The 288358-nt window shown below is 38.3% G+C and overlaps 5 protein-coding genes across 10 annotated transcripts in view; 2 read left to right on the plus strand and 3 right to left on the minus strand.

Moving 5' to 3' along the window:
* Positions 1–2538: 2538 nt before the first annotated feature.
* On the minus strand, positions 2539–14300 carry RAB21 (RAB21, member RAS oncogene family). Its single transcript, XM_063309107.1, has 7 exons — positions 13824–14300; positions 9141–9200; positions 8910–9017; positions 8308–8371; positions 7453–7507; positions 5632–5720; positions 2539–4317 (listed from the first exon to the last, which is right to left on the minus strand). Exons 1-7 carry the CDS (start codon positions 14001–14003, stop codon positions 4178–4180), a joined length of 696 nt encoding a protein of 231 aa, XP_063165177.1. The 5' UTR covers positions 14004–14300; the 3' UTR covers positions 2539–4177.
* Positions 14301–29232: 14932 nt separating this feature from the next.
* Positions 29233–63595, minus strand: TMEM19 (transmembrane protein 19). Of its 4 annotated transcripts, XM_063309121.1 has the most exons (8): positions 63311–63595; positions 57660–57746; positions 42798–42951; positions 40740–40853; positions 37171–37308; positions 36313–36564; positions 34095–34304; positions 29233–31153 (listed from the first exon to the last, which is right to left on the minus strand). In XM_063309121.1, exons 3-8 carry the CDS (start codon positions 42928–42930, stop codon positions 30990–30992), a joined length of 1011 nt encoding a protein of 336 aa, XP_063165191.1. In that variant the 5' UTR covers positions 42931–42951; positions 57660–57746; positions 63311–63595; the 3' UTR covers positions 29233–30989. The 4 variants fall into 4 exon arrangements, with proteins under 4 accessions (XP_063165191.1, XP_063165192.1, XP_063165193.1 ...); XM_063309122.1 differs by lacking the exons at positions 57660–57746; positions 63311–63595 and adding an exon at positions 45250–45325; XM_063309123.1 differs by lacking the exons at positions 57660–57746; positions 63311–63595 and adding an exon at positions 44837–44989.
* Positions 63596–63600: 5 nt separating this feature from the next.
* Positions 63601–110740, plus strand: ZFC3H1 (zinc finger C3H1-type containing). 3 transcript variants are annotated; one of them, XM_063309117.1, is made up of 35 exons: positions 63601–64328; positions 68200–68610; positions 70331–70380; positions 70644–70842; positions 70979–71205; positions 80487–80610; positions 81913–82010; positions 83034–83237; positions 84244–84408; positions 84711–84848; positions 85613–85731; positions 85973–86119; positions 87816–87990; positions 88124–88255; positions 89246–89794; positions 90025–90134; positions 91550–91681; positions 92537–92658; positions 93064–93165; positions 93281–93400; positions 93985–94168; positions 94770–94956; positions 95729–95920; positions 96756–96993; positions 98898–99000; positions 100545–100743; positions 101281–101375; positions 102311–102421; positions 103671–103775; positions 104106–104271; positions 105548–105648; positions 107769–107870; positions 108466–108505; positions 109585–109647; positions 109773–110740. In XM_063309117.1, exons 1-35 carry the CDS (start codon positions 63773–63775, stop codon positions 109908–109910), a joined length of 5904 nt encoding a protein of 1967 aa, XP_063165187.1. In that variant the 5' UTR covers positions 63601–63772; the 3' UTR covers positions 109911–110740. The 3 variants fall into 3 exon arrangements, with proteins under 3 accessions (XP_063165187.1, XP_063165189.1, XP_063165188.1); XM_063309119.1 differs by having other exon boundaries at positions 109776–110740; XM_063309118.1 differs by having other exon boundaries at positions 70334–70380.
* A 10078-nt stretch (positions 110741–120818) lies between these two features.
* Positions 120819–188707, minus strand: LGR5 (leucine rich repeat containing G protein-coupled receptor 5). Its single transcript, XM_063309124.1, has 18 exons — positions 188093–188707; positions 166881–166952; positions 161311–161382; positions 159348–159419; positions 149935–150150; positions 147374–147445; positions 146486–146554; positions 141424–141495; positions 140328–140399; positions 140161–140229; positions 139537–139608; positions 132173–132238; positions 131647–131718; positions 129385–129456; positions 126685–126810; positions 125313–125458; positions 124820–124903; positions 120819–123563 (listed from the first exon to the last, which is right to left on the minus strand). The coding sequence occupies exons 1-18, from the start codon at positions 188296–188298 to the stop codon at positions 122473–122475; spliced, it is 2721 nt and encodes a 906-aa protein (XP_063165194.1). The 5' UTR covers positions 188299–188707; the 3' UTR covers positions 120819–122472.
* Positions 188708–282540: 93833 nt separating this feature from the next.
* TSPAN8 (tetraspanin 8) overlaps positions 282541–288358 on the plus strand; it is a 6827-nt gene continuing 1009 nt past the window's right edge. The window contains exons 1-3 of the mRNA XM_063309341.1: positions 282541–282744; positions 285071–285133; positions 286374–286502. Coding sequence (XP_063165411.1) covers positions 282685–282744; positions 285071–285133; positions 286374–286502 — 252 coding nt within the window. The 5' untranslated portion in view covers positions 282541–282684. The remainder of the gene's footprint in view (positions 282745–285070; positions 285134–286373; positions 286503–288358) is intronic.

The raw sequence follows: 288358 nt of genomic DNA on the forward strand, positions 1-288358 counted from the left end.
ATATATACATACATACATACATACATACATACATATATATAAGATCAGTAAGAGTATCACAGTGGCTGGATTTGGTTTAGCATGATCTTCAATCCCAGCCAAACAGTGGCTGGATTTGGTTTAGCATGATCTTCAATCCCAGCCAAAATATTTTACTCCTGTTTCTCAGCCAAAGTATTTTACTCCCATGATCCCCAAACTTTTCAGATCTGTAGGTACTTTTAAAAATTTGACATTCCATGGTTATTACAAAAATAGTCCCTGGGGTGTGGCATGCCTATTAATTATGGATTTATTTTCTATTTCTTGTTCTAGCTCCCAGAATGCTCTCTGCCACTGCATTGGGGGGTTGGGGTTAGGAGGGCAAACAGGCCCACTTGTTGCTACTACTCGCTATTCTTATTTTCAGTAAATTCCTGCACAGTATCTACACATTCCAAGAACATTTTGGAAATAAAAATTATACTTTGTTGGTACAGTATACTGAATAAATATAGTAGCTTAATGAACAAATCACGACTAAATTCACACTCAATCATGACCAAAATTACACTGAATCTTCTTTCAGTTTAAAAGTTGTTTGCCATTCCCAATGATGGGTAACTGAAGCACCTAAAACTGTAGTGGACCACTACCTTAAAAGTAAACTCTTTATTAGGACTGTTAAATAGAACAAAGCAAACAGTTTTGGCCAGATACTGGGGGTAACAGTGGCAGCTTTTCTGTTACTCATGAACCACCTGTTAAAGGACAGTGATGGTATGCCAAACAACCTATCCTGGTCTCCTAACTGACCAACTGGTTCCATAGTGTACATGAAGAATTATAGTTCCTTATGTTCTCTGCTTCCTGGAAATATTGAGTACATAAATTGCACTCACTTCAAAAATCTTCCAAAATATAGCATCAACTATTCAAATTACAAAAACATTGGAAAGGTTAACATCCCAGTAAAATTTGTTTACTAATATACAAAATTCTCCCATTAGTCTTCCAACATACATAAATATCAGAAACATAAATGACCATAGATTTAAAGGTAAAAAAGAGGACAATAGCCTCAAAAGTCTATATTTCAAATACACGACTAGATAAAACATTCAGTTGTGCCATCAGTGCCAAGCAGTTTTGTTTTTTTTCAAATATGATTCTCCATCTTCAAGTGTAAGTTTCTGAGAAGCTAGCTAGCAGCTTGCTTCTACTGGTAAGCAGCTATCTGCCTCCTTACATTTTTTTCCCTAGCATTTTTCCTGCATGTGTAGGGTCTGCTTTTTTCACATCAACCAAATGTTGATCTGTTGGTTGTGACAGGAATTGACTGCCTGGCTTGTCACCAAAGCCTGAGGTCGTGGGCTGAGAGGAGTGACTGGCCCAAAGTCACCCAGCCAGTTTCATGCCTCAGGTGGGACTAGAACTCTGTCTCCTGGTTTCTAGCCTGAAGCCTTAACCACTAGACCAAACTGGCTCTCTGCCTCCTTACAAATACTAATTGGCAAAATGCCCATTTTTAGCTTTTGACTCCATGGAAAGCTTCTTTACATTACAGCTGTTTAAATCCTATTGTTAGTAAGCATTTAAAACTACGTAAGAGCATATCTAGCACCATTTACAGAATAACATGAACAAGGAGAGCAGTTCATATAGTTTGAGGTGGGGGAATATATGCTGAAGTTCTAAAAGGAAGTGATGAATAGCTCAGGTAGTAGGAGAGTGAGTTATCAGTATTCAAATGCAATTGTGCTTATTTATGTGGAAATAAATCCTCTTGGCTTAAATGGGATGTGCTCCCAGATATGTATGTATGGGGCTACCACCTCAGTTTTGAGGGCAACTATTTAAGAAAAAAATCAGACAAGCAGAACTGTGTGTGTCAAAAATGTGACAAAATCAAGTCAGTCAGATACACCAACTGTATTTTGTGATGTGTCCATACTGAGAGATCTGAAGTTGAAGTCTTCAATACTGAACAGCTGAAGGGAAGAGTTGTCTAATCTTACCCATCTCCAGAAACAGTATTCTTAAGACTGCTCCAGCCATGTGTAACTGCTCTCTAGTGATACACTGCACACTAGCTATTATTTGAACCCAAAATACTTTGCAAGAGGAAAAAAAATGGGTTAGTACATATATGGAAACAGGAGGAATCTAAGTTGGGCAACCTAGAAATACGACCAGGATATTTCCGCTTACATGAGTTGTGTTGTCTAGGATCAGGGTACCAACTTTAATCTGGAACACCCTTCAAACCTCAGCAACGTACTGCTAAGTAAAGGATTCTGTTAGAGGATGCTCTTTGCATCACCTAACACCCCATATATATCTTACAATAATGCACCAAAGTTCATTCCAAGAGCGTATTTGACCAGAGGAAAAAGGGGGGGGGGGGCAGAGACACCAAAGACTGTTTTTAGAGTCATTAATATGAATGAAAGTAGTCAAAACTATTAGTCCTAAAATCAGTGTTAGTTTTGCCTTTGAACAGATACTCATAATTGTCCTATGTCAAACACAGTTCAGAAAAATAGCTGTAAGAAGATATTAAATATGAATATTTAATGAATATAGAGTAGCTTACAGCAGCACATGGTAGAAGTCACAGTAACCAAGCTACTTGAACATATGTATTTTAACAAATCATTTAATTTACAGTTTCAGTAGGGGTTAAGGTACAGAGTACAACGTATATATTACCTAGATTATGGCCATGTGTGATAGCTAATTTCTTCTTGTTGACTTCAGTTGATTTTCATACATCAACTTTAAGAGGATTATAAATGCATGCAGTGTTTTCTAAAACATCACTCTTAAAGGTTCTGTGTCAGTATCTGGAAAGTGACATTTATGGGATGTGTATCCAATTCCCAGTGTTCAATGTTTGAGCTTGCATATTCATTATATTCATCATAGTACTGTAAATTCAAGCCATCTAAAGTGAAGTTAGAATCACACAAACCAATTTTTAAAAGCAAAATAATTTATGTTCCATGCCAAAATACTCCCATTTACCAAATAACCATGTGGCATTTTCTTCAGGAAGTCAACAAATATCCTACTTTTGAAGTAATGTTGTTTTGAAACAAAAAGACTTTGAAGTATATTTTCTGTTTTTCCATTCATTCAGAAAATACTTTCGACATATTTGTTAACTGGAAGCTCTCAAAAAGTGGATTTAAAACAAAGCTTATCAAAATTTAATAATTCCTATCCATTTTTAATGGATTTTTAAGTGTTGCAGCTAAGTTATTTTAATTTCTGTTTTTAACACAATACATAAGGAAGCAAGGATATAAGGACAACAGAAGTTTTATGAGCAGGTCTTGCTTAGAGATGATCAAATAGAAGAGGCCAAGTTCACAGGTATAATTTCTGTGTATCATAAGCAGTATTTTAGCCATTTCAAACTTGTATTAGTAAAAATAAATGTAACAGTTCACAACATTCCAACTAGATATTTTGGACTGAGAGTGTTATAGATCAATAGTTGCTAGAAAAAAATTCAGAAACATATGTAAACTTCAGAGCAAGGAAAAATTATCATCATAATCTAGCAAAGAGAGTCAGCAGTAAGTAACAGAACATGTATCTTTCCACCAACTGTTTTTTACCTCACAATCATTGACAAGACTTGTGTACATATTTCTGCACCTGCACTTATAAAAGCAGATAAAATATTTAATGTGTAATTTACAATTTATTTTACCAGCATGGAGTACAGGATGAATATATCAAAGTAGTCAAGCAGTTATATATCAATGGTACCCCTGCAAAAATAGTATCCAGATATCTGCTAATTAAAAAGAAATTGATTGCAATTGTGAAGAGATATAGCTTATCTACCACAAAATACAAAGGGCTGCAAAAAATGTCTAATTCCAATAAGGTGTATAAGTTATTAAATAATGATCTCATTTAAAATATAAATGAAGCCATAAGTCTTTCTCACATGCAATATTATTCATTATTAAAGAAATATGTAAAAAGGCCATTGGTTTGCTTTGTTAATCGGTGTAGAAAATGCCAATTCTCTGGTCACATACTCCACTAGTTTAGCACTTAATGGTACTGAATTGTTACAAATGATTTTAAATACTGTTAATTCCAATTCTCCGCTGATAAAGAATGAGACTTTGAATATGGCAGTCTTCACTAAAGGGGCAAGAAGCACAGTCTTGTACAATTATCCAGAGGAGCAGCAACCTCCACTACTCTGAGCTGCTGGCTCATCATCAATTATTTGTACTCCCCGCCTTGCAGCTCCTGATTGACTAGAACCATTGCCTCGTGCTCTCTCATCAACTTGTGCAGTTTCTATCATTCCTAAAACACAAAAATATTGTATACATTAGAGAGTTTATAAACATTGAGTAGAAAAGCAAATGATATTGTACACAAACGTAGCGCATGTAAGTTCTGTAAAGGATTCTTTAAACACATATTACTTATAAGTTAATCATCATTTATAAACATAAGCTAATTTTAAATACCCAGTATTATCTGAAACCCACATGTACTACTGAACAGCTAAAACTAGTGGGAAATATTCCTCAGCGAATCAAGTATGATAGCAAAGATAATTATTCAACATCAATCTGAGTATCTCACTGTTAACCTGATATAAAGAGAGCTTATCACTTTTTAGACAGTAACCATTCTATTTCAATTATTACCATCCTAGATGATTCTACAGCAGCCCACTAGCTGACAGGTACCAACATTTTTCTGTATCCAAAAGATTCCTGAACTCTAATGTGGCTGATAACTGGGCATACAAATTTTAGTAACAGGCTATAGACTCAGGGCATCTTCCTATGTGGCTACTGCAAAATAAGAGTGAACAGCTGCAATGCTGGGACCTATGGCTGTGACTTGAATCCAATCAAAAGTGCTGGATGGGCTCCCCCAACAGGAGGAGAAGGCAGATCAGAAGGAAACCCGATCAGAAGGAAACCCTTTTCCTTCTGATCCAATTCCAGGCCATAAACTGAGGGGATTTTGTACTCTGATCTAAATAACAGCATTGCCAGCATCTCTTCCCTGTCCATTCTTTTGAAATGCTTGTTGGAACAGAGGTTATCTGTCAGTCACAACACTGTTAAGATGTTAACTATATACATACATTTGCCTAGTTATTTAACTAGTTTTAACTTCTGTAGAACTATATTTTGAAGACCCATGTTACTTACATACACTTTTTTTTCTCTCTCTCAGGTTTATACATCAAGTACTCAGCCTAAACTTTCAGCAGAAATAAGCAAGAACTGGGTCTCCTTCTTCTCATATGGCATTAAGAGACTATGGCTTAAAGAGTATCACACTTGCCAAGCACCAATTTAGCAGGATAGGCTTACATTATTTGTTCATCTTTTGGCAGACCTCTGATTCCTGCCTCTCCATATATATTATCTGTAACACATGTTCTGGGATGGAACTATCAGCCAACAGTCAAAGTGCGCGATGTGGGAAGCATGGCTTCATGCTACAAATTACCATTTTTTAAAATTACATAATACAGATTGTGTTACATAGCTTAAATCTAGTGCAAATGAAACTGGATTTAAAAGAGTAGCTCATCATTCAGGAGGCATTTGATTTCATAATAGAAACATTAACTCAAATATTAGACAAACCTACGTTTACACAAATCAAGAAAGAGTTCTTCTATTCCTTTGTTCTGTTTGGCAGATGTATGATAGTGTTTCGCTCCCACTGATTCTGCATACCTGCAAGAAAAAAATGTCTTCTGACTGAAAATTGCAATTGTATGCATTTTCTATGTTGTAAGCAAATTATACATGCTGTGTAAATTTTAATACATCTAATGCACAGACAAAAATACCTCACTCCCCTTTCCCCCTTGTAATATTGTTGCTGAATTATACCTACATCTGGTCATTGACTGTAATAAAAGATTTGGATCTGAATACAGACTATGTAAATTTTAATACATCTAATGCACAGACAAAATGGATGTAAAATAATTGTAGGTGCTATGATTGAAGTTAATGAACATGGGGGCTATTTATTACATTTATTACCCCCTTTCCATTATTTGTTCAAGGTTACCAAAGCACAAAGAAAAATATATAAATTACAAAATACACAACAAGGCAGGTAAGAACATGTCAATAAAAAACAAAAAATGCAATCAACTGACTACCCAAAATGATTTGATCTGACAATTTTAAATCATTTAGAAGTGGTTTTGCCTATGGATATGAGATGAGAGAACAGGATAGATGAACTTCTTGTGGCAAAGAGCTCTAGAGACTAAGAGCAACTATACTTGTTTAAGATTTAGAAGCAAAGAATCATTATATCACAGGGTTCAATGTACAGCGCATCAAGAACTAAACAGGCAACACATCTCAACAGATCTAATTATCTGACTGCAATAAATTGATAGGCTCTTAATAATAATTTATTTCAGCCAGCCCTTGATAACTTTAACAACCTGTTCCAAGGTTGTTCATAGCTAGGAAAAATAATATAAACAACAACAGAATCGAGGCAGAAAATACAGATTTTAAGTTACGCTATTTGCATAAAATGTTTTAATATGTGATAATTTAAATATGTATACAGGTAGTCCTCATTTAGCAACCACAACTGGGACTGGCAACTTGGTTAAGCAAGGTGGTCGCTAAGCGAAAAATCACGTGACTGTCACTGTGCTTACAATTTTACGTCAGCTTTGCTTTACTTTACAGAGTCAGAAGGATACTACCCCAAACAGGCAGGTGAGCCCAAATGGCAGGGAAGGTTTCCAGAACTTGACTGATGAGGAAGCCAGGTAAAAGGGCAATTCTTATAGACCTTTTTCCCCATTCCCCCATCCTTTGGAATGCTCACCCCAGCACTGGGATAATTAGCAAGAAGAGAATTGAAGTTTGTATTTACATTATTTGGAGAGGAAGGGACAAGAGAGTAAGCAGGCACACAATGGGGAATACGCATCGAAAGGAATGTGCTAGCACTGGCTGTTTGCCTAGCAAGCCACTTAGGAGGTAAACGAAAGCATTTTGTGTGAAACTTTTAGGGCCAGTTTCAGGCAGCAGCTGCAAGCTAGCCCACCACTCTAATCAACTAATTAAGGTCACAGAGCTGAGCTTGGTTAGCACTTTTTAGGGACAGGCTGTGCTGCAGAAAAAAGCAGCTCAGGAGGAGATCACTTGTTTAGACAATCTCTCCAATCTATGAGGGGAGAAGAAGAAAAAAATCAGGTCAGGCACAGGACAATGTGTACTGACTGACTGTAATGGCAAATACATGACAGAGAGAGATGCTGCAAAGGTCGTAAATATGGGCATTGGTCGCAAAGTTACTTTTTCATCACCGTTGTAACTGCAAATGGTCACTATCCAAGGCAGTTGCTAAACGAGGACTACCTGTATATGCTATATGTAAGTGATGGCATCTTCAAAGTAGTATTGAAATTAAGAGTCATAAACTTACGATTCTGCTTCTTGAATAGACACGTGTCTTTCCTTCTCCAAATCTATCTTGTTACCTGTCAGGAATTCAGATTTCTTTAATATCCAAAATAAATCAGAAAGACACAATCTGCTCAACATCAACAATATGTTTCTAACCAGTTTTCGTTGTTTCCAGACATGAGTGGCATTTACTCTTCTACCTCTATATCCATTCAGGTATCCAGAATTAATTGCCAAACTCAACTTCACATTGCCAAGACTATGAGTTAGGCAGCAGGAATAGAGAGCAACATGCTGGGGTATTTTTGTAATTCTTCACAATGAAAACATTAAATAGCATCATAGCATCATGCTCCATCCTGCAATCCTTAGCCAATCTCTAAAAAATGTGTTCACTTGTGCAACTGCATAGGAAACTGTGGTTACTTCAAACAAGTAAGTTGTAGCTAAACTTAATTTAAAAGACACTAAAGCACTTCACAAAATGGCAAGTAATATATATAATTCTAATTGAGGAAACCTTTCAATCTTGTTTCTAAAGCAGTTTTATACTAATTTGTTCACAGAGAAATATCTAGTCTAGAACTCCATGGACTATGAACTCTAATTAGGGTTAAAACACATTCAGAAATGTCTCTTCTCAAGAAAACTTTCTCATATTCTTGCTACTACCACTCTGCTTTCTACTTTTCCTGCTGTTTACTTTTAAAATTCTCAGGTATTATTTCTCTTACTGAATACAACCAGTACTAAAGTTAAGAAGGCTTTTAAAAAGCACTTACAAGTTTTGAGCAACCCACTTAAATGCAAATTTCCACTTAAACTAAACAAGATTTCTTAGTCATTTAATAAGATGTAAAAGCCCAAGCCTTACCAACTATGCATAGGCAAATTTCATTTCCCAACATTTTTCTTAATTCCTTTACCCAGTTTTTTACCTATGAAAGTGAAAAGAAAATTTATTTCAGTATTACAATAAACTCTTAAGTTTTTTTTAAAAGATACTTTATATTTTTTGAATATTTAACATCAGAAATCCCAGTCTCTCTTACCTGTCTTCATACAAACTGCAATCCTGTAACTGCTTTCTTAGAAGTAAGTCTTATTGAATTAATGGAGCTTGCTTCTGATTGTATACTAAAATGGTTTCAGATCAATTATATTCACATAGGCCTACCTCTATTTGTAAAATGCGACTTCCTTTGCACCTTTTCTCCACTGCAACCTTCAGCATGCATTTAGAATCATGCAGTGAAATCCAGGGACTCTATTGCACTGGTTAAGGCTATTCCACCAGGGCACAGGCCCAACTGGATACCACTTTTTATTCAACCCAAGTCTACAGTATAATTAATTAAGTCTACCCACCAGGTTATTGCTAAAACAGAAGAGTAAAATATTTAATTTGAAAAAACAACAACAAAACTCTGTAGTTGATGTGGATGCTTATTTCTTGCATGGAAATGGTATAGTTACCTTCTGAAAAGAATCTTCATCTGTTATATCATAAACTAAAATAGCTCCATTAGAGTCTCTGTAGTAAATAGGACCTAGTGCATGAAACCTCTCTTGTCCTGCTGTATCCTGCATGATACAAAAATATTGATCTTATTTAATCTATTCAAATAATAATTTTGCTACTTGATCTTTTGCTAAGTAAAGTTTGATATTTAAATACAATAGCATAGCTACATGATTAGCACTTACCCATATTGCAAGGTTTACTCTTTTTCCTCCAATGTTTAGCTTCTTTGTTAGAAAAGATGCCTACAAGTGGAAAAACATCCATAAAATTAATGCCCAAGTTTCACTGATTCATACTAAGTATATATTTCAGTGACTTTTGTAAATATCAAAACAAGAACCTGAGGTCGTTTTGTTTAACTGTTATAAAGATATGACCGGTATATGGATGTGGTAGAAGAAAGTATGGCTAGCAAGGATAAAAAATATGGAACTGTGAATGGTGTTAAACTAGATTTACCTATATTTTCTCTTATTTCATAAGATTTCATCAATTTTTTTAATTTGTTATGACTTTTTACTCCTTTTCTTCACTTTGTACAATGTTGTTTACACTAAAGGCAACAGAGGGGTATGTTGGAATGAAGGTCTGGAGTGAAAAATACAGGGTTTAGGAAAAGTGAAATTTCTTCCATTTATACAATAAAAATGTATAGAAAATTATGAAATAGTTTAAAATTTAAAAATTGTTTTGTTTTAAAATGACTAGATTCTGTTTCACCTGCACTTTAATCCTACAAAACAACTTCTAATAATTTGGCAATTAAATTTTCTGTCTTTAACAAAATTATTGGTTAGCTCAGAGAGACACTTTGAGAAATTTCAAGCACAGGTAGTCCTCAACTTACAACCATTTGTTTAACAACCATTCAAAGTTCCGACAATGCTGAAACGACTTATGACAGGTCCTCTCAGTTAGGACCATTGCAGCATCCCTGTGATCACAAGATCAAAACTCGGGCGCTTGGCAACTGGCATGTATTTATGATGGCTGCAGAGTCCTAGGGTCACGCAATCACCATTTGCGACTCCCCAGCCAAGCAAAATCAATGGGAAACCACACAATTTGCTTAATGACTGCTACAAAAAATGTTGTAAAATTGGATGCAGTCACGTGATGCCTCACTTAACAACCGTACTGCTTAACAATGAATTTTCAAGTCCCTATTGTGGTTGTAAGTCAAGGACTACCTGCACTCTGAAAGTGTTATTGTTGTTCATTATGCACGTAATGATGTTGCAGACTCTTTATTTTGTACTGTTTCACCTACTTTTGAATAATGGAGAAGAAAAATAGCCTAGCAACTAAGACCTTTCTTTTAGTGAAGAGTAGGATTGTGCTGCATGTTGGACTCAAACTCCAAAAGATGCCTTGAAGTATGCAGGAACGCAAACAAAACACTATCTGAAGCACCTTAAATCATCTGCACCGTTTTCTGTGATTGCACAACTGCCCTCATAGTTCCCACACAATTTCACAAAAAGATACAGCTGCTTTAAGGTGTTGCAGAGAAATGCTGTTTGTATTCCAAATAACATTTTGGAAATCAAATCTAAGGTTCTACAAAACCCTAATGGACAGGTGCTTCATTATATTTTTATTCCCACTGTAAACTCCAACATACTATGTTTGGTTCTTCTTTCATTGTTATATTATGTTTTAACGTGTCCTGTATACCACCTTGAATCATGTGATGATTAGGTAGCCTTACAATTAATAAATAAATAACATCTATGAAACAGCCTGCTCCTTCACACTAAAAATGGATTTGTAGTTATTTGCACAGAACTAAATACATTTTTACATTCAGCAAAATGTATAGTTAACAGAGTAATGTATACAAAATACATGTTTGAACAGTAATAAAGCAAGCTTTGAACGAACTGATTATTTTTCAAAACTGGAAAATAGCTTTGTTTCATTACTTTAACATTCTGAACCTGACTTTGTAACATCTAAGACTATAATCAACTGGCTGACTGATTGAATCCAAATTAATCAGACAATGGCCTACCAATCTGATTTGGGACAATGTGCTATGATACTAAAGATCACATTAGATCAAAAAGAGGCATGAATGGAGGTATTTCCTCAGCAAGGAGAATCCCTTCCCTTCCAACGCTGATGTCAAATCAACAATAGAATGAATGGCGCATAACACTGTAGATTGATGACTGCTCCTTGAAAAACAACATTTAATTATGAGATCTACCAATCTCTTGTTCTCTCTTGTTGCTTTAACACCAGAAGACAAATGCTTACAACACAGCATGGTTCTGAGGCATTTAAGTGAACACTTTTTCTCGCTTTGCAGTTTATAAGAAAGCAACTCAAACAAATCTGCTGTAATCTGCTCCCTTTTGGGGGGAGATGGGCGGTTATAGAAATGTGAATAAAATTAATAAATAAAATATGTTCTAGATGGTGCTTCAAAGAATGTAAAGTTACATGTTAAACAAAGTGAACTTTGTTTTGATCACCAGTATATTGGATCTTATCAAGAGTGGTTCATTTACTTACCTTCAATCTTATGTTAAATGTATTATAACCAATTTTGTGGCAGGTTAATGAATAACTGTATAAAACAGTCTGTTTAGATATAAATACAGAGCTGTAGAATACTGCATTTCAGGTTATACTTCAGCAAGCTTTTAAAAACAAAAACAAAACAAAACTCGCTGCTTTAAGACATAACTTGTCTTGTAGGGCTATTGCGATAAAACTGGTGGGGAGTGGAAACAAAGAATTATATAAGTCTCCTGGAGCTTCTTTGAGAAAGGGCAGGATGTAAAGGAGTTGAATAATAACGAATTTAATCTTTAGAGGAAGTTACAATTCTTCAGGAAGTAATTGTGAACTGACACTTCTCAATTTTGAAAAAAGTCCTTATCTATCATATCCAGTGTAGATTGCCTTCCAGTACCTAATTCTTAGCTGCAGGCTGCTAGATTGCAATGCTTCCCACTATAGTGGTCACTGGCAGGATAGAACAATCTTAACACCCAATGGTCTGCTACAAGTGCACAAAGTTTCTATTTACTCCACTGATAGTAAGACAAGGGAAATCCCAAGAATCTACCTAACAAGTCCATGGATTTGTGTGAGCCTTGTCAAAAAAAATTATTGATATCCTATATATTGGTAAGAAGAAACAAAATAAACCTGCCGTTTATCAACAAACTGTCTAATGGGAATAGTTTTTTTTTTCCTGTAGGACAGAAATAATTGCTTGGCCTGCACAGATGGAATATATTCTCTCTTGCATATTTGTTTCTACAAAGCAAAAGGATCAACATTATTTTAATTCAGATTTTGGTATGGAATAGACTACTACTTTGAAGAACTTTTCAAAGTAGTAGTCTTTATTCCATACCAAAATCTGTCTAAATGTCTGTTGTTTACAGTGGCAATAAGGATAATATTAGACTGAGTTTATAGATTAAAACAGTGTTGATCCATAATTGCTGAAAGTGGAAATTAAACTTAATCAAGTTTACTTATGGAAATGTATGGAAATTTAGCTTCCTTTAAATAAGTGGTTTTATTTGTATCCTTGGAGAGGTATTACAAATATATCCTTCTGTAATCTGAATAATTCTAGAGTCTATTTCAGCTCTGCATGTGACTAAACACTGGATCTGACAACATACTCCACCACTATTCTCTAAACAGTGTGTGGCAAAACAAATAATCTGGAGCAACAAGGGTTTCAGATTACCCATCCACCCAAGACTATTTTACTATGTATAAATCAACATGTTTATTGACCAATTTGTAAACAGGTAAGTAGGGAGTGAATGCACAAACTGACTTTTTAAAAAAACTACGTCTTGTTAAGGTCAGGCAAGTATAATACAGAGTATGAGAATTGTTTTCATCCAGAACATCTGATGATCATGTGAAATCCTTGAAAGGAAAAAAAAAAACCTATAATAAACTTAACCAACCTGTTTTGACATCTCTGCAACTACCATAACATTACTGTTACTTTATTAATTCCAGATTATCTTATACTGAATATAGTATTGTATTTCTGCACAGCAAGAAGGCCACACAGCTACTCCAATTTACTTAAATTTTTAACAATAATTTCTATCTTCTTAATTCCAGAATTACAGTTTCAGAAACATCAGTTCACAAAACTCTATGGGACAATTATCTTAATGATAGCTGTCCCTTAAAAGTTTGGGCTTCTAGAGTAGTAAAACATTTCACAGGAACATTACTTATGAAACATAATAAATACTAGCTGTGAAAAACTACAGTTGAGCGGGCTTTGGTAGTTCATGCATACATTAAAACACTGGATGTGTTCAAATTCCAGAGAAATAGCAAAGTCAGTTTGCTACAGCATTTCTAAAATAGAACTGACAGCACCTAAAATACTATTAATTTTTTCATCTGTTCAATTACCTCTTTTGTGTTCCCATATTGCCTAACAATAATTTTTGTTTGCCTCCAATAAAGCTGGGTATGACAAACATTCATGGCTACTTTTCTAAAGAGTGCCAACAAACTCTTATTTTAGTACAAACTAGCATAAACTATCATTGACAACATACCCTCTATAAAATCAAAATCCCTGAGGTGTGGGAAATACTTTCCCTGGTTTTCAATAATAGATCACTATTATCTAGCACTAGGTTCATCCATTTGGAAACGGCGTGATCCGGGCTGGAAACTTTGAAGCGCTCCAATCTCTCACTGTTCAGATTAGGTGAAAAAACAGCTCTGGGACCCACGTCGTCCCCTCTTCAAAAGGGCCGAGTGCGACAGAAGGTGAAACAAAGCCCATCTTAAAAAGAAAGCTGAACTTCACCCCCGACGAAGCCGGGGAGCGGCCTCCTGCTGCCTCCCGGACCTACCTGCAGGGTGGTGATATGCTTGTCATTGAACTTGTTCTCACAGTAACGGAGAACCAGAGAAGTCTTCCCCACGCAGCCTTCCCCGAGCAGGACCACCTTGAAGGAGAAACTTCGCCCGCCAGCAGCAGCGGCAGCGGCGCCGCCGCCTCCTGCACCAGAAATAACCGCTGCCGTCGCCATCCGCAGCGAAGTGGCCGCCGCTCCCGCGGCCTCACATCAGCAAACCGCCGAACCCCGCTCCGCTCTGATATGGGGCGCTGAGCACAGAGTCCAGGATAACCGTAAAAGGGGAGCGGGAGAGGAGGGAGAGGACGCCGCACGAAGGAGGACTGCGAGGGGAAGCAAACCAGAGAGGGGGAGATGAAGGAAAAAAAAGAACACTGAGCCACTCTCCACCCGCCCCGGGCCGTTTCGCTCAGCCTCCTTCTAATGGCGTCTTCTTCTTCCTCCTACGTCATTCGACGGGTGGTCACGCGACACGCCGTTGGCGGCTGGCGTTTCGGCCTTCCGAAGCGCCGCCCGAAAAAGCAAGACCGAAAGAAGGAGCAGGACTCCCTAAACGAGACCGGGCGGAGATGACGAAGGTAACGCGAGATCACTTAAGCGGACGTGATAGGTCCGTGCGGGCTGGGTCTGTTTTACCTTCTTCTACGGTTTGGGCACTGGTAGTAGTTGCTGACTTTGCTATCCGTGGTAGAGGAGGAGATTGGTAGTTCGGCTTGCGTGCAGCATCACCACTTGTTGCTCAACGCTTCGTGCTCAGTGGTCCTAAGGAAAAACAAGGAGAGCAATGCTTTTCCGCAACCTTGATCTTTTTGTATGCATACTTGGAAAGAAAGTATACAGTACTTTGTTTCTATGAGTATTTCTTCCAGCCTTGGTAAGCCTGCACAGAATTTGCAAGTTAAGAATGAAGCAAATTTCTCATCCAGAAGTTACGGAGAAAAACACTTTTTAGGCTGTCGTCTATCAAAATTAAAAGCTTTTATTTTTATTTTATTCTATCCTGCCATTATTTTTATAAATAACTCAAGGAGCCGAACATACCTAATACTCCTCCCTCCTCCTATTTTCTCCACAACAACAACCTTGTGAGGTGAGTTGGGCTGAGAGACAGTGACTGGCCCAAGGTCATCCAACTGGCTTTCATGCCTAACGTGGGACTAGAACTCTGTCTCCTGGTTTCTAGGCCAAACTGGCGCTCTGATTTCTGATTCTCAACCTGATGCTGTTATCCTGTGAAGTCCAGCTGCATCTGTTGCATGTAAAACCTAAACTGGCACATACATGCATGTATGGTGTCCACTTAGGATGATATACAAACTAAGTTCTTGTGGCTTATTCAGCAAACTAGTTTAACATAGGCTGTCATCTTTGTCTCTGCATAAGTGCATTTAGAAACTGAGCAGTGTAATTACTCAAAATTTGATCTTTTTTCAACTTTATTTTAAACATTTTGACATCACTTTTTCTGTGAAGTCTTCCAGGCAGCTTGAAATATTTAAAAGTTTATGTTAACTGTAGATCATCAAGCTTTCTTCACACTTCCTAATAGGGATGACAGGCAAAGCTCCCTAAATCTGTTATGCCCCTCCAGATTCCTGAAAGGTTCTTCTGTTAAAGGAATAAAAGCATAAGTTTTCATTTTGATTAGAATGTTTTAATTCAAGGATGGTTGCAAGATTTGTATACAGTGAATACTGTCAGCCTAGATGCTTACCTTTCTAGTACATTTCTTGCTATTATTTAGATTAATTTGCACACATTACTAAAGTATGTATATTCATCTATTTGCATCTGGTTCCTTTTAAATGGAAGTCATTCATGATCCAGCTAGGATGACAGAGGCTCTATTTTTAGGAATGACCTTTAAATAATGTAATTAGATACAACATGAAGGTAATCTAACTCTTAAAAAACCAATTTGATTTATATAATTGCCTTTACCTTCAATTTTGCCTATGTAACTTTGGAAAACATTTTATAAATATTCCTGATGCTGCACATGGAGAAATAAGCTGAATGTGATAGACACAGTGGTACATTCTACTCCGTGATTTTACACCTACTGAGCAACCATTTGTTTTAATTGTGGTTGGTTGAATAAACCATAATGGATTTTCACATGATGCAGTGCTAAATATGGCTTTAAAATCACAATACTTAAGTTCAAATTGCATGTGTCTTTAATACTTTTTTTCCCAAATGGGAAACACAGCTCTTACGAAGGCATTGGAAAACTAGGAAATAAGAGAACTCCCAAGAGCAAACAAAAGAGCAGTTATCAAAAGTTAGTTGGCTACAACATAGTTGTAGTTGTACAACGTAGTTCTGGGAACAGTTTGATACTGTTCAACCCAAGGAAGTGGACAGGATCCTCCGGACTGTAAATGTCACCACCTGCCAATTAGATCCATGTCCCTCCTGGCTGGTGAAAGTGGCTGGGTCCAGGTGATGGTGAATGCATCCTTGAAAGAGGTGTTCCCAGCCGTCTTTCAGAAGCGCTGGTGCGCCCCCTCAAGAAACCATTGCTGGACCCTATTATACTGGACAATTTTTGCCCAGTCTCCCACCTCCCCTTTTGGGGTAGGTGGTTGAGAAAGTGGTTGTCATGGTTCCTGTTCCAATGTTCCTGGCAAACATCGTAACGGGTTCCCATGCCATGGGGCTGACATGAGTTGCTGTATGGGAGGGGGCTGCTCCTGTTCCTTGTACCAGGCTGCAATGTGAGGAGTGAAGGATGAGGAATGCATGTTTGGGTTATCTCGCCTTGTCAAGGACGTTTCTCGCAGACCAGCAGGAACCGTTAGGGGCACCTGTGGGCATCGAATTATGCTGACTTTGGGGGGAGGGACAGGGAATTGCTTGGAGTTTTATTGGGAGACATCCCGTGCTTTCACTATTCTCAGCTTTGCTTGTGATCCTGCATACTATTCATTATTAAATCAGATATCCATGAAAGCCTTGTGTGAGTCCAATAGTGATTTTGAATAGGCAATCATTACAGTGGTGGCGTTGTAGCTCCAGAGGATTCTGGAGGAAACGGATTATCTAGACCCCTTTCAGTCAGGTTTCAGGCCTGGTTATGGGACAGAAACTGCATTGGTCACACTTATGGATGACCTCTGGCAGGAACAGGATGGAGGCAGTGCATTTATCCTTGCTCTTCTTGACCTCTCAGCAGTTTTCAATACCATTGACCATGGTATCCTTCTGGACGGACTTAGGGAGTTGGGGGTGGGCGGCATGGTTCTATGCTGGTTCACATCCTTCCTTCAGGGCTGGTCCCAATCGGTGGTAATAGGGAGCGAGAGATCCAGTCCGCAGCCCCTACTCTTGGGTGCTGCAGGGCTCAGTACTCTCTCCGCTCCTTTTTAACATCTATATGAAACCATTGGGCAAGATCATCCATCACTACAGGGTGAGGCATCATCAATATGCTGATGATACTCAATTATACATCTCCATCCCAGTTGAAGTGATGCCGTGACCATCCTTTCCGAGTGCCTGGGGGCTGTGGGGGCCTGGATGGGGGACAACAGATTGCAGTTGAACCCTGGTAAGATGGAGTGGCTGTGGATTAATGGCTCTTTGGTATCTGGAAAATTGTCATCTTTAGTTCTGGATGGGATCGCACTACCCCAGACAGACCTGATGCGTAGCTTGGGGGTCCTCTTGGACTTATGACTCCTGCTCGAAGAGCAGGTGGCAGTCGTGGCTAGGAAGGCCTTTGCGCAACTTCATGTTGTGCGCCAGTTATGCCCTTTCCTAGATCGAGAAGCCCTTCAAATGGTCACTCATGCCCTGGTCATCTCCCATACAGACGTACCTGGAAGCTACAGCTGGTTCAAAATGCAGCCATGCGGGTGATCTTAGGTGCTTCAGGATCAGCACGTATTATTCCTTTGCTCCGCAAGCTGCATTGGTTGCCAGTGTGCTTCCAGGTCCAATTCAAGGTGTTGGTTATCACCGTTAAAGCCCTACATGGCATAGGTCCAGGTTACCTAAGGGACCTTCTCATCCCCATTACATCAACCCATTCCACCCGGTCATGCAGAGAGGGCATGCCACGGACCCCGTCTGCAAGAGAATTCCATCTGGCAGGGTCCAGGAGGCGGGCCTTCTTTGCAACAGCTCCTGCCCTTTGGAACATCCTTCCCCTGGAAGTGAGGTTGGCTTCCTCCGTTCTGGACTTCAGAAAACAAAGACCTGATTTTGTCACCATGCCTGGGGTGGGAGGGAGAATAGTAACTTCTGAGGATGGCTAGCTCCCTAGAGTGGCCCTGTTTTACTTGTGGGTTTATAGAGAACTTTTAGCCATCGGGTTCCCACCATATTTATATTTTATTATGCATTATATTTATTCTATAGTTTTATATGGCATTTTTAATTGTGTTTTATTGTAAACCGCTCAGAGTCCCTCCTCGGGGGGAGATGGGCGGTGATAAATTTGATTATAAATAAAAAAATAAATAGTTTGTTTTAAATTGTTCTCATATTTCAAACTAAGGCTTGATTAAAGATTACTTTAGGGAATTTAGGATAGTTAATGGCCTAGTTCCCTCCAGTGTGCTTGATCTCCCTGGGGGTCTTTGAAAGAAAAGAGGGAAGTGTTTTCAAGATGAAAAGTTCTAATTTCAGACAAATTGATAGTCATTTTCTTTTTATAGAAAGAATACTTGTGGCAAGAATCCATGACTTTGGATAATATCCGTCCATATTAATCTTCAGATCATGGTAAATCAAGGCTTCAGCAGAGGACAGCAGCTACCCAGCCTTGGATGATCTTGAAAATCAGGTCAGACTGGTTTTGTACTTGGATGAAAGACTAACAGCAATTCCCAAGGCTGTAGGCTAAATGATGAAAGTCAAAAAAGCTCCATTGATGGTAATGGTAAACCACTGATATATCAATAGCTAGATAATAGCATGGATGTGGAAATGGACATGTAGTCACCAGGACAGGAGCTTGACCTGAGAGAAATTTACCTTTGACATGGTAAATCAATTTCTGTGAAAAATATCTGCTTCCCTAAAAGGAGATTTAGAACTGGGAAACTTAGGCAAAAAATGCCTCCCACATTGTAGCAGAAATACAGTATGTTAGAATTTCTTATTCTCACATCTAGCTGTGAAATCAAGATAATTTTTTTTCCAAGAATGGTTTATAATGTCTGTGGGGTTTGTCTTTTGGTCTAAGCACAATTAACAAAGTTAAAATAAAAAATGGTTCTGGAGGCTTCAAGTGGGGGATTGCAGACTGAGCAGCTGTGCCCTCAGGCTAAGTGGGTGGAGGTGACAACGCGGCAATTTTTTTAGGGTTCAGGCAGATTTTCCTGAAGCCCAGAAATGTTCTCTGGATCAAGGAAAACACCTGGAATCATTCCACCTGTCCTCTGGACGGCTGCTTGTAGCCAAAAGATCGCAAACAGCATTTTGCGTTCGACTGGTAAGAGATTTTAGCTGGGAGGTGGGGCCACTGTCATTTTCCAAGTGCATAGTAGCCTTAAAGGGACACTAAGACCGGCCACCCCATTTCTAAATCACCAATTTATATATATTTTTTAAGTATGCGTATCCTAAAAGAGGCTTTCTACAGCAAGAGGAAGCTGGTTCTCTTGGTGCTTATCGTTATGTTTTAGGATTACTTTTTAAAAATTCTTTTAAGTTTCAGACTTTGTTTTCCTTCCAAATATAAAGGAGGACTGAGAGTAAACAATTGTCTTCCTGTTATTATTTTTGTATTAAATTTGAAGATATTAGCATTTTCCTACACATTGAATCGGCTGATTCAAAGCTTCAGCTTTCTGTTTCTACTTTCCCTCGGGAACTGTCTGCTTATTTCACTTTTGCTTGTGTAAATACATTTCAGAATTTTTCCATCTCTTTGACTTTTGCTGGTTAAGCTCCTAGGGGGTGTTATAGTCTACTGTGTGAAACATGGAAGATTTTAGACAGATTTTTTCTGACTTCCACCAAGATTTTAAACAGATTCTTTCTGACTCCTATCAAGCTTTTATGCAAGACATTCAGGACATCGTGGAAAATAGGAGGTCTAAAATGTGCCATCAGGTTGGGGATATGTTGGAAGAAATCAAGGAATTCAACAATGATAGAAATGTTTCTTCTAAGAGTAAGATTAGGATTTCTATTGAGATGCTGGATGAAGATTGGATAGTGGAGTTGAAGAAATTTAAAGGAGAGAGCGAGCTGCAAGCTATAAGTGAAAATGACTTCGTGGTGGAATGCCATGAAAAAGAAGGGGTCATCATGTATGGGAGGTTTTTTGAGGAGAAGCTGGAAGTTTTGAGGGGGGCAGTTGGGCTGTTTGATTTTTTCAAGAGAAAAGGTCTGCACATTGTGGAGATATGTAAATGCTCTGGTTTATTTTGAAGTAGGATAAGGGTTAAAGAATATTTTATTTATTTATATTTCAAATTTCTATCACCGCACATCTCTCCTGAAAAGGGGACTCTGGGCGGTTTACCTGGATTGCTTATAGGGTTTGACTGACATTAACTATCAAGTATAATGGCGGACAATTTATGTGCTTTTTAATTTGATTTTTATTATAGTAGACAGAAATGTATAGAACAGTAGTAGGAAGGAAATAATTAAATATGTGTTATCCTTTGAGGGGGGAAGTTGTTTAGGAGGTCTATATGAATTTTTTTTCTATTTTAATATAAGGGGAGGAGTAACTGTACTTAGTGATTTTTATTATGTGCTAAAGTGGAATGATTTATAGAAATAATGTGGTTTTGGTTTATTAAAGAGTAAGAGATAGATTATGGAAACTTTTGTATATCTGTCCTGATTACCAGGAAACACACTGAGGCGAGGACTTGGTCTCTAATATTTATTAGTAGTACTTAACAAGAATCCTAACAAACTGAGGAAGCGTGGGAAAACCCAGCCATATAAACCCCAAAGGTTAAGGCGGTCCCGATCTGTGTCTCTTTGAATGGCTGAACAGTTCCTCAGTGCTACGCATGCGCTTGACAGTCTGGGTGAGAGCCCCCTGCTCGCCATCCTTACTCATGACAATATCCTTGCTGTTAAAAGTCGGAAGCCACATCTTTTTGTAATTCTGAAAAAAAAAAATTCTCTTGTGTTTTCATGCCTTTTTAGTTTTTTTCTTTTTTGTAGTTTTTTTTTTTGGTAGCTTTTATCTTTGTCTTGAAACTTAATAAAATTTTATTTAAAAATGGTTCTTACTTCTAGGTAAGCAAATATGTTTGGGTTATAATTTTTTATTTATCTATTTATTTATTTAATTTGTCTCCTCCCATTGGGGAACTCTGGGCGGTTTACAATAAAATAATCGATTAAAACAACAAACATACAGTTCAATATGATATATAAATATTTAATTAATTAATTAATATTTTTGACTAAAATATTCATCCATCACAACATATGCTTTCATGCTGATGTCCTAAGTTCGGGACTGAGAGGATGTACACTGCAAAACTGGTGGAGTTTCAAAGACTAGTGTGTCTTTTGTTTGCTGCAGTGAGATTTCACATTTGTTATTCCATGTTTGCCAATTGGAGCATAAAGGAACCAGTAGGTGGTACTCTTCCCATTGGTGTATCATTATTGACAAAACATCTTTTCATGTTTAGTTTTATTTAATTTAATTTCTATCCCACCTTTACAGTTCATGCACTGTTAATGAAAGTATTCGGATTGAGGCAATGCACCTAGAAAATCAACAATCGTGATCTCTGATTATTGTGATGGATTTTTAATGCTCTTACAGTATATCAACACTCAGGAGAGCTGGAATGAGCAGGCATTTCTTCTTAAGCAAACATAGAACTTAAAATGTACATGAGAAAGCCTTATGAAAACATTGTGCCAGTATTTGCCTATGCGGTAATCCAGTTTTACTCATGATTGAAAAGTACATCAGGTAGCTTTCTAAAACTTCAGGACAGTATTAGGTCTAGCTGTTTTTATGTATGTTACTGTTTCAGACAGGACAGAAAAAACATCTTAGCCAAAATAATGACATAGATATGAAAAAGTCAGCACCAGCAGTTGAGGCAATGATGTAATGCATTGTATATAGAATTATTCCGATATTTTAATGCTCTGTGCCGGTATCATTTATAATTTCTTTGTTCAAATATATTATAAAAATTGTCTCCCTTGTTTATTGCTTGCCCTAATAAATATTTATTTTTAGACCAAAGCTGGGAGAATCTATGACCCTAGTTGTTGCTGAATTATAACTCCCAACATCTCATACCCTTGGTAATATTTGATTTAGATTAGTGGGAGCTGTAGTTCAACTCCATCTGGAGGTTGAAGGTTTCTCATAATATGGTTTAAACTGTGAAAATGGGCTGCAGAAGAACAAGAACTTATTATATAAATTAGCATTTTATCACCGTAAATGAAAGTGGCAAAGCCAGAAAAGGTTATTTATAAATAATATTAAGCTGCTCAGAATTGTACAAAGCAATATAGAAGCATTTGAAATAAATATTTTACACTTGTAAAATAAATAAAAGTTCTATTTAAGGAGGTATAATCCAAAGATATGCATTATGAATGTCTGTTCTTTTGGCAGGCTTTTGAACTCCATTAGCAAAAGACTTCTCTGATAGCTAAATTAGTGTAAAAATTTTGTGGAAAAGAAAATTAATGCATTAATATATTTATAGTGGATAGTATCTTAATAGTGAACAAGTGATTCCTTAATCACAAAGAAAATTATTCTCATAAGTCCTGATTACAGCTAAGAAAAAGATTTCAGTTTATTTTCAATTTTAACAGCTGGCTTTTTAAAAAAATAAAAATACAGTATTCACCTTTCCCAAATTAGATTAAGATGACCAACACCACTCATTTATTTTGTTTTACCACATTGGCTCCCTTTTTATTTCTTCCTTTGTATATATGAGCCTTTCTTGGTACAACTCATGTGCATTTCTAGCCTCCATATTTTGTTTCTACAGTTAAGTTGCACAGAAGTTTCAGACAAAGATTTTAACCTCCCATCTATAGATTTTAGCTGAAATATTTTCATTGTTTTGCAGCCAGCAAGGAATCTACGTCCTATTCATTGCAACAGCTGCTTTATGACTTCTTTATTTTGATATCAGAGTTCTCTCCTTAACAGACTCTCACACAGTTATCCAGCCATGAACCACTTGCTCTCAAAGGTTTACAGCCCAGGCCTGTGTTTTCCTTTCTGCTGGCTCTTTCTTGGCTTCAACTGCTTCAGGCTCTTTCGGGTTCTTCTCCCTGGCTGTGGATCATCTAGTGCCTCGCTCTCCCAGCTGTTGCCTCCTTTTGTTCCACATCTGATTGCCTCTCGCTCCAGCAGCACCTCCTGCCAAACCTAGAAGAACACGCCCGAATCTGGTCTACCTGCTGTGGTTTCTTTTATGGTTCTTTCTTTTGAAACCTACATGCCAGCTTGAAGATGATTCTAAGGAGTTTAAACCTTTCTTTTCTTTTCTCTGCAACTGCCTATGTGCCTAAGCTGGGCCAGCTGACAGACCACTGCAGAGAATAAACGTTGATCTTGACAGGCACATGTATTATTTTTATGTTTCAGGGCAATTAATCTGTCCACAGAAAACACTTGAGAAGTTTAGATCCTAAATACTGCAAATTGGATTCATCACAAGATTTTGACACACATTTTGGGAAATATGAGATACACATTTTCAAGAGTTCTCAAACTTACTTGTGCCATGATCCCCTAAAATAATAAGTGTGGCGTGCAATAAATAAAACTATCAGACCATGTTCTAACAGGACTCCTACCAGCTTGTCTTGGCAGAGCAAGAGTACAGTCTGGCAGCGATCCAACTATATGTGTATCAATTGGCTCCTTGGGTCAGGGCTGTCCTTTGTCAGCCTTTGTACTCACAGCAACAGCTCTGCCAACAGCTGAAACCTGCTCTTGAGCACAGGCAAGGGCAATCCAGCCAGGATTGAGGCTTTCTTGTATAGTCTCATGTTCCACCTCTTCCAAGGGCAGTTCCTTGTCACTTGTTGCTTAAAATAAAGCTTGTTAAACTTAGAAATCCATGGAACTTTTTTTTTAATGAGGAACATCTATTACTGTTTAGGAAAAAAAAGTAGGGAATATTATTGAAATTATTTATTTTATACTACTATTTTTGCTTAAATTTATTACATTAATTATAAAAAAGGGATGTATAAGCTTGCAAATTATAGTATATTTCATCAATGTTAAAGAAAGTCTTGGAGTTAGTGTTACAGTTTATTTCAATATTTGGTCTTTGTTGTGATGAATAGGATTCCACAGTGTTTTGGATTCAGTCTCCAAGTATATTTCACCTGGAAATACTGAAATATTTTCACTGATTTAAAGCATGGTTTCTGGTCTTCAGTACTCCCAAGACCTTTATAAAAATCATTAACTTTTTAATTTTGAGAGAGAAGTAAAGGCCTAATAAGTATTTCTCAGACAGGTTCATACCACCAGCATTTCCACTCCTCCATATTTAAATAAAAGAATGATTAATTTATTTTCTGAAGTAATAGTCAGCCATGGCCCTGAAAAGGTACTTTGTGGAATACACATTTTGTCACACAAAGGTGAGATTAAGTTCTACACTTTGGATGCTTCTGGAGTGAAAGGATTGGCCGGCTATATGCTGTTGCCCAGGGGATGCTCAAATGTGTTAACACATTATTTAACACCCTCTTTATGACCTACAACCAGCTCCTCAGAGACTAAAATCCAGGAAAAGTTTCCTTAGGTCAACAGAAGATTTCAATGAATTTAAAAGTAGAGTGGACCTATGGAAAGCTACAAAGAACCAACACTGGATGGAACCAGCAGAGGAGCTGGCACATGGGTTTGGCAAAAGTTGGGAAGTATGGAAATCGCTGAACAGACTGTGCACAGGCATAACAAGATCCAGATACTCTGAACAAATGGAACTGTCTTGTAACCTCTGCCCTTTGTGACTGTGGAGACATGCAGACAACAATGCATATGTACACTTGTCCTCTGTGCCCTGATCAATACTCATTTGAGGATCCCATGACAGCACGACAGAACGCAATTAATGTTGGCAGTTTCTGGGCAAGTTCTGTTTAACTTTTATATATTTTAACTTTTATATTTTACATTTTAAATTCTATGTTTTATAGTATGCCTTGTTCTAACTGTGATGTTTCTGACACGAATAAATAAATTTGTTTATTCAGTGATGATAGGGACGCGGTGGCGCTGCGGGTTAAACCGCTGAGCTGCTGATTGGAAGGTCGGCGGTTCGAAACCGCGTGGCGGGGTGAGCTCCCGTTGCTTATCCCAGCTCCTGCTCACCTAGCAGTTCGAAAACATGCAAATGTGAGTAGATCAATAGGTACCGCTTCGGCGGGAAGGTAACGGCGTTCCGAGTCGTCATGCTGGCCACATGACCCGGAAGTGTCTATGACAACGCCGGCTCCAAGGCTTAGAAACGGAGATGAGCACCGCCCCCTAGAGTCGGACATGACTGGACTTTACGTCAAGGGAACCAGTGATGATATATGGTCGAATACTAGCCATGGTCAAGATCTCAATTTTGACATATCAGAATAGCAGCACTGGCTCCTTTTTAAGACGTATTATGTTTACTTCTGGCACACCAGGGGAAATTTACACTGACATAACATCAATGGATCTAACAGAATGAGTTTGACCACACAACTGATTTCACCAACACTCAAATGTATTTGTTAGACTAAAAAAGGCAATGCATTCAAACATGCTTTGGGAATAAAGGTGGGATAGAAAATAAATAAAAAATAAATGGGAAGAGTGTTGATTAATAGCCATAAGAATAGATTTAAAAAAAAAAAAACAGATTAAAAACATACTGTAAGATACAGCACTTCCGGTGGGAACATGGCTGACTGAACAGCTGTGCCCGCGAGCTCTGCGGGCAGATCTGATGCAGCTTTTTTTATGGGCTCAGGCAGGCTTTTCCTGAAGTCCCAGAGCATTTTCATGGACAGAAAACACTCGGAATCATCCCATTTGTACTCCAGAACAGTGCCTTGCAACCAGAGGATTGCGAACAGCGTTAGCATAATCCAGTTAGAGACGCCAGGAGGCTGGGATGTCACCATTTCCAAACCACGCTGTAGCCTTAAAGGGACACAAAGTTGAACCACCCCATTTCTAAATCACCCAATTTATATTTTTTAAGTTTATGTACCCCAAAAGAGACTTTCTACAGCAAGGAGAAGCAATCTCTCTTGGCGCTTACTGTTATTTTTTTGATGGAATGATATTAAAGGCAAAACTGAAATACTTTGGCCACACAATGAGAAGACAGGACACCCTGGAGAAGATGCTGATGCTAGGGAGAGTGGAGGGCAAAAGGAAGAGGGGCCGACCAAGGGCAAGGTGGATGGATGATATTCTAGAGGTGACGCACTCGTCCCTGGGGGAGCTGGGGGTGTTGACGACCGACAGGAAGCGTGGGCTGGTCCATGAAGTCACGAAGAGTCGGAAGCGACTAAACAAATAAACAATTTGTATGTATGTATGTATGTATGTATGTATGTATGTTTGATTTCTGTTATAGTAGACAGAAATGTATAGAATAGTGGTAGGAAGGAAATAAGTAAATGTTGTCTTTGGGGAAAGAAGTTGATTAGGAGGTTTATATATTTCTTTTTCTTTTAATATAAGGGGAGGGAACAATTGTATTTAGTGATTTTCATAATGTGCTAATGGAATGATTTATAAAAATAATGTGATTTTGGTTTGATATAGTGTTTGGGTTTGATTATGGAAATTGCTGTATATTCCTGCTGTTAAAAGTCAGAAATTAACTCTTTATGTAATCTTTAAAATTGTTTTCTTGTGTTTCACACTTTTTAGGGGGGTTTTTTGTAGTTTTTTGCTTTTTTGTAGTTTTTATCTTTGCTTTAAACTTAATCAAATTCTTATAAAAAAATTATACAGGATCAGACTAAAACACTATATTTTCCCAGATTCCATTTCAAACAGTGGCCAATGACAATATAGATTGCAGTTTTGAATATGACCTACATTAAGGTATTACCACCATTCTTCATTAGAATATCAGGGAGATGCTAAGCTAGGACCCTTCTTTCCAGGACTATATGGACAGATGGATTCCTCTTCCCCACTTAATATTACTACAGCTGCAATCCTGCAAATGTAGCTTGATAATCCTACAAACCTATAGACCAGGTTTACGTAGCGCAAGCCACATTACAGTTTAGTACAGGACCAGAAAATCTTCTGGGGGTCAGGAGCCATGTTTTCTACCTTTTTGGAGGGATGAGGCTACAATAGACAGGGTGATGATAAAAAGGCTTTGGGCCATGATTTTCTACATTGTCCTTCTTTTGCTAGGACAGTTTAAAGGATTTTTTTAAAGCTTTATTAAGGCTATTTTAGGGCTTCACTACTGATTCTGTATTTCTCTGCCAGTTTTTATCACATTCTGGGGCTGTAGAAAAGGAGCAGCTTGCAGCCCTGTGTCTCATGGCATAAGACGTGAAGCCAGTTCATAAATGAGGCAAGTGGGCATCTCTGCAGATGGAAAGGCAAAAGCTGTTTGTGCTATCATATTTGAAATTACTAGTCCACTCAAGTGAAAGGTGAAGTAAAATTAACCAACCTGGTTCTTCAGGAGCTCTGGATCTGTCAATTTAACTGGAAAAGGAAGTAAAAGTTATTGACAGTATGTTAGTTACTATCTTGTTATTAGTTAACAAGAATCCAAGTGCAGGTAATTACAACAAATGCACTGTTCCAAAAGTACCCCTTTTGGGGCTCAGCATGTTATATAAACCAGCCAGTAGTGTAAGCCATGATTTATGGCAAAGTTAAGTAACTTCTCATGGGTCAAAGGAGGGTTCCATATCAACTTCTGGTAAAAATAATGGCAGTGGAAGAGCATGGCTGAAATTTGTTCCCTGTTCTAGAGATTTCACATGTGGAAAGGGAGGCCAACAGCCACCATTCATACTCATAGCCCCCTGAAAACTAAAAGACTGGTATGTCTTGGATTTTCTGTAAGTTTTAAGGATAGAAATGAATGCTGGAGGCAGCTGGGAGAAAACAGCTACCACATGTAATATTTGCGCCAATTATCCCCCAAATGGCTAAAATAATGACAGTACAAATTTGCATAGTACAATCCCACATTCAGTCTACAGGTTACTCACTCCTGATTCAACAAGTTATTTTCAAAATAATTAAACAATGGTTTGGTATGCTTAGCCAGAAACTTTGCTGAAAATTAGATACACTACTTGAAAATCACTTTTGATTTTGCCACCAGATATTTATAATACTGATAGAAACCAGCAAATTCTGTTTGGCCAGGAAATGTGAGCAGAAAGTATATATTCTGCAGACAGTAGTTGCTTATCCTTCTTAAAATTTCAGAAACTATTTTTTCAATATGATGACCTCATATTTCTTATGTAAGTTTTAACTTGGGGCAGTTATGAGCCATCTGAAATCCATGCCCCAATTCCATATTCTGAAGTATATAAAATGCATTTTTGAAACACACAAATCACCCTTTATTACTTTATTCTATAACAGATTACTCTACCTCTCCTCTACCTCTCTTTGTTTTACCATCTCTACTGAAGCCTTATTATTTAGGATTATGTTGAAGTAGACTTACAAAACCAGACTCCATATAAGACAAAAAGTCCTACCCCAGTCTATATAGTTATCTAAGTCAGAAAGCATACTGAAAATCTTTCACCATTCTTTAGAATTTAAACCTAGAGAGTTAACATATAAGAGCTGTTTCATCAATTGGATTAATCCATGATGTGGCTTCTTTTTGGATTTAACAACTGAAGCTCCCATTCTGTTGCCTCCCCGTTGCGTCCTTTCTGTGTTCTGTTATTTAGACTGTCAACCTGCAGGCTACTACAACTACCTTGTATTATAAATTCTACTTAAGTGTCTGGTGCCCTTTTCAGTTAATGAGTACAGTTTTCATCCATTGAGGAACATTTAGGTTTTGGAATTTTTCCATGTGGAAAAGATTCAAAGTGCACATTATAAAGCAGTTTAAAGTACAATTAATCTATCAAGAAGTCGTTGCAATTTTTAATTATGAGGAAAAATATATTTCAATGTTGATCCAGTTGAGGAGTTCTTCATTATTTGACTGTTAACTGATGCAAAGTGATATAGAAAATAATAGTTGACTTTTAAATTGCTTGTTAAATAGTCCATCTTTCACATGATAATTTGCTTTTCTGTAATGATTTTTGAATAGCAAAAAAGAGCTGCCACATTTTAGAATTGGTGCTAAGGCATAAACTTAATTTTATAAATAAACAGAAATATCAAAATTGTATTATTCTCAATGTAATACATCAATGTTGTTTCTGTAATGACTAAACAAAACATATTGGATGCCATTTTAAAGTCATTTTTATTTGAACATATTTATAAAGGCCTCATTTGAGACACATTTTCTGTACGTATTTTTTTTTAAAAAATACCTACTGCTCTACTTATCACAACATATAAATACATTGAAGAACAGAAAATATTCTAATCTTCATTCTTCTCCCCACCTCATACACTCCCATTAAATATTGTATCTTCCATTCTTTTCATTTATAATTTGTTCTTACTGTTTCACTGATAGGTATATTATTTTAACCAGCTCTTTCTCAATCCAATCAATTTCTTGGATTGCATTAATATTCTATTATCTACTTTGCCACTACCAAGAAATACCAAATTTTCAGGTGCTTAGAGTGCAACATTAGTGTCAACACTAATCAGTGTTATATTCACTTTATTGTGCCATGTATACCAGTGTCTACACCACAGGAAACTGTACATTAATTTTGCAGAAAAGCCAAGTGTCTTGTATGAAATATGTGCATGTTGTGTTCTGTTGATCAATTTCTATAGATGGTTCTGCTTAATGCACATTCATTGTTAATGAGAATTCTTATCTACAGTTGTAATTATCACTTGTCCATTTTTACAAGCAAACTACTTTAAAAGTTGTCTGTAGGCAAATATCCTTTGAAGCATCCATCAACTTTCTACCTTTTTTCCTTTAAGATTAATGTAAAATTAAAAATGCTAGTATCTGATTTATATAAAATAACAAAAATAAGACTATAGAAAATGGATCTAGTTGCAAACCTGACACATTTTTCACTGCATTAATAACAGAACTTGCCAATATACCTTAAAAAATTATACAAGAACAAGAGAAATGTCATTTATCAATAAGAGTTGCTTTCAGTTATATTGAATTATACTTTTGGCCCAATATCTATGAAGAGATGAACCCTCCATCTGTTGAGATATCATTTTCTAGATTATTTAGATTACAGGGCCAAACAAAAATTGTTTTTCTTGAAAACTAAGGGATAGGTAAGTTATTGCAAACTTTGATTTAAAAAACAACATCCATCTCACAGACCGAACAAATTTTGAATGAATGTAGAGTATTTGTTCCATATGCCAGAATAAAACCATAGCTAATAACCAGAGACACTGGCCAAAGCATACGTTCTTGTATTTTAAACATAATATTTTAAACCCAATAAATTAATTTTTAAACTTTAGGCACCAACACTTTAGTATTAGATTTCATACCATACATATTTTTAAAAAAAATATTTTAACAGCAAAAAGCAAAGTTGTGATAGTATTGAATCTTGTACGTAATGTGGTCAGTTCCCCAGCAACAGCAGAATAGGTCCCACAAGAAATAGAAGATTTTAGAATAATATAGAAAGTTCAGCATTTTGCTTGGTCACAAGACCAAGATCCATTGCTTGTTCAGCTAGTTCTAGTGTCATTCTATCACAGGTTATTTTAGTTTTCCCATTTCCTACTTCCCTAATAGCCTATGGGGAATGAACTGCAATCAAGTATTATATCAAGTAGTAACTCAAGTGCTAACTATATTGTGTTACATAAGAACCAATGTTAAATCAGGACTCCTTCTTCCTGTCTGTCTCATCTATAATACCTAAAACAGCTGCAGGAAACAAAGCTTTAATAACCTAATGACTCCTCATGCTTTCAGAACAGTTGCAGGAAAACATATTCCAGTCCAGAGTTAGAAAGACTCTTGGTGGAGAGCCTTTAAGGTCACAGCTTGTTTGAAGAAAAATAAAATGCAAATTGATACCTTTTCTTCATCCTCTTGGCCAAAATCCCCATGCTATTCCAGGCAATAACAAAGCAATGACTACAGAGGAGAAGAGATTCACTGCATTGTTATCCAGGATTGGTTTACCAGAAATGTGTGTTGCATTTTCTGTCTGATGGTTGACAACCATTCCAGTACGTTTATCAAAACCTGAAGAAACAGTAAATGCAGCACGTTAACCAAATGGGGAAAACAGTTTTCAGTAACACAATATGGCATCAACTATATGTTCCAATGGCCACAAATTAAAACTGTTGTAAAGCTCTTAATTTTGCTTTTATTGAACAATATTTAAACGCTCAAAATGCTCATTTAAAATGCTATTCTACATAAAGTGGTGTTCATTACTTTTTATCAGCAATCAATCATCATACAGGATTTAAGGCTAGAATATTTATTTATTTATGGGCAACAACCACAATGTCCTTAAAGCTAAGATTAAAACTCTACAGTAGCATCAAACTACAACAGCAACTGAACTCTTCAGCCACTCTTCTAGTTCACAGTTCATCTGTGACTTGTCTGCTAAAAGATTAAGGTCTTCTAAATACTCATGGCATTTATCAAAACTAAGACCTGCACCTGACTGAATAGAAGGGGCAGTGGTGAAAGATATAGGCAACTGATTTAACTTTCCCAAGGGACAGATACATTCTTGGAGAAGGATGCCATTAAATCACGCTTCTATTAATTATGAAGCCAGGACAAAGAACCTAGCTAATATGAAAACACTTATTTCTGGGCAAAGGATGTGGGTGAACAACTGAGGTCTCCAAATATGCTGGAACTGGACAATTTTGGAATATAGATCTTTTGGAAGACTTTGGTCTACAATTAGTTGCTTCAGGGCTCTTTCAAAGCAAAGGAGGCCATGTTATGCTATTTGCAAACCAGGACACACAGATTTCTCCATCATCATCTATACATCTAAAAAGGAAAATATTAGATCTTCTGGAACATGCCTGATGTATGATCAAGACTATCATAAAAAACACAATTGCTGAGGTTGCGCAGAAAGATCAAGAATGTTGGCTATAAGCATGCCCAGCAAAAGAAATTAACATTTAATACAGCTTCTTCCTAAAACATTTACCCATTTCTTTTTATTTATTTTCTATCCTGCCTTTATTATTTTTATAAATAACTCAAGGCGGCGAACATACCTTATACTCCTTCCTCCTCCTATTTCCCCCACAACAACAACCCTGTGAGGTGAGTTGGGCTGAGAGAGAGTGACTAGCCCAAGGTCACCCAGCCGGCTTTCATGCCTATGGCGGGACTAGAACTCTCAGTCTCCTGGCTTCTAGCCCGCTGCCTTAACCACTAGACCAAACTGGCTTTCTCTTTCTTTACCTAGTCCTCTGCTTCCCCCCACACCACCCCGACTTCGCCTGGCCTCTTGGGATAATTCCAGACATTTATCAAAGCTGTTGCACAGATGATCCACCTAATTTCTTTTCTCAACTCAGGCACAACAGCTGCTTTCTCCATTTTCCCAAAGTTCTGCCTCTAGTTTAAAAACTTTTCCTCTATGAGAGGGAGGAACAGAAGATTTCTCCTGACTGTAAGTGCTAAAGCCCATGTCTGAGAGAAGGTTAAGTATTCAGACTCAAATGCTGTCTGAAATTTAAACTGGCAGAAAGGCTGAATTATTGTGAATGCAAGTTATTCACAACATAGTGCATATAAAAGGATAGCCAGTATTGGGATCCACCTGTTGACACTTTACTTCAATACTTCTGCTGAAATTATGACACCAATAGATTTATTATTTTTTAAAGATTATTGATCTCAGAAGGAAACACGGGCATACCGAGCAATATCTTTAGGAAAAAGGCCCAATGAAGGTGTGGTGCTAGCTTTATGACTAAATAAAAATTTAAATTCCAGGGGTGTAACATCACATCATGCAGTGGGACCATTTGGAAAGACAGGCAAGATGAAGAGCCAAAACGCAAATGGATTCTTTTCTTATATGGGCAAGATTCTTCTCCTTTTACTTCTGAGCCTCTGTCTTTTTCTTCTCTAATGGGCTTTTTACATTATTTTCCTCTCAAAAACAATGCCTTGGAAGTAATTCCAAAAGTACCAAAGTTAGTGGCTTCATAGTTGCTTTACCCTCTAATCAGAATTACTCCAGCTTTAATGTACTCTTAATCAAAAGAGGGGTCGAAAGTGTATTTGGGCCTTATGTTCTTATGTAATGGTCTGGCCAAACCTGGATGTTTACAATTAAATTTTTGTTGTAGCAGGCTGTCCATTAAAGATAGAATGCTGAAGCTGAGATACTTAGTCTGAATCAACAAGAATCAACAAAACGACTACCTCCTTGGCCATTCTCAAGTTGTTTCCCAGGTAAGAGTTTACCTCTATTGACAAATTGGGAGATTTACTGCTAGTGGAAGATGGCCACTATCAGAGCAGCAGATGATTGAAAAGATTATTATCTGAGGATAGGGTTGTGGACACCATAAAAATGTCAACAGTGTAGGCTGTAATCCTATATATACTTTTTTTCAGAAGCAGCTCTGTAACACTCAAGTTTGATCTCAATGCCATTCTGTTTCAGACAGGGAAAATGTTCTTTTTTAGATTAAACCTCATCTAAACATGAAGGGAACAATCTGTCCTTGTGTAGGTTTATATTTCTGTTGGCTAGGCCAAGGGATTTATAAACCTCAATTTCCTATTATCTGAATGTTGTAGGTAGCTGGGCTGTGCAGAGCTTTGGATCTGACTGAAGAAAGATGCACTGGAGTGCATGAAAGTGCTCATGGAGAACCCATCTGCAAGTCTTAAAGCACCATGTATGGAATTCCAAGAAAAGTCATTGATTCTTTAAAGCCCCAGTTAAGTTGCTTACCTCTAGCATAATGCTTTTTATGCCTTGTTATGAATTTTTCAGCATTATTCTTACTGATGTTAATTGGAATGTATACTGCCAATGAAATAGCAATATCAACTAATATTTTTAATTTATTTAATATAAAACATTAAAAATACTTAAGGTTATCTTATGGTTATCAATCTTACCTACTCTAAATTGTAAGATTACATCACTTTTCTACTAAAGATTTATTTAAAAACTTACCACTGTACTGCATTGTTGCTCCTAAGTAGGAATCAATGATAGATCCTAGTAAACCAGCAGAACCACCAAACACAATAATTGGCCATTGTGGAGCAGATATATCCAAATCATTCACAAAAATCAACTGGGAAATGAAGTAAGCCATGCCAACTAATGTGCCTCCAAGCAGACTTGAAATTAAACCCACTAAAGTAACACCTCCATTAGTACCTAAAATAAATAAAACATTCTAAAATTGGCATTCTAAATGTTTTAAAACTTGCATTAAATAGAGCAAAAGAGAAATCTACACCTGACATACTGCACGTTTGGACAATACCACCTTATTTTAAATACAACAACATTGACAATATCCATCTTTGTTCTTTTTGCAGCACAGCAAATTAATAAGGAAGGAAGAGAATCCACAGTGACCCTTACTCTGTTTTTAGCTGACCTCAGCAAATACCCTGTACTACCACTGATGCAGCATTCTAACTGAATCCTCTTAATTAAAAGACTTGGAGTAAACCTCAATTTTTCTTTTCCCAGAAATGTCACTGTTAACTTAATGCTGACACCAATCATAGCCTAGCGATCAACTTCAAACAGCATTAAAATCAGCATTAGCATCAGTGATTATCATATTGCATTAAACTGAAAATTGTTTTAAATAATAATGCCCTGGTTAATACATAACACAAATTCATAACCAAACAAACCAGATTATGCTTTTAGCCAGGTCACAACATTATTGTTATACTTTAAACAAGGGGGAAATTTATATTATATTACAACAATATATTATTAATTTATATGCTTTCACTCAAACCCAAATTTGCCAGGGTGACTTCCAATATCACAGTAACAGATTAATACATAATGCATAATAAAATAAAAGCAGCAGTAGTCAAAGTTTCTTTGCAGCATGTTGCAAGAATAAAAAATCTTTGCCTGGCACTGTAAAGACAATAAAGTTGGTGCCAGGCGTATTTCAGTTGGAAAGCATGTGAGAAAGCTACACCTAAAAAAGCCTTCCCCCTGATAGGCACTCAGTTCAGGACAGGAGGGTACTTCAAGAGGGGCCTCTAAATATGATATATAGTAATAGTAGCATTTATTTGACCATCTACAATCTTAAAGTATATTTAAATAAGGACTTATAATTATATTGTGTTATAACACTATTCTGACTCTGAATCTAGGTTAAATAATTAGGAAACATTAAGGTAAAGTTGAGAGCATAAGGCAGCATGGTTCTATTCATGCAAAACTGTCCATTTTCTGACTGAATGTACTGTATTACATTATCCTGTGCTATCTGTTCCAAAAATAAGTTCCATCAAGCTCAATTGGGGTTATTCTCTGGTCAGCCATAATCACATTTTGTTAGAGGAGAGAAGTAGTTAGGTGATTAATACAGAATGTATACAGATGGCAATATAATCTCAGTATTCAGTCAAAACCCTGGCCTTAACTGTTGCCACAACAAATGACCTACAAACCTCTCCAAAAACAGAATTATTCAGATACTGGACAAACTTAAGGGAAAAAAAAAGTAAGCTGAAGTTGATGAACATAAGTTTCATATACTGTGCTTTTCATTATACAGCAAGTCTTGATTTTACAAATCTTGGTACACTTCAGATGCAATGGACAAATCTAAATTTCTGGAAGTAATGATCTTTGACCCATGCAACAGTCTGTTATTTGGTAAATCAGTCTGGACAATGGTCATATATTTTCTATATGTTATATACATTTTAGGCGTGCAAAAAAATTCATTTTCTAAGGGACACCTGGCTCTTCTCCCAATTAAAGTATTAATCAAGAACTTATTATAATTGCAAACATGTCACTCTATTTTGGCCAGTTATATTACTGCATCAATGATTCAAATACATGATAACTTGGAAACAGAAGGCGCAAGTCCAACCAATACAAGTCTTTCAGCCAAATTCAAGCTACATAAGCTGCACCTAGTAGTTGGGTTTATACATCATGCTAAATCATGAGGGTTTATTTGATTCTGGCTTACTGCACTGTGTAAATCCACTCACTGTGATTTATAAACTATGGTTTATAGTTCAGCATGCATGAATCTAGCCAATTATGGTTTATTCAATAAATTATGGTTAATAAAACAATGTTTAACATTAATTATGAACCAGGACCACAGAATGTTGAGACTGTCTACTACCATTCATTCAGCCAAGATAAGTTAGAAATTCTAGCTTACCTACTGGAACTTTTTTCCAGGTTGTTATTAGCCAGGGTTCATGACCCATGACAGTGCCAATCTCTGAAGCCCAGGTGTCACCAGCACAGCAGGCCAAAGCACCCAGTAATGATAGACACATCCAGGATGCTGTATATTGTTTAGAGAAGTCCACTGGAATTTCACCTGGTCCATTTTCAATCATGTATAACAGAGCCAATTCTGCAGGTACACCACCATTGCAAAATACTTGCACCCAATTTCTTTGTCCACCTGTATATAAACAGAGAAGCTATAAGCTGTTAAGAGAAAACAAATATTTAGTAGCCTGGAGAGTATGCAATAAGAGAAAATTTGAATAATACAATGTTTATCTCAAATCATTATGGTTTTCAAGAACTAGAAGCAAAAATTAATACAAAATTATTATGTTGTTCACTTACATAATTCAGGTGATTCACTAGAAAGATGATGATGTCAAGAAATATTTATTTGGGATTGAGTCTAAAGATCCAATCCAGTAGAACTTGGTGATTAGATATAAACTTTTCTACCCATTCCACTTGAAAGCTTCAAGAGACTACAAAAACTGGTCTCAAAGAGTGCTTGTTTATAGAAACATTTCCATCACTTTTCACAAATGTGTCCTTATTCCTCAAATATCCATTTATTTCTATCAACAGAATCCTGTTCCCCAAAGAAATATTTCCAGGAGCCTTGTGGATTAATAAGGAAAGGACAAAAGTGGAGTGGGAAAGGTCAGCTTCTTCCTACTCCTGATCCAATCTAAAGATTACGCCATTCCTTGTGTACCTTTTCCTTCCTTAAAATCATAGTACAATTTTTAGTTATTATTTTTTAAAAAAACTAAAGCCTTACCTTCTTTGTATTCTGAATCTATTTGTTTCTTTACTTCTCCTTTCCACTTGGTGAGTTTGGAAGAAGTAATGAAAAACATGAGCATAGAGGTAAAAAAGCTGTAATTTGCAACAGTGAGGATAAATCCAACAATTAAACCTGAAGGAAGAGGGAAGGTGGGGAAAAGAATTGCAATTTACTTTTTACAATAATTTTCTTCCAGCAATTTAATTATTTGACTTTTTGAAAGTATTCAACATCAACCTACACTGAAATGACAGTGCAGTAATTTTATTGTTTTTTGCAGATGATTGATTGATTAAATTTATATCGCTGCCCATCTCACAGGGAGTGACTCTGTGTGGTGTACAACAATTAAAGAAAACAAATATATAAAAACTATCATTATAAAAATATAAAAAATCATTATTAAAATTAAAATATTATAAAAATTAAAAATATACAAACCACAAGGCAAGGAGAGAGTAAATATATGTACAAGAGTGGAGCCATCGTAAAATGTCTCCGGTTCCCTGGGACTCCCAGGCCTGGTGACATAACCAGGTCTTGAGGGACTTCCAGAACCTTAAGAGGGATGGAGCTAACCTGACTTTGGGGGGGGGGGGGAGAATGTTCCATAAGGTGGGTGCCATGGCAGAAAAGGCCTGCCTCCTGGGACCCACCAAATGTAAGTCCCTAGCAGATGGTATCCCCAAGTTAAAGCAATCATGCAGGAGGAAAATACTTACTACATAGCCAATAACAATATGAAAAAGAATCACCTACACAACTAATAAGAAATAAGGTAAAACTAAGTCTCACAATTCTTACATACAAGTATAATGAAATGGCTGCAGTATGGAATATTCCTGTTCTGTTTTCCAGCCAGCTGTATCTTCTTTTATAATATTCCATTCTATTCCTATTCTTCTATGGTACTGCTCAATTCTCTTTTAGCTGATTTATATGGGATTCCTGTCTTCAGATTTTTTTTCCTTAAAAGTTGTGTTATATTTTAAATCTGATTCCCCCCTAACCCACCATACTTCAATATCTAAGTTTGCTATTAATATATACATGGCAGCAGTCATGCCAATACCTCTTCTCTCTTTCCCATTTTTTTTTCTTTAGAACAGGTAAACAAAATAAAACAAAGGATTATGAGCAAGGGCTACCTTCTATTTCAGCTCCGCAGAATGCTCTGAAAAGTGTTGGGCAATAAGACCTCCAAATTCAGTATTTGTAGAATACTTTTACACAATATGGGAGTAAACTAAGTCAGCTTCCCCAAGCATCTGCAGTCCATATGTAATGGACTAAATTCCATCATTCCAATGAATATGCCCATTAATTATTCTACCTTAGCTTGACTGGAGCTTGACACTACACTTTTAGTTCTGTTCATATCTTTCTTCAGACCTGTTGCTTCCATTTCTCCCTTTATACCTTAGAACATCCTGGTAACATGACTGGAAAAATATCATCCTTTCATCATCCATGTACTTGTATCAATACCGTATCAATCTTTCTTACATGCTGCATTTGATGTTGAAGAATCTGGTGTGTTTCCTACACTCCTTTTTTCATCATATTCCAAATTTTGTTATAAATGCTAGATTCATATTAAATTGCCATAAATACTAGAAATGAATTAAATAATTCATACTCCCAACTCCTCCCATGCATCTTAAAAATATAGGCCATCCTGAAGAGGCATCAAGGAATAGTTAAGATGAGTCTCTGTTAAACCAGTTAGATGAAACTTGCTACATCTAAAGAATCATAATTGGATTATGAGATCCATAAAGAAAGAGGTGCACAACAATTGATCAGGCACAGAGACAGCAGATTTTCAAGGGAAAAAAGCCCCCAAATTACATATTCTGCTATTCAATATAGACCATGCATCCTCCTCACCCAAATTATGTGAGGTAGGATGCCCCAGATACTTTTGAAACTTCTTTCCTCTCCTCCTTTAAGTCCCAGCTCTTTAGTGTAATATTTCTAGTATAGGAAAGGTTATAGACTATACTAATAAACTATTCATATGACCACACTAATAAACTATTTTGAATGTGCTGAAGCATACAAAGGAAAATACTTGCATAGCCGCCATAGTAACCTACTGCCAATAAATTTTATTGACCTATGTATCCTATTCAGTCAAGTTGCCTTATACTCCAGAAAACTGAAAACAGCCTTAAAAATCTTAGGATCTAGGCCTGACCAGCCACAAATAAGACACTAGGGTGATTTTAGAAGAAATTTCGTGACAGTAGTATATGTATATGTGAACAGAGGAGAGTAATTAATTTGAACATTAATGTCTCCTCAAGTAATGAGTAACTCATAATAAAATAAATTCTATGGAGCCTAACATAACCCTGTATTTAGATTAGATATCATATAGGGTATAAAAGATCATGTGCATACACTTGGGGAGAGGCCAGCTCCTGACATCTATTTGTTTGCCATCCAGGATGCAGAAGGGAATTTGCCAAATGATACATCAAACAATAAATACATCATTTATGGATGCTCATCCCTGCAATGTGATAGGAACAGGCTATCACTACAATGGCTCTGCCATCTCACTTGGTGCGGGAGGAGGGGTAATCAATCCTGGGGGTGGTTAGCACCTTGAAGAGGCCCCCGTGAATTACATGAATTTAATTAAGAATTTTTTAACATCCCCATCTTGGATTTTTTATTTATATTTATATTGTTATTTAAGAATACTCTTTTTATTGTATTTTAACCTGTATTTATTTATTTATTAATCAAATTTATCACTGCCCATCTCCCAAAAGGGACTCTGGGCAGTTTACAATAAAACATAAATAAAAATATAGTGTAAAACACTGTAATACATAATAAAATAAATGTAATAAAAATATGGCTGGAAGTTCTTTATGATTTGCAGGCAGAGCAGGGTCCTTCTAAGAAACTAACCATCCCCAGGAATGGCTACTCTCTCTCCCACCCCAGGCATAATTACAGAACAGGGTCTTTAGCTGTTGCCTAAAGTCCAGGAGGGAGGGAGCCAATCTCACTTCCGGGGGAAGGATATTCCAAAGGTCAGGGGCTATTGCAGAGAAGGCCCGCCTCCTGGACCCCGCAGATGGAATTCTCTTGCAGATGGGGTCCGTAGCATGCCCTCTCTGCACGACCAGGTGGGACGGGTTGATGTGATGCGGAGGAGACAGTCCCTTAGGTAACCTGGACCCATGCCATGTAGGGCTTTAACGGTGATAACCAACTCCTTGAATTGGACCCGGAAGCATACTGGCAACCAATGCAGTATTCATTTTAGTTTTATTGTAAACTGCCCAGAGTCACTCTTTGAGTGAGACGAGCAGTGATGAAACTAGATAGATAGACAGACAGACAGACAGACAGACCGACCAACCGACCGACCAGAATGTGATTTCAACTGAAAGCCTGCACATCCAGGTAAAATTTTTAAAAAGCATAATGACAATAAACAAAAACAAACACATATTCATATGTAATGCTCAGGTGAAAGATGAAGGAAAATGCTTACATCTCAAAAATCTATAGACAACCAAAGTTAAGGGATAAGGCCATACCTCCTATTGCTCCACCATGGTCAAGACTCTTTTTCTTAAATCCTCGTGAAGCAATTATTAGTGGAATCAAGATTGAAAAAAGCCAGCGCCATGGAGAAATTGGCCGCAAACTACCTAAAAAGTATGTTGAAAACAGTACACGGAATGTCAAGAGCAATATTCCATTGTACAAACCATAATGTTCTTAAAACATTTAAAGAGCAAAAGCAGGTTTTATTCCTTTTAAATAACAGACACTTGAAATTATTATCACTTTATATACAAGTATATTAAAATATTCTGCTAGAGTGGGGGTAGTAGTTAATTTCTCTTTTCAAAAAACTCCTTTCTAATGTCAAAGAGCCAACTGAAGAAATATCTGTAGGGCACAAAGTGGAAGTATCTTTACTCTTGTTGCATCTGGAAATGGAAACCCTTTCAATTCACCCACATATTTTATCTACATCACTTAACACAGCCAAAATGGTCGTATGTATTTATTTACTTATTAATTATATTTATACTGACAACTTCATATAGATTCCTGGCAGTTTGCAATCAAACAAAATACATAAAATCGTAACAGCCTCCCCCCAAAACCAACACACACACACAAGCAACTCTACATTTTCAGCAATCAAATGTGCTACGAAAAACCTCTGTCTTCACTGGCCTGTGGAAAACTAAGGGACAGCGCCATCCAGATCTCTCAAGATCAGCATTAAGCATAGGGACAAAGCATGAAAAAAACACCATGTTCTAGCCCCTTCGCTCTGATTTCATTTGAGGGACTGAGTTCTCAACATGCCCCTCTGGTCCCAATGAACTGATCAAGTTGGTTTTGCCTGAACCAGGTGGCCCTACCTAGGCACTGAGCCATAAAGGCTCTGCGTGTTAAAATCAGCACTTTGAATTGTACATGGAAGCCTGCTGGCAACCCACACAGCACCATAAAAACATTTAACACTGACTTTCTGCACCAACTGTAGCTTCCAGGTAGTCTTCAAAAACAACCCCATGAAAAGTACACTGCAACTGTTGATCCAAAATTAGATTTGATTATGAGCATATAAAAAGTGGAAACTACAACACAATATTACAATATACAGGGCTCCTGTTCAGCATTTCACACAGCATTTCCTTTTTTTCCAGGACGTTCCATTCTGTTCTCCTTCTGCACTATCTTTCCACTATTTTTCCTTGTAGCCAGCATGTTTACTTTTCAAAGGGTTATTTTTATGGTCTCCTTAACATATTTTCCCCTCTGTCTTAGGCTATAATTCACTTAATTATTTTGAAATTACGGAGTGCTTTGTAAGCCTTATGAAAGACAACAGTAAGTAAATACATACGAGACCAAGCATTGCACTCTTGATTTCAAAGGTATCAGTTGTAGCACTGTTATCCTCTCTCTTTGAAGAAGCTTAGGGAACCATAATCTCTCTCATGTAATTTATACAACAAGCCAGTTTAGACGACTGGCTAATATAGGTTACCATTGTCTGTAGCAGTGTTTCTCAACCTCAGCAACTTTAAACTGGCTGGGGAATTCTGGGAGTTGAAGTCTACATATCTTAAAGTTGCTGAGGCTGAGAAACTCTGGTTTATAGTAAGGTATTTTTTGAGGTCTCAGACCATCTGAAATTACATTGCCAAAATTTCTTAGCAAAACAGTTATTTTAATTGATTATAATAAACTGTTGACATAATGTATTCTGAAGCATTTGACAAGTGTACTCATATTTAGAATACATGATTCTCTCAAATAAATTACTGTATTTATATTTCTAGTTAAGATATTACTACCAATCAAACCACTGCTATGCACATATTTCAGATATTAAAGTTCTTAAAATATATAGTTTTAAATATTATTAGTGATGGAATGTATTTTGATAAACCTTCAGCCATCACTGAAAATATTTCAAGTATAGAAATACAGTATATGGCAACAGTGTGGCATTTTAAAAAAAGCATGCTTACATATCAAAATTAGCAATTAAAAGTAATTAAAATTCTTGTATCTGAATGCAATAAACTGAAACATTTCATAAATATCTAATTATTTTTAGAAGTTACCATAGTATGTGCTTGCGGTCATGGACACAATCCAGAAAGCTAAAGAAATACTTATAAGTATACTCAAAATGATAATGTTTGTTATCATTTTGAAGTAATCTTTATTGAAATCATCCCAGGAATAAAACAGCATGGAAAATCCAAAACTGATCACCTGTGTGTAGAAAGAAGAAAACGTTTTAACTAATTGTTTAAAGAAATAAATAGAACAATCTATCAAAAATCATGGAAACCCAGAAGAAACAATGAAGTATATTTTCATGTTGAGAAACACATTTCCACTGTGAGAGTTTTCTTACCTTTGTGAAAATAAAGAAAACAGCTGTGTGCATATCTGCCCAGTTAAAATATAATACAGTGCCTTAGTCTTTAACAGGGCAGCCATTCAGATACTTATATTTCTTTGTTACTGTGTGTACAAGTCATTTGGCATGGGTGCTTACTTGTAATATAAATGCTGGTAATTTATCTTAGGAAGTACATTTTGAATGCAGGCCAGCATAGCAGAAAAAGGATACGTAGATGAATAACGTGGAATCCTTCCTCACCTTACACTACTACTACTGCATGTATTTCTCTGAGTCACACTCACTGCCACTAGTATAGGGTTGCCAGACATCCAGCAAAAGGAGGACATGTCCTCCTTTTTGTACTAATGTCCTCTGTCAGTCAGGCATAGCTTTAAAATCAAATATGATCTTGTTTTTTGAGTATCTTGAGTTTTTTTTTAAAAAAAAATTGAACTCTTTTCACAACAGTGGTCATTCAAACTTTCCTGTACTGTGACTTTGTAAGTTGTCTTCTTTCTTTCCTTTGTCTATCAAGAGATTTATGTTATTTCCTGATTCCAACAGTCAGCTTCAATCCAGCCCCTTCAAATCTATGATCACTGTAGCTTGTAGATCACATGACCTGTCATACCTTTTTATGGTGAAATTCAAAAAGTACATTGTCATCAATTCTGTATTATCGCTAACATAAAATAAAGATTTGTTGGGAAAATATTACAATTGAAAACCAGTCTTTCTGATGCTGGAAAAAGTTATTTCATATACATGTAAGCCTAAGTACATTTTTTGCAGGTTTTTTCTATAATTTTTCCACAGGAAACTTAACCTGTGTGTCCTCCTTTCCCCCCATTTGTCATTTCCAATTGTCTGTGTCCTTTGCCTGTTCAGGTATCTCATAATCCTACACAAAAGCCACAATGGGAGATAAGGCCTGGAGTGATAGGCTATAAAGGGTTGTCTCTGTCACCCACACAATGTATTTTTTCAAAAAATGGAACTTGAGCAAACGAAAAGATACCTCACTAGTCAAAAGTTAGCCATCTTCCTTCTATACAACTGTCCTTTCTGCTTCTAACCTACATGTTTTAATAATCCACTGCCAATTCAATGCATGACTCAAAGTATAATCCTAATCAAAATAATGAATGCTTAGAATTCAATGGCTGCTCCCAATATATTTTAATATTGGAAATATTCATATTTCATATTCATATTCACGGAAGAACTTCCAGCATATACAGGATAGGGTACGTTTTGGAAATGCAGCACCGAAATCAAAACAGTCTAGGAAAAGCCCCCACCAATGTGAACTACGATGAAACAGTTCAATTGCCACCATCTTCTTCGAGGAATTCTGGGAAGCGGCGAAGTGTTAAATTGCCACAGATTTCTAGTTATTCCTTAGAATCCCGGTTTCCTGGCATCTTTTATTACGAGTAAACGCACATATATAAACACACACGCGCAGGTGTGTTTAAAGGTGCAACCGCTCACGCTACCATCCACTTCTGGTTTCTTATTTAATTTCAACCATTTATATACACTAAATGCTCTATCGGGCTCGCCGCCCAAGAAGCTTAGTACAGTAAAGACCAAACGGAGCTCCTGCGAGAAAGGCAGCCCCGTCTCCGACGGGTGCTGGGGAAGCATGAACGGCTCGCTTGGCAGGCGCCGAGCGCCTGCGGAGGTTGCCTCTCAGCTTCCTGACACACCTCAGGGCCAGTGGGGCCTCCTCTGGCTTCGGCCGACTTTCTTGGGGAGGCAGATACTGTTCCATCCTCTGCCCAGCGGGCCGGGGACCACCAAACCAGCAAGACGGCAAGGAAACCCCATCGCAGCCGACCCCCGCTGGAACCCTAAGCAGCCCTAACCCGAGACTATAGAGTCATTCTCGAAAGACTCATACGAAGTTTTACTCCTCCGACTTAATCTGGAGTAGCGAACGTTCCCTCCTTCCGGGTGATAATAAGCGATCAGCCGTACAAAGCCATTTCTTTGGACGGCGGCCTGCCCACTCACCCTCTGCTGCAAAACGTAGGAGGCCTTAACTTCTGTGAAAATTGTGAAACTTCTAAGTTTTAATCATTGGCTTGTAAGTCTACTCAAAATTAGTCGGAAGTAAACTACTTTTGATGAAGACCAGCTATAATTTAATGACTTACTTCTGAATAACATGGATAGGGCTGCGTTGTTAAAAATACGTAGCATTGCCACCAAAAGCATGCAACGGAGCTCTAGGTTTAGACAAGAGGTCACTTAAAGTAACATCAGATTTTGCAAGGTCGAGAATCCTTGACTGATGCCTTTCTTACGACCACTCAGTTATTGCATTTGGGAGGGGGGTTCCCCATGGACCACCACAATCAAATTTGCTTATTAATCTGTAATGTTACCGATAGTTCAACAATGTATCACAGCCACCGCTTCCAATTTGTCATACTGGAATAAAGGACACTAGCAAAAGGAAGCAGTGAACCCGGCGTAGACCATTTATTATCACTCTACTTTATTCCTATCTCTAGCTCACTATTTCTAACGCGCATGCGTCTTAATTGGTGGGTTAAAGTTGAGCTTCTAACTTTTTTTTTCATAATGAAAAACTAAGATCTCTGCGGACGCTTTTCAAAGAATTTCTGGGTTGCTTTAGAGCTTCGTTTTCCATTGCCTCCTTACTAAAACCATCCTTTCCTTTTTAAGCGCTCCCTTTCTCCTACATAAATGGCTGGCTCTTCCTACCGCTGCTATGCACAACTGAGGCTCAGTCGCCCCACCCGCGCTCATCAGTACTTAAAAAGTTTTCTGTCCTTCCCCAACCAAATCAAACCCCTTAAGTAGAAAAGAAATTAGTTTTATGAGTTTCACTTTTAGTTGCATAAGCAGTACTGAATTTAATGAAAATTAGATGCTTTTCTTTGTTAAAGCACAATAACAAAACCTCAGGTGATAATCCTACATTCACCTGGGAATGACTTAAAATAAATGACTTTCTGAGCATATGTATAGATTTCACTTGGTATTAACAAGAATTGGAGCTATAATTTTACTGCACATTTTCTTCCCATTCTGTTGAGATTGGGTAAGGACAAAATTGTTCCCAATTACCCATTTCTCATCTAGAAATTGGGATGGATTCCAATAACCACATGGCTGATGCAGGATATACATAGATATTGGCACCTGCTGTTTGAATACTTGAACAAAATAGGCACACATGTGGTAAATTCATGTAATTATAATAATTACCACTAAAACAACTTTGTGAGCAAGTCTCATGTAGTCTTTCTAAATGTAGTCTTGATGCTAGTCTTGGGCATCTTAGCACCTGTTCGCTGGGAATCTGAGAGGCATATTCTTCCCAAGGGTAGGCAAGGTCAGATATGAGGCAGCTGAGCCTGCAGGAGGAATGGAGGCATGGCAAAGTCTCAGAAGGAATCCTCTCTAGTTTCTTGGACTGTAAAGGTGAGGGGGGGAGATACGTACTTTCAGACTTGCGAGATTCTGTTTATGTGAACTTACAATAATGTTTGAGCTAGTACTTCTGGATGTGCTTCTTGTCTGGATTACCTAGCAAGGCTGACACCAATCCACAAGGGGAGAGAGACAATGTAGCAGAGAACTTTGACCACTTCCTGAAGATCAAAGCGGTCCCAAATAACCTGGTGAAATATAGCCTTTGTATAACGGAACATAGAGATGACGTTGGGAAAAGATTCTGAAGGCTTTAAAGATTGATGTCAAAGTTTCGCTCTGCTCCAACTTATACCAAGTAGAATCAAGGCAGGGCTAGTTTGTGTTTCTTATGCTTTCCACTTTCCCAGGGCTAAGTTGTCATTTCAGTTCTCTTAATGGTTCACTCACTCCCTTCCCAAAGATATCTCCAGCATCCAGCTCTCAGTGAATATAAACAATTTTATTTTCAAGATGTTCACACATTCATCATAGTGGCCCAGCCAATGATTGTCTGGCCATCATTCCTTAAAACAGGGGTCCATGAACTCTTCAGCTCATTGACCCCTCCATGAAGTTTCAGATAGTTCATCAACCCCCAAACATTTATTATATGAAAATAATTTAATAAATACTAATTTAACTAATAGTACTATGAATAATAGTAACAATAGATAATCCCATTGACCCTTGGGGGTCAGTATTGATCACTGTGGGGAACCCTGCCTTAAAATGATTTGGGTAATTCTAAACAGTGTGCTGGGATGCAATATGGACCTTCTATTTATGTGTCCTGTTTATTTTAGGCAGTTTACTTTTTAATTGTTTTAAGTTGAATTTGTAAGACTTCTTATAGAATTTACCTTCCCAGAGTGGTCAAGAAATATTGCTATCCTAAGTCTAAATATATTTCTAGAAGTCATTTTTAAAAGTGCATGATACATAAACTCAGAAAAAAAGAGGAAATCTTAAAAGTCTGAATTAATGCAAGTCAGACTGATGTGTCTATGTTAGTTTGAAAATATTTGAGAAAGTATTTACCTATGTTGTTTTACCATACGTTTCATTAATCCTTTTCATTGTTCAAAATTAGGTACATTTATAACAACTAAAGTAGGAATTTAAGACTGTAGTTCTGGGCAATTTATTCAAGGAACTGAAATCCATGGGGGTTAAATCCTCATCAATAATACTGGAAGTATTTGTGGGTCAGTGCTAACAGTAAGAATCAAATATTATGGATCAGTCCAGAAGGCTTTAAGCGGAACCTTAATTTAAAACCCAAAGAGTAAAGAAAAACTTGAGGAATATGATTGATGCATCACCTTTCTCTTTCTTCACTATTTATTCTGACAGGGGCATGAGCTTCTCTGTTAGATAAAGGGGAAAGATTACTTTAGGAAAAAAAATGTATATTGGCTGTTCCTGTCTTCTGTCTTAATCAAGATTATATTGGCCTCAGCTATATTTAAAAAAAAACTTATAAATATTGATATTTCACTTAATGCAATCCTTATTTTTATTACATAAAAACTTCCATATGGATACCACTAAGGGTTTTTCCTCACGATGAAGTCAAAGACTCTACCAGTCTTTTTGCTGGCAGAAAACTACATTGGCATAAACTGTATGCTTTCATTGCTGATACCTATTTTGTCACAGTACCAAGGCAGGCAAGTTAGGATTTGTGGATTTCTCTGTTTTCTCCCACAGTGTGTCATCCTGCTAGGGGAAAGCAGCCACTAATCACTTTTTATAATGTGGGAAGTTGCAGGATGGGGTGAGCTTAGAAGGATGGTTAGAACACAGGTTTAACTACTTGTCAGATGGTTCAAGTAATATGCAGCAAGCTTAAAAGGGTGTGGGGTAAAGCAGTTAGGAACTCTCCCAGTGCTCTTTGTAATCCCTCCTTTGCACCTGTAACCTGTTGGTCAGGCTATTTCTGAACAGCAATTGCAAGGCTTTACACTTGGGCTCAGCAGCAAATTGCAGGTCTCCTGACAATTACCGTTTCATTATGTTCTTGGCTATATGGGACAGAAGATAAAACCAGCACTTTTTCAGGAAAACATTAAACCCATGCTTAAAAACTAGTCTAGCATTCTTTCAGAAGAACCCTACACCTGTGTTTATACAGAGCAATATAGGTCTTGACTCAGTTACAGTGGCAATGAATGCACCTTTGGGAAACTTGAAAGAACAAGTTAGGGATAGATCATTATGGAGAAAATCTATATGTGGTCACTAGGAGTCAAAAATAATTTGGTGGCACATAATCAGTAAGTCTTGACAAGAACTAAGGAAAGGACCACTCAGCATTACTCAGGCTTGGTTTTTTGTGGTCTTTCCTGCAGGGCAAGCCAAAATGGGGTCTCATCTCCCAACCATGTCATCAACTATATGGGCAATGAAGCCTGGTAGATTGTCTCTATAGCAAAATTAAGCTGGGATAAGGGGGAAAACATTATTTCAAAACCAGAGCAGCTAGGGATGACTTTAAGATGCCTCAGATATGGGCTGGGGTTGAGACAAAGGTAATATAATGAAGACATGGCACAAAAAAGAGGTTGCCCAAATTTGAAAAGAAGAGATTTATAACTAATTGAAGAACACAGCTCTACAGGTTAACTCAGAATCTGTGTGTTTGCACCATCAAGGAGAGAATATGTTTTCACTGGGTAACTATGGGTAAAATATCTGTAGGGTGCCAACACAGCAAGCTATCTGTTTTGACTGGTTTCCCAACCACCAATTCTGGCGGGAGGGGGGGAGTGGCTCGAAGGTGGCACCACTGCAGACAGGAAGACAGATTTCCCTCTACCCTCTTCATATACTTTTTGCTGAATGGACAACTATAGGACTGCATTATACATTGTTACTGATAGAAAGACATTGTGTTTTGTTTTTAAATGTTCAAGAAGGTTTTTGCAAATACCTAGTGCTTAAGAATTTGGCTGCTCTTTCCATCAACTACAGTTGATGGTGTAGCTAAATAAATAATTATTTAGACATCATTAATGTTCCACTCATCACTCAGATTAATACTCCAGGTCCATTGGTAAACCATACTAATTGTATTTGAAGACATCTCAATTATGCAAATGGAAAACACTCTGGAAGTGTTTACATAGCACATTTCACCACAAACTACCAATAGCATTTTAGCCTAGCCTGTTCTGTGAACTCAGCCAGTGTCATGTTCACTGTTTCAATGTGCACTGTACATCGTAACCTTTCACATGCCATGGTGCTGACGTGCGTTTATGGTGGGAGGGAGCTGCTGTGAAACATTGTGCCAAGCTCTGTATCTGTGTTTGTTTCAATGGAATGTGTTTGGGTTATGTGCTCGGCTCAAGGACTTTTCCCGCAGACCATCAGGAGCCATTAGGAGCACCTGGTATTGTGAGCCTGGGAAGATTCTATGGGGGGAGGGATCTCGTTTGTACCGAGGGTTTTTTAGTTTGCATTTGGCGTGCTTTTTCCATTCTCAGCTTTCTTTGTGATCCTGCAAACTATTCTTTAATAAATCAGATATCTTTATGAACCTGTTCATGAGTCTGATGGTGTTTTAGGACAGGCAATCATTACATAAAGCTGAGAATCACCGAAGTTGTACCGTTAGCTCCTGCCAACACTAGTTTCTTGTGAGGGAAAACAGTTAACAATGGCCAAAGCCAAAGCCACAACCGGGAGACTCGAGGAGCCAACTAGCTTGATGCCCGAGTCAACAGTCAGGAGCGAAGAACGGAGCCTCACCCCAGAACCTTCAGCTTCCCGGCAGCCTTCGAGTTCCAGCCCGGAGGGAGAGGGATCTGAAGAGGGGAGAGCACCAAAGCAACCAGCACCCAGCGAATCGCTCGCAGAGTTAATCACCTGGGATGAAATGGGAGAACCCCAGCCAGGGACGTCTCAGGCATCCTGGAAGGAGGTATCTCAAACCCCTGAAAGGCTAAGAGTGGTATAGGCCAAATTAGAATCGATGGAGTACATGCTAAAAGCCCTGTCTCTGTCATGGGGGGGGGGGGCAGTCGAGAAATGAAGGAGATTCCAGCTCCACGCAATCATCCTCCATCCCCTCACCCGGACTACCAACGGAGCGGGGCCGGAGACGAAGTCGGGATGACTCTCCACCCCGCACAGCCCGTCCATCAGTGTCCCCACCCTGAGACAGGAGAACTACTGTAACCTGGGGCCCAACCACTCAAACAGCCGCTAATTCAGCTCCAACAAGAGCGGGGATGAAAGACTTTTCTGTCAAGTTTGACGGGGATCCAACTAAGTTGTCTTTCTTCTTCACTAATGCAAAAAATTATATGAAACAGTTTGGACCCTGTTTCCCTTCTGAAGAGGCTAAAATAGCTGCCATTGCCACCAAGCTTAAGGGACGAGCGGCTGATTGGTATGTTCAATTAAGCGAGGCTAGCTCCCCTGAGCTTGAGGATTTCGAGGAATTTATGTGGGCATTAAAGCTGCATTTTGAAGATCCGCTAGCCAAAGCAAGAGCTAAAAGGGCACTGAAGGATCTTAGCCAAGGCCAACTGTCTGTAGCTGATTATGCCCTGGAGTTTAAGGCTTTAGCTGGGAAAATTACCGATTGGTCCCAGTCTACCTTAATAGAACGGTTTAAAGAGGGACTCAATAGGGACGTCCTGTGTTGGGCGTTGTGCAGAGACGACCCAGAGACATTGTATGAATGGATCTGTCTGGCCGGCAAGGCTGAGCATGCCCAGCATAACTACATGCAAACCAAGCGACCGGAAAGGCAACCAGCCACCATGAGGGGACCCCGAAGTGCCGCAACTGCTGCTCGGACAGGCTACAGAGCCTGGGAAGAGGAGAGAGATCGGCACTATGCGAAGGGTCAGTGTCTCCGATGTGGAAAGGAAGGACACCGAGCAGCTGATTGCCCAAAAGTCAAGGCTGGAGACCGGGTGGGCAAGCTGCCGACCAAATCGCCACCCTCATCGTGGCAGATGATGGCAGCCAAGGGGGCAGCCGATGCTGAAGAAGTACCCTACTTCTCGGGAAAGGTTGAAGATGACTCTAAGGAACTGGCGGGAAATGCCAGCCACCTGCCTTGAAAAGTGCCTGCAGGCAGGTGGAGGAGGATGGGCGCGAAAATGCCATGGTGAGTGCTGACTGTCCAACTCTAGCAGTAAAAGTGAAATTGGGCTCCCGCACAAAGACTACAGAGGTCTGGGCTTTAGTTGACTCTGGGTGTTCCAGGTGTCTGATTCACTGTGATCTGGTTGCTGCTCTGGACCTGCCTAGCTTTCCCCTCCAGCAGCCTTTGATCTTTACACAGTTGGATGGTTCAACGGCGGGGAGGGGGCGGCAACCCATTTCACTGGAACTGTTGCGATGCAAATAGGCAGCCACCATGAATCTTTAAAATTTGTAGTGGCCCCTGTTGGCAATCCCTTGGTAATTCTAGGGATTCCCTGGTTGACCTATCGAAACCCATATATAAACTGACTTTTAAGGATGGGTTTTACCAAGCCCCTACAGCAGACAGAGCTTCACATGTGGGGGTTGGAAGGGCTGCAATTGCCACTCCGCGCCCTAGCTTGACACATTTAGAAGGCTTGCCAGATCGATACCAAGGCTTTGCAGACATCTTTGAGGAAATGGAAGCGGATCAGCTACCCCCCCATCAAAAAAGTGACTGTGCAATAGAGTTGGTTCCCAATGCTCAATTGCCCAAGCCGAAAATTTATCCAATGACTCAGAAAGAGCTTGAGGCATTGCGGGACTTTATTGACAAAAACCTGTCAAGGGGGTTTATTGAACCTGCAAATTCCCCAGTTGGGGCCCCTGTGCTTTTCTGTGAAAAGAAGGATGGCACACTTAGACTTTGTATGGACTATCGGGGGTTACATTCCGTCTCGGTCTGCAACAAATATTCTCTGCCTCTAATGAAAGACATGTTAGCCCATTTGTCCAAGGGCACGATTTTTTCCAAGCTCGACCTTCGTGAAGCCTATTTTCGCATCCTCATACGAGATGGAGTTGAATGGAAAACTGCTTTTAATTGCCCATTGGGTTCATTTCAGTACAAAGTCCTCCCTTTTGGGTTAGCAGGGGCACCCGGGGTCTTCATGCAATTGATTAATGAAGTGTTACATGATCATTTGTTTAAAGGGGTCCTGGTTTATTTAGACGATGTTCTCATTTACACTGAAACCGAGGAGGAACACGAACGCCTCCTCAAACAGGTGTTAAGTAAGCTTAGAGATGCCAAACTCTATGCCAAGCTTTCCAAATGTGAATTTCACAAAACCCAACTTGACTATCTAGGCTATAGGGTATCTGACAAAGGCTTTGAGATGGACCCTGAAAAAATTCAGGCGATTTTAAGTTGGGAATGCCCCTGCACCTGGAGGCAATTACAAAGTTTTTTTGGGTTCAGTAATTACTATCGACAGTTTATCCAGGGATTTGCTGAGATTGCTTTGCCCCTTACTGACTTACTATGTACCAAGGGTTTGGGAGAGACACGCAAGGTGAAAAATCCCAGGGCAGTGCTGAATTGGACACCTGAATGCCAGGCAGCATTCGAAAAGTTAAAAACCCTTTTCACTGCTGAGCCTATTTTACAGCACCCCGATCCTGACCGCCCCTTTGTGGTCCAGGTTGATGCTTCTGACTTCTCAATTGGGGCTATATTGTTACAGAAAGATTCTGAAAATCACTTAAAGCCCTGCGCTTATCTGTCCAGAAAATTTTCTGAAACGGAACGCCGGTGGCATGTTTGGGAAAAAGAGGCTTTTGCTGTAAAAGCCGCTTTGGAAGCCTGGCATCACCTCCTGGAAGGCGCTAAATGCCCTTTCGAAGTTTGGACCGATCACAGGAATTTGGAAGCCCTCCGGACCCCCCGGCGTCTTAGTTCTAAACAAATTCGCTGGGCTCAATTTTTCAATCGCTTTGACTTCCAGTTAAAATTTATTCCAGGAAAGAAAAACTTTCTGGCCGATGCTTTGTCACGTTTGCCTCAGGACTCTGACCATGTGGCTGATATAGTTGGGACTGTTCTCACTGAACCACAACTGGGATTGGTTGCTGTCACCCGGAGCCAGACCCGTGGGCAGGCAACCCCGCCCCCGCCTGGGAAGTGAAAAATGCAAGTTCCTTGTCAGTTACAAAAGGACTTTCTCCGGGCACTGAAATCTGACACTTGGTTGCTAGTTAATAGAGACAATGTTTCCTTTGAAAACGGTCTGGCTTGGGTGGAACACCACCTTTATGTGCCTGAAGCTTTGAGGGCTGATATCTTGCAGCGTTCCCATGATGACAAACTTGCTGGACACTTTGGTTTTGTCAAAACCTTGCATTTGGTTCGCTGTCAATTTTGGTGGCCAACTTTAAGGCGTGATGTGAAAGACTATGTTGCTTCCTGTCCTGTTTGTGCCATGTCAAAGCGGAAAGGGGGTAAGTCACAGGAGCTCCTGCAGCCAGTAGCCAGCCCATCCCGTCCCTGGGAGGAGATTTCTATGGACTTTAATGTGGACCTGCATCCCAGTCAGAAAAAAAACTGTCATTTGGGTTGTAAAGGATTTTTTCTCCAAACAAGCCCAAGTCCATCCCGTCGGCCCCACAATTGGCCCGCCTCTTTCTCATCCACATCTACATCTCCACGGTAGCCCCTCCTGTTTGGTCAGCGACCGCAGGACAAGTTCACTTCCCAGTTTTGGAGATCATTTTTAAAATTGATTGGCACCAAACAGGCATTGTCCACATCGTCGCATCCTGAGACTGACGGATCTACGGAGGTTTTGAACTCTACCCTTGAACAATTCCTAAGGGCATACATAAATTACCATCAAGACAACTGGGTTGACTTGTTGCCCTTTGCTGAGGTGACTTACAACAATACTGTCCATCAAAGCAGTGGGCATACCCCTTTTCGTGTGGTTTCTGGTCATGACTTTGTTCCCATCCCTGGGCTGCCACAAACACCTCCCCAGTCCTGTTCTGCCTCTGACTGGGCTGCTCAGCTGGCTGATTCCTGGCTAGTAATTCAGCAGGCTTTGGGTGATGCCCAGTCTGCTTACAAATTCCAGGCTGATAAACGCCGTTCTATGCAACATGATTTCAATATTGGGGATCAGGTTTATCTCTCTACCAAGTTTATAAAGTCCCCACAACCATCGAAAAAATTTGCTCCCAAATTCATTGGTCCTTTCCCTATTGTTGGCATTGTCAATCCGGTTACTGTTAAGTTGGATTTGCCTCACAATTTGAAACGTTTGCACCCTGTTTTCCATTGCAGCCTGCTCAAGCCTGTCCACCAATCTTCCCAATGGCATCCCCAACCTCCTCCTCCTGCTCTGATCATGATTGACGGGCAACAACACTTTGAAGTCAAGGAGGTCATTGATTCTCGCAAGCTTCGGGGCTCCCTCCAGTACCTGATTTGCTGGAAACACTTTCCTCATCCTGAATGGGTGCCTGCTCGCCACGTTAATGCTCCTGATTTAGTTAACCGTTTCCACTTAGCTTACCCTTTGAAGCCTGCCGCTTAGACTTTTCTTTCATTACAGCCAGTGTGATTAGTTTACGTTTCAGTGCAGTGAATAATTACTCTATATACAAACATCTCCTGATTAGATTTGTCTCTGTTATAGCTATACGAAACATATTTTAGTTTTTGCAGCATACCATTAAAGTTCCATGGGGTCTGTGTTTCCTGTTGTCTTGGATGTAACTACAGGTAGTCCTTGGGTTATGGTGGCAATTGGGACTGGAATTTCAGTCACTAAGTGATGTGGTTGTAAAGCATGATGTCACGTGACCACATCACTTAGTGATAGCAATCCCAGCAGTCCCTGTTGCTATCATTAAGTGAGGACTTCACATGACTGCGACATGGGAAGAGGCACTGAAACCACATTCTAGGCATGCAGGCCGGTAGGCTCCACCCAGGGTAATTTTGGAGCTGGGCAGCCTTCTAAATCTAAATAACAACAATAATAGTGATAATGATAAAAACTGTGAACTTTTGCAATGTCTAATAATGTGCCAATAGTGGCATTTTTTTTCCAGATATGAAGATCTACACAGAAGACAGGAGCCTGAATGGTTAAGATTTGCCTGTAAATAAATATGCTTTAGACACACAATACGGCAAGAAATAGGATTAATGTACAGGATTTACATTATGATGAAAATTCCATGTGATACATTTTTATATTTATATAAAATCATAAACTGAAGAAGTAGAACAATACATTACCAATGTGGTTGTAGTGACTTAATTCTAAGCAAAGACAAAGTCTACATTGTGTGAATTCAATGTTTATCGTTCACACAATGTTCTACTATACTTTTTTATTTTGCACTACTGACATGCTGGATTGGATTCCTTAAAACTATTCTTATTCTTATTATTCTTATTATTCTTATTATATTTTTCTCCTGCCTTTTTGAAAATATATTTTTGTCAACTCTAGGCAGAGAAAATACCTAATATTCCTGTCTCCTACTTATTGGGATGCCCTCAGGTCAATCCCAGGTTTGACTAGAAAAAGCCCAATTCTTGAATATCAAAGAATAGTCATATCCTTTTTTAAAAAAAAATTGTTAAATTTCTGATAGCAGATAATCCCCGTTGTTTGGCAATTATCCCATTACTATTGACTTAACAGTTGCTGTATGTATTTTTTTTCCTTCTTATGGTCCTGATTCCTCTTTCTGATCACATGTTGGGTTAACCTTAAGCTTACATATATCAGCATTATCACAGGACTTCAAAACTGTTCCTGACCTTTTTGTCTTCTATGTGCCAAAAGGCTAATCTTCTCAGTTTATTTCAAAGCAGGCAGTCTATTTCTACATCATTCTGATTGTCTGAAATTTTTATTATGATCCTCCTCTGGCCAGACACAGTAACACATATAGTACTGTTACAGGCTTTGTTGATACTTGTCAAGAAGAAAATTAAATTTGTTAAATATGCTGGTCCAAGAATTATACTTTTTAAAAGTTAGCATATCCTAACATTCCCCTAAACCAGATTATTTTTAAATATCCTACATTAAAACCAGGAAAGCAAGATAAAGGTAATATATTATAAAGATAAATACAGTAAATGATTTCCAAATACTACATCAAGACTATGCAAAATATTGGCCCATCCTGGGGGTGGGGAGAGAAAATTTAACATTCCATTTCCAACAACAAAATGTTTTGAGATGACACAACAAGTCAAACAGGTTTAAAACAGCATGAACTTGTCCAAAATTGACACATACCCTAAAAGATGGAATAATTAACAGGTTGGTCAGGAAAAATGCAAAGTTGATAAAGAATTAAAGACCTATTCCTAACCAAAATATCTAAATGCCTGATACAAAGCCTACCTTCTAAATAGTCTCAGCAATAATCAAGCTGCTGTTGATCAGCAAGCAGCAGATGCAATGGAAACTAGAAAAGAACCTAGGGAGTTGTTCCTGCCAGTTGTTTTCCCTCAGAAGCTAGTGGATTGTATTCTCTTGCATCACTACTACTGACAGTATAGTAACAGTTTTGGGCAGTATCTTAGACCATCTTCCTACAATTGCATATATTCAAGTTGCAAGCTACTGTTTCTGAATCTATTACTAGCTTCAGCAGAATCACATCTGACCTTCAGTCATATTTTCTTTTATTATTTCTTTTCCATTCTCTCTCCCATTTTTTTTCATAATCATGTTTGTTAATTGGTAAACATTTTTGACTACTCATGTATAAAAATGAGAAATATATAAAATGTAAGAAAGTAACATATGACATATTGTGTGAAATAGTTGCTAATAATTAAAGCTAAAATCCTCTACCCAATTACTTGAGAGTGAGCACCACTGAATTCAATAGAGCTTCTGAATAGATACATATAGGATCCCAATATCTGAGTTAGAATTCTTATTAGGATAAAATTCTCTTAAATGCAATGAGACTGTTGTGCAAACACCTATACATTCATGACTGTCAGCTATACAGGTCAGCATATTAATTGCACTAGTTATGTTAAGAAACCATGGCTCATTTGTGCTAGAAGATTTTGTAGAATTTTCTCACAGTGGTACAGTTAAAAAGAAAAATCTAAGGCAACAGATTGAAAGAGAAGAAATAAATTTATATTTCTTACCTGTTCTTGAGAATCTTGCGCAGCTTTAAAATCCAAGAAGTATGAAATGCAAGTGAAATATGTATCTCAAAGTCACCACTGGAAATCCTGAGAAAATGTTAAAAATGTCATACTAAATTGTTAATAGTAATTATTTATAATAGAATAGAAAAATTGATCTGTGTTTCCCTTTTACCCACTGAAAATTAGTTTCATTCACATTCTTTCACTTATGTGGAAGTGGAATTTAGGCTTTCTCTCACGACTCATTTCCTTAAGAGACAAAACAGCACTGGAAAAGAAGGTAGGGTGTGCCCTTAACCTGTAGGCTTCACATCAAAGTAGCGTCTATAATTTATTCCATCATTATCCTCTTGTGAAATTGGAGATCCACCCAGCATCTCTTATTGGCACTGAAACAGAATTTTGAACTATCAAATGACACCATTTCTGTACATTTTCTAGAGGATCCACCATATGAGACATATGAGGAGGCATGCCGCTGGTTTACCTGGATGAGGTCGCCGACCTCGCATGTCTTACCAAAACCTGGTTGGGCCCGGAGGAGGGGGTCCCATCTCAGAAATGTGCCCACCCAGGTTTCAGGTTCTGTACCTGTTGAGAACCCAGGGGAGAGGAGATGGGGTGGCTGTTGACAACAATTTGTGAGTTGTTACAGGCTTTCGGGGGCTCAGCTCCACGAGATAACTGGATGTGAGGTGCTGAAGTTGGGCTTAAGGGAACATCCGGGATTGCTGCTAGTGTACTGTTCTTCCTGCTGCCCAGTGGCATCCCTGCCTCACTGCTGGATTCCATTGCCAAGTTGGCAATAGAGTTCCAAAGGGTATTGGTGCTTGGGAATTTCATTTTGCCATCCAGTTACTTTGAGTTACTTGAGAACCCAAAAGTTTGTGGACCTGACCCAAGTTATCAATGGCCTGCATGTTGGATCTGGTTTTTGTCATGGCACACACATGATCTGGCAGTGGAGGACACTAACATCAATCGGTTGCCATGGACAGATGATTTTCTGATTGCCTTTCAACTCACTGGTGTCACCCCTCCCTGCAATACTCTGTGCTGTTAGCTTGGCCACCTGTTTACTGGATCCAGGCCCATCCTCAGTTGTTAAAGCGGCCAAGAGGTGACTCGGGGTTGGGTCCATGCTGTGGTGTCAGCTTGACAGAGGGGGTGATACCTCCTGCCTTGAAAGAGATGGTGGTGCCCCCTATCCTCAAGAGGCCATCCTTGGACCCAACTGCTTTCAATAACTTTCATCCAGTCTCTGACCTTTCCTTTTTGGGGAAAGTTGTTCAGAAGGTGACTGGTCTGCAGTTGATGAGAACCTTGGAGAAAAAGGATTATCTAAGACCTGTTTCAGTTGCGTTTCAGGCCAGGATTTAGTACTGAGATAGCTTTGGTTGCACTTGTAGATGACCTGTGGCGGAGGTGGGTTAGAGGGAGTGTATCCATCCTTGTGCTCCTTGATCTTTCAGTAGCTTTCAATACCATTGACCACAGTATCCTTCTGAGACAACACTGGGGATTGGGGGCACATTCTTCAGTTGTTCTCTTCCTTTCTCCAGGGCTGGTTCCAGTTGGTATTGGTTTGGGGGAACAGATCGCTCCCCTGGCCCCTCCTTTGTGGAATGCCACAGGGTTCTATTCTCTACCCTCCATTTCAACATCTACATGAAACTACTAGGGGAGGTCATCCATTAGTTTGGGGTTCGGTATTATCAGTTCAGTGATGATACCCAATTATATCTCTCAACCCTAGGTTGGCCAAGTGAGGTTGTCAAAATTCTGTCCCAGTGCCTGGAAGTTGTATGGATTTGGATGGGGAGGAACTGTCTCCAACTCAGTCCTATCAAGGCTCAGTGGCTGTGGGTGTTTGGACCATCCAGATCTGAGGATATTCCATCTCTGACCTTGGATGGGGTTGCACTTCCCCATTCAAGAGTGGTGCACAGTCTGGAGGTCTTGAGCAGGTAGCAGCTGTGGCCAGGAAGGCCTTTGCACAGATTCATCTGGTGCATCAATTGCACCCTTTTGTAGATCAGGAGACATCACTCATTACCTGGTGTGATGGTATGTGAGAATGAACCTTGGGAGATTGGGCCCAGAGATGCTGCCTAGGGAATGGTCAGATAAGAGACAGCATAGTCTGCAGCTCAATATTGGGCAGGGCAAGAGGCTCAGAAGAGACCCTCCCTAATTTCTCAGGAGTAAAGGAGATGGCAGGAGAATTTTACTTTCAGACTTGCAAGATTCTGTTAATGTAGCCTTACAATAAAGTAGAATTAACTCATCTGGTCATGTTTCCTGTCTGTCCTATCTGGTAAGGCTGATACCTGGTCACCTCATCACTTGACTACTGCAGCATGCTTCTATGTGGACTGCCCCTGAAGACCACCTGGAAATTTCAATTAGTCCAGAATGCAGCAATGCACACAGTGATGTGCATGCTTTAGGATGACCATGTAGAACGTCTGCTTCACAAGTTGCACTGGCTGCAAGTTTGGTTGTGAGTGCTATTCAAAGTGCTGGCTGTTACTTATAAAGCCCTTCATAGCATAGGGCCTGGTTACTTGAGAGACCACTTATCTCCCATTAAACAGTACCCTCTATCAGAACCCTGGAAGCACGCCTTCTCTGTCACAGCACCTGCCCTCTGGAATGAAGTCTCATTCCAATATTGTGGAGAAAAATATTTTTTATGAATTATTGCTATTCATCCTAAATCTTTCATAGCAAGGAGGGAGAACCCGTGTGCCTCCAGTTATGGATGAATTAGAGTACATGACATTCTTCGCCATAATACATGCTGGCTGGAGCTGTAGAGAATCATAGTTCAATTAAAGCTGGAGAGCCCACGTGATCTGCACCTGTTTTATTAGTTATTACTCCAATCCTATTCCATCCGAATTTCAGGTGATTCATATAAAATTGCACAAAATGTATTGGAATTGTGAATCATGATTGTATTGGTGTTAAAGGGGTTAATCCTTAGCCTGCTTGTAACTCAGGAGAAAGGGAAGTCTACCACTAGTATCCCAGTTCAATATGGGACTTCAGTATGTCTCTCCAGTCTCTCATTTTAAAGGTATTTTTATTGTTCGAATAGTGAAATACAATGGGAAAAAAAAGTCTGCTTTAGATAATGACAGAATAAATAAAAAGAAAAACTACTAAACATACATAAAAAAAACATTGTGGGAAAACTCACATTATGTTTGATGTCTGTCAAGAAACTTTTGTGACTTTCTGAGCCCATCCAGATTAAGTGAAGCCAGACATTTGATATTCCTTGTTTAAGGTTTTGAGTGATAAAATGGGTTCAATAAGCATCCCTTAAAATTCCTAATCCCCTTCCTAAAGTAGGTCCTGGCCCTGCTCACTTATGGAGCAATGCCATGCCTTGTCATGCCTTCAAGCGGATGGAAATTGTATATCCCAATTTTATAGGAAGTTATCCTTAAACATCCCTCTACGCCCCTTGTCACTGATAGTGGTTATGGTATATTTCATGGTCTGGAGAAATGACAGTGTGAGGAGGAAAGCATCTGATAGCTACTGGAAGAGTGATCTATATGTGAAAAAGCAATCTCATGGAAATTGTGGCTATATAGATATTCACAAGCCATGGCTTGCTTAACCATGGTTAGTTAATTAAGCTATAGTTGCCTGGGTTTACACATATACAAAGTAATAATCATTGTTTACTTAATACAATATGGGAACTCAGCTTATGTTAGGGCCTGTCCTTAAGTCCCCTTAACAGCAGTATAAATAGATACAGGGAATCATTTTGATATGACATTGCCTTCATCTTATCCCTAGCTCCCAATTGAAGCTCTTTAGCATTATATTTAGTTCTTTCAGTTTTAAAATACTGTAGCATTTTCCCTTTTCCCCTGAAACAATTTTTGCTATGGACACAATTTAGCACACACTAATGTTGCAGTTAATGATACATGAAGGGTTAAGAGCTGCTTAGTTTCTATTGGACATGTTAGGCTGATGTGGGCTAATTATCTAAACTAGTAAACCCTCCTCTCCAGCATTGGCCATTTTGTCTTGAGCTGCAAAGAGACAAAGTTGATTTCCAATACCAAACTGTTGTCAGGAGTTATGCAAGCTCCTTATATACACTAGTTTAGCATTCTTTTGAAAGAGTACAAAGTCTGTTTTTTAAACATAGGTTTAGCAGTATTTTGGAAGTGTGTTAGAACTCTTTCAAGATTAGTGATCTTTTGAGAAGGCTGATTTAAACTGAGAAAAAGAGCCAGGTTTGCTAGTTTTATGTTGCTGGTTCTGCTACCAGAGAGTACATTATAGGTTTGCTGCTGCTTTGCTAACAAGGGTTTATTGTGGCTGTACTTTTTATAGTTTTATTACTTTAGATGTGGGTGCACAATTTTGCCTACTCCACAGGCTTCCAGGTGCTGCTATTCCCTGGCAATGCTAATCAAGAACAGAATTTGCTTATTATAATTTGCTCCTTCTGTTTCACCTTATATCCTAACCCCAAATCTGGGCTAGTATTTTTGTCATCGGTTTATCACACTTTCAGAAGAGCTCTAGACTCATGTTCAAAAATAATCATAGGAGGCCACAGGCACACAGGAGAGGTTGTGCCAAGCAGAAGCACAAGGGCAGCTCCCTCCATCACCCCACACCTCTCTGCACCTACAACCTGTTAGTTGGGCAGCTTGACAGGTAGCTAAACCCAAGATCTACCCTTGACTATACTCGCCCCTCCCTTTTCCACATGTTAAAGAAAGTGATTGTTTTTCCCACCAATAGATGATGTTGAGTAGGAGGGGAAACAAGGCCAGAAGAATTATCCTTCACTTTCCTTAACTTGTCCCAGATTAACACAGGAAAGATAGTACCATTTACTAGCCTTGTTAACTGAGGCTATGATAGCAATTAAAAGTATTCCAGAATACTTTTCTACTGGATAATGGACTGAAGGAAAGCACTTTAATGAGTCCATCTGGTTGTGCTCCAGGTTTTCTACGGTGACTAACCAGCTACATATGAGAAGGCCACAAGCAGCATAGTAGCATGAAAGTTCTGCTGTTTCTAGCAATTGCCATTTACAGGCATATCACTGTGGAACCTGGTGAAGCAATAAAACTCTATACTGTATAATATTAGATTCATGATTTAGACTCACAGGGTTGGAAGGGACCTCGATGGTCTTCTAGTCCAACTCCCTGGATTTGAGCTGGAATCCTCAAATCATAGTGCTGCAATTTTTCCTTGAAAACCTCCAGAGATGGATCATGCCCAAACTCTAAGAAGCAGCCTGTTTAACAGCTCTCTCTCTCTCAGAAAATTCCTTATTTCAAGTTTGGATCTCCCTCGGTAAAACTTCTGCTGCACCTGTTGGTTCTCGTCCTACCTTCAGGAGCGCTTAGAATAAAACTACACCCTCTTCCCAGTGACAGCCCTTTAAGTATTTGAAGAATGCTATCATTCCTCCCCCTGGCTTTCTCTCCGGAATAAGCACACCCAATTTCTTTAACTGTTCTCATGGGATTCTGTCTTCATATTCTCCTGAATAAGGCTAATCCTCATTTAAAGCTTCTAAGATGGTAGCTATCATCTCCACATCTTACAGCAGAGTTCCATAAGTTAATTATGAACTATACAAAACGCACCGGTAAAGCTGAGTTCTGTCTTGTTCTGCATCTACGCCTAAATTAAGCTTTATGCGGGCTTTATTGAATCTTCAGCCACTCCTTTCCTCATATTTTTATAGCACGAACTACAATTGCCGTTAAAGAACCGTTATTATTTCTCAGTTCTTCGTTGAAGTACGACTGACCTCCTCAATTTCCTGACGCGGGGGACTACAATTCCCAACGTGCATTTCGCCATCCCCTTTGTGATGTTCCACTCCCCCGCTATCCTTTGAGGAAGGGGAAGGGTAGAGAAAACTAGATCTCGCGAGAGTCTTGCGAGCAAAGGGGAAGGGTGGTGTTGCGCGTACAAGTTTGGGGTCTCACTGGGCCGTCGCACCACTTCTGAAAGACACCGAAAGTGAGTGGTACGTTTGTGGGCGGGCCAGCCCGAGGCGTTTTCTTCTACGTCTGCGGCCCAGTTAGCGCTGAATAACGCCTATGGCGGCTCCTGCGGCTGAGGAGAAGGCGGCGACCCCGAGCGACCTCTCTCCGAAAGAAGAAGGGGAGCTAGAGGACGGAGAAATCAGCGACGACGACAATAACGATGCGCCCCCTGAACCGAGCGGCAGAGACCGATGTGGCGCCCGGGGCCCTTACGCCCGACGTAGGCCGCCTCCCGACCTGCGGAACAGCCTCCTGTCCTCCTCTCGCCGCTTCCCTCACTTGCGCCACCAGCCTCCCCCGGAACTCGGGCACGTCCATGGGCACGGCGGAGGTGGCGGGTACCGGCTCAAGGAGCCTTTCCGTCCCCAGCCGCCCCTTTCCTCGTCGTGCTCGCGGATGCCACCTGGCCCGCACCCTGACGCCGGCCCAAGGCTTTCCTTCTGGGAACGCAGCCACAACGCGTTGGACCGGTTTCGTTTTCGAGGCAGGGCCTACCGGGGCGGGGGCCGCTGGGGCAGGAGCCGAGGTGGCAATTCCCCTGGAAAGCCCTCGGGAGGAGGTGGCGGATACAGTGGTAGCCAAGGCTGGAGGGAGCCTTCGCCTCGGAAATGTATCCTTGTCAGAACGGTTGGCTGCTGTTGCTGTTTTATTTCGAGGGAAGGAAGTGTGCGTGACGCGACTTAAATTTGCTGTCTTGGTTCGTTCAAGTCTGATTATAACATGTCGGTTAGCTTGGGCAAAGCGATAATTCTGGAGAAGTCCTTTTGCTCTCTGCTTGCTCAAGGTTGGGTGGAGACTACAGTGACGACATCATAAAGAGTCGAGAGCTCTTTCTAGTCAGAGTGTAATGGAAGATCTAAATGCAGAGTTGTTGAGGTTTGCCTAATAATGGGAGTTGTGCTCCCAACAGATCTAGAGGTTACCCGGTTGGGAAAGGCTAAGAGAGAAAGTGCAAACATATGAATATTTCAGGGACGTTTTTGCAGAAGGGGGACATGTTTTCCTAGAAGTTAAATTGCTTGGAAAGCTTCTGAAGGATTGACCATTCAAAGAAGGGATTGGAAAGAGATACACTGCTTTCAATTGGCTATGTTTGATTAGTGAGCTTTGAAGCACTTAGAGATTAATTTCATATTTAAACAAGTTATTAACTTGTATTCAGTTTTGGAAGAGTTCAGTGGTGGTCTTCATTGCATTAGTGCTAGGGAGCCTTTTCAGATACTGTACATGTTAACCATTTTTTAAAAATGTCCATTGGAGGTGTTTTACTTCTATGTGATTAGGATTGTATTTAATTTATTATTTGTAAGCTTCCAAGTGTTTTGGGGGAATAATTCAGGGAGGTTTAGTATGCAATTTTGTATACAGTATTGATATCAGTATAATATTAATACGACTTCTAAACAGAGAAGCAAAGGATTATACTGTAAATTACATAGCTAAGCCTATGTTACTAAGAATATATTGTGAAGCATGTGATCTGCATTGACCCTAGTAGAGTCAGCATATTAATACATACAGAATTCTGACACATAGATATTTTGCTGCTTTTGACTGGAGACTGTTTGTATCTACCTTTACATATGAAGGTGTATTTAAAGAGTTTGAACTGGTGTTGAATACCATTGCCAAGTATTTCTACAGCCACTAATATATAATATATAATATAACAGCCACAGTATATTTCACTTAAGCAAGCAACATTTTTGTTTGGATTGGTTTTAATTATGCAGTTTTATTCTTATATCTATAGAACAGGGTGTAGTTTTGGTCTGCCTTCCAGTTTTATTTCTGCATTTCAAATATATAAAACTGCATGAAGATGTACTGACAACAAAGGCCCGCATAGTTAAAGCAATGGTGTTCCCTGTAGTAACATATGGCTGCAAGAGCTAGACCATAAGGAAGGCTGAGAGAAGGAAGATAGATGCTTTTGAACTGTGGTGTTGGAGGAAAATTCTGAGAGTGCCTTGGACTGCAAGAAGATCAAACCAGTCCATCCTCCAGGAAATAAAGACAGACTGCTCACTTGAGGGAATGATATTAAAGGCAAAACTGAAGTACTTTGGCCACATAATGAGAAGACAGGACAGCCTGGAGAAGATGTTGATGCTAGGGAGAGTGGAAGGCAAAAGGAAGAGGGGCCGACCAAGGGCAAGATGGATGGATGATATTCTAGAGGTGATGGACTCATCCCTGGGGGAGCTGGGGGTGTTGACGACTGACAGGAAGCTCTGGCGTGGGCTGGTCCATGAAGTCACGAAGAGTCGGAAGTGACTAAACAAATAAACAACAAACATGAAGATGTAACCAGAACTGTAAGAATCTGACACCTCTATTCCCAGTAATAGTCTGACTCATGCACAAATGAATTATGCAGATTTCAGATTTATTGAAAATGTGTACAGATCAAGAGAGAAAGCTGCTATTGAAGATTCCCACCGAAACTACCTAATTAAAAGCGAGCAGTCACCCCACTCCCCCCCTCTACCTATTCATCCCACCGATTCCAACAGCCATGCATGCCAAGTCCAGATATCTTTGGTTGGTATGACCTTGACTTTGTCCAATTAGTCCAAATAACTTTCACACTCCTTGATGCTTCCCCTCCCCTCTGGTTCTTGACACACATTGACTCATCATGGCAGATGAACATGGTCAAACGATTCATCAATCCTTTGATCGTGGATTCTGACAAGAACTTTTAAGTAGCTGTTTTTCAGTGAATGTTGTCTTGCAGTTTATCTTTATATTCTTATTTTGAATGAAAGAACTTAAAGACTCTCAAGCACCAGATGAGACTTCCTCATCTATTGCTGTATAGCTTTTTCGTTTTCATAGTTCTGAGGGTGCACCAATAAATTCACTTTTCAAGCTTATTTTAAAAGTTTAAAACTGCTTCAAGCAGATTTACATGCCCATCTTGGCTTAAGACAATTATTTTGATATTATGAATAGAATGGTCAGCTTAAATTCAGATACATTGTTGATATCTGCATTTGAAACTTTACCCAGCCGCAAGGCCATTGGGTTGATAATTTGTAAAATGGGACAATTATATGCATTACACTTGAAGATTAAATGATATGGTAGAGTTAAGTGACATGGGAGATTTTGGTCACATGAGTAAAGATACAGTGCTTCTTCCATAGATCCCATCAAATGGATTTCATGTTATAATAATGCAATTTTAGATTGTCTCAGTATAAAAGTTAGTACTGGTAACTTTTTCCACATGATCTGGATTTTTTCCTTGTGAGGCTACTGGTTAAACACCAATAAGCTGCTATCTCCCCCCACCTCAATAGTTTTGACTTCAAATATTTTATTTGAAAGAGCCACAGGATGTTTAAGGTGCTTTAAACAAACTGCAGCTATAAATGCAAATACAGTACAGGTTTCAGTAAATGTAATAGCTGTTTGATAATAATGATAAGTATAGAAGTTCTTCAATCTTTATCTTATACTTTATATGAAAGTACTAATTGTGTATTCTAAGGGTTATAGCAAGAAAATGTGTGAAGTGCTCTTTCAACTATTCAAAGCACTTCACACACATTTTCTTGCTATAACCCTTAGAATACACAATTAGTACTTTCATATAAAGTATAAGATAAAGATTGAAGAACTTCTATACTTAGCTCTTTGATAATAATGATAGATAAGTCAAAAGGACTCTTGTAAGTTTCAAGCTTCCAATTTTCACCAGTTCAATTCCTCCTGTATAAAATCTTCTGGGTTATATTTCTTCAGTTCTTCTAAAATATATTTTATAATGTCTTGTAATTGGAATTATATATAAGGAAAACCACTGAAAAGTATAAATAACAGATTTGAAAGCGTATAGTCAATATCTACCAATATCGGAAGCCTGAATTCGACTTAACAAAATTCCCAATAATTAGAGTGCAAATAACAAGCATGGTAAAATAAAGAATGGAAAATAAGGTGAAAGTTTGCAGACCTAGAAAATTTACACAGTAGACTGAGCTGTTTTTGTGCGCGAGATAAATATGGATTACTGTGTTGCAGAATTATTGTTGTAGCTCATATCTTGGCACTACGTCTTATAGTACTTTTTAGATCTGATTACTCGAGCAAATTCCTACATTCAAGCAGACTTCAAAAAAATATCTCCTGGGATGTGTAGTGAGGCTAGACATACCTCAGATGTCTAGCCTCACTACAGAGAAATGATCAAGTATGATTGTGGCAGTATCTTCAGGGAATCTCTCCAAAGTACCAAAGAGGAAGCAGGTGTAATGCCAAGCTACTCAAAATTTTATTTAGAGTGAATACAGAAGTACAGTACATGTTTTCTTTGTATGCGAAATTCTGAAAATATTTTAGAATATATAACGGTGTCAAGATGCAGTAAAATCTCTCAATACAGAACATTGCATTTCAATATCTGCACATTATCTTAACTGTACTGGTATAAATAAATGTATGCTAGATAAATTCCTTAATAAATGAACCAGCCAAAACATTTGGGAAATCTCCATCTCGCAAGCAGAACTATTCTAAAACTGATAACTCAGTTGAAGAAAGTTTTGAGGATTTATTGTTGAAATACAAGCAGATTCAACTAGAACTTGAATGTATTAATAAAGATGAGAAACTGGCTCTAAATAATAAAGAAGACAGTGCTCAACAAAGCAATTATGAAGTGGCCTGTCCACAGGACCAAATAACCATTGAAAATGTCAGTATTACAAAAGATGCTGTAAATGAAGTGTCTCCTGAGGAGAATAAAGTATTAAGTTTTCAGGCATTTGAACTGAAACCTCTTAGGCAAAAACTGCCCACGCTAGCTGAGAGGAGCAAGTTGAAAAAAGCGAAGGATGGAATAAAACAACATTCACAGAGGTCTGACCTGGATACCAGTGAAGGTAACTATTTTTTTTAAAGTTCTGATTGCATAAAACCATTTTTAAATGCTGAAGTTTGATTCCTTCAGTTTTTAAAAATTGTTTCTGCTTATAACTAAGTAAAAAAAAGTGTAACTTCTATTCTTACCAGAAATTGTGTTTAGAAACAGCTTTTTGATTTATTAAAAAAAATTGTATTTTCTTCTTGGGGGAATTGAGGCAACTACCAATTAAAACCCAATAGTTGGAAGTAAAATATATTAAATCTGTGTCATACAACTCACAAATTAAAAGCTCCTTTGATGTGGTCTGCATTCACACAATAAACTAAGCTTGGGTTATTTTAACTTTGGTTTACTGAATTAAGCCAGATGGCTGGGTTTGCCTAGCATCTCAAGCCATAAAATCATTAACAAAGGTTAAAATTAACCAAGTTTAGTGTGTTATATAAATACCATGAGGCTCTCTCTTCGTCTTTCCTGAACATCATTTACCAGGAGCTTGTAGAAGAAATAGCATTGATAGTATATATTGAAAGAACGCAGCAGTTTTTCCTGAATGTTCTATTGTGTTGGCAGTCATCCATTTTTCTGTTGTTTTACCATTGGAAAGCCTATGTGACCCAGATGAGGCTTTGTTTATTAGGCATAGTTCTCTTTGTCATCTAGGCACATACAGTATATCTTGAATATAGTTACATTTTTAACCATGGTTAATAGAATGAGGTACAATTGGCTGCACTGAAAGTATAGCTAAGCTCTAAATTAAAATTTACAAACCACAGTAGCTGAGTCCCCACTTTGTATTAAATTGAAAGAAAGTATAACAGATGGCTGTAATTGAAAGCATCTATAGTCTTGCTTTGGTGTTGATCTCCAACTAATCATTCTGATAAGGAGTTTGAAACCTTCCTCCTGAACTCTTCTTTTACTATTCTGCTGATATTTTTCAAATTTGAAGTTGGCTCCCAGAAAGTACTGCAATAATTAATTAGTTAGGAGATCCAGGTGTCCTGACTTAACAACCCTAATTGGGACCGGAATTTCCATTGCTAAGCCATGTGGTTGTTAGGTGAAACATCACTTGTCTGCACTGCTTAGTGACCATAGTCCCGGTTGCAATCATTAGGCCAGGACCATGCTGCTGTTAGGCCTGGGCCTCACACTCCTCCTGCCCTGCTGCGCTTGTCTCTGCTTCAACTCCCCTCACCCACCTATCTCCCCCCATCTCTGCCCTTTTGGCCGCCCTGCATTCTGCCTCCCCCACTGCCCTGCATTGCCACCCTAACTCTTGGAAGTCTAGTCCAACCCCTTCCCAGTACAGGAATCCTGATGCCATTCTGGACAAATGGCTGTCCAGTCTTTTGAAGACCTTCAGCGATAGAAAATCTACAACTTCAGGAGGTAGGCAGTTCAATTGCTTAATAGCTCTCACAGTCAGGAAATTTCTCAGTTCAAGTTTGGATCTCTCATTGTAAAGCTTCCACCCATTGATTCTTGTCTTACCCTCAGGTGTTAGGGAGAATAAATCTTCTCCCCCATGATATATCGGAAGACTGCTGTCATGTCTCCCCTTAGCCTTCTCTTATTTAAGCTAAACATACCAAGTTCCTTTTTTTTCTTTGTAGGACTTAGCTTCCAATCCTCTTATCATCTTTGTTGTTCTTCTCTGCATGTCTTAAGTTGTCTGAATGATATTGTCATTATAGTTAGAAAAATAGTGCTGTTCTCTCTTTTTCAAGCAGATGAAAAAGAACAAAAGCTTGACACTTCTGATGCTGCAGTAGAGAAGGTAAAAACGTGATACTTCACCACTAAAATAAAGAGCTTTAGCAAAATATAGATTTGCAATGTGTCTTAATTTGAAACTAAGTGCAGCTGAGTTTAATGGGGGTAATTCCTAATAAATGCATATAAGGTTCCAAGTTTGAAAAAAAAATCTCTGGTACTCTAACCTGTCTTAATGAGTTTGTCTATTCAGTGAAAATGTTTTGTATAAATCTAGAATTGGATAGAGGATTGAAGTGCTTATTTATCCTTTTATCCCTATAATAGAAATTGTTGGATGAAGAACAGGAAGTGTCAGAGTTGCAGCTAAGACTACTAGCTCTTCAGTCTGCCAGTAAAAAGTGGCAACAGAAAGAGCAGCAAGTAATGAAAGAAAGCAAAGAAAAACTAACAAAGGCAAAAACCGTACAGCAAAGAGGCAAAATCAGTACAAAATCTCATTCTGCCAAAAAGCCAAGTACAGCAGGTAAATAATTAACCTAGTAAGTGGTGGTTTTCAGTGTGGGTAACGTTTACTATTTCACAAGCTACACTCTTGGTAGATTTTCTATGTTTTTTGGGAGAAATTAAAATACAATTAAATAATGATCGTTCTTTTAAAGCTAAGCAAGCATTAAGAAAACAGCAGACAAAGGTATGGAAAAAATTACAGCAGCAAAAGGAACAGGAAAGGCGTCAGAAGGAGGAAGAGCAATGGAAACAGGATGAAGAGGAAGAAAGAAGAAAAAGGGAAGAGGAAATTAGAAAAATCCGTGATCTCTCAAATCAAGAAGAACAGTATAACAGGTTCATGAAGCTGGTTGGTGGAAAGATGAGAACAAGAAGCAAGGTATGTACTAACTTAAGTGCTACTGTTTCTAAAGAATACAGCACAGAAAATGTTGTTGGTGATAGCACATAAAGTACTACTAGTTGTGTATTGCCTTTTTAAAATCCATACATTTGGAATCTTTTTTAGGTTGTGTATCATTAATTGGCTCAGGCCTCCATCCCATTGATTTTAAAATACCTTTTTAATAGATCTACCCAAGAAATATGTCACCTGATGGCTGCCAAAATAATAAAAGGAAGTTAGAAATAGGGAATATCATATAGTAACCATGCTAGACAAATTTATTATTAAAACCTTTTGAGGTATAGGAGATAAAATTAATTTCTTAGATTTGTAACAGTGCCCAATTCAAAATGATTCTGGGAGACATACAGTATTAAAAACAATGAAGAAAAAACCCAGCAATTAACGAAAGGTGAATGTGACACAGAAGACTTAGCATATACCCATAACAACAAGAGCACACTTAAGGACCCAAGCCATCCAAACGGCCTACGAGAATTCAGTAGACTTTAGTGCTTTGTGGATTTTTTACTGTAGGTGGGACTAGAAGGAGAACAGTTCCCCCTCTTCTCCTTTAGGCAAGAATACATTCCAAAATTCGTTGCAGAAGCTTAGGGACATTTTGAAGCGATATTTTGGGGAAGAAACTACAGCAAATTGCCGGGGGGGGGTAATTTTTGTCAAGTGGGCTTTTGTTTGCAAGTTGCTGAGTTCCTCCCTGGGCATGTACACAGTAAGAAACTGTAGATAATCTAGAATCCCCATTCCTATATTGTGTAATTCTAAGTCTGCTTCTATTCATACTGTTTATGTATGTACAGTCTTGTTTTGTGAGATGGGCAGCCATATAAATCTGGATGGATGGATGGATACATAGATAGATATTAATGATGATAAGGAATTCAGTTTAATGATTAAGGATGTGCCTCAAGTGAAAGACACAATTGGTTTTAAGCCAAGTTTAGGTCACAGATCGCTAACTTTACCATTCTAGAGTTTATACTTCTCACAGTGGTGTTTTCCAGTATGTAGGTAGCAGGCTTTACTTGAATGAATGACTATAATCTACACCAAGAGTGTTAAACACAACTTAACAAATATTTCATGACATTCAGACCAAGGACTGTAACAATTAAAGCCTTTTTATATATTAATTTTATTTTTTTATTAAGCAAATTTATATGGCAGCCCAATTCACACACAATGACTCCAGACAGCTTACAGAATTAAAAACCATAAAAACACAATACATACCCCACAGCGGCAGTAAACACATTCAAACCAACCACTTGATCGGCTCCAAAGTGACCTGGAGTCCCCAAGCCCTCTAACAAAACCACATCTTCAGGGCCTTCCAGAAAATAAGGAGGGGGCCAATCTTATCTCTGTGGGAATGATATTCCAGAGGGAGGGAGCCACCATGGAGAAGGCCCTTTTCCTCGGCCCCACTAGATATACTTCCCTAACTGAAGGGACCCGCAACATATCCTGCCTCCCTGCTCTGGTGGGCCAGGTGGATGTGTCTGGGAAAGGTGGTCCTGCAAATAAATATTGATGAAATGTTTTCAATGAGACAAAAATGAGGAAGATGAAGGAATATCTCCATATACCATTAAATGCATTTTTACTATGAACAAAGCTGCTTTGTCACCATATCATTTTAGGCATTTAGTTGGCAGTGTTTTTCATTAACCAGAACACAAATATTTGGTTTTATATCCTGAGATGAAACCAGCCTCATGTTGCTTGCAAACATAATCAGTCAACATTGACCTCAGTACATATTTGTTAACCTTCATAGATGGAAAAGCTGTTCATATGAATAAAACCATAAAATTGTGGAGTGGGAAGGGACCATCAGGGTCATGTCAAACAACTATCTGCAATGTGCAGGAAAACCAATTAAATCATCCTTGAGGGGTGGTTTTCCAATTTCTTCTTAAAAACTTCCAGAGATGAAGAACCTGTAACATCTTTGGGTTGACTTCCATTGTTGCACAGATCTTACTGTCAGTTTTTCCTTCTACTGAAATAGACTATGTAGCAGCAACCTACACCTATCATTATTGGACCTAATTTCTGTGGCAGTGGAAAAGTTTATGACCATCTTTGCATATATACCTGAGTGTTGGTGTCATGTCTCCCCTCAGTCATCTTTTCTCTAGACCAAACATGCAAGGTTCTTTCAACCTGCCTTCATGGGGGGGGTGGGCATGCACATGCACACCTTCAAGTCAGTGTTAATTCCTGGTGACTGCCTGGACAAGTCCCTGCAGTTTTCTTGGTAAGATTTCAGAAGTGGTTTTTCCATTGTCTCCTTCCTAGGGCTGAGAGAGAGTGACTGGCCCAAGGTCACCCAGCTGGCTTTGTGCCTAAGGCGGATCTAGAACTCTCAGTCTCCTGGTTTCTAGCCTGGTACCTTAACCACTACACCAAACTGGCTCTCTCGTCTTCATAGGACATGTCCTCAAATCCCTGTATCATCTTTGTCTTGTCTGAATCTGTTTTAAACTGTAGCCTTCTGGAAATGTGCCCAGATTCGTACACCGTGGTTCAGGTGTGGTCTCATCAGTAGATGGGAGTGAGGACTTAATGCATCTTTGTTATGGTGCTGCTTCTAATGTAGCCAGTATTGCAGTAACCCTTCTAGCAGCTGTGTCACACTACTATTCCATATTGAGCTTGTTTTCAGTGACAAAAGTCTTTCTCTGAAGTTGTGCTTCCAAGCCATTAATCCCTCATCATGTATGCATGCCTTGTGTTTTTTCCTCCCCGTACCTTATATTTCTTCCTGCTGAAGGGCATCTTGTTCCCCCCAGTCTGGTCTTCCAGCCTGTCCAAATTGGATTGCAATCTCTTGTCATCCCAGGTTTTGGCCAAACTCCCCAAATACATGTCGTCTGCACATTTGATAAGCAACCTATCAATCCCATTATCCAGGTCTTTGAATAATATGGGTCCCAAGACAGTTCTCTGAGAGACCCCAATAGTTACTGCTCTCCAATTTAATATAGTTGTTAATGCTGACTCTCTTAGTGCACTTAGCCAGTTTTGAATCCACCTTGCTCTAGAGCCATCTGACCTTACTTGAACAGCTTGTCAATGAGAATGTCATGCAGAAACCTGTCAGAAACTTTCCTGGAATTGAGGTGGATTATTTCCAAAGCATTCTCCTTGTTCACTAAAGTAGTTACTTTATCAAAGGAGGAGACAATACTTGTTTCACATGATCTATTTTGACAGAACCCTGCTGATACTTAACAATTGTGGCATTGTCTTCAAGGTGCTTACAAAAGGCCTTCTGTATTATTTTCACTAACATTTTTTCCTGGTATTAGTGGGACCATAATCCTGTTGAAGAGAAAGGCAATGTGTATTTCTGTAGAGGCATTTGTCAGGACAGACGGACCATCCACCACCTCTGCCCGGCACATGAAGCAAAAGGATGCTCATTATACCTGCCCACAGCAGTAGATGTAGTTTAGCTTGGATAAGCAGCGGCTGGCAGAGAACAGGCAAGTGGTTGAGGTACTAGGCAGAAAGCTGCCTATTTCTAGGACATGAATTAAAGGCTCTGTGATTCAATTAAGGGACAGAACAGAGGAGTTGTACCAGGCACATTGTTTAGTAAGAGCGTCTACCGTTTTGCCTGCTGGGCTGTGTCTGGAGCAACACAGAGGTTCAGATGGAAATAGAGGGGCTGTAAAGGGAAGCAAGTACTGCCCTGCTGGCAAGCGTTTCCCATAAGAGGTCATTGGACCTTGCCACAACAGGGAAGCTTGGGTTTCTGTATCTTCCCACAGGGATAAGGTACATACCTGGTTGCTCTCTACATCTCTGCACATGGGAACCAAAGCAGACCAGGCAGCTCTTTCAGGCTATTTCCATTTAAATAAACTCTTAAGTATTGTTGTGGACCACAGAAATTAAATGGGGGGATTGTGTGTGAGGCTAGAGTTTGAAATGGTTAATTGATATAGGTATGAAGTGATAGTTAATGGAATTTTTGTAGTAGAACCTGCTAAATTATAATTGAACCCTACTCTTTTGGGAAGATACTATAGTATCTTCAGGACTTTCTATACTGTTCAATTTAGATAATTTCTTATGTATATTATTGCATGGGAGCAGCAGCTGATATATAAGAAAACAGTGAGTCTTTTGTTGTTTATTCGTTTAGTCGCTTCCGACTCTTTGTGACTTCATGGACCAGCCCACGCCAGAGCTTCCTGTCGGTCGTCAACACCCCCAGCTCCCCCAGGGACAAGTCCGTCACCTCTAGAATATCATCCATCCATCTTGCCTTTGGTCGGCCCCTCTTCCTTTTGCCTTCCACTCTCCCTAGCATCAGCATCTTCTCCAGGGTGTCCTGTCTTCTCATTATGTGGCCAAAGTATTTCAGTTTTGCCTTGAATATCATTCCCTCAAGTGAGCAGTCTGGCTTTATTTCCTGGAGGATGGACTGGTTTGATCTTCTTGCAGTCCAAGGCACTCTCAGAATTTTCCTCCAACACCACAGTTCAAAAGCATCGATCTTCCTTCTCTCAGCCTTCCTTATGGTCCAGCTCTCGCAGCCATATGTTACTACGGGGAACACCATTGCTTTAACTATGCGGGCCTTTGTTGTCAGTGTGATGTCTCTGCTCTTAACTATTTTATCGAGATTTGTCATTGCTCTTCTCCCAAGGATTAAGCGTCTTCTGATTTCCTGACTGCAGTCAGCATCTGCAGTAATCTTTGCACCTAGGAATACAAAGTCTTTCACTGCTTCTACATTTTCTCCCTCTATTTGCCAGTTATCAATCAAGCTGGTTGCCATAATCTTGGTTTTTTTGAGGTTTAGCTGCAAGCCAGCTTTTGCACTTTCTTCTTTCACCTTCATCATAAGGCTCCTCAGTTCCTCTTCACTTTCAGCCATCAAAGTGGTATCATCTGCATATCTGAGATTGTTAATGTTTCTTCCAGAGATTTTAACTCCAGCCTTGGATTCCTCAAGCCCAGCTTGTTGCATGATGTGTTCTGCGTACAAGTTGAATAGGTAGGGTGAGAGTATACAGCCCTGCTGTACTCCTTTCCCAATCTTAAACCAGTCCGTTGTTCCATGGTCTGTTCTTACTGTTGCTACTTGGTCGTTATACAGATTCTTCAGGAGGCAGACAAGATGACTTGGTATCCCCATACCACTAAGAACTTGCCACAATTTGTTATGGTCCACACAGTCAAAGGCTTTAGAATAGTCAATAAAACAGAAATAGATGTTTTTCTGGAACTCCCTGGCTTTTTCCATTATCCAGCGGATATTGGCAATTTGGTCTCTAGTTCCTCTGCCTTTTCTAAAGCCAGCTTGTACATCTGGCAATTCTCGCTCCATGAACTGCTGAAGTCTACCTTGAAGGTCTTGAGCATTACCTTACTGGCATGTGAAATGAGTGCCACTGTTTGATAGTTTGAACATTCTTTAGTGTTTCCCTTTTTTGGTATGGGGATATAAGTTGATTTTTTCCAATCTGATGGCCATTCTTGTGTTTTCCAAATTTGCTGGCATACAGCATGCATTACCTTGACAGCATCATCTTGTAAGATTTTGAACAGTTCAGCTGGGATGCCATCATCTCCTGCTGCCTTCTTATTAGCAATGCTTCTTAAGGCCCACTCAACCTCACTCTTCAGGATGTCTGGCTCTAGCTCACTGACCACACCGTCAAAGCTATCCCCGATATTGTTATCCTTCCTATACAGGTTTTCTGTATATTCTTGCCACCTTTTCTTGATCTCTTCTTCTTCTGTTAGGTCCTTGCCATCTTTGTTTTTGATCATACCCATTTTTGCCTGGAATTTACCTCCGATGTTTCTAATTTTCTGGAAGAGGTCTCTTGTCCTTCCTATTCTATTGTCTTCTTCCACTTCCGCGCATTGCTTGTTTAAAAATAATTCCTTATCTCTTCTGGCTAACCTCTGGAATTTTGCATTTAATTGGGCATATCTCCCCCTATCACTGTTGCCTTTTGCTTTCCTTCTTTCTTGGGCTACTTCTAGTGTCTCAGCAGACAGCCATTTTGCCTTCTTGGTTTTCTCTTTCTTTGGGATGTATTTTGTTGCCGCCTCCTGAACAATGCTGCCAACTTCTGTCCAGAGTTCTTCCGGGACCCTATCTACTAAGTCCAGTCCCTTAAATCGATTCTTCACCTCCACTGCATATTCCTGAGGAATATTAGTGAGCTCATATCTAGCTGATCTGTGGGTCTTCCCTAATCTCTTTAGTCTGATCCTAAATTGTGCAAGAAGAAGTTCGTGATCTGAACTACAGTCAGCTCCAGGTCTTGTTTTTACCAACTGTACAGATGTCCGCCACCTTTGGCTGCAAAGGATGTAGTCAATCTGATTTCGGTGTTGTCCATCTGGTGAAGTGCATATATAAAGCCGTCTCTTAGGTTGTTGGAAGAGAGTGTTTGTTATGCAGAGTGAATTGTCTTGGCAAAATTCTATCAGCCTATGTCCTGCTTCGTTTTGTTCTCCCAGGCCATACTTACCTGTAATTCCAGGTGTCATTTGACTGCCCACCTTAGCATTCCAGTCTCCTGTGATGAAAATAACATCTCTTTTAGGTGTGTTGTCCAGTAGGTGCTGCAGATCCTCATAGAACTGCTCTACTTCAGCTTCTTCAGCATTTGTGGTTGGGGCGTATATTTGGATCACTGTGATGTTAGATGGCTTGCCCTGAATTCAAATTGAGATCATTCTATCGTTTTTTGGATTGTATCCAAGCACTGCTTTAGCCACTTTACTATTAATTATGAAGGCTACTCCATTTCTTCTGTGGTCCTCTTGTCCACAGTAGTAGATCTGGTGGTCATTTGATGTGAAGTGGCCCATTCCAGTCCATTTCAGTTCACTGACGCCCAGAATGTCTATCTTTAATCTTGACATCTCACCAATAACCACATCCAATTTGCCCTGGCTCATAGATCTTACATTCCAGGTTCCAATGGTGTGTTGATCCTTAGAACATCGGATTCGCCGTTCACCACCAGCACCGTCGGCCGCTAGCCGTCCTTTCGGCTTTGAGCTAGCTGCGTCATCACGTCTGGGGCTAGTTGAACTCATCCTCTGTTCCTCCCCAGTGGCATTTTGACCATCTTCCAACCTGGGGGTCTCATTTTCCGATGGTATACTGACATGTCTCTGGTTGTACTGATCCATTTAGTTTTCATGGCAAGAATACTGGGGTGGGTTGCCATTACCTTCCCCAGGGATCGCATTTAGTCTGACCTCTCTGTCATGACCTTCCCGTCTTGGGTGGCCCTTCACGGTTTAGCTCATGGCATCATTGAGGTGCTCAAGCTCCAGCACCACGACAAGGTAACGATCCTTTGCTGAAGCAGTGAGTCTTACTCATTAAAAAAAACCGGTCTAGTTTTAACAGTGGATTTTTCAACAGATAGTCTTGAAGTATAATCCCTGTGCTCATAGGAAGTTCAGTATAAAGTATTATGCAGGTGACATTTGACATCCGATAGATAAAACAGAATTTTGTGCTAGGAAAGTTACAGACAAGAAATGTGCAATGACTCCCAACACTTTTCCATCTCTTGCTCTTTAATAACAAGCATTTTTTCTGCCTCTTGATTTATTTGTGCTGAGTAACTGGTATTTATGTTAATACTAAAACCGAAATGTTACAGTTTAAATGGGGGCCTTGGATTTCTCAATGAGTATTAAGTGAGCATGCATTTCTGTTTCTTATAAAAGTTAAATTGTTATAAAGACTGCATATATACAAACAGGAAGTTCTTGAGTTACGACCATTTGTTCAGGGACCATTCAAAGTTGTGATGGTGCTGGACGAAGGGACTTATGACCAGTCCTCAAAGTTCTGGCCATTGCAGTGCCCCCGCGGTCACCTGAAAAACATTTGGGTACTTGGCAACCAGCTTACACTTATGGCCAGTTGCAACATCCCACATCACCATTTGCGACCTTCCCTGCCAGCTTCCCACAAGCAAAGTCAATGGGGAAATCAGGGAAGGTCATACGTCGCTCAGGTAAGTCTCAACCCCCCTAGTCTTTCTTCACTCACATGTACAGCCCTCTCCTTCTCCTCTTCGCTCAGTTGCATGTGCCATACCGCACCCTCCTTCCCTCTTCACTTGCACACATGCACCCACCAGTGCCCTCCTTTCTGGGCCTCCCTATGCTTTCACAAACCTCACGGCCTCTCCCTGCCTTCCTATCCTTGCATGCACCCTGTGCCCTCCTCCACTGGCCTTCCAGCACTCATGCCACACCACAGCAACCCCCTTCCCCAACTCACACATATCCTGTGCTGGGCCTCCCAGGTATTCCCCCGTCCCGCTGCGGCACCTCCGTGTTCCTTACCTGGGACTCCCTCTGCTTCCTGCTTAATGACCCACATATCTTGGTGCTGTGACAACAACCAGGACTTCCTGGATTGCCGTTGCTAAGTGGTGTAGTCACACGACTTTGCGCTTTACACAGGACCACATGGCTTAGCGATGGCAATCCTGGTCCCAATTGCTGTCGTAACTCAAGGACTATCTGTACATTCAGTTTTCTTGAAAACATTATGGTGATCATTGCATTGCATTTTTTTCAACTACCCAATCTAGTATCTCAGGTGTTATGTAGGTGTGAAATCTCTTTGATTTCTCTTGATTTAGAATGCCTCATACACAGGTGCCTGTCAGTTCTGACTTTAAAATTGGTAGCTCTGTCATGTAATACTGTCAAATGTTTTACTTGTTTGATTACATTTTGTTCTAAAGACTGAGAAATGAGTTGAACCTGTTTTGGAGCTGTGGATATAGTTGAGAAATTTGCTTTCTGAATTATTACAATATAGAGTGTTTGAAAAGACATTGCTATAGTTTTATGTTTTCGTAACTTAAAATAAATAATTTGTTAAATAAATGTTGTCATGAGATAAACTATTGTCCGTACAATAAGTATTTGGTCTTAAAGCTAAGGGTGATCCATGTGTAACATATCCCAGAATTGGCAATCTAGTTCCCCTTAGAAGTTTTGGTCTACAGTATTTATAATTTCTGATTATTGACCATTTTGGCTAGGCATTATAGGAGCTGTAAGCAAAGGTATGTGAAGAAAATCAGTTTGTATAGCCCCATTATAGCCCTTTTTCTAAAGGGCGTTTGTGGTAAAACTGGCAGCTTTTTGACAGTTTTATTAGTAGTCAAGAAGGCAAAACTGTATTTGATTATTTGAAGTATATATATAGCTAATAAATATACTTTATCTAGTCTTCAGATAAAGATTTGAGACGGTCACTAGATAAGCAACCTACTGAGAGTGCGGGAGGGATTTATCAGTATGACAATTATGATGAAGTCGCTATGGACACAGAAAGTGAAACTAACTCACCTGGTAAGTGTTAATTTTTGTGGATTGTGCTATATTCCTAATAATGCCATTTTAATATTTGCATTCAGTATGTAATTAATACTATATTATAGTTACTGCATGCAACACCACTGAAATGTTTTGTTGTTGTAAATAAAAAAAAGAGTGCCTCAACAATTTTGCTTTTGCACCAAGTGTCATGCAAAAACACAAAAACAAACTAGGAATAAGGTAAGAAGATAAATTTAGGCATGTCAAGCCAAGGTTTATAAAAAAGCTACAATGATAAACAAATAATATACTATTATATCACATTTTGATTTCTTGGTAAAGATAAACCATGGATTCTTTTTCTTTTTTTTCTTACAAGTAACAAGCTTGCTCAACCTCATGTACTACTTAACAAGAGAGCATAATTTGATATACAGATTTGGAAAAAAGCATTTCCTTAGCCTAACTTACCCTGAAGTGTTTTTGTAAGGATATTTTGATGGAGCCATTCAGTAAATGAAATAAAAAGTATTCAAGTATTTTTTTAGATTTTAAAAATTCTGCCTTTATTATTTTTATAAATAACTCAAGGCAGGGAACATACCTAATACTCCTTCTTCCTCTTATCTTCCCCATTTTTGAATTTTCATTCAAGGTTCCAGCTCTCCATTTCATCTTTACCCATTCTGCTTGATCTCTGTTGGCAAATATTTTTTTTCCATTTTTTCCCCTCTGCTTGTTGTAGACATTAAATTATTTAACTGTGCTGTTTAGTGTATTTATGGCAACTTTGTCCTGTGACCCTGGACATATTAAAAATAGCTTCTTAGTTTGAATGATGTATTCAGACACTATGTTTTGTGTGTTTCCCTGCTTGTGTCTTTGTTGTCCTTTTTCAGTCCCTGAGTTCTATTCCTTCCATCTAATTGTTTCTTTTCTTTCAAGTATGCCATAAACTATTTTGCAGAGTTATTATGGAACAGATTTAGGATTCACTCTGTTAGGATTTCTTTTTAATTTCTTTGTGGATGGATGGATGGATGCATATGTACATGGAAATCTAACAGGAAGAATTTCAGCATACAGTATGAAGCTGAATAATAAACATTTTAAAATAATTCTTAATTGAATCTTAATATTTTCCATATCTTTTTATGGAGTGAATGAATCAAAGAAAGAAATTAGGACTTTAAATTATGACATTTATGTTGGATAGTTATAACTTTCTTTCTTCCATCATCGCATGAATTAAAGTATATATAGTAAGTAAAGATATTCCCTTAAATGACTTAGAGTTTGTAGTAAAAATCTTCTTTTCTGATAATTCTTTTGTAGCATCTTCTCCAGTACAGCCTCCTTATTTTGAATGTCCTGTTGGATACTTTCCTCCTGCTATACAACAAATCTCACTGTTTCTTACACCACAGATATCAGTAAGTGATAATACAAGATGAAATTTTTGAAGTAGAAAAACCTGAAACTACAAGTATTTTTAGGCCTCCTAAATGCAGTTACAGAAGTTCTTTGTATAGCTTTTTTTGCATCAGTATGTTCATTTTGGCCATCTTGGAAATTCTCCTTTAAAGTACCTGTTGAAATAGTTCTTCTAAAACAGCTTTTATGTTCCCTCATTGCTTAAAAAGCACTGCTAATGCCTACTGACAATAACCATCTCCTGTTTTACATAGTATCAAGTTGTGCTAGAAAAGTTCAGTAAAACTATAACTGATAATTATTTGACATTGGGTTTTGTAGCCTCATAACTTCTGAGGGGTGGCTGACTGAGCAGCATTCAATTTGAAGCTTATTAGCACTTCAAGATCATACTGCTAAAATTCTGTAAGAAAATGGCAGATTTTTGGTAGTACAATTTCTCTCCCCCCCATTTATTTATACATAAGATTTTTTTTAGACCAACTACTTCTAAGGACTCAAGGTGGCTTATAGTTGAAACAAAACAGAACAATTTTTTTAAAAAAACATGGCTACTATAAGGTAGTCATATATTTTGGCCTTGTTATTGTGTATGAAGACCAAAGGGTTAGTTGTATACCTTATCTCAGGAGGCAGCGTATTTCAGAGTGTGTGGAGGCAGCCACCACTGGAGACCTCCTGTCTCTTTTGCTTAATGCGAGGCGGGAACCCTTAGTCTACCCCTGGAGACCACATGGTGGACTCCTGCGAATATCTGGGCACCAAACTGTGTAAGGCCTTAAAGGGGACCACCATTTTGATATGGACCCAGAAGCAAACTGATAACCAGTGCAGCAACGATAGTATTAGTATAGTGAGGCTAGATCTACTACCCCCACTTAGTGGATAGGGCAGCTACTGAATCTTCAAAGGCAGGTCCATGTAGAGTGTCTTAAAGCAGTTCATCTGTGAGGTTTCAAGAACATACTGTTGGGGAATCTTGAATAGCACTAACATGTCTTTTTTCTTTAAATTTGTTTCAGACTCTACCACCTATTAGCCAGTTGTACATGGAGGATATTTCAACTGTCTCTCTGGAACCTCCACCACCTCTTCCTCCTCTTCCACCTGAAGAACCCGAACAGCCCCCGAAACCTCCATTTGCAGATGAGGAAGAGGAGGAAGAAATGTTACTGCGAGAAGAACTACTTAAATCTTTAGCAAATAAACGAGCTTTCAAACCAGAGGTATTTAATACATTTTGCATATAGCCACTAGATGGCAGCCTTAGTACATCCTGATTTAGAATGTATGTGTTTTGCTTTTTGTTTTTGTTTTGGGAAAAGTAGGATGTATGTTAGAAACCGGACAAGATGATGGGTCATTTAGACTTTTAAAGATTTTTTTCTTTATTTCAGCTATTTACAAAGGATGCCATAAATCCTAATAGGATCAAATTGGGTGTAGAAATGGATCTGTAGCTGGATGAGGACTAACAAGAACAAAATTCAGCTAGCATTGTCCATCCTGGAAAAAGATTTGTGAAGTGGGATGAACATTATGCTTACCTTGCAGATTTTACAATGTAACAAAGTATCTTCTAACTTTGTTTTTTAACAGTTAGAAGCCCAGTGCATTTACAGTAGCTTAGGTCTTTGAAGAGAAGAGGCTCTTCTGGTATTGGACATGTTGCTACACAATATTGTTTGATCACATGGTCATTCTGCATGGTATGGGAAAAAAGCTTCATCCTTTAAAAGAGGTCAGGGCTGCTGTAAATAGGCACCAAAATTTTAAAGATTTTTTTAGTAGAAAAAAAATTTGCTCATCCTTTAATGCCTTTAAGGTAAATACTATTTTTGTATGTCCCTAAATCCAATCTGGTGAATTTTTAAAAAAATCAGAAGTAAAATTTGTTGGATCAGATACCTGTTTTTCAGAAAGACATCATAGTGGATCTAGCAGGATTGAAGTATTGCAGCTTTTCAAAGCCATCTGAATAATGCTGTGATTTTTTGGTGATTATCTAATTTTAGTCATATGGTAGACATTATCGGAGTTGATTTGTAATGGAAGGTTTGTAAGTTTCCTACTTTAAAATAATTACACAATCCTTTACTCATATTGATACTCCTACATACATACATAGTGAGAGACCAACATTGTGCTTGTATTGTTTATTGATTTAAATATATAGCTTTAAGAATAGTTTTAATACAATATTTAAGTGGTTTTTATTTTTTTTATTTTTAGGAAAACTCAAATAATAGCAGTCCACCTTCTCCACCTTTTCCCAATAATTCTCATTCTGTGCCAAGAAGCAATCTTTCTGCAGTCAGTATTAATACTGTGTGTCAACCTCGTATAAAGAACACAAAAATTATTAGAGTACCAAGACCCCCCCGAACAGTCATTGCGGTAATGAAGCATTTTTAAATTTCTTCCTATCTGAAAGTGCCTTATACATTGTCATATGAAGAAAGAGACTAAAATTGAATGTTTTGTTTTGTCTGCCTCCAACTGCTAGTATAACGAGTCTGGGGAAATGCTGATTTCAGAATTGTGTACAGTTAGAAGCTAGAAGTCAACATTACTATAAAAAGCTAGTAGTTAGCTTTTGTACTCTCAAATAAATTGAAATTTGGTGTACAATTAAAAATGAAATGATACTAGATCTTGCTTGTGTCTTCATTCTGTGACTGATAATTTTATTTCTGCAGCTTCCAAAACACAAGTCAGTTGTTGTTACATTGAATGATTCAGATGACAGTGAATCAGATGCAGAACAACCTAACTCAACTAGTAATGAATTTGGAGGCTTGGAATCTATGATCAAAGAAGCTAGAAGAACTGTGGAGGTAAATGGATGAGGGCTGGCATGTACAGTATGTCAAATGTTTCTTTGAAGACACATATTTCTTACTTTCTCTGTGTTTCTTTATAGGACAAGTTAAAAAAAACTTGTAAAATGGCTCTTCCTCTGAGCTTGTAGACAGAGCAAGCAATTTCAGAATCTTCTTCCAAAATTGGGCCTTTTCAATACTTATATTTTCTTGTGTTTTACTACTTGCTTTCATGGTTTTGTGTTCTAGGTTATGATAGTTGGCTGTTTTTTATGATCTCTTACTGGAATTGTGAAAATTCCTTGATCAGGAAACAGAACTTTTCAGTTTCCTTCTGGACCATGCCGTACTTGGAGTAGTTCAGCCGTTTCTTCCAAACTTGAAGAGCTTTGAGGTGTTCTGGGGAAAACTGAAACAGGCAGTTTTGGAGTTGGACCACCCCAAGAATGACACAGTCTGGAAAAAGATTTGGTATAGTCAGGAGAGAAATGAAGCATTCAAAGTTCTCCAGAACATACTTTTGGAAAGGAGCGCTAAAAAATTATTGGCCCTTCCCTCAGAGTGAGTTAGTCCTATCTTGCTGCTCTCCTGTCATCTAAATCCACATTCTTCAACCAAGCAGTCTTTACATGTGTTGGAAGTATAACTCCTAGAATTCTCAGCACGTATGGCTGAAGGAAACCTGTAGGCCTGAAAAAGCTATTCCATATAACAAATTAACTTTTCTTCTGAAGTAGTATACCATATTAAGGTTCCTTTATTGGATCTTTTTGTTACAGGCATCAAAACCCAAAGCACCTTTAAAGTCAGAAAAAGAAAATAATCCTGTGAGAACTCCTGAGGCTTTGCCAGAAGATAAAAAAATAGAGTATAGACTTCTAAAAGAAGAGATTGCCAGGTATATTTAATATATTTTAAGAAATAAGAAAACAAGCTATTGTTTAAATTAATCTCCAAATTATTGCCCTTTCTGTCTGAGTAGATTCATTTGGTAATTTTAGCTTATTTTAAATTCTTCTACTTGGGATTGGCTTATTTTTCAGATACTGTTTTACTTTCTCTGAAAATTTGTTCTGATTTTTGCTGAATTTCTGTAATTTGAAACATGTACATGAAAAATGTGTTTCAAATCTTTTTAGTCGGGAGAAGCAACGCTTGATAATGTCTGAACCTTTGAAGACAAGTTCATCTCCAGTAAACTCTGACGTTGAAATTGATGGAGTTGGTAGGATAGCCATGGTAACAAAGCAAGTTACAGATGCAGAGGCAAAACTCAAAAAACACAAGTAAGACTTTTCACTGTGATGTCATCTCTATGGATTGTGGTTTAATGTGAAAGGAAGGTTTAATCTTTTATATTCTGCTGCTTAGTGCAAAATGTCTGTAATCTGTTCTAAATAGATAGTTGCCCATGAGCAGATGTCTATAACTACTTTCTGGTTAATCTAAATGCATTCCTTTTTTAAGTTACCTTGCATTTGAGATCCCAATATTTTTTCATCCTAATAGATTCTTCCTGATATTTATTGGGGTTGTGGAGGTAAAGGCTGGTAGGAGCCACAAACAACTCCATAAGATTTCACTGAGCACTCCAGCAACAAAGTGGATGAAAAATCTGCCTGGGCCTTTTTCCACTTTCCTTTAAAGTGAGAAAAGGATCCCGGATAATATAGTCCTTGGAGTCTGGTCCAGTGGGCAGATGTTAGGAAGTTGGAGGGTTCTTTCTTCCTTAATTCATTGGACCAGCCAGCAGCCGGCCTTGGCCGTTCTTTATACAAGGCTTACTTAACAGCAAGAAAAAAGAGTAGGAGAAGAGTGAGGTTTTACTGACAGAGATTGGTGTTGAGGTAACCACAGCTAGTGAGATTCTTGATGAAAGGATGAGCAGTGCAGCTGGAATGAGCAGTCTGATGGTCTACTCAAATGGAAATCTGTACAAGAGTAACGCTCTGCAAAATGGTGTCTACTGAAATTGTGACTGCTATACCCAAGTATCTTTCTCTAATGAGAAAGCAGTCAGTTTACTGCAACCTTTGGAATATATTTGTTTATATAGTTGCTACCAATGCACTCTCTGCTTGTGTGATTTACTTATAGTTTTTGGGTATTTTTAACTGGAAAAAATGTGACTCTTTTAACAACTTATGGGAAACTGAATATTCCAACCTCCAACAACTGCTTTAACAGCTTTTTGGAACTACTGTATGTGTATTGTTACAATAATGAATACTTGAATTTTAAAAATGGCAATACTTCTGTCATGCAACAACATTACATCCATATGTGCTGTTCTCTAAATGTTGGATGCTTTAAGTACTGTTTGGCACTAAATACTGTGACACTTTAAGATCTGTAATGACATTAAATTATTGATGCAACTTGACTGTTGAAAAGCTGAGTAATTATGTAAACACATTTTGGGGACCTCTGTTCCATACATAACTTTCTGCTAAATAGGATATGATAAAGATTTAGAGTTTGATTACTCTCCCCATATCTTTTTTGTGTCATATATTTTGTGTCAGAGTTTATTTATAGATACATACTTGTATTATGAAAAAAATATTTGTAGTAATGCTCCCCGTTTTTCCCCCTAAAAGAACAATATCCTGTTTGGTAGGAATTGTGGTACATGCAAATGAATGTAAAGCTAAGTGCTGTAGATCTGCATACCCTTCCATAATCAACTTTCTCAGAATTAGATACAAATTTTAGACTGCAGTATTGATTCTGGAGTTGGGCAGCCAATATAAATAAATAAATCATTCTTTGAATTACAATAGCTCAGTGTGCCATTTCTTTATAGTTTACACAGATTCTCCTCCCTCCCTAATTTTATGGTTGCATTTTGTTTTTAATTACAGTCTGTTAATTGAAAGAAAATGTAACAAAAATTTGTGAAAATATCTAGACTTCAAATACTTTTGATGGTGGTTCTGATATTATAAAGCTTTTTATATAGAATGTAACTGTTCTCTTTAGACTTCTCTTGATGAAGGATGAATCTGTGTTAAAACATCTTCTACAGCAAGAGGCAAAGAAGAAAGAATCTGTTCGTCTTGCTGAAAGCAAGATTGCAAAACTTAATGAGCAGCTACAGGCAACAGAAAAAGTGCTAAATGCTAATAAGATGTTTTTAAAGAAACTTCAAGAACAGGTAAGTGTGTAAATAAGGTCATGTAGCAGTACTTTTAAAGAGTTGCTGACCTTACTGGATGTGTTTAAGAGTTTTTTAAAAATTTAGTTTGTTTTGATTATTGCATTTGCTGAAGAACGTTGAAATGCTTCAGATTCACAGAGTACAGCAACGAGTAACAGTTAAGAAAGCATTGGCATTAAAATATGGAGAAGAGCTTGCTCGAGCCAAAGCCCTGGCTAGCAAAGAAATTGGAAAACGAAAACTTGAACATAGCCATTTTGGAGTAAGTTTGTTCTTGGAAATTTAAGAATTATTGTTAATGAAATAGTCATTATATGTAATAAACTTTTACTGTTCCAAGTTGTAGTTCCCAGATGAAACATGAATGAAAATTAACTTAGAGACATACTAGTAAAAACTAATTTTCAGCTGTAAGTGAAAAACTGAAAGGAGTATTGCAATTTGTATATTGGCTAGTGTGATCCCAGGAACCACTCAATTTTCCCCTAATTTTTAAGGTGGATGTGAGCTTATTTTGCAATTTGTTGCCTCTCTTTCTATAATATGTCTTCAAAAAACACATGGCCACCTCTTCTCTCTGCTACCAGCATCCCTGAGACTGAGAAAGGAACTGGGAAATTGCATCCAGTGTAAAAACGTGTTCCAGACCCCACTCCAGCCCAGAGATTAGCAGGAACAGAGTGGTTTGGTTCTCAGAATACAGCAGATAACAAATACTGCCTGCTGTTCCTGCTAGGATAGATGGAAAGAAAAAGAAAGGAAAAGATAGTAATAAGTCTGTGAATGTTGAGGTTTGCAGTGACCAGTAAGCAAAATGCTTATTTTTATTCTCCTCCACCTTCACCCTCCTTCCAACCTCTTCACAGTATAATGAGAGAGATGGAGCCTTGGATCTATGCTTGCTAGCCATTTGGCACATACAGATACGATCACATACTCGAAAACCTGACAGTCTAACTATAGGCTCTTTCTCATATGACTGGGGTGAAGAGGCAGGCTGTGGTTTGGTGAGAGGCCAAATGAGCACTTGCTATGATGAGTAAAACTGTGGATCATTGTAAATATACTTATTGTGGAATGGTTCAGTTGAAACCTTTGTAAATATGCCATAAGGGAAATTACATTGCACTTTTCCTCCTGAGCACATAAATTCTCCCTAAAAAACAATAATGATGAAGTTAGTCAAATGTTGTGTTTCTAATTTACCTTGCCCATAATTGAGTTCATGTGAGAGATCTTTGCTTCTTTGCAGCCAAACAAAACATTGAAACTTGAGAAATCACCTTCATCAAGTCCAAAGAAACATTCTGCAGAGTTGATTGCACAAGAGAAAAAAAGACTGCAACAACTACAATATGAGTATGCTCTGAAAATTCAGCAACTAAAAGAGGCGCGTGCATATCAGAATAAGGATCGATCAACTGTTGTCCCTGTTGTAGAAGAAGAATCTGAATTTGCACTACCTCAGCCTTCCCTTCATGATCTTACACAAGATAAATTGAGCTTGGATATTGAAGAAAATTGTTTTGATGATGAAATTTTGTCCAATTGTAGTAGAGAGCGAAGAAGGTCTTTCAGAGAATCAAATTCTTTTACCAAACCTAATTTCAAGCATGTGGACACTCCCAAGCAAGAAGCTGCAAACAAACTTTCTAAAAAGACATTAGAACAACCAGAGCTATTTTTGGGTCTGAATATTGATGAACTGAAAAATCTTTATGTGAAAGCTGATGGCTTGAAAGATGTCTTGCAAAACAATGCACCATTCATGATTTCTAATGAAGAAAATGTTTGTGGTCAAGTAAGTCTGTATATTAAATAATAGAAAATTGATGGCTTCAACTTACAGTTAGTAATGCTCAGAATAGGAGTTGGGAGAGTTTTTATTAATTTGTCTTACTGATTTCTGTTGTTCTGCTTTAAAAAAGTAGACAGACTCTAGTCTTGGATCCAACATACTACATTTTTAATCACTATGGTCTGAATCTTCATATGGTGTTTAAATATATATACATGTATACTGTTTCCTAGGAAATAACAGTGGACATAGACCAGTTCACAGCTACGAATAAACAAACAGAAGGAAAGCCATACCCATTTGGACCATATCATAGTCCTCTTCTTGTTTTTAAATCTTACAGGTATGAACGTGGAATTGTTTAAGACATTTGCCACCAATGGTATACTGTATTAGAGCTGTTTAGGACCTAAATGGGAATTTCTAATGTAATCAGAAAATGTCCTGTTGAAGTATGTATATATGTATGCATGTCTAAGAAGAAATTGGGGAAACAGTTGGGTGGTACTGGAAAATTATAACAACTGGCCTGATAATAGTGGGGTTGGGGAATGACTAGAGAGAAAAGTGTTTATTTGGGTTAACTAAGGGAACGCCTCTCCCCGTTACATCTGCCCATCCCACCAGATCCAGTAGAAAGAGTACGTTACGGGTTCCGTTATCTGGGGAGCTAGATCTGGTGGGCCCTAGGCAGCGGGCCTTTTCTGCTGTGGCACCTGTGTTGTGGAATATTCTCCTTGAGGTGATGCTGGCTCCATCACTTCTGAGCTTCGGAAGGTCCCTCAAGACATGGTTATGCCATCAGGCCTGGGGACCCTAGGGGACTGGTGAACTAGTGAGGTGGCTCCATTATTAACATACCTTCTCCTACTATTTCTTTGCCTTAGCTTTGTTTTTTATAGTTTTTAATGTTTTTTTAATAACAATGATAATCATTTTAGATATTTATTAATTGTTTATCTTTGTTATATACCACCCAGAGTCACTAGTTGTGAGATGGGCAGCTATATAAATTGAATAAATAAATAAATAATAAAAATAAATAAATTTAAATACCTGCAGTCCTGAGGTGGAAGGAGGGCCTATAATGATTGATGCACAATTGCACTTTCAGAAGTTGAGAACTACAGAGATTCTAAGCTCATTGCATATGGTCTCTATTCTGAAATAGAGCGGTGGGGGTGAGCAAATTTTGCAACAGAGGAGGTATATTTGCTCTGTGTTTCAGAAAAAAAGATAGAGGGATGCATTTGGGTTAACCAGGAGTAAGTGGTGATACGCTTACCCAAATATCCCACACAAGTAGACACACGCTTTATCTTATTCAGTCTCTCCATTCGCATCTATTCACACATACTCACCATTTTTACATTCCTTTTCCTATTCATTTTTTCATATAGTCCTAAATGCAATACTCACTCTCTTTCCGTATAAATACAGTAAAATTTCCCTCCCTCCTTTTTTGGGAAATTAGACTTCAAAAACCATCTCCAGTGACAACATTGGATTATGCTATCTAGATAAAGTATTAGTGCATAACAATTTTGGTAGTGGTTGGTGGTAATCTGTTGTTAAAGGATTCTGTGCACAAAAATAAAACATTTACCTTCCGTTTGGGCTGAATAACCAATGGCAGGTTATTTATCTGATTATGATTACAATTATCTTTGATTTGAAACCAATTTAGTACCTTTCCCATTTTTGCTTAAAAAAAATTCTTGATTATAAGTATAATGTGTTTTTACTTATGTTTTTTAGGTTTAGTCCTTATTTTCGAACGAAAGAAAAACTTTACCTCAGCTCAGTATCCTACAGCAATAGGATTGAACCCAAACAGTGTTTTTGTCGTTTTGATTTAACAGGCACATGCAATGACGATGATTGCCAGTGGTGAGTAGTTCTTATTTCATATCTTAAATTAAGCAAATTGTATTGCACAGACTATTGCCTGAAGAATTGAATTGAATTTGTCATTGGTTTAAGCAGGCTTTTTGAGCAAAAACAGTATAAGCAGGTTTAAGAATTGTTAAAATATGGTAACATATTCTTTAAAAAAATCATGCTTGTTTTCCTTTTGTACCTTTAAAACTAACTTGATGAATATACATTTATATTTAAAGGAATAAATTACGGCACCAGGTATATGCAAAGAGATTTGTAATTCACCCACAATACGACTCTCAAGACTTGTAATGTCTAAACAAAAGCAAATTTCTAACATAGATGACTCTCATATTCATATGTGTGGATTTGAAAGAGAGCTTTTATAGGAAATTTATTGAACAAGGCACAAGAAGTCTTACCAGAAAAAGAGATTATAGTGTTACTACTTTTGGTTTGGCTTGTAATAGAGCACATTGGGATTCATTAGTGCTCATTTTATTGCAGAATTCAGTTTTTATATTTTGAAATCTGTTTTGTTCACTGAATTTATTTCTGGCTTATTAATATAGACCAAACACCTGGGTTGTCATAAAAATTCCATCTGGCTATAAAAAATCCTACCAGAATGGCATTTTTAATGCCTCACAATAGATTGGCATAGCTGAGTATTCCAAAGGAAGGTTACTGTAAATATGTATTCTTTATGAGAAAAGGGCACATTTAGATAGCTGATTGTTCTCAACTTCTAATAGCTGAAATAGTTTTAGCTATTACTTAAAATAAATTTTCATATATTGTGATATTGTGTTTGCAGTTTTTTCTTCTTGCTTTTGTGAAAAACAGATTATTCTTTACTTTTAGGCAACACATGAAAGACTGCACTCTTAGCAGGAGACACCTGTTTGAGGATGTTCTTTCATACAATTTAGCTTTGATAGGCTGTTCAGATAAAAGTACTGATGAGGAGATAAGTACTGCAACAGGTAGGTTGCATACTGGTATATCAACAAAGCTTTTCAGTTCTGTAATGTTACTTGTTAAATTTGATTATAACATTTTTTGTGTAGAAAACAAGCTGCTTTCTAACACTTCCAGTTTACTTTGTAATGAGATTCATCAGAATATTATGCAACCTTCTGTTATATTAGTCTTATGTAAGCCTTTATTTTGTTATGTAACTCACTGTGTTAAAATTAAGGATTAAATTTATAAAAGTGATGTTTGCAGTTGTCTTCATTGTAGTAAGTTTCACCAATTTAACACTCACTTTCCTTTGATTTTTTCTTTATTTTGTTTTTTGTGGATTTCTTCCTAGACGTATGAATGCACACACTTGTAAAATCTTGATTGCAGTGTAAGTCTTAGATATTGTTGTCATCTCATTTCAGAAAAATACATAGAAAAGCTCTTCGGGGTAAATAAAGATCGCATGGCAATGGATCAAATTGCTGTTCTTCTAGTTAGCAATATCAATGAAAGCAAAGGACATAGTAAGTAACTTTCACAATATCAACTATGTTTTAAGATGCATTTCACATTTGCTTGAAGAGTTTCTTTTAGAAACCATTGTTTCTTAATCTTTCTTCTCCTCTTCCTTCCTAACAGCTCCTCCATTTACAACTTGGAAAGACAAAAGGAAATGGAGGCCAAAGTACTTGAAAAAAACGCCATCAGACAGTGATAGTAGCAGTGAGGAGGAACTATCTTCTGGTCCTATTAAATATGGTAATATTAATATAAAACAGCAATCACAAAAATTGTTTAGAAAAATATTCATGCTTCACACATTTAATTGGTTTTTGTCTTAAGTTTGTCACACAATTATATATGAATGCTAACATAAGAAGCAACTTCGAAGATAAAAACTTTGTCTTAACAAGAGATCATATGATTCTAACTTGGGCAGAGTATATGTAGTTATTCAGAATCTTTTGTCTCAGTTACTTCAGTTCTGGGAGAATCCTTAATTTGTTGCTTTAATGACAGTTATTCAGCAACAACTGTCAACATTCTCAAAAAAACCAAATGGTCATATTTAGTCAGATTTTTAGTGGAACAGACTAAAACTGTTGTTTCCCAGAGTTAGTTCTCTTTGACCCTCTCATTTTCAAAATAAAACAATTTTATGGGAAAACACATTTTTCGGTTTCTTTTGCTGTGAAACTTAAATGTGCCCCTACTCCTCTGCAACCCATTTTAACTTAGAAGACCCAGAAGACTGGCTGGCCTGCCTGCCTGCCTGAAATAGTTAAAATGAGGAATAATTTCAGTCATGAACATTATGATAATCATAATGTTTTTATTTCTAGCTCCTCCAGTAGAAAACAAAATAAGTGTTCCTGCTCTGGATGCTGTTGTGACTCCAGATGATGTGAGGTATTTTACCAATGAGACTGATGACATTTCAAACTTGGAAGCAAGTGTACTTGAGAATCCTTCTAATGTTCAGCTTTGGATCAAACTGGCTTATAAATACCTGAATCAAAATGAAGGGTAAGTCAGTCAGTCAGTTGCACTTTTGCTCAGAGGCTTCTCACCTGCGCTGCCGTGATTGCATGTCAATTTTTGTTTCCTTGCTCAAAGACAAGCAAGCTATTGTTTAAAAACACCTGAAAAACAATTTGCTATATTGCTGTGTTAACAAAGTGTAAGGGTAATAAAAGACTGATATATTCTAAGACAAAGCATGTTTATTTTCAGCGTGTTGTAGTAGAAAGGCTTGTCTGTTATAAAAATGGATTACACAATTCAGTAGTTTCAAAGGTTAATATGAAAATTCTCCATTTTGCTCTTTTAAAATGTATTGCAATAAAATAGGAAACATTTGTCTCAAAGATGATGATAATTCGGGAATAACTTTCATGAAAAGTGCTAACTTTTTTCAGAAAAAACTGGCAAGTATTCAAAGAACGTTAGCTGGCAGCAAATCTTAGTTGCAAAATGCTGTAATGCAAGAAAGTATATGTCATAATAAATCTGTTCGTTTAAGGTACTACATTTTTCCCCCCAGCAACAGACCAAAATGGCTGCCTCTTTACAAGTTGTTACAATATTTTCTTGTTTTTCTTTTCTTCTTTTTTTTTTTTTTACAAAGATCATCCTCTGAATGTTTGGATTCAGCTTTAAATGTTTTGGCCCGAGCACTAGAAAATAACAAAGACAATTCTGAAATCTGGTGTCATTATCTCAAGCTGTTTTCAAAAAGAGGGCTTAAGGAAGAAGTGCAGGAAATGTGTGAGACAGCAGTGGAGTATGCTCCTACTTATAAGATCTGGTGGACTGTAAGTTACATGTGTATGAAAAGCTACCATTGAGTGTTTTTGTTTAAAAACTCTTCAGTGTAAGTCCTTTAATTAATATAAAATATTTTCCCTATTAAATCACTGGGCTTTTCTTACTAGGATTGCTTATGTCTGATATGGAAATATGGAAGCTCAAGAATTATACCAAACGCTGGAATGCATTTAAGTGTCTGTATATACACATGCATACATATACATACAGTCCCTTTCCCATGCCTTGAGAGTTTTAGAAAATGCTTTCATAGTAGTATCTTACCCAGGCACTTTTTGAGCACTGAGTTCTTTCTGTCCTAAACTAAAACTAAATGCTTTAGTGGAAAGTAATTATTTAACTTAAATAGTTATAAGTCAGTGATAGACTGTATTGATTCAGAACTCACTGAGTTAAATATTTCTAGTGCATCCTTCAGAGGTTTCACCCTTTTGTTTCTACATCTAGTGTCTTGAGAACTCTGAATCCTCCTTGGCATGATACATTATCACATCCTATGTCTATCTGTAACAAATGTTTTATTTACTTACTTACTTACTTACAGAATTTATACAACCTCCTACTCTAGGTAGCTTACAATACAAAAAAATACAAAAATACATGCCCACTCAGGCACAGTTGGGGACAGAAAGTTCCAGAAATAACCTGAATAACTTTAAGGGTTTACCTATCTTGAAATCTTGTGTAATTTTATGTTATAAGCAAACAAAAGTGATTCTTATAGTTAAGAGATAATATTTTCTCCCAACTATTGTTCAGTTTCTAAATCTTGAAAACTCATTTGATGGAAAGGATTATGTGTGTGGAAGGATGCTGCAGTTCCTGATGGAAACTCCAAAGAGTGAGGAGAACATGGATATTTGGTCCTTTTACTTGCTGGAGCTGTTACTGTATAGAGTTCACTTAAGTCTCTTTACTGGAAAGTATCAAAACGCCATTGCATTATTTCAGGTATTTGCTTATATTATAATGTTACAATTTCATCCAAATAATTCTAGTATTAGAGTTTATTGATAGTTCGTGATGTCTTGCAGAGGCTAGTGCATCCTCTGAGTAAAAAAACAAAAAATGAGCAGCAATGGGAGCATTCTAATTTTTACCAAAAAACATGTGAAAAGAAAGAGGAATCCCCATTTGTTTACCAGCTGTCTTTGACAACTACTATATTGTGCACAAAAGAGTCAGAAGAATTAAGATTGGAAGTCAAAGTACTTTTTAAAATAGGCAGACATGTCTTTTGTATAAAATGCATAGTAACTTTCTAGAAGATGAAATTAATTACTCTTACAGGTGGGCTTATGCCTTAATTAGTCTCTTTAAAATTATGGTCCTAACACTAATGTAAGAGTTACAAGGCAGGGTTAAAGGCCAGTATACAGAAATTCTAGTCCTTACTCTTGTTGCTGCTGGTTTTGTTTCATGAGCAAGACCAGCATAGACCTTATATGAGCAAGACCAGCATAGACCCTAAACTCCAAAAAGTACCCCCAGCCCCAATTGTTAGTCATCTAAGATAAAGAAATTGCACAAGTAAGCTTTTATTTACACGGAGATATGTATCTTGGTTGAAATTATGCTTTTTGATCTGGGTGGTTCTTATCCTCTAAAGTCAGACCTGAAAAAGTGCCTTTAGAAGATCCAGAATCTAGGTTTAGGACTTGTAGAGCCAGCTGCTCCCAGGTGTTTCTACATCTGAAGGTTCATTCTTGTCCTTTGATAAGGACTCCTCTAAGGGAGGCATGACAAGTAATTAAGTTTAAGCTTTATATCACTTTCTGCTCCACAGAATGCTCTGAAGTCAACAAGTGATAAGGTCATAGTGCAACACCTCACTGTAAGTGACCGCTGCTTAGCTTGGCTATCCTACATACATTTGATTGAATTTGGAGATCTTCCAGTTAAGTTCTATGATCCTGCCAATAGCAACCCTTCAAAATTAATGAAAAAGGAGGCTTTTTTGATACCTTGGAAAACAGTGGAAGATGTGAAGGCTAATCCTGATACGCTGTTAGCTTTATTTGAAGGTAATTATACTAATGTAAAATCAATAGTGGTTTAATTCTTGAAGTAATGCTTAATAGTATGTATAATGTAATTCTGATCAGTGTGGTATTACTGATTTTCAAGCATTGATTTTAGTCCTTTATACATTAACTCAGAGTAAATATATCTATCTTAGTGCAACTTCTTTCTAAGTAGGCACACATGGCGTTAAAATTGTCCTACAAAGCCATCCCTGCAGACCACCTCTTCTCTCGAAACATTCTGGGAATTGAAGTCTCAGTACAAGTAGAGAGCGCTACTGTAGTCTTACTCAGTTGGTTCATGGACGTCAGTTTTATAAAGCTAATGTTAAAGGATTGTACTAAAGCTGAGTTAAACAGTTTAGTAAATAATAGTAAAATAATTTTTGCTTACTAATGACATCTTAACAGTAGCAGATTTATATCCATTATTAATTGTTACAATTCTATATCCACAAAATATTTAATGCATTATATTCAGTTGGGGGGAGAAGAAAAACGTGGAATGTTTCTTTCTATTACTTGCAGTGAAGATCCATAGATTTGATAGGCCATTTTATCCAAAGTCCTGCTACGTTGTGTATTCTCTCCTGTTTGTTTCAATGAAATAGCAAGCAAGCGAGCAAATAGTGTATGAGTAAGTTTCCAGACTATTTCAAGTAATCAATGATAGCTTCAGAGCTGACCTAGTGTTCTGCCAAGTGTCCAGGTAGTGATCAAGTGCCCAGACAATTGGTTCTTTTAGATCCAGAGACAATAAGCACACTAGTGAGTAAAGAGATTTTAAGCTTTATTATTAACTTAAGCAAACAGATTTAAATGGATACACAGTTCAGGCAGATTAAATGGAAGCATAAACAGCGTAACATAAAGAAAACTCATAACATACTGAGCAAGATGATAACCAGTCTACCATAGGCTGCCAGGAGCCCCTTCATAAGGACAGTGGAGATACCCCAGGGTGGCTCAATTTCCACAGCTCAGGCCTATGTAGAAGCTACCAAACTCAAAAGCCAGTCCTAAGGTTTTTTTTTATCAAAGTCTGGCCCTAAAACCTTGTAACTCTGTTTCTATGCTATAGAGACTGCAGGGTCTGACCTTGACTGGATAGTTCCCAATGTCTGGAGCACCTGTTTAATCCAAGAGCCTGGGAAACTTTACAGATAAGCTAGTGCTTAACAAAACAGTCTTGGGGTTTTCTCTTCTCCCCCCACTTTTCAAACAGAAATAAAAAAAACAAGCCAGCTAAACATTAGTATAACTCAGAATAAACTCTAAGCTTCTTCATGTGAAGGAAATCGAAATATGTAACTTAAATTTCTCAAAATACAATTGTCTTCCATGTTGCCACTACACCTAGCTCTGCAGGTACACAGTTCTTTAAGAGCTCCTTTCCCCATCCCTAATGTTAGAATTGCAACACTGGAAAAAACCTAACCTGCTAAGTTTCCATGGCAGCTAGATGTTCTAAGCTCAGATCTCTCACTTTTAGAGAAAACTCCCCTTCTATCCTTATAAGTAGAGATTTAGCATATCCTGTTTTCCTATGAGACACTCCTAGGAATTATAGAATTGCTATTCTGTAACATTAAAAATATTAAATGTATGATTTATGATAAGTGGCATACTTTACCATAATAAATTTTGTTGCTCATCTTATAAATTCAGATTATAAATGTAAATGATCCTTTAGAGATAGTAAAAGACTGATTCTTTATTAGTTTTGACAACTTCCTTAGGAAAGTTTGGAACTTCCTTTCTAATTACATTTTCATAAATAGTGCCCGAAATGTGTGCAGATGTTCTTTTTCCTAGATGTGGATGGCAGTTACATATGCGTATTCGACGACAATATTTTATATTTCTAAGTGTGTAATTTTTATTTTGTGTTTGTCTTATTTTAGATGCCATCCAATCATGTACAAGTGAGGATGCCTCCACTGAGAAAGCAGTTCTTTGCCTTCCATTGTACAGAAACATGATTGTTTTGCAGCAGCTGTTAGAAAGGTTTGTTTTTGTTGAAAAATTGACTTTTTTGTATGCTACTTCCATTATATTCTTGAACCAGCTCTTTGCATCCTAATACAATAGTACACAGAAGACTAAGAAGAGGTCTCTTTGTTTCTACTTTTTATTCATCATATTCATATAGTTGCCCATCTCACAAAATGTGATTCTGGGTGGTGGAGAATAAAAGAAATTAAAAAACAATAGTATAAAAAACAATTGACAATTAAAAGATTAATATTACAATTTAAAAAAGGCAAGGGGAGAACAACCGATACTAACAGCAGTGGAGCTACCTCAACAACCCACCATTCCCTTGGGGCCCCCAAGCCTGATGACATAGCCAAATCTTGAGGGACTTGTGAAAAGTTAACAGGGATGGAGTCAGCCTGACCTCGAGAGGAGATGATGTCCCATGAGGTGGGCGCCACAGCAGAAAAGGCCCATCTCCTGGGTCCTGCCAGACATAGTTGTTTAGCAGATGGGACCTGCAACGTACCTTTTCTGCTGGATCTGATGGGGCAAGCAGATGTAATCAGAGAGAGGCAGTCCCTCAAATAACCCAGCCCCATGCCATGAAGGCTTTAAAGGTCAAAATCAGCACTTTGAATTGGACTCGGAAGCAAACTGGCAGCCAATTCAGCTCGCGGAGCAGAGGTGTAACATGTACCATTTGTCATGAGTAAGGATGGCGAGCAGAGGGCTCCCATCCAGACTGTTAAGCGCATGCGTAGCACTGAGGAATTAGGTAGCCAAAGAGACACAGATCGGGACCGCCTTAACCTTTGGGGTTTATATGGCTGGGTTTTTCCCATGCTTCTTTAGTTTGTTAGGATTCCTGTTATGTACAAGCAATAAAACATTAGAGACCAGTTCCTTGTCTCAGCGTGTTTCCTGGCAGTTAGGACATCGTTTTAGGGGCATACATAACTGCCTGAGCTGCTTCATTCTGCCCTAGCTGAAGCTTATGGATACTCATCAAGAGCAGCCCTGTAGAGCATATTACAATAGTCCATCTGGGAGGTGACCAGGGCATGAGTGACGGTGAGCAGAGCTTCCTGATCTAGGAACAGGCGCAACTGGTGCACAACACGAAGGTGTGCGAAGGCCGTCCTAGCTATGATTGCCAGCTGCTCTTCAAGCAGGAGTTGCAAGTCTAGAAGAACCCCCAGTTGTGCACTGGGTCTATTTGGGGCAGTGCAATCCCATCCAGAACCAAAGATGGCATAGTCCCAGAAACCGAAGGCCCCAAAACCCAGCCTCTCAGCTTTGCCAGGGTTCAGTTGAAGTCTGTTGTTCCCCATTCAGACCCCTACAGCCTCCAGGCAGTAGAATAAGACATCAACAACATCACTTAATTCACCAGGGCCAGAGATTATAATTGTGATGGAATGTGAGGGTGACCTTGGAAGATGGGGGGAAGAGATGCCGCCTAGGGAATGATCAGATAATAGAGAAAGGAGCCTTCAACAGCCAGAGAAACAAACTTAGGAAGGATCTACCCATGAAGATGTTCATGAAAAATTTCACTGTTTACATTCAAGGTGGGAAGCTGCTATTGAGCTGTGTAAATCACTTCTGAAATTAAATCCTTTTGACTGTCACCTTTTGAAGACTCTAGTTGATTTGTACTTGAGAACAGGAGAGATTGAAAGAGCTTGTGATGTATGGCTATCAGCATTTGAGAAAAATCCTCAGAATGCCCAGGTTTTCTACTTTATGTGCAAATTCTTCATGATGCAGGTAAAACAACTTGTTTCATATTTGGTTTATTACTTATTACAGTCAAGAGTTTCTCCAGTGCAAAATGGAAAGTTTATTGTGAGATATAGTAGAAATAGCTTTAGAACTCAGAGTACAAATGTCTTTTGCCCAGATTTGTTGCTTATAGATGTTACAAGATTGAGATATGAATCTGAACCTTTTGCGTTATTGGGTGGGTGATGTAGAACTTGGTGGCAAAGAAGGTTTAACATTCCAGATGAATTTCTCATTCCTTTTATACGTGAAAGGATCTTTTCTATTGTTCTTTTATATATAAATCACAAAAGGTTTATTTGTCTTGGGTTGTTGTTTCTGAGCAACCACTTTGACTGTTCAGCTGTCCTCTTTTTCTGCTTTTATATGATTGCTAAAGTAGTACTTTTAATATTCCCATATGACAGTTCATTTAATTGATTTAGTTTCAAGAAGCCATTAAAATATTTTTTCACATAATGCTGAGTTGTACTGGATGTTCTATAATGTAGGCTAATACAAATTTTAACTCTTTTATGACAGAATAGATCAGATAGTATTCCTGCACTGTTGCAAGCTTTTGTTGCTGCATTTTTTGAATATGTACATCAAGAAAATAATCCTGTAGATTTATTACGGTAAGCCTGGCTAATCAGTGTTTTATTCAACATTGTATTACCTTCCTTTTTGACCTAGAAATTGTAGCATACACATATTTGTAGCAATTCTAGTCATGCATTGTCAGGTTCCAGTCTGCTCAGCGTATTTTTAGAAAAATTAAGTTATTTTCATTTGTCTGCTATTTAACGAAAGGATTTCAAAGGTTTAACAACCTAAATATATGAAGCACAAACTAAATATTTAGGTTCTCATTCCTCTAGACAACAGTTTTATTACTAATATAAATTTCATCTTCATACTTGTGCTAATATCACATTCAGTATTTTATTTCTGCACACAGATCACTGTTCATGCATTAGTATAATCCATTACACTATGTCTAACTTAGACAAGTTTCTCCACTAACAGATCACTCAACTTTTAGTGGAACATAGCCACTTCTGGTATTCTTTCTGTTTTTGTTGCTTTGAATTCAACCCATTGTTACTAAAAGCAGTGTTGAAGTTCTTTTTCTCAGATTTTAGAAATACTCTTTAACTGTAATTTTGAAAGCCCTGGTTAAGCTAACCAAGTTAATTAGATGAGGTTGAACTGAAGAAAATAATGATTCAAATGTTGAAATGAATTTCTACCACCTCTTTACTCTTGAAATAACTTCCAGCAGCTGCGACCTCTTCCGGTGTTGTATAGCCTTTTGCCAATGTATGAGTACTCCTCCTATTAATTAAAACTGTATGCAACTTTGAAATACACTCTTGTGCTAGTAGTATGGGTGGGAAAATTTTGCATCTGCCATAATTGACAGTCGTGTGTTTGTTGCAGAATCTGTTTTGATTCCTACTTACATAGTAGCATTTCCACTTCGATTTTTGCTACATTTTTATAAAGTTTCTATTGCATAATATTCTGTATAGTAAACATTTTCACACTGAAAACAGATTCTTTGTTTTAGATATTTTTTGAATTTCCCAATGCCAATTGAATTTACACCACCCTTGTATAAGGGAAGTTTTATGGAAGATGTTTTAAACCAGCAAATTCCTTACCTGTGGCAGATATACTGGTGAGATTGTTTGTTTGTTTGTTTTAATCCTAGAATGTTAATTTAGTATCAGTTTACATAGGAAGCCTTATACTAAATCAGTTCTTGAAGGGGCAGCTTATCTGTTCTTGGCAAATTCATCACGCCTGCAGCTTTCTAGCTGTAGTATGAAAAGATACTAGTAGTTCTTTGTACCACACTTTTGTGCAGTGCCCTTCTGCAGTTCAGTTTGCAGGTTAGTGTTATGAAGAAAGGATGGGAAAAATTTGGAACAGTGGATCTGTTTTTTTCCTAGAACCCTAAAGTCTACCTAGTGAAAAGAAGGAATACATACCTTTATAATAAAGAAATCTGAGTTCAAGAATTTCTTTTGGGTATTAAAACAGAACAGGGTTCACAATCTTCCACATCAAGGTTGTCTGTAGGAGGGATCAAAAGTCAAGATGATGGGTATGACCACATGATTAAAGCCCCACTCTACCTCCTACACCACATTTAAAAGTAAAAACTCTGTCCTGGTCACATGAAGGTTGTTTTCATTTCAGTATAATCAAAAGAGAAGAAAGGACATTTTTGTATGTACTGAAAATTGGAGTTTGGGAATACTTGCTGATGTATAGCCTTTTTTCCACCTGAGTATCTCCATTGGGGCCTGTTCCCCTATTGAGTACAACATTTTTATTTTGATAGCAGCATTTATTTTGAAACTATTAACAAAATATAAAATGTGCCTCTTTGTATTGAATTTAAACATTTCCCTTTAAGACTGGTATGCTTTTCTATTAATGGCTGCTGAATGTTAAAAATTAAAATACAGGTTTGGTTTATACATAAAAGAATGAGTTTACTATTCTTTTGCCATTATCTCCAACATAGCTAAGAGAAGGAATCAACAAGTTTGATTTTCCATTGATCCTTTTTTATCATTTCAAAATTCTAATCAGTGCCTAAAATCTTGTTTGGAAGTTCAGATTGTGTTAAAACAGGATATTTTATATAAATATGAAAGGTACTAGTACACAATGAAATAAAGGCAAATGAAATCTTTGTTCTGGCTGTGCAGTGTTTTGGGAGGGGAAGAAAATGAGCTCAAAACTTTGCTTGAGTTCTTTACAAATGTGTGTACATGAGCTCAACCGTAGTGTAGTGTTGTATGCAAACCAAAGTGTATTTTGACCTGGTGACAATTTTTGGTTCTAAATGTCAAGTTCCTCCATTATTTCCTTTTAACAAAAGGAGTATGTGTTTTGTTACAATTTTGTTTAATTAGTTTATACCAGTCTCTTCATGGAAGTTCTGTAGAAGCAACAGATGCATTTGAGGCAGCATTGGGAGCAGTCATGCAAGAGGAAATAGTTCAGCAGATCTGGATGGAGTAAGTATAAATGATGAGACATTACTTGACATCTGTCTGTCTGTCTGTCTGTCTATCTAATGTAGATAGCCACCTGTCTCACAAAAATGTGACTCTGGGTGGCAGATAACATGACAGTTAAAAACTCCATTACAATCTAAAAACAGTCAAACATAAATAAAACAAACATACAAAACCTAAGAACACGGGAGAACAACCATCACTTGATCTCATATAACCACCTTTCCCCAGGATTCCCAAGACTGATGAAAAAAAACATGCTCTAAATGCCTTTAATAAAATAGTGTATTTCAGAAGTATTCAAAGATGAGTTTTACTTGTGTTTTCCAGTTATCTTATTTTCATCAATGGCAAAGTTGTCAAATCCAACAATCAAGTTCAAGAATTCAAGCTTTTTACTGACCTTGTGAACAGATGTCTTGTTACAGTCCCCACACGTTACGCTATTCCATTTAGCACTGCTGAGTACTGGACCAACTATGAATTTCATAACAAGGTACAATATTTCAAAATCCACAGTAAGACAAACCTAATACAAGTAACGTTACAAGCAAGGTTTTGAGATCTTTCATTAGTCAAAAGGTTATAGGAACCCACAGGGGCTTGGGAAGAGGGCAAGAGAAATTTGATGTTGGAATCAACACTTTCAGGTGGAATGGCGGAAGATACGTGAAATTTAATGATCTCATGATAGTGTCGGGTTACTTGGATTGGGAGAGTTATCTATGGCTGGTTCTTCATTGTGATGTCTGTGATTCAAATTAATGGGATTCAGAATCTCCTTATACTGAGATATTAATTAGGAAGGTTTGCCTTTTAGCAGGATTTGTGCCCATCTACCTTATTTCCTTTTCAGTTACTGCTGCAATAGTACATCTGAGATGTGCTTGGACATTAGCTTAGGCTTTTTATTCTCCTTTTTGTTCTTTTATTTCGTTCTTTCTACTTTCTCCTAGTTATTATTTTTCTGCTTTCTGCTTTATGTTTTTATTTTCTCTTCCCCTTTATTTCTCTTCACTGCTTGCCATGTACCCATGATCCTGACGGCATCATTTAGTAGGTGCACCAGATAGGTAGTAAGCTACTGACTATGGAGGGAAATTCCTTGCTTCTAATCTGCTTGGAGGAAAGGAAAGGACTTTACAAAGCAGGCTGGATGCAATTGCTCCTCAAGATTGAAAATGCTTTTGTGTGGTCAGGTTTTAGATTGCCCATATCACCACACCTCATCTCTTCAGACTGTGCCCAGAAACATGTTAGTGCCATCTGGGTCCTTGAGCCTGAAGCCAATAGCAAAGACATCCGTTCTGCTTCAGAGCTCAACCAGACCACCATCAAATGGCGCAAACTTCATTTTGGCCTACCGCTCCATTATCAAGAGCCAGCAGCTGTAGGGGTCTTGCCTTTAAAATCTGCATGAAAGACAAGGTTCAAAGGAATCATCCCCTGTCCTTCCAGTGACATACACCTTCCAGTGATGCCACTTCTGATTTTCTTGCTGATTGGGCCCCAACCCCTGATAGAGTGGCATACGCATGCGAGTCTGAAACTAAATGGTATGCTTCTCCTTCTTGTGAAACAGCCAGGTAACAGTGATACATGATGGAATTTCCCGAACTAATCGTATTTTGATAGATACTAGTCAGTCCTCTTAACTCTGAATTCAAAAGTGTGCATGCCATTCTCTCATTCATTACACTAGAGGACAGTGATTGATAGATAGATAAATAAATAAAAGGAAGCTTCTAACGTTTTCAAAATCAACCTTTCAGGTAATTTCCTTTTATCTGAGTTGTATTCCAAAGACTCAGCATTCCAAAGCTTTGGAACGGTTTTGTTCTACCATGCCTTCGAATCCTGGACTTGCATTCAAGTAAGAAATGTTGTTGGAAGTATCTAAAAGTTTATGTGTATGCTTCTTTTTATTCTTTCAAATCAAGTGGGATGTTGGAAACAAATTAGGTAAATGAGCTGTATGCATGGTAACTCTCTGAAAACTGAACAAGACCGAATTTGGTATAGGAGATGAAGCTGGCAAAAGAAAAATTGAGTTCTAAAATGGGCTCGATCAGGCTGGGGGCTATGAAAAAAATCAGTGCAGTCCTGTGGGAGAAGCAGTTGGGAAGCCATTTAAAATGTTGGTGACTGTTCCATTCTAAGCCTCCCTCCTTCCCAGTCATCCAGTCCAGTAACCTGAGCCATGTTCCCAGTGTAATACAGACAGACAGACATATGGCTGATCTAGTAAAATGGTTGAAAAGAGTTCCAGAAGACCTGTCCTGCATGTTTTCCCTACATGGTTAATTTCCTATTTTGTAAGCTAAATTTGAAGCATAAACTGTAATGTCTCAGATTCAATCTGATAGTAAGTAGTCCAAAGCAAAGAAAATACATTAATTTGTTGCTTTCACTTTGCTTTCTTATCCATGTTCTCGGATATGGTTGGGGATTTATCAATAGCTAGAAAACTGAGCTGGATTTCTCGAAAAGAAAAAATATATTTTGTTCCCAAGAAATAAAATATATTACAATATACATTATTATGCTAATATACTTCTGTTTATATGTGAGTTTGTCATTTCTTCCTCATTTAGGACAAGCCTGTGCATTGTCCTACATAGGTATGTATAGAGTTGCAGCTTAGAAGGTTTGTTGAAGGGTGAAAGTGTTTCTCTTAGCATCCTAGTTCTCTAAACATAAATCTGGTTCTTAAACTATAAATGTAGGGGCGCTGCGGGTTAAACCGCTGAGCTTGCTGATCGAAAGGTTGGTGGCTCAAATCCGCGTGACGGGGTGAGCTCCCGTTGCTAGTCCCAGCTCCTGCCAACCTAGCAGTTGGAAAACATGCAAATGTGAGTAGATTAATAGGTACCGCTTCGGCGGGCAGGTAACGGTGTTCCATTTAGTCATGCCGGCCACATGACCACGGAAGTGTCTACGGACAAATGCTGGCTCTTTGGCTTTGAAACGGAGATGAGCACCACCCCCTAGAGTCGGACATGACTAGACTTAATGTCAAGGAAGCTTTACCTTTACCTAAACTATAAATACTATCCAGCAAGGCCATAAGAAAATATTGGGCGGAGTCATAGTTTAGCACTATGTGAATAAGCTAGAGCAAATGGTTATGTTAATGTGTTTTCCCTGACTTACTGCACAACCTAGAGGAGCACTTTGGTGGAACTTAATTTCATTTTAAAAGATCATACAACTGTTCAGTCACCAAACAAGCAAATGCCATACAATGCAAGCCAGATGGCTCAAGCAGATGTCTTCATTAGCATAACACCAGAGTTTAATACTTACTGGATTTCAGTCTTTTGAGTGGATCTACCTGTTGTGACAGAGTATTAGTTAACAACATTCTGATCTCTTCATGGGAAATGTTCATTTATTATGCTGAAATTTCTGATACTAAAACCAGTTGCCCACAGGGATGCATTGGGAGAATTTCTAGGTAATCATCTGCCCTCCCTGGCCCGATCTGGCCTTTTTTCAAATCTCAATCTTTTCATTTCATGACTTCTACTTCCACACCAAATTTTCTGTTCAGTTTTCAGAGTTTATTCTACTAGCAGAGTCTCAATCCTCTTAACGTAATTTCTTTCCATTGCTTGAAAAGAATTAAAAGAGATAAAAAGTTTATAAATATGTGTTTTGGTAACATGCCTACTGAAGTAATTTAGCCTGACTGTTTTAGTTTAGTTACACTGACAATGTCAAACAGTAACAGCGTTTTGCCTGTGGACCACAAAGGAGTCATTGAACTCCCCTTCACTGGATGTGTTTAAGCAGAGGCTGGACAATAATCTCTTAGGATTTCTGCACTGAGCAGAAGGTTGGGTTCAATCACCTAGTACATGTCAAGTCTGAACCCTCAACTTGTATTTGCATTGCTTTTTTTCCTTTCTGGAGATTTAAAAAACGTTGTATATTATTGAGCATGTTGATTGAGCTATTACTACATCCTTGTATGCTTCTTTGTAATTGCAGGTTGCTTCAACAGTATTGGGAAGAGAGCAATGTTCAAATTCTGAAACTGCAAGCCAAGATGTTTACATATAATATGCCAACATGCCTGGCCATCTGGAAAATGTAATTCAACAGTCATACACCTGTTAAGATAGATACTGTTGTTGTTTTTGTTGTTTAAAAAGGTTTGCTTCATAAAACTGAAATAGCCTTCAAATTAGTTTGTACTAGGAAGGTTTTTCATTACAGTCCAAACCACAGTCTTTGATTTAGAAATATACACGATATTAAAGTGAGGACCTTTGCTTCCCCATACAAAAATATTTCAGAAGTAAGTATACTTTGTGTATATAAGTAAGGAAAAAAATTGATATATTTCCTTGTTGCTACTTTGGAGTGTTGTACTATTCAAATTATTGACTTCTGTTTCCTCCTCCTTTCTACCCTCCCCTTTATATATCATAATAGCACTATCCAGTGATGATGAACTGATCATTGTCTGCAGTGTTTGTACATAATGGGAACAACTGAAATGTCTTGCTCATGTAAGATTGTTTATAAAATGGATCTTTTTTGTCTCTTCACTATAGATTATCATCATTGGGAGTTAGTCTGTTACTTTCCAGGACTTTTTTAGTTTCATTCCATATCCAGTGTTCTTCCCTTAAAGATATTCAGTATTCAATAAAAATAAATCATTTTTATTTCTTCCCTTCAGAGCCATTGCTGCTGAATGCTTTTTAAAGGGACAAAGAGAGGTATGTAAGGAAAATTTACTAAATAGAAATGATTTGGAAATAATTGTTCCAAAGGTTCTTAATTTGTCTCATCTCTTGTTTAAATTCTATTAAAAAAGAAGCAGCAGCAACACTTTTAGGAATAAAAGCAATGGTATTTATTTTGTAGAGGAAATCTATGTTTCTGCTTTTCAGTATTCAGAGATTGTGCTACTGGCTAAATTTTGCATAACAAGCTATGAATTCTGGTTTCCAAAAATATGAAGTGAACTAGTTCACTCTTCCTTTCATATTAGTAGGTATATAAATCAAGAAGTGAAATAGTTTAATCTGATGTCCAAACTTAATATATAGGGTGTACCAAAAGTCAAGGCCCCTAGGCCAATCACAATATGTTTTATTAATTATGATTAATTACATTAATCACACTTACTAATTACATAGTCATTGTCCCACAGTCCACAATGCAGACATTAGGTGAAGCTATCCTCTTCCTGGTTTGTTTACTTGTTTGAAAGAAGAGAGTGAAGGAGGAGAAGATGTGCTGGGTGTGCATGCGTGTAACTAAAATATATTCCAACAGTTTATTTGTTATTTGCAAACAATCCGTTATGTTCATTTGAGAAGGGAAAAGGCATGTGGTTGAGTCTCTTCTCTCAGATGCAGTGACATACAGTAACTTATTTGCAGCACTTTAGTAACCGTCTGTACCATCCCAAAGTCCTTTCACATGCTAATTGAATTTTCTTACATTCAGTTCACTTGGGGCTTATGTCATCTCATTTACAATACAAGTCTACCTATATTTGCTTAGTGAGATTTATTGCCAGATAAACAGCTATAAAAGACTTGGTGCACAAAGAAAAGTTTTGTTTTAAAGCAAGACAAAATGAAGTTACATTCTAAGAAGGAAAATCATGTTTTTGTATTAATTCAAACATGCCAGATTTAACACCATGTTTTTTAAAAACAAGAATATTAGTAGTTGTACACATGAGGGTTAGTGTGATAAACTGATTAAAACATTTTGATGTAAAGATAAATGAAAAAAATATTTATTGAGTAATAACATTGAATTGGTTTTTGTCTCTCCTTTACAGGTCCATCACTTATATCAGAGAGCCTTTCAGAAGTTACCTCTTTGTGCAACCCTGTGGAAAGATGTAATGTTTTCTCCTTATGTTTCAGTTTAAGGTTTCATTTCAATTTTCTGCATATCCCATGTCCATTGATGTGGTGATATTCAAGCTCTGGCTAAATCTCATGTCTGCTTCCCCATCTCTTACAGCAGCTCCTATTTGAAGCATCAGAAGGAGGTAAAACTGATAACCTGAGAAAACTAGTTTCCAAGTGCCAAGAGGTTGGAGTCAGCCTAGATGAGCTTTTAAATTTAAACACTTACAGAACAGAAAGCACGAATCATTGAACGCTGGGTGCAGTCAGTACTAAGTCCTCTCAAATGCCAAAATCATTTTGAATGATTCTCCAGGCTGATCTCTGGCTTTAGGCTTGTGTAAAGCAGATGAGCCGTGCTGAGCAGCTCAAGTCTCTTTGGCTTGCTTTCCTTGAACCTGGAAACAATTAACATGGCGCCTCCTTGGATAAATGATGCCCTCTATGGCCTGCTTCTGGGCCCTGCCAGACTCTCATAACATCATGTACGTAAGTATAGCTCATCCCAATGACAGACGTAAAATGTATTAATTTTTTAAAAAACTTTCTCTTTTTCATTTTCTTTTGTGCTATTACTGATTTCACTTGACACTCACACTGATGCCTGAGAGATCTGTATTGGGGGTTAATAATGCGGGCCCTGTTTACATGAAAAACAACCAGTCTGTTTTGTTTTCCTTTTTATTTCCCTTTCCCTGCTTCCCAGTCTCCCTTTTTTTTTGTTTCAGAGATTTGTTTTGATTGCAGGATTTAAACAAAAGCAACCGCTCTTAAGCAAAGTACCTGCCATGGCCACAAGTATGATATTTGTACTTGAAGGCTGTGAGGGTGGCTTAATGCCCTTTCTGCATTTTGGACTTGTGGCAGAGACTAAAACTTGAAGAGTACAGTTACTATTACAAATGCCAGTGCATCAGAACCTCAAGAGTGGTCAATCTATTATGTGCAATTTTTGTAAAGAAATTTTAATTTATAATAAAAGTTTAACAGTTAATAATATTGAACTGATTTGTATTAAGATACTACACTGTAGTATTGCCACTGTTTATACAAAGATATTTTGAATATACGTTTTTAAAAATCTGTTGTCTTTGTTGTCTTTTATCAGATAGTACAGTTTACTGTACGTTTATTTTCTTAAACAGCACACTGTTCAGATAGCTTACAGCCTTTTAAGAGCACAAAACCATGAATAATAACCTCAAGCTACTAGACACTTGCCCAGTGTTAACTCTTTTGTTTTCATGCAGACTCAAAACTTAATACTGGAGAAAGTACCTCATAAGAGACAATCAAAATGCTTGCATCATGGAACCACACTAAGTTGTCTTGCACAGGTTTCAACTGATCTTTAGTGTCATTCATGATTAGCATACATAGAAACACATTGGCTATTCCTTTTCTGGGTAATCAGTCAGTGTCATGGAGATAGCAAAAGAATTTGAAGGAAGGAAAAGAAAATATAGCTAGATTTAGTTTACATTAGCTGTATTCAATACCATTCCGCACATTTCTATCTTTTTCTTTTTCTATTCACATTTCTATCACATTTCTATCTTGCTTCCACTATGCACACTAATTCATACATTTTAAGCTCCTCAGCTCTTTTTGAGGCTCTTCTGTTTGCTGAATTCCATCCAGCAAACAGTTGCTTGGTCTTCTCAGTCCACTCACTCTTCCTTCATATACTTGTTTTGCAGATCAAGTCTCATTTATTCAATGATGAGAACACCTCCATGTACTTCTTTTGTACCAATCACATTTTCATATTTGGTCCAAATTCATTCAGCATTCTTGACCCCATCTCTCTTCATTTTACTAGACATACTTCTTAAATGGCCCTTTCCCACAGCATTCAACCTGCCTTTATGTTTCTCCTGACGTGCCCAACTCCCACTTCCATGTAACAAAGTAAGCAGAAGAACGCTCTAATACACAGTCTTTTGTTGCTTTCAACATTCATTCTACAGATTACATACTATGACTTTCCTGCCAGAATTTGCACATCTCAACATTTATCAATTTTTCATCTTAAGTAAATTTTTGCCATACATGTTCATTCTGGATATTGCATTTTTTTGGTCCCAGAGCCATTCCTAGTTCATCATCACTGGAGAGTGTAACATGATACTTTTGCTAACTACTCTTCAACTTCTCTCTTAGAATCAGACCATCTTCATTCAATAATATAATAATGTATCTTACAGGTACACACGGTGTATCTCTAATTTTGTTTATGCTTTTTACTGTGTACTATTCTTATATGCTATGGTTGTCACCAGATGGTCCTGCAGATATGACATCTGTTGCCTTGGTCAATCAAGGCATTCACATAACATCTTCAATAAGATAAAGAGCACATTAGGTTATCAACTGTAGTTATGCCCATGCTGTATGCATCATTCCCTGCGAACAGTAAGGCTCATTTGGGCCAGTATATCACAAATGCAACCAAAGTCTAGTTTTATAGAAGTGTGCTCATGCTATTCAGTTCAATACAAATAGAATTTCTAATCTAGAGACTACCTTGCAACCCAATATACTCTTGCCTACATCCCACTAATTAGGGGATGTACACAATGTACTGATGACACTCTGCATGCAGTCATAAGTAGAAAAGAGGACTATGAAGTTGTGTTTCATAGACTGATGGTCTATAGCCAGAAAAGTATAGCCTTTTCTGTTTTTCTATTAATTAAAACATTCAGTAAATGTTTTTCAATTAAACTGACTTTATCCAAACTATACCACCAATTAGGATTATGTACAGAATGGAATTGGCATTTGCCAGAACTGTGAATGTACCAGTAAGTGCTAATCAATACAGAGAATTGTCATTGCCATTTTCTGTAGGCAATTAAGCCTACCCTATAAAACCTTCAACTTCTTTTTTGTATGTATACCCAATGAAGCCAGACTGTCTGAATAGTCTTCTCACAAAATACTATAATTGAAATGGTTGATTACCAACTTTACCCACACAAGCTCAACTTTAAATGCTTTATGTTTCCAAAACAAATTCGTTGCAGAAGAGTGCCCAGATTGTTTTTTCCCCCATAGGAATAATTCTTGATATTTTAAATCCCAACTATTTAACTTTTTCAAGTATCCTTTTCCCTTAACTAAAATAGAAGAAAAGAATAAAAATCTGCATGAAACCTAGCAGATTTTTTAACTAGAGCTGTCAAGAGTCCATATGCTTTGACTACTTCCATCACCCAAAAAGGTATGTATGGTGGGGAGGGGGAATAAGCATTAACTTCAAGCACAGGTTGGATGGAAGAGAGAACAAAGGAAGATCCCTTTTGAAGGTGGAGAGATGATGATAATGCCACCAGTACACGCTTGCAATTTTGGGGTATATAAAATAGCAATTTTTAAAAGAGTAAATGGTGAAATCCTATAAATTGTTTTTTTTTTTCCTAAATGTGAGGATCCTGCTGCTGATTATTACTATTTGTCAAATTTATATAGCTGCCCATCTCACAAATGTGACTTGGGTGGTGTACAATAAAACAAAACCATGAAAACATAATTAAAACCATGGGAGACTGCAAGCTCTCACATACAATATAGCCATTTCATGGGGTCCCCACTTCCATGGGATTCCCAAGCCTGCTGACAAAACCTTGTATTACAGGATTTCTGGAAAATCAGTGTTGGGGCCGATCTCACCTCAGGATGATGTTCCGCAGGGCAGGTGCCAGGCAGAGAAGGCACACCTCCTGAGTCCTGCCAGATGGAACTCCTTAGCAGACAGGACCCATAACACACCCTGCCAGACCTGGTAGGATGGTAGATGTAACTGGAGAGTGGTGGTCCCTCAAATATGACCTGTTCAAAGCCATTTCATTCATCCACTCATTTTTTAACAAAACTGCTAATCAGGCTGAACAGCTATAAAAAAATGCAATCCATTTGCTAATACAGTTGTAAATAAGTTAGTATTAATTTTAATTAATGAAATTGAATTTTTAGCACAACTTGTAGGCCTTTCCTAGCATTCTAGAAAGGTGGGCTCTCTAAAAAGTTGACAGAGAATAGTTCCTTGGGCTTCCTGTTCTATGCCACACTTTTCTTCACTGTCCACTATAATTTATTTACTTCATTTTACTAGGTTTATATGCTGCTTCAATTGTCAACCAACTCTGAGCAGCGTACAATCCTACCATAGGTAAACAGGACTAAAACAAAACCTCAATAAATGTTACATAAAATTCCTATGCCAAGGAATCAAAAACTCATACAATGGTATATTCCTGCACAGGAGAAATCTCTCTCAATTCATCTCACATTCAAAGGCCTTCTGAAAGAACCAGGTTTGATTGCCTTCCTAAATCCTAATAATATTGGGGCAAGTCAGTCTCTCAGAGGATGCTATTCCAGAGAAGGGTAATGATACCAATGATCATTAGCAAGGAACTAGTACAGCATTAAATCTAGTCTTGTTCCACTGTAAGTAGAAATAAACAGCAGAAACTGTTCTATATGTATCTTGGATGGATTCTGCATATATCCCTACCTGGGACAGTTCTTGACATGCTGGCAAATTTAAGCAGGGGTGGGGGGGAATGTTAAGATAATTAAAATTTGAAAAAAGATTAGAAAAGAGGAAGTTCAGATTGATAATCAGATAAGGCAGGATCTGTCTAAATAAAATTAGCCATCACTTTTCAATCAGCTTAAATTACATGGAGTGGGAATAAGGAAAGGTAGAGTCAGAACAGTAGACCTGTCCCAGTGCTATTCTTTATTTGCATCATTGTTGGTAATCTAAAAGCAGGTCTATGTGCCACATCAGTTCTGGGCAAGGTGACAAGATATGCTAAGAAATGGACCTACCTTACAGGGTTGTTAGGAAAAATAGAAGAGGGTTGCTATGTACATCACCTTAAGCTCCTGTACAGTGGAGTGGAGTCTAAGAAACAAAAATTTAGATCGTTTTCAAGGCCACTTAATCATTCTGGTTTGATTTTTGAGTCACTGGAGAAAAAAATACACATGAATTGCTATATTCTTCAGAATCTTAGAAAGCTTGAAAAGGACCAGAGTGCTAATTTTCAAAAGCAGATTTTCTATGCCAAAGATAATTCAGATTTACACTCTTACGGAAATGGCAGCATTCTGATTTGCGTAAGAGGTGAAGATGTTTCAAGTAAAGCAACAAACTAGGAAAGTTTGGTGGGCAGTTTTCTTTAGAACTTGTTGCTGCTGGGGTGATGCCTATCTTGTACAATAAAGTGAGATTATTTGTAACTGAAATCAATCCTTGTGCAATTGCTGGCAAAGAACCCTGAGATTTATTTGCTTTTCCATTGAAGGGAGTGTCGTCTCAGATCATAAAATCTTTTCATGCTTGCACCTGTTAACACAGAGCAAAACTGATCAAGAGGCAATTAAGGGCCTTCCTCTGTTTCCCAGGAGAAAGTAGAAGAATTTTAGCTGTACTCCTGAGAGAGTTATTTCATTTTTAAAGACATTTATCCTTCAAAAAGCAGTACTGTATGAACTGAAAGAAATAATGAAAACTTCATTGTTGTTATAGCATTTATATACTACCCAGTAACTTATTTCTTAGTCAGCATACAGCCAATGTAAAATGAAAACACCATACTTAAAAGAAAAAAAGAATAAAAATATATTTCAGATTAAAAATGTCTGCAGCAGAAAGTCAAACAGTACAGAAAGAACAGTACGTTACTAAAATTATATTACAGTTCAAAAATGTGGATACAATTTCAAAGCCTGGAAAATCACACATAAAATGCCAGGCAAGTTGCTCATTGTCAACAGGTACTACCAAGGTACTCTTTCCTGAATAGTCACTATTTCAACTCATTTATGGGACATCTGGAAAAGGACAGGTGTTTTACTTGGGAAGAAGTGATTTCTTTAATCATCTGGCATTTTAAAGAGGTCTGGAAAGAGATATGGAAACAGTACAGGGGCCTTCTCAAGAGGAAAGCTGTATACAGTCAAATCTTCTATAAATTTGAATACAGACTTTATGTGCAGTTGTTTTCAGAATCACTATGAGAAAACAAAGACTGTTCAAAAGTTTGGACACCTTCTGGTCAGTACTTTGTGATGCCTCCTTTGGCAGGAATAACAGCTTTCAAATGTTTCCTGTAGCCAGCTAAGAATCCATTCTTGCTTTCTGATTTTCATTTTTCCCCAGCCTTTGCAGAACTCTTCTAGCTCAAAATGGCCTTCACAGCCCCCAGATTTGAATATTATTGAAAATCTGTGGGGAGATCTAAAACATACAGTGCATGCAAGGAATCTTTAGACCCATGGCAGCTTCTGTTCACTTAGTGATTCACTGAAACATACAGTTTGACCAAGGATACCTAAACTTTAGTATTCCACTGTATAATCATTGTGGTGCAGAAGGGGGAATATTCCTCAGATTTCCTCCAAGATACAAATAACTTTATTCATAGAGCTTGTGAGTCAGTTGAGCACTATAAAATCCAGAACTGTAAAGCTCATCTTTATTTCTTGTCCAGGTATGATTTCTAAGAATGTAGCATGCAATATTTTTTGGCTTGGGTTTATCAGGTCAATCAAATCCAACAACTGATAGCACAAAAAGAAACCCAGTTCTTGAAAAGTACAACAGTCTTCCAGATTTATCCATAAAATTGTGTTAAATCCTCTAGAACTTTTATTACTAATTTGAAAAAGCTGCCTAAAATAGAAAAGTGAAAATAAGGCTGATGTGATGTGTAGCTTTCATGCTGTGGGTCATCCCATTTTTACTGAGAAGTTCTGCTATGATTTCTTTTTATATGTGTGTGGTTTAGCTGGTTTTGTATATTATTTTTATTTTCTGATCTTATGACAAGTAGTAGCAAGATGACTTGGCCTTAGCATGCTTCTCTGCCTGACATCATTATAGTTGAAATCAATTGAACTGCTCATATTCTTCTATAACCAAATCAAATGAGTTTCTGTTCTGCATTTTGCAAAGTTTGGGAATGCCCATGTTGCAAACCTTATAAAGACTCCATGAGAATGGATTTTAAGGTGGTCAGCCTAGAGCTGTAGCTAGATGGTTGGTCCAGTGCTGAAGGTCTCCCTTTCAAATTGATAAAACACCACATTGGCAGCTCTTGTGGTAGTTGACTAACCTGTTTACTTTTTGTCACGATGCTCTTCTGGCGCCTTTGAGTCAGCCTTGCCTATGCAGTTTTCTTGGCAACACTTTTTCAGAAGTGGTTTGTCCTTGCCAATTTCCTAGGACTGAAAGAGAATGACTGGCCCATAGTCAACCAGCTGCCTTCACACCCACGGCAAGACTAGAACTCATGGTCTCCTGGTTTCTAGCCCAGTGCCTTTAACCTCTACACCAGACTGGGTCTCTTATGATACTTAGTCTGTTTCAATTCAGTCAAGTATCCAGGAATCCAAGGAGAGTACCCTTTAATCATTCATTCATTCATTCATTCATTCATTCATTCATCTATCTATCTATTTAAAACATTTGTATAGCCACCCATCTTAAAATCAAACTCTTACAACCCAACTTAAAACCCAGCAATAAAAACAGCATATACAGTGAAAACAAACAATAAAACCCAAAACAGGAAAAACAGAAAAACCTGGCACTGTACCCCTCAGCTGTCCTTGAAGGGCCGATACAGGAACATTCCTCACCCAGAAAGACAATGCCTCTGTGACTCTGGACATACAGAAATGATAGAGTGTGTGCTTCTCCAGTGCCTGTACTACGGTGACATTTGTACTAGTCTCATCTCACCATTACTGCATAAATGTCCAGGGCTTGCAGGACAATTCTACATCTCCCTGCTTCTTTCAGATACAAACACTGCCAGGTTCTACACAGCAACACTCAAAATTCATCAGATTATGACCTGTGCCATAAACTAGACTTAATGAGCATCTAGTTCTCCATATTAGAGTGCTCTGTAAATTGATAGATGGCATCTTCCCCTTACTAACCTTTTATGCTCCCCTACACCCATCTAATGCTCTTACCCCTCCTTTTAGATTCTTTTAGACTCTTTTAGACTCTTGTTTTTTATATATACTTTGTTTTAATACATATATCTTTTATATCTTCTAGCTTTTCATATTTCTTTTAGATCTGCTGCAACCATGTGTCCCTGCTGCCACCTATCATGTTCCCCTCCCACTATGCCCTCACCCTATCCAGCCCCTGGAGGAAGAGCCAGGTCTTGAGTGCTCTCTGGAAGGTTAAAAGGGTGGGGGCCTGTCAGTCTCCAGTGGGAGAGTATTCCATAGGGCAGGGGCTTCAACAGAAAAGGCATGCCTTTTCATCTCCAGCTACTCATCCCTTTGTTCCATTCCTATCCCAAATCTGCAAATTGCTCTACTCTTGTGCTCCCAGTGTGGATTCTGTGATTTGACTGTTAGCATCATCATCATTCATTCTGAGGACTCTGGGTTGATAACCCCTTTGACAGAGAGGAGTAGACCACTTTTTTTCCAAAAGGCATGGCCACTTCATTTTGTTATTTCTTCAACTTATTTGTCTCACTGGTGCTTTTGGGGTGCGGGGGGGGGGGGAGGAATTAAATTCTGCAATGCTTCCTTTTTGTACTTCCAACATAAGGTTTCTAGAGGCAGAAAAACATGGACTGCCACTTTTCACTTTACAGAGATTAACAAAACTGAGAATCTTTCCTTTGTCCCCCAAGATTGGACCACTTGCTTTATCTCTAGGGAAAAATCTAGAAAATTCTTATGCCCCTGCAGCATCCAGTGAGGATTATAGGACAGGAGCCAAAATGGATTGCTGGAATAATACTGTGGACCAAAGACATTGAATTACATCATGATTGCACTTGAATCATACATGTTTTCCAAATGACTGGAGTACTGTAGTGTGACCTCCTGCAGAATTCTCTGATTCAGACAAGTATCTGTGCTCTTTCCAAAGGAAAAGGTCCTAGATTTTCATTTGTTCTTCCAGTGCCTAGAAATATACATCTGAACTGTATATTTCTGTATTGTGTATAGTTCTGTATTGTGTGACTTGGGAATCTCTTCTTCTAAGCTGCCCCCTTTTCCAGCTTTCAGACGCTGCCTTTTTGTGTGGCTAATATAATATGCCCTTAACATTACAGTGTGCATATATTTTTCAATGGTAAACATGTTTATTGTTTAATATAGAATGAAAGCCATGGATAGTTGAATATGTTTTCTAGTCAGAACAGTAGCTATAAATTTAAATGCCCTCTGTAATTCTAAGAAATATTAAGCATGTATGATGTTTAATCACACATGTGTTCTGTCATCTGCTACACACTGTTTCCAGTTATAATACACATCCAGGAGTTCTCTAGAGATAACTATTCCCCTCATGAACTTATAATATTATATTTCAGATGTTATATTGACTGTAACCTACTTTTTAAAGTAAGTTACAGGAATTTATTAATTTAGGACATAAAAATAAGAAAGAAGTAATTCTTGGGAGGAATCCTTGAGGTTCTTTTACTAGCTAATTAGGATTAGTCTTGGCTGGTACATGATTTGAAATTACTTATGGCAACTAATGTAACTTCTGGATTATTCTGAAATTATTTTTTTGTGCAATCTCAGATGACAGATGCATTTATGAGCTGTTTGTTATGACAACCAAAACTGCAATCTTGAAAAATGAAAAATACACCTTCATTAACATGTGAGACAGATTAAATATGCTCAGCATCATCTATAACAAACCACAGTGACACCAAAATGATAACACACACGATGACATCAATTATATACTAACATAAATATAAGATTGAGGCATTTACACGGTGCAATTATGCACATGTAGTCATTCCCCCAGCCCTGAGGATGTTCATGAATATACTAAGAGAAAGTTGCCTCTTCAGAGCCAAGGTGGTCTGTTATGCAGACTCAGGCAATTGAGCAGGGACTGCACTCCATGCAGTTGTATATCCAGTGGGATTGTGTACACTTGAAGATTCTTTTCATTTTCAGGAAGTCTGGAATTGTTGTGGAGTCTCAGCATTGAAGTAAAAAATGTGGGGGAACAAAGAAGATGGCTTTCTTGCTTCTGAGAGCTTCCAATCTTGCAGTTGTCAGAAAACATCCTCCCTGTAGAGGCAAACAATATACTGGTGTAGTATACTGGTTGATGTCTCCAAAGGAAGTTACTTTGATATGTAGCAATGTCTACTTGATCAGCACATCAGTGAAGAAGAGGGACAGCCTGCACTAATCTGAAACTAGCTCAGCTAAAGACCAATCTTAAGTCAGGTCATCTGCCTATAAAGACAGGAGACCAGTCAGTGCCTGCTCAGTTGCCTAACAGACCACATTGACTCTGAAGATGCCAGCCACAGTTGCCAGCAAAACATCAGGAAATCTGCTGTCTAGACCACAGTCCAACAGATACCAGCCATGAAAGCCTACACCAGTATATACTAGAGAAAGTTCATGGAGACCTTGGTGCTCTCTGAGCTTGCTTGTTTGCTTGCAGATATTTCACTACCCAACTAGGTAACACCATCGGTGCTAGTGAATGTGGGGTTTGCTCCCCATTTATATAAAGTAGCTTGTCCTGCCAGTGTTGGTGGGATTTGGTTTTCTCCTTGGTAGTCCCTTGATTAGGGAATTGTTTTCTGCTTGATTGTTCATCTGGTGTTAATCCTTGCTTATCTGGGAGTAGGCTGCTGGAAAGGATGTGTTCTGGTCATTTTTGTTTCCTTCTTAGCTTTTTTATTGTCTCTTTTGAATGGTGTGTAAATGTGGTTTATCTCTGTGTGTCCTTGAGGTTATCTATGGTGTGCTAGTATTTGTTTACTCTGAGGTGAGCATCCATGATCATTAGCCATATCATTTTTGGGCTGCTTTGTTGAGCTATTTTCTATCCACCTGTGCAGTTTATTGGAGGTTTGGGCCTGACACTGGTGGGCAGGACATGATGTTACCTAGTTGGATAATGAAACATCTGCAAGCAAATAACTTAGCTCAGAGACCACCAAGGACTCCAAAGTTCAAACCTGAGATACATATATTCTCTTCTATTGAGGAAGTTTATTTTTTTTCTGATTAAAAAAAAAATGCAAAAATCATTTTGTAATTAAATTACAAGACTTAAGGAAAATATTCTAGAATTACTGCCAAATATCTCGGAGAACTAAATCACAAAACATCCTTCAAGAGGAATTGCAGATTTTATTACAAATTACATGTTTTAAACATAGAAACCCCCCCCCCCACAGTATTTACAATCACTACAAATTTACATATTTACAAATTTAATCAAATATGAGCTGAAAATAAAACTCTAGTAAATAAAGCAGTATGAAACTGTACATGCCTTACTCTCATATTTTAGTATGATTTTGCTGTAATGATAAATACATTTCTATATTTACATATTGTATTTTAAAAATATTCTCTGAAATTAATTTTAATATTTCCAAATTAAATACTTGAATTATTTTTAAGCAATTTAGCTTGCTTATCCAATATTATGCATTGTATCCTGATTTATAATGTTATCTGCTGTTTATTTTTAAAATTAAAACAGCCATCCTTCAATTTCTTTTTATTTTACTTCTTAAACTTGTATACAAATGTAAATACACTCATAAGAGGAAATTTTATATATCACCAAACCAGTTTAAATAAATGTATGTTCTCAACAACTGTTCAGATGATCTCTTAATTGGAAATGGTTTGAAGAATAGATTTCTAGCTCCATGCTGCACTGTTTCAAAATATAAGGTTTAAAAAATACATTTTGTGCATAAATTATTCATGTTATTTTCCATGGATGCACAAGTCAACTGGGTATATTGACACAGCACAGAACTGCAAGGCATATAAGTTACCCTATTCATGTCATTCCTTGTGACTCTTCTAAACATGTCCACTATGGTTAATAGATATTCCAAGATAAAACTGAATTTCAGATGCCAGATGCCAACAAGTTATGCAAAGGCCAGAAGCCATTTCTATTTAGTATTTTCACTTTTCAGGATACCCTTATCCGTGTAACCTTCTTGACTTTCACACATATTACAAAAAGAATATTGAGGGCAGCTCAGGTATATACTGTGCATTAAGAATACCAGGAAGTCCTTGTTTAAGCAACCACAATTGGGACCGGCAACTCTGTGGCTAAGCACCACTGTCACTAAGCAGAAAATCATGGGACTGCAACAGGCTTATGACATCATTTCCCATTCCGTTGTTAAGTGAGACATCACATGACTGCGACTTGCAATTTTACTTCTGCATTCTTCATTAACTCTGCTTGTTGGTAGCTAGTTGTGAAGCATGTAAACGGTGATCATGTGACGTGAGCTGCTGCGACAGTCGTAAATGCAAGGACTGGTTCAAAGCTGTTTTTTTTACATTGTTGTAACTTTGAATGATCAATGAACAAGGTAGTCAGTAAGCAAGGACTACCTGTATGTAGGCTTTTTTGGTATATTATACTATCTGTACTTGGCAAAATAGTTGAGTAGAAGTTTTATTATAACAACAAAAAGATCCCAAGAGGGAATCTTTACTTACTTTCCTTAGAATTTGCTTTTTTTTTTCTTATTTGAGTTTTTCAAAGTTCCAAGTCAAAGGCATAAATGCCAGCAGCCTCTGGAATTTTTCAGGATACTAAATGATAACCAAGATGTGTATTTTTGAAAAAGCAAATAACGGTGTTTACTGAAACTTCACAATTCCAGTTTTCCTTTCCATAAAATAAGAATAGTTAGTTGTTTCTCTCTTTCTTTATGAGCAATACATACACATTCCATGCATCTATTAATTTTGTAAACCTCACAGATACGACTGAGATGAAGTTAACGGCATGGGACAAATGTGACCGATGAAAGGTTGCAGCTTTCACTCAATTGGCAGGATGATGGCACTACTGGATTGCTGGGAACAACATCATACGATATTCTGGTACTTGCAAAGGTTACTAGAGCTTGGGTTGAATTACATGACTGTTTCTCTGCATCCTCTGAATTGACAGAGACCAGACTAGCATGTTTTGATGCTTTCCATCCAAATGACTGCTTTTGAAAGCTTCTCAGGTCTTTCCTGAAATGAGGATTAAAAAATATGTAGAGAAGTGGGTTTAGACATGCAGGAAGGGGAACAATCACTAAAAGTATTGGTCTGATGACTTCTGGGCTAATAAAATGAAGGTTTAATAATGATGAAAATGATAAGATGGCCACAGGACAATAGAGAATGCAGTTAATAAAAAGTAATAAGGCTATGTGTTTGACCATGGAAGAATCCAAAATACTGTCCATTTCTCCCTTATCCAGACTACAGTAGAGTTTTGTGTATGCTATTGTCATTACAAGAAAACAAAAAGAGTTCATTAAGACCATTGCTACTGTATAACCCACACCTGATGGTCTTCCAAAAGGTAGTGGTATGCACAGGGGGGAAACTCCATATTCACTGCCACTGAGCACTGGAATCACAGCAATTATTAAAGCTAGTACAAAACAAAAGATGATAGCTATTTTTATGTTAGCTAGGGTGGGTTTGGTTTCAAACTTTGTTCTATATTTCACAGAGAACACACGCTCAACAGTTGCCAAGGTAAGCAAGAAAACAGAAGCCTCTGAAGCAAAGATGGAGAGAATGCCAATGATGCGGCAAACAATTCCATCTTCCCACCAAGTGCCATATTGAGCAAAGACTCCATAGGTTAATGCATCCAAGCTAGCAAGCACACTGCTAGAAACAACCATGAGAGTATTTACAATAGCTATTAGTCCAACTAGAAACTTTATGGAGGAGATGAACAGTGGAACTTGGAAGATTGTTGCAATCACCAATATATTACAAATAAAGGCTAAAAGTATTATAGTCCAAACTCCAACTCTGATCAGCCAACTACCAAAGAGGCAATCACAGGGCTTGAAAGGTCCTACAAAGAAAAGACAGAAAAAGTAAAGTCATGATAAGCTTAGCTATATCCAGTTTTCATTACCTTTTGTGACAACTGCACTGAGAAATAGACTATAGCGAGGGTAATCAGTCTATAACTGAGCAGCAAGTCCCAGCATCCTTCACCATTGACCATACTTCTTACAAACACTGGGAATTGCAGTTCAGCAACCTAGGAAATGTCACAGAATATTGTATTACTTGCTAGACACCATATTTGCTGCTATCTTGTGGCAGGTCATTGGCTTTCAGAATATCTCATATTTGTTCCTGCCTGCTATTAAAACACTGACAGTTTCAGGCCTTATTTATGCAATCATAGCATTTTTATGCTTCCCATAATAAGAAGTTCTTTGGCTGAATTACCTATTAAAACTATGCAACATAAAACAAATATATAATATATTACAATTAAAAGCAAAATAAACTAGCCAGAAAATCATTATTTAAACATTTAATGCTATTCTAAATTCAGCACAACTGGTTTACAGAAAAAGCAATAGATCTGCTTTTCCCGTCAGTCTTTTTATAATCTAAACTGAAGTTATGTTCTTAGAGATAAACCTTGTTACCTCTTTTTCATCTAGATACAAGAGGATTTGCCATTTTCTCCTTTTGGGAAAGTTTGTTGAACAGGAATAGGATAGGTGATGCTTCTATCTTATTCCTTATGATGTACTAATGGCAAACTAACCTTATCTTTATGCTGCTTTCAAGCAGACACTGGGGACAGATAAGATAATAGTTCTCCAGGAATTCAGTCCTCCAGAAATATCAGGCATTGTACTTTGGTCCTTTCTGATTGAAACCCTCTGGTGATGGAATTTCCGGATAGTAAAAATTGCAATAAACTCTCTGGAATATCTGTTGCTATCTTGTATTTTTAAGTAGAGTTGTTGTTATTATTATTATGGTTTTAAATTCATTTAAATTTATGCTTTGTTTCATTATGTTTCAGTTCGTTGCAAGTGTGTGTGTGTGTGTGTGTGTGTGTGTGTGATGAAAGTGTTGTACCTACCCCAGACAACTAATACTTACAGAGGAACTAATTGTTTTTTTTTTAAATAAATGAATAAGAAATGAAAATATGCCCTTTACTGCTAATGCATACTCATGCAGTCCATGTAGCCTTCTAAGAGGTTTCTTTTTACCCTAGAAAGTATAATAAAATTTCGCAGGAAAAAATTCTTTCATAAATACACACTCACAGTTCTGCTCATACAGTTCTATTATTACCTGGAGAAGGAGAGCACTGAACTGAATGCTGAGTTTTCAAATCTTCATTGAAGTCAAGAGAAAAATCCTCAAAATCATGTTCATCTGTAGGAAGGAAAATCACACTATTTAGTTCCTGATACTGATAATAATATTTCATATGTAGTTATAGAGAATTATGAGCTTTTTAACCTTAATCAAACTTCACATTTGTCTGCATCACACATCCTTAGACTCATAGAATTGGAAGGGTCATTTAGGCTACTTAGGATAACTCTCTCTTACCAAGCCATGCACACACCAGGAAATGTAAATTCTTTACCACCTCAAGCTATTTGCAGCCTGATTAGAAGAAAAAATTAAAATACAGACTTACAGGGATTAGTGGCATCTCTGGGAGTTTTGGTACAATTAAAAATAAATACATTTATTTGATCACTAATTATGATAGTCTAATTCAAAGCAAACCCCTTCTTTTTAATGTGCTTTAATGCATAATGTTTACAGTGCTTACCATTGATATGGAAACTGCCAACATCTTTCCTTTGAAATTCATCAGTAGTGCCATTCTCATCTTTGTTCAAGTGATTTTGGATTTTATAGTAGTTGTCATGTGCTCTAAAGGCACAGCATTGGTAAGCATAAGGCATTTCTATCACCCTAAAGAATAACAGACGTATCTGGTTACACACATTCATTTTGCTATACAGATGTAGACCAAACTGTTTACATACATTAGCATGTCTCAATACACTTAGTTGACCTTTTTTGTTAAACTGGTGTTTAATATTAAACTGAATCAATAGAAACTCAGGACAGATATCTGAAATTTAGTGAACCCATTCTTCTAAAACCCTGTGTGCTTCAGAACATTGTGTATATGTTGTTATCATTCTCTTTATTTCCAGCGCTAAAGTTGTGAGTGTTCTTTTGCAACTCACTCAGGATAAATATATCTCAGTCTTGAGAGAATCACAATGTTTATAGCTATACAAAGATCATTTAAAGGAAACAACTTAAAAGCAAAATGGCCAGTGAGTCCAATGAGAAATGACTGTGCTCCGTTACCATTTACTTCTGACTGACTATTAAGAACAGCATATTCTCTAATGGTCAGACTGTGATGTTTGGCACTCATTACCTGATATTTACAAACATATTTCCTTTGATGATGATTGGCATTATGGCAGATATACTAAACATCCTTCCATGCTAGCTAAATATCCCACATTGGTTCAGGATGCAGATACAATGCAGTACATTGTGATCCTGGTTTTTTTTGGCAGTTCTAAAATATAGTTAGATGTTATATGTTCTTAGATACCAACAGTATGCCAAAAGAACAGGGCATTAATAATCTATCTCACTTTTGATTTAGTTACTGTACGACAGGTTTCTTTTTTATTATGTGAATATGACAAAGTATTCTACTTCTATCAGTGAACTAACTAGATAAGCGTTTTTTTCCCTTCTTCTCCCCCTCTTTCCCATATTGATATATTTCTTCCATTTTAAAATAGTGAAACTTTATGAAAAAAAAATTCATAAACATGGAAGGAAGCATTCTAGTATACAATATAATTTATACAAATTATAAATTTATACAGTACTTTTAAGAAAAGTTGCCATGTATAAATATATTTGGAAGTATACTGCTAAAAACCAGGTGTATTTTAGAATGAGCAGCTACCAGGGTATTCAATTTCAATTATATTTTCTTAATGTAAAAAAGGATATAGTAAGGCTATAATTTTTACCATGTATGGCTTAGTTTGAATGTTGTGTTTCAAAGACTTTGAATAGGAAGTAGCAGACATTATGCGGTGACACTCCTTCCATTGCACATGAGCACAACTGTGCCCTATTAATTTTAATGAGGTACTCACTTGAGTTCTGGAAAGTTTTCAGATGATATCAAACTTTGTAGTGCATGATTTCCTGTTAATTTTAGATGAGTTAAACCATATAGGCCAGTTACAGGAAAAGAAGATAAATGGTTGGATGACAGATCACTGCAAAGTAACAAAATAACAAAAAAGTTAGCTTACAATTCTAGAAGAACAGGATTTCCCCCATTTATGAATATTTCTTAGATTATTAAAACAACAGAAATATTACTCCAGAAAAATATGTACTCCACCTTCAGAAATATTTGTCTCGACTCAGTTAAAATAAATGTCTCTCTCTCCTTCTTTCTCTCCCCCCATTATTGGGTTCACAGGTTAAAGTTATTTCACAACAATGTACAATCCTGTTATACAAGGCCTACTGCAAATAATAAAATCCAAGAACACATTACCAGATTCTCCCTTTAGTTTTTACATGCAACAGTTCTTTGTGAAGCTTTGGACACTTTAAAGTTATATTTTCTTAGGTATCACTCAAACTGTCTCTCTCTGTCTCCAGTTTCTATACCATTCGATTCCTGAAGGCTCTGAGAACTCAATAAACCTTCTCTTCCAGATTTCACTGGACATGCAGATTCAGTCTCAGAGGCATCCAGACCCTGACACACATAGGGCTTCAAAGGTGACATACAGCACATTTAATTGCATCCAGAAGCTTGCTGGAACCCAGTGGTTTCTTAGTAATGGTGTTACTTAGGCAAATCAGGCCATGATTACTTGGACCACTCAGTACAGCCCAACTGAAATTTCCAAATGGTCTTCCATGTAGAGGACATTGCAACATGTACACAAGATGCCACAGTGCAAAGGTTTTCCTAGCCATGGCCTCCACCTACTGTTCAAGAAGGGCCCACAAGTCCAGGAGGATGCACAAGCTGTGAGCCAGTTCCCTTGTGGGGAAGCAGAACTCCATCCAGAACTAAAGATGGACTATATCTCTGGAATCAGTCATCTTGCTACTCTGTCTTGCTAAGATTCACCTTGAATCTATTTTTCCTTATCAAGATCTAAAAAACCCCAGATACCAGGTCAGGACCTCCACTGCATTTCTAGTCCAGTCTGGGTTGAGGGGGAGAAATATAACTTGGAATCATCTGGATATTGATGATACCTCATCCTGTGCTGATGGATGATTTCTCCCAAGATCTTCATGTAAATGTTAAACAGCAGAAAAGAAAAGACAAAGCCCTGTGACACCCAGGGTCAAAAGGTCCAAATATGCAATCCAACATTCCTAGTTTTACCAAGTGACTAGAAATTTCTCTTTTCACCCCATCTTTGGCCTCCATCTTGATGCCAGCCTGCCACTGGAGCAACCTGAAGCTGGATCAAAGTGATTTGATAAGAAAGTAGTGTTTTCCACTGGAATACAATACAACCTCTCATGCAAAATTCTGATTTGCATGGAGAAGGAACCTGAGGAACTTGGTGATCTGCAGGATTCCAACTGGCCCACTGCAGCTGCTGAGAAAACCTTCCCAGCAACCAGTTTCCTTTTGATTTTTTTAAGGCTCAGACAGGAATAGCAAGCTTGTGAAAGATACTGTACATGGTCATTATTCCTACCAGTAACCTCTGCTGCTTGGTTTTACTCCCCTCCAGCATTTGCTGGACAGAAGAGAAAACAGCAAGGTTTTTTTCCACTCTAGAAAGCCTCCACACTTGCAAGATAGGTGAAAACCTAGGGAGACAGGGATCCTTCACCTTCCTTCCTCCTCTCCTCTTCCTAAATCTGCTCTTACCTCCGTGCTTTCCTCACAGCCCACAGCTCCACCTTCATGTCAGGGCAAAAATTTGGCTGTTTTTTTGCATAGCAAGAAGAACAATGTAGGAGCAATGGCTCTTGAAGCTGTGTGCTTTCCTCCAGACTTGAGAACAGTTTTGAATCTTAAGAAACATAAACTCCCAATTTATTTGTTTATTGGGTTTATATCACACCTTTCTTCCAGAAGAGAGGTAGATAACATTCCTTCCTCCAGATTTTTCCCCACAACAACCTCATGAGTTTGATTGAGCTGAGAGAGTGAATGACTGGTCCCCAAATCACCCAGTGAGCTTACATGGCTGAGGGTGGACTAAAAAATTATTCCCCCTGGGTCTGGTTCAATACTTTAACCACTACACATCTGAGCATTCATAACTAAGAAGTTTTATGGCAGTTCTCATGCACAAAGGAAACATTTATGCATTCCACTTGTACTCTTAAATAGTCTATTGTAAGTTATAAAATATCTCTACCATTAGCAGGGAGACTCCTATAGAGAGTGGAAAGGCACCTTTGGAAACAACTTCTTGTATGGCTATAAAAAGTTTTATTTAGCCTGAAGCATTTCAGTTTTGCCCTATCATATCTTAAGATTCCTCCCATATAATCTTCATAAGAAGGGTATCGGTTTAATTACTACATCTAAAAAAATACTAATTTAAATTTAAAAATAGCAAGTCGATGTTGATACTGTCTGGTGTAGGATTCTGCTCCGGCACTAACTGAAATAATCAGCAGTGCAGAACTGTAAAATTACGTTTGGTTAGAGGGAAAGAACTGCTTCACTTTTTATATTGTTCTTCAAAACCTATCTATTTTACAGTGACTATAGCTGTTTCTTCCCTTCTCCCCACCCCATATTTCAATGATCATAGGATCAAACATTAAAGTAAGAAAAATAACCAGATACTTACATTTTTATAAGGGACAGTAAAGAGGAAAATGCATTGGCATGAATGATGGAGATTTTGTTCCAAGCTAAATCCCTATAAAAAGAAATAAAATGATATATGCTTAGTAATGCATAGTGTTGAGTCTTTTCATTAAAATAATTAACAGCAAGAAATTGCTTCCAATAATTGATCTTAAGCCTTTCACAGAAAAATGTGCCTAAATTAATGATGAAAGGGATTGGGAGTCACAAAAGCTTGCATGAGAATATATTCTTAGGGCACCAACATACAAGGTAAAGGTAAAGGTTTCCCTTGACGTAAAGTCCAGTCGAATCCGACTCTAGGGGGCGGTGCTCATCTCCGTTTCTAAGCCTTGGAGCCGGCGTTGTCATAGACACTTCCGGGTCATGTGGCCAGCATGACGACTCGGAACGCCGTTACCTTCCCGCCGAAGCGGTACCTATTGATCTACTCACATTTGCATGTTTTCGAACTGCTAGGTGAGCAGGAGCTGGGACGAGCAACGGGAGCTCACCCCGCCGCGCGATTTCGAACCGCCGACCTTCCGATCGGCAGCTCAGCGGTTTAACCCGCAGCGCCACCGCGTCCCTACCAACATACAAGGACACCACTATTTCAGAACCAGCTTGGGATTTGTACAATCATACAATTTGTACTAGTTTTGACAGGTAGGTTTTTTTCTTGGATCCACTGCAGTTTATTTGAAATTGAAGCTCTTGGTGTTTTCTTTGTGATGCTGCAACTCTACAAAGCTTGTGGGTTATGTTTCCCTATTTGCTTCATCCCATTTTTCTGCTCCTGGGTTTCAACCACTCAAGCAGGTCATTCCAACAGATATGTAGCTTGACTGCATAGACCATGCAATACACACAAGTTGAAATAAAGACACAGATGATCAATGTTCATGCATGCAAGCAGTTTATTTCCATTTTGCTTGGAGTGAAGGTGAGGGTATGTTTGTTGCTCCAGGACTTCTAGCAGCTTGGGGCCAGGCAGTGATCTCTGTGCCTTGTTCTCAGTTTTGCTACATTAATGGCAGTAAAGACTGTCTCAGACCGTCTTCAAAGTACTTTTGAAGCACTGAAAGCAGAAACAATGGTATGGAAGTCCCCTTAATCTTTAAGTGTCACAAAGCTTTTTTTCCCAAGTAAGAATTTATTAATGTCAAATTTAATATTTTCAACCAAAGTTTAAGTGGTAATTCAAATGCACACATTCCTTCCTTAATTTACTCCTTTCCTACCAGATCAGGAATTGATGGGCAATCACTGTCCTAACTGAAATGTGATACTGCCGTTCCCACAAATCATGTAAAGAAGTGACAAGCTTTAGTTTTCACTCCTTCCAAACATTTTCCCTTTGTCTCTCACACATCCATGTTCACAGAACACTTCTCACCTATTAAATCATCTTGCTGTTTGAACCAAAAATGTCTTTTAACTATCCTTTACTAACCTGGCTTGGTAGAACCAAAATATGAACTGCAATTATAGTTCACAGGTAGCATTTAAACCACAGTAATCTAGTTGACACTTTTACTAACTATGCAGGAGAATCAGTGACAGGCAGAGGTGCATGCCTGCATGTGTACATATTTCAATAAGCCAAGCCCATTGGAGAATTTAAATGGGCCTTTCTATTATCCATTACTTCTCTTTCTCACTTTGGTACATCTGTTTCTCTGTCTTTCCCTGCCAATTTTGTCCAATCTTCTCCTTTTTTCAATGTTTCCTTCCACATTTTTTCTGTGCCCTATCTCTATTATACATATGCTTATTTGGGGCAGGGCTTCATTATTATAGGCATAATACAACAAAAGTATTTTTGATCTGATTCCCAAGCATTCTGTTCATTGTTTTTGTTAAATTCTGTAAGACTGCCTACTTTTGTACATTACAAAACCTATACCTTTTTCTGCATTATTGTAATCTGAAGAAAACTCACTTAATGTTTCTATTTGAGTAGTAACAAAAAGTTTTACATGAATAATTCAAATTTCTTATTCTTCAGCAATGTCTACAAGTGAAAGCTACTTCAAAGGTGCTTTTTTTCTTTCTGCATGGCTTTATGAATTCATCGCTGGAAATTTTCAATGTCAGAATGTTTGTTTTGTTTTGGCAAATCTAATGCAGCAATTTGAACAATCAAAGGGGAAAAAAAATAAAAACCAAAATATGTAAGATCAGGCAGGAGAAAGGAATGTGAGCTTCCATGACTCTCAATGTCAAGTACTGTAAATAACTATTCCATGGAAATACTCACAGGGAACGGAGGGCGACCAGCTGTTGAAATGTACCTGCTTGGATTTCATATATTTCATTGTGATGCAAAGCACTGAAATGGCAAAAAATGAATTTATAGATAAAAACTTTTGGAGAATTTATACTGCTGCCCAAAATCCAAGAGTAACCTTCAGGACTACTAAAGAATTTTAGACCTCTGTACTAAAGCATATCACAATCTTGCTTTTGAACATTCTCCTCAGGTAAGGTAAAAAGAGTAACAGGACCTCCAGTATAGATTAAAGACTGTAGCTTTCTCAAACACTTTTCTGCCATAAAAAGCTCCTTAAAACATTATTGTTTCTTCCCAGAGAGCTTATATTCCATTATACATGCAAAAGCAGTGAACAGTATGGTAGGCTATTTTAATTTTACAAACACCAAAATTTGAATGCAAGCAAACAAAGGTTCAGGTTACTACATCCATAGGTAAGTTCTTTGTACTGGAAAAGATAGGGAAGCTTACTCCTTGTGGGCACGGATCCAAAGCATTTTAGAAACCTTACATTTTCTGAAGTTTTTCACAAGCTGTGAAACAGGGCAGTTTTTCCAGATGATTGTATGAAAGGTCTCTGAAAAACAAATGTAGAAATACAAAATGGCATATGGTTCTGCTAAAGAGTAAAAATATATTTTACAACTTCTTTTACAAAAAGGTTGGTATTAGAAGAATCACAGATCCAGTTTTCCTATAAAACATACTCCTTTTAATTGTTTTATATAATCTACTTCCTTTGTTTTAGGACAATCCCATCTTTTTAGCAGCAATCAAAGTGAAATTTAATAAGCTTCCCAGACTACACTTTAAATTAAGCAATCTTGCATCTGACCTTTAGAACTGCTATATCTTTAGTTGAGAAAAGTGGTTTGGGGAACTAGAAGTCACTTTGAAAATCAATCATTACAAGGGTTCCCTTCAAATGATTTGAGCCAAAACCTAACAGATTACAGAATAACTGAAACATCTGGACTCATTTATAGTATAATATAACTAATCGAAAACAAGCCATGGTAATTTTCAGAAATGGTAAAAAGAAGAAAGAAAAAGAGGAAATAGATTTGTATCCTGTACTCCTTTGTGCAGGGTAAGCTCCCATCAGCTTTAATAAGACTTGTGTCTTTGTAAAGTAAAAAATGAGAATGGACATAGAAATATGCCTGTTGTTTCTTCTTAAAGCCATAAGTGGTAAGATATTATTTCTATACTATTTTTTAAAATATAACTATAGTTGTTCATAATTCTAATTCCCTTGATAAATCTTGCTCAAAAGCAGTTACTTCTTATACAAATGGAAGCATCTTAGATTTCCCTTCCTCTCTAACAAGGTCCAGGAAAAGACTATTGAAACAGAGACTTAGTGAGTTGAAAGTAAGGATAAAAAACCAAGCAAAACAAAGTACTCCTCTATTAACAAAGACAGAACAAGATAAGGTTAACAGAAAAAAGATCCCAGATTCACTTAAAGGGAAGATACAGTTTTTGGATGATGAGGATGAACTAATCAATCAGTTTGCCAGCCTTCCCCCAGGAGAACAACAACTGATTTTACATAAAATTAAATTAGTAAGGTCAATGTTGAAATCAGTAACTAACGCGACAGAAACTCTTAACACCCTGCTCCCCTCCAGCAGCTCCTCTGTGGAAATGTTACTAAGTCCAGTTTCTGAAAGCACAAAATCTCCAATTAAAAAAAAGAAAGCGTGCCAGCCCAAAGCAAAAACACACAAGGAAAAGGACTCTCAGCAGGATAATATAGTACAAGCCCTAATTAACCATCCAGAGGATAAAACTGTAGCTGATGACCTAGCATCACTGGCAGTAGAGAATCAGATAGAGCAATCTCAAGAGTCGCTTTACCAGTTGAACTCAGTGTGGACCCTAATTCTGATTCCGTTCAGCAAGGGGGTGTTCCTCCTATATCCTGTCATTCTATATCAATACAAGTTAATACCATCAAGGGAAATTCTGAATCAGAGCGATTTTCCAAAAACAGCCACCAACTTGACGCTAGTCACTTTCAAGTACAGCAATTAGAAAATGAGAGGGATGGATTGAGTCCTCTACCATTTGCAGAAATGCTAGCAGCAGACCAAAATCTGTGGAATATTGGCCCCCAAGACAAAGAAGAGCAGCAATTACAAGCTATGACGAGAAAAGCTGAATCCTATAATAATTGTGTCTACATGGGAAGTATTGACAACATAGTCCCAGCATCAGAACCAAATTGACTGTATCTATCCTCACTTGTTAGTCAACCACCCCATCTAGAATATTCTGTTTCTGGGAGACCTGTACAAGGTAAATTTTCTTGCAACCATCATGAAGCAGCTCAAGTTTCGACCATCGCCCAGGACTCGCCTTTAAAAACGGTCACATTTGGGAACTCAGATCGACATATGGATGCTCTTAAATCCCTATCTATCCTCTCATGAAATATTGCAGGTTGGAACGCCAAATCCAAAGACTCTGCTTTCATAAATTGCTGAATTTCACCTACTCTTACTCCAAGAAACTTGGCTTGACAGCAACTTGTTTATAAATGGGTATACATCCCTCTCACTACCCGCAGTTCCTGGAGCAGGACGAGGCAGAATGTGTGGTGGGCTAAGTATACAAATCTCAACCAAACTACATACAAATATTATACAGTTAGGCCCAATGGAGCGCTATGCAATGTCTGTGCTGTTAAGTTTAATAATGCTCTATTATTATTGGTGGAATGTCTATCTTCCACCTCTCCAGAATAGGTCCCATTTTAACAACATATGGACTTAACTGGAAGTATATGTAAGTACTCTTATGCTAAATAATTCTTCAGCTTATGTAATAGTTTCTGGTGACCTAAATGCCAGGGTGGGGGCGAACGATAAGGCACTTTTTACTCAGTTCCACCAGTATCCCCCAGCACCAGTTACAATTCCCCCCCTGTTAATCTGGCAATCTAAAGACTCAAAAGGGGACTACAAGGGGCTGTGTCTATTACTAACATTTAACAAATTAAATTTATATTTATTGAATGGATCTATCAGTAGTGATTTCCCTGGTGAATTCTCCTACTGGGTCGGCTCAAGACCTTCCCTGATTGACTATAATTTAATCTCATGGAATTTGATTACTTTTCTACAAAAAATTTATTTAGGAAATCGACCTGATAGTGATCATCTTCCAAGTATTACAGTTTTAAAAGCATTTGACAATTGCTTTCTGGAAACAGAACCCATCCCAATTCAGGATTCAGACTCAGAGCTGAGGTTGGTTCGTGTCAAATGGACTCAGCAACATAGTGAACAAATTGCTCAGCTGCTTCTATCCGAAGCAGCACTGCAACTCCGCTCCACCATAGTCAGAGAGAGATCTGGGGATTCTCCCTTGCAGACATTTACACAACTGATTCAGTTGCTCCAGCCTGTGATTTCCACCCAGATATCAAGGAGCAGAGATAATCTAGGGGGCAAGATCTATCCTTCCCATCCCTGGTTTGATGCAGAGTATTTTGAGGCCAAAGGTAAACTGATCAAGGGATTTAAGCTATATAAAGAGAACCCAGTTGAGCACCCCATCCAAGATTTTATGCTTCAGAAGAAACAATATAAACATCTTCTACAGTACAAAACAAAAAAAGAGAATTTGCTAACGTTTCCTGGCAGCAGCTGATAACAGCTTCTCAAGCCAGAAATTCCACTCTGTTCTGGCACCTTATAGCTCTCCATTCAATTGACAGGCCCCTTTTACTCCCTCACCTCATACCAGCATCTATGTGGGAAGACCACTTTAGAGCATTATACTCACAAGAAGAGGCCCATATAGTTAACTTAGATCTTAATATTAAACTGCTCCCAAATTGGGCCCCTGTCACAAATGCTGAAATAAATATGCTCATAAAAGTTAAAGCCTGGTAAAGCTCCAGGCAATGACTTTATTACACCTGAAATATTACAAAACAACCTGGATTGGTGGATTCCTGTTCTTGCTTCCCTGTTTACTTATATTGACTGCACTGCACAAATTCCAGAGGAATGGGCCCTAGCTATTATTGTCCCTATTTATAAAAAGGGCACTCGAGACCTGCCTGCTAACTACAGGCCCATTAGCTTGTTAAGTATAATAAGTAAGCTCTATGCCAGACACTTATACAATAAGCTAGTTGACTGGATTGACTCAGAGCATATATTGGCAGATGAGCAAGCAGGCTTTAGGTCCAGACATTCTATTTATGGACATGCCCTTATACTTCAACATCTGGCCAAAAAATATACATCTAAAACAGGATCAACATTATATACCGCTTTTATTGATTTTAGGTCTGCATTTGATCTGGTTCCCAGAGCAAGGCTTTGGTCTAAGCTTATCCATACTACAGTTGATAGAAGGCTACTGCTGCTCATGCATAATCTTCATAAGAACTCCAGAATCAAAGTTTGATGCAGTATGCAAGGCCATCACACAAGTGAGATTGCAACTCACAGAGGAGTGAGGCAGGGTTGTATTTTAGCTCCTCTGCTGTTTAATCTGTGTATACATTCACTTGTGGCCAAAATGAATCAATTAGAATACCACCCTCCAAAATTGGCAGACAGGCACATCATAACTGTTGTATGCAGATGACATAGTACTCCTATCACAAACACGAATTGGACTCAAACGAGCCATGAGCACTCTGGCCAGTTACTGCTCTGAAGAAGTTTTCGAAATCAACTATAGCAAGACTAAAATTTTGGTCTTTGCAAAGAGACCTAAACTGCACATCTGGAGGATAAATGGCCAGAACATTGAACAAGATGATCCTTTAAATATCTGGGCATGGTGTTTCATAGCTCCACTAAATGCAGTGCTCACCAAAGCTATATTATACAAAACACTCAAAAAACACTGGCAGCAATCCAATCCTTTCATTTTACCAAGGGAGCACAGCACATTCCAGCAGCACTGAAGTTATACTCAGCTAAGGCCCACACACAATTACTCTTCGGTGCTCAGCTAGGACCCTATCCTTCTTTCACACCATTGGAAAGGGTTCAGTCCAAATTCTTAAGGGCCATATTTCAGGTACCTCCCTGCACCCCAAATGTAGTATTAAGGAGGGAAGCAGGGTTGCCTAAAGTTGAAACAGGTGCATGGACTTGTATTATAGCACATTGGCTGAAACTCCTGTTTTTCCCTATGGGTTTGGGTTCTTTCCTTTCTAAGGGTAATTATAAATCAGTATGGTTCAGGGCCATCTCACAAAAACTACAACATCTCGGCTTTTCTAGTGAGGCACTCCTAATGATGGGCTATGTCATGAGTAAGGATGGCGAGCAGGGGGCTCCCATCCAGGCTGTAAAGCGCATGAGTAGTACTGAGGAATTAGGTAGCCATTCAAAGAGACACAGATCAGGCCCACCTAGCCTTTGGGGTTTATATGTCTGGGTTTTTCCCACGCTTCTTCAGTTTGTTAGGATTTTCTGTTATGTAGCAGTAATAAACACTAGAGACCTATTCCTTGTCTCAGCGTGGTTCCTGGCTGTTAGGACATCAATCCTAACAAACTGAAGAAGCGTGGGAAAAACCCAGACATATAAACCCCAAAGGCTAAGGCGGGCCCAATCTGTGTCTCTTTGAATGGCTACCTAATTCCTCAGTACTACGCATGCGCTTTACAGCCTGGATGGGAGCCCCCTGCTCGCCATCCTTACTCATGACAGGCTATGAGCATGCTTAGCAAATTCAAGCAGTGTATTGAAGACCTGGAAATCCAGCAGGACCAGTCAGCTTTGCCTAAGAGTGTTTTTGGGGGCGATCAAGCCTTTTCTTATAAGCCAGCGAGATATCTAAATCATATAACTGTCTCCAAATTTCAGAGGGCACTTACTTTGGCACGCTGTAATGTGCTTCCCACAGTAGTTTTGGAGGGCCGCTACAAAAAAATGCCATAAGAGTTGAGACTGTGCCCCTGTGGACAAGGGCCTATTGAAACTAGAGAACATGTCCCGCTGTACTGTATTCTTTATAAGGATTCACGAACTCATTTAATAACCCCTCATTTGATAAAATATCCAGGAAATTCTGATCTCTTTTATGTTGCTATCTGATCAGAATGACTTAGTTTCCCTGAATGTAGCTAAATTTTGCTATACTGTCTGCAAATTAGGCAGACTTCGACTGCCCATTGATGACTCTATTAATCTGTAAATATATTATGTTTTGTTCATTTCATTTAATGTATTTTTAATGTATTTTAACATATGTCAATGTATTTCTTTTTTCTTTTTTAATTTGTAATTCTGGTCTGTGACCATATTAAAGATTGATTGATTGAGTTGAAAGTAAGGATAAAAACCAAACCAAAACCAAATTAAAAAATCCATGCTCATAGAACACTATAAACTTCCATAGTGATATACTTTTCAGAAGCATAAAGCTTCAACACTTGGGTGATACAAACGCAGGGTCAGTTACAAAAATGGTCAGATGCAGTAAAACTGAAAAGAGCATTAAAGAAAGGAACTTCTATTATCTATATATCTTGGCAGGAAAGACTTGAGAAAGGATGTGGTTCAGACCCTGGACCAATCCTAGATGGTACGTTTTAATTCACAGAGAAAGCCAATCCACACCTCGTAATTCAGGCTTGGATGAAGTTTTGACTAAGGGACAGCTGACTAGTAAGTGTTAACTCCAATCAATATACCAGACAGATAAATCTGTAACGTGTACAAATGGCTAATAGATAATATTTTTTAAAAAAATCAGCTTAGTTTAATGCCATTTGGTATTCACAAAGAGGCATTTCAGTAATGCAGAGACATCTGGCTAACAATAATTAATGTAGCTCCAGTACTTTCTTTTCTCAGAAATGCTGGCTACTTTGTAACATACTATGGGTGTATGTTATAATTAATGCTTGTAGAATGTTGGCTGGGCAGAGTAATACCAGATACATTCATCATGATGTAATGGCAGACGGGAAATACAGTTGGCTGATTCACAAAGAATCAAACAGAATGATTATTTTTGATAGTGATTAAACTGCATCTATAGAGTTCTTGAAAGTTACAATATACTGGTTAATCATTAAAAGAAAAGAGTTCTCTCAGAAGTACTATTCAATGCTCAAGCTGAATAAATATAACTTAGAAAAAAAAAGGTACAGAGCATCATGTTGCAAATGTATACTCATTAATGCCATATTTAAGCAAGAAGAGAGTATGTCCTTTATTTTGATGTAAAGATGTAATAACAAGTAAATAAAATATATTTCAGTATAGCATCCTGTCCTGTAAAAAGATGTTAGACTCTGCATTTGACATAAGGTGAAGAAAATTGGACCATCCTGCCATATTCCTGCCATCCATGGTGCTTTCCAAAAACTGATGAATTTTAAAAACAATTTGAAAAATAGGAAGAAATTTAAATAATCAGAAAAATCATCATTGTGCACATTCTTAATGCTTTCCCCTTAAAAACACCTACAAAGTAAATCAGCTTGTTAGTTCTGTCCTGAACTTTTTATAATATTGCTTGCTTATCTTGATCTGCTAGAATTATCCAATCATCTATTTTCTTTCTACCCTATAATATTAACTTGATTTTTAAAAACACTCTTTAATGGGTAATGTTCCCTGGGAATTTCTAAGAATTGTGGTGTGTTACATCTGGACACCACAAAGTTTGGGAAGATTCTTTCTAGACCCTTTATCCATATTAATGTAGTAAATGTATAGCTGAATTAATTGCAATCTAGCTTTCCCTTTTTTGAAAACTTGAATTTATTATACTTAGCTGTTGATGATTTCTCATTTAGGTAATTGTAAACCTCCCTCTAACCCATGCTGTATGTGCTCTCTGAGTCAGGGGTATGATTTAATATGATCTCTCCATTATACTTACAGTACTTGGAGATTAGGGAGTTGCTCACAAATTGATTCTGGAAGAGCTGTGATCTGAGCTCCTGTAAGGGTCCTATTAAGATAAGAATTTTCAAATAGTTAATAATTACAGTAATAAATAACTCAGTCCATGGCAGATTAATCTGAAGTCCTGAGTGATATTCCTATTCAGTGCTGTTGGTCTAATTCATAATAATTGAGAAATAGTTATAAATCTATTCTCTCTGTGTTGAAGAACAGCATATGAGAACCTATCTGTAATCTATATTATGTGCATACACTTAAGTGGACAAATGCAGGGTAAGACTGAGGGAGAAAAGAAACTCATATTTATCAGGAACCTATCTCAGTAGATTTTCACCTCCTTTTCTACTATGCAATCAGTCAGTCAGTCAACCAACCAATAACAAAGAAGCCTACTGGTCCAGTAAGCTTATAAATCAGGTCATAGTATCAACAAGCTCAAGCTAATTCAAATCCAACACAAATTTAGGATCAATGATTTTGTACACTGGGTTACAGATGAATTACTGACTGAAGGACAGTTCCTTTAAAGCAACTAGACCTCTAAAATAATTAATGCCATCTATTTTCAAAGGTAACAAACTATAGATCCAATACGTACAAACTTTCCAGGCTTGTTGTCCCAATCAAATCAGGAAATTCTGTTACCTCTGAAGCACCATTTAATGTTCTAAAGTTAGAAACACAATGTATTAATGTTGTTGTTGTTTAAGGAGTGAAGGAATTATTTTTTGGAGCTAAAGTGCTTTTAATGGTGTAAATACATACAAGGTTCTGAGTTCAGGTAAATGGTCAAAAGCAGACTTTCCCACAATCTGGATAGGATTATCATAAAAATGGCTGTGAAGAAAATGGATTTAACACTCTAAGATTAGAAAATACATTTGTAAGATTTACAATCTTCAAATTCTTATGCAACTCACTGGATATTCTCATAAAAGGACTGATGACCTTGCCTGCAATCTTTTTATTGAATGCTTATCTCCAGAACTACTTCTTTTAAAGAATAATAAAGCAATTCAATCTTTGTTTATGAATTTGCTTCTCAATTATATATGCTAATTCTTTTTTTTAAAGTAAAACTGGGCAAACATCTCTTTGAAGGTTTCCTTGTCCTCAGGTCCACAATCTTGTCTGGATTAAGTTTTATTTTTTTCCAAATTATTGCCAGGCATCCTTTAAGAATTTCTCTTGCCTCCATGGGAGTAGGAAATAGAGGCAAGAAGTAGAACTGTTTATGAAACAGATGACCCTTTAGCTCATAATTTAAATGACTTTATATAGTATTTTCATATAGATGTTAAAAAGTGGCTTCTACAGCATGAGTTATCCATGAAGGTGACTATGCTGAACACTAGATTGGAATGAATCCAAATAATAAGTTATTTCTGTAAGGTAATAATATAAGAGGCGAGCCAATAGAAAGATGCAACCTGGGGACCAAAAGGCTTCTGCACATTCTAGCTTAGTAAAATAAAATATATTACATCCAAACTAGGAATCTTTATAAGTGTGTGCTCTCAAAATCAAGTTCAGTGTACAAGGGGTATTACATGCCACTGGACTAGAACAGAAAGCACATGCTTATTATGCCTGTGTTAAAGAAGTAACAACTTTAATTGTTACCTGAGCTGAGCAATGTGTCGAGACTAGCATAGGACGGCTTATCAGATCAAGGAATATGAAAGCTACAAACTGGCAGACAGCACCAATGAGATTAAAGATATCATATATACAAAAGGAAGCTAGAACTTAATAACATTTGAGAAACATTGTCATATTCATATAAAATACCGAAAATCTAATCTATAATGAAATAAAGTAATATCACATTTCCTAGAAAAAGTAACCTTTTATAACTTACATTGCTATAAGTGATGGGTTGCCCATAAATGCCTGTTCAGGTATTGACCTAATGTTATTATTATGAAATCCCCTAAAAAGGAAAATAACGTAAATATAGTACATGCCCACAATATATAGAAACAAAACTTGGTTTAGGGTTACCCAAATACGAAGATATTCTAGATAAGTTAGGTTCTATAGAAAGGTAGCAGCTACTACAATATAGGAAACCTTTAGTTCTCAGTATGTTTATGGAAGGCACTATAGGGATAAAGTAAAATCTTCTTTGAATCAAACTTGATTCCTGGTGAGTTCATGGATATATTCATGGTGCTTTTTTGGCAATAAAATGGAATTGGTTTGCCAATATTTCTTCCTAGGTAGTTTTTGTTTTCATTTTACTTTTAGTCTGCTCTGGTAGACTTGAAAACTGGTATTCCAGGAGGTATCTCATCAAAGTACTAAACAGGCCCAGCCCTGCTTAGCTTCCCAGCCCAGTCAGGTGCTGCCACCTGCCAAGATCAGTAAATGGATGCACAGATTAATAAAAGTAATTGCATAGCAATAGCATCCATTTTCTCAAGTCTTTCATACCTTTAAAAATATGTACAAATTAATTTACCTATGACACCATTATTTCTCCCCCAAATAATTCGAATTTTTTTAAAATGTTCAACCAGATTTCACATGTGTTCATTGTAAAATGTGTCCCACTGTATTCAATGAACTGTCTTAATGTACCTTAGACCATTTTCCTAAGCCTCTTAATGGACCCCAAACAACAATAACCACAATCAAACCAAACAATAACACTTCCAAGTAAATCTGCTTTAATTAAGAGTGCTAATGAATATGAATAACACATGTACAGTCTCAGGGCACTTTGTACATACTGGCTTTTCATAGCATTCTTATGTGAAAGTTTTTTTTAAACAACAATGTAATTACTGTCATAACTAGAGCTAAGCAAATTGTTTTCAAATTAACTGAAGCATTTTATTTACATGATAATAATCTAGTACTAGAACAAAAGCAACACTAAAGTTTTAACATTAACAGCAATGATTGCATGGGAATTTTTTTTTTCACTGAGATATGAATGAAGTCACCCAGATTTAAAACTAAACATTGAATAGTTCCCTAAACTCTGTTCATTGTTTGGGTTGCTGCTGCTATTAGTGATTATATAATGGCTGTCTCTGGAAATTGACTACACAAGAAAACAATATCTCTGGAGGAAAATAAAGTGAAAATGAACAATGAAATAGAGTGCAATACTATATTTGCAGACACCTATATATTTGAAAATGCCCATAATAATTTATCATCACCTTTCTATTCTGCAGGTGAAAATAAGTCATACAGCAGGAAAATTTGCTACAGCTCAGGAAATGAGCATGGATATTACTTACTCACCAACAGTACAGAAATAAGTTAGCTTCCATGTCTAATAATGACAAAATTCAAATGTGCAGAGAGATTGGTTGTTGTTCATATGAGAAGATATTAGGTCCCACATATGCAATTCAGTCCTGTACAGGTTGATAATCTCAGCTTCCATGTAGTTGTCTACATGTTTAAGGAGGTGACGGAAGTAGCATAAAGTCACACGGACTGGGGAAACAATATGATTGGGCAGGTGTTTCAGTTTATATAAACAGGACAGGGGATAAGGGGAAATATAAGGAGAAGAGAGATGGTTGTGTCATGCATATTTGTTATATTCATTTTCTTCTTGAAGGTGCTCTTATTTATTGTTTTAATCTTTCTCTGTAGAATTTCTGTAAACACAGAGATCAATTTTTGCATATGCACATTCAGAGGCATACTACTAAAAAGCCCTAGCAAATCTTTTGCTACTGCATAATGTGAGGAACATTAAATAAGAATATAAACTAAAAGGCATGTCATGATCAAGAGACTGGTTATGGTCAAGTGAGAAGATACAAGGTTTTAGGAGCAGATTTAGCTTAAAGTTCATGTAGAGCATTGAAATCTATTCAAAGAGGTAAGTGATGTGAAAAATAACCAATGTGAAAATAAATCAGTTCAGCAGGAAGAGTGGAGAGATATTGTGGGAGGAAGGAGAAGAGAAATTTTAAAGTCTTACTTTGTTTATATATTCAGTTATTCAGTTTTACTACACAGAAGTCTAGCTAGATAGCAGGATTTAGATTACAAGGAACTGCATGCAGGCAAGTGAAGGAACTAGTGGAATGCTTGTTCCTTCTTGGTATACAACCCCTGTCTAAAAAAACCCCCAAATGGGCTTTATATAAAGATAAAGTGAGAAAGTCAGAATAGAAATTGTTGGAAGCTGTAACATTCTATGTGTCTGTGACTGTGAGCGTTCCTAAGAGTGGGAATCTGATCTGAGCAATGAAGTAGGTTTTATAATCATAATAGAAAGGATGTTTGTTTACAGGAAACACATTATACAAATAGGCAAAGGCTAATATGTACATTTTACCAGGAAAAGAATCAAAGTGCACGTGCTCCGTACAGGTTGAGCTGAAAGTGTGTGACTGGTTTAAAGTCACCCACTGGGTTTCCATGGCTGATGGTGGACCACTGTCTCCTGGATTCTGTACTAACATCTTAACCACAAACCAGGCTGGACCTCTATTAATAACTTTTATGACCTCATCTATTTACCAATTTCTAGCAACATTTTCTTTTTTAAAAAAGAAACTTTATTAAATTTTCAACATGCAGTTAAAATATAAAAAGATAGAAAAAAAAGTAAAGAAAGAGTAAAGAAAAGAGACAATCTAAAAAGTGCAGAAATAACTATAAATACAGCAAAAAGAGTGACTTCCAACTTTCTCCAGTATTATAATTGAAAAATACATTAACCTCTTACTCTTCTAGCAACATTTTCAATTGCTTAAAGGTAAAGGTAAAGGTTTCCCTTGACGTAAAGTCCAGTCGTGTCCGACTCTAGGGGGCGGTGCTCATCTCCATTTCTAAGCCTTAGAGCCGGCGTTGTCCATAGGACACTTCCGGGTCATGTGGCCAGCATGACGACACGGAATGCTGTTACCTTCCCGCCGAAGCGGTACCTATTGATCTACTCACATTTGCATGTTTTTGAACTGCTAGGTGAGCAGGAGCTGGGATTAGCAATGGGAGCTCACCCCGCCACGCGGTTTCGAACCGCCGACCTTCCGATCGACAGCTCAGCGGTTTAACCCGCAGCGCCACCGCGTCCCTTTCAATTGCTTATAAAAGTTGTTTTTCATAGCTTTGTATCTCTTGGATCCCTATTTATTGGATTCCTATTTATGTGTGACTTGTACTCAAAGTGTCATGATCACCGTTGCGATGCTTGTGACATCGCAACGGCTTGCATGACAATGCAGGGAAATGAGTCCCGGGCGGATTAAGCGAAAAGGCAACTAGCTAACAAAAGGGAGCAACAGATGCTGGCAACAAAGTATCAACTCTAGCCAGAGGCACGGAAGAGAGAGATACAATGTTGCAAGGAAGGTAATTGACAAGACCAGACCACGAGGCGCGCTTGAGCTGTCAAAGAGATTACGAACCTGATCGCCCAGCAATGAACCATCACCGGCCAGGGAAGCAATCAAGGAAACGCCGGAGCACAGGAGGGGCTCCACCACCCCTCACCTACCGGCAACGGAACCGACAGGGCTCGGGGGCGCACCCGAAGTAAGAAGGGGTGGAGCGCTGACCGGTGTGGGCTATTTAAATCCCGTTCCAGTGCGCTCCACTCACTCTCAGCTTTTCTTAAAGGGCACGCATACTGTTACTCAAATAACACCAGAACCTAAGCCTACGCTAGCCTCTGTGTTTTTACTGGGTAGCAGGCAGAGCCTGACACAAAGTAACATTTGAATATATGAATTGTTGAAGATTTTTTAAACATAGTTTTATATACTGTCAGAATCTTCCATGATCATGATAGACTATGATACAAAGGATCATATTCAGAACAAATATTCATAATTTTTTCATGGTTTTTCAGGGTTAAGACTGTAGTTTACTGGAATAATAATATTTAGTATAGTAGGTTGGCTGACCTTAACAATATTTAAAAATCATAATTAATCAGCTTTTACTCAGGTTCTGTTGTTTTCACTTAGACAAATTTACCATCTTTCTTGCTTTTTCTCCTTCTATCCACACAAACATGCACTTCTCTCACATACTCTCTCTCTGTACGTATGTGTGTGGGAGTGTATAGCCATTTAATTTTTTTCACTTAACAGATTCTGTGTGAAAAAAAAAAGCTGGAGAATGTTATTTGGACAACCTCAACCTCAGGCACTTGCACAGCCAAGACTTTGTTTCTAAGCATTTTCAGTCACACACAACTAGGCTAACGGAAATAGTGTGTTTACTCTGTCCCTCCTCTGCATAGAACGAAGGAGCCCCGCTCCATAGCTCCATATCGCATTTAGCAGACACTTTGGGGTATATTGGAAATAATGACATGAGGGAAAAGAGGTAGATGAACCCATTTTGGCCATCCCAGCTTCAGATATTAGAAACCAGATTCAGTTTGTAAAATATAATTTATCTTTCAAACGACAAACCATAATAGATAGTTAGTATTATCCAGAGAAAAAATGACAGAGATGAAGTATGGACTGAAATAAAGCAAATGTACTAAATAATGAAAATTTCTCTAGAAATGCTCTTTGTATTGTTTAATTAATTAATTATAATTAATTATAATTAACTTGTTTCAAGGATAATTTATTAAATATCCTTAATATTTAATATTAATCTAATTTAATATTTTCAAAGATACTGCATTAAAAATTCTGAAAGTTGTACTAGCACACTGAGTAAATACTCCACTATAGAGACAGCTTCAACAGCATTCCAGAATATGCTGCTTTTTAATAATTTTTCTCTACATTTTCATTTCAGACAGCTAGAACTGCAAGGTTGGAAAAAACAATGTCTACAAAAGCTGAAATGAAATGTATATTCTGAAGCATAAAAATAGTGATTTTTTTCTGTAGAGCTGTGATGATCAATCTGTCAGGACTTAAATGAATCAAAATGAATACTGGAAACTGAGGAGCTGAAGCCCTAAATTCAGTACTCACAGTTCTTTCAAGTTTCTGAGGACATTGACAGAAGTGGGAAATTCATTCAGATTGTTGTAATTTAAATCTCTGAATTAGAAAAAAACATTCCACATTAGATAAATTATATACTATCTAATCTTCATACTTAAAAGAAAAGAGCTTATCTGTTTTGCACTGCATTTTTAGATTTATACATTTATAGAACTTAATGAAGTTTTATAAATATAATAAATATTTGCAACTACTTAATCATTTTATTTATTGTTATATTCTTCTTGGTTATTCTGTCCTCAACTTTAGATTCATATTCTTGACTGAGCTGATCAGAGTAAGTTATATTCTATCATTCTTACAGTTCATGTCAGTTTACTAAATTAAACTTAAATGAAAAAAAGAAAAATGTTTTTTACAAGATCACACCATGATGGTAGACAGTGCTCTTTGCAATTTAAAACCACATATGTAAAACCTGTATTTGCAAATATGAACAAAATTGTAGTTTAATCTGGGCCAAATTTTTCAAAGATTGGTAAATTAAGAATTTGAAAGGATTATCCACAGAGAGATACTGATTATTCTCTTCATGGAGATCCATTAGCTTTTTCAAATGTCCATTGTCCCTCAGAGTCCCTCCTGAGGGACAATGGACATTTGATGGGCGAAGTACAAATTTGAGAAATAAATAAATAGTCTACAAAATAAGAAGCTGACATATAGTATAATCCTATAAGCTTCTATTAGATATTAAAATAAGGAAGATTTCTATTTAAGTGTGCATAGAAGTGCAGCCTTAAGACATTTAAAAATAGAGCCAACTTCTCGAAGCCTGTATTTAGGCTTTTTTTTTTTTTAATTTGCAAAATGTCAATGGAAACACTGAAAAAAGAGCATAAAAGGTTAACTCACAGAGTGTCTAGGCTATGGAGGCCATCGAAGCATTTCTTTCCCAAGGAGTTGATTCTATTGTTATGGAGATGCCTGAAGCAGACCATTCAGAATATAAGGGGGAAAAAAAATGCAATGACACTAAAGGAAAACATTTTAATGGTTATACCTAAATAAATTACCCCTGCCCTCCAATGACTTATGAAAGTCATCTTTTTTCACAAACATTTGGAAAGTATGGAATATATTCTACCCATTGCTTCTCTACTTGTATTTTCACTTGGCTCTTTAAACTGCTTTAATGAACAATTTCTTTTTTTGTGGCTTGCCCACCTCAAATTGCTCATGTTCTTTTCTTATCTACCCTTCAACTTATGATTAAGTGCTTTCTTGCTCTTTAGTCTTCTTACAAAGTTAATTAGGTATCCCTGAGTTAGGCTGAACTCCCATTCTGTGTACAAATGCTCACATTACTTTTCTCCAGTAAAACGTGTAGCATTTTCAAATACATTCCAGTAATCTCTATCATCCTGTTTATGCACCTTATCCAATGTCTTTCATTTTTTATATTTCTTCTAAGTTTGCCAAGGTAAAATGATATTTTCTAGCCCATCATCTGCTCAGATCACATGCTCAAAATATGTGAGTTTTTTTTTGCTGATCACCACTTCAAGAGAACAGGCTTTATTAGTCTTCTTGTGGTCCATGGTACTCTTAGTATCTAACTCCAAATCTGTTATGTGAAGGTGGCCAATTTTTCTTGCAGCTTTAGTGTGGCCATGCTATAATCTTCAAATGTACTCGTGGAAATTTCATCCTTATCCTTAGCAGTGCTTTCCAACCTTGGGATCTCAATTTAGCATCCATAATTGCCCAAATATCACAGCTACATCCATACAGTAGCAACAACACAAAAGTGGTTTGCCATTGCCTTCCTTGGGTTTCGTTTTAGAATCTTCTCCAAGGCCTGCAAAGCATCATTAGCACTCATGTCCACTATAGATTACTGTTGGTTTTCCTAATAACCTTTTGACTTTACTAGCAAGAATGAATCTACCAGAAGCTCAAGCTTCTACCAGTGCCATTCTCAAGGTCACTAATGCTACTGAGCCCTCCCCCTAAGTCAAGGTGGTTGTTCCACAGAAACTTGTTTTCCTTACCCATCTCCAATTAATTATTTCAGAAGTATAATGTGTTGTGGTCCCTTGCAACATTCTAAAGGCCAGTAAAACAAATACTACCAGGACACTTCTGTCTAGTTTAGAAGCCTTCAAAATCTTGGCCTATCATATAGAAAGTTGACAGCAAAGGAGACCAAACATTGCCAATGACTTTTTTGCAGTTGTTCTTGTTAATTGAATGAAGAACAAATAACTAAATATCTGGGCTACGGGGATCACTAAGTGCTTGAAATTGAACCATTGCTTCTTTTAGAATATTTTATATATTATAATATATTTCTTATATCCTGCACATGTCAAATGAGAAAGTGTTCAGCAAAGTATTAGAAAAGGGATCCTATTATTTATAAAAATCTATTTTCAGATTTTTGACCAATGTGAAGTGTGAGATCAGAATCATGTCCTTCTATCACACATAGCACTCCCTGTCCCTGTCTATTAGGCCATTTTGATTTCTGTACAAGCCTATGTACCCAAATCCAATGCATGTAGACTCAGGCAGCATGATGAAATACTACATAATGCTGGAGTGCAGAGATTCCACAAGTAACTTAAACATGCAAGCCTTTAAGTCAAGACCACACATGATTCTTAAGTCTTAATGCAGCCCTGAATGTTTCTCCAATATTTTAAGCTTCTACTTGGTTTTACAATTTATGTATATTTCCCCTTTCTGTCAGTAAAGCAGAACTACCATAAAACTGTAAATGTTTATGTAACAGAAGGGAAAATAATTAAATACATAGAGAGAAATCATGGTTACTATATTTAAAGCATTTTCATTTTAATTAGTTCATCTTAACTTTTGTCCTGTTTTTAAACATGCAGACAGGGCATTCCACTGAAAAATGTTAATATCCCTGGTCCAAACCAGTGCAGCAGCCCAACCAAAGTATAGTGGGGATAGGGATTGGGAGACTAGGGAAGTTTGACCCTGATCACATCAGCCCCAATACACTTCCATTCTGCACATTTATAGCACTTTTTGATAGGCTGCAATCATTTCTGAAATAAGACAACAAAATAGCAAAACTACTATACCAAGATATATTTACTTTTTAATGCTGCTAATCACAGGATTAAACTGCAAATATTTACTTTCTAATGCAGCTGATCTCAGGATTAAACTGCAAACAAAGCTTATTCACTTCATTCATATTCTGTATATGGCTAAAATAAAATACACAAAAATAAAATACAAAAATAAACATCAATATTTACAGCCTCAGGTTCTTCTCCCTCATACTGACATTCAATGGGCTTCATTAACCAGGTTTTGGATTTAAATATTTGCTACCCTACTAAAAGAACTAGATGTATATTAAACAAATCATTTCATGAACCCAACAGCTGAAGTTCTTGAAAATTAATTGTTATGTTTGAAACCAAATACAAACTTACAGCACTACTAAATTGGAGAGATTTCCAAAAGCATAATCTGGAATGTAGTAGATTTTGTTCAATGCGAGTGTCATAGCCTGCAGTGCTGGCAAACTCCTGAAAGCTTGCAGTGGAATTTCAGTCAAAGAGTTATCATCTAGCCACAGGTATCTGAGTGACACCAAGCCACTGAAACAGTTGGGAGGTATGAAGCTAATATGGTTAGCATCCAGACGTCTAAGAAAAAACATAAATATAAAATGTCATTTAAAAAAACAGATTTTCATAAATAAATGGACTTAGACAAGAGTAGTATTCTCTGAATTTTATATTAAAAAAAAACCTAATTATATTCAGTTCTACTGCTTTTATCTTTTAATATATGTGATTCTTAGTTACATATCCTAATTACCATTTCTGTTCCTGTAACTTCTTTTTAATTCTGTAGTCATTCTCACTGTATTGTATAGATCTGGTATACATATCGTATTAAGTCAGGGTTTGCTTAACCATGATTTGTTAGATAAATCATAATTTGCTGGGTTCACATAATATTTTAATCCATAAACCAGACCACAAAGGCTGGCTTCATATGACATGATAAACGCCAAACACATTTTGGTTTAATACGGTGCATGAACCCAGCCATTAGTGGATAGCATGGCTTTTTAATATTATATGTTACCATAATTGATGCTTGCATACTAATACATCATCCAACATTATACCATCACTGAGGATATGAATTATGCTAAGTCATTAAAAGTTAAACAATATCATATTGCTTCAGAATTCTACAGGATTTACTTTGATCTCTCCTTAATACTTTGGTGCAGGTGTATTTTCACAAAGCTAGCTAATAGCACAAACCACAAAAGGCTTGAGTGTTTTGTAGTTTGTAGACAGCAATCAAAGCAGCTGTAATTTCTTAGTACTGTAAGAAGCAGATGGCACACATTCTTTAGTAGTATGGAAACCTAGGATTTGGCATGATGCATGCAGGTCCTACTGCTTTTGCATCCAAATTTTAGCAGTCTTTTGCTATAATGGTCTATGAAAAACTCCTACACTATTGTACAGAATAAAGACATGATCAGCAGTTCCAACCCTGTATTGGCATGATAGCCTATTCAACCAGATCAAGTGAATATTCTTGCAGAGTGCTGGAAAGCATTTGGCCCAGAGAGATCAGGAAAATCACACACCAGGCATTTCTATAAAAATAAATTTATTTACAGAAAGCACAAAAATATATTTACAGGCTTGTGCATGCACACATGCTCTCTGATAATGGATCAGACAATTTCATGAAAAGTAAAAGTGATGCTCAACCAAAAATCCATTTTATGAATAAATGCATTATGGAAATTATTTGTTATGCTATTATTGTTAGTGATAATCACTGTAGTTTAGAATTAAAGGGTAAACAAAGCTGAAATTGGACCAAAAACTGAACTTTACATAACTTTCCCTCAGAGTAACATTTAAAAAAAGAGAAAAGGAAAGAAAAGCAGCAATAGAAGGCGGGTAGAGATATTTTGGGGACAGTGATTGATTGACAATACAGCCACAATATTAGTTTAGATATAATAATTCTGGAAACTATTTCCAGATTAATTTTGTTAGCTTAAACTATGCAAAGAAAAGAAGGATAATTTACAAATATGTTTCAATGTTCATTTTCACTGAAGAAAAAACAAATACAAGCAAGCAAACTATAAGTAATTTTGCAGGAAGCAAACCTTATACATTTATTTGTAATCACATAAAATGTCAGGTCTTTTGCCACATTATTTTCTACTGTTGCACAAGGCAAATAACAATGTGCTAGAATGGCAAATAACTGAGACAAGGTCAGTTGGAACAAATTTATAAAGTTCAGTGTCAAAGCCCTTTTATAAGTAATTTTTCTATATAATAACTGACATGACAAGCCACAGGGACACAGCTCCAAAATAGTTCACATTTTGTCAACAAATTGGAAAAGCTGGAAATGTTTAGAAATACCCACCCTGAGCCTTTCCTTTCAATAAAGGAACATATTTTGTACTGTGCTTTCAAATAAAATACACTTAAAAAGAAAATGTAGGGGTCTTTGTGTTTAGTCAGAAATAAATTTCTTGTCTGTGTGATGTTTCTGTCTAAACCAAGGACTTTAGAGTTGCACTAGCTTGACAGTTACACTGATTAAAGCTTTTTTTGGTTTTGTTTTGTTTTCCTTTTTAATCAGTTCACATGTTTTTCTTCCTCCAGCCAGATTAACAACTGCCTTGCATATGACCTAGATCTTGCCACTCTTACTTCTATAACTTCAAGGTTGCTGCTTATACAAGATACAGCCGTCATGGACATGAGTTCACACAATATATTTGGGGAAAGAGTAATGACATAATCTATAACAAAGTAGACTGAATTATGAAAAGTAAATTTTACATTCTTAAATTAGATAATAAATCAAGGAATTCCTGCATCTTGCAGGAACTTGTCCCAGTGCATCTCTAAATTACAGGCTTTTCCAGACATGGTACCCCTGGTGAGCTCGTCTGGTGAGCAATGGCTTTGGTAAGCAGCAGAACAATTTGTGGTTAGCATCTTCAAGGTATTTTATAATTTCTACCATTTAATTATTTAATTGTTAGAATGTTTGTTGAACAAGCCATAGTTTTTCTGACTCCAAAAACAGCCTTGAGTTTTTGGCTAAAGCTATGGCTACCTGAGATGGGAAGAGGATCTGCTGCTTCCTATACAACTGCCCTCTTTCACTGATATCTTTTATTTGGTGGTTGTACTGTTACTCACTTTCTGTCAGCCCCAATAGGTAGACCATACCAGGAAATCAACTCCACAGGAAGACCAGGCCTACCTTTATTGATATTTGGCTAGAATGACTGAATGTTGCAAGTCTGAATATGCTATATCTTCCCCTCCCTCTTATTATACTCCAGTGAATCAGGGAGGCATCTTTCTGAGTCACCCTGAATATTATCGTGTTTCTCAGGGCTTAAAAAGTGTTTCAGCAACCTTTACCTAGGTAATGGTTCTTGAATATTTCTGTAATCTTCCTTTCTACACTTTCTTACTGGCCCTCCAGTTAACTAACCTGTAAGCATCACTCTGAGATGCTCTCCAGAGTTACATGGTGGGTTGACAACTGAGACTGCCTGTGATACATAATGGGTACCCAGCTACACTGGAGAGCAGTATGCCACAGGTGCAAAAAAATAGTTGCTGTAGGCACTCCCTTCTTACAGCTCTGTAATTTAAAACTGAAGGCTTTCCTCTACAAAGTAGAATGACAGAGAACATATCACACAGGGACCCACATATTTCTGCCTTTCAAGGACTAATTCCTAGTTTAATTGCAGGAGCATTCTCCCTATGATCTAGAGAAGGGCCTGGGCAAGCAACTAGCCTGAGGTATTCTGGCTTGGGGTTTTGCTTCAAGCATTCGAGGTGATGCAATCTGTCTTGAGGCTTAAAGTCAAACACTGAAAGTGACTGTTTTTGAGACAAGTGTCCTTTAGCTGTACCAGAAATTGTTTATGTATGATTTATTTATTGTATTTTTATACTATCCAATAAAAGAAAGGCTTTAATGCTACTTCTGATTGACTTTGAACAATTAATTCACAGAATATTCAGGAAAACAAGCTCCCATCAAGATTCTTCAGGAATGGGGATGCAACTAGAATCCCTCAACAATAACCATGACCATGACCATGCTTTCAGTAGTATTTGTAGAACAAGCCTAAGCACTTTTTTTTTTTTTTTGGTCCCTTCAAGTCAGTCTTCACTCCTGGTAACTGCCTGGACAAGTCCCTGCATTTTCTTGGCAAGATTTCAGAAGTGGTTTTCCAATGTCTCCTTCCTAGGGCTGAGAAAGAATGACTGGCCCAAGGTCACCCAGCTGGCTTTGTGCCTAAGGTAGGACTAGAAGTCATGGTCTCCTGGTTTCTAGCCTGGTGCCTTAACCACTACACCAAACTGGCTTTCATTCTAAGAACATTTACTTAAAAGTAAAAGTCCCATTGAATTCAAATGTGCTCACTCTCCTTGATCAGCCAATATTATCTGAATTAGGACCTTAGTTCAAAATTCCTCACATATGACATGAACATATTTATAAATTTTAAATGTTGGTATAGAAATCCAAAAAATATTTTAGGACAAATGTTTAGATTTCTATACAAATGTTTTAAATTCATTTTCATGAATTTTCATGTTTTAAATTTAGTTACCCAGGTATATGACAAACATATGGTAAACACCAATATAGATATAATAAAGTTAATGTTTTTATTCAAATCCAGCAAAGTTAATTTTCAAAATACCAAGCTTTTACAATAGTATTACAGAATACATCACTCAGTTAAAGGGTACATAAAGTACTCTTAAAATCTACTGCCACAAATGTTTCTCCGCTATCTAATCTTTTCTTTTATTCTTAAGAGCTATTGTTCTATTTGCAGATAGTAAAATATTTAATTAGTGACTGTGCTTCCTGTCATAATGTAAATAATGCATGCCAATCTCTAACACATGCAAAGGAACCTTAAGTTTTCATTCAGTTGTTTTAGCTGAGTTGATCAAAGTTTTGGCACTTTCAAAACTAAATCCATTAGCTCATAAACCATACATTATATGTATTTTATAATACATGGCTAACATGTGGAAAGTATAAAAGCTGTTGTTATGTTTCAAAGACAAGCAAATTAAGAATACAGAAATATTTTATTTTGTACTATACATAGCAAATAAAAGGGAATATTACATGAAATTGTTCATGAACTCATTTAAAATGCCTAGATCACCCAAGCAAAAGTCATGAAGTTTAAGGAATATAATCCAGTATAATTTTTAATAATATATTGTGCATGCTTCGACCATATGTTCTATAGCTTATGTAAAATATATACCTGAACAGTTATTATGAGAATATAAAAACTGAATGTCATATCTAGGATTAAAGTACTTATTTATTATAGTATAGTACTGCAATATTTGTATGGGCCACAGCCATGACATACAAATATAGGATGTGAGAAACTATAAAAAGGTGGATAAGAAAAAATAGTGATAGCTATATGTCCTCAAAAGAGGAGTTCTTAGCTGACATCTAAGGTCTAACTACCACCTTTGAATTGTCCAAAGTAATGTATAGACAACATTCATACTGTAATGCTTTCTCTTCCTTTGGCCCTCCCCTCCTTTCCTTCAGTACGTTTTAATAGTCATAGTACTTGTGCAACTGTACTATGACAAATAGTATAGCATGCACATGAATGCACCTTATTTCTTGTTTAAAAAGTCCCACCATAAATCATGTGGAAAATAGTCCACAAGGATAGCTGTTCGCTGCAAAGGTTCAGATATTGTAGTGAAATGTGATCTTAATCAGTGAGTAGAAGAAGTCAATGCCTTATATGGAAAGAGTGAACTCAGAACAGAAGCAGGAGTATGAAATTTCTACTGACAAAAAATAGAATTCAGTAAACAATGCACATCTTGTAGTTATTGTCATGTTAACGTTATTTAACAGAGTATCAGACTACTTCATAGGGACAAATGCCTAAAATTTTTCAGTGTATGAGCTATAATTAACAAAAGCTTAATTCATCAGGTAGAATATATTTAGACTGTTCATTAAATAAATTGGAGGATCAGATAAGATTGTAGAAATAAAAAAGCAGCAGCACTTTTTGTACTAAATTGATATATAATGGCATCTATCAGTCATTAAACTTTGTTATCTGTGTCTGATAAATAATACTTCTTCCACTTATGACCAAAGGTTTTATGTGTTTAACTAGGTATGCGTAAGCAAAACATATCCTATCTTACATTTTATGGGTGGAACTTTTATCTTTTAAACGTGTCTGAGTTTCTTTTGCTTTGGCTGCAGCAACAGAAAAAAGGAACAAGTTGACAAGATATGTCAATATAGGTCCATAACCTATTGAAAGTATAATTATCCCTATAGAATCTGGTGGTATGTCCTAAATGCTATGGTGGTGATCATAATACAAATGTACCATAATATCTATGGTTCTTTTGGAGTATACTTGCAAAATAGTGTATTAATTCAGTTTGAAGAAGCCTTTTAGATGAAGATGGAGCAGAGCTATGCATGCAGAATTTTACTGTTGCAATACAGCCCAGGCACAAAAAAAACCCTGAAAAAATTAATACTAGACATTAAAATTATTATTTTTATTTTTATTTTAATTAATAACATTAAATGTAAATTAATTCTTTCATGTTCTGCTGGGTTGTAAGACTCCTGAAGGCTTATTATAATCCTGTAAGCAATTGCACTGGGAAAACACTAAGAGTCTGAACAAATCTATTGCTTGCCAAAAACTGCCCAGGATATTTTATGGTAAATTAGGCGAATCAGAATTATTAGTTGAATCCTGTTATGCACATATAAATCACATGTTTATATGACTCAACTAAGAAGTTAAATGAAATTAAGCAAGCTGCAACATCCTCAGGGTAGGTAAAAAAATATCAGTGGCAGTTGTGGCAGTGTGACAGAAGCACTTTTGTACATGCATAAATGTCACACACCAATACAAAAGGTGCTGCTACAACTGCCATCTTGATTTTTTGACATGCTCTCCCTCTCTACTGAGACTCTCCTGTTTGTAAGAACACGCATTTATAATTGTTGGAAGAAATTGCAGACGTTATGGCCCTTAAAACATACACATTACCTCAAAAGCAAAGAAAGTATGCTTGTTGCTATAGAATACTTTTCTAACCCATCTTCCATTTTAATTAAAAGACAATAAGCAGACTAGTAAACATATGATAATCGATTACAATCCTTTGTAGACTGGATTGCAGACTGAATGAAAATAAATAATTACTGTGACAGCCATTGCATACCAGATTAAGCTAAATTTCTCTCAGAGAGCATCAAGCAGCGTGGGCATTTACATGCAAACCCTTCTTGTTTTTACCAGATGCAGGATCTATGCAGCTACTGCCAACACTCCTGTTTGGATGTGTTACTGTATATGATGAGCTGCATATTTCCACAATGATAGTATCACAGTCAGAAGCTGGAAAATGCAGGGTATAAAAACAACTTGTTTCATGCTGTACAGCAAATGAATTCGGAAGTAAATTGTTTCAGGAAAAAAACAGATTTATTTACACTAAAAAGAAGAATAGCGTGCAATCTGTAGAATAGCAGTAAGATTAGCTAGACACCAGTAAATACAGTATGAGCTAAATTAGATAAAGTGGTTAACAATAGTCAGATCAAATTTATACTAATTATGAAGCTTCTTATTCCTTGAAGAAATGTTTTATTTTGTAAACTGCATCCAATTACTTCTTTATACAGTCGCTTTTTTCCCATAGTTTCAAAGTTGAAAAGAAAAAAAAAGGGGGAAAGAAGTTTGAATTGCATTGTAAATGGAAAACCAAGACTAGGAGCAGCCAATGGAAAGAAAATTACTAGGCTATACAAAAGAAGAAACTGAATCTCAACAGACCTTTTTCAGACTCATTTGAAACAAAATAAATTGTTCTAATTCTTTTTGTTGAAGAGGTCACATTTGCCCACTATCTTCTTTCAGATGGATAGTAGCTATTCTACACACAACCCTATCACTTAATCTGCTGCCTGTTCCACAGCTGTTTAAAGTTCCTGCTGACCACTCTTTTTTTTTTTTAGTTTAATTCTCTTACCAAACACCTGGTGCTTAGCTAGGGTCCCCAATTCTGTTTTCTTTCTTTCTTACTTACTTCCCTTCCTTACCTTATGGAAAGATATTTAAAACAAAGAAAAAAAGAAAGTGAGATAGTTTATTTACAAATAGAATTCAAATGTATCTCTGCCTCAATAAAGGACCCATTGTTTATATGGGTCATTTCTACAGGTCCATTTTCTCCTAAATCATCAGAATTTTCACAACATAGTTAATGAAATTAATTTCCATTTTTTTATTTTAGTATTTCTTGCCCAGTCTTTTCAGGTTCAGGTATTACTGTCCTTTAAAAATTAAACCTTGGAGAATAAATGCTTGATAGCACACATAAATATGCATAACATAACTGTGAATTTTAGCCATCCACAGGTTATTTTAAATGTAAAAGAGTTATATTGCTAAATTAAGAAATAAAATATTAAAATACTAAAGTAATTACACATATTATTCTCAGTTTAAGGATTAAAATTGTAAATATATATATAAATGTATAGGCATCTGCAGAAGGCACAAGGGGGCAAGTGACAGCATGTGGCAATATTAAAGTGCAAATCCCATGATTTACATACTTGCATCTAATGTCATGATGCATGTGCAAAAGGATGGGGCTTGCACAGTGATATCATGATGCATGTTTAATTATTTTTTATCTTCACAGTTGGTAGTGGTCATTATATTTAAATGGAAGGATTTACCATATCCAGAAAAACTTCTATCTGAAACAGGTCAAACTGCTCAGGAAAATAATTTCTTGTTTATTGGTTTGTTTGTTTATATTAGATTATTTAAGTAATAAGCATTATAGTTCTGGGGGAAAATATCCCCTTGTAATTCAGATGAAATTTATATTTTTACAACTTCAGATGAAATTTTATTTATTTATTTATTTGAATTAGTAGCTGTCCAACTCCAATGTTATATTTTTACAACTTCTTAAGTTTAAGGTTGCAAACTTTAGACTTAGTTCTCAGAGAGGAAATCCAATAATGCCACCAACTTTCTATCCCACCCAGCCTTCCTTGTGGCAGAAATGCCACCATTAGTGAAGTCAAAGAAAAAATATAATAGGATTCTGTGATTGGTGTCTGGACAATTATCCTAACCCGCCCTCCGCCTCTTTGATATTTCCTAGACTCAGCTAATATTTATTTAGCCTGGGCAAAGTCCCAAAGTGTTACTTTGATGAAGCACCCCTTTGATATGGCCCAGTAAAATGGTCTCTCCTTTCTAAGTATTGCATTGGAACATAGAAGTCACCTTTATGAAGTGAAGCAGCTGAACAAAACGATTGGCGTCAAGGTGGTTCTGTGAAATGAAGCAGCATAGCCCTGATGGTGATAACTCTATTGCTGGACTAAACAGATACCTTCCCATTTGTTATAATGAGAAGAAACAGAAACAAAACAAAATAAAGTGCCAGGAAGAAGATGGAGCATCACAAACATTTCTTTATACTTACATATGCCCTGCTGTTGCAGGCAGAAAATAATCAGAACTTCCAAAATCAAAATGTAGCTTTCTCTCACCTGAGCACTCTTCAAATGTGTAGTAAAGTCTTAGAACTCCCTACCCAGCATTGCTGTTACTGAGAATTCTAAAAGTTATAATCACCACAAATGGAGGGTCCAGATCTGAAGATAGCTTGAATAATGACATTTTTCTGGATTAACTCTAAAAAATGCTAGCTGCTATAAGAAACATGTATATACTTACAGAGACTGGAGAGAGCGTAGGTTCTGAAGTGCTTCAGAAGGAACTTGTCTTAGTAGGTTGTTCTGAAGCATTCTATATTAGTATATAAAATAGATGAACAACAACACCAAAAAAAGATTTAGATTAATTTTGTTGTCTTATGTTAATCAGAACTACCTACCTCAAAGGCAGATGTAGGTTACGTTAATCTTCCTTCAGAATGAATCACTTGCTAATTACTGCTATCTGAAACCTGAATTTCATTGATATTACATGACAGCCAATGTTTTGTAAACTTTTTTCAAGGGTTAGAACATTGGAAACCTGGGTTTAAATTTCCACTGTCATGAAACTGTTTGAAGAAATTGCATCTGCTTTATCCCTCAACTTAACCTACCCTACAAGACTGTAAGAGGATTAAATTAGCTACTCTTCCACTAGCTCCTCTGGGTATACAAGAAGACTGTAATTGCTGAGGAACCTGACTTGATATATATTACTGTGACATGGATTGATTAGCTTCATATTTGACCCAGCTTTTGCTCATCTGGTTTCTCAGTGTAGCATTGACTTAGTTAGGTTAGAGGGTTGATTGTAAGAGGAAGTGATCCATATGAATATCGCTGACCAGAAAACTATTGAGGCTGGCTACAATGGCATTTTGCTCAGCTAGGTAACAGCACCAAGTCTAATTTGGCTGATCTTGAAAAGCTAAGCTGGTTAATACTTACAGGGAAGAAGGAAATTAAAAAAAAATTGAATGCATAGTGCTTCCATAACCAGGAATTGAGCCATATTTGGAGAAGACTTTAACTTTATCTTACAAGGGCCTTTAGCTGGCCAAAAACTGACCCAACTGAGCTGGTCTTAACTGTGGTTAGATAATTCCATGAACTTGGTTCTGAGGAATTTACAAACATTCATGCTTGGGCTGGACTAATAGAGCCAGCCCAAGATATCATGGCCTCTGTGACAGTTAGGTATCTGTCTCAAATCCCTTGGACTTGCCCTTGGATCCAAATATGGGACAGGTACATTCTCAATTTAGATTTTGCCTTGGGATTTGGGGAGGATGTCCAAGATATGGGGGTTACAGTTACCTCACAGTTACAGTCAGAACACCATCTAATGAACTTGGGTCTGATGGTACCTTTCTCATCCTGCTGGCAAGTGTGCCTACTGTATGGCAGTGAATGTCACTAAACTCAGCAGCCTCAATTGCATCTTTATTGTTACCTAGCCAGAAAATTCAATATTGGTCCCTTCAAAGATCTGCTATAAAAGATTTGTGAGACACACTTGAATGCTGCATTTGGTACAGCATTTACAAAGATGTTGAATTCATTATTTAATAAAATTTATGGGATCACCTTCAGTTTATGAAGCCTAAAAATACAAGATGTTTGTAATTGTTAGGTCTGTGTGCTTTTTTGTCCCATATGTGTGGCTAGGTTCACACATAAACTAAATCATAAAAATTCTAGGAAAGTAAGAGAATATTCTATAGCTTTAAGCAAAAAAAAAATAAAAATCTAAGTTTATTCTAGATTAATTGCATCTATAAGGGAAAAACATAACCTCTAAATATTAATCAACAATCTACTATGTTTATATTAATTAATGTGTTCATTTTCTATTTTCCCCAGCAAAAATAAAACTAGAAATAAAAATTATCTAATATTTTCATCAGTAGAATTATTAATACAATTATCTTTGGGAACTAAAACCTGTCCTTTGTTAGAAGTTAAAGAAACAAACACTTATATAAAATCTTATTTCTTCTGACATTGCACAGAGATGCTAACTTCATGTGTAAATTGGTTTTGGAAATTCTTTAAAAGAATAAAGACATCTTTTACTATACAGAACTTTATCAAAATAAATAATTTAGCTTTAAATACGGCATTGCTTTAATTAGCATAAATTCCTGGCAGATTTTAATACATAGCCTAAAATGTATAAAACAATAGTATAACTTACTTACAATACTTTAAGTCTAAGGAGTCCAGCAAATGCTCCTCTGGGGATATGTGTCAAGCCATTTCCTGCCAGACGTCTGCAGGGTTAAAAGATAAAAGATAAACAGATTTCATCTCATGTGGAATTAATTTGGATGTTAAAATGTACAAGACAGTGTTGGAACCACCAGAGCCAGAAGTAGTCATTAAAGAGCTCTGTTTTGTCATAATTAATGTTCTGTGCAAAACATCCTGTAACTATACAGTCCATTTACAAGCAGCTGGGCAAATGTAGTTTTCCTCAATAAATCTAGTTTATGTTACTTGTGTAATTGTTCAATCTGTTCTGCTTCAGTAGCAAATAATGTCCAGAGTCCCCTTTTCAGGAGAGATGGGCGGTGATAGAAATTTGAAATATAAATAAATAAATAAATAATGCGACATTCTAGGCTGTGGATGGTTTACTAGTTGTGTATCATTATGATAACTTTTTAATTGTCCCACAAGACACACACATAGTCAGAGGAAGCACTTTTTCTGAAGTAGAAACTTCATCAGCTTTGAATTTACATAAGCAAATGAGCCCCAATCCATATATAAACACCTCCTATCTAACAGGCAGAAAGGGATAAAATTAAAAATAATACGATTTTAAAACCTCACAATCAGCTCTTGTGTTGTCTTTTTCATGTAAATAAAACTGCTCTGGATTTGGATTTCCATTCACCTTACAGGTGTTCCTCCTTAATTCCCTATCTGTTTCCTCTGGTGGAAAATAGAACTGTGTCTGGTTTGCAACGTGCCCTGCTGGCCTGCCTTGCTGTCTTCAAATGCCTATTCCTATGGCTGAAGTAACATTAACCTGGCTAACTTATTGGCTTATCTGTATCAAAAGAAAAACTATCTTATTCTTCATCTCTACTCTTTAGAGCTTTGTACACCCATAAGAATCTTAAACATCAGCATCAACATTTTGGATGTATTAGAATTTAAGCCAGAAAGTTCCCAAATTTCTTGGAATAAATTTGAACTTGATCTCCTAGTACATTATTGACTGAGTATGGTTTCACAATCAGTAGGCTGGTATAGGTGCTATAGGAATAATGGCAAGTCTCTAGCCTGAAGAATTTTGAGATGTGTTGGCTTAAAGGCCACACTGTCAGGAGGGATGAGATTCCAGCATTTATTATTTCATTTAATATACTGACAGCTCTTAAATAATTATATATACTGTTCACATAACTTTCAAATATCTATTATTAGAAACATAATGGAATGAACTTTGTTCAAGTTAAAAAGCATTTTGATTGGGTTAATAAGTTCCATTAAGCCATAATTAGTTTTAAACATGTCTTGTTGATTAAGTTATAATTGGCTGGGTTCTCACAACACAAAAAGCCATAAACAATTCTTAAAACCAATGAATCATGCAAAGCCAAATCACACTGAACTAAATCTTTAAATTGCTCTATTGGTTATTCAGCAAATGTATTATATAATTGTTCTTCATTAGATTTATATCCAATTTTTTGTTCCAAGAGCTCAAGGCAGTTTACATGGAGATCTCCTTTCATTTGATCCCAACCACTTTGTGAGATGGGATGGGCTGAAAGAGAATGGTTGGCCCCAAATCATCCATTAAGTTCCCATGGCCAAGGGTATATCTAGAACTCCCCTGTCTTTGTTCAACACTGGGATGAAATTGTTTTAATTATATATTAATCTGGTTTCACCTCGATAGCTTTATTATTTTATTCTATTCTATTTTAAATTTATAAGATTCCAAATATAACAATGAGTGAAGTGAATAAAGGATTGAAGTTCAACCAGTTTCTAAATAAGGCTATATATTAGGTTGAACTTCTGTGCTTCCATTTGTGTGTCTATGTGCATTCTTGAATGGATTATTTACAATATAGTCCTATTTACTCACTGAATTCATTGTTATTCATTACATAGTAACTGTTTAGGATGACTGTTGCAATCTCTTGAACAATTTTTCATTAACTTTTAATGTTTTAAACAATGTCATAGTGCCCTTGCTTGCATTATCAAGTCTGACTTATATTTATAATGTGCTATTGGCTGTTTGCCTCCTTGGGACAAACATGCCTGATGAATAAATATGACTGTATTTTAAAATATAACTAAATATTCTGTACTATGTACACCCTTTGCAAAACAGGATTAGAAAAGAATTCTACAGAGAGAAATATATATTGAGAATGCAACATCAAAAGTTGCTATCTGCATTAAAACCACATTTATATATAAGAATAGACTCATATCATTGATATCCAGAAATCTGTTTGCATTGTGACCATCTTTAGAAGTTAAATACCAAAGTCCATTCCAGATATTCAATAAAGAGAATATCACCTGTTGTTGTTATTGTTCTTTTTAAAATTTTGTTTTAAAATTTAGTTTTATGGTTTATCATCTTTCTACTTGGCAAAGAATTCCATTTATTGTGCATGATATAAATGAATATTCACATTATCTTTTTCTAAATTTGCTGCATATTAATTTAATCATGTAGAATTGTGAATAATTGCTTTTGATTCATGATGTCTCCTCCCAAGCTCAAAATTGGCCTAGCACCTGTTTGATCAAATGACATTAATTAACTTTAAAAGTTGAGCTCCTTTTTTCTCTCCTGGCTCTGCAGTGCATCAGAACAAAGCTTGCCTTTCTTTTTCTTTTGCACTGCTGGAGTTTGTGGTAATCCATTTTTCTATTGGTGGGAATTCTTACCTGTCCAGGCTACTGGGATCAAGCAAGGCATTTATCTTAAAGCAGTCACTAAAAAAACTTCAAGCAGCCTGGAGCTTTTCATACCCACTAATCTTTATCAGAAAGAAGGGAGGAACAGACATAACTCTTGTCATTTTCACTCCTGCTCTTTTAGCCTGGACTACTGTGCACCAAAGAAGACTTACAAAGATCTGCAAAACATTAGAACAGCCTGGATCAATCCCAGAGGAATTTTCATGTTGAATCCCTGGAGTCTGTCTGCATGGTTTAGGACCTTTTTCCCTCTTCCACACTCCAGCCAAGCAGTAGAAAATCATGGTTATAGATATGGGAAAGCACTTGCAATTACAACATTACCAATATGGTATTATTACAGATTCAGATGCTTTTAAATGCAACATAGTGATGGTGGCAAGCCAGCAGGAACCAACCTTCCTTCCTTCCACAGTAATACATTTCTTCCATTTTAAAACAGTGGCCGCTTATGAAACCACAATTAAGTAAAAGGAAGTGATTTTTTTTCTTTAATTTTCAGTTCTTATATATATATATTTAATTTGGAGATTGTAATTGCTTCTTTTACTGAATCTAGTACTTCACTACTGAATGTTGTATAATCTTATAAAGTTGTTTCTCACTGATGGTCACAGCAAATATAAAGCACACAAGTTCTACATCAGACTCTTTTTTTTAAAATGGCATGAAACTTAGTTACATCAACAAAACTTTAAGGAAGCTTTGTCACTTATTCTGCACAATAGTTGTTATCTGAAACCAGTTCCCAAATAATTCTTTTGGAAAAGGGGAGGAAAGAAAGAACAAATCTCTCCTCAAGTGAATTTATCTCTGTATTGTTCTACTAATGGCACCTGTTGTAAAGTTACTGAATAATAGCAGTACATGAAAAACTGCTTGGAGCTTTGCCCGTGCTGCTTTTGTTTGAGATGGTGATTTTTCAGCGTTAGAAAAGAAATCGGATATGTTTCTCTCAACAATGCCATAACTAGTTCCAACAACTTTGCTGGCTTTCTCCTTCAGAATTGTAGAAACAATCAAGTGCCTGCAGGTTGTACAGTACATGGTATTCATATGCAGTTGTAGGAGAATGACTGGTAAGACTCTGCAGAATAGCAGAATATATTGGGTTCAGATAACAAAGGTTGCAGTAAATGGCCAGGATTCACACAAGAATGTTTCTAAAGGTTCATAGAAGACAGTGAAGGTTTTGACTTATTTTAAAGATAAAAAGTATATTATAATGGGGTTGGATGCCAGTCTAATACCCACTGCTCAAGTTTCCATTTTGAGGGAAATCCAAAACAAAACACCTCAAAAAGAGGGAAAGTTATTCCTATTGCACAGTACTCCTTAATTCTGGCATTTTAAAGGGGAAGTGAGAAGATGATACATTTATTTCTTGTAAAGAAAATTATATTTTTAAATAACAGATAGTTTTTTGTGACTCATCAGTAATTAGACTATAGACTAATTACTATCATAGACTATAGCACTGTGAAGAGATATGAACTGAAGTCCAAACACTTTGGTTATTTACATTTATATTTTCATATTTGTTTATTTATGGTCCAAGACCAAGTCACAAAATTTAAAATACAGCACACCCTTAATACACACATATGTAACAATATATACACATATAAATGAAGAAACCTTATAAAATAAAGAATTCACTGAAGGCACCAAACAGTTTCTATAAGTGAAGGCTATTAGTAATTTTTTTCTACTGCCTTTGAAACACCTGATTATTGATTGTTTAGTAAGAATACCTCAATCTCCTCATCGTGAGTGGAGTTTATCAGATTCAAAAGTGGGTGTATTAGCTCTGATCGCCAATGAGAGTACAATGGGCACTTTAAAAGGATGTGTGAAACAGACTCAACCTTTATGTTTGAACAAATACATATTCAATCTTCATATGGAAGTTTGGCATATCGACCGGCTGTCACCCTAGTAGAGAGAGCATCTATATGGGCTAAGGAGAAGATTCTTCTATATGGGACACACACAGTCTTATAGAAGTAATTGGGGAGTGTCCAAGGATAGAGAACAATTCATCTGTAAGAGAGACGGGAAAATTTGGCTCTGTCTACCTGAATTTGGTTATTAAATTTATCAAGAATACCTATGTTGTTTCATTTGAGTTACAATTGTAAAGGGTGAGGATTTGAAAGCATTTTCAAATTCGTAATTTTATATTTGGTTACTGTAACAAAGTTTTATGTGTGCTGAGTGTTTTCCAACATTCCACTTGTGATCCTGTGTTTAATTAACTAGGTTTTGCAGCAGTTTTTTTTCTTTTCAAGCAAATCACTGAAAGAGAAACCTAAGCTATACAGGGTCCTGTGATGCACAGTTAGCCTTGAGGGATGCTAAAAGCTAAAGAGTAAGGAAACAGTAATTAAAAGCGATTACAAGATGACTTAGTAGTCTGAAATATGAACGCAAGCGTCCTTGACACAGTCAGTGGGTTGTGCTTTTGATTATAACTTTACTTACTATTTTAATAAACATGAGCCAGTATTCAAACATTTAATATCCTGCCGCTAAACTATATCCAAATAGCAATCCAGTTTTTTAAACAGCCGTTAACCAAATTAATTTGCACAGCTCTGTCTTCGCTTAAAAATGGTGCAGCCTCATGGTAACATTTTGAGGGTTGGTAGGGGTGGTAAGTGCATTTCAACTAAATGTTCCTGTGTGTGTCAAAACTCACAGCTTTTCTATGTCATGTTAACTGATGTTCAAAGCAAGTAGGAGCAAAAAAATCCCAGAAATATATCTGGTTTTCAGCTATGCCAATCAAGAATACAATGATACCTACAGCTCTTCCAGGAAGCGAAGTTTATGCAGAGAGTTCAAGGGCAGTTTAGAGATATTATTCATACTGAGGTCGCTGTAAAGGAAAACAAAAACAGAAAAGACTGCAATATAACTTCAATATTAAGTTGATAAATTATACATCTTAAGGAATATGCTAACAACAACAAATACAAATATTTCTTGTCCCTGGGCTGTATTATTAAGTTGTTTATTCCAGAAGAACTCAAGAATTTCTCTGGAATATCATGGAAGCAAGTAGCTTACATGTCATATTTTGACTGTAAAATATGACGTGCCAGAGCATTCTTTTTCAAATTGTTGTTGTTGATATATTATTATCAATAATTATAATAATATTAATATTTTGGAATTATTGGCCTTTTCCCCAAACATAGCCAGAAAAAAGAAGACAAAAAGAAAGGAAATTAATAAGGAAATGTTAATACAGTTAATTTTGGGACGGTAAGATATTTTAGACTGATTACAATGGAAGACAGACTTTGCATTCATATTAAGTATTTATTATATCTGCATTTTTTAAGATAGAGTGAATTTCACCTAAGCAAGCTGTGCTGTTAAATATAACTCTACATATTTTGCTTTATCTCACTATTCCAATCTGTAGAAACAGTTCTTTCAGATATACATTTCCTAGTGGGATTCTGCACAGTTCATGTCATAGAATACCAATAGCTTTTTCTAGGTCACTCAGCTTTAGTTGTAGTTAATATTCTACTTAATTGGTTTTCAAGGAATATCCTTGAAAAGGTCATGATTGGCTAATTTTTTTTTAATCCATTCAATCTTGTCCAATTCTCAGAGACTACCTAGACAAGTCCCTGCAGTTTTTTGGCAAGGTTTTTTGAGAAGTGGTTTGCTATTGCTTTCTTCCTAGGGTGGAGAGAGAGTGACTGGCCCAAGGTCACCCAGCTGGCTTTGTGCCTAAGGCGGGACTAGAACTCTCAGTCTCCCAGTCTCTAGCCTGATGCCCTAACCACCACACCATATTGGCTGACTAGTAGTAGTATATAAAATAAGGTAATTATTTCAATAACAACTTTGTTTGTAGGAAAATGATAGTTTCCCAGAAAAAAATAATAAAATGATCTTAACTGTGTGAGCTAAATGGAAATATTTACATTTAAGTTACTAATTATATTAGAAAAACTCAGCCTTAAAAACCTAAGTATTCTGTTTCAGTTGGCCCATGTTGCAGATTAGTGAAAAATGATACTGAGTATATATTCAATATGGGATATATAACAGGGAAATGCATCATAAATACATAAATCTTTATCTTGTAGCAAGTTATTATAAACAGTTGAGCTACTGAATACATTTTCAATTCTTATAAGAATCTAAAATTGCATCAAGGCAGCATTTTTAAATGTGTAATTATATTTTTTACTAAATCACAGCTACGATTTTAGCAACATACAATTATTCAGGAAGTCTTGTGAATAATTCTTTAACGATTATGCACCTGCAGGTAGAATTCTTATGTTCATTTCTAAGGCCAATTTATTAAACATTAATAAATGTAATGTAATAATGTAACCATTATTACAATACCATTATTACATTCTCTCTTTTTCTTGTACAAATCATGCCATTTTTTTCTGCACTTGTTGGTTAATAAAACAAATTATTTATATGGAAATGGATAATAAGATCAAGATTTTGAGCGATGATATTCCTAATTCATATGCTAATAGTGCATTATATTAAATATTTCCTACCCAGGAGTATGTTATGAATAGCACTGATTTCTGGAATACAGACAAACTTATTTTAGTTCAACACAGACTGATCAATAAAACCCTGAAAATAAGTAACAAAGGCACAAAAATAAAACATAAAAGGTTCACAAAATCAAAAGTCATATAGTATAAATGAATGTTATGTTTTGGAATTTCATATAGTTCTATTGTGTCCTCCATATGTTTTACCATCTATAAGAAGGACTACCAAGATTAGTTGGATGCAACATTGGTTGCAACATTGTCATATGCTGACAGCAGAAGTTCTATTTCTCATTGCCATCAGAGTTAATGTGGCTGCTGGATCAGTGCATGGAGGAAATACATCGTTAAATGAGGGCATAAACATAGAATGAATCTAGACGAAAAGGAAGCCTTTGGGATGTGTAGTTTTCAGGAGTAGAAACTGAACAGGCAACCTATTCTGAACGAGGCTGCATGTTTCCTAAAATATGAGATTCATTACTCAAAGCCAAGGTGGCTTCAGAAGTGCAAACTGCCTTTCTTCAGGTACTTAATACACTGGCTGTGTATTAACTAACCAAGCTAATACAATGACTACGGCACTTCCTGGATTGGTATGCCTAATATGACCAGGAAGAGAAAGAAATCAAAGGACTTAATGTAATGAGCAATAAATTATCAAGAAAACTTAACAAAAGAAAATTCAGGTGTCAGAATTTCATTGTATTTGGTCAATGACCTGCAGAACATAAATCATGAACAGTTACACCATTTAGTTTTGTGGAAAATATGCGAACTAATTATTACATTCAGTATTTCTGATTTTTCAGTTAAATAATATATGATTGCTTAAGTTACAGGCTTGCAGGTTGATCTTTTTAGTATGAATAATCTATAAAAAGTATACATGTAGGGTCTGGAAAGGTATGGTCACAAGTGTATGTGCTAGCACTGGTTCTGGAGGCAGTTCAAGGACTCTTTATGTCACTACTCAGCCTTTCAGGAAACTAGTTTGATCCCTCTCTCCCTTTTCCACAAAGGTTACTAATTATAGCATAATCCAGGGGTTCTTCAGCTACAAGCTGATAGATTCAAACTCTAGTCTGTAGTCAGACATGAAAAGGGCAGATCACACTGCCAAGCCACTGCTGCAATACAACTGGAAACCAGGAAAAATATTTTAGCAAACCAGAAACATAGAAACAAGAAGAAGGAAGAAAAGAAGTTAGATTTAGTAGAACAGCACCACACAATCCTCATTTTCCCTTCAAATGCACATTTTTCTATTGAAAAGTACAATTCCACCTTTAAGGTCAACTTTTGTGAAAGTATAAAAGAACATTGCCCAAACAATTTCAGGATGTTAATTACTGAAAAATGTTGTACACTCTGTCTTTCATCATATTGTATTTTGGGTAGCTAAAGTGGCAGTTAATGTGCTAACAGTTCTATGCCACTGAACATGGGAGAAGACTGTGGCTAATAGATTGGATGAGATGAAGGGAGATGCAATAAAATGTGCAAATTCTGAACCACTGCACTGATTCCTCATGCAAGCGAAGTTCTGCTTAAGATTTTACAAAGATATTACATGTAAGATCATACATAAAGAGAGAAATAAACAGGCAGTTTTCATAAAAGGCAGAGGAACATGCAGTCAGTGAGTTAAACCTAAGATGGATAATGAAGAGAACAAGAGAATATAAGGAGGAGGCTTAATTTTTACTTTATTGACTAGATCCAGTTCTAATAGGAAAATGAATGAAACAAAGACGTATATTTTTGCCACATCTGTTCACTTTAGTAGCAAACTTTTGTACAAATAGCAGGATTGGAAGAAATGACAAGTAGAATCAAAACTGAATGTCAAACATTAACAATTAAGATATGCAGATGAAATAATTTTATACCTGAAAGTAAAGATGATTTAAAATAATGCAATATAAAAGTAAAAAAAAAAAGTGAAAACTCCAGTTTAACATTTAAGGTTAAGAAAATAATTTACAGTTGATGGCTAAGAATGAAGGTAGTAGATAATTTTTATTGGGCTACAGAATAAATGAAGGATAAATGAAAGAGAGAGTAACCGTAGAAAGAGACCATTGTGGTGTAGTGGTTAAGGTGCTAGACTAGAAGCATAGAGGTTCAGTTTCTAGTTCTACTTTAGGCATGGAAGCTAGCTGGGTGACTTCGGGCCAGTCCCTCTCTTCTAAGCTCCCTAGGATGATCTCCTCTATATCCCAGCTTAACTTTGCTATTTATTAATCAGATTTATATCCCATTGCAATAATAGAAAATGCTTAGAAACTCACAATAATAAGCAGAGCACAGAATCAAACAAACAAAAAACAACCAACTTTTTCTGGAAGACAGATAATGTTGGAGACAGGTGGATCCCCAACAGGAGGCCATTCCAGAGGACTGGGCCCTGTCAGGATATTGAGTGAAGAACCACACTGAGACTAGATTATGCTCTAGTGTTTATTGTTCTACTCTACAATACAAAATCCTGCTAAACTGAAAAGGCACTAGCAAACCCTACCAGAAAAGCCCTGAAAGCTAAGGTGGTTCTCTTCTGGACTTCTTGATTGGAAGCCAAAAAGATTCAGTACTGTGCATGCACTTTTTTCCCTGGAGAGGGCCCCACTCTTCTTCACCAGCAATCTCCATAACAGCCCCTCATGGAAAAACAATGCTTCCAGGCTTTGCCCCCCTCAACCTTCCCAAAATGAGGGACAACTAGCTCTTTTTCCCAGCATGATCAAAGTAGATGGGCCAACTCTGTTGAGTAATCCAGCATTGAGCCATAAAGGAATATAAACTGTAGGTTAACAAAGCAGTTTAAATTGCACCCAAAAGCTATTAGGAAGCCAGGTGTCATGTGTCCCCATTAGTAAGCACCCATGAGTATCCATGAGTACCCAGACAACTTCATTCTGCACCAACTGAAGCTTCCATGGTCTTCAAAGGCAGCCTCATCTACAACTCATTGCCTAATTGGGTGGTGATGATGGAGTGAGCCACTGGAGTAAGGTCTTCCTATCCCAAATAGGGCCACAACTGACATCCCAGCCAAAGCTTGTCAAAGGGTCCTCTGGCCATGGCCTTTACGTGCTGATCCACCAGGAGTTGCAAGTCCAAGAGGACCATCAAATTGTGTGCCTGTTCCTTCAGGGGTAATGCAGAATCCAGAAACAAAAATAGACAACCCTGATTAGGGTTCATTTAACATGTTCCATCACATCATGTTGAGGGAAGAGAGAATGGCCTTGAAGGACAGGAAGAAGAGCCACTACCAAGGCAATGGTCAGATAAAAGTGGCTTGAGTAAACATCTCAGACACACCCCTTCCTAGTTTACATGAAGTTAAAGGGAGGGAAGGGGAAACACATACAAACTTGAAAGATTCTGTTACTATAGCTGTTACAATAAAAGTAGTACATTGGTTTCTTTGCCCAGTTTACCTTTAAGGGTTGATAGACCCTCACAGCCTACAGACTGAACAAGACTTCAACAGGATCTCCAGTGAAGCCTGGGGTCATGATGTATACTTGGGTGCCATCAGCATATTGATGATACTGGCCCCCGAATGGTCGGATTCTCTCTCCCAGGGGCTTCATGTAGAAATTCTGTCAGTTCATCTCACAGAGGTCCTCAGCAAACCAATAAACAGCCTGGGATTGGCTCGCAGAGAGAAAACACCTATGGACAATTTCATCAAGGGTCTGAGATGCCACCTTCTGCCAGCAGTGGACCAGGCCCTCAACAAATTGCTCACAAGATCATCAGGGAAATCTCCTTTGGCCCCTGTCATGGAACTGTAGCTGGTCTTAGCTTTGTATGTTGGGAATCTGTGTTAGTGGACTGTTAGTGAATGTCTTCTGAACCTCCCCTGGTTGAGGGGGCTGAGCAAACCTTGACATCTTCTGGGTTTTGAGTAGTCTGTTGGAGGAGAGTGAGGCTGAAGTGTTGGACTTGGCCTGTTCACCTGGGCCAAACTCTTTCCCCCATGGGGTTCATTATATCTCTATTGCTTTATACACTAAGCAGGAGTAGTTAGGCAGGCATCTCTGAAACTACATCTTTTTTGAGCCTAGTGCTCTGGGGCTCAAGGTGGTAGGTCTTTCCCTAGGGTGGACTCCTGCAACCTGGTGTGCAATGGTGTGCAATGGTGGGGCTCTTTTATCTTTTTTTCCTGTTTTTCTTGGTAGCCTTTGTAGGGGAGGGTTAATTAATCTAGTCTACCTAGGCTGGAACAGCCCCCTGTGTGAGATATTGGGGGAATGAGGACAATGGCAGCCTTCAGAAGCAGGGCCAGCAGCAGCTCTAAAGCAGCAGCCAGCAGCCTCCGCTACCACCAATGGCAGCAACTCCAGGGTCAGGAACAGCAGCAAACCAACATCAGCAGCTTCTAGCTCCTGCCTCCAGCATTCAACAGGAGCAGCAACAGTGTTCAACAGTGTCCAAATGGCCTCTGTCCAGAGGTCTCTGCCAATATCCAGATGGATTCTGCCAGGCAGTTAGATACACCTCTGAAAAAACACCTACAAATATGATGCTGGAGGTTTAGTAATGAGCCAGTTTCTCACTGAAAAATTAAAAGCAACTATTCAGAGAAGGGATAGTCAGATGGAGCAGAAAGTCTACTGGGTACCCCAAGCCCATAGGCACATGTTGTGAATCCATGAGATAGAAAATATCCAGAGCATGAAAGTTATAGCTCATCAGAAGTTGAACCCTGATCTTCCCAGTCTCGGTCTGTAACTTTGATTATTATGCCACATTGGCAGTTACTGTCCCATTATAAATGTTTATAATCCAATTAGTTGTTAAGTAATCTAGGAGAAAATTAGCTCCTCAGAGTTTATACAGAGTAAAGTAGTGCCTAGTGCTTCAGATCCATCAATTTTTTGACATATTTTATTCTGGCATTCCCAGCTCCTACATTAAAAAACAACCATTAGTAAAAAGATTATTGAAAAGTTGACCAGGTTACCCATTTTTTTCCTAGAAACTATTCTACTCAGTTCTCATGGTTACACAATAGTGGATTGGCCTAGTCAGTTATACATAAATGTCTATAAAAGGGGACTTACCCTCCCTTTTTCAAGGCCATGTATTTTACTGTTTCAAATATTGAAGGAAGTTAGTGAAGGATATGGATGCAATTTTGGAGGTGGGAAAAAGAAATGAGGGAGGAGGAACAATCACTGAGCTATTTCAGAGCTGCCCCTTTCTATAGAGGGGGAAGATTTCCTTTTTAAATAGTTTTCAATAGGTTATTGATGGCTTTGAAACTTAAATGATGTTTGAGAACCAGCAGTAAATCTTTCAAATTTTTCTTCAAATCACCCAACTCTGGATCTCAGCTTTTCTCATTAATCTGTATGTAAAACCACTGAAGGATTTTTTTTCCAGTTTAGATAATGCCTAGATTAAAAGATTCACTCATCAGAAGGAAAAGCTTGTGTACATAGTGATTTCACCAGTGGTATTCATTGGTTGTTATTTCAACTCAGCATTTGTCTTGCAAACAAGACATTTGCCACAAAGGCCTGATAGAGACATTATTTAATGAATTATTGAAATCTGTCTATTTGTCATGGTCTGTTATATTTATTATGGAATTCAGGAGCCTTGAATTGACAATTGCTCAATTATGTTGCTGTTTCTTCTTCAGTAGTGATGCTGATAAATCGACAATCAGAAGTTTTGACACATGTTTCTTGATTTGTTCCCAAGTTAACTTTACACCTTCAATACTATGTTATAGTTGATAACTTTTAGGGCTAGTCTCTTTTTAACTCCTTAAAAACAGGACTGAAAGGGGAATTTTCATTACCAGTGTTTAACCATTGGAAAGGAACTTATACCAGGAACTCAACCTCACAAAACGTCCCCTTCTATGTTAGGATACAGGTATCTGGAAATTCTCTATAATTCATTAAAAGAAGAGAAAGAGGAGCCAGAAGAGAAAGAGGAGCCCAAAATATTCTTTTTCTAAGCAATACATGGAGAGAAAAAAATTTGCTTGTATCTCTCTTGTAAAAGTAAACTGATCTTGGTTTCCCAATCTTGTGTGGATCATGCCATAACTCTAGTTATGTTATGAAAGTTTTCCTGTTTCACTCTGTTATACCCTGCCTAAAGCCATCTATAGTGTGTTGACCAGAAAATATGTGCCATTTATGGTATAAATGGCATTTGACTGCCTTTACCAGCACATTAGAGAAGCCAGAAAGAATTGCACTGATACCGCTAAACATTTGTACTGATTTACCCATTATTCTGTTGTTTAAATTTCCACCTTGAAATAGTTTCTGTGATCCAAAAACAATTAATTCTTAATTTACCATTGCTCTTTATCTTCTTCTGTAATCTTTATCTTCTTTACAAGCTAAAGAAACTAAGTTTTCAGCACCTTTCTCACAAAGTGTATTTGTAGGTACTCATGAAATTCAGTATTGAGAAGGAGTTGCTAGGTGGTGGTAATTCACCTCAATGAGATTCTTTGTGCCTTAAAGCTTCAACTGGTAGTTCCCTTAGCCAGAAGATGCTTTTGTGTGAGTGCAGGACATGTATAGAACCATCTTTCATCTACTGAGGCTGTTGGAGGAGGTCTCAAAAGTGAGGGGAAATAAAGCAGGCCACTTCACTTTTAAAAGCAAGGGGAGCACATTTCTTCATGAAGCAGCTTCGAAGGGATGCTTTGTATCTATCTTTGTTGAACTGAAATATCATTTGAAGTTTTGCATACACCTAGATTTCACCCTTTTGTACAAGAATTGTTGGAAAGAAAGGGCTGAAGTATCTGTGAATTTTTCCTGTGGCTCTATAAAACAATAATAAAACATACTGTTGCATGCTAACATAGTACCCACAGCCCAGAATAATAGCAATCATTGCTGAAGAATGGATATCACCAGCAGGCAAAACTGAAACATAAAAATGGAAGTGGAGTAAAATTGTCCATGGCAGAAAAAAAATTGAGTATATTTTACATTTCTTTAGTTTGCAGAGCTTTGAATCCACATTAAGTTGAGTTTAATGAGTTTAAGCTACATTTAGGTAAATAAAATCTTAATTTGAAAAAGGATCCTTTTAATACAGAAATACAGTTGCTTCATTCCATTACAGAACATAATTTAAACTCATAAAAACACGATGATGCTCTATTGAAGACTTGTTTCAGTGGCATGATAGAAGTCCCAGATTGCACTCCATCTTTAGCTAGGCCTCCTACGTTAAGCGACTTATTTTGAACACACATTTATTTCTCTTTTCCATTCCATGTTCTTCTTGAAAATATAGAATTATTGGCTCGACAATTACTTTTATTGGATAAGAGCAAAATTAGCTCCATCTTCTTGAGTATTGGGCAGACCCTAACAGAATGGACCAGTAAAATGTTCATATCTTGTTTTTCTCTTCAAAAGAGGGGCTGTGTCAAATATGTAGGTCTTTCCCACGTTCAAGCTGTAGACTCTATTTCTAACAAACGCCGTGCTTGGAACAAGGGTTCTTACACACTGTCGCTACTGAAGTCTTTTAGTCAGTACATTATGCAGGAGAAAAATAAGGAACCTATTACCAAAAACTTGATTAAATATCTAGATACCTTTATTTCCCTCACTGCTTTTTCTGAATGTGTCTGTAATTTATTTGGCAGGAATTTAACCATTTTATTCCACCACTCTGGTGAAATAAGGACTCCAGATCTGCAATTAGAAAAGTGTCAGTGTATTCATTTCAGGGAAGACACGAGTTCATTTCAATATGACCTTACTCTGACATATACAATAATTGTGCTTTACCTTCCAAAAATGGAGGTAGTATTCTAAGATGTGGTTTTGTTAACTACTGCTAAAAGCTCAGTTTTATTCAACCCCATGAGCCTTGTTTTGCTACCTCATCTCAGCCTCACCCTGTTCATAACGTTCAGCGGTGTGTTTCTCCATGAACCCTCTTTATAAACCTTGTACCAGAGACACAGCAGAGGCACATTTGCCAGGCTGTTCCCTCACCTGCTGTCAATTACTATACCTTGATAGGTAGTAGGTCTTACATTTAGATCCATTTGACCCTCGGAATGCAGCTGCCAATTTGAAAATAAAATGGTTGCCTCCTTTCACTTCAGGAGGCAACATTCAAAACAGCCTTTGAGGGTTCCCTTTACTTCAGCTGCCAGTGCCTGCCAACTTTCAACACATCAACTGAGTTGAATAACAATGCAACTGCAACATTTTATGGCAGCCTTTCTCAACCTTTTGACCCTGGAGGAACCCTTGAGATATTTTTCAGGCCTTGGGGAACCCCTGCACGTTCAGGCTCAAATATTTCATGTGTAGGCCTGTATGTATGCACTAACAGTGTTCTTAAACTAAAAATAAAGAATGAAACTTACCTCTTTAATGTGAAATTGCCAAATTTGAAATAATTTTTTAAATAAATTGTGATCTCCCAGGGAACCCCTAGTGACCTCTTGCAGAACCCTGGTTGCGAAACCCTGGTTTATGGTAGTGCTGTTAATTCTCCATTGAGACTGAAGGTGTTAATTAGGAACCAAAGAGTACAACCCTGCCAGACTTTTGTCAGTGCAGTGACCACTCCGAAGCTTTTAATGCAGTCTTGTCAGACAGGTTGTAAATATTTTTCCATCTTTTAAAAAAAATTATTTGGGTTCTCCTGAAAAATGGATTCTGAAGCTATGTGAATGGTTCTGTAATAATGTAATAATTTAAAATGTAATAATAGTTTACTTTGCTGGTGAAAATCAATGCTTTTTATAATAACATTAACTGATTTGCCTTGTTAAAACATGCTGTTCAAAATTATGTTGGATGTTTCTCTAACACTGTTTTTATTCATATTGTATGTTTAAATTCTTAGAATACACAGCATTTAAAATAATGGAATTCAGAACAACAGATAGGTAATTATAGTTTTGTTTCAAATAAAATATTAAAAGGTCTTATGTAGAGTGATGCTTGTGTTTAAGTAAATTTACATTTCACATTTAATATAACTATTTGTATATTCCATATTCAAAGATATCATCATGAAGTTATTTTCTTTAATCTACCATCAAACTTTATTAAGAAGAAGAAAAAAACCCTTCAGCACTGCAAAAAAGTGTTTACTCTTGGCTGTCCCAATCATGCCAATACATTAATCCTGCTAGAGAGAGAAACCCTGGTTGTTGATTTAAATCTAATGAGTTAAATGAATTTCCAAGACAGTCTGCTAAGTTGTCTGGACTATAAACAAACAATACAGTTTAATTTTATTTATACCAGAAACATTTGTACTGAATTCACAGTGAAGTTTCAGAAAACAAAGCTTAATGCATAATTTGGTGCATATTTATAGTCTTTTGGTATAAAAGATGAAGCGCAAAGCCTGTGAATATATCTAGTAAGCAAAGATATTAAAGAAGTACTGATAGTTAGCAATATAAGGATAGAAAATATAGACAACATTTGGCAGAATGAAAAATTAAACAAATAATTAAGCTGATATGAAGCTCAAAGTATTTTCAGTCTCTGGCAGATCTTAACCAGGGACCAGGCTAACTTTATTTGTGCTAACCAGAGCTCAGTGATTATGTAATTGTTGCATTTTTTAAAAAATCAGGAGCATTTGCAGTGGTAAGCTAAAAGCCAAATTTAGAGCATGGCAATGTTGTGCGAATGGTACAGGATGCTGAAACTGACACAGCAAGGCTGCTGAGTCAAAGCACCTAATTCTGTAATGTTTAAGAGGGGAAGTACAATCCTTTCTTGCCAATTGCAGGTTTGCTTATCCTAAGGTCATCAGATATTCTGGATGAATCACAATTCTGCAGCTTTTACTTTTCTATTATACATTGAGATTGCAATCTCCCTTACAGATTATTAATGAATGAGAATTAATTCTGTATTAGCATTTTAATTTGTCATATGTACACAATGCAATATAACAATAGTGATGATGATGATGATGATGATGATGTTGATAAATGTATTATAGTTACATATACAACTTAATATTTTTGTTGTTATAGCAATATATGCATAAATCAGATACAATAAAAACAAAAACTAAGGTACTAAAATGTAATCCACAGTAAGGCTGCACAACTAATACTGTTTTTTATAGTACAATAATATCTATGACACCTAAAAACCCTTGGTAGCAAAAAAATGGATAATTATTGTTGTTCATTAGTAGCTCATGTTTTTTGGGATAAAACTACCTTTCCAACAACAACTTCATAGAATCTTTTAAAGTATTCCTGGGTGGTCTTTAGCTAGGGGATTTGTTATAGTAGACAGGCATAAACAGAAAAATATGTTTTAACATGTGGCTCTCTGGTGGTGAAAAAGGTTTGCATTTCTTTTTCACTTTTGGAAAAATCTTTCATAGTCACTAAATTGGCTCTGAGTGAGATGAGATCACAAGCCAAGGAAAAATAGTATAAGAGACTAATTTTTAAAGAATGTTGTGAATTTTAGTCCTTCACATACAATGAAAATCAGAACTCTCAAGATTTAAAACTTGTGGATAGACAATTGCCCCCATTTGTCCCTATGTAATGATTGGGAAGCATAGCAAAGACTACTGTGAGAGGGTACTCACATAAAGCATGGCTGTGGATAGGAATGGGATTGTGAGTCTTCGGAATTATTTTTTCCTGTGGTTATAAACTTTGTGAAACCTATTTTATACTTAAGCTTTTTGTATGTTTCCCAATTGAGGGTTGTGAGAAGAAGCTCAATGTGCCACATTTAAAAAAAAAATTGAGTATCTGTGTGTGTTCAAGACTGAACGTTATTCTGAGTCACAAGATGCCCATTTCTCACTTTTACTTTTTGCATAGTTTCTGTCTCTCTCTTAAAAGGGAAGAGAAATTTAAATTTAAACGTACTTTGTCGCTTTATAAAAGCTCCATTTCCATCAAATTCAATACATCATCCACTTGCCTGTCTGTCTGTCCTCTATTTATTTATTTATCCATCCATCCCTCTATCATCTTCAATGGCACAAGAGCATTCACCATCTTAAGAGGTGGCATATTTAACTGAATTTGTCAAGAGCAGAGAACCAAGTAGGCTGGGAATACTTCTGCCAAAGAAATCCAGTTAAGCAAATATTACAAGCTGTATAGTTTAATCAAATGAAGTATTTTTGCTTAATTGGAAGCACCTTTCCCCTCTCCATTGCAATTAAAATTGGATAATTGCTTCACTTAACATTTCCTGTATTTCATAATATAGAGTATAAAGTGCAATGTGTTATAATAACGTTTCTTCGCTCCTTGGATATTTGGTAAGCACAGCAGTTTTCACATCATGAAATAAATCTACTATTTTTATTGGATTCAAAGTGGTCTGATGTTTGTATTTATGGCTGATAATAATGTAGTTTAATCAGAAAAGGGACGCACAGATTAGTAGAAACTTGGTTTATTTTACACTTTATGATAGCATGACCTTATTATGGTTCTTACATGTTTTTGTTTTTAATTTTTGCTAAGCTTGTGGAGTTTTTGAGAGTATGCAGGATTGGTAGAGGTGGAAAGAAGTTAAGCCTTAGAGATGATTAGAGAAGAAAAAGCACTATGGATTTGTAGGCAAAGAAGAATCAGGGTAGAAGAGATTCTTTATTAAAACTTAACTAAGTGCTGGAAACCATGAGACTGTGAATTCTAGTCCCACCTTAGGCATGAAAGCTGGCTGGGTGACCTTGGGCCACTCACTCTCTCTCAGCCCAACTCACCTCACACGATTGTTGTTGTGGGGAAAATAGGAGGAGAAAGGAGTATTAGGTATGTTCGCCACCTTGAATTATTTATAAAAATAATAAAGGTGGGATAGAAATTAAATAAATAAATAAATAAATAAATTTCCATTTATGTATGTATCTTCACAAACAAACATGTTCTTTTGTGTAGATTTTTGAGGAAAGAAAGACAATTCTGTCATCTGTGCTTTGGGATCAGTCTATTTTGACAATCTTGTGAATCTGGTCCCAGTTATAAGGGGATAATACTGGTTTTCCTTACACAATTGTTAGAACAATGATTGGCATGCTATATATAAAATGTTAGGAAAATTGTGGTTCACGCAAATACTCTTGACAATGGGAAGACATCGTTTTAGTTGCTATAGAAGTTTAAGCTACTATTCATCCAATGGCAGCTAAAACAATTGTGTATGTCTGCATTATTAAAGCAGTAACTAAACTCATATACACAGTTTATCTGGTTATTTCTCATCTTCTGAAATACTGCTTTTTCATTTTTCATTTTTATTTTACCATTACAGACTATGCAATGAATGGGAAATCAGTGTTGCTTTATGTCAAGAAAGAGCAATGTACTGCTCTGAAGATTTTACTGAACTCTAATTCTTATTAGCCCTAACAAGCACACAATGAAAGATCATGGGAGACACAACGCAACAACATCTGGAGCAAGTGATCCAAGCAACTGCAAGATGTTATTGCTATGGTAGCAAAAGAAAAAAAAAGACATCACATATGTGCATGTGCACAGATATTTAGAAATAATTATTATGATACAAATAGAAATAACACACTTCCCACCATGATGGTGAAGCTTGTTTGCTGAGTTTGTAATTTATTGTAGATTAGGAATTTCACAGTTCTTTCTCTCTCTTCTTAAACATGATTTTTACACCAAGCTAGAGTGGACACCTCTTCAGCAGAAGACATTGTAACTTCCAGCAGAGGACTGTCCTCTGACATTGCTATTACTCTAATCAAGCACAGCAGTGGTGGCATTTGTGACATAGCTACAGCATACTGCATAGTCTCCCTTGCCCCCAAATATAGTTGAAGTTTAATGAGTCTGAGGGCTGTAATGGACTTTGCACCATTATGGAAAAGATTAAGCAACATGCTTTCTCTGTTTTATAATCAGTACTGTAAATTCAGCTCTCTATTTGCAATAATAAAAAAGCTGAGAAATCCTTCTTTAGTTTGCACTAGTGAAACTGGCCTCAGAGAATGCAGTTAAGTAAGGTAAGGTATGGATTAATTTAACATGCAAGTAGCATAAATAATATTTAATGCCTCCAAAGAATTAACAGCCTTACACTGCCTATTTACTTAAGTGCAAATTCTATTAATTTTATTGGAAATAAGCAAAACTGTAATATTATAAAAGAATGGAACAGAAAGTATAAAAAGAAGTGATTCAGTCTTGCTCCATATCTGGCCTACAATTGTAATTGTAAGCATTTCAAAGACAGACTGCACTAGAGAAAAGACTGAGTTAACAAGGAAAGAGGAAGACTCATCTCATTTGCACTTTAACTGGGAAGGTTACATCTAACCATACATTCCCAGCTGGAGTCTAGCTCCATCTGTCAGGCCAGATATCCTTTGCACTCAAGACAGTAAGTCAAACTGAAGGTATCTTCATCTGTCAGTTCCTCATATATTTTATTAGAGTTTCATTATATATCCATTTATACAAGTATATCATTTCCATAAAGTGGTCATCACTAGGATAATTATATTAGTGCAAGTGCATTTTTAATCCCCTTGTCAAAGAAGGAAACAACAGCTTTAAATTGTGTTTTAATATGTAGAAAAGAAAATAAACAATTAAAGGTATTTGGATGTAAGAAATATGCCATGTATTTTATTTTCTGCTTTTAAACAAAGGAAGATAGATTTGTTTAAGGTTCATTTTTAAGAGGTATAATTTGACTATCCACCATGATCCTGATAGTAAAGTTTGTAAGAAAAATGTTAACTACATTAATTTAGTGTATACAACAGGTTGCTGCTGCTTATTAGGGAAACAATTCACTGTCACTTTTACTATCATAACATGAGATTCCCACTAGTTTCTTTCCATTTCTTTGCCTAAATTTTTAATACATCTTTAGTGTTTGTTTTTATATTTGCATTTTATCAATGCATGTTGGACTGTATAGCAACAACTTTTTAATCCAGCTTATTAAAGAAAAGCTTTTAAGGTATAAAAATACATTTTTCTTTTTACTTGATATAGACCAATATCAAATATTTGAGAATAATTAAAATATCCCCTTAAATGACCTTTAAGCTATTTGTGTCATTGAGAGAATTGTAATAATTGTGCTTTCCGGTCGTCCATTATTAAACACAATAAAATATTATTAAACACAAGAATGTACACATAAACAATTATGGAGTCTTCAGTTTGACTTTGGCTGCACAATTAGTTCTAAGATCAAGATCCCCATCCCTCACCATATCTGTTTTGTACTTTTTCACTTGATCAGAGATTAGGCTGTGGCAGTGGATTGTTTTAGGACATAATGAAGGATCTGTGCATAAGGACTTATGAGTGTTATATGTGAACCAGATCAGAGCTGACAAAATATTGGCTGGGCTCATACATAATGCTAAGTCATTTTTTTTCTTCAGGTTTTGTTTTTCCTTATTCAGGCTTGCTGAATAAGTAAAAAACAATCCAGGGTCAATCTTAGAGATAATCATGACTTGTTTGGCTATTTCCTAGTTGGTTTCAAATTCTCATCTGTAAAAAAAACAACGCCCTTTTTCCCTCTAGGTATGGACTATTACTAAATCAAAAACAAACAAAAAATATGGCTTAGTGTTATGTGTAAACAAGGGAAGGGATATCAGTAATTACAAACAAAGGTGCCCAGTTTAATCACCAACACCATGTTGAATCCCATTGTATAAAGATGGATAGAATGTCCCATGTATGCTCTTAGCTGTAAAGTGCATGGGAAACAATCATGTTTCTTGATATCTATCTGCAAAGATAAAAAAAATTCTGTATATTAACTGATATTCCAAAATATAACAGAAACAAACTGTCTAGCTCACGTCCATGTACTTTTATTTCCGACAGATAGATAGATAGATATTTCACAATAACAAACAAAACAAAACCCAGGTCACGATTCAGCCAATGTTAAGAACATATAAAGCTGCTTAAAATTTCACTAGCATTTTACATGCTACATAATATATCACAAACTTTCAGAAACTGTGTGGTCCTGTTAATATTAAATCCTGACTTAAAGAAGTCAGTGTGTTATGATTGTAGCCTACAAACCTCAGGAGATAATTAAACAATCATTATTAATGTGATCCCATACTCAACATAGAAACATGGTACTAAACCATAGATGATATAGTAACAAACTTTAGACAGCATGGTAAATCATTACTTGTTCTAGTTACAATTTAGAACCAAAATTAATTTTGGTTAATTAATTTTGGCTTCAAAATTGTAACAGCTGAACAGCTGAATTTAGAGTTAATTTTGTTTTCTACTGTCTCAGCACTTACACAGATACATTCATTTCCATGATGCAGAAACCTCTATAAACAGAATGATTCAGTAGCCCAAAGTAGGATCTGAAGGGCCATATATGTAAATTAACATTTGGAAAAGTCTGTAATTAGGACAAATCATGGCGTACATTAATAAGTAAGTTGTGTCATATACAGAATATTGGTACAACTGAAGAATACTTTACTCAACTGAAAAGCAAATGAAGAGTCCTTAACCATACTTGCATATAAGGCATTAACAGATTAATAACTAAAGAAGCATATATCACCTATTTTTAGTATTTTAATGTTTTGTTTATGGTAGATTTATAAACATTTATTATCATGCTTTAAATATGATTAACTCCAGAGAGTATAAATACATCCAGAAAAGATAACAAACAAAACAAAAAGTATTTTAAAACAAAAAGACATCCATTTTGGCTGAAGGAACTTCACTACACAAGAAACTGGTATGCCTAACAATTTTTCAAAAGATTGTCAAAACTGGGATAGAAAAAGGGCAGAAGTCATAATATATAATATAATATAGTCTAGTATATAATAGAGCCTCGTGTGGTGCAGAGTGGTAGGCGGCAGTATTACAACTGAAAACTCTTCCTGTGACCAGAGTTTGTGACAACTGGGGAAGGCAATGGCAAACTACCCCACCATAGTCTGTCAAGAAAATGTCGCAAAAGCGGCATCCCCCCAAAAGGATCAGACATGACTTGATGCTTGCACAGGGGACCTTTCACCTTTTCACAAAGTATATAATATACTATAGTAATGTAGAGAGCCAGTTTGGTGTAGTGGTTTAAGGCACCAGGCTAGAAACTGGGAGACCGTGAGTTCTAGTCCCACCTTGGGCACAAAATCAGCTAGGTGGCCTTGGGCCAGTCACTGTCTCTCAGCCCTAGGAAGGAGGCAGTGCCAAACCACTTCTGAAATCTTGCCAGGAAAACTGCAGGGGCTTGTCCAGGAGTCAACGCTGACTCAAAGGCACACATACATACATAGTAATGTAGTAGTATGTATAATATACTATACTATTCCTACTATGATGGGAATAAAATAAAATATCAATTCAGTTGGAAGAAAAGGCAGATTTCTTAATTATTCATATGATTTTAAAATATGGCAACGTATTTTTTTCTAATGTAATTATATTGACCAGCTTAAATGTCAATCATTTAAAATTCTCAAGATAGAGTTGCAGCATCCCCTTCTGGTTGGAAGATTAGCTTTCACATATTTAGGTGCTTTTAAGGGAGTCTCAAAAATCAAGCGTTATATAATCATAAAATGGTCAACACTATCTTAGGTCTTTCTAACAGAATATAATAATACCCTGTATCTCTATCTGGGAAGACTGGAATTCATTATTCAGGGTCGGACAAAGTGAATCTTGAGACCACCATTTTCAGAGATGAACTACACTGCTGAATTTCTGAGCATTAGAAAATGCAATCCATGTGATATTCCTTATTATTAATAATCTGTACCACATATAAAATAGGAAGTAAAAAGAAAAAAAAATCAGGAAAAAGGCAATGACAAATAAACAGACTACTAGTAGGTAGTCTTATTTAGTCTGAGGAACTAAGTTGGATTAAGCCTCTTTAGTACTTGGACCCAAGGAATACCAGGGCTATGGGTAGACTGGGAAGTTGAAAGTCATCCTGAAAGAACACCATAACAAACCATCCTGTCGCCAAGCAAATTGCATTGCTGTGCCCATATAATCACCAGAAAATGACCTCAACTTGGGTGTGTCTATCATTTTTTTAACCTCCAAATTAATATATATATATATATATATATATAAATGAGAGTTCTCAGTATAGCTTGGGAAAGATTTCAGGATCCCTCAAAATATAAATGTTATTCATAATGAATAATCCCATTAAATGAAAGTATTTTACAAGGCTCTGAAGTGATCAAAAAGGGAAGATAACTATAATCTCTTGCATCTTTACTAAGGGGTAAGCTTCACTAAGTTTAAGGATACTTTGGTTCCAGATAATGTTGCATACTGTAAAACTGCAGTCACAACTGCAGTGAAGTGGAATATTTCTGCTGGTAGGATTCATAACTGATGCAAAATGTGAAACCCATTTAATTAGTATTATGCTGTGTAGTTCACGAATCAATAAAATGCATATTACTTCAAGCTTTTTTTTTTTTTTACTTTTGATCATGAGCTTATTCATATCCTTGAGAGGTTCTGTACAGTAGGTCCAAAAAGGTTTTGTCCCTGATTTTTGTCCCTACCCATTCATACTAGTGGAGCATTTACCCTCTTTTACAGACACCTGTTCTATCTTTCAAGATCAGTTAAAGATTAAATAATGTCATTCAAAGACTTGCCTTGGAAACCCTAGTAAAGATAATATCCAGCAGGTGTAATCAAGTTTATTATTCTGGTTATTTTTTTACTTACTTTATAAATTAGGCTTCCTCAAACTGACACCCGCCACAAAAGTTGGAATTAATTCCACACCAAAATGAGGATATCAAGTTGGGAAAGGTTGCTATAAATAAAACATTATGTCGCGTATTTATTACAAACTTGAGATGTAATTTAATGGATTACATCTCAATAAAGTCTGCAAATGGCTTATATCCCATTTTCTGATAAACAGATGATTAAAGCAAGATTTTTGGAAAGTGATACACTACATAGAGCCTGAGGCAAGAAATTAATTCTCTTTCTATGAAGCCTGTTTCAATTCTTTTTAAAAGTATTACGTGCTGCAACCTAAATGTCCATGCATTTGGCTCTCAACTGTCCTTGTTTGCACAATACTGTTTTAATCCTTGACTATAGAAGGGTTATCCAGTTACATATTGGGATAGTACTACTGATAGCAGTTTCCCACTAGAAGTACAAAACCAACTAAAGCATGTAACATCATTAAAAGTTGCAAGTTAATTTTTGTATGAAAATGCTTTTCATGTATACATTTTTAACATGATAGTGCATTTAAAAACATAAGAAACAAACTGACAAAACAGCAACCTCATAATACGGTCAGTTTAATATTAGAGTCCAATAGTCCAAAATTAAAGTATTACAGGATCAGTTAAAGTTGCTATATAAAACAAGGAAATACAAGGCAAACCCCAACTAAAAGGACATTAGTGATCTACAATAACCCTTCATGTAACCAGCTGCTTTCTGATCCCTACTGCCACTGACCCAGATTTTGCCACTGCCAAGCAAATTAGAGAAATTTTAATATCGATTTAGAATATATATTTTAACTACTCTTCAGAACACCACTCCCTCCATGATCCTTCAGCAATATCAGTTCTGAGTATAAAAGAGCAAATTTCATAACCCAAATTAAACAATTACTTTTCAAATTATTTTAGCCTGAGGTTATCCCACTGAATATAATAGAACAGAGTTCAGGGAACATAATAACAAGCTTTGATGGAACCATGGATATGCAGATTCTTAATACTTTTCATACTACCTAGTCTGTACCCGTCTGGATAACATCTGGTTCTTTGGTACATGTTTTTGCTTCACGGTGTCTTAGCCATTTGTGACTGTATGTCCACAGTCTCTTAAACTTTCTAATTTGTTACAGTGTATCCTAAATTTGCATCTGCAGAACGGACAGATAAAACAAGATACCTATAGAACTGCCTCCTTGTTCCAACTCTTCTCAGCAAGGTGGATACATCCCGTCCCTGGAATGTCTTTGCTTTTATAAAACAGCCCCAAACTCCACATTGTCTTTAATATTCTTAATGAAGCAGGTCTGTGAGAAACAATCTATCAATTTAGAAACAGTTTATGCCAGATACAAAGAAATAAACATACTTTAGGCAATGTCCCACTCTCCTCCGCCCTCTGTGTGCCAACAGTCAATGCAACAAGTCATGGACGCCATGACCAAAAAAGAGCCAGGTGAGACAGTGGCGGATCCGGATTAGTGAGCTGCACTGATTATTTTTGCTGGGTGGTGAATTTGGCTATCACTTTTCTATCCCAGATTCCCCCAGCCTGCTGCCTCTCCATCGTACACAGCTAGCATCTCCATTCCACCTTAGAGTGATGATGGAGGGGTGTAATCCAAGACATCTGAGGGCACCCTGTGGGGGAAAGCATCTGCCTCTTTCCTTGGCTTCGAAAAATAATCCCCCCTCCCCTTTCCGAGCCAACGGTGCTTACAGGTAAGAGATGAAGGCGCTGAGGTTGGCGGGCACACCTGTGAGGCCCAGGTCGGCGCAGTCCACCCGCAGGAGCATCCCGTCTGGCTCACAGTGGCAGAAGGCCGGGCAGCTCCTTTGGCGCGTCCCCAGTCCGGACAGCAACCCGAGCACGCTGAGGAGAAGCAACGCGCGGGCAGGGACGGCGGCACCCGCGGCGTTGTCCATGGTGCCAAGGCAGGGCGGGGGCAAACGGCGACGGCTGCAGAGTTGCTTTTCCAGAAGTGGAAGGAGCTTCTGACATCCCCCCTTAACTATCTAACCAGCCGGAGCGCGTGGCGGCGAGGGGGGCGAATACGGTCGGTCTGAAGCTTTTCGGGGCAAGCCTAACTTAAGGCGAGGGTGGCGGAACGCGCGCGTGCCAGGACTGCTGCGAGTGACTGCGTTGGAAGGCCGCGCGCTGCTGTAGCCCAAACGGCTGCTGGCGCGGGCTCTCTATGGGAGCATCTCAGTTTACACGCCGTTTTTAAAGAGCTGGAGTCTAAACCGCGCGCCCCTACTGACGTAGCCCCAACGCTGCCTGCCGCTCGCTCGCTCGCTCGCAGCTCCCGCCGGCGCCGGAGGTGCTGTTTGCTGCAGCCAGCGAAAGCGCGCGAGCAGGGCGGGGGAGGGAGGGGGAAGGTGAGGGCTGCTGGCGCTGTCGCGGTCCGTGTCGCTGGAGTTCGCGAACACGAGCTGGGGGCGCTGAGAGGCAGAGCGAGGAGGTTCCCTCCCTCGCCGTCCCTCGCTGGCGGCTTTTTGTGCCAAGAGGGAAAAGGTCGGCTTGGCTGGCAGAGGCTCAAGTCTCCGAGGCGAGGGCCATTTGCACAACTAAGGCGGTTGAGATAAAAGGTTGTTTTCCTCCCGCTCCCCCACCCATCTCTGCAGCCACCTGGAATAGCTTAGGCTTACTCGGATTGCCAGTTTTCCGCGCTCCCTCGATAGAGGCATTGCGCCTATAAAAGTTGGACGGCGGCGCGAAGTCAGCAGGTGCAGCCGCCGAAAGTACAGGAGAACCCTGCTCTCTGTCGTCCCAGAAGATTCAAGTTACAGGAAGCCGGCTCTGGTTGAATGTTAGGAGGGAATTTCTAACGCTAAGCGCCCTCCGACTGAAAAATCAATTAGCCAGAGGTGTGGTGGGCTCCCCTTCACCGGCTGTGTTCAAGCACACACTGGAGGCAGCCATCTGCTTTCATTTGGATTCCTGCACAGAACATAAGGCTGAGTTGTATGGCCTGAATTGCTCTTTTTACATCCAATACTTTTATGAGCCTTTCCCAATTGCTGAGTTGAAGTGTTTTCCACCCACTGAGTTGACATAAAAATGTGTTGTGGCCATTGCCAATCCCTAGACTGTCTCTATTCCCTTTGTTTCCGTTCACTACAGTAACCTGACTTGTGCCCAGAGATAGACTTTGTGATAGATTTTAAACAACTTGTGGCTGCCTTGGGTAGTGTTGGAATAATTGGCAAAATACTACTTTACCACCTATATGGCAAAGGGCAACTTAATCCTTGTCTCATTTGAAGGCTGGGGCTGAAATGGAGGCAACATCATGTGGATGGCAGGAAAAAAAATATTTCTGCAGATGCATATACCTTATGTGGTTAGGTGCAAATGGGAAAAGATGTTGTGATTCCATGTTGAAATCTATGGATCAGGTTTCCTTTACTTGCTATCCTCCTCTGTTTGTGCTGGCTGGGGCTGGAATTTAGTTTATTTGGAGGGCAATAGGTTGGGAATGGAAGATACAGGCAATGATTCTGTGTGTGTGTGTGTGTGTGTGTTTCAGTCAGTCTCTGTTTTCATCCCACAGAGCAAGCACATCTTGGAGGTGTGCACTTCCACAGCCAACTTGTTTAGCCAAAGTGGTCCAGTAAGCTATAATTGTACAAATTTATTGTCTTATCAGAAGTTTCAACATTCAGTGACCCTGACTAGAACCAGATAAATGGGTAAAATCAGATTTAGATTGGACTGAGTACAGAAGACTTCTGTAATTATTGCCTATTCTAAAATATCATCAGACTCACAGGCAGAAGTTCAAAGATATCTGATTTATTAAAGAACAGTATGCAGCATCACAAAGAAAGCTGAGAATGATGAAAGCGTGGCAAATTCAAACTAAAAACCCTCAGTGCAAATGAAATCCCTCCCCCCTTAGAATCTTCTCAAGTCCATATCCACAGGTGCTCCTAACGGTTCCTGATGGTCTGCGGGAAAAGTCCTTGAACAGGCAAGATAACCCAAACACATTCCATTCCCCTGATTCCATGTACAGAGCCTGGTACAAGGTTTCAAAGCAGCTCCCTCCCAAACAGAAACACGCGTCAGCACCATGGCATGGGAAATGTTACGATGTTTAAGATACATTGAAACAGTGAACATGACATACTGCCCCTCCAAAAAACAAAAACAAAATCCAGACAAATCAAGCAGAAGGTTTCAACAGATAGGCAATATGAAAGCATTTAACTAAATCAGGAGCATTAACATGACGAGCGGGCACCCATTCTGGATGAGGGAAATGCTTCCAGCGAAAGAGATATTGCAGGGAACCACGAAGCTTTCGGGAGTCAATGATGTCTTTCACCTCGAAGTGTTGCTGCCCGTCAATCATGATAGGAGGGGATGGGAAAGGGTGCCAACGGGGCAATGAGTGCAAGGGCTTTAATAAGCTGCAATGGAAAACAGGGTGAAGTAGTTTCAAATTATGAGGCAGTTGTAATTTAACAGTAACCGGATTAATAATGTCAACAACAGGAAAAGGACCAATGAACTTAGGAGCCAGCTTCTTAGAAGGTTGAGGAGATTTAATAAATTTTGTGGACAAATAAACTCAATCCCCAACCTTAAAGTCACTTAGGGGAGATCGGTGTTTGTCAGTGTGAGACTTGTAAGCAGCCTGGGTGTCAGCCAAAGCCTGTTGAATAATTGGCCAAGAGCTGGAAAGCTTAGCAGCCGAATCAATTGTGGAACATGCCGGGGAGGGGGGCTGCAGCAATTCAGGGATAGGCACAAAATCATGACCAGAAACAACCTGAAAACAACGTCCAGTACTTTGGTGAACAGCGTTGTTGTAAGCAACTTCAGCAAAGGGTAATAAATCGACCCAGTCATCTTGATGGTAATTAATGTATGCTCTAAGGAATTGTTCTAATGTGGCATTCAGAATTTCAGTAGAACCATCCATTTGCAGAAGGGAAGACATGGAGAGAGCCTGTTTGGTGCCAATCAGTTTTAAAAATGACTTCCAAAACTGGGAAGTAAACTGTGTGCTGCGCTCTGAAATTATGTGGGAGGGGCTACTGTGGAGGCGGTAGGTGTGGTGGAAGAAAAGGCGTGCTAACTGCAGAACGGAAGGCACAGATGCACATGGGATAAAATGGGCTTGTTTAGAAAAAAATATCCTTTACCACCCAAATGACAGTTTTCTTCTGACTGGGCGGCAGTGTTAATATGTTTTCTACTACAGATTAAGGTTACTATGGTAACTAATCATTTTGGCTGGGTGAAGAGGTTGAATTTAATTGTCCCCTTTTCATGTGGTAATGGTTGCATTGCCTAAGGGAGGAACTTGCCTGAACTTGTTTTAGTTTTCAGTTTCCCTTCTGTGTAGGCTTGCAGAGAATATGCAGCTGAGAGAAATTTCTCCTCTCAGCAAACAGCCTTTAAATATGTTTTGCTTTCTGTAAATAAAATTATTTTTATAGAAATGCCTGGTGTGTGACTTTTCTGATCTCTCCTGGGCCAAATGCTTTCTAGCACTCTGCCAACAGGCAGGTCTACAATGAAATCCATGGAAATTTGGTCCCAGGGACGGGACGGGACTGGCTGGCCACTGACTGTAAAAGCCCCTGCAGTTTCCCCTCTTTACGTTTAGACATGGCACAAACAGGACAAGAGGCAACATAGTCTTTGACATCATGCCTGAGGGTTGGCCACCAAAACTGGTGGCGAACCAAGTGTAAAGTCTTAACAAAACCAAAGCGTCCATCAAGCTTGTCATCATGGGAATGCTGCAAAATCTCCACTCCTAAAGTCTCGGGAACATAGAGGTGGTGTTCCACCCAAGCGAGACCGTCAGCAAAAGAAACTTTGTCTCTGTGAGTCTGCAACCAAGTATCAGATTGCACTGCCTGGAGAAAGTCCTTTTGTAACTGACTAGGAACTTGCACTTTCTGTTTTCCTGGCCATGCTGGCAGCGAGAGTGATTGCGCATGGGTTTGATATGAGTGGCTGCAGCCAAGCCTAATTGCAGTTTTGTTAGCACAGTATCAAACACATCAACTACCTGATTGTGATTTTGAGGTAAGCGCGAAAGTGCATCAGCCAAAAAGTTTTTTCGACCTGGTATATATTTTAACTGGAAGTTAAAGCGACTAAAAAACTGAGCCCAATGAATTTGCTTAGGGCTGAGACAGCGGGGTGTGCAAAGGGCTTTCGAGGAGATGTCGCCAGGTTTCCAAAGCTGCCTTAACTGTGAACGCCTCCTTTTCCCAAACATGCCAATGGCGTTCTGTCTCAGAAAATTTTCTAGACAAATAGGCACAAGGTTTCAGAGAGTTCTCCGAGTCCCTTTGTAATAAAATAGCCCCAGTGGAAGAGTCAGAGGCATCCACTTGGACCACAAAGGGTTGGCCAGGGTCAGGATGCTGCAGAATGGGTTCAGCAGTGAAAAGAAGTTTGAGTTTGTCAAATGCAGTTTGGCATTCATTTGTCCAATTTAAGGCCGCCCTAGGGTTCTTAACTTTGCGTGTTTCACCCAAACCCTTAGTACGGAGCAAATCAGTGAGAGGTAGGGCAATTTCAGTGAACCCAGGGATGAATTGCCTATAGAAATTACTGAATCCTAGAAAACGTTGTAATTGCCTCCAGGTACGGGGACATTCCCAAGTTAAAATTGCTTGGATTTCAGCTGGATCCATTTCTATACCTCGGTTGGACACTCGGTAGCCCAAATAGTCAAGTTGTGTCTTGTGGAACTCACATTTGGAAAGTTTAGCATAGAGCTTGGCATCCCTAAGCTTGCTTAACACCTGCCTGAGGAGATGTTCGTGTTCCTCCTCAGTTTCAGTATAAATCAAAACATCATCCAAATAAACTAAAGCACCTTGGAACAAATGATCATGTAACACTTTGTTGATTAACTGCATAAACACTCCTGGTGCCCCCACCAACCCAAAAGGTAGAACTTTGTACTGGAATGATCCCAATGGGCAGTTAAAAGCAGTTTTCCACTCATCCCCAGCTTTGATGCGAATGCGAAAATAGGCTTCGCGAAGATCTAGCTTTGAAAACATTTTGCCTTTAGACAAATGGGCTAACATGTCTTTCATGAGGGGGAGAGGGTACTTGTTGACTATTGAGACAGAATTCAACCCCTGATAATCGGTGCAGAGTCGTAGCGTGCCATCTTTCTTTTCCCTGAATAAAACAGCATCCCACTGGAGAATTGGCGGGCTCAATGAACTCCCGTGCCAGATTTTTATCAATGAAGTCCCGTAGCACTTCGAGCTCCTTCTGCGTCATAGGATAAATTTTAGGTTTGGGTAACTGAGCATTGGGGACCAATTCAATTGCACAGTCAGTTTTCCAGTGAGGGGGCAACTGATATGCTTCTATTTCCCCAAAGACATCCGCAAATTCTTGATATTGGGCTGGTAAGTTGCCTAAAGGTGGCAAGGCAGGGAGCGCCGTGTTGACCTCCACCTTGCCAACCCCAGCCCGGGTAGCAACCATCGTAGCAGGATCATGATAAAACCCATCTTTAAAAGTCACAGTCCTACGTTCCCAACTTATATACGGACTGTGATGTGTCAGCCAGGGCATCCCCAAAATGACCAAAAGGTTGCCAACTGGGGCTATAACAAATTTCAAAGTTTCAAGGTGTCTGCCCATTTGCACTGTCACCATTCTGGTGCAATGGGTCGCCGGGCCCCCACCCGCTGCTGAACCATCAAGCTGGGTAAAAATCAAAGGGTGTTGAAGAGGAAAACTCGGTAGTTCCAAAGCAGCAACCAGGTTGGGGTGAATTAAACACTTGGAACACCCAGAGTCAACCAAAGCCCACACCTCTGCAGACTTTGTGTGGAAACTTAACTTCACTTTTACTGTCAAAGTAGGACAGTCATCACTCACCATAGAATCTTCATGCCCATCATCCCCCACCTGCCAGCTGGCGCCCTTCATGGCAGGTGGCCAGCATTTCCCGCCAGCTCCTTAATTTCGCCTTCAGACTCTCCTGAAAAATCAATTCTTCAGAGTTGGCTGCTCCTTTGGTGGCTGTCATTTTCTGCGAAGCAGGGGGCAATTTGCCCAGTGGCTTCCCTGCCTGGTCTTTGGTTCTGGCTTTTGGGCAGTCAGTTGCTCGGTGGCTCTCCTTCCCGCAACGAAGACACTGACCTCAAGCATAGCGCCGGTCCCTCTCTTTGTCCCAGGGTTTGTAGTTTTGCCTGACAGTTGCAGTACTACTTTGGGGACCTCTCATGGGTGGGTGTGCTTTCTCGGGCTTTCTGGTTTGCAGGAAGGTATACTTGGCATTCTCAGCCTTCCCTGCCAGACAGATCCACTCATAGAGTGAATCAGGGTCGTCTTGACCTAATGCCCAGTGCAGGACATCCCAGTTGAGTCCCTCTTTTAAAAGCTTGATTAAGGTCGACTCAGACCAGTCAGTAATTTTACCAGCTAGCGCTTTGAACTCCAAAGCATAATCGGCCACTGACATTTGGCCCTGGGTAAGATCCTTCAAAGCCTTCTTGGCTTGTGCCTTGGCCAGAGGATCTTCAAAATGCATCTTCAATGCCCACACGAAGTCGTCGAAATGGTCTAGTGCAGGAGAGTCAGCGTCATGTAACTGGACATACCAGTCAGCTGCTTGACCCTTCAACTTCATGGCAATTGCATTAATTTTGGACTCTTCTGAGGGAAAACATGCCCCAAATTCTCACATATAACTCTTAGCGTTAGTCAAGAAGAATGACAGCTTTTTCGGATCACCATCAAATTTAACAGAAAAGTCTCTTACCCCACCTCTCGCTGGGGTAGACCCAGTAGTCACCTGAGTGCTGTCCCCCCATGTTACAGTTGCTTTAGTCCTGTGAGGTGGGGATACTGCTGGCCTGGCTCTGTGGGATGGAGACTCGTCCCAGAAACGCCTCCGGCCCCACTCCACTGCCGGTCTAGATGGGAGAATGGGGAATGGTTGTGGATGGATAGGATCTCCTCCTTGTCTCCCCTGACTCTCCATTGTCATAGAGAGGTTCTTTAACAAATACTCTATCTATTCCATCTTCGCCTCCATCACTCGTAGCCTCTCAGGGGTCAGAGAATCCCTTCTCCTTTGGGTGTCTGATCTTCCTTCAGTTGACACCATGGTGGATTCCTTGTTGGGAGTCAGTGGGAACCGATACTTCCAGGACATCTCCGATGTCCCTGGTTGTGGATCCCCCACCTCATCCAAGGTAATCAATTCGGTGAGCGATTCGACTTGCGGCAGCTGCTTTATCTCCTCCCCCATTATCGGATTCTTCCGAATCAGATTCAGAGACTGAGCCCTCCTTCAAAGGGTCTCGGGGTTTCAATGGTTCTATAGTAATATCTAGTTCTCCACTCTTGACTTTCGACTCGGGCATTGAGCTAGTTGGCTCCTCGAGTCTGCTGGCCATGGATTTTGACTCAGCCATCACTAACTATATTCCCTCACAAGTAATAAATCTTGGTAGGAGCTAACGGTACAAATTCGAGTATTCTCAGCTTTATGTAATGATTGCCTATTCTAAAATATCATCAGACTCACAGGCAGAAGTTCAAGGATATCTGATTTAATAAAGAACAGCATGCAGGATCACAAAGAAAGCTGAGAATACTAAAAGCGCAGGCAAATTCAAACTAAAAACCCTCGGTGAAAATGAAATCCCTCCCCCTTAGAATCTTCTCAAGCCCATATCCACAGGTGCTCCTAACGGTTCCTGATGGTCTGCGGGAAAAGTCCTTGAACAGGCAAAATAACCCAAACACATTCCATTCCCCTGATTCCATGTACAGAGCCTGGTACAAGGTTTCAAAGCAGCTCCCTCCCAAACAGAAACACGCGTCAGCACCATGGCACGGGAAATGTTACAATGTTTAAGATACATTGAAACAGCGAACATGACAACTTCTTCACAAGGTACTATAACCTGGTGTTGCTGTTCAAATGAATACAGGTTTTTAAACAATAGTTGTGAGGTGAATTGTTAACCAATTTTAATCAATTAGGAAACACAGTTTGGAGCCTGAAAACCTTGCTTCATTTTAATTAATACTGTATTGGCTAAAATGCTTTGATAGGCACTTCCATAGGAAGAAATGTAACAAAGACATTGTGCAATCCAGTATAAATCTCCTTCAAGTTATATGTGCACAGGGTTTTAATCTTAATCTTATGTTTTGTATTAGATTGTTTATTTACTACATATATGCTTTTCTTTCAGGAACTCAGGATGGTTCTTTCTTCTCTAACTTACTTTATTTACATAACAATATTTTGGGATAGATTAGGCTCAGGTAGAATAACTGGTCAAAAGTGAAATTCATAGATGAGTGACAATTTGAATCCAGATATCCCCAGTTCATCACTGGAGATTAGCTTGAAATGTCTTGTTTCAGTTTCATCAGTTTCATAAATAATATATAACACTGTGTCTGCATCTCTGGCAAAATGGCACCCTCATTCTTGGTGTCTAAGTATACTTGCTGCTGCTGCTGCTGCTGCTGCTGCTGATGATGATCCAGTACCAAATCCAGTCAAAACTATCTGGCAGAGTGTGGGTAAACAGCAATAACAATAATAACAAAGTAGCCAAGTTGTTCTAAATAAGTAACACATTCACTGTTTACTTTATTTTTTTTACTATTGAGGAAATAACGAGTTAAGGTGTATATCTTTACTTCCTTTTGATAAATGTTGCTTGATTAATGATTGAGAGAGTTGGAAAAGATATTTTGCTGGAACATTATTTATTCTGCATGCATATGTTTGATTAACTAGGAAACCAGTATGAAATATTAACATACTTCTATTTAATTGACACTAATACAAATATCAGCCATAGAATTTAAGTAGTGTGTTTGTTTTTAACTTATTAGAAGCAGGATATGATTGGATTGAAATTATTTATTTTGTGCTACATGCCCAATATTTGTACTTCAAACCAGACCCTTCAAATTATTTGAGAATTTCACTTATGTAAGATTTCTCCATGCATTCCATATATGAAATTACAGTTACTAGTCCAAATAGGATATTGGGCTAGATCCAAATTTAGGCATGTGCACAGAGTTCTAGAAAGTAGACTTCTCCATCCCTTGCCCATGGCGGCTCCTGGAATGTGCTGCATCAATGTGTAGGGACATTGATTTGTGGACTGAGAAGGTAACAGAGGAGCTTAAATGTGACTATTCTTGTATATGCCTTATGCTTGCTTAATATTACCCAGAAAACATTGACTCAGACTTTCCATTATGTCTGTACTTTTGTTCTGGGCAAGGTAGACTTGCTGGAAAAAGTTGTGGGAATTATTATGATTACTATTGTCTCTCTACCTCTGTACATAATTGAGTTAAGGAGATATGTGTACCTTCCTCTGCTTATTAAATTGATGGTAACAGGAACAGTAGAAATTTGTGTTACATCTCTAATTAAGAGTCACACTTTGCCAATAAACTTATGAACCTTCAAACTGTCTGATCTACAGCCCTGTTGGGGAAAAGAATCCAACTGTGAAGCATGAACAGTATCCAAACTGGCAAAGAATTTCATGGTATCGTTTGACTACTGTTGCAATACACAACTATTCCTTTTGTCTTTAGCAAGCTGTCCTTTTTAAGGAAAAAATAATAATCTTTCTGGCCAAGGAGGCCCCTAAACAGTTCAAGAAAAGAATTGTGCTCAGGCTCTGAAATTAGGGATTAAAAACCAGACTAATTACTGTAGAGATATTAGGTTGAATGGGATCTCACAGAAACAAAAGAATCTTGGATTCCTTGTATTTGTGTGTGTGTGTTTGTGTGTGCGTGCAAGCACATGTGCGCAAATAGGCTGCAAAACAAGAACAAAATCAATGTGCAAATAGGCTGCAAAAAAACAACAAAACAAGGAAAAGTGACCAGTGTCTCAATTAAGACAGTTACAGGTTTTCTAAAAGACACATCCTGACTGGTGAAAAGAAACTTGGAGATAACTTGGTTGTTTACATAACTATTTAACAGCGTTCTGGATCAGGCCCACACAGACTTGAGTCAATTCATCTGACATAACTCTTGGCTCTAGGATTGAAGAACAACACTTGTTAGATATCAACAAGCAACCCAGAAATTAATGTTCTATTTTTCTTCTCTAAGGGTATATCTATCCAAGAATTGTGTGCCAGTTCAAAAGCAGATCCAGACCTCTGTGATCCATGATACTGGCTGTGTTTAAGAGCTGATGAAATTTATTTCTTGCTCAACTGTGGAATACTTGAACTTGAAGTAAAACTAGAATAAAGAGGCCCATTCCTCCATTCAGAGGAACTTTTATTGTAAACCGCCCAGAATCCCTTTTGGGAGATGGCCAGTGATAAATTTGATAGATAGATAGATAGATAGATAGATAGATAGATAGATAGATAAGGAAGGAAGGAAGGAAGGAAGGAAGGAAGGAAGGAAGGAAGGAAGGAAGGAAGGAAATAAATAAATAAATAAATAAATAAATAAACTGATGACTCAGTATGCCTCCTGGTCCCTAGGTCTTCAGGTCTTTCAATATAGCTTGTGGATTTCCAACTCTCCTTCTAAAGAACTGCTGGAATTCTTTTGCATATGATCACACAAAGGCACACAACAGGAATAAGCATGTGAAGAGTTTTTGTGTGCAAGTAATTACTTTATTCCTTTTTGCATGGATTGGGAGTGAGGAGATTCTTGCTTCTGGAGAACCTGTAGCAGCCCAGGATAGAAAAGGAGGTTTGTTACTTTTTCTGTGTTTCCACACTGTCAGTGGTGAAGACAGTCATGAATCATCTTCAAAACGTTTTTGAGGAAGTAAAGAATGGGAATATTGACAGTATGGAAATAGCCTATTAATTTCAACTCAATGTTCCCTTTTTCCCCAGTAACTAAATTTCCCATGATTCTCACCCAAATCTCTAGTACCACCTTCCATTTCATCTTGGTGAAGATCGCTTCCCTTCTGTCTTCTCTTTAATTTAGTTTATGCGAGTCTTCAGGCAACTGCTGAATTCTTTTCTGCAGTCTCTGGACCACTGCCCTCACTGGGCTGCAGAATTTGATAGCACAGTTGTTGAAAATCAGCATTCTGAGGCAGGAGTCCTAAAAAACACAAGAAAATAATTGAAGATATAATTTTATATTTACAATACAGAGCTGAATAAACAAAGTTCCCAAAATCTGGAACTTCTCCCTCCGAAATCCTAGCCCTGGCCACATGTGTAACATGGACCTGCCCCCTATGTGTGAGTGCACCATCAACTGTGGCCTCTATCTTTCCCTATGTTGCTTGGCCCTTGACAGCCAAAGGTTTGTCTACTCTTGACACAGAGCATTCATATTTAATATACTGGCCCACGTGTTAGGTGACAGGAAAACTAAACCAAACCAGTTTCTTCTCTGTACAGTAGGAAATAAGGAACTGCTTTCCATATTTCCTGTTTGCTTGAGTTTATAAAGTTATCTTGTTAATTTTTAAAACTAAGCTACCTGTCTGATATAATTCTTTCCATATTGATCTGTTTCTTATAATTTGACAGTTTTGAATGAAATATTCATATAATTCCCTCAAACTGAGGGTCAGAAATAGCTGTCTTCCCAAAGTATATCAGACGTGCCTCATACTTCAGGTAAATGTTCTTGTATTGGAGAACTTTCTCTGGATTACTTTATTTTTTTAATGTAGAAGCAGAAGGTAATTTAAGATTAATCTTTCTCTAAGGTAACATAGCAGTTTCTTGGGAAATTACCTTATCAAGGAACAGGCACTGCATTTATTGTCTTTCTTATTTTCCTAAATAAAATTCAGAGAAATTCTGCACCAATTTTCAATGCCATTAATTTGGTGGAACATTTTGAAAGTCAAGGACCATCAAGTGATGCAATCCTAATTTGTAATTTCAACTGATCTTAGTTGGGAGAAGAGGAACTGAAATTTATAACTTTCTAATTCTTGTTGACCTGCAAGTTGGTCTGAGGACCTTTCCATACAGCAGCCTTAAACTGCTTCATTTCCATGTATAAACTGGATGGAAATGAAGCCATTGCAAGGAATCCTTTTCAAGATTCATTCCTTTCCTCTACTTTGGCCAAAGCAGTGGCCTGATGTTCTATCTGGAACATGCTCCATGGTCACCAGTTGTTGGATACCCCTGCTTCTTTATGCTTCCTACCTGTTCTAAGAAAGCAAGCACCAATCACTTCCCTTTTTGTGGTGGAGTTTGAGGATATGCAGCTTTGATAGATTCTCCTTCCATTGACTCCCCTTTTACTTGCACCTTTTTGTCTGGTGTGCCCACTGCTGGGCTGGTAGAAAAGAAAAAAAAACACCACAATCTTACCATTTTTCCAATCACTTGAAGTAGAAGAGGGGAATTGCAGATCTGTTGTCAATTTTGGCTAGTTTTTTTTAAAGAACCATCAACCTTTTATTACTCTATCAATGAGTTTCTTAAAAAAGGAGAGGTCCACCATTTTCTCACTGAACTTGTAAATAGTAAGGGAAAGACCAACCTTTCACCATTCCAGTAGTGAATTATAAAAACATAATGGCCATGAAGGGTAATGTCTGTTTCTGATACTCCACGGTTGGAGTGGAGATTGCCCACAATGAAATGAAGTGCAGCAGGTGAACAGGGTAGCTATGCTTGTGCTGAGACAAATTGGAAAATACTATTGGGAATGCACATCAGGAAAGTTTGTGTGAAGGTTGCCTTCCCAGTATGCGACTGGTGGATTTCATGTGTTTTTGCCTTAAGAAATGGTCAATGGCCCAAACTTGTGTTGGGGCAACCTTGTCATGCCAATCAGCCCTCAGTCAAGTATTTAAGACTCATGCACTTATTTATTTATTTATTTATTTATTTATTTATTTATTTATTTATACAACTTAATGCCTGCCCAACTCCATAAGACTTTGGGCAGTTTCCCACTTAAAAAGCAGGAAACAACAGTAAAAGAATGTTTAGTCATAGACATCTGGAAGAAAACAATTCATAACAGCTCTTTAAAAAAAATCTTAGAATGGTTCAGCATCCACCCTATCTCATGGCCAGGAGAATAGCCAGGATTTCAGAACATCATCAAGGTGGAAACTATACAGATCTCTGAGGATAACTTTTCCTAAATTATGCAAAAAATGCACTGTAAAATCTAAAGCATGCACTACAACTTCTTTTGCAAGGTGATAGGCAATGCTGTAATGCAATTCTTGAGTCAAAATCTGTTTTGTTGGGGCACCTATCAATATTACCATCAGAGAAAAACAAACAGCCATCAGGGCATGTTCAATCTTCAAAAATACAAAATGGTGCAGTACAGGTATGAGCAATCTCTGGTCTCTAAGGATTCAAACTTGTGGCCCTCAGTGCCTTTTTTTACCAAAATGCTGAAAAGCGGTGGAACTTCCTGCCATTTTTCCATAGAAAATACATGAACACTGTAGTGTAAGCTCCAAATTAGAGATTCCCCCTCCCCAAACCCTCTAATACAGAACTCCTCCACCCATTTATGTGATATGGCACTATCTACAACACATCATTGTCCTATTCATTTTAAGACTCACCCTTCAAAAATGTTTCGGTGAGTACCTAGTTAGCAAAAGAAAGAAATTGTTAAAAAGTCTCACAATCAATGAATTCCACACCTTGAGAATTTGAGCTTGTTATCCAGAAAACTGATACATTTGAGTATACATTTTATTTAATTATTTTATATAACATAGTACCAACTCTGATATCAGAATCAGGCTCTTAAACAAAGTGAGTGATTCATCAAGTTATTCAATGAGTCATTCTATTTCCTGCTCAAGCAAGATTATCGCTTCAGGCTGGTATGACTATTTTGGGGAATGCCAAATAATAAGGCCAGTGATATTGTAAGATGTTAGGCTTTGGTTTAAGAAGTGCAGTCATAATGGCAATACCCTTCTTTGAAATGTAAAAAACTGAAAACAATGTGTCCTATAAATAAAATAACTTGCACTAGAAATAAAAGAAATCAAGAAACAGCATACTTAATTTCAAATGTCTTCTATATATACTAAGGTTGATAAGAAAAATTGCATGATATGATTTGAGTTCAGGCTCAGTGTGGAATTTTACTAGTATAACAAATATAACTTATCTTTGTAGATTTCTTTCTCAGTTTATCTTGATTATTTCACCAAATAAGCTAAAAATAGAAAATGTTCTTTACATTGAAATTATAGCTATAGAATAACAGGGAGGTAAGTTACTAAGTAATAATTCTCATTCTATAAAATTGGGAGGGGGCATCTAGGCAACAGCACCAATGTTTTGTTGTTGTTGTTATGTTTTGTTCAAGTCAGCCTCTGAATTGAAGGGATCAGGATTTTTGGGATACCTTGTATAAGAACTGTTGCTGGCTGGAAAGACTAGGGGACAGACTTCTGAATGCCAGGATGAATGAAGGTTTTGGATCTTTGTCCACTTGCTGACACCCTTCCCCCACCATGGGTTCTTAATTTACTGAGGAACTATAGATGATGAAGTGTACAGGCAGACATATAGAGCATTGGTGGCATAAATCAAAAAGCAAACATGACCAAGCACAACTTAGAGCTCATTAGAGCGTGTGTCTGATGAAATTTGCCTTAGGGAACTGTTTTAAGTGGCATGGGGACTGAACCAGCCTGTTGGACTGAAGTCTCCTAGTGCTATCAGTAGCAACCTTTATGGACTTTTTTACTTTTTGATAGATAACCATTAGCAATGATAACAGAAAGAAGCTGGCACACCTGGTCGTCCTGTGCTGTGGAATTAGCTTCAAATTGTGCTTCTTGAGGATAAGGATAGATTATTTGGACAAGTTTGTACCATTAGATCCAGTTTCCTCTTGGCTGTACTGACTGGAAGGAATCAGTTGAGGGAGCTGTGATACATCCCATCCTGAAGACACCTTCTTTAGATCTGTTCCTTTAAATAATTTTAGGTTGGTATGAGAATTTCTGTGAGCTAGTTTGCTTAGTGGTTAAAGATACTAGGCTAGAAACCAGAAGAATGTGAATTCTAGTTCTGCCTTAGGCACAAAGCTAGCTGGGTGACTTTGGGCCAGTCATTCTCTCTTAGCCCTAGGAAGAAGGAAATGGCAAACCACTTCCAAAAATGTTTCCAAGATAACTGCAGGGACTTGTCCAGGAGGAGGAGCCAAGAATGATTTGAAGGCAAAAAATTACAATAATCAGAATTTTTATTCTTGGCCAAGGGGTTTGAGAGGGTGGTGGCTGAACAGTTTGAAATGGACCTGGATAAAACTGATTTTTGGGATCCATTTCAATTGAGTTTCTGGCTGATCATACCATGGAGGTAACTCTGGTTGTGTAATGATTGCCTACTCTAATAGACTCAGACTCACAAGCAGGAACTTAATGATATCTGTTTTATTAAAGAATAGTATGCAAATACAAAGAAAGCTGAAAATGAGTAAAAGCACGCCAAATACACACTAAAAACCCTCGGCTCAAACGTAATCCCTCCCCTCACCCTGCCGTTGCACACTCCCCCCCCCCCCAGGTGCTGGTAACCATTTCTGCTGATGTCCTGGGAAAGGAACCTTGAACACATGAAATAACCCAAACACATTTCAATCCAGCTGCTAACATATAACAATCCCACGAGATGGAATCCTCCTCCCCTCCCAGCCGAAACACGCATCAGCCAAATGACATGCGAAATGTTACGATGTACCAGCAACATTGGAACGGTGAACATGACATACCGCCCCCCCAAAAATATTAAGGAGCAGGTTCCATAGGATAAGCTAGATGAAAGTGTCTAACTAAAACAGGAGATTGAACATCACGGGCAGACACCCACTTAGGGTGGGGAAAGTGTTTCCACCGAATGAGGTACTGCAGGGTGCCATGAAGTCTGCGAGAATCAAGGACCTCTTTCACCTCAAAATGTTGCTGTCCGTCAATCATGATCGGAGCAGGAGGTGGGGGTTGCGGATGCCAATGATCGGAGTGGTTGACAGGCTTGAGCAAGCTGCAATGAAAAACAGGATGTAAACGCCTTAGATTGTGTGGCAAATCCAGTTTAAACGTGACAGGGTTCACAACTCCTACAACGGGAAAAGGACCAACAAACTTAGCAGCCAACTTCTTTGAGGGCTGAGGGGATTTAATGAACTTGGTGGAAAGGTAGACCTTATCACCAACTTTAAAAGCAGGTTGAAGGGCTCATCGCTTATCGGCGTGCAGTTTATAGGCAGATTGGGCATCAGCCAATGCCTGTTGAATTACCGGCCACGAATCAGCCAGGTGAGCAGCCCAATCAGAAGCAGAGGAGGGCTGTGTGGAGGGCTGAGGCAAGTCAGGAATGGGAACAAAGTCCCGGCCAAACACAGTACGGAAAGAGGGTGCCCCGTGCTCTGATGGACAGCGTTATTATAAGCCACCTCAGCAAAAGGCAGCAGATCAACCCAATTGCCCTGCTGATAGTTGACAAATGCCCTCAAAAATTGCTCCAGGGTCGAATTAAGAGCCTCCGTAGATCTGTCAGTCTCCGGATGCGACGCAGTGGACAACGCCTGCTTGGTGCCCACCAGCTTCAAAAATGCCCTCCAAAATTGGGAAGTAAACTGTGTTCCGCAGTCCGTGATCAAGTGGGAGGGGCTCCCGTGAATCCAGTAGATGTGGACTAGAAAAAGGCGGGCCAATTGCTGTGCAGACAGAATGGAAGCACATGGAATAAAATGGGCTTGCTTAGAAAAGTAGTCCTTCACCACCCAAATCACAGTCTTTCTCTGACTAGGAGGCAAATCCACAATGAAATCCATGGAAACCTCCTCCCAAGGACGGGAGGGGCTGGCCACCGGCTGAAGTAGCCCTTGCGGTTTTCCCCCTTCCATTTAGACATGGCACAGACAGGACAAGAAGCAACATAACTTTTTACATCACGTCTCAATGTGGGCCACCAGAATTGGCGGCGCACGAGGTGTAAGGTTTTGACAAACCCCAAATGACCAGCCACTTTATCATCATGAGACCTAATCAAAATTTCCCTTCGCAAACTGTCAGGGACATAGAGGCGGTTCTGCTTCCAAGCGAAGCCTCTGTCAAATGTAACATTGTCTCTATTCGCTTGCAACCAAGTGTCAGATTTCAGCTCTAGCAGAAACTGTTGTTGCAATTGTGAGGGAATTGGTGTTCTTCCCCAGCTGATGAAACCGATGCTGGGGGCAGCTGTGCATGAGTCTGACTGCGTGTGACAGCTTGCAACCCCAATTGGGGTGCTGTCCACACCGTACCCACAACGTCAGATGCCTGGACCAAATCCTGGGGCAGGCGGGAAAGCGCATCAGCCAGGAAGTTTTTCTTGCCTGGAATGAACTTCAACTTAAAGTCAAAGCGACTGAAAAATTGAGCCCAGCGGATCTGCTTAGGACTGAGCTTACGGGGCATGCTGAGCACTTCCAAATTTTTATGGTCAGTCCAAACCTCAAAAGGACATTTAGCCCCCTCTAAGAGGTGGTGCCATGCCTCCAAAGCAGCCTTGACCGCAAAAGCTTCTTTTTCCCAAACATGCCATCACCTTTCCATCTCGGAAAATTTCTGGGACAGATACGCACAGGGCTTCAGATGGCCAGCAGCATCTGCTTGCAGCAAGAGCGCTCCAATTGAGAAATCGGAAGCATCCACTTGAACCACAAAGGGTCTAGTGGGATCAGGGTGTTGCAGAATGGGTTCAGCAGTGAACAGGCTTTTGAGTTTGTCAAAAGCCAACTGGCAGTCAGGTGTCCAATTGAGCAATGCCCCCGGGTTCTTCACCTTGCGTGTGTCCCCCAAGCCCTTCGTACATAACAAATCAGTCAGAGGCAATGCAATTTCTGCGAACCCCTGGGTGAATTGGTGGTAATAGTTGGAAAAGCCAAGAAAACTTTGGAGCTGCCTGCGGGTATGTGGGCGCTCCCACCCGAAAATAGCTTGAATCTTCGCAGGATCCATTTCAATGCCCTTGTCAGAGATCCTGTACCCCAGGTAGTCAAGCTGAGTCTGATGAAATTCACACTTAGAAAGTTGAGCATAAAGCCTTAAATTCCAGAGCGTAGTCTGCCACCGATCGTGGCCCCTGGCACAGCTCCCTCAATGCCCGTTTTGCCCTTTCTTTAGCTAACGGGTCTTCAAAGTGTAGTTTCAACGCCCACAGGAATTCTTCGAACTCCTCCAGCTCAGGGACATCCGATTGACATAACTGCACATACCAATCGGCAACTCGCCCCTTGAGCTTAGTGGCAATGGCATTAATCTTGGCTCTTTCTGAGCGGAAACACTGTTCCCATTCATCCATATAACTCCTTGCATTGGTAAGGAAGAACAATAGCTTAGTTGGATCTCCATCAAATTTAATGGTAAAGTCCTTAACCCCCACTCTGGGCGGTCCCTTCACCACAGCTGGTCGGTCGGGCTTCCTCTTAGCTCCCAGGGAGCTCCACTCACGAGGAGGGGACCTTGAAATTCTCACCCTCAGCACTCTTACTTCCTCTCTGTGCCGGGTCCTACTCCTTTCCCCCGGGGAAGGTGGGGGCAAAGAAGGAGTCAAATACCTATTACTGGACTCCTCTCTCCTCCTCTCCCGGGGACCCCAGTCCATGGACATTTTACGGAACATAAATTCTAGTGACTCCAATTTGGCCTCCACCAGTTTTATACGATCAGGGGTTTGGGAATCCTCCTTTCCCTCCTGCCTCACCACGGTTGGGGACATCGGGTATCACTGCTTCCAAGACGTTTTGGATGGCCCTGGTAGGGATCCCTGTGTTTCATCCCAGGTGAGCAGCTCGCCTGGTGACTCACCGGTTGGTTCAGGGGCTCTTTTACCTCCAACCTCCTCTTCTCCTAGGCTGGAGCTCGACCTCTCTCGAACTTCTGAGGGCTCTCGAGGAGGGACTCTCTCCGTTCTTATCACTGTGGAGTTGGGTTCCCCCTCACTCGATTCCTCACTTTCCGTGGTTTGGGGATTTGGTTTGCTCATCGCTAGCACTTCTCCCTCACAAAATAAATCTGGAAAGGGGCTAATGGAAAAAAAATTTGGATTCTCAGCTTTATGTAATGATTGCCTACTCTAATAGACTCAGACTCACAAGCAGGAACTTAATGATATCTGATTTATTAAAGAATAGTATGCAAATACAGAGAAAGCTGAGAATGAGTAAAAGCACGCCAAATACACACTAAAAACCCTCGGCTCAAACGTAATCCCTCCCCTCACCCTGCCATTGCACACCCCCCCCCCCCAGGTGCTGGTAACCGTTTCTGCTGATGTCCTGGGAAAGGAACCTTGAACACACGAGATAACCCAAACACACTCCAATCCAGCTGTTCAAAATCTTGCGAAATGATGCTGTCAAGGTAATGCATGCTATATGCCAGCAAATTTGGAAAACACAGGAATGGCCATCAGATTGGAAAAAATCAACTTACATCCCCATATCAAAAAAGGGAAACACTAAAGAATGTTCAAACTATCGAACAGTGGCACTCATTTCACATGCCAGTAAGGTAATGCTCAAGGTCCTGCAAGGTAGACTTCAGCAATTCATGGAGCAAGAATTGCCAGATGTACAAGCTGGGTTTAGAAAAGGCAGAGGAACTAGGGACCAAACTGCCAATATCCGCTGGATAATGGAAAAAGCCAGGGAGTTTCAGAAAAACATCTATTTCTGTTTTATTGACTATTCTAAAGCCTTTGACTGTGTGGACCATAACAAATTGTAGCAAGTTCTTAGCGGTATGGGGATACCAAGTCATCTTGTCTGCCTCCTGAAGAATCTGTATAACGACCAAGTAGCAACAGTAAGAACAGACCATGGAACAACGGACTGGTTTAAGATTGGGAAAGGAGTATGGCAGGGCTGTATACTCTCACCCTACCTATTCAACTTGTATGCAGAACACATCATGCGACATGCTGGGCTTGAGGAATCCAAGGCTGGAGTTAAAATCGCTGGAAGAAACATTAACAATCTCAGATATGCAGATGATACCACTTTGATGGCTGAAAGCGAAGAGGAACTGAGGAGCCTTATGATGAAGGTGAAAGAAGAAAGTGCAAAAGCTGGCTTGCAGCTAAACCTCAAAAAAACCAAGATTATGGCAACTAGTTTGATTGATAACTGGCAAATAGAGGGAGAAAATGTAGAAGCAGTGAAAGACTTTGGATTCCTAGGTGCAAAGATTACTGCAGATGCTGACTGCAGTCAGGAAATCAGAAGACGCTTAATCCTTGGGAGAAGAGCAATGACAAATCTCGATAAAATAGTTAAGAGCAGAGACATCACACTGACAACAAAGGTTCACATTGTTAAAGCAATGGTGTTCCCCGTAGTAACATATGGCTGTGAGAGCTGGACCATAAGGAAGGCTGAGAGAAGGAAGATCGATGCTTTGGAACTGTGGTGTTGGAGGACAATTCTGAGAGTCCCTTGGACTGCAAGAAGATCAAACCAGTCCATCCTCCAGGAAATAAAGCCAGACTGCTCACTTGAGGGAATGATATTCAAGGCAAAACTGAAATACTTTGGCCACACAATGAGAAGACAGGACACCCTGGAGAATATGCTGATGCTAGGGAGAGTGGAGGGCAAAAGGAAGAGGGGCCAACCAAGGGCAAATTGGATGGATGATATTCTAGAGGTGATGGACTCGTCCCTGGGGAGGTGGGGGTGTTGACGACCGACAGGAAGCTCTGGCGTGGGCTGGTCCATGAAGTCACGAAGAGTCGGAAGCGACTGAATGAATAAACAACAATAACCTAGAGCTGTAAAGCTATATTCAGTCTAGTACTGAGTAAGAGAGGAATACAGGAAAAAAGTTGAAAGCATGGGCTCCCTCTGCTGGTCAATAACGTTTCTGAATTGCACTTTGAATTTAATAATTTTATCTGGAGTAAGTGCTGATTGACTTAGTCTGGCCTGCACTTATACAGTACATATTGTGATATCAGATTTATTTTAGTATTTTTAGTACTGGAGTTAGTTAAATGTGACAATATAAAATGGTACTATTAAGTATTAAAAAGCAACCCTCTTGGATGCATTTTATCATTCAAAAAATTATATCTACATACCATTGGGAAACTAACTATAGAAATATCCATCTATCTATCATCTATCTATCTCTCAAGTATCTCTTTCAAGTGTGCAATAATTCTAAAGAAAAAATAATTCTCCTAAGATGTTCCCATTCACCCAGCCTTAGTTGTACCCATGCCTCACACAGCTTTTCCTGCTAATGGCAAAGAGACAATATCAGTTTGGCCATATGCCATAGGTGCAATCAAAGCCCAGTTTTACTCTAGAATGCTCACCTTATTCTATGCAAGCAAAGACCTGTAAACTATCCCATCACCTAGGATGTACCTGTCAATCAGTATTGACATGTATTTATTTATGTATTTATTTATATTTCAAATTTCTATCACCGCCCATCTCTCCTGAAAAGGGGACTTTAGTATACTATGAACATAATTCAGTATACTATAAATATTGGCAAACAGATGTCTTTCTCTGTTTCTCTGTCATTTCAAAGACTTTGCTCTGGTTACTTTAACTAGCTTTAAAATACTCATGGATAGGTGCAACTAAGAAAAATGCTAAGAGAATGTGAATGTTTTAGGAATGTTGCCTATAATATTTTTCTGTTTTAAAATCTGTTTTTTTTCCAAAGATAAAACTGATGACTAAATTTAAGTTTTAAAAAGTGAATAGTACCTATTGTATTTTACAAACATAGTTAAAAGATGATAAGCGTCTTGAATAAGATTGTGTTATCTCATACTTAGCAAGACGGATATTGCTTTTTATTAGGAAAAATGATGGAGTCCATTGCTGGAAACTCAGAGTACCACATTACTATTATTTATCATTCAGGAATTAAATTAAATTTAAAATGTGTATTGAAAATGTGTATTCATACACAACAGAAAATATAAACCACTCACAATCATTTAGGTAGGTAAGAGTTCAGCACTTATAGTATAATGAACTGAATGAAAATGGAAATAGAAACAAAAATCCTGAAATAAGTTTTTTTTTAGATAATACACTTTCAGTATATATATATAAAAACACAGTAACATATAGACCGCAATGAATGTGCATCTGTGCACCCACAGTACATTAAACAATTGCCAGTAAACATTCCAAATCTACCCCAGAACAGAGAAGCATACAATATATACAATATAGAAGAGATGAGGAAGCGGAAAAAGCTTGTTGTTGTTTATTCGTTTAGTCACTTCCGACTCTTCGTGACTTCATGGACCAGCCCACGCTAGAGCTTCCTGTCGGTCGTCAACACCCCCAGCTCCCCCAGGGACGAGTCCATCACCTCTAGAATGTCATCCATCCATCTTGCCCTTGGTCGGCCCCTCTTCCTTTTGCCCTCCACTCTCCCTAGCATCAGCATCTTCTCCAGGGTGTCCTGTCTTCTCATTATGTGGCCAAAGTATTTCAGTTTTGCCTTTAATATCATTCCCTCAAGTGAGCAGTCTGGCTTTATTTCCTGGAGGATGGACTGGTTTGATCTTCTTGCAGTCCAAGGCACTCTCAGAATTTTCCTCCAGCACCACAGTTCAAAAGCATCTATCTTCCTTCTCTCAGCCTTCCTTATGGTCCAGCTCTTGCAGCCATATTTTAATACAGGGAACACCATTGCTTTAACTATGCAGACATTTGTTGTCAATGTGATGTCTCTGCTCTTAACTATTTTATCGAGATTTGTCATTGCTCTCCTCCTAAGAATTAAACGTCTTCTGATTTCCTGACTGCAGTCAGCATCTGCAGTAATCTTTGCGCCTAGAAATACAAAGTCTGTCACTGCCTCTACGTTTTCTCCCTCTATTTGCCAGTTATCAATCAAGCTGGTTGCCATAATCTTGGAAAGAGCTTACTTATTAGTTTATACTCTTTTGCATCCTATGATAGCCTCTCTCCACAGCTATTGGAACACCCACTCTATGCAAGGCTGTATTTGAAGATAATCACTAGGTGTTTGAAAAAAAAAATCAGCAGTTATCATTTTCCAAGTTAAATTCAAGGCAGTGATGTTGGCTTTTAAATCCATATACCCTTATGAGAGATCGTGTTCCACTAAACCTGAATAACCTCCCTTCCAATCTGGGCCTGCTCAATTTCCATGATATGAATCAGACATTCCATCGGCACGAAGACCTACGTTTATAGTTATATGTGACAGGCATTTTTTGTAGCAATGTCCTGACTTTGGAAATCCATTCTGAGTTTTAAGTTAAAGGCTCTTGTTCCTTTTTTGCCCACCAAAAAGTTTTTGCCTGCCAATGAGTTTTGTGCACCAATTGATTATATCCACTTATTTTGGCTGTCGTGCACTTCTGTCCTCACCAGATGGGTTAGGGTTGTTGATCGATGGTTGACAGTTATCTCTGTGAATTTATATATCTACAATCACAAGAAGGATGTCACACCAATCAGTGGTAGGCAAACACTTTTTGGACATGAGATTTTAACACTAGTGGCAGGCAAAAAAGGGACAACAGTTCTGTTAAAACTCTATCATTAGGGTTTGAGTGGACTAATGTACTGACTATCTTTATTATCATCTGGACTCATTTAATTTTTTTTGTCTGTTTGCTTTTTACTTTAATTTTAATTTTAATTTTATTGTGATTGTATTGTATTTTAAAAATAGTACATCATTTTGAGGCCTGCAGTGGTAGAAGCATGAATGGAAAATGAATGACTATCTTTCTTCCATAGATTTAAGGTCATAAAGATTAGGCCCCTCTTCAAGGCCCATTACCTTCTGGGGCAAAATTGCTCAGTATCAGGTTACATGACATTTTAGCTGCAGCTTATCAGTTACGGAAGTCCATGCCTAGGAGTTTTATATCATCAACTAGATTTAATATATTCTTACCAGGTTTGAGACAAATCATCCTGGAGAAAATTTATCTATAAGATCATTAAGAATCAACACTGATTTGGTGGCACATTATCCTCCTCCTCCTCCTCCTCCTCCTCCCCATAGTTTTATTTTGCCAGTGGTCCGTATATTAAGCTTCTAGAATAATATTTATTCTATTTTTTTACTATTGCTTTTTCTTACTTTAAAAAAATTTGATTTTAATTTGTTGCCATTGAATTACTTTGTTGTTAGCCACTTTATGACATTAAGTAGAAGTAACAAATAACCTTATTACGTTCTTATTCATGTTGATGCTAGGACCTATAAAATAGAGCTGTGCTGTGCTTTGAATTTAAAGGCAAAAACATGCTTCAGAGGTCCTTTTCCCAGGATCATACAGCTGCCCTCTGTACTGCAGCATAATTTGGGGGAAAAAACACTTTCAGTTTAAAAAGCTGCAGGCAGGAGTTATGTTCTCACTCATGCATGCTCAACGCACCCTTTTGCTTTTGAATCTAAAGCATAGCACAGTAAAGTTGATCCTACACACTATTATACCAGTGCACAGACTTATGGCACTAGAATGGAACAGCCGAAAGTACGAAAACTATTATATATCCTGACACAATCTTACGACTCTCAGCAGTGTTTGAGATATGAAAAAAGAATGAAAGACACACACATAAAGTAACCATATATACCATAATGTAAAAAAAAAAAGATGATGCAGTAGGTGGAATGTAGGACTATTTGTCAATAGGAAAGTACATTCACTTATCTTTTATCTTTTCTCACAATAGGTGTCCAAAACAATAAAGTGATAAAGCAATGGAAAAACTGTGGATTAGAAGTGCATTTTCAACCATCATTCAGAAAGTTTTTTACAATTTTGTCTGTGAAAAGAAAGCAGCAGGTCAGAAGTACGAAAATACTTTCCTGGGGGGGAGATGGAGGGTGGCAAAATTTGATAAATAAATAAAAATAAATAAAAAAATACAACCATAGAGTAAGAATAGAATTGTTTTAGCTATTCAAAATTGTGTTTCTTTTCAGGAAATGACATTACAGCAAATGCCTAATCTATTCTGAAGTTCCACTTCTAGCCACAGTGGAAATACTGGTATTAAGAAATGCATTTGATAACATTCACAGTCCAGCACATATGTTGCATTAATGTCTTTGGAAAACATTTCCCAAATTCACTGACAATTCAAACAAAGCAAAGACGCTTTGCCAGATCTGATAAAAATATCAAATGGATATAGAAGTCTAAAAGCATTACTGATCACTTTCCAAGGTGCAATTGGTCTAGTACAAAAATGTACATCTACCACATGTATTTGGGGGTCTTTTTTAGCCTTATTTGTGCCTTTTGGCTGGTAAATAAGATGTATAAAATATGTTCCATCACCAATTCATACTTAATCTTCTCAAATGGGACATTATTGTCACTGGAAATACAAAGAAAATTGACTGAATCCCCCATTCATTCTCAACAGGAATGTGATTATAGAAAATAATCTTCAACTTTATGCTATGTTTGGGAGATTGTTTTTGCTTATATGATGAGGGTTTAATGATTGGAATGTTAATAACTTAGAAGGCATTTCTCCTTAAGTGTGACCTATGGAATATTCTGGAAGGTGGCTACAGAAAGTTGTTTGGCTTTTCTTTTCTCTTGCTTGAAATTCTGAAAAGAAACTCCTCTTTTCAAAGGCTTCCCTATATACAATGAATCACCTGGTGTTTCTTGTATAGAAGTACAAGAGTGAACTGTAGCAAAATATTGCAGGGGGGAGAATAGAGTGTTCTAGCAAGTCAGCACTCCCCCAGGATGCCTCATTCTGGTTGTCACTACAATGGTGCCTGAGGACACCAGTCCGCCTGACTCAATCAATCTTTACATGGTCTGCAACCAGTCAAGGTATGGACAGACGTTTGCAACATTGTTCAGGAGGCAGCAACAAAATACATCCCAAAGGAGAAAACCAAGAAGGGAAAGTGGCTATCTGCTGAGACACTAGAAGTAGCCCAAGAAAGAAGGAAAGCAAAAGGCAACAGTGACAGGGGGAGATATGCCCAATTAAATGCAAAATTCCAGAGGTTAGCCAGAAGACACATGGAATTATTTTTAAACAAGCAATGTGCAGAAGTGGAAGAAGACAATAGAATAGGAAGGGCAAGAGGACCTCTTCCAGAAAATTAGAAACATCGGAGGTAAATTCCAGGCAAAAATGGGTATGATCAAAAACAAAGATGGCAAGGACCTAACAGAAGAAGAAGAGATCAAGAAAAGGTGGCAAGAATATACAGAAAACCTGTATAAGAATATCGGGGATAGCTTTGATGGTATGGTCAGTGAGTTAGAGCCAGACATCCTGAAGAGTGAGGTTGAATGGGCCTTGAGAAGCATCACTAATAACAAGGCAGCAGGAGACGACGGTATCCCGGCTGAATTGTTCAAAATCTTGCGAGATGATGCTGTCAAGGTAATGCATGCTATATGCCAGCAAATTTGGAAAGCACAAGAATGGCCATCAGACTGGAAAAAATCAACTTATATCCCCATACCAAAAAAGGGAAACACTAAAGAATGTTCAAACTATCGAACAGTGGCACTCATTTCACATGCCAGTAAGGTAATGCTCAAGATCCTGCAAGGTAGTCTTCAGCAATTCATAGAGTGAGAATAGCCAGGTGTACAAGCTGGGTTTAGAAAAGGCAGAGGAATTATCTGCTGGATAATGGAAAAAGCCAGGGAGTTTCAGAAAAACATCTATTTCTGTTTTATTAACTATTCTAAAGCCTTTGACTGTGTGGACCATAACAAACTGTGGCAAGTTCTTAGCAGTATGGGGATACCAAGTCATCTTGTCTGCCTCCTGAGGGATCTGTATGACAACCAAGTAGCAACGGTAAGAACAGACCACAGAACAACATACTGGTTTAAGATTGGGAAAGGAGTATGGCAGGGCTGTATACTCTCACCCTACCTATTCAACTTGCGACATGCTGGGCTTCAGGAATCCAAGGCTGGAGTTAAAATCGCTGGAAGAAACATTAACAATTTCAGATATGCAGATGATACCACTTTCATGGCTGAAAGCGAAGAGGAACTGAGGAACCTTATGATGAAGGTGAAAGAGGAAAGTGTAAAAGCTGGCTTGCAACTAAACCTCAAAAAAACCAAGATTATGGCAACCAGCTTGATTGATAACTGGCAAATAGATGGAGAAAACATAGAGGCAGTGAAAGACTTTGTATTTCTAGGTGCAACGATTACTGCAGATGCTGACTGCAGTCAGGAAATCAGAAGACGCTTAATCCTTGGGAGAAGAGCAATGACAAATCTCGATAAAATAGTTAAGAGCAGAGACATCACACTGACAACAAAGGTCTGCATAGATAAAGCAATGGTATTCCTAGTAGTAACATATGGCTGTGAGAGCTGGACCATAGGGAAGGCTGAGAGAAGGAAGATCGATGCTTTTGAACTGTGGTGCTGGAGGAAAATTCTGAGAGTGCCTTGGACTGCAAGAAGATCAAACCAGTCCATCCTCCAGGAAATAAAGCCAGACTGCTCACTTGAGGGAATGATATTAAAGGCACAACTGAAATACTTTGGCCACATAATGAGAAGATAAGATACCCTGGAGAATATGCTGATGCTAGGGAGAGTGGAGGGCAAAAGGAAGAGGGTCTGACCAAGGGCAAGATTGATAAATGATATTCTAGAGGTGCTGGACTCGTCCCTGGGGGAGGTGGGGGTGTTGACAACCGACAGGAAGCTCTGGCGTGGGCTGGTCCATGAAGTCACGAAGAGTTGGAAGCGACTGAACAAATAAACAACAAAACCCAGTCAATATGCCTGTAGACTTCTGTCCAGGTATCCAGCCCTACTTTACTTCTTTAAAAAACAATTGTTGGGAAACCGGCATGCTGAAAAACAAAAAACCCTCCACCTCTTTCCTCAACAATAAGGCAGCATTATATACCCACTAAGCATGCAAACTTTTCACTTTTTTCCTCTAATTGTTTTTGGAATACTTTCGCAAATCTGAAATTTGCCTAAGCCTATTGATGCCTCCTTTTTTGTATTGCATTGCTTTATAGATGTATGTATGTATGTATTTTCTTTTTGGAGCGGATTTTAATATATTTCCTTAAACGGCACCATTGTTTGTCATGGATGGGAAGGTTTTTTAAAAATTCTCTTAGGACCCAAATTAAAGGCAATGCAGATTTATTGAATAGCATTTAAAATGCTATTTAGAAGAATTTTAAAATTCTTGATTTAGGCTATAATCATATATCGATTTATCAGAGAGTAAGTCAATATACATGCTTTGACTAGCATGTATATAAAATGAGTTCATGCGGTCTAGAAGTTATTACATTCTGATTAAATTGCAATGGTTGAACAACCACATGCCGAAAGAGCTCAACCTGGATGGAAATGTTGAGTGAGATCCCCAGGGTTGTGTTCTCAGTCCAATAGATCCCCTAGAAAACAGAATGGCGAGGATGCTTATTACATTTTCAGATGACCTCCAAGCTAAGAGATTGGCTAACATTGCAGAGAACAAAATCAAAATCACCTCAACAGATGAAAACAGTGGTGATGAGTATAAGATCGTGCATCTGGGTAGGAAAGCTCAAATGTATATTTAAAGTATTGGTGAAACCTGGCTTGGCAACAGTGTGTGGGAGAAGGATCTCAGAGTACTAATGATATTAAACTTGAGTGAGTAATATAATGTAACAGCTAAAAAGGTCAATGCAATCTTTGTCTTCATTAAAAGCACACTGTCCAGATCAGATCATAAAGTCCCATTGTACTCTGCACTGGCTAGATCATGCTTCAAGTATTGTGGCCAGTTCAGGTCACAATTCATTAAAAGGAGCATGGAGAAGCTGGAGCCAGATCAGAGCTACCAGGATGATAAGGAGTCTGGAAACCAAGCAGAAAGAAAACTAAAAGAGATAGGACAGTAGTCTACAAGTATTTAAAAAAACAAATGCAAGAATCTGTTCTCTGTAAAAATTAGGAGCAGGAATTTTCTGGGAAATAAGAGCTAATTTTAAAGTTAATTAACAGAAGAAAAGTATACTGTAGATGCATACAACCGAATTAAGGAAATATTGTAACTTCAAACAATAATAATCAAAATAAAGAAGGACTTGGTAAATCATGCTATAAATAGAACAATTGCAAAAAAAACCCATAACAAAACTCTGTGTCTATATTGCTTGAAAGTCTTCTGTCTCATTCATCCATCCATCCATTCATCCTCGTAATCAATCTGTTGAGAGACAACACAATTCAACAATTCATCGTTGAAAATCAGGAGTGGTTTTCTCTTTGAGTGTTATATGATCTTTTAGGCAACAGCCATATGGAAAAAAACCCCATAGTTCATGCTTTCTTGATACATTCCGAATACTGCAGATATAGCCAAGAAAAATATATACATGTTTAACAGATAGCGATTGATCCAAAATCATATTAACAGTCCTACTGATATTAGCCCCTAATATGAGAATGGACCAAAATAAGTAAGTTAATATTCCGTCTTGTTTATTTTATTGATATTATATAAAAATAATATATACAAAATGTTCTGACCAACTAGACTGAATACAGAAGAGGTATTAACAGGTTTTATTTATTACAAATTAATGCGCAACTGCAATGGCTGAAGTGTGTGAGCAGGAATTCAGTCAGTGTGGCTGGAGTCAAGGACTGGCGTTGTTTGAGACCAGACAGGGAGCCAGGCTGGACTGACAGACCGAGTCACCAGTGCAGGATGGTTGAAACAGCTGGACTGGAACTGGCTTGCACAGCGGCAAGACTGAACCAGTTGGCTAGAATCCCCAACAGCAAGGCAGGAGTATAACCAGACTGGAGGATTGAACTCACTCAATAGCCAGGGAAGGAGCAGAGACAAATCAGATCATTGGCAACAAGCAGCTCCAGAGACAGCAGCAGCGCAGTGACAGCAACTCCAGAGGCGTAAGCAGAGCAGCAGCACAGCAGGAGATGAAGTTGCTCGACCCAGCTGAGGAGGATGGATCCAGGACCAGCAGCAGCGCAGCAGCAAAGCAGGAAGCAGGAGACGTGGCTGAGAGAAATTCAAGGGGAAGCGGCGGCTTGGCAGGAAGCAGGAGGTGCAGCAGAGACAGGATTCTGAGAAAAAAGGTCATCACAGAAGGTAGGGATGTTGGCTGAGGTGGCGTGATCTGGGAGCACGGCTGGGAGAAGAGAATGATCATCACCGACAACCTGTTCTCTGTGTGGGCGCCTTTTAGTCGCTTGACTTTCCCACCATTTTCGGTGGGGAGTCAATTTCTCTATGCCACTTTCCACTGTCAAGCACTGATTGGCTGCTGAGTCTCTTCATCAGAGAGTCCACCAATCAGCGGCTCTGAAGGCTCTCTGGTTTTCGCCCCCTCACCAACTGTCATCTGGTTCTCCTCCTCCACTCCGTCTTCGGAGTCCTCAGACTCCATCTTTACACAAAAATGCAAAAAGTAAAATAGACAAAATAAAAAATGAGAAATTTTAAAAAATAAAATCTCTTTAAAAATAATATGAATATTAAACCATAATGGGACAACTGTAGAACAAGTCCTATCATATGCATCAACGTCCCCTCAAATATATTACACTTCCAGCATAATGAGATTGACACTCAATCCTTCCTATCTACCAGTGCCCAATAAACATATAAATAATATTTTGATAAAACAATCTCTTCCTAAAGTTTTAAGAAAAATATATAATATTCTTTAAAACATAAAACTTGTTAAAAAAAGATTTCTTTAAAAATATTCCAATTCCTTATTCCAAAATTCTTGCAAATTCCCAATATATCTTACTAATATTCTTCAGCTGTCTTTAAAAATAAACTCTATGTTTAGAATCTTCCAAAGCACTGTCCAATAAATATAATACCTTTAGTATTACAGTTACATAAGCTTTATAAAATGAAGGGAAGTTTTATTTACAACACCATTATTGCACATCTACAACAATAAATGCTGCTTATATTACTTTTTTTACTTAAGAAAAAGAGGAAGAAGGTCACAAGTTTCATAGTGTGTCTTCTATCCAGTCCTGGAACCCACAGAAGCCTCTGTAACCGCATAAGTGGCATTTCTCTAAATTTAGAGGCATTTCAAGATTTCCAGGAGCAGAATGGGCAAGAATAAGCCAGGGAGTGGCTGAGAAGAGGGACACTGAGTCTGAGAGGAGGAGAAAAAAATCCCAAAATCTGAAGCTCAGAAAAGGAACTTGCTGAAACTCTCCAGCTATTGCTAAGTTCTTAGCACTTCCAGCCAATAATGAGGGATGCTGGAAATTGCAATTCCCTATTCTTGCCCAAAAGGAGGGTTGCTAACAGCCCAGGTTCCCCCTCATTATATTCTAAGGTGAAATACAGGCTTATCTAGGAATTTTAAAAAGAATGTGGAGGTTTTTTTTTTCAGAAATAGGGACTAATATAAGGATTAAAAGACCCTACCTATACTGGTGATGTGATTGGTGATGTCAATACAAACTTGTATATTACATACTGTATTTGCACTATTCTCCATCAGTAATACAATGGCAGGAGATGGATTTGATGTTCCCTCACCCAGGGACATTCTGACAGCAGATATGAATATACCCAATAAATGAATACATTTGTGACCTGTTATAGTGTTATTCCCAGAACATGTTTCCATTAGGTCCAATGGTAGTCAATGGATCTTCATTCTAGTACATACCATTTATTATGGTAAATAAAACAAAGACAAATTATTTTCATGCTTAAGGAACTGTTTTAATTCTTAAGGTATCTTATATGATGGTGTATTGAGGATGATAATAAGATGATGCAGAAATGAACTACTTAAGTAAATCTTTCCTTGTACTACAATAAAATAGTTGGGGAAATAGGAACTGACACACACCTCCCCCCAAAAAACAGGGGCGGGGGAAGATACAAGAATGCTACAGAAATCCATGAACTGAATGGAACACACTTTCTCACTTTGGGAATCGATACTCTGGAGAATCTTTTTATTATATTTTCTAAAATGAACACTCCCATTTGATATTTCTACTAAATTATTCAGAATTTTGAGGGCTTAAATTTTTAAAGATGTTTTATTCTTACCATCAATATACTTTTTCAAATAGTGTAGCTTTTAATAATGAAGTGCAGTTAGCAGGCATTTTCCTCCTGCTACTGATGATACTGTTTGCTATATAGAAGCCTCCATTTTCCAGATAAGGTTGGAGTTTTCACACAAACTCTTGTATGAAATTCTGGAATGATTATGCAAATCAGAGTGGACTTCCGCTGTTCTGGAAAGACAAACGGCATGAGTCAGTAAAAGCAGCTCTCTGTGAAGCTGCCATTTCTTTTCTCCTCATCTCTGTAATACCAGGTAAGGCTAATTAATATTTTTCAAACTATCTCAAAATTATAGCTAATAATGAAAAACAACTGCAAATCCTAATGACTGTAGAATAATGTATTGAGAAAATATATGATGAAGAATTTAGCAATGTTACAATAAACCTTTGCATGATATCAGTACTAGGAAGTTTTGAAAACTGTTATAGAATATTTAACAGTATATAATCTGTACAATATATAGATGAACTGTTTAGAAAGCACTTGCATACATACTTTAAATAGTGAGCCGATTATAATAAACAATGATGTCATACATATTTATATCATTATATATACAAGAAATGGATACTCACAGTTACACAAGCTGTATTCGTACCAAAACAAGCAAACATACGTAGGAATTGCACAATTTTCTGTATAGGAACCTTCTTGGGGAATGCATATTTTATCATGTGCCTTGGGATATAAGACATGCAAAGGACAAAATGTAGCCTACTATTACTTGATTAAACGCTTTATACTGCAAGGAAATGCAATTAAAAGTGAAAGCAAAAAGACCAAACAGCAGCAGCTGTTTTTCCCAAAAGCAACGTGATTTACTTTTGCACAAACCTGCTAGCTATGCCAACGTTAGTATATAAAATGGTATATTGCTATAGCTCTGAGTCATTTGTCACTTTACATCTCCAGAAGATTGATGGACATTTAAAATTGCTAAATGAACTGAAACAAGTTAACTACCTGAATTTCCCACAGGTCTTGTTTAGTGAAAATATAAAAAGGCATTTTGTTGTTTATTCATTTAGTCGCTTCCAACTCTTCATGACTTCATGGACCAGCCCACGCCAGAGCTTCCTGTTGGTTGTCAACACCCCCAGCTCCCCCAGGGACGAGTCCGTCACCTCTAGAATATCATCTGTCCACCTTGCCCTTGGTCGGCCCCTCTTCCTTTTGCCTTCCACTCTCCCTAGCATCAGCATCTTCTCCAGGGTGTCCTATCTTCTCATTATGTGGCCAAAGTATTTCAGTTTTGCCTTTAATATCATTCCCTCAAGTGAGCAGTCTGGCTTTATTTCCTGGAGGATAGACTGGTTTGATCTTCTTGCAGTCCAAGGCACTCTCAGAATTTTCCTACAACACTACAGTTCAAAGGCATCTATCTTCTTTCGCTCAGCCTTCCTTATGGTCCAGCTCTCGCAGCCATATGTTACTACGGGGAACACCATTGCTTTAACTATGCAGACCTTTGTTGTCAGTGTGATGTCTCTGCTCTTAACTATTTTATCGCGATTTGTCATTGCTCTTCTCCCAAGGATTAAGCGTCTTCTGATTTCCTGACTGCAGTCAGCATCCACAGTAATCTTTGCACCTAGAAATACAAAGTCTTTCACTGCTTCTACATTTTCTCCCTCTATTTGCCAGTTATCAATCAAGCTGGTTGCCATAATCTTGGTTTTTTTGAGGTTTAGTTGCAAGCCAGCTTTTGCACTTTCTTCTTTCACCTTCATCATAAGGCTCCTCAGTTCCTCTTCGCTTTCAGCCATGAAAGTGGTATCATCTGCATATCTGAGATTGTTAATGTTTCTTCCAGCGATTTTAACTCCAGCCTTGGATTCCTCAAGCCCAGCATGTCGCATGATGTGTTCTGCGCACAAGTTGAATAGGTAGGGTGAGAGTATACAGCCCTGCCATACTCCTTTCCCAATCTTAAACCAGTCCGTTGTTCCGTGGTCTGTTCTTACTGTTGCTACTTGGTCGTTATACAGATTCTTCAAGAGGCAGACAAGATGACTTGGTATCCCCATACCACTAAGAACTTGCCACAATTTGTTATGGTCCACACAGTCAAAGGCTTTAGAATAGTCAATAAAACAGAAATAGATGTTTTTCTGAAACTCCCTGGCTTTTTCCATTATCCAGCGGATATTGGCAATTTGGTCCCTAGTTCCTCTGCCTTTTCTAAACCCAGCTTGTACATCTGGCAATTCTCGCTCCATGAATTGCTGAAGTCTACCTTGCAGGATCTTGAGCATTACCTTACTGGCATGTGAAATGAGTGCCCCTGTTCGATAGTGCCACTGTTCGATAACAAGGCATAGTACATGAAAATGTTAAAAAGAGCTGAATTTCTAGAAAAGATAAATCTTTTTTTGTGAATTGGCCAGGGACTTTCTTACAGATTTTTTGGCAGTGAACTACATAGCTTTCAGAAAATAATATAAATAAAGCATGCAGAGTCCTTAATGGAATAGCTGCATGATGTGATACTCTTTCAGAAGGACTGCATGATTGTTTAAAAAAAACAAAAACAATTTAAATATAAGATCTATGTCCATTCAGTTTGAGAGCCAGTTTGGTCTAGTGGTTAAGGCTCCAGGCTTGAAACCAGGACACTGTGAGTTCTAGTTCCACCTTAGGCATGAAAGCCAGCTGGGTGACTTTGGGCCAGTCACAATTTCTCAGCTCCTGATGTCAGGCTTAGGCAACAACCTGGTTGGTCAATTCCTATCACAACTAACAGATCAACATTTGGTTGATCCAAAAAGCATACCCTGCACCTATGAGAAAATGTTAGGAAGAAAAAAAAACTATGTTTATTCAGTTATTAAAAGTATAATCTGGATATTAAAGATAGAAATTAACTTGAGAGAATCATGTATGGATTCTTAACAATTAACATGTTATAAAATAAGCTATATCTCTTAAAAAAATAATTTGTGTTTAATATTATGCAACCAAATACAAAATTCAGTTACAAAGTATATAGACCTATCTTGTCCTTTCAGTGCTTTAGGGATAGGCAAGAGTAAATGAATCTAAGAGGGACAGTTGATTTCTGTATTCAATTTAATAATTACAGGGTTTTTAGAAATGCTATTCTATTGTCACATTTGCTAATGAATTCTATTTTGGTAGTTTCGTATTGGCATTTTGTTGAATAATGCTGCAGAAATTATCTCTTTATTGCTTTTGGAGAATTACCATTTTTAATATCTGATAGGCTATAGAGTGGTAGACACATGAGACACATTAGCCTCCAGAAGGCTTGAGAACTGCATGCTCACTACAGGAAGTAAATTCCTTTAGGTGCCATTTATACATTCATATTTATCAATAGCAAGAGTGAATCACAACTATATTGTTAAATATTATATTTGCTTAGGTTTTCTTTTTATCTGAACTTAGTATTTCAGCCTACTAGTGCATTCTGCTATAATTCATGTCCAACTCACTCTGCAAGCAAACTTTATCTTTTTGTAATAGGGGTGTATATCTGTCTGAGGAAACATTATTTTCTTGCAACAAACTCTTAAGGCTGATCTTCATATGCAGTAGATATTTTCTGCTCAGAGCTAAATTAGTTATATAGTTTACACCAGCCTTTCTCAACTTTTTAACCCTGGAGGAACCCCTGAAATATTTTTCAGACCTCAGAGAACCTCTGCACATTCAGGCTCAAATATAGGCCAGAAGTTACAAAATTATATCAGTTTCATGTGTAGGCCTGTATATATGCATTAGCAGTGTTTTTAAACTAAAAATAAAGAATGAAACTTACCTCTTTAATGTGAAGTTGCTCGAATTTGAAATATTTTTTTTTAAATAAATTGTGATTTCCCAGGGAAGACCTAGTGAACTCTTGCAGAACCCTAGGGCTCCACAGAACTCTGGTTGAGAAACCCTGGTTTACACTATCAAACTTTTAATTTGCATAAAATCCTACAAACATGGCAAAAGATAACTACTTCAGAAATTATAACTTCATTCCTACAACTCTATTTGCCCTGGATCTGGGTTTACTGGGTTCCACAGTGTTGCAAGCCTGCTGCTGAGGCAGAGTGAAGCCAGATCAGGGGGATCTGGAAGCCAAGTGCTTTTTTTCAGTGGAAGACACAATAATATCTCCTATGCAAACATCCTGTGTCATATGGAGGAGAACCCCAAGAGAGGTTGGTGACCTGTAGTGCTCCAATTAGTACACTTCAGGACCACCACCACCCTCCCAACTGGCTGAGGGATTCTGTGCTTCCATGGCTATTTCTGCTGTTTCCTGGAAACAGCAGAACTTTGCCGATACAGCCTGTCCCTTCCCTTCCCTTCCCTTCCCTTCCCTTCCCTTCCCTTCCCTTCCCTTCCCTCCCATTCCCTTCCCTTCTTGTTTCTGGTTCAGAATATCAACCTTGTGGAAGTAAGTCTTCTAGTAGGTTGACATTCCCCTATGTACAAGATGCTACTGCAGCCAGGCAACAGATTGGGGGGTGGGGTGTCTCTTGAGAAGGCAGAAAATTGCTGATAACTGTGAGAGTATATGTGTCATATTTAATACACATATACTCTCTCCGTGCACATTAGCATGCTTGCCGGACGTTATCCCTCCTGTATTAAATACCTTTGTTGGCTTTTGACCACTGGAGAGGAAAAGGCAGCAGACAGGCAAGCCCAAGGTGGCCATGGTGAGAAGGGAAGGAAAAGGCTTAGTGGGACAAACTGGGTTCTCCACACTACATATGCAGTGGGAAAGACATTCCATACAACTTTTTTCCAGTCCTAAAGGGGGAATGAAAGTGGCAGAGGGAGGGGCTGCTGTCCACACAGCACTTGCTTCTTCTAGAATGGAAGAAAGTAGCACAGAACCCCCTCTCCCAATGCAAGCACTGTTTTTTTCTCTAGCCTACAACAACCAATCACTGAAATCCAGAAAGCAATATGCATCAACTTTTGTATAGGTAGCAATTGTACTGGTCTTGCTGCAGAGGCATGATAAAAAGACTATTCGGGGATAGGAGGAAAGCACGTTGGTGTGTGTGTCTGTGTGTGTGTGGAGGAGCCCCATGTCTGAACTTCTGAGGTGCTGAAAGAAGCCATGCATTGATGGAGCAAGGCTGAATCTCTCCTTGTATCATGGTATGACACACAGAGGCAGTCTTATTCTGTTTCATCTCCAGATTCAACTCACTGAGGCAGTATTTCTCAACCTTTCAAGTTTAAGATATGTGGACTTCAACTCCCAGAATTCCCCAGCCAGCCTGGGGAATTCTGGGAGTTGAAGTTCACATATCTTAAACTTGAAAGGTTGAGAAACATTGCTCTGAGGCATAGTATCTATTCTAGATCATTTCCTCTTCTGGGATGCAAGAACTATATAGTTAATTAGTACTGCCAGACTAAAAAAAAATGACTAAATATTCAATGGTAATTTCTCAAGATAACAAGGTCAGAAGTTGTTAATTATGTAAATCTGGTGTTTGTGTCCAGAAAAAACTACTAGTAAATAAGACTTTAAACTGAAAATATTTTAAAAACAATTTACTACCTATTAAAGGTTTGGCATTAATTTGTTATTACATATCTCCTTTCAACATTCTCTTTGATCAGGTACATGAAATAATATGTTTGCAAACTAGCAAGTTCAGACAGCTGTGGATTTAGCTGAAAAGAACCCTGTGGAGATGCACTCCATGAAGTTAACTAAGCCTTTTTTCCCCCAGTAATATAACTAATGGTCAGTAGACTTGCCTTTTTTTTCTTCCAAGAAACCACTTCCAGGAAAATGTTTCCTCTGCTTTTAAAATGAAAAACAGATACAGCAAAAATGTAGCTGAGAAACAATAGACTGATTGGCATCAGGTACTGTAGGAATTAAATATCTTTAACTTGACTTAAAAATTGGCCTATGTAGTATTATTTGCTATCCAAAAATACTCTGGAAATTATTACTGTTGTTAAATAAAAAAAAGTATTAAACAAAATTATTGTCAAAGCAATTCAGTTTAGACATACTGGCTTTGAGTATATTTCTCTTTTGGGAAAATAATTGTCATAGACATCCATGGGACAATACTTTCTAACTTTCTCTAAGGGAGGGAGGAAGTAAACAAACAGGTACATCCCATGTCACATTGCATTCCTATTTTTTTAAAATTAAAAATATTTTTTCTGGCTGCTGTCAAATGGGTTTTAGATATGTCTGCATAGTTTTATTCCAGATGCTTAATTATGAGGCAGATTCACTGTTTATAAGAGAAGGAAATCTCAATCTATGTTAGATTGCCCTTGTGCAGCATTTTTGGGACTCCTGAAGCTTACAGTGAGTTTTCAACTCTGCCACTGAAACCTAGAGATTGAGTTCTCAATTATTTACTTATCAGTGAACTGGTGTCATTTTTTTATGTGAAATAACTCATGTTTCCTTCAATTCTGATTATTCAAATTTTGGTAAAAACAAACAAACAAACCAAAAACATGACTTGATTACCCCAAGATGTTTTGCTGCTAGAGTCAGAGAAGCCAGTGTCACTCTCATCCCAAATCAAGATGCATAATATTCTAAATCAGCCAAGATATTTTATCACATTCAGCATAACGATAGCATCATACAACATACACAGGTATGTCTTTCTTTCCCAGGCATTTAACAATTGAATCAATAATCAATTATTTCTTTCCATTTCATGTCATCCAGCATCTGCTGCCTGAGCTGATAGCTTTACTCTGTCTAATGGTACCGTCAGCCCATCATCACTTGATCTCAAGGTGCTTTTATTCCTTCTCCTTGCCTTTCTCCACATTATATCAGCCTTTCCAAATGTGGAGCCATCTCCATGTGTTGGATGTTAGCCAATGCATAATAATGGAAGTCTGGAGTACACAGAGATCAAGAAGATTATGTCTTCATTTAATGCCTTGGTTATACTGTGCAAATGTTTCCTGTACATTTTGATCAGAATATGCTCAAGGAAATATTCTTCCTGGAAATATGCCATATCATTTTGTTTATAATCTATTTTTCACATATCTCAATTGAAAGAGAAATGTATTTAGGTGGACTTAAGACTCATGATGAATCATAAGATGTGACCATTATGCAAGAATAATAATTTTAAAAAAATACACTGATATTTTATCACAAACACAGATACACACACTCTGTTACATATCTGCAATGTATTAAGTATATGGTCTCTGGTTCCCATTAACATCAGTCAGGCCTTTTCATGTCAGTTTACTTTAGACTGTAATTTATCTTTGAGAATTATGGAGGAAATAAATTTACCAAAATTCAAAATAACATTTTCTACATACAATGCAGAATTAAATGGAAGGGCAATAATAAGCACTGCTATTCCTATTTTTAAAACTGGATGAGTGGCAGGAAACAGCTTTCTAAATTGCCTTCCATTGCTTCTTTTTGATTATATGTCATCAAGTCAGTGTTGACTCTTAGTGATCACATAGACAGCTTTTCTTCAGGATGATCTGTCCCTAACCTGGTCTTCCAGGTCTTCCAATGATGTACCCATTGCCACAGTAATTGAATCTATCCACCTTGCTGCTAGTCATCTTCTTCTATTTCTTTCCACCATTCTCAGCATTATAGACTTTTCCAGAGAGCTGGGTCTTCACGTAATATGTCCTAAGTAGGATAATTTTAGCCTGGTCATTTGTGCCTTGAGTGAGAACTCTGGGTTAATTTCTTTGATGATCCATTTATTTGTTTTCTTGGCTGTCTATGGTATTTTCATGAATCATCTTCAACACCAACATTCAAAAGAATCAATACTATATCTTGCTTCTTCAAAGTCCAATTTTCTCTTTCATAGGGTGTCACGGAAAATATGATTGGTTGCACCATTCTGATCTTTGGAAGTATAGATAAATTACAGCATCTGAATATCTTTTTCAAGATCTTCATGGCTGCTCAACCAAGAGCTAGTCTGTGGCATATTTCTTGACTGCTTGTTCCTTTACTATACTGTTGATGGTTGATCCTAAAAGGCAGAAGCTATTTATCACTCTGATATCTTCATTATTAATTCTAAGGCTGGTTGTTGTACTACTTTAGTTTGGTCTTTATATTTAATTTTAGTCCCATTTTTTTACTGTGCTCCTTGACTTTTGTTACTCGAGTGTGCAGATCTTCTGCATTTTTGGCTGTCAGAGTAGTGTCATCAGCTTAATGTAGGCTATTGATGTTTATTCCTCTCATTTTAATTTATATTATAACTTCCTCATTTTTGGTTAAGTTATATTAAATATAATTACAGTGAAATATACTGATAATTTTATAATTCTGGCAGCAATAGCCTGATAGTTATTTCTTCACAAAATGTTCAGAAGTTCCAGAGAATATTTTTGTCCAAGGTCTCAAAATAGGGTGTATTATCAAATGCCACCCAAAACAAATTTAAAGGGGAAAAGATAATTGACTTCTGAAGATTCTCTCATGAAAGTCATCTGTGTATTGTCAGCAAAAGTTCTTTCTAAGAGGCACAAGAAAGACTCAAATGTTCATAGCCAGCCTAAAACTCATTGACATCAATGGGAATATTGGCTCTATAAAGACTGAAACCATTGTTTTGCCTAATGCGAGGTCTTTTCAAATTTGTGCTAATAATATGGAAAGTGAGGGTAGCAAAGTGAACTTTAGAGGAGCAGACCAGTTCTTTCAGTTAGCTTGAACCTGGCACATCTGGAGTATAATGTGGAGGAGGAAGTGTCAGAATTCATAAACCTCTCAATTTGCCTACTGCTTTATAAAGCTATAGTGAGTCAAATCCATGTGAACTGTTCTGTTTATCTTGCAAGCATTCATTTCAAATCAGAATCTGGCTATAGTTTGTACATTTTTTTGTATTATGGACAGATACTTATTTTAAAAAAAAAACATACTATGTCTGTCCATATTATTTAAAAAAATTGTTCGAGCTTTAGGGAATTAAATGTTACCAATTGTCATGATAAAACATTTTAGCCAAAGTCTAAATGTTTTAAATATACAACTTTACAACATCCATAAAAATAAAATCATAAAAGTGAAAAATTCATTTTGAATGCATCTGCAACTGATATGGGTATTCAATTAAATGGATTATGCAGGAAGGAAGGAAAAAATTGTTACTGGGTTGTAGCCAGGACAATCCTTTGACACTTTGATAACTTCATGTGGTCTTGATCAAGCAGTTCAGAACTCTAGAAGATCCCAAAACAGTAAGGATGGAAGTAGTATGCTCAGTACATCTAGGGACCATTAGTTGGAATTTTTATGTGAATAATCAGTCCTAAATTACAGGTAGTCCTCGTTGAACAACTACTAGTTCAGCAACCATTCAATGTTACGATTGTGCTGAATGAGGGGGACTTATCACCTGTCCTCATAGTTGCAGCTGTTGCAGCATCCCTGAGGTCCCGTGATTGCAATTTGGCTGCTTGGCAACCAGCTCGCAATTATGACATTGCAGCATCCCATGGTCACGTGATTGCCATTTGCAGCCTTCACTGCTAGCTTCTGACAAGCAAAGTCAATGGGGAAGCTGGAAGGAGGTCGCAAATGGTGATCACATGACCATGGGATGCTGTGACCTCATGGGATTTGCTTAACAACAGCAACTGGGACTGCTGCAATTGCTGTCATAAGTCAACATGGTCACGTGACATGCTTTATGACTGTGTTGCTTAGTAATGGAGTTGCCAGCCCCAATTGCCATTGTTAAGTGAAGACTATCTGTATGGTGTTAAAAACAGCTACTTTCCAAATTGGGCCATCATATAGCTCAACCCACCTTGGTCTGTCAAGTGCCCTCAGTACAATTGATCATGGTATCCTTCTGAACTGACTTAGGGGTTGGAAGTAGGAGGCACAGTTTTATGTTGGTTCTTCCTCATTGAATGGTTCCAGTCAGTGTTGGTAGGGAGAAAGGTCTAGCCCTAGCTCTGTGTTCTACAGGGTACCTTATGGCTCTCCCCACTCCTATTTATCATCCACATGAAACCGCTGGTTCAGGTCATTTGTCAGCCCAGGGTTGATAATTATTAGTATGTCAATGATTTTCAGTTATACACCTCTGCCCTGGGCCATCCAAGTGATGCCATCAAGGTTGTTTCCTAGTGCCTTGAGGCTGTAAGTATCTGGATGGGGAAGAACACATTTCAACTCAACCCTAGCAAGGCTGAGTGGCTATGGATTTTAGGGTTGCTCAGATCTGTAGATCTTCCATTGGTAACTGTAGCTGGGAAAGTCCTCCCCGAGGTAGAGTTGATACACAGTTTGGGGGCTCTCCTGCTCTCATGGCTCCTGCTCAAGAGACAAGTGACAGCTGTGGCCAGGAGGGCCTTTGCAAAATTCCATATTGTGCACCAGTTACATCTGTTTCTGGATCAGGAGGCTTTGCTTATGGTCACTATGTCTTAATCATTGCCGGTAGGACTATTGCAATGTGCTCTACATGGAGCTGCTCTTGACAAACACTGCACTGTTTCCCAGTAGGCTTCTTAGTGCAATTCAAGGGGCTGGTTTTCAAGTTTAACATTTTGCACAGGGCCAGGTTACCTGCAGGACCTCCTGTCTCCAATGGTTTCATCCTGACCCAGAAAAGTGGGCACACTCTACATCCCTTTTGTGAAACAATGTCATCTAGTAATACCAGGAGGTATGCACTCTTTTTCATAGTACCTGTCCTATGGAACAGCTCTCACCTGAGATTCAGATAGCTCCTCTTTTGGGGGAGATGGGCGGTAATAAAATTTGAACAATAAATAAATAAAATAGTCTCAATCCTTTGGCTTTCCAGGCCTGGCTTTTTCCTCAGACTTTGGGCCAGGATATTAGTGGAACCCAGTATGTACAGTATGCTTTGTTCTGTGTTGTGTGACAGTTTTGTGAGGAGACTGGGTTGTTATTGTTTTTTTAAAAAATGTGTCACCTTATTGCTTTTATGTTGTGTTATTTTGTCTATGCGTTTTCTTAGCCACCCAGAGTTATGTGGTTAAGATGGGCAGCCAAATAAATTCATTAAGTAAATTAATAATAATAATTTTCATCAGCAGAAATGGAACAGCATGGAGCAGAAATATCTTATTCTTGCAGCAAGGTTTAGATAATTTTCTGCTCTTCTAATGCTAATCTACTGACCAGACCCTTTACTGTTGTAAACTACTGCTAGACACAGGATTCTAGTGTCAGTATACAAATTTAATAAAATTAATAAAGTATTTTAAAATCTTTTCTGGCAGTCCCTACGCAAAGGCTAGGTTATGGGTTAATACTTATTTAATTCTTATGACATTTCAAAGTAGTTAAGGCTGAAAGTGGAAACCATCCCTTTCTAACTACTATTATTGACTGAATGGAGCAATCCATTTTTTGAAAGTTTCTCCTAATGTCCCCATTATTAGTTGGTTTATAGATATATGGATAGGGACAGAGAAGAAAAGCCCATCTATTCCCTACCATCTATTAAAAATTTTCCACAGAGCCAAATAATCTATATGAAGCTGAATATCTGTATCCTTGCTTACAACATATTGGTCACAAAGATTATGTAAACATTATGAAAAATGGTGTGATTACTGCAGTTTCAGAATAAAAGTAAAATGCTGCAGTAGGTATATGTTGTGGATACTGGTCTAACTTTATCCAGTTAGCAGGCAGAGAGATTTCAAAGCCAAATTCCTTTCACACACATCTGAAATTGAGGGAAATTTCTTTATTCACACCCAAACATGTCTGTCCCTATACATGTCTATGTCTGGGTGATGAAAAGTTGCTGCAAAAAAATGAAGAATATGAGATTTCAGAGACATAAGAATTTTCTTGGTAATCACCATTTCATATAAATCATACTAGCCTCTTGAGTTCAGTACTTTTACCTCACTCCAACTAGGCTGAATGGTGGAACCCTTTGCAAACAGTTTCATGAGAACTCCATGGAGCAAGCAAAAACACAGTTAATAAAATCATGCTTCTTTGAAACCAGTGGAAAACAACTGAGTGGGGTCAGGATTACTTCCAAAACATTCACTGGCAGTAATGCAATTTCAACAATCCCTTTCTGTGCAGGGGATGTCAAACATCCTTTTGCCAGAGGTTAAAAGAACCCTGGACTGGCTTTCAAAGCCTGCAATGCATCCCACAATAGACACATCACATATTCTAAAGAAATAGTTATGACAATGATCAAAGGCCAATTTTTTTCAAGTTCCCAGAATGGTGACAACCTCTAAAAAAGCAAATGAAGTCCAGAGGTATAAATTTCTGGCCCTTAGATTTACATGCATTACATTATGACAATATTTGTCCTAAGGCCTCTGAGCCATATTTTTTGTAAAGTAGGGTTATACATTTCATACTGTAAATCTGACATTCTGTAAATAATATGCTGGTTAGGAAAAATGTCCACAACAACTGAATATATAAAATTGATTATCTGAAGTCAGAAAATGCAACATTTTTATTTGAATAAATACATTTTATTTGAATAAATAAAAATGTGATGCAAATTAAAGAGAGAATAACAGATATTCCAAAATATTGTAGAATGTTAATTTTTGAATATGCATTTTTAATCCAATCTTTACAATATGTAAACAAAGATTTAAACAAATGTGTCCATGGTTATATGAAGCCTCAATTTATATATAGTCTGGTATTCTGTGAGTGTTTATCCTCCTTTATTCATACCCAAACATGTCTGTTCCTATACATGTCTATTTAGTAATATGTCTCACTGAATTTATAGAAATTTATTCTAGATAAGTATGTGTAGCTGCAATCCTGCCCCAGAGTAAGTTAAAAAGTTAAAGTCTCCTTTAAGTTCAGCTTGACTGCTGGTGGCTATCACCTGGTTTCCTTGGTGATTAAATGAAAATGGTATGCCATTGACTTCCTTCAGGATGTTTTTTTGACTTTCTAACCTGGACTAAAGCTCTGGGATTTTCTGGTGGTTTCCAGCTAGGTCCAGACCTGCATAACCTTTTCAAGTTCAGTCAGGAGTAGGTGCCATTAAATTCAGTGCAATTCATTCAACATTGCTTTGTGTGTGTGCGTGTGTGTGTGTGCCCTCAAGTCAGTTTTTGAGTGCTGGTGACTGCCTGGACTAGTCCCTGCAGTTTTCTTGGCAAGATTTCAGAAGTGGTTTGCCATTGCCTCCTTCCTAGGGCTGAGAGAGAGTGACTGGCCCAAGGTCACCAAGCTGGCTTCATGTCGAAGGCAGGACTAGAACTCATGGTCCCAGTTTCTAGCCTGATGCCTTAACCATTACACCAGACTGGTTTTCCACATTGCATTAGACATAAGAATTAGTTCAAGGACTGTACATTACTTTTAGATTACTATATAAAGTAATGAAAAATCCACATATACAGGTGGTAAAAATATTTTAAACATGAGACTAGACTTCTGAATAATGTAACTTAATGTATTATATTAAAATCAAAGATATTAATTAATGAAGAATTAACTTTGTTTCCATTCTTCTTATTAATGGTTTGGTATAATTAAATAGCAACTTCATATTATTCTTGTTCCATTAAAAAATAAAATCACTGGAAAAACATCCTTGAAACAATATATACATTTTCTTATTTCTCTGAAACTTTGAAAAGGAAGCAAACTATTAAAAATGTGTATGTCATAGCACTATTATTTTTGAAATTCTGTTAATATTTTTACTGAGCCCAGTGGACCAACAGCATAAAGCATATTTTCATGTGTCTGTAGAACTAAATGTTTGGAATTCTTATATTCTTATAGTGGAATAATTGATTCCCAACCTTGGAATCCTGCTGAACATGATTTAATATGGCAAATGAAATTTGTTGAAATACAAGTACAAACCTACAGCCTATTGAACTGTAAGCAGACTGCTATAAAATCCATATTCTATAAGTATTCACATCCACTGTGCAGTGAATACTGCCCCCAAAAAGGACAATAATTATACTTCTTTGTTTTTGCAAATGGCTCCAAGTCATAGGCCTGGGTGGGAACTATGGGCCCTAATTTCAGTACAGTTCCCATCCAGGTCCATGAAATAGAATCATCTGCGTTTTCTCCCATATGTCTAATTTTCCCACAACATCTCTGACTAATCAAGACAAATGAAAATATTTACTGTGCATATTTTTAATACTGCACATTATTTCTGCATTAAAAAATACTTATACTAGATGTGAATTGCTTCAGATTATATTCCCTTGTATTAAGAAGGCCTACATAAAATGATTTATTCCTTTCCCTACTAAAAACTATTGTAAAAGATTTTGAAACGCATCAACTTGGTATTTGAAATTAATGAGAATTCAGAGTCCCTCTTTTGGGGGAGATGGGCGGTGGCTAAATTTGAGCAATAAATAAATAAATAAATAAAATGTGCGGTTTCAACAATCTCAATCAAATATGGAATTATAAAATGTAACATGTTAATATGAATAGAATGTTTTTAAAAAGATCAAAACATCTGTAAACATAAAAACCTCTTCCCCCTGAGTGATTTGGAAGTTTTATTTCATTTTCCCTTTTCTATTTTCACTAAGGACAAGAAAGCAAAATAAATAGCTTTGTGGTATTTTTATTGGCTTCTCTGAAATAAAGAGGGACTTTCTCAAGAGAACTACATTTTGCAAGTTTTCCAGATATTTGAAGGATCAAAAAGTAAAAATAGATTTGGATATCTTTCTAATAAAACATTATTTTAAAAAAAGAATAAAGTGATGCATCTAATCCATATGTTCAGTATATTAGCGCATTATGGTGCAGTCTACTTAAATAATCTTACTCTAAAACAGATTTCTCCATCCTGCCCCCCTCAAGATGTGCTGGACAATGATTTCCATCATCCCCAGATGCTGGCAATGCTTGTTATAATCCAACAATCCTGTGGCGATTTATGTTACTATTTTCTCTGCCCCATGGCTGCTCTATACTGCATTATATTAGGAAAGTCTTGGATACCCACATATTAAGCGAGGAAGAAGAAGAATCTATTGAACTTATTTATATTCTTACAGATGTAATAGAATGCAAATTAACCGGGGTATAACACACATGTACTTTAGTCTTCAGTCCTGAACTTACAAATGTAAAAATAACATGACTATCTAAACAAATTAATGCTTATTTTCATGGACTGCAGAAAAAAATAGATACACAGAGACAGCTCCAGTTATAAGTAGTGTGATAGTTATGTAGTTATATGTTATGGATGTGCAAAATATTCTGTGTTATGAACTATTTCATGCACAGAACTCCCAGTTTCAGATGGTGTGTGCATGAAACACAACACATGTTTCAGGTGTTTTGTTCTGGACATAATCTGGAAAGCAAATATTCCATTTTTGTTTTAGTTGCTGAGATTAACATTGTCTTGTCTCTTGGAGTTGAAGAGTTATTTTTTTATTCTCACGTCTGAGAAAAAGCAGCAGGAGGGGACATCCTCTGGACTCTGAGGTGGAGTGACCTGGGTGGAGTTTGCAAGAAAGCAGAAGGCAAAGTGAAGGAGACATTCTAGATCTAATTGTCATTGGAGAAAGAGTGTCTGTTGACAGGAAAGCAAGCTACAGAAGAAAGTAAAAGGGACCTGAATTTAGTTAGTACTTAATGGGCACTACTTCTGAGAGCGACTGGTGGTAAATATTCAGTTGTCCACCTGCATCCACATCCCCAATCTCATTTTATTTTGACTTATAACTTTTAGTTTGAGTTTTGATTTAGTGTAGCAGTAGTGTGTGTGGGGTTCTAATTGTCCAGCTTTGGCTGGTGCATCAGCAGCAACCTTTTTTGGGATGCGAAGAGAGTGAGTCATGCCCTCATCACCACCCATATAGACTACTGCACTGCACACTACATGGGACTACCTTTAAAAACCATCCAGAAGCTTCAGTTGGTACAGAATGCAGCAATCTGGATGCTTGCTGGCAGTCATCTCTGGAAATAGGTGACATCTGTATTGTGAGCCCTATATTGGAAGCAATTTAAAGTGCTTGGCATCAGGTTACCTACAGAACCATCTCTCCCTACAGAAGTCAGCCCAACCTTTTTGAGGGTACCAGGAGAAGCAGCTGATCATTCCTCACTTCTGGTAAGTCAGAGGGGCTGATGCTTTGAAAGGTTGGTTTTTGGTGTTGGTGCCAGCCCTTTGGAATGATGTCCCACCTGAGTTAGATCTGCTTCTATTTTGGCCACCTTTCAGAAGATGCTGAAGGCCAAGCTGTACCAGAAGGCATTTGGGCTGTGATGCCTCTTTGTTTGGTATTGTTTGTTTTATGATTGTTAGTTCTATTCTGTACTTCTGTATTTTTGCTTTATTGCATTTGTAAGCTGCCAAGTGTCTATTTGTGGTGGGATAAAAATCTAATGAACTAATAGAAAACCATTCCCCCACCTCTTCCCTTTCTTTTGAAAACAGCCTCTTTCTGGCTTAAAAAGAATCCCTTCTGAAAAAATTCCTCTCCCTAAATAAGGCCTGTTGGCTTATTTGAGAGAATTCTTCCAATTAGTTTTGGGTGAGTGCATTGAGACTGATTGATATACACATACACATACAATAAATGGAAACCTTCATTTTTCTGTTTTAAAAAGTTTACCTACCTTTAAATCAACTCCTCTCTCCCCATTTTAGCATAAGCAGGCAGTAGGTGCATTCTTACAATGATATATAAAGAACATATTGAACATACCATGAGTGGAAAAGCAAGGATAGCTAGAGCACTAAAAGAGTCAGACCAGGATTTGCTGGTCAAGGAAAGCTGCAGTTGGTTCAATATTGGTGCATTTTAATACCAACTGTACCATCTTGAACATGTTGGTTTTTAACCCATTTACTACAGTTTTTTTTCTTTTGTACTTCAAATATAAAAAAGGAGAGTTGTTTTGCTGATGTTCATCTTTCTTAGGATGCAACCCCTTTCTTCCTACCTACCAGGTAGAAATTGAAAATCTTTTTTGTTATTGACAGCTAGCCAAGAAGAAGGTGAATCTACAGATGACACTTTAAATACTGGGATGAAGAGAGAGATAATTCATGTTCTGGACTATCTGCAAAGTTAGGTTTAGAGGTAGACTGCATAGATGCAGAAGAGAAGGTTTCTTTTTAAACTTTTTTAAAGTAGCCCCTTAATAAGCTGACTGGAATTAATTTAATATTTTCTACCAAGATGTCCTCCTACCTGGGAGGAAATAATAATTAAAAATAATTAACTGGATGGGTTGTGTCTTCTATAAGAGATCAAAAACACAGAGCCAACTTATCTCTCCTCACATTCTTTCCAGTTGCCTATATCCTAAATTTAAGCTCTAAATTTAAGAAACTCTATATTTCAGCTGCAAAAAATCTGGGTGATCACATGATGGCAGCAGAGATTTAAACCTTTATGTATCTTTCAGTTGCCATTGGGCTGTCCAATTTTTTTGCAATCAAAGAGCCTTCCCCTGAATCCAACTGTTTTCCATGCTGGGATAACTGAAACAGTTTTGAGTTTCAGTTCATCCAAACCCGGAACAGGTAAACTGTTCTGCATTTTTTGGCGACTGGACCATGGCCAGCCTGGGACAGAGCAAAATAACTTCTAGAATATAATATTTTGCTTTTAAGTTTTGCCACTGTAACTGTTTTGCCACTGTTACTGAATCCATGCACTTGCTGCTGGTTGTCTCTTCTTCTCTTTCTTTCCATCTTTCCCAGCATTAGAGCCTTCTTTAGAAAACTAGGTCTTGATTTAATACTTTTAAAATGAACATAAGACTCAGATTAATCAAGATGTCACAACTAACACTTATAATTTGATTCAAGCATTATAAAAAAAGGACTAAAGTAAAGAAATAACACTTTTTCTTTCACACTTTTACCTCATATTCAGTGCTGTCATGTCCAGTGAAATTTTAGGATATTAGTTACAAATGATCCTGATCTCTTTGTAAAACAATCAATTCTCTTTCAGATATGATATCAGAGATTAACTTTGGATTTTATTATTCTGAATGGTATCTATTTGACACAAATTTAGTGTCATCTCCAAAGTCTATTCAATAAGAAATATTTGTAATGCATTTCAGCTGTATATGAGTGATAATTTTCTTAGGTAGCAAAAATGATAGTTTGAAAAATAATGCATTCAAAATTTCAATTAATATAATGTGAGCCCTTCAGCAAAGGATCGTTACCTTATCATGGTGCTGGAGCTTGAGCACCTCAATGATGCCATGAGCTAAACCGTGAAGGGCCACCCAAGACAGGAAGGTCATGACAGAGAGGTCAGACTAAATGCGATCCCTGGGGAAGGTAATGGCAACCCACCCCAGTATTCTTGCCATGAAAACTAAATGGATCAGTACAACCAGAGATATGTCGGTATACCATCAGAAGATGAGACTCCCAGGTCAGAAGATGGTCAAAATGCCACTGAGGAGGAACAGAGGATGAGTTCAACTAGCCCCAGACATGATGACGCAGCTAGCTCAAAGCCAAAAGGACGGCTAGCGGCCGATGGTGCTGGTGGTGAACGGCGAATCCGATGTTCTAAGGATCAACACACCATTGGAACCTGGAATGTAAGATCTATGAGCCAGGGCAAATTGGATGTGGTTACTGGTGAGATGTCAAGATTAAAGATAGACTTTTTGGGTGTCAGTGAACTGAAATGGACTGGAATGGGCCACTTCACATCAAATGACCACCAGATCTACTACTGTGGACAAGAGGACCACAGAAGAAATGGAGTAGCCTTCATAATTAATAGTAAAGTGGCTAAAGCAGTGCTTGGATACAATCCAAAAAATGATAGAATGATCTCAATTCAAATTCAGGGCAATCCATCAATCCAAATATACGCCCCAACCACAGATGCTGAAGAAGCTGAAGTAGAGCAGTTCTATGAGGATCTGCAGCACCTACTGGACAATATGCCTAAAAGAGACATTATTTTCATCACAGGAGACTGGAATGCTAAGGTGGGCAGTCAAATAACACCTGGAATTACAGGTAAGCATGGCCTGGGAAAACAAAATGAAGCAGGACACAGGCTAATAGAGTTTTGCCAAGACAATTCATTCTGCATAACAAACACTCTCTTCCAACAACCTAAGAGATGGCTTTATACATGGACTTCACCAGATGGACAACATTGAAATCAGACTGACTACACCCTTTGCAGCCAAAGGTGGCGGACATCTATACAGTTGGTAAAAACAAGACCTGGAGCTGACTGTAATTCAGATCACGAACTTCTTATTGCACAATTTAGGATCAGACTAAAGAGATTAGGGAAGACCCACAGATCAGCTAGATATGGCCTCACTAATATTCCTAATGAATATGCAGTGGAGGTGAAGAATAGATTTAAGGGACTGGACTTAGTAGATAGGGTCCCGGAAGAACTATGGACAGAAGTTCTCAACATTGTTCAGGAGGCAGCATCAAAATACATCCCAAAGAAAGAGAAAACCAAGAAGGCAAAATGGCTGTCTGCTGAGACACTAGAAGTAGCCCAAGAAAGAAGGAAAGCAAAAGGCAACAGTGATAGGGGGAGATATGCCCAATTAAATGCAAAATTCCAGAGATTAGCCAGAAGAGATAAGGAATTATTTTTAAACAACCAATGCACAGAAGTGGAAGAAGAAAATAGAATAGGAAGGACAAGAGACCTCTTCCAGAAAATTAGAAACATCAGAGGTAAATACCAGGCAAAAATCAGTATGATCAAAAACAAAGATGGCAATGACCTAACAGAAGAAGAAGAAGAAGAGATCAAGAGGAAGTGGCAAGAATATACAGAAGACCTGTATAGGAAGGATAACAATATCGGGGATAGCTTTGACAGTGTGGTCGGTGAGCTAGAGCCAGACATCCTGAAGTGTGAGGTTGAATGGGCCTAAAGAAGCATTGCTAATAACAAGGCAGCAGGAAATGACGGCATCTCAGCTGAATTGTTCAAAATCTTGCAAAATGATGCTGTCAAGGTAATGCATGCTATATGCCAGTAAATTTGGAAAACACAAGAATGGCCATCAGACTGGAAAAGATCAACTTATATTCCCATACCAAAAAAGGGAAACCCTAAAGAATGTTCAAACTATTGAACAGTGGCACTCATTTCACATACCAGTAAGGTAATGCTCAAGATCCTGCAAGGTAGACTTCAGCAACTCATGGAGCGAGAATTGCCAGATGTACAAGCTGGGTTTAGAAAAGGCAGAGGAACTAGGGACCATATTGCCAATATCTGATGGATAGTGGAAAAAGCCAGGGAGTTTCAGAAAAACATCTATTTCTGTTTTATTGACTATTCTAAAGCCTTTGACTGTGTGGACCATAACAAATTGTGGCAAGTTCTTAGTGGTATGGGGATACCAAGTCATCTTGTCTGCCTCCTGAAGAATCTGTATAACAACCAAGTAGCAAGAGTAAGAACAGACCACAGAACAATGGACTGGTTTAAGATTGGGAAAGGAGTACGGCAGGGCTATATACTCTCACCCTACCTATTCAACTTGTACGCAGAACACATCATGCGACGGGCCGGGCTTGAGGAATCCAAGGCTGGGGTTAAAATCACTGGAAAAAACACTAACAATCTCAGATATGCAGATGATACCACTTTGATGGCTGAAAGCAAAGAGGAACTGAGGAGCCTTATGATGAAGGTGAAAGAGGAAAGTGCAAAAGCTGGCTTGCAGCTAAACCTAAAAACCAAGATTATGGCAACCGGTTTGATTGATATCTGGCAAATAGAGGGAGAAAACATAGAAGCAGTGAAAGACTTTGTATTTCTAGGTGCAAAGATGCTGACTGCAGTCAGGAAATCAGAAGACGCTTAATCCTTGGGAGAAGAGCAATGACAAATCTCGATAAAATAGTTAAGAGCAGAGACATCACACTGACAACAAAGGTCTGCATAGTTAAAGCAATGGTGTTCCTCGTAGTAACATGTGGCTGCGATAGCTGGATCATAAGGAAGGCTGAGAGAAGAAAGATCGATGCTTTTGAACTGTGGTGCTGGAGGAAAATTCTGAGAGTGCCTTGGACTGCAAGAAGATCAAACCAGTTCATCCTCCAGGAAATAAAGCCAGACTGCTCACTTGAGGGAATGATATTCAAGGCAAAACTGAAATACTTTGGCCACATAATGAGAAGACAGGACACCCTGGAGAAGATGATGATGCTAGGGAGAGTGGAAGGGAAAAGGAAGAGGGGCCGACCAAGGGCAAGATGGATGGATGATATTCTAGAGGTGACGGACTCGTCCCTGGGGGAGCTGGGGGTGTTGACGACAGACAGGAAGCTCTGGCGTGCGTTGATCCATGAAGTCACGAAGAGTCGGAAGTGACTAAATGAATAAACAACAAACTAATGTGAGCCTGAGATATTGCAATAGGGAATAAGAAACTGTGAAGTTACAAATTCTTCTGAAGATTTTTTACTTAATTATCATGACAACATGGCTGCTCTAAAGCTTATGAGTGAAAATCTGATACATGGATGCTGCTCCTGTAAAAAAGTCCTTTGAAATTGAATATGTTACTTGTGATTCATCCAGATACAATACAGATTTTCTCTTAAACTCCTAAGTGGAAAGTACTTCTTTTGAAATGATCTTTTACATGATACATGTAGGAGGAAAGAGGAACCACAATTTGGAATGTTAATCACATAAAGCAGATGTTAACCTGTAATGGTCCAAATCAGCATAGGACTGTCTTTTCTAATCTGAGCCTTAAATTTTATAATGCCAATCACCTAAATTTTGAAAATAAAAAGAGAAGCTGAATGTGAAAAACCCATGAAATCATGGGACCAATAGTACATACTAGTGGCCCATTGAACATATTATTGTAGCTATCTCTCTATCTAAATAGCTTATAAGACTTTACATAAGCAGTTGTGTCATATTCTGTTCTGTTAATATTTGAGGCCACTTTGCTCTGTATCTCTAAAGATATGGGTACAGGTTTATGGTTTTGCAGTTAGGTGGAAAACAGATATTTAGAAGTAACACAGATATTCAAAGTAGTGGATCATAGTAGACAGAAAGCATCTCAATACAAGGGAGTACATAGGCATACCTTTTCTACAAAGGTTGGTAGGAAAGTGTGGTAAGAAAGCTTGGTAAGAAAGTGTGAGGTTACAGTAGAGTTGCATGTTCATACATCCAGTGATTGTCTGCTAAGAAGAATGGAACCTACAACCTGCAGACCAGGTGTGAAATCGAGGGAAGTCTGTTGTTATCCTGGTGTGAAATTCCAGGATGTGACAGAGAAGCTGATTTTACTAATTAAACCTACTGATCACTAACCCTTTCTTCAGTTTCATATTGGAATAAATTATACCACCAGAACAGGCCTGGAAAGAATACAAGAGATTTTCAGGAGCTAGACAGAAGGCAGAAGAGTTTGAAGCAAAAGTGAGATTTTTATCTGTACTTCCAACTGAAGGTAATGGACTGAAGAAGGAACAGAGTGTTCTGGAGGTCAACCACTGACTCAAGGGATGGTGTCATCAAGGAAACTTTGGATTCCTGGATCATTGTCTACACTATCTACAAGAAGGGCTTCTGGTGAAAGAAGGGATGTATCTCACAAAGACTGGGAATAATGTGTTTTGAAGACATTTTGCTCAGGTCATATGGCAGGCTTTAAACTAAACTTGAAGGAGAAGGGAAACCAATACCCAGAATCACACTCAATGCATAAGCCAAAAGACAGTAAACTTACCACAAAGATGGAAGGGTAAGAAGGAAGGGGTACTCAGGAATATACTGGATTATGCAGCAGGCAAATTTAAGAAGGGAAGTACTAAAGAGCTCAGATACTTGTAAACTAATATGCAAAGCATAGGAGATAAACAGGGAAGACTTGAAATTCTAAAATGACCAAAAAAAGAGAGGGGGTGTCTTTGGGTATGAACAGAACAAGAGGAAGATCAAGGAGATCCTCAGTCCACAGGTTGGAGAAGATGGCAAGGTAGCAATGGACAACAGAGAAAAAGTTGAACTTCTTTATTCCTATTTTGTATCTGTCTTTTTACAAACGTAAAAAGTGGTCCAACTATCAGATGCTGCACCATGAAATGCAGATGAAAATAGGGTTAGAACTAGATGTACATGAAGGGAGATGGGCAATGGGGTACCTCAGGGTTCTATCCTGAGTCCAGTGCTCTTCAACAGTTTTATAAATGATGGGCACAGAAGGGACGCTGAGCAAATTTTCAGATGACATCAAGTTGGGGGGGATTGCTGACACTTCAGAAGAAAAGCTAAAGGTTCAAAAGAATCTTGATGGACTTGAATATTGGGTTGTAGCCAAAAAATGCTGTTCAATGCCATGGTTCTACACTTCAGTAGGAAAAAACTAGATGTACAGATACAAGATAGGCTGTACCTGTGAGAAGGATCTAGGTGTCCTGGTAGACCACAGAGTTAAGTATGAGTCAGCAGTGTACTGCAGCTGCCAAAAGAACCAGTATAATCTTGGGATGCATCAACGCGTTATAATGTCAATATTACAGGAAGTTCTGCTCTACACTGCATTGGTCAGACTGCACCTGGAATACTGTACCTTGTTTTGATGGCCATAATACAAAAAGAAGAACTGGAAAAAGTGCAGAGAAGAGCAACAGAGATGGTGAGGGGCTTGTAGCATAAATCCTGTAAAGAATGGTTAAAGGAACTGGGTATGTTTAGCCTAAAGATACAATAGCAGTCTTCCAATGCTTGAAAGGCTGTCACAGGGAAGAGAATGTGAATTTGTTTTTGTTTTGTTTTGGTATTTTGCTCTTGCAGTCAGCTGTATCTTCTATATGCTGGTTTTTTTAGTTATAAGTCACCCAGAGCCATTTGGGAATCAGGCAGTCTATAAATTAAGAATGCCTGAAGGTAGAACAAGCATCAGTGGGTGCAAGCTTTATAGGGAGAGATCCAAACACAGTATTAGAGGTGATAGATCTGCCTATGCTGAGTAAGATTACACTCTCCCAGAAATAGCAAGTGTGAAATTCAGGATTGTTTCTATATTCAAATCTTTCTGGCTTTTCAGGCTATGGCCAGGAGCGCCTTTTATCAACTTGGATTAATACACTAATTGCATCCCTTGTTGAAAGAAAATCACCTTACAACTGTGGAACATATTATACTGGTGATCTCTAGGCTTGACTGTGGTAATAGACTTGGATAAAGTTCCCTTTGCCTTTAATCTGGAAACATCATTTGGTACAAAACTCAGCAGCCAGACTGATCCTCGGAAGGACACAAAATACCATATTACACATATGCTTAAAGCACTGTTTCTCAACCTCAGCAACTTTAAAATGTGTGGACTTAACGCTGGCAGGGGAATTCTGAGAGTTGAAGTCCACATCTTAAAGCTGCTGAGGTTGAAAAACACTGGCTTAAAGCACTGCACTGAACTGACTGCCTACGAGTTTCCAGGCAATATAAAAAGTTCTTACTATTGCCTTAAAATCCCTAGCCTAACTTAGGCTAGTTGAAAGAATATCTCTTACTGTATCTCCACCCTTATGGAGAACGTGTGCGGAGGATTGTCTACAGCTGCTGTAGACAGTCCCTTCTATGTAACTATCCCAGCTCTTTGGAGTGACTGTAGGGGCCTCAGTTACTGATTAGTTTTTAAGAAGGTCCTTAAAAGACATGTTTTGAACAAGCTTCCAACTAATGTTTTTGGTTTTACAGGTTTTAACTGTTATTCTAACAGCTTTTAATGCCTTATTTTAATTTTTTATTGTAAATTGCTGAGAGACTTTAGGTGATTAACAGTCTCCTGAGCTAAATAAATAAATATTTCAAGGCAAAACAATACAAATATTTGTGTAAAAATAGCAATAACCTAAATAAAATAAATATTATTTATTCTAAATAAAATAATAGAAGTACCATAATCAGTAACCTAACTTGAAATGCCAGTTTTAAAACCAAGAAGTCTGTTCTATATGAATTGTTTAAAAGGTCTGATTGAACAAAATGTTATTTTCTGGCATTGAGAAGAATACTCTGCCAAAATGCTAGGCAAATCTATCTGGAAAAGCTGTTCCATACCTTTGAGGACCTGCATTGAAAAGGTTCTCTCCATGGGCACTATCAGCCTCATTACATGAAGCAACAATACCTCTGAAGAAGACTGTTAAAGGTGTATTTTAAGAAAAATGTTGCAAGCCATTTCAAGAATTTTAAAAATCATGTGAGATAAGACAGTCTTCCGTATTTATGTACGTGTGTGCGTGTGCCCATAAGAGGGAGGTAGAGTGACTGCATCTGCACATCCCACCAAACCATAAGGTGATTTCTTTGGATCTGACCTAAGTTGCTATGCAGCCATTGTGGTTGAAAACTATCTTTTGTGCCTTAGAGTAATATGTATAAAGCTGTTGAATATCTGTAATTCAACAAACCATAGTTAAACAAAACCAGGCCTAGCTTAGTATAATGTATGAACCAGAACAACCAGTCTTTGGAAGGGGGGAGGATGTTTTTCCTCATATGGCAAATCAATATAACCACCTTGCATAGATTGTGCAAACCCTACCAGCTGCTTTCATTTGCAAAGTATAAAACATATGATTACTCATGATGTACTTATTTAATAATTTTTCCAGCAGTTATGGGATTGGAAGTTTTGCAATTATTACAGTGGTACACAAAGAGGAAGGGGTCAGGCAGCATTGGGTCTTCAGGCACTTCTGTGATGTTGAATGCCTCCCCTGATGCCTTTTTTTTAAATTAAAGGAATCTTTTTAAAAATCTGTCAAAATAAATAGAGTGCTTGTAAACTGGCATGCTACAACTCAAAATACCATCCTTTACCTTGAGATTTGCAAATATATATTGGGATCTAACAATGGGATGACAAAGGACATACTGGAACTCCTTTCATTCTGATAAATGGCTGGTTTGTGTTTTATGGGTGTTTTATGATACCCTGCCCATCATGGCAGTGGCAACCATTTTGCTAATCAGTGTTGCCTATGCAGCCATTTTATGCGTCCACTACATGCTGTCAATATTTATATGTACCTTCCAGCTGATTTGATTGATTGTTCCTTGATTAGGTCTTATTTTCTGTCACTGTCTCTCTGATCCAAATCATCTCTCCCAACCACCCGCCATGCCCAATATTTGATTTCATAAGAAGAAAAAGGTATTAAGAGATTGAACCATGTATCTCCTAACTTGTGAAATAGTGTTTGTAAAATGCAAAACAACAACAACAACCCTCTCTTTTTGTTTGGCCAAGTGGAATATATCACCTTTAGTTGTACTGTATTACTGAAGCTTCATTTGTCTGAATCAAATTTTAAAACTCAAAACAAAGATGGGAAAGTAGATGTGATTGTGATTTCAGCTTATTCTGAAGCTGAGTTGTGTGGTGAGAAAAGGAGAACTGTGAGCATAGTTGAAGAAAAGCATTCAAAGAAAAGACTATAACATTTATGTGCTATGCTGAGTTCAAGGAGCGAGAAGTAGTACGTATCGCTTTTTCATATTGGCCATGGGGGTGAAAACTCAGAAATATGAGAAAGAAGAAAAAGAGGACTGTCCAGTTTTAAAAGGTCATGATGATCTTGGTAAGGATTTTTCTCTGTAAAAGTTAACAAGCTCTTCAGCAAAGTACAAAATGGAAGCAGAAGTGGGAGGCATGTGTGACCTGCCTGGATTATGTACCTCTGGCACCTTTCAAAAACTTAGCCAGTAAATGTAATGTCTTTTCGAACTTTCTGAGTTGTAATTAAAACAGGACTTTAGATATTGTAATAAATGTCAGAAACAATGAATTAACATTATTGGTAATTCTTATCATTATTAGACCAGAGAGAATTATTAAAAACATTTCCTCATTTGCCTGAAAATTTTAAAGGCAAACGAATCCTTTTGGCACAGCTAATGTCCAAACCTATCCCATGTCGTTTTTCCTTTGCAAGAAGATGGGTGGTCCTTCCTAGGATGCTAAGCCACACAGGGCCTTCTTGTTTTGATTTTGCATGGTATGAGCCCAGCCTTGTGCTTTGCAAACGTTTTTAACCGTAATGTGAATATGAACCCAGTCAATTGAAACTAATCAACAAACTAAGGTAAGCAACGCATAATCAAGCCTAATGTGTGAATACGTCCAAAAATGGGAATTTCCCTTGACCAGTTGGGAATTAGCCAAAGGAAATTTATGGCAACAATTGATTCCTGATGTTTGATGGTAAGTCTCAATAACTATACTGAATTGGACACTTTTATCGCTAATGATTTTTTAATTAAATACTTTAAATAAAAAATGAGATAAGACACAAAAATAAAGGGGTAAAATACAAATAGTAAAAAATGATTTCAGTTATTAGTCTAGTTTCATCCTAATATGAAGCAGCAGTGAATTCTATAGTTGTTTCCCTACTTATGTTTGCTGTACATGTTTATATTCTATTAGTCTCACTAAAGATCAGCAATGTTCCCCCAAGCATTGCAAATCAGCATTTGTCCCAAAGCAAAGAAAGTCGATTGCTCCTGAATTAGAAGCAACTTTGGGGATGATTGTTCTAGCAATACTACTGGTAAGAATTAAACATTTTACAACTTATTGTGCTCTGGCAACAAATAATTGCAGGAAATAGTTTGTATACTTAACATAATTAACTCTTTATTAAAAGCAGACCAACTTGTTCAAATATACCATTCTTAGAAAACAATTTGGTTGTATGACATACTAGTACACCTGTAGGACATATGTGTTCACTTGAAAAGAAAAGACATCATTTATTTCTGTCATTTTATTCTTTAACATGTATTATTAATACCCATTTTGAGAATTAAACATACTTTTTCTCATGCAGTTGCCTTGTTTTATTTTCCAAGCCTTTATACTGAGAATATATTCAAAGGAAAGTAATATTCACAAATCTTTAAATCAAAGCAAGCTTTCAAATGATTTAAATTACTAAATTGTTCCAAATTTTTCGGTATTTCTTCTTTTTTCAGCTGAAATGTAAATCAACACCCAGGATTATCCAAAAATATACAAAGTACTTATATCTATGGCCTACTTTTTCTCACCATCTCATATGTCAAGAGTTTTTCAGTTGAAAATAAGGTTAATTCTCAGAGTTAACATACAAGTTTCTGCCTTACTTCCTGGTTTCACATATAAAGCCAAACCATAACACCATTTCTTTGGTTTGAGGTTATTTTGTATGAACCCAGCTAACGTTGCTTAAACAGCAGTTTAATATGAACCAGGTCACCAAGTTTCTTTTCCTAGCACTGAACATGTGGGGTTAGATAAAATGAGGATCTTCCTTTTGAATTCAAGATATTGTATCCTTGTGATTTAACTATGTTGCTTTAGTCACATGGATCAATTTGCTTATAAAAGATTTACCTTTTAACTAAAAAGTACTTCTGACTAAAATGTGTAGCTAATCTTTGGGGAATCATTAGACAGTCCTGTCTCTCTTCTACAAGATTGGCTGTTCCTTTAGTTGATTTTTGCCAAGCATATGGCAAGTTTGCAAAGCATGTGGATAACCCACTATTGATTTTGCACAGCAAATTGCTACTGGCCAAGCAGACTGCTACAGAGTTCAAGTGGGGCTTTCTCAAGGCACTTTGCTGCCTAAGATGGAGCAACAAACGATACTCCTTCCCCTCATTTACTCAAAGTGTATAATGCTTCAAACCAGCCAAATTATTTTGGCACATGAGACAGAAAATATGACAAGTACAGTTCCCCAACCCCAGCAATACGATACAATGCCAAGAAAAAAGTTAAACAAACCAACCCTGTTTTTTCATGCTACCCCAGATCTGCTGCCTGAGGTCAGATTCTACTTAAGGGAAAGCTGGCTTTATTTGTAAGACTCACTGAAATTAGCTGTTGGCAGTGCTAGTTCAATCCAGGGGCACAGGACAAGAAGCAAGAGAAAATAGATTTGCTTGAACTGAGGAAGTGGTTCATGAAATAGCATGTTCAAACTGTCACCATGTAACACTGAGGCTTAGATTGTATATGTACAAAGGAGTATGACTTAATTAATATTAGGGCAATAGCTTTATTAGCTCAGTCAGAATTTCTTAATGTGTTCTGCTGAATTTGACTTCTATACCTGGTATTATTTTATTTATTTTTATATTGTTCTCTCAATAAATATAAACATTAAAGAGTTCATTTAAAAAGTAAAAAAGCAAAATAATGGGTGGCAATCTAAATGGTAATCTTTCCCTGGCATAATGGTTGTCCTACAAATGCATGAATGCATTTGTTTTACGAAAGAAGACAATGTGGGGAGGGGTGGCTCTCAACCCTTAGGTAACAATTCCATAACTGAAGTGTTGCCACTGAGAAGGCTCTGCTCTTGGCACCTGCATTGTGAGCAGAACCCATCAGTGGAATCATGAACAGGGCCCCTCCAACTGATCTTAGTGATAAGTTGGAAAATATCATTGAGGTAGGTGGTTGTTGTTGTTTTTAAGTCTTTATGGCTTTACTGTATAAAGTAACACCTGCTCCTTAAATTGGGCCTGGTAGCTCAAAGATAATCAGTTCAGCTCTTTCAGACCTGGTGTTTTATATACCCATTTAGCCTGCCTGATTAATAATTGGGCATCTGCATTCTCACCAGTTGCAGCTTCTGGACCATCTCTAGAAGCAGCTCCATATAGAGTACACTGCAGTAGAGCATTCAAGATAATTGAAGCTATCTTGAATGAGTGGAATCATAGTTATATCAAGCTGAAGCTGAGTATAAACCGTCCTTGTTACTGAGGCCGCTTCTTTGCTGGAAGTGCTGTCTCATCCAATAAAATCTGTCTTCCTATTTCTAAGGCCTAAGAACCACCTATAGTATCCACAATATTTCTGTCCTATCTGTATCAGTTTGTTTGCTCTAATTCAGTTCATCGCTACCTTCAGCTATTATGCCCTTGCACAGCCTGTTCTGATCAGGTGCAAACCAGAGAGTTCCCTCTGCCAACATTATATTGATGATATTGTGCTCCTAATCTTCCTTAGCTTTATGTAAAACTTGAACAGCACAAAAGAGTAGAAATTTGTAGGATCCCACAACTCAAGTGCCATAGAATCAAACAGAGATCTCTCATTGCCACTTGCTGGTGGCAATTTTACAGATAGTAATGGAATCACCATGATATTGATTCTGGATTTCCAATCCACTGAGGTGCTCCAGCAATATCTCAAAATCAGTACTCTTAAAGGCCAAGAAAATCAACACAGCATCATGCTGCCCCCTCTTCTGGTATAGACCATGATCAAGACCAAAGATGTATCTTGCTATATCCAGATTTGAAGACAGGTTAAAATGGATACAGATGATCAACTTCTTCCAGCATACCTGTAGCCAGATAAGAATTCCCTCTCCAGGATCTTGCCTCAAAAAGAAGTGCAATTGGCATTTAGTCATCCCAAACCTCAGACTCTAGAAAAGACCTCCTGAAGGGTTGACATCTGCACAACATCTTCCTTGGACTCATCCAGTAAGATCCTTTATGCCAGATCTTAACCAGGAAAGGCAAAGTCATTGGTATCACCTTCCAAGGTTCATTTCCTCAGGTTATAGTAATGGAAATTCTCATCAAACAGCGACCTAACAAATCCAACAAGATCTGCAATAATTGTGTTATTGTGCTATGTATCTAATTTGGAATACATGCAAGCAGCTTTACCTCAAAATACATAGTAAAATACATACGAAATCAGAAGTTAAAAATGAGAGCAGCACTGAAGAAAAAAATGAACTGACATTGAATACATAAAGCTTATAATGAATTACAGTCAAATTTCTTCTGGAGAACTTGAAAGCTTGCACATTTTGTGATTTTGGGGTTAGTATTACCCTAATCGGGATGTGATTTTAATTTTTTTCGCCAAGATGCCTTTGGCTTGTCTGGTGGTGATTTGAGGTTGAGATTGATCTATAGTGACCCCTGGTTTCTGGAATCCATTCCCTGTCACTTGCAAGAATTGATTTTCTTGTTGGCCTTTAAAATGTGCATATTTGGGGGGGAGGGGAGGAGAGGCTTTTGATTGATGAAGGTTTAAAATGGATATGTAATTTTTCACTTTAATTATTTTGAATTTTTTACAAGTGTGGTTTATGTTTATTGTTAATTGCTATGTGACTTCAGTGATATTTGATAATAAATAACTAACATAAATTTAAAATGTCTTAGTCTTTCTGGAACAAGTTTACGCAAAGACACGTATCTAAGAGTGGGTCCAGCATAATGTCTTTCTTCATTTTGTGAACCTCAAGTGTATCCAGGTAATACTTGTTAAACATACCATGATGAAGAGAACCAAGACTTAGCATTAGTGCATTTTACTGCTATAAAAAATAACAAACAGGAAAGTCACTGTCACCTTCATTTTGAATAAGGAGCAAAGCCAAAGATGATAGTGGTGTGGGCATGATCACAACTATTAAGTGAGAATCTCACATGTCCTTGTGGAAGAGTGCTAAGTTTTCAGGGACACACTTTTTCATGTGCCATTCTTACCATAATCAAAACTCATTTGATCCTGTTGTATAATGTCATCTTTTTAATTTCAGAAATAAATATGGGTCAACTCCATCATGCAACATTATAACATGTCGCAGTACTATGAGAAGCCATAATTATGGGATGTCAGTGGGCTAGCATCACACTGCAGATTTCATTTTAAAAAGACCCACAAAGAATGAACTTAGACTTGATAACCTTCTCCATTTACTTTGTTTTTTATCCTACATCCAGGGAATAAAGTTTTTGTTTTTCAGGCCACTCAACATATTTCGGGCGGATGAGGACTTTGTAGGAAGGGTGATTTTGTCATTTAAAGATTAGAACATTTTCTAATCTAAATAAATTAATAAATTAAAGTGGGTGGGGGGATTTTTCTGGATGTTTTCCTTGGTTTCTGGGGTGAGTTTCTGGGTTTGGTTTTAAAACTACATTAAGCCTATTTTAGGGTTTACATTTTAATTTCTACATATTTCATCTCAAAATAGCAAGAAACTATGCTACCTGGTTTTCATCTCTTGTAATCAGAGGTGGCTATAGAGATCACACAAAAAAGAAAAAAAAATACACACTACAAAATTTACCAATTTTCTCCTTGCTACAATGGATGGGAAGGGTCCAGATCAAATCTTGCATACACTTCTATCTGCAGCAAATTCAAAATATTGCAAGTTGCCTTATATTATACATGCACTAACATCCACATTTATATATCTGGTTCTCTTATTCAAAAAGAGAACAGGCACCTCCATTCCCACAGACACAATCTAAAAACAAATAAGATTAAAGATACAAAAGAGCAGGCAAGGAAGTTAAAATGCTTTGTAAGATCTTGGAGATAATAAACAGCATAAGAATGAAAGGATGCAAAAATTTTACCTTGGAAAAGGAAGTGATCGAGTAGTACATTATAAAGAAATGGATACCTTAAATTATTAAATATTCTTTCCTTTTTCCATATGAGCATATGCATTCCTTTATGAATGGAAGAAGAATGTGTTGATTTAGAGAATGATAATAAGCTTGAATTATAGAAACTTTTGCATGAATGTTGAGATAAAGGTTGGTTGCTGAATGTAATAAAAGTAGTTTATGATGGAAATAAAGCATGTATGGCTTACATGATTAAGCAAGAGTTAAATGGTTGAACATTGAGCATGGAATAAAACAAGAATAAGTAATCACCCTTTGCTGTTTAATGTCTTTATGAATAAGTGTACAATGAATATCTGTGGTGACATTAGAGCTGTGTTGAACAGGGATATAAACATGTGTGTTATGTTTGGATGCAGATAATGCCATATTGATGTCTGAAAATCACATGCAGTGAATGTTAGATTGTGTGATGCAATGAGGACTATGGATGTATCAAAAACTAAGATAGCTATACACTCCCCCACCCTTTGGAATGCTTACCCCTTTGCTGGGATAATTACTTAAGAATTAATGTTTGTATGTACATTCATTGGAGAGGAAGGGATTGAAAGAGAGTAAGCAGGCACACAATGGGGAATACACTGAAAGAAAGGTGCTAGGCCATTTGCCTAGCCAACCACTTAGGAGGAAAACAAAAGCCTTTAGTTTCGAAGTGTGAAACTGATTAGGGCCTTGTCAACTTCAGGCAGCAGTTGTGAAAGGATTGTAATCAATTAATTAAGGTCACAGAGCTAAGCTTATTCACTTGCAGTTAGCACTTTTTAGGGACTCCCACTGTGGAAGAAAGCAGCTCAGGAAGGGATAGCTTGTTTAGGCAATCTCTAGCATCTGCAAGGGGGTAGAAGAAAAAAATCTGGTCAAGCACAGGACAATGTGTAGTAACTGACTGTAATGGTGAACACATGACAGAGAGAGACACTGCAAAGGTTGTAATGTGGGCATTTGTCACAAAGTTACTTTTTCATCACTGTTGTAACTGCGAATGGTCGCTGTCCATGGCAGTTGCTAAATGAGGACTACCTAGGGTAGTCTTCATTTAGGGGAAAATAGATTGAATGATTACAAGTTATACATAAATAACAAAACTAGAGAAGGTACATGTATATACATTGGTAGTAAGTTTACTAAAGAGGGGGAAATGGCTAAGAAATGTTAAGATGTGTAAATGCTGCTAGAAATATAGTAGGTTGTATGCGGTTGAATGAGCCCTGCAAACTACTGACCTATACATTTATTGTCTAATATACAGAAGCTGTATGCCAGGTTTTAAAATAATAAATCTACATTTCTGGCAAAAGGATTGTTAATCACAGAAGCCCAAGCAGCCTTCAGAAAAGACCATTCCACTCTGGACCATTATTTGGTCCTGTTGCATATTGCAGAAAAATATTCCAGCCCCACCAGAAGAGAAACTGTTTGCTGCATTGACTCTGTCCCTAGATCCAAACGCTGGCAAAAACTCAACAAAATGGTATCTGACCAGTGATTAATCCCTCCTACAAAAGCTCTGTAGAAAAATAGTCAGCTGCAAATAAAATGTGGCAATGATTGTGTTCTTACAAATGTTATCCCTATGAAAAAAGGTATATGCCAGACCTGTATTTTGGCCCCAGCGTTTTATTAATTAGGCAAAGACTGTGGGGTATAAGCTTGCAGGACAGATGTTTAAATGAACTGGAGAAGAGTGCGAATTAGCTTTCGTAATCAACTCACACTGTTCTCCAGTTCATTTAAACATCTATTAGCAAACAACTGGCATATGGCCTCATATTTAACCAATCTAAGTCACAGTACTTACCAGATCACTTTTGCAAAGGCATAATTAAAAGCTTTTCCATCAGAGGTCCTGCTAGGAAGATTCCAGGGTATACCTCTTCTGGGTCATGATTTTTCCTATAGTCTTCTCCCAGCATAGTAAAGCAATGCATTTGGGGGCTCTTCAAGGATCCAGACTTTCCAAATGCTCATTTCCTCCTAGGTATTCCTCAATGAATTCTTGCTTTCCTCAGCACTACAACTAGCTCTACAGCTTTGTAAGTTCTTGGCTTCAGTTCTGGCCTCCATGAGTTGTACTTTACCCCAGTAAAATAGTAAAGTGCTAATTCACCCTTACTTTCCCACCTCCACTGATTGGCAAAAACGAAGTGAAACATAGTTCAGTGTATTACTGTTCCTTCAGAGAGATCAACCTCAAAGCATTTGCTCTTTAAGATGTTAGTGGAACGTGCCAGTGGACTGCATTTGGAGGTCTATTTATCTAACAGCTGTGAGGAAGATTACCAGACCAGGTAAAACATCTCAGATGGAATATCCTGAAACTGGGAAATAGAAATTAGGGCTTTAGAGCTATCATATCTAGGTTGCAAAAAAACAGAAGGCAGCAAAAGGTTAGGGTTGTCTACAGCTCTTTCCTGCTAATTATGGTTTATTTTTATTTTTTTGCAGCCAGAGATGATAGCTTTGGTGCAGCTGGAGGTGAAAACTGAGCTGATCAGAATACCAGGTTAAGCAAGAGTTAAATGACAGTGACCACTTTTCATAGAGGGAATGGAGGCATGAGTTTTAGGTTGAGGTTCCTTGGATAATGGCAAGAAAGCCTGCATTCACACATCACACTAGGTAATAACCCATAGTTTACAAGCCGCAATGGCTTGTAAATATGCTAAAATCAACCCACACAAGAAAACAGATTACATCTTAATATGATTTGTGGACCTAGATATTGTATTTTGTATATTATGGATTGCAGCTTTATACATTGCATGAATTAACCCAATTTTCTCAGTTCACTTGAGATTCAGAATGATAAACTACACAGAGTAAGTTTACAAGATATCAAGCTAATTCAGAGTCCTGTGGCAACACCCACTCACACATAGTTTCTGGGTCAAGCCGCACCCAAGAAAATATTAGAACCCAATTTAGATAACTGAGTAAAAATCTGCCTCACACCTCAAGTACACACCTGAGCTTTGGGTAAACAATGTTTAAATTAAGTGCAAGTTGCCACTATCCTTAAGTGCAACACTCTCCATCTCTTGTCATGTTAATGATGTGCCAATGAGGTCACACAGCATAACCTTATCTATGGTTAATTCAGGGAAAATGACCCAGAATGTACTACAAATACATTCTGCTCTACCAGGTATGCATTGCAATTTGCTACCAGTAGGTCGCAGCACAAAGGATTCTATACAGTACAATAACTCCTTAGGCTTCTGGCCACCTTCAACCAATAGAAATGGCAAAGCCAAGCTCCAAAACGTCACAGACAAATCTGATTTTAGCCAGTGAACATTAATGCACCTATCTGTAATTTTAGCTAATAGGAATTTTGAGTATAGAAGTTTGACTATCAAAAAAAAAAGCAATTATCTGTTTCATGCATTCAATAAAGGATCCTCTAGCAATAACCTGTTGTCCAGAGTGGAAAAGAATAGTTTTCTTAAAATAACAATACACTAGTAGCTTCCACTACATGGTATCTTGCTACTTTCTTCTCTCTACAGTTTCATATTCACATATATTATGTTTTCTGTAATGTGGGTGGTGCTTCTGAAAGGTCAGTGGGCTTCCAGGATGCCAGGCTCATCTTGGATGGTCATGGGCTGGAATTTCATGGCTTGTGTAAGAGTTGAGTTTTTAATCTACTATAATATTTTACAAAACAGGCAAAAAAACTTCCATCATCATAATTAGACTTGTGCAAATCAACTCTGATGACTTGGAGATTTGAGATAAAACAGTATGATTTCATTCAAATTTATAATTTCAGATTCAAAGACATATGGAGTCAGCATGAACTGCTTTGATGGGATTGCATTAAAAAATAATCCATAGGCTGTAATGTGGAAACATCCAAAATCCTGTAGTAGCTTCACTTTGGGGCAGACTTGGACAAAAATAGCAGGATTTGTACATCCTTTGCCAGATATTAACCCTGCCAAGTGTCATGAGTGCCGTTGAGCTGAAGACATCAGCGCAATGGCACACATGACAATAACAAGGAAACAGGGGAAGGGGCTCAAGATAAGCAGCCATCAACTCACAAAGACGAAAGAACAAGATACAATGGCTAAACGGATCGCGAGGCACACCCAAGCTGTTAGCGCTAGCGCAACGGAGATCGCCCAGCTGACAGCAATCACCGGAGGAATAGGGAAACCGATGATGGGCGATCCCGGAGCGTCAGCGGGGCCTCGCAACCCCTCACCTACCGGCAAGACAGCATGTTGGACAAAGGGAGGGTGACGTAACCTCGAGTGAGGGGGCGCTGACCGGCGCGGGGTATTTAAACCCCGCACCGGCGCGCTCCTGTCACTCTCAGCTTTTTTCTACCACTGTATCTACACTACGAATAAACCAGAGCCTGCTTCAACGGAATCAGTGTCTGTGTGTTACTCGGAGGTAGGCAGCGCATGACATAAAGCTGAGAGTCACAAACTCAGCCTCGCCGAGCCCCACCGGACGACAACGAGCCGCGGGAGGAGTAGACGGCGAGAAGACCAGGAACGATGAGGCCGGTGCGACGCGGACAAGGGGGGTGAGCCGCACGGCAAGAAGCAGAGGAGGACCGATCGAGGCCAGAGGCACCGCGGACTCCCGGAGCTATGGACGCCCACCCGGCCCAACCCGAGCCTCAGCTCCAACCCCAAGGGGAGATGGCGACGGAGGCAACCCGGCCACGGGAGGGAGCAACATACCTCCCGAGACCAGCGGAGAACCCCGCGCCCCACATCGCACCCCAGCCACGGGCGTGGAGTGGCAGCCCAACGGCGGTAAGCACGGGGGAGGACGAAGAAGCAACCCAGCCGACGGCGGAGGAAGCGGGCCAACGGTCGGGAGTGCCTGAACCCCACCGGCGACCCACCCCCGCCGACACACCGATGGAACCGGCCCCAGCGGCGGCGCTGATCGCGGACGGGGACGCACAAGCTAGACTCGCGGCCATGGAGACCCAACTGAAGGAACTCCGGACCATACTTCAGTCGTTGATGTCCCCCGCGCCGCCCAACGACGTCCCCGCACAGGTCCACGCCCCGAGCGAGGCGCCGAACTCCCACGGGCCAGAGGACGGTCAACAAACGGCACAGGCGGACGACGCCACAGGCCGGGAAGCGAGAGGAAGGGGCTCACAAAACGCCCAGGCCCCAAAGGACTTCCCCATCTTCTTTGATGGGAACCCTGCGAAACTGTCGTTCTTCATCACGAACGCCAGGGAGTTCATGGGGAGGCACGGACACTCCTATGACTCTGAAGCGGACAAGATCGCAGCCGTGGTGATCAAACTACAAGGCCGGGTGGCGGACTGGTACGTCCAACTGTACGAGTCCAGCTCCCCCGCCCTCGCCAACTTCCACGCCTTCATCAACGAGATGAAGAGCTACTTTGAGGACCCACTAGCCAAAGTGAGGGCGAAAAGCGCACTCCAAAGACTTAAACAGGGCGCACACACTGTCCCGGACTACGCCCTCGAGTTCAAAGCCCTCACAGGGAAGGTCAACGACTGGTCCGAGACCACCCTGCTGGAAATGTTCAAAAGGGGGCTCAACCACGACGTACTCCAATGGGCCCTCTACCGCGACGACCCAGAGACTCTACACGGGTGGATCCACCTCGCGGGGAAAGCAGAACACGCGCACCGCACCTTCCTCATGGCAATGACGGACGACACGACCAACACCTGCCAAAAGGTACCCGTGCCACACATGGGGACGGCCGGTCCCACATACCCAAGGAAGAAATTTAATCGCGGGCCCTGCGGGAGGTGTGGAAAACTGGGGCACAAGACGGCAGATTGCTTCGCCAACCAACCGCCGGCCAGTGTGCCTAAACCCGCCCCGAAAACTAGCCTCAAACCACCTAACCCGCCGCCGCCCCCTCACCGCCGAATGACCGGAGCCACAGCGACACCAGAGGAAGGCTGGGACGCCTACTGGGGGGGAGAGGACGCCGTAGACCCAGACCAGCTGGCGGGAAACGCTCCCCGCCTGCCCTGAAACGCGTTGCGAGGCAGGCGGTGGGACAGCAGCGCAGACCACCTCGACGGAACGGCGAAAGCTCCGTTATAATGGCGGCAATCAAACTCTCTGCTGGCAACGGAGCCACCACGGCCGCGGCACTAGTGGACTCGGGGTGCTCGAAAAACCACATCCACCCCGACCTAGTCGCCAAACTCGACCTCCGCTGCTCCCCCCTCCCCACGCCGCTGGCATTCCACCAGCTGGACGGCTCAACAGCGGGAGGGAAACCAGCCACGATGCAGACCGAGCCGGTCACCCTGCAAATGGGCACTCACACCGAACGCACATCGTTCGTTGTCACCCACATCGGATGACCCATTGCAGTCTTGGGGATGCCATGGCTCGCGACGAACAACCCGCGCATCGACTGGGAGACCCGCACCTTCATATTTGGCGACGGCGAGTACCGGGCTCCAGTTCCGGCAGGCAGAACCAACCCCACTGTGGGACGAGCAGAGGCGGCTACACAGGACAACGCAGCTACCACAGCAGACCTACCGGAACAATACGCTGACTTCTCCGAGGTCTTCCTCTCGGAGAGGCGGAAGCTGACCAACTACCCCCCCACCGCAAGACGGACTGTCGGATTGACCTGCTGCCCGACGTCCCCTTACCTAGACCGAAGATCTACTCGATGACCCCGAAGGAGATGGCAACCCTCCGGGAGTTCATCGATAAAAACCTAGAGAGGGGATTCATAGAGCCAGCATGCTCACCGGTCGGAGCCCCCGTCTTATTCCGGGAGAAGAAAGACGGCACCCTACGGCTCTGCACCGACTACCGGGGCCTAAACGCGGCTTCCCTGTCCAACAAATACCCCTTACCCCTGGTAAAAGATATGCTCGCCCACCTGTCCACGGGCAAGGTCTTCTCCAAGCTGGACCTTCGCGAGGCGTACTACCACATCCGAATCAGGGAGGGGGACGAATGGAAGACTGCGTTCAACTGCCCCCTAGGCGCCTTCCAGTACAAAGTGCTGCCGTTCGGACTCGCGGGGGCCCCGGGGGTGTTTATGCAGCTCATCAATGAGGTCCTGCATGAACACCTGTTCAAAGGGGTCCTCGTCTACATAGACGATGTCCTTATCTACACTAAAACGCACGAGGAACATGTGACCCTAGTCAGACAAGTCCTCGATAAGCTCAGAAGGGTGCAGCTCTATGTCAAACCCGCAAAGTGCGAATTCCATAAAGCGCGCCTAGACTACCTGGGGTACCGAATCTCCGGAGACGGCATAGAAATTGACCCCGCAAAAGTCGAGGCGGTGCTGAACTGGGAACGCCCCCGCAACAGACGCCAACTCCAGAGCTTCCTCGGCTTCGCGAATTTTTACAGGTCATTCGCCCGGGGGTTCGCGGAGATAGCCCTCCCCCTAACGGACCTCCTCAAAACCAAAGGGGTGGGGGACACCCGACGCGCCAAGAACCCGGGCACAGTATTGAATTGGACTCCCGCGTGCCAGACCGCATTCAATAAGTTGAAAGCGCTGTTCACCACAGAGCCAATCCTCGCGCACCCGGACCCAGAACGGCCGTTCGTGGTCCAAGCCGACGCCTCAGACTTCTCCCTGGGGGCCATCCTACTTCAAAAGGACCCCACGGGACTCCTGAAACCATGCGCCTACCTGTCGAGGAAATTCTCTGAGACAGAAAGGCGATGGCACGTCTGGGAGAAGGAAGCCTTCGCGGTAAAATCGGCGCTGGAAACATGGAGACACCTACTCGAAGGAGCCGCCCAACCATTCGAGGTCTGGACCGACCACCAGAACCTCGAGGCCCTCCGAACGCCCAGACGCCTCAGCCCAAAACAGGTCCGATGGGCCCAATTCTTCAGCTGCTTCAACTTCCAGCTGAAGTTCATGCCGGGTAAAAAGAACTTCCTGGCTGACGCCCTTTCCCGACTGCCCCAAGACGAAGAGCCTGCCCCAGACACCATTGGGACGGTCCTATCCGCTTTTCAACTGGGGATGGCCGTGACCACCCGGAGCGGCGCTCGGAGGCAGCTCGACTCTATGGCGCAACCGATGGCGGGACAACCTGTGACCAGACGACGCCAACCGCAACTACCAGGGGGGATATGCACGGACCTCGCCGCCGCCCTCAAAACCGACCCCTGGTTCCTGGCAAACCCCGACAAGGTAACGATGGCACAGGACCTGGCATGGGGGGAAGGCAGAATCTATGTCCCGGACTCGCAACGCCAAGCGATCTTGCATAGATCCCACGACACCAAGCAAGCGGGACACTTTGGGTTCCTTAAGACCCTGCACCTAACAAGGCGTCAATTCTGGTGGCCTGCGCTAAGACGGGACATGAAAGCTTACGTAGCGTCCTGCCCAACGTGCGCCAGAGCCAAACGGGCACCAGGCAAACCCTCGGGGCTTTTACAATAGGTGGCAGAACCCTCCCACCCATGGGAGGAAATCTCCATGGATTTTATAGTGGACCTCCCACCCAGCCAGAAGAAAACGGCCATTTGGGTGGTGAAAGTCTATTTTTCGAAACAGGCCCACTTCATCCCCTGCACATCGGTCCCGTCCGCACAACAACTAGCCAAACTCTTCCTCATCCACGTGTACAGGTTACACGGATGTCCCGCACGTGTGGTGACCGACAGGGGCACACAATTCACTTCTAAATTCTGGCGGGCCTTCCTAAAGCTGACGGGGACCCAACAGGCCCTATCCACTGCCTGGCACCCCCAGACAGACGGAGCCACAGAGGTCCTCAATGCCACCCTAGAACAATTCATACACTCATACACCAACTACCATCAAGACGACTGGGCCGAACTGCTCCCGTTCGCCGAAGTCGCATACAACAACGCCGTTCACACGAGCACGGGGAAAACTCCGTTCGAGGTAGTCTCGGGGCGCGACTTCATCCCCATACCGGAGCTACCACAACCCCCGGAACCCCAGGTGGACGCTAGCGACTGGGGACGGAAGATTGCGGAATCGTGGCCAATAATCACGGCAGTGCTGAAGGAAGCACAGGCGGCCTACAAAGAGCAGGCCGACAAGCACCGGCGCCAACAACCGACGTTTCAGGCTGGGGATATGGTCTACCTATCCACCAAATTCCTAAAGTCACCCCAACCCTCGAAAAAACTGGGGCCTAAGTACATCGGGCCGTTCCGAGTCACGCAGATAGTGAACCCGGTGGCAATACGCTTGGACCTGCCACACAACCTACGGAGACTCCACCCGGTATTCCACACCAGCCTCCTGAAACCGGCAACTACCTCTCGATGGCACCCAAGCATGCCACTGCCCTCACCGGTGATGATCGACGGCGAACATCACTTTGACGTAAGGGACATACTCGACTCCCACAGGCAACGGGGAACTTTACACTATTTGGTCAGGTGGAAACACTTCCCCCACCCAGAATGGGTGGCGGCGCACAACATTAACGCACCTGACCTGACCTGGGCTTTTCACCAGGCGTACCCCGACAAGCCTAAGGCAAGACTAGCAAACCGGCACCTGCATACCCCCTCCCCCACGCCGCCCCCGCCTACCGTGCCCCAAGGGAAAGGCCCCCCCCAAGCCCGCGACTTGGGTGGACCTCCCCCCCCGGGACTCACCCTCCCCCGCCCCGGGCCCACGAGGCAGTAACAAGCGGTCGCCAGCACCCTCCCCCCGCCCCAGGCCCACGGGGGAGTGGCAATCAAGTCAACAGTGCATCCTGGGGGCAACGCCCAGGAGCACACACAACAAAGGCGACACACTTAGAATAAAAATAAGGGCCCTACCTGGAGCTGATAAGCACCCGACCAGCCACGCCTCTCTCCTCGCCGAACTGAGCCAAACAAACGGTGTGGCCGGAGCATGCGCACGCCCAGGGTGTGACCGGGGCATGCGCACTGAGAACACACCCTAGAGGGACACGTGGTAGAGGGCGGAACAAATGGAGGGGCGAAAACACTCCAGCGGGAAATTCAAAAAAAAAACCAAAAAAAAAACCCATTTTGACAGCTCTCCTGGAAAAAAAAAAAAAAAAAAAACCGGAAAGCCGGGGGGGGCACTATTCGGACAGGGGGCAGTATGTCATGAGTGCCGTTGAGCTGAAGACATCAGCGCAATGGCACACATGACAATAACAAGGAAACAGGGGAAGGGGCTCAAGATAAGCAGCCATCAACTCACAAAGACGAAAGAACAAGATACAATGGCTAAACAGATCGCGAGGCACACCCAAGCTGTTAGCGCTAGCGCAACGGAGATCGCCCAGCTGACAGCAATCACCAGAGGAATAGGGAAACCGATGATGGGCGATCCCGGAGCGCCAGCGGGGCCTCGCAACCCCTCACCTACCGGCAAGACAGCATGTTGGACAAAGGGGGGGTGACGTAACCTCAAGTGAGGGGGCGCTGACCGGCGCGGGGTATTTAAACCCCGCACCGGCGCGCTCCTGTCACTCTCAGCTTTTTTCTACCACTGTATCTACACTACGAATAAATCAGAGCCTGCTTCAACGGAATCAGTGTCTGTGTGTTACTCGGAGGTAGGCAGCGCATGACACCAAGTTTCAGAAGGATCCCTTCATCTCTTTTAAGGAACAAAGAGCAGGGATGAAAAAATGAGAGTGCAGCAGCTTCCACTTTGTCCACCAAAAAGTCTGTGCTGAATAAATGCAGAGATTGCCTCTCATCATCTTAAACAATTTTAAAAAATGCCTATTTTTGAAAATTAGTTCTTCTATCTCAACTTGCTTTTCTGGGGTGCATGAGACTGAAAAGGGGTCACTGATTTGTTCTTGTAGAGGAAATAGTTTAGTAGGGGTTTAGGAGGGTAGGGACAGTTGATTGGCAAGCTTGATCCTTTCTAGAAAGGACTCCCTCATCGCTGGCTTCGGTGGGATGCCAGGCTGGGCAGGGCAAATTGTCAAAGCTTGCCCTCTCATGGACAGGACTCAATTTTATCAAGGCTGGCAATGTTCTATGTTCTATATTCAGCATAGGCATCAGCAGTGTGGTATAGTGAGATAAGCAGGCTACAGAGAAAGTCTGGCACAGACAAAATGACATTTGTAGTCACATCACCACCTGAAAGCAATTGACATTTTGGTCAGCAGCTGTTGTGTTAGCCCTGTCTATTCATTAATGAGAGACTTAAATCTGCCTCAGCGATGCAGAATGTAAAAGTAAGGTTTGATCTAAGAGCAAGCCCTGGACTGGTCAATCCTGAGCCCACACTCAAATCTCTGAGAGTTGAGTTGAACAGAAATGTCACATTTCATTAGAATAATAGAGGATAAAGTTAAAGGCTGGCTATACCCAACAAGCTGAGAAAGTGAAGGAAGCCTACGGTAGAACTCTGATAGGCAGAGACTTTAATTAAGTGAAAAATCCATTGCTCAATCACTCATATAGTGTCAGAGTCCATCTGATATTCAACCTACCAGAATTCCCCATATATGGAAATGAAGTTATAATATTGTAGAATATCTGTAATAAAGCCAGAATCAGCCAAAACAAACAACAAATCAACTCTGTGATGTGTTTGCAAGGCTTGGAGCACTTTGTAGCCATTTAATTTGTTTCATTTGTTTCATTGAAGTGGGTCTTTGCTTCGATTCACCAATCTGCTTTGATAGATAATCTCACCACAGTTTTGCTGAATTGATGCACCCCTTCAAAGTTTTGATAAGACATATAACATGATTTTTCTCTCTCTCTCATAATGACAGAACTCAGGATCATCCACTGAAAATAAATGCAGGGAGATTCTGGACTAATAAGGAAGGGTTGTTGTTGTTGTTGTTGTTTGCTTTTACCTAATGCATAGTTAGACTATAAAATGCACTGGCAACAGTTCTAGAGATAACCTTCAGTTCAGAAACCATTTAGATGTTCTGAAAAGGGGACTAGACATGAAGACTCCGAGTTATCAATGGCTGCTAATCTTGGTGTCTGTTTACTACCTCCAGAATCTCAAGCAGCATACCTTAAATACCAGTTGTTTGGGAGCATCAGAAGGCTATTACCCATGGTTGTGAGTTTCCTAAATCTATCTGGTTGGCTATTGGACATAGTATTCTGGACTCAGTGGGCCATCATCCTGATCTAGTAGGGCTCAGCACTATGGAATCCAACTGCCAGGGCAGAACCACACATCCAAGATTTGACCCCTCTGGTCTCCATCTGTAGAATGACTGAGCTTGGAAAGTTTGCTGCCATTTTAAATTTCCTCAAAAGCTGCAGTGCCTTACAGAGTACTTAATTAGGTTATACTAAAGTGGCAGGTCTAGGCCAGTAATTATCCTGATTAGTGATACAAAAAGAAACCATTTCTGGTAATCCCACAATCACAGGAGGTTGTCATCGGTCTTTGTTGTACTGATTCCTTGTTGCTGAGTTCATTTTCTCCATAATATTTTCTCTTTAAAATATGCTTCTTTCTTGCACTCTGAGGTAACTGATTTTTCAGAAGGGGAGGGGTTCATGCAGAGAAAATATTCTGCACTGAGCAATTAAGCAATTCTTTTTTGCCCTGTTCCTGGGACCAACATTTTGTTTTGTTTTGTATTTCTTTTTAAAGCTTTGAAAATTAATGTAGGTTGTAGAATATGTAGTGTCACTATGAAAGATTTCTTAAAGTGATACAAGTTTTCCATTGATGCCTCAACTTTCTACATTTACCACAGTAGTTTAGTTAAGTGGAAAACACTCATTTTTCCCAGCTGACTCAGATTTATTTTTATTTATTGTAGCTTGTACCTAATCAACAGTTTTATTTGGCAAAATGTGGCTTGTCATAAATATGGAGACCGTACAAACTAAACAATCAGAAACTGACTAAACAAAGTAAGTGAAGAGAGAATGTCACTGAATGCAAGTTTATTTTCAGTGGCAATTATTTCTCCCATTACTTGAACATTTTGAACATGCTTGTTTCTTTGGACACACAGACTCTTGTTATGAACTGTTTATTGCCTTTTGTGTTGGGCATGCAATCTTTGGGCATGAGTTTAGGTACTTTTCATATGTGGAAAAGCCTCTAGTTCACCAGTGGATTAGACTGGAGTAATTTTGCTAAGCCATGCCTTATGGGTGGTCAGTTCAATCATTTATGAAATAGGCTGCCCTACATGCAGAGTCAGGCTTTGTTTACTGCTACATAATTTGTTGAGACAAAGATGTACAACCCCACATCCAATTGTTATTTCCATCATGTGCACCCATGCACATGGTGTATTCTTGGATGGATTTTGTAAGTTTTAATTGTAAGTTGTTTTGAGTGCTTAATTAAGCAGAAAGACAGGGGATACATTGAAAAAATAAACACATCAAGTGCTATCTGTTTTTTTTTTCCATAGACATGGTTTTCCATGCAACAAAGCAGGAGGATCTGGCCAATGCCACAGGATCATAACTGGCTGGCTCAGAACTGGCTCATTTAAAGCAGAACTTTCCAATGTTTTTGAATCAAGAACTGAATGTAACTTTCCAGGGACCACAGTTGTAAAACATGGTGAGGCCCAGGACAAAATAATTTCCTCAAGCAAACATTAATTATGCTTCCTCCCCATGCATTGAGTAAGTTTTCATTTTAATCACTTTAGAGTGGCCTTTCTCAACCTTTTGACCCTGGAGGAACCCTTGAAATATTTTTCAGGCCTCAGGGCACCCCTGTACATTCAGGCTCAAATATAGGCCAGAAGTTACCAAATTATTATATTCGTTTCATGTGTAGGCCTGTATATATGCATTGACAATGTTCTTAAACTAAAAGAATGAAACTTACCTCTTAAATGTAAAGTTGCCCAAATTTGAAATAATTTTTTAAATAAATTGTGATCTCCCAGGGAACCCCTAGTGACCTCTTGTGGAACCCTAGGGTTTCGCAGAACCTGGTTGAGAAACCGTGCTTTAGAGTTTACAATTCACAAAAACTTTCGAAGGGGCTTTAGGGAACTGCAGATTCTGTGCCCGATCTTTTGTGGTTGAAAACTGCATATGAATCTTATAGAATCTACTAGAAGTTGCCTATGGACAGAATAAAGGAGAAGTGGTGTCCTAACAGTCAGGAACCATGCTGAGATGAGGAATAAGTCTCTAGTGTTTTATTACTGCTACATTAGACAGAAAATCCTAACAAACTGAAGAAGCGTGAGAAAACACAGATAAACCCCAAAAGTCAAGGCAGGTCTGTTCTGTGTCTCTTTGAATGACTGCTCAACTCCTCACTACTACACATGCATTTTCCCCCTTGGATAGGGGCCCCGTCCTGCTCACCATCAGTGCTCATGACAAGTGGAAGTTGTATAAACTGCATCCACTTACTTTCATAAATGGAGTCCTGCCAGCCTTACTCTCTTACCTTATTTAGAATACAAGCCACTCCATTTCATGCTTCTGAAAATGGCTGAGTGGGAATAGCAGAAGGCTGTAAAAATAAAGCCTTTGGCAACAGAAAAGGAAAGTGAGTTGAGCTTATAATTCTGGGTCCAAGCTGCACATGTTGAAAGATGCTGAATACCCTGTGTATTTATATACAGATATTCCTTCTACTGTAGTGTTTTTTTTAAAAATAGTTTTTATTAAAATCTTTTTCATATATAATAAGAAGTACATTCAAAGAAAAAGAGACCCTTTGGACAGTCACTCATGCCCTTGTTATCTCCCACATAGACTATTGCAATGCACTGTATGTGGGGCTACCCTTTGAAGAGTATACAGAAGCTACAGCTGGTCCAGAATACAGCCGCACGGTTATTTTTGGTGCCCCTAGATTGGCACACATAACACCTCTACTGTGCAAGCTGCACTGGGGACCAGTCTGCTTCTAGCTCCAATTCAAGGTGTTGGTTATCAACTTTAAAGCCCTACGTGGCATGGAGCCAGGTTACCTGGGGGATCGCCTTTTCCCCATTACATCAGCCCATCCCACCCAATCATGCAGGGAGGGCATGCTGAGGATCCTGTTTACAAGAGAATTTCGTTTGGCAGGGTCCAGGAAGTGGGCCTTCTCTGCAGTAGCTCCCGCCCTGTGGAACATGCTGCCCCCGAAGGTGAGGTTAGCCCCATTGCTCCTGACCTTCCAGTGAAACCTGAAGACTTGGCTTTGCCATTTTGCTTGGGGTGGAGAAGTAAATAGCTCCGCTTGGGGATGGAAGGAACCGTATAGCATTCCTCACATACATGGACTGTGGTAGGTCTTTCCACTTGGACTTTATTTTTATTCTTATCTTTATAGTTATTTATTAATGGTGTTTATATATTTTTTTACCTTGCGTTGTATTATTTATTGTTTTTTTTTATTACTTTTGTTATAAACTGCCCAGAGTCCCTCTGGTGGGAGGAGATGGGCAGTGACAAATTTGATAAATAAATAAATATAGTACATGTGAAAGAGAAAAAAGAAAAGAAAGGAAAAAAGAGACAAGGAAAAAAGGAGATAGAAAAAAGAAAAAGAAAACAAAAGAACAGAATACATGAAAAGGAATAGAAAGAAGTGGCTTCCAATCTTCCTTTCAGCAGCTATACATACAATTCTAATCAAACCTCTCTCTATAAGATTACATCATAATTCCCTTCTTTCTATAGCCTATTCTTTATAATCATCAAAACCGTAAGTCACAAAATCATTTTCTGTTTTATGCAAAAAGTCCATAAGGGATTTCCAGTCATTTATGAATATCAATAATGACCTTTCTCTAATCAAAGAAGTCAGTTTGGCCATCTCAGCAAGTTCTGTCAATTTCACCAACCATTCTTCCATGGTAGGTAGTGTTGAATCTTTACATCTTTGTGCATATAATAATCTTGCCACAGTAAGCATATATTGAAATAATCTTCCATGTCTATTTTCTAAATGTGTATCCATCAGTCCTAAAAGGAAAAGTTCTGGTTCAACTGAATATTAATCTTTAAAATCCTCCATATCAATGTGTACAGTATATTTGAATCCAAATTTTTAAAGCTTTTTTACATGTCCATCAAGCATGATAGAATGTCCCTTCATGTTGTTCACATTTGCAACATGCTTCTGGAATTCCTTTATATATTCCAGATAAATTCTCTGGCATCAAGTACCAATGATACATCATTTTATAAATTTTTTCTTTAAGATCATAACATAATGTAAATTTCAACCCTTTTGACCATATATTTTCCCATTTATCCGTGTATTATAAACAAAATTCTTAGCCCACTTTATCATATATTATTGAACCTGTTCTTCCATTTCAAATTTCAACAAAAGTTTATGCCTTTAAGCAATTATATTGTCATCATCTGTACACAACTGCGCTTCAAATTCTGTTCCATACTGTAAGTCTTTTTATCCATTTTAAATCTTTCTGATAGCCGGAAATGGGAAAATCATTGACAACTATATCCTTCTGCCATTAGTTGCTCTCTTGATTTAATTTTATATTCCCCTTAATCATTCTCCAATAATTCCTGGTATGTTAAGCATTTGTCTTTGCCTGTTGTTTCTTTTATGTAAAATGCTTCTTGTACTGAGATCCATAAAGGTATTTTCAGGTACAGCCTGGGTTTATATCTTTTATATACTCTCAATATGGCATGTCTAATAAAGTGATTTTTAAAATGCACATTAACTTTATTGTACCATAAATATCCATGCCATCCGAACCTCAGGTCATGTTCTTCTAACTCAAAAAGTCTTTTGTTTCTCAGCAACAGCCATTCTTTCATCCAAACCAAACAATAAGCTGCAAAATACTATTTCAGATCTGGTAAACCCAATCTTCCTCTTTCCTTTGCATCTTGTAACACTTTGTATTTAACCCATGTTTTTTTCTCTTGCCATACAAATTTAGATATATCAGTTGTCAAAAGAGGTATTGTCCACAACAAAGACATCATTCTAGGCAAAGCATTCCTTTTTATCACAGAAATTCTCCCCAACAGTGACAATTTTAATTTCTCCCATCTTAACATGTCCTCCTTAATTTCATTCCATGTCTTAATGTAATTATTTTGAAATAACATACAATTCATATTTTCCATAATAATACCCAAGTATTTTATTTTTTTATCAATCTTAAAACAAGTTTTCTCCATCAGTTCTATCTGAGCTTCTATTATCATATTTTTGTTAACATCTTTGTCTTCTGATTATTAATCTTAAAACCTGCTAGCATACCAAAGTCCTTTAATTTTCCCATTAATGTTTCTACTCCCTCTAATGGATCCTCCAAAACTACCACCAGGTCATCAGCAAATGCCCTTAACTTATAAGTTTATTTTTTAATGTTTACTCCCATGATTCTTTCATCTTGTCTTATGTCTCTGTTCAGTACCTCAAGAACTAAAATGAAAAACAGTGGACACAGCGGACATTCTTGTCTTGTCCCTTTTTGAATCTCAAAAAGGTTTTGTTAATTCTCCATTAACAATTATTTGTGCTTTCTGCGAGGTATAAATCAGTCTTACCCATTTAATAAAATTATCTCCAAAGTTCATAGCTTCCAGAACTCTAAACAAGAAAATCCAGTTCAAACTACCAAAGGTCTTCTCTGAATCTAAGAAGATCAATGAAGCTTGCTTTTCTTTGTGCTACTCCAAATAGTCCAGAATATCCAACACATTTCTAATATTATCTCGTAATTGTCTTTTAGGTGAAAATCCACATTGATCTTCATGAATAAAGTCCTGTAAAATTATTTTCAATCTTTCAGCCAAAATCATTGTTAAGAACTTATAGTCATTATTCAATAAAGATAGAGTCAGGTCCTGGGCCTGGGCCTCTTTAGATTTTAATGCTATATTGGCCTCTTTCCAGCTGTCAGGAAACTTTCCATTCTGTAAAATAATATTCATCATTTGTTGTAAAAGTTGTAGAAGTTCATCCTCAAAACATTTAAAATAAGAGGCCAGCAGACCATCTGGACTAGGTGCCTTTCTTGTTTTAGTCTTTTTAATAGCTTCACAAACTTCCCTTATTGTTCTAGGTCCATTCATATTTTGTCTCTGATTCTCTGATTCTCTTTATCTTTGGTAAATTCTGTTTATGTAAATATCTATTTATTTATTTATCATAGTTTAATTACCACCCATCTCCCCCACTCGGGGACCCTGGGTGGTTATTCATCCACTTTTTCCAAGGAAATTTGACCCTTATATAAAATAAAATAATACTGGTAAAATACTTTTCGCATATTTGCATTATCTGTTATTACAGTATTTCCTTCTTGTAACTTTATTATCAATTTCTTTTCTTTTTCTTTTTGCAACTTATATGCATTTCTCCAGTTTATTTGCAAATTTAGAATGTCTTTGTTTTGCATAATTCATCTTTATTTCCATATCTCCCACTGTTAACATAGATAATTGCCTCTGTAGAAGCTTAATTTGGTGGGTAATAGTTGTCCTCTCTGGGGACTTCTTAAATTCTTCTTGCTTTTTTTTAAATCTCATCTAAAATCACTTGTATTTTCTGTCATGAGTAAGGATGGCGAGCAGGGGGCTCCCATCCAGACTGTCAAGCGCATGCGTAGCACTGATGAATTGTTCAGCCATTCTAAGAGACACAGATCGGGACCGCCTTAACCCTTGGGGGTTATATGTCTGGGTTTTCCCATGCTTCTTCAGTTTGTTAGGATTCCTGTTAAGTACTAGCAATAAATATTAGAGACCAGTTCCTTGTCTCAGTGTGTTTCCTGGTTGTTAGGACATTTTCTCTTGCCTTTTCTTTTTAAATTCACTGTTACGTTGTATGAAATATCCTCTTATAAAAGCTTTGCTTGCATCCCAAACCATTCTTACTTCTGTACCTTTATTAAGACTATTCTCAAAAAATTATTTTAACTTCTTTTTTGAAATCCTCCACTACCGTTTGCTTTTGCAAAAACACCTCATTCAATCTCCATCTGAAAGAGCCATTTTTCTTTTAAAAAGTTAAAGCATTAGGTTGTGGGCTGAGAATGTCTTTGGTAATATCTCAACTTTATGAACGTTAGAACATTTGTTACAACCCAATACTGTAACCAGTTTGATGTCTGAAGCTCTCCTTCTAATCATGTATATTGGTTCAGACAGGACTCCCAAATCAGCCACATTTTTTCTCCCACCTTTTTTCCTATCCAAGTTCTTAAAACTTGAAAACTCCTTGTGACCTTCTGCTCCCATTCCCACCTTAACTTCTAGGATAGGAGTTGGGGGAAGCAAACTTCAAAATTGAATTATGGCAGTGTAACTCAAGGCTGCAATGGAATGCTAGTGTTAGGGATGGCATATCTGAGCTGCAGCATTTTGGTTGACCAGTAGATGACAGGATGGAGACACAGAAAGCTCTTCACTCTTTGCAGCCATCTTGTGGACATCCAGATTTCTGCAGAAGGGGATGGGTTGGGTTGTCCATTGCTGTTCTAAAATTATTAACTGCAATCAATCTCCATTTTCTTCTGTCTTGCTTAATTTGTTAGTTAAATTTGGGTTGTTAAAGAAGACCACATGAACTCCATTGGGAATGAATTGGGGCTTTCTGTTTCCATCAGATCAAATGCTAGTTGTTTGTTTTTCCTTGATCAAGAATCTGCAGGGAAAAAATGGTATCTGGAGAGAGTTTGCTACTGAAAGTTACATATAAACACTTCATTTTAAAATTAAAAAGTGATTAGATGGGAGAATTTACATTTTAAAAAGCTGCATTGGGAAATGTTTCTACCAGAGAATAAAACGGATGATTCTTGGACAATTTATGTGAACGATTATGAAAATAAGGAAAAATGGCCTAAACAGGTTTAGTATATTATGAAATATTAAAAAGGTAAGCAGTTATAAAGATTTTAATGATTCTTTTTAATCCATAGACAAAACAGCTGTAGTGGAATATTGCCCACCATTTTGAACAGTAAAGGAAACAGGATTTTACAAAGCTGCACATTCATCATAGCAATGAGGCAATAGAGAAAAGAAATTATGCTTCCCTTTCTTTCCCATTTAGCTAACTATTACGGTTGTAAGCCAAAAGTCAGTGAGCTGAGTTTTCCCACTATGAAGACTTCATTTCGTGGCACACCTGGGAAAGTGTGACTGTTATAGTACCTATCTGATTCCTTTATCAATGGAGCTCTCCTTTATCAAGAGCTAAGGTGTGGTTGCAGGCAATAGGTTATGCCTGTGTATTGTATGATTATGCCAAAAACCCAGTTGCTCAGAGAACTAATAAATGAAGTTGTAGAGACTCCAAATTCTGAAAGGTAGTTTAAATAGGGCTACCATATCTGGGCTGCAAAAAAATCCAGAGGACCACATTATGCCAGCAAAGAGATACAGAAAACATAAACTCTTTGCTGCCACATAGTGGTTATACAGATGTTTGTAGACTAAGTGTGGCAGCTGTATTTTAAATTCAATAATTTTTATATCATTCCTAAGCTGCGTCAGATACTCCACAAGTTCTCAAAATGTAATTCTGTGTGCTTAAAATGAATACACATAAATATCCAGTGGCACCCACTTTCATTTTATTAATCTAGCATCTGACCTAATTAAAGTGTTGAGAGTCTTTGTTCCAAGAACTTGCCATTAACTCCTCCTTTCCTTGTATTAACATTAACTTCTCTGATTTCAGGACTCAGTTTATTTTTTGGTCATCAGTTTTACGGGAGAACAGGGAATAGCAACAAATAATTACTAGCAAGGATGTCAATAGAGCAAAGTGTAATCACGCTTTCTTTACTTCGTCCTTATGGCCCAGAAACATCCAATTCAATCAAGTCCCATTGTGGACACTAGGAGAAACTTCCTCATGTTTGACAGTGGACCTTGATTGCTACAAGGTGCATGAAGGAAAGGGAGACATTTGTTTGCTGGCAATATCATCCAATTCAAACATTCTGAGCTCTAATGTCAATATTGGTATGAACAGTTTCTCATACAGAAAGATTACCATGAAACAAGACAGGAGGGGTAGGGTTTGAATGTATGAAGGTATGTATTTCATTTATATGCCATCATGTTTGAAAAAAAATCTAAAGAAGTAGTATTTTTAAATACAGCATTTGATCAGCATAAAATGAAAGCACTAGAAAATGAAAACAACAAAATAGAAATCAGCATATGCCAAATAAAATTCTGATCCCAATAGCCCATCACTGAGCCAAATGCAGAAAGATCATTTGTTGGTTGTACAAGCATAACACAGAATTTGCCCACAAATACAGCTGAATCTATATCTGCCAAAAGAAATAAGATATAATACAGGTCCTTATCTGGTCTATTAGTCAAAAGTACAGCCCCCCAGAGGAATATTACAATATCTACCATATAAGACTGCTTAGAAACATTAAACATTAAAGGTTCAATGCTGCCTGAGACTGATTAAATAGGTAAACATCTCTCCAGTTGGAAAAGGCTAAAAAATCTACCAGGATAAATGTTGTCTGTTAGTTTAGCCAAGTCCAGTTGGTGGGCACAGTTAAAAATTCTTTGTCCAGTACTTTGTTTAACTTTTTAAAATTCTTGAGGTAGATGTATTAGGTGAAAAGTTTTGTGAAGCTTATTGGACAAATAATTATCTGCTAAGGTAAAAGGCACCAGATCCCTGGAAATAAATTTAGCTTAGGCCAGTAGTTGATCAGTAAGAATAAAGCTTAGGCCCCAACTTTGATCAGGCCTACTTCAAGTCAGAGTGTTGACTTAGCACTTGAAGCTATTGAAACATGGGTTGGAGGAATCCTGGTTGTACCTTTTCCAGCTTAATACAATTACAGTAAGAATGGACCAAAGAGATGTACAGCAGTTGGGCTAGAACTTTGAGGTACTGTAGCTGATGAATTCCTGCAACCATAATTGTCTTTTCCTTCTGGTGCTCCCCATGAACCTTTGCCCAGAAGGTCCTTCCCTTTTGTAAATGGATACCTGATCTCTACATTCCCATTTATTTGTTACTTATGATTCAAAAGCCTGTATCAAAAACTGCCAAAGGACTCTTAATTTGTCAGCCTAATTTGTCGGCCTAAGATCAAGTATAGTATAATATAAAAATTACTAAGGTAGTTTAAGTAACAACACAAAAATATACAAAGTAAAAATAATTGAGTAAACAAAATATAAAAATAGATAAAACAGGAATAAAAGCATTGCTCTTTGCAGAAATTCATACAGAAACATCTGTTGGTTTTAGTTGAGCTGGAACACTTTCTAGAAGACTAGATATAAATTAATCTGTTATTTTGGGAGAAGTTAGATTTTTAAAAATGGCAAATATCTACTGGATTAATATACTCTGTTAAGTGTGTTTATTAAGTGACTGTACTACAGTAAAGGAACATAACTCATGTGGGTGGGAAAGTACAGAACAAAAAGCTGTTCATAGATTTTGAACATGCTGATTATCTCGGTATAGATATATTTTCCTTGCAATTCAAGATGAGACTTTTGTTCAGGGTAACACATGCGGACTACTCAGGTCTATCACATTTCATGTCTAGTTTTATTTGAATTGGACTGAAATGGATTTTAAGAATCAGTCTTCCATTTGCTGCTGGATAAACTAAGTAATTTTTGATCTGGTTCTACCATCCATGAGGACTTGTATCTATATCTGCATGCTTAAATCATGGTTTGGCTTCCTAGAACATAGATTGCAACTTAACATTTCTTATCACGTAAATGTTTTAGTGCTATAGCATCCTCTTATTTTGGAAATGTCAGTCAAAAGTTAACAACTGTGGTGCAGGATGGAGCTAATTATGCAACCATTTAATAGTCCACATTCAGTCTAATTTTATGTCATCTTCTGTCTCATTTCCAAAGATCTTTGGAAGTAATCAAGTCTGGCAAAAACAATCTGTCTCTTCCTCCTAGTTGCTTTGTGTGGAGAGAGAGACTTAAAAGGAATGCCAGAAAAGGATTTGTCTTAGCTTTTAAAGTTATATGTACCAATCTGTTTTACATTGGTGGTTTATAGACATGTGTGTGTTTGTGTGTGTGTTGTATGTTTGCAGATAACACAATCTTCTCAAGAAAGCTTCTAGTGTAAATGCAAATTAAACAGCTTTTAAAACCACCACAGTCCAACAAAATGTCTGTTACAAGAAAGTATATAATAGCTAGGCATTTGAAAAGCTTGTAAGGAAGGGGGCTGATGGACCTCAATTGTCAGTAGCTTCCATAGTTATGGGGATTAAGCCATTCCCCCCTTATCTGTATCTTAATGCACCCACAGTTATGCAGTGCAGTTACATTTTGGCCAGTTAGTGGAATAGAAGTACTAGGGTGAATGTTGCAGCATGGAGAAGTGATGGGATGGGTTAGTAGTAAGGAACCCATCTGGGATTAGGAGAATAGATAAAGAAGAATTCAGATTACTTATTTCAATAATCTGGTAAGTGATGGACAGAGGAAAATATGGTAGGAGGCAGAGGGAGGGCTGCTTCTGGGAAGAGGGAATTGGTTATTTGAGGCCAATTCCTACTTCTAGTCTCCTCAACCAAAAGACCAGTTTACCAGAAGTTTGCAGCCCGTGGTATTCAGCTGTTGCCTTTGAATACCCTGTCTGCCTTTAATAAGCTTGCCTCATCTTGCATTATCAGCTTTCCCCTCTTGGATGTGCCAAATGGGTTTCAATTTTTTCACGGCCACAAACTCAGAGGAAGGAAGGTGAAGTGGTAGTTGTCATTTGGGAGATCAAAGGCCACTGTCCCACAGACAATTGGATGTAAGGCCTTACTGGTAAAGCTGGTTTTTAGGGTGGGAATGCTGCTGTCTATTGTGCTGCAGAACAGCTTCCCTGCCTGAACTACTGGATCTCATTGTGAGGTTGGTAGTAGAATTCCTGAGGCTACTTGTCTCTGAGAACTTCAACATCTGAGGAGTTCTCTGGGAGAGGGGTCAGCTGTGGCTCAGGAGTTTGACACATTGTGGAGGCACACTAGATCTGTGATTTGTTTTGGAGCAGTTGCGATGTGATATAATGCTTGGGGACATTAATATCTGCACCTTGTCTTCGTTGATCACTTCCTGATTGCTGTGAAGTGTTCTAGTGCCACAAACCTCCATGGGAAGAAAGAACACTTTTTCAAGCATTATTGCCCTGACATCTAATGGAGCTTCATGGCTTCCAGAGGGTGCTTGAGGAGTTTCCTAAATTGAGAGTGGGCTTCAGTTGAGGCTCTTATTCTTTCCACAGATTGCTATTCAGTGGCTCTTTTTCAAGTGACCCATACCCTTTGGGGAAGGGATAGGCAGAAAGATTATCTAAGGGGGTGTTGTGAGAAATTTTCTATAATAGAGATCGAGCCCCAAGTCGTTCAAGTGTCACAATACTCACCCCACTCCTATTTAACATGTACATGAAATCTCTGGGTAGGATGATCTGTCAGCATGAGGTCAGGTTTCCTCAGTATAACTGTACATCTTGACATAAGTGATAGTGACAAAGTGCTGTCCAGGTGCCTGGAGGCTGTCTGGTTCTGAAATGGGAGAAACAGGTTGAGACTTGATCCCAGCAAGATGGAGTGACTTTGGGTTTGAAGGCTTACCTATTCCAATGAGATTTCATATTAACTCAGAATGAGCTAGCACTCCCCAAGATGCAGTTGGTTTGCAATTTGGGATCCTCTTGGGCTCACAGCTCCTGCTTTAGAAGCAGCTGCCAGCTGTAGCCAAGAAGGCTTTTGCCCAGTTCCATCTTGTGTACCATTTTTTATGTTTTTTAAAAATTAACCTACTACAAAAAACAAAGAGGGATAAAAAGAATACGCAAAATTATAAAATAAGGAAAAAAAGCTTTAAAAAGTTGCAACATACCTATATCAATAAATTGAAGTCATGATTCATTGCTGTCATCCCTAAGTAATCTATATTAATCAATTCTGCAAACCACTGAGTAGTTGGAGCCATATGTTTGTCTTTCTGGTGGTGAACAATAAGTCTTTTGGCTGTAAGTCCATTTTCTTTGTGCAGATGTCAACTCCCATGTGATAGAAATAAACTTCAAAAGAATATAAACATCTGAAAATATTAAATCTCAAAGTTGAGTTAATGCATGTAATTGCTTATTACCAAAATGTAACAGTATATTTAAATAAAGTTTTAATTTCACCACATCTGCAACATAAATGCAATAAAATCATTTCTTAAAATATAATTTATTGTTGAAAAGGATATAATCTAAAAATCTATTGACATTTTTATTCTTTTAAACATCACTTCCTTTCTATTAGTTAAATAAAACAGGCAGTCAAAACAAGCAAAAAGAAAAGAAAAAGATAATATACATACTTTAAAATTTTTGGAAAAAAATTAAAATAGCAAAACGATTTTAAAAAAATTATAAAAAGGGCATTTTGATAGCCCCCACCCCATCTCTTTCTTTCTCCCCTCCCCACCTTCTTTTTCCCCCAGTCACTAATTGCTACTTGAATATTTTTATACTTTGCTTTGGACACTATTAATTTTATACTTTGCTTATAGTACATTATTACTTTTATATTTTACATTATTACTTTTATACTTTGCTTTGGACATTATTACTCATTTTTGTTTGATCATGTTGATTATTATTTAAAACACTTTCTTTTTTTCTTCAAAAACCATATTCTAAGTTTCTTAGCTTGCCCTGCTGTGTGATATATTGTATATAAGGACACCATTCCTTCATGAATTTGGTTAGACTTCTGCTGTGAATATACTGTATAGAGTCAGTTTTTCCTTTGCTATATATTCTTCTGTTTAAGTCTCCCAATCCTATATTGACAAGGTTTCTCTTTTCCAATGTTGTGCCATATTGATTCTTGCCACTGTCAGCATATAGCTTAATAAATTATGATTTATTTTAATTATGGGACTTATGGGACTCTGGGTTTTGGGGGTGGGATGTTCCATTCAGGGCTGACGGGACAGACGTGTCAAGGCAGGAGTCAGAGGGTGGGTCATCTTAGGGGAAGACACCCCTGGTGTTTGGTACCAGTGGCGTGTTCTGGCCCTCTGTACTCACACCCAGGCCCTGGACAGCAGACCCATGGAGGCCCTGGCTTTCGGCTGTTGCTTCTTAATACCAGGTTGGTTAATAACAATGGGGCTATCCTTGAAGTATCCAGAAGCTACAATTGGTCCAGAATGCAGCCATGTGAGCAGTTTTGGGAGCCCCAAAGGTGGCCCATATAACACTGTTGCTCCGCGAGGTGCATTGAGTAGCAGTTTGCTTCCAGGTCCAATTCAAGGTGTTGGTTATCACCTTTAAAGCCCTACATGGCACGGGTCCAGGTTACCTGAGGGACCGCCTCACCCCCATTACATTGACCCATCCCACCCAGTCTGGCAGAGAGGGCATGTTGCGTACCCTGTCCACAAGACTGTCAATTGGCAGGGTCCAGGAGGAAGGCCTTCTCTACCATAGTTCCCATCCTTTGGAATAAGCTAAAATAAGCAAGGCCGTACCCTCCTGGCCTTCTGGAAGGAGCTTAAGATGTGGCTGTGCCACCTTGCTTGGGGCAGAATAGGGGATAGTTTGTCGTGGGAGTGGCTGGTGCCATAATATGGCCCCGGGGAATTTGAACATCTTCCATCTTGGATTTTAGCTTTTTACCTTATATATTTTATAATACTTATATACTTTTAGAGTTTTTATATTGAATATTTATATTTTATAATGTTTTTAATTGATATGAACCATTGTTGTTTTAGTGTATTGTAAGCTGCCCAGAGTCGTGTTTGAGATGGGCGGTGGAAAAATGTGCTAAATAAATAAAAATAAATAAATGATACTCTTGGGATCCTTGTGCACCAATTTTGACCTTTTCAGAAATGGGAGGCATTACTCATTATCACTCATATCTTAGTCTTCCTTCAATTGGACTATGCAGTGCACTTTATACGGGACTGCCCTTGAAGAGCATTTGGAAGCTACAGCTGGCCTAGAATGGTATGAGGCACTCATGACACCTCTACTTTGGAAGCTGCACTGGCTACCACTTGGCTTCTCGATGCAATTCAAGATGCAGATTGTCACCTTTAAAGCCTTCATGGTTTTGGGCCTACAGGACCAACTTCTCCCATTAACATCTACCCACCTAATAAGATTTAATAGAGTGAGATCATTAGGTAGTCTCTCAATCATAGATTGTCATCTTCAGAGGCCAGAGAAGTTGTCAACCCCCTCTTCTGGAATAATATTCCCTTGATGTGAGATTGGCCCCTTCTGGTTTTTAGAAAAAACTTGGTTTTACCAATTCAGGACGACTGGTCAGTTATGACTTGCTTCACATGATGGACTAGTCTTTATTAATACTGTTAATGTTTTAGTCATCGCTATCAGTTTTATAGAGAGTCAGTTTGGTGTAGTGGTTAAGGCACCAGGCTAGAAGCCAGGAGACCATGAGTTCTAGTCCCACCTTGGGCATAGAGTCAGCTGGGTGACCTTGGGCCAGTCACTCTCTTTCAGCCCTAGGAAGCAGACAATGGCAAACCACTTCTGAAAACCTTGCCAAGAAAACTGCAGGGACTTGTCCAGGCAGTCTCTGAGAATCGGAGCTGATTGAATGGATTAAAAAAAATCAGTTTTATAAGAGTATGATTCGATGTACAGTATATGGTTTTAATCCCAATTATGTATTGGAGAGTTGTTTGCTGCTCAGTTGCATATTGGAGCAGCCTATACACCCTGAATAACAACAACAAAAACAACAACCAATTAACTCTGCCTTTGTATGAAATGTGTTCAGATGCAGATAAATCATTTAGTTGAGTTTCCTTGGTTTAGTGAGAAAAGGCAGAACTGTGGCCTGCTACAGATTTTCCCAAGTTGTCTGCAAGAATAAAGGAGGAAATAAAGCAGTTCATTCTGACCATCACAACAGAAGTTTGAAAAAAGCAAATTCAGGGAAAGCGGGCCCAAACTAACAAGGAGCTGTGCAGGCAAAATATTTTATTTATGTTTTAATTAGTTTTATTTCCTACTTTTCCTGCAGGAGCTGAAGGCTTGAATAGCATTCTCTTCTCCAGTTTTATTCATAACACTCATTTATGATGTAGGTTGAACTGAGAGACCATCAGTCCAGAGGATTAGAAATTAAGTCCTATGAAGGAAGGTGGAAGGAATTGGGAATGTTTAGCTTTAAGATGATGAGAGGTGATATGAAATATCTGAATTAAATTTGTATTCCAAATTTGTATTACATTTGGGTTCTCAGAACATCTCTTCCTGACAAGCATAGACTTTCACTGGACATCTGGATAAGGGAAGCAGAAAGGTGCTTGTTAACTGCCCCACCTTCTCATCTGATCCTTCTATTGGACATATACTGTAAAAGGCCCTTATTTACACAAAGCAACTTTCACTCCTTATATAATACATTTGTAGATGAAATCAGAAGGTACATTTCCCCTCTTCTACAAGGCTGGATAAGAATGTCATAGATGTACATGTATGAAGTGAGCTGATGACTGAATGATGTTGGCTAGGAATTTTGGGAATGATAGTCCCAACATATGTGGAAAGCTGTTACAGGTAAGGAAGCCTGTAACGATTAAATCCATTCTAGAAACTGCCTCTAATAGAGTTGTGATCATATTGTGGTAATTGGCTATAGAGTAATTTGCATAGATTATCTTCACCTTATATAAGCTCGCAGACAGATACTCAAGGATCTGGAAGATTTATTTGATCAAGACTGCCAGTAAGTCACCAGGTCTCACACTCCAATTTAATTTTATGCAATCTTTTTATTTTTGCTTTTAGGACCAGCCCTGCCAATATACAAAGTGAAAGGGCTTCTAGATCAGCATGGATAGATAGATAGATATGCAGTGATAGATCTGTGTACAGGTAGTCCTCATTTAGCAATTGCCTTGTTTAGCAACCATTTGCAGTTGCAGATGGTGATAAAAAAGTAACTTTCTGACCAATCCTCACATTTACAACTTTGCAGATCTGTAAAGCAAAGGGAAATCTGAAGTAAGATCATAGGCACTGTCATGGTTTCACTTAGTGACTGCTTCACTTAACAACCAAGTTGCTGGTCCTAATTGTGGTCACTAAATGAGGATACCTGTATAACATGTAACCCATTTTATATTTCCTAGATTAGTTTGCCTTTAAAAATGGTATAAAATCTTAGTCCATTGCCAGCATGAAGTGACAATTGAATCATCCCTGTTGAATTGCTGGTGTATGTGGCATTTTATATCCTGGCACTGAAATGTTCTCAGAAAGTCTTTTATAAATACATAAAGGATATCTATGTATTCTCTTTTGAATGCTTTTTTCATAAGGACAGGGAAGTAAAAATGAGAATCATGGATTTTTGTTTTTAGCTCCCTTGGTTGTGGCATATTCTCTATTCCAAGATTCCAATTAAATGTCTGAGCTAATAGTAAATGATATGCAAGACAACAAATGTAAGACAACAAATGTTAAAAATTGCTGAGAGTCATTTGATTGCTGCAGGGTAGAAGTTTGGTCCTAAAATAAATAAATAATAAAAGTGTTATTTCTAACCAGAATAAAATATTCCTTTTATATACTGTAAATCTTAAGCACCACTCTTTCGAAACATTGGGAATGTTGAACAAATAATTGTAATAAGCAGTATGTTAGCTGTAAACTGAAAGAACATGAATAGTCAGAGACAGCACCAGTTGGCTCTTGGTTAGTGGCCTGGTTAATATTTAGCTACAAGAGATATGATTTGAATAGCAGTACATATTTTTCCTTCATAACTTCCCTTTGTATTGTCAGCTCAAAGAAAGTGGCTAAGAACGTCTTCCTGAGTCTCCAACAGGAAGATTTCAAGGGGATCCCTTCTGAGAGGTTTTCCTTCCATTTCGGAATCCTTCTTACTGGATTAAGAAAAGATGGCAGGTGTGAGCTCATGTATGAAATACTCCATGTTCATCTTCAACTTTTTATTTTGGGTAAGTCTGAGTTTTTGAAATGAATATCGCACAAATCAAAATATTGTTTACCCTTTAAATGTGATATTTAATGAGGAGTCTGGAGTCAAGTGTTCCAGTCACAGTTCTGAACAACAATGAAGAGAAATACTTGGTTATTTGCGGCACTGGAAAAGGCAAGGCGTAAGTGTGGAAATAGAGTCTTGTCTGGAACAAATGGAGAAAAGCCTTTAATATAAATACTTGCTTTTCTGCACAACAGCACCATGCATTTTACAAGTGTGTAAATGTTGGAAATTGACCAACTTTTGGAATGATTTAACAACTGTGTTGCAAAATAAAAATATAGAGATAACACGATCATCTGCCAATATATTTATTGAATTTAAAAACTTTGTGTCCTATGTAGTTATTACCTGTTTCAAATTGGGAGTGAGAGCACATGTTGAATTTCAAGAGATTACTGGGATAGTTAAAATGCCAGCATGTGTGTGTTTGCTATAAACCCAGATCAATCTGGATACTTTAACCTAAGTTCTTAAGTTTCATTTGCGGTGGCTAATTTGATTTTCTGTCCAATCAGACTTTTATTGATGTACCTCTGTGATTCATCACTTTCCAAAGATAATTTGGTCTTATTCATATGTTATTGTTTCAGGCATGTGTGAGTCTGAAAAAATATAATTTTAAAGGAATTCTTTTGTTTTTTATAACTGAGCTCTCATATTTACCTTGTATTCAATTTCTTGAATAAATCGTTGGTTTGACAAACTGATGTTTTAGGATTGCTCAGTTTCACTGCAACAAGCATTTTGTGATTGGCTATCTTCTTATGGCAGCCATGACACTTCCTCAAAATTTGAAATATCCCACAGGGATCATGTTCCATTCACAGATTATTAGCAAAATGATGTGTGTGAGTATATATATGAGTATGTATGGGTCTATCAATCTGTCTTTGGTTGGGTGAGAGAAATCGCTATCACCCACCAAACTTTACTTGTTCAGGTTCCAAGAAAACCTGGAATCAATTGTGATCTACTTAAAAGCATTAATGCTCAGTGAAATTAGTCCTTATCCACAGGGAGGGAGCCACCAGGAGAAGGCCCTTCTTCTCGGTCCCACTAGATGGACCGCCTTAATGTGGGGCATGTAACATACAGCACTTCCCCAATCTGGTGGGTCAGGTAGATGTAACTGGGAAAAGGTGGTCCTTCAAATAACCTGGCCCCAAGCCATGCAGGGCTTTAAAGGTGGTAACCAGCACCTTCAACTGGACCTGGAAGCCAATTGGCAGGAGAGGTGACACATGCAAATCTGGACTTGCACAAAACCATGCAGGCCACCACATTTTGAACCAATGGAAGCTTCCAGATACTTTTCAAGGACAGCCCCATGTAGAGCGCTTTATAGTAGTCAAGATGGGAGGTGACCAGGGTATGGGTGACTGTGAGCAGGGCCTGTTGGTCCAGGAGAGGGCATTTTCCTCTCAAGTTTCTTAGAGCTGGGCAACGGCACAGGGCATTACTGAAGGGAAAGGGAGAAAACTTTAGCTTTTTATCCAGTGTTTTAAAAATATACTTTAAAAAAAATCAAACACAATATCAAGATAAAAAAAAACCAAAAAAAGAGAATTCACAGGGGTGTCCACAAGGTATGGTAAAAAGAAGTCAAGATGGCGGTGGGATCTTTTTACATGTGTCACATGTGTCTTAAATCAAAATCAAAATTATATTCTAAGTGAGAAATTGGCATTGTATCCAAGACAAAACTTGGAAAATAAAATTTCCTTGGTTAATAGGATCAGTTTGTATACGGTATTTGTGATTGTTAATGTGTATGAAGATGGGATAAATAATAGAAATAATTTTTCAGGCATCTTGTCATGTTCCCCGTTTCAATGTTCTGTTAACATCGTAACGTTACACATGTCAAACCGTTTTTCCGTGTGTACTCAGCTTGCTCTTTGCTGGTATTTTCCATTCGTTCTCTCTTCTTTGTTTTGGGACTTTGGAATGTATGTTTGGGTTTCCAATCCTATTCAAGGTTACTTTCCCAGGCGCATGTAACGGTTGCTAGCACCTGGGAGGGGGTGCTTGCTGACGGGTGCTTGGGGCGGGACTGGATTGAAGGCAAGGCTTTTAAGTTTGTATTTGGCGCACTTTTGCTCATTCTCAGCTTTCTCTGTATTTGCATACTATTCCTTTAATAAATCAGTTATCTTTAAGCCCGGGCTTGTGAGACTGAGTATTTGGGATTAGGCAACCATTACATATCTGCATCAAGTTGTGGGTTCCTTTTTTTTTTCTTCAGGATATTGATTTTTTTTTTTTTCCCCCTTAACTAGATATGTGGTTGTATTATTCTGGCAGTTTCTATATGGATACGTGTCAGCAAAGATGTTCAAGCGGTAAGTGTGCTTTTCCCCTATTATTGTAGCAGCAATAATAGTAGCAATAATAATTGTTGGTGTCAACATGTATCACAGCCTGCACCCCTCCTGGCAAGTCACAGAAAAATAAAGTGGATAAAAATGAAATAAATTCTTTTGCAGTCTTCTTGGGCCTGTAGGCATGTGATTAGGGAAATCAGTTTTGGAAGATGAGATCAATTTCACAAGTGATAAATAGAATAACTTTATTTAAAAAGGGAAACAATAACGTAAAAATTCTTTTTGTTGCTTTAAGTAGTCATATTTAGTAGAATAAAGTTATTCTATTTATCAATTTCACAAGTGATAAATAGAAGAACTTTATTTAACAAGGGAAACAATAACATAAAAATTCTTTTTGTTGCTTTAAGTAGTCAAGATACTGAAGACAATTTTAAAAAGCCTGTAAAGGGAAAATTATAAAAATTAAAAATTAATGCTCTGAAGAGACAAAAAGATGTTATTGGTTTATTACTGAAGTCACACAATAAGGAAAAATAAACATAAGAAACAATAAAGATTTCAGTGTCACAGACATCAAAGTAAATCAGAAGTCTAATTGCTCATTCCTGACTAAATATTTACCTCTTATCTTAGAGACAGTAGATTGTCCCAGCAAGTGATTATTGCATGCTCCTCCTGGATTTTTCCAGATTCTTGTTATTATAGCCTTAAATTAGAGACATGGGGAAAATACCATTTTAGGTCTTTTTCTTTTCCTGGTACCCAGATTTCTGGCTGGGGTTTTAAGAAGCCAGAAGCCTTCTCTCTACAAAAGGGCTTAGGTAAGGGTCTTCCCTTGGGAAGGGAATCTTCTCTTAGGACCTTAGACAGAGTGGTGTATCGGTTATATCTCTCTTTGTAGCTAGAGTGTTCTGTAAAAGCAGGTGGGCCTCACTGAGAAATGAAAGAGAGAGCTTCTGTGTAAGCTGTTTCCACTTTTCGTTCATCTCCACCCATACTTAAGCAATCCACTGCTGTATCTTGCTGCCTTCTCTAGAGTTCCAGCATTAGAGCAATGTCCTTGGGTGCTGCACAATCAGAATGAAATGCCATGAATCAGGGCATTGCATTAGGGCAAAGTAGCTTGCTGATAACATGACTTATAGTTGACTAATAGAGAGAGCTGTCCGTTTCCTCCTACCTTCCCTTTTAGAACCTTGGCCTCCTTGACTATTTCACTGATTGTATCTGAAACCTCATATTTCTGTTTTTACAGGAACTCCAAATGGACCCCAGACTGTTTTCTGCTGTTAATCTCCTCATTGCTGTGGGCTCTGTCATCATGGTGCTTGGTTTTCTAGGTTGCTGTGGTGCTATGAAGGAGAGCCAGTGCATGCTCCTCCTGGTAGAGTTTCAATTTCTGTAACATTTTCTTTGCCAATATTTTCAAAGCAATACTCTGAATGGGGAAACCATGCTTGACCTACTTGGTTGGACCATAAATTTCCAGTGCAAGGATATCTGGGATTTATGAAAATTTCCCAAGCAGGAATGGGCAGGGTGTGTCTTGTACTGCCAATGAAAAGAGATCATGTAACTGTATTGTCTTGGACTCATTATCTCCTGTGTGGAAAGATGTGAGATTAAGGACGTTGTGAGAAAATATGAATTACAAATGAAAGATAAGGTTACCTGGTTTCCTTCCTAAGCCAAAGTCCATAAATATTGTTGCACAGCTGCATACTAGGCAGGAACTCTAATATTGGCTGTTGTGAACTTCGATACATGAGGAACACCTGGGCAGCAAAGGAACCTGAACTGAGTAGCTTTCAGAATGAGAACAAAATGGCTGCTGCTGTCTAAATGTTTGTCATAACTGCTTCCCTCCGTTGCAGCCAATTTTGGATATTCTGATTCCTAATTTGATTCACTATTTACATAGGGCTGTCCTTCACAACAAAGAAAGGGCACTGATTTCTTTATGTGCTTCAGAATACAGTATCTGCTGCATCATAATACTATTCTAATAGTTCCTCAAAAAGGGCATGCTCTACCCCATAATGCAGAGGTAAAGGACATGTGTAGGGTGCCAGATTGTTTCCCTAATTATCCTTAAATTGCTTTTGAGTTGAGTTGAGCTGTGGCAGTCTTGGTACTCAATGTTTTTCTCATTTGGGGAAGATGAAGAACTGAAGGACATGGGTTTGCAACCTGGAATGCTTACAAGATGGCATTGCCTGATCTCAGTTTCCCCAATTCTTCAGAAAAGATATAGGACAGAGCTGCATTTGCATGTGATCATGCCATCTAAGTAACTGGGCAGTTTGTAAACAGTCTCAGAGTTAATCAGGTTCTGTACCCTTGCACCAGTCAGAAGCTTGCCCAGCCTCCATGTTTTCACACATTTCATCACCTGGACAGGTCTAATCAGTACTTGATAGAGAAAACTTGAAAGCAAGTTCAGAATCAGTGGTTATATTTTATTTGTTTGTTTGTTTGTTTGTTTATTTATTTGATTTCTATAGCCACCCATCTCAACAAGTGACTCTGGGTGGCTTACAACAATAAAACCATAAAACAATTAAAACAATTAAAATATAAAATAAATACAAAATAAATATATATGGCTGCCAAGTGAGCAATGCATAGATATTAATAGAACCAAGAGTTGGGACCATCCACACGCTCGAGGCCCCAGGCCTGGGCACAAAGCCAGGTCTTTACGGCCTTACGAAAGGCCAACAGGGTCGGGGACATCCTAATTTCTGGAGGGAGGATGTTCCAGAGCGCAGGCGCTACAGAGGAGAAGGCACGCCTTCTAGTTCCCACCAACTGACACTCCCTGGCTGATGGGACCCGCAGCATACCCAACCTACTAGATCGAATTGGACAGGCAGAAACAACTGGGAGAAGGCGGTCCCTTAGGTAACCTGGCCCAAAGCCATGAAGGGCTTTACCGGTGACAACCAGCACTTTGAATTGCACCCGGAAGCACACTGGCAGGCGTGCTGTGATAATGGCAGGTGTATAGCTACCAAAACAGAAGAACTTGACAAAACCCTTTAAGAAGTTTTAAGTAGTTAAGCCAGCTATAAAATAAAGATCTTCTCCTCTCCTCAATATTCCTTTCTACTTCAACATTGGTTTTAATGAATCATTTTTATACTGTCTTGTAAAATACATGTTTGACTTTTGTGAGGCTCCATTATTTTAATCCAACATTGTCCATCATGCTTGTTGAACAATGATCTCTCTATAAAT

The sequence above is a fragment of the Candoia aspera genome, chromosome 7 (genome assembly GCF_035149785.1).
Source record: "Candoia aspera isolate rCanAsp1 chromosome 7, rCanAsp1.hap2, whole genome shotgun sequence".
In the NCBI taxonomy this organism is placed as follows: Eukaryota; Metazoa; Chordata; class Lepidosauria; order Squamata; family Boidae; genus Candoia; species Candoia aspera.

Bases quoted from the DNA above. Each gene is read 5' to 3' on its own strand.
- RAB21 (XM_063309107.1), bottom strand. From the start codon at position 14,003: ATGGCGACGGCAGCGGTTATTTCTGGTGCAGGAGGCGGCGGCGCCGCT. The intron at 9,018-9,140 runs GTAAGTGCTAAT...TGTATCATGCAG, and splicing joins GAGTAAACCTTGCAATATGG to GATACAGCAGGACAAGAGAG. The intron at 8,372-8,909 runs GTAACTATACCA...TCACTTTCATAG, and splicing joins ATGAAGATTCTTTTCAGAAG to GTAAAAAACTGGGTAAAGGA.
- TMEM19 (XM_063309123.1), bottom strand. From the start codon at position 44,920: ATGGGGTTTCCTTGCCGTCTTGCTGGTTTGGTGGTCCCCGGCCCGCTG. The intron at 42,952-44,836 runs GTCGGCCGAAGC...TTCTACACACAG, and splicing joins GTATCTGCCTCCCCAAGAAA to GTGATCAGTTTTGGATTTTC. The intron at 37,309-40,739 runs GTATGGCCTTAT...CTCTTCCTTCAG, and splicing joins CCATGGTGGAGCAATAGGAG to GTTTAATTGTTGGATTTATC.
- ZFC3H1 (XM_063309117.1), top strand. From the start codon at position 63,773: ATGGCGGCTCCTGCGGCTGAGGAGAAGGCGGCGACCCCGAGCGACCTC. The intron at 88,256-89,245 runs GTAAGTTTGTTC...GCTTCTTTGCAG, and splicing joins TTGAACATAGCCATTTTGGA to CCAAACAAAACATTGAAACT. The intron at 94,169-94,769 runs GTAAGTCAGTCA...TTTTTTACAAAG, and splicing joins TACCTGAATCAAAATGAAGG to ATCATCCTCTGAATGTTTGG.
- LGR5 (XM_063309124.1), bottom strand. From the start codon at position 188,298: ATGGACAACGCCGCGGGTGCCGCCGTCCCTGCCCGCGCGTTGCTTCTC. The intron at 141,496-146,485 runs GTGAGTACTGAA...TTTCCTTTTTAG, and splicing joins CTCAGAAACTTGAAAGAACT to GGGATTTCATAATAATAACA. The intron at 123,564-124,819 runs GTAATAATAGAA...TTTTCTTTGTAG, and splicing joins TCAGTGCTCTCCTTCTCCAG to GACCTTTCAAGCCCTGTGAT.